Here is a 247,162-nt window from a genome sequence, read left to right on the forward strand (position 1 = left end):
ATACTGGAAACAGATATTCTTTGATCAGTGCATTATAGGTTTTAATTAAAGACAATCTGTCAGCAGGTTTTTGCTATGTAATCTAATAGCAGCATGAGGTATCGACGGAAACTCTGATTCCAGCAATGTATCACTTAGTTTCCTGGGTGCTGCAGTTTTGATAGAGTCACAGTTTTCTCTGATTTAGCAGAGCTCAGTTGTTGAGCAGTGTAAAACCCTGTTGACACCACTGCTTTTTGTTTACATTATATAGTGACAGAAAGCTGCTAATCAGTGCTGGGGGAGTGGTTGGACTAGAAGGCACAAGGCCAGTTGTCTTGTAGTGATAATCTCCTGCTGAGAAAACATTGATTGTATTGAAACAGAAAAATACAGTTCAGTAAGTGACACATCACAGGAATCAGGGTCTCTGCTCCTACATTATGGTGCTCTCAGACTACATAGCAAAAACCTGGTGACAGATTTCCTTTAGGAAGAAAAAGTTTCCTTAGCCTATGTTTTCCAATGCCTTAAGAAAGGTTTCTATTTGTAAATGTGTCCAACTTACTACTTTAACATACATCTGTGCATGAAAAGTTTATGGGTGCTACTATACATTATTCTTGATGTCTATGTATAGCTGCAATCAAAATGATTCAACCCTAGTTGTAAATTAGGTTTATTGTACAAATATGCTAACATAAATATACAATAATATCTAGGAAGATATTGAATTTTTTTTAACATATGTAAGGATGCAGCTGAACAAGTCGTGGACGGGAGGTATGTGTCCCTGAGGTGCCAAGCCTCAGTTTTGTAGGACCTGGAGAAGTAGGCTCCAGCACACAGAATGCTTTTAAGGGGCCCTGATTATGGATCTGGGTTTTATGAGTAGCTGAAGGAGCTGGGTGGGATCGGCTGCTCACTTACCTCCAGTCCAGGTCTTGAAATTTCTGATTTAAGGCAGCTGGTGCTGTCCACTCTGTCTGTGTCTTTGCAAGGTGAGGAGTTGTATGTGCTGCTCAGACCCTGCTGTAGCCAGAGAAAAGCACTGACATTTAAACGGCTGAGGCTGTGCTTTATATGGACTGTTTTCAATTTTTGTTTGGTTATACATTTTGTACCTGCAAGAGCTTGTTATATTTTGTTATCCTGACCAGTTTATGGACATTTAATAAACCGATGATTTGTTTAAACCAACGAACTGCATCCCTGTGTGTGAACCAGCGTCTACCACAGAGCCAATCCCTCACAATTGGTGCTGCGAATGCAGGCAGAAGTTCCAGAGGACAGGTGATTGCTGTCTGGAAACTGCATGTCCTGGGTCAAGACAGCTGTAGCAGTACAAGCGTGGCCTGCAACCATGGAGGAACTAATTAAACAGCTGGGCTGGTACAAGCGATTCTGCATCAGCAGAAAGCTCAGCAGGAGACCAACAAGCTGTTGATAGAACAATTTCAGCTACAGCAGCAACTAATGCAGCAGCAGCGACAGCAGCAGGAACAGATAACACTCCTGGCAGAGGCCGAGAAGCCGCACCACCTTCAGGCCGAAGCGTCGAGACTCAAGTGAGGAAAACCATGAGAGGGGCATTGCAAAAGATGACTCTAGGGGGTGACACCAAGGCGTTCCTGGCCGTGTTTGAGAGGGTGGCGGACTGTGAGAGAATGCCACCGAAGCAGTGGGCAGAGGTTCTAGCGCCATATCTTACCAGGGAGCCACAGAAGGCGTACTTTGATCTGGTACATAAATCACACGTCACCCGCTACAGGCAATAGTAGAGGGCATGAATAGAGTATGGACACCATCAAACTATTCTAAATAATTTTTATTAATTCATTATAAAAACAAGAAATGTTATCACGTAACAATGATTAAAAGTTAAGCAGGAGAATTGTTTAGCAATCCAGGATTATAAATATGGGGCTCAATCCAATATAAGATAGGACAAGAAATTTTATACACTTTAAAGAATATATAGCTGTAAAAATTCAATTATAAAAAATTCTTTTAAGGTTTTCAATCCAAGATTATAAAGTGCAACTGCCCATAAGGTGTCGAAATGCAAGCAGCCTGGGTATATTTACCTTAATAGTTATGCAGCCAATGAAAGTATATATAAAATGCCAATGAAATATCACATGCTAGCCTGAGCAATTGTCCTGATGGTTAAATAGATATCAGGGGTATATAAAGTGCCAATATAACTATAAAGTGTCACATGCTAGTAACCAAAGTTTTATGCCCCTAATGGAAGTATACCTAAAAGCATTCAATATTGCTAGGACTCAAGAACTATCATATCATCCTATCTTATTATATAGGTATCAAGAATACATCCAAAATGCCAATGGAATACAGTTATATGAAAAAGTTTGAGCACCCCTATTAATCTTAAGCTTAATGTTTTATAAAAATTGGTGTTTTTGCAACAGCTATTTCAGTTTGATATATGTAATAACTGTTGGACACAGTAATGTTTCTGCCTTGAAATGAGGTTTATTGTACTAACAGAAAATGTGCAATCTGCATTCAAACAAAATTTGACAGGTGCATAAGTATGGGCATCCTTATCATTTTCTTGTTTTAAATAATCCTACCTACTTTTTACTGACGTACTAAAGCACTTTTTTTGGTTTTGTAACCTCATTGAGCTTTGAACTTCATAGCCAGGTGTATGCAATCATGAGAAAAGATACTTAAAGTGGCCACTTGCAAGTTGTTCTCCTGTTTGAATCTCCTCTGAAGAGTGGCATCATGGGCTCCTCAAAACAACTGTCAAATGATCTGAAAACAAAGATTATTCAACATAGTTGTTCAGGGGAAGGATACAAAAAGCTGTCTCAGAGATTTAACCTGTCAGTTTCCACTGTGAGGAACATAGTAAGGAAATGGAAGAACACAGGGACAGTTCTTGTTAAGGCCAGAAGTGGCAGGCCAAGAAAAACATCAGAAAGGCAGAGAAGAAGAATGGTGAGATCAGTCAAGGACAATCCTCAGACCACCTCCAGAGAGCTGCAGCATCAACTTGCTGCAGATGGTGTCACTGTGCATCAGTCAACTATACAACGCACTTTGCACAAGGAGAAGCTGTATGGGAGAGTGATGCGAAAGAAGCCGTTTCTGCAAGCACGCCACAAACAGAGTCGGCTGAGGTATGCAAAAGCACATTTGGAGAAGCCAATTTCTTTTTGGAAGAAGGTCCTGTGGACTGATGAAACCAAGATTGAGTTGTTTGGTCATACAAAAAGGCGTTATGCATGGCGGCAAAAAAACACAGCATTCCAAGAAAAACACTTGCTACCCACAGTAAAATTTGGTGGAGGTTCCATCATGCTTTGGGGCTGTGTGCAGGGCCAGCGTCAGCACCCGGCGCACCCAGGCAAATGCCGGGGCCCTGAGCAGGCAGAGGGGCCCACTGGCGGTCGCGCACCCCGCTGGGCTATGGGCGGAGGAGAGCGGTGTCAGCACCCGCCCTTCTCAGCCGCTTGCTCAGGGCCCCGGCAGCTGGATATTTACCTCTCCCCGTGCCTCCACAGATCAGCTGTCTTCCTGCTCTGCGCTCCCTGTGACGTCTCAGGTCAGAGGGCGCGGTGACGTCTTTACACCGCGCCCTCCCCTGAGCCGTCAGAGGGAGCGCTGAGCGGGAAGACGCTGACAACGCTGGAGTTCGGACCCGAGCAGCGGGCAGCGGGCAGCAGGTAGCAGGCGAGGAGAAGGGAGGTGAGTATTTGATTTTTTTTTTTTAATGTATGGGGGCATGGGGCAGTATAAAGAGAAGGGGGGGTGGCATCCTCCATGGAGCATTATAAAGAGAGGGGGGGGCATCCTGCATGGGGCATTATAAAGAGGGGGGGTGACATCCTGCATGGGGCATTATAAGGTGGGGAAGAGCCTGCATGGGGCATTATAAAGGGGGGGGGCAGCCTGCATAGTGCATTATAAGGGGGGGGCAGCCTGTATGGGGCATTATGTGGGGGGTAACAGCCTGCATGGAGCATTATAAGGGGGGGACAGCCTGTATGGGGCATTATGTGGGGGGTAACAGCCTGCATGCAGCATTATATGGGGGCCAGTATCCTGTATGGAGCGTTATAAGGGGACCGGTATCCTGTATGGAGCGTTATAAGGGGACCGGTATCCTGTATGGAGCGTTATATGGGGGCCAGTATCCTGTATGGAGTTTTATAAGGGGACCAGTATCCTGTATGGAGCGTTATATGGGGGCCAGTATCCTGTATGGAGCTTTATAAGGGGACCAGTATCCTGTATGGAGCGTTATATGGGGGCCAGTATTCTGTATGGAGCCTTATATGGGGGCCAGTATTCCGTATGGAGCCTTATATGGGGGCCAGTATTCCGTATGGAGCCTTATATGGGGGCCAGTATTCCGTATGGAGCCTTATATGGGGGCCAGTATTCCGTATGGGGCCTTATATGGGGGCCAGTATTCCGTATGGGGCCTTATATGGGGGCCAGTATTCCGTATGGGGCCTTATATGGGGGCCAGTATTCCGTATGGAGCCTTATATGGGGGCCAGTATTCCGTATGGAGCCTTATATGGGGGCCAGTATTCCGTATGGAGCCTTATATGGGGGCCAGTATTCCGCATGGAGCCTTATATGGGGGCCAGTATTCCGTATGGAGCCTTATATGGGGGCCAGTATTCCGCATGGAGCCTTATATGGGGGTCAGTATTCCGCATGGAGCCTTATATGGGAGTCAGTATTCCGCATGGAGCATTATATGGGGGCCAGTATCCCGTATGGGGCCTTATATGGGGGCCAGTAGTCCTTTTGGGGCCTTATATGGGGGCCAATATTCCGTATGGGGCCTTATATGGGGGCCAGTATTCTGTATGGAGCGTTATATGGGGGCCAGTATTCTGAGCTATTGTGGAATTTACAATAGATATCACTCATGTAATGTAAGAAGTGAAATCTTTGCATTGTACTATATATATATATTTCTCCGTCGTATCTCTGCATCATGAATCATGGTATGTGTTAAAGGGGCCCACTGAGACTCTTTCGCCCGGGGCCCAGAAAAACCTGGAGCCGGCCCTGGCTGTGTGGCTAATGCCGGCACCGGGAATCTTGTTAAAGTTGAGTGACGCATGGATTCCACTCAGTATCAGCAGATTCTTGACAATAATGTTCAAGAATCAGTGATAAAGTTGAAGTTACGCAGGGGATGGATCTTTCAGCAAGACAATGATCCAAACCACCGCTCCAAATCTACTCAGGCATTCATGCAGAGGAACAATTACAATGTTCTGGAATGGCCATCCCAGTCCCCAGACCTGAATATCATTGAACATCTGTGGGATCTTTGAAGAGGGCTGTCCATGCTCAGCGACCATCAAACTTAACTGAACTGGAATTGTTTGGTAAAGAGGAATGGTCAAAAATACCTTCATCCAGGATCCAGGAACTCATTAAAAGCTACAGGAAGCGACTAAAGGCTGTTATTTTTGCAAAAGGAGGATCTACTAAATATTAATGTCACTTTTCTGGTGAGGTGCCCATACTTATGCACCTGTCAAATTTTGTTTGAATGCAGATTGCACATTTTCTGTTAGTACAATAAACCTAATTTCAAGGCAGAAACATTACTGTGTCCAACAGTTATTACATATATCAAACTGAAATAGCTGTTGAAAAAACACCAATTTTTATAAAACATTAAGCTTAAGATTAATAGGGGTGCCCAAACTTTTTCATATAACTGTATTAGAATATTAGAGGCTAACCTGTACAATTGTCCAAAGATTGAACAAATATCAGGAGTATATATAAAGTGCCAATCTAAGGTGTCATGTGCTAGCAGCCAATGATTATAGCCCTATAGGAATATCTACAGGACATTCAGTAATGCTAGGGCCCAGACACTATCGACCCCATTGGTCCTAACCTCAAGCCAAATACTTACAAGGAAAGAGAAGTAACCCCAACGATCCTGGTGCTGCACCCCAACGACGCCGTTTCGCCATGCTTCTTACAGGGGGTGGTACTTTGATCTGGCCCTGCAAGACGCCAAAGTGTATAACAAACTTAAGGTGGATATTGGCTCGGCTGGCCATAACCCTCACACTTTCAATGTCCCTGTGAAAGTCCACCTCTGGGACTTTCACAGGAACAAACCTCCCCGGTCACAAATGTTTGATCTTCTGCACCTGGTACAGAATTGGCTGCAGCCAGAGACTTGTTGCCCAGCTCAGATGGTTGAGAGTGTGGTCATGGATCGGATTATCTACTCTCTGCCGAAGCCGATTCAGTCATGGGTTGTTCAGGGATATCCCCAAAATGCAGATGATCTGGTGGGCCTAGTGGAGAGGTACCAGGCGGTTGAGGGTTCCCTGGGTAGTCAAGCAGGGGTAAGGTCAGCTTTCTGGAGTTACCAAAGGGGGGATGGCTTCCTAAAGAAGGGAACTAAATTCACACTGGGGGGGCATCCAATGTCCCAGGAGGCATCTGATTCGCAGTCGGGTAATCAGTCCCATTCCGTTTTGGCTTTATAGCCACCAGGTGTCCTATGAACTCAGAGCCAATGGACTGCAGCATAGGCCGGTATTGCTCCTATTTTGCCTAACCCACCTACAGCGTGGTTCAACCTGGAGAGGGCCCTCAGGCATGCCCAGTGTCCATAAACGGGGTGCGAGTGACTGCACTGTAGGACTCAGGACGTTTGGTGATCCTGATAAGGGCCACAGTTCCTCATTGGCTGGTCCCTGGGAAGGTGGTGGGCATTCGGTGTATCCATGGGAACGCTAAGAACTATTCTGTGGCCTGGGTGGATGTAAGCACGGACTGTGCCACCACATCTTAGGAAGTGGGGGTCATCAAGGACTTGTTGCATTCCATAATAATCTGACGGGACTTTGCATTGTTCTGGGACATGTGGGGAAAAGCAGGGACGCCAGGTTGCTCGGACGACAGCCAGATCACCCCTAAAGAAACTTTGCCGCAGGCCATAGAGGGCGAGTTTCCCATGTGTGTGCTTATTGGCGATGAGGATGAGGTAGCATCCCCTGAGGCCAACATCCCTGAGCTGGAGGTGTCCAAGGGATACTTTGGAACTGCTCAACTCAGGGACTTAACTCTTAAAGGGGCATTTGAAAATGTGACAGTGTTAAATGGGGTGCCTCAGGAGCTGGGGGCCGACAGTCTGTTCCCTCATTTGGTTATGAATGGGGATCTGCTTTATAGAGTAAACAAGCCAAAGAGTGAGGTGATAGAACAATTACTGATGCCAGGTCTCTATAGAAGCAGGGTGTTAGACATGGCTAATTCCCTTGTGTTGGGGGGTCAGATAAGACCCAGGAACGAATCCTCCAGAGCTTCTATTGGCCTGGGTCCTACAGAGAAATTATGAGCTATTGTCGTTCCTGCCCCATATGCCAGCTAACCTCTCCGGTGTCCAACTTCCGCAGTCCCCTAGTACTGTTGCCCATCATCGAGGTTCTTTTCAAACTTATAGCGATGGATTTAGTGCGGCCCATCATGAAGTACGCAAGCAGACATCAATATATATTGGTGGTTCTGGATTATGCTACCCAGTACCCAGAGGTGGAACCCTTAAAGAGCCACTGTCAGCAGGATTGTGTTCAGTAAACCACATACACTCTCAGGTGGGCGACATTACACTGATTAAAATGATACCTTGGTTGATGAAATCCGCCCTGTGGTTCTTTTTTAATCTTTATTTTTAGTTTTGAGGTAATGATATTTTCGTGCTTCGGGGCGGCCTTGTGGCCAGGGTTTTATCTGGTGCTCTGCTTATGTATTCCTATGTCTCCTTTCTAACAGGTCACTGTGCCTTCAGTGACCTGCCTCCTATTTTAAGTACTGCATGTGTAATTCTGTGGTACACATCCAGAAATTTGCCTGCAGCAAAATAGCCCCGCCGCCCGCGCATGCGCAGTAGCATTTCTTGTTTGCCAAGAGATGCAACTGCGCAAGCTCAGCCAGCAAAGCCATATTGCTGCCGGCAAATTTTTCTTTCCTCCGGCAAAATGGCGCCCGCGTGTGAGCAGTAGCGTCTATCGTTTGCCGAAAGATGTAACTGCACAAACGCCGCAAGTGCCACCATTTTGTTGGATATTACTGCAGGCAAATTTCAGGATTTGTACCACAGAATTACACAGGCAGTATTTAGAATAGGAGGCAGGTCACTGAAGGCACAGGGACCTGTCAGAAGGCATACAGTGGAATACATAAGCAGAGCACCAAATAAAGCCCCTCCCCAAAGTCCGCCCCGAAGCATGAGAATATCATTATCTCAAAAATAAAAATAAAAATTGGCTCAAGTTGGAAAATTGCTACATTTTCACATTTTTTACCAAATTTCAGATTTTTTCACAACTAAACATAAGTCATATCAAAGTGATTTTACCACTATCATGAAGTACAATATGTCACGGAAAAAAAATCTCAGAATCACCAGGATCCGTTGAAGCGTTCCAGAGTTATTACCTCATAAAGTGACACTGGTCAGAATTAAAAAAATTGGCCTGGTCAGGAAGGCGAAAACAGGCTTCGGGATGAAGGGGTTAAAAGTTCAATACTTTATTAGATTATATTAAAATACCAAAACAAACACCAAAATACCTTATCTATAATGGCAGCGAACCCTCTGCGCATGTGCGGGATCACGTCACAGGCAGCATCCGCAGTATCGTTCATGAGACAATACAACTCTATGAATTTGTCCCTCTATGTTTGTATGAAGGAAGTGATGTCATCCTACCCACTCTTTTTAAACCGGCGTTCTGGGCTCATTTAACATGTTGCTATCATGGCGTCTGAACCATATTACAGTATGTTTTGTTGCAATAATGGCCTTGATGAACCTGTACTCAGAGGAGAAATGTGTCGAGCATCACTTGTGGACTGATGATGATGATGAACGGACAAGTGTGCATTTCGATAAGTTTATCTTTTTGTTTTTTCATGTAATATAGCACTTTGATTGACACTGATCTTATATCTTGAAGACTTGATTAATATATTTAGCTGACGAAATATAGAAATATTATCTAGTAAAGTACTGAGCTTTTAAAGAGGAAGACACTATGTTATACTTATTATCAAAATGTACAAATGTTCTGCAGTTTGCAATAAACACAACCAATATTAATAGACCAATACAACTAATATAACAAATGGTTTCTCCAAATATAACAGTGAAATGCTACTTTTACTGACTAAGAAATATTCAACGCCCTTTATGACAAGCGGATTATAATTTATAATGAGGGCAATCTGGGCTACCGCCCGGGGCCCGAGACTCTGGGGGGCCCATGGCCAGATTGCCCTCATTATAATGTTTTGTGCGGAGGCAGGGGCAGGTTTGGCAGGAGGACCGCACTGTACCTGACGCTGGCCCGCCACTTCACAGAGAGGCAGACACGCCCCCTGCATGCTGTGTGCTGCATCTCCAGCACTGACGTCACACAGCGGCGCCTAAAGCTGCTTCATCCTGCTGGAGAGGAGAGGAGCCTGTGGATCAGACCTCAGTGGATAGCGGTAACTATGAGGCTGGGGCAGGATGTCTGGAGTGAGGAGGGGGCTGCAGGATGCTGCTCCCCTCCTGATGAGTTCACACAGGATTATATAGTGTCAGTTCAGCGGCCGGCCGCTCTGCTGGGCTCAGTGTCAGTTATTGCAGGACTTTGACCTTTGCTGCGTCACCAGATCTGCAGGAAAATTCAGAGTCCTGCAATAAATCACACTGAGCCCCAGCTGAGCGACCACAGACATCAGCAGATCGGATCCTACACTGACTGATCAACCCTGAACCTACAGGACATCACATACTATACTGATCCATATATGATGTGTGAGGTCCTGTAGGCAGGTGTGATCAGTACAGTGTATATCCCTGTACAAAAAATGTCATCCAGTATACAGATTACTGTATAGTATACTGTGGTACAGACATCAGATGGATATAACAATGTGCATAGTATATAACATCTAATGTCTGTATCACAGTATATCGTACTAGCTATTGAACCCGTTGTACACCTGGGTCACGAGCATTTTAAGTGGTACATTTCTGGCGCCATTTTTTTTTTTTTAAGACACTTGTGTCTGCGAATTCTCATATACAGTGTCTTCAATAAAATGGCGCCGGACAGCATGGTATGCGCATGCACTGACTCCGGCACCATTTCATTGAAGTATTGTGCTATGAAATGAAATTAAATTTCTCCTTTCATCAGAAATAATGCTATTAACCTGCAGGTTAACAGCGTTATTATGCTGCCCAGCAGCTGATTGCAGCGGGGAGAAAATTTACTTTATTCTCACCAGCATTCGGTTTCAGTCATGGGGGCGGTGCCGGTTCGGTCACCGCTCTGAGTATACAGAGCATCTGCTGTAACCGAGCCTCCGGCCCTGACTGACACTGGCTCTACATTGAGGCTGGCTGTCAGTTAGGGCCAGGATTACAGCGGTTGCTCTGTATTCTCAAAGTAATGACTGAACCGGCGCGGGCCAGAACCCATGACTAAAACCGAATGCTCCCCCATCCTGGTATATGCTCCCTCCCCATCCTGGTGTATGCTCTCTCTCCCCATCCTGGTGTATGCTCCCTCCCCATCCTGGTATATGCTCTCTCCCCATCCTGGTATATGCTCTCTCTCCATCCTGGTATATGCTCTCTCCCCATCCTGGTATATGCTCTCTCTCTATCCTGGTATATGCTCTCTCCCCATCCTGGTATATGCTCTCTCCCCATCCTGGTATATGCTCTCTCTCCCCATTCTGGTATATGCTCTCTCTCTCCATACTGTGTATGCTCTCTCTCCCCATCCTGGTGTATGCTCTCTCTCACCATCCTGGTGTATGCTCTCTCTCCCCATCTTGGTGTATGGTCTCTCTCCCCATCCTGGTGTATGCTCTCTCTCCCCATCCTGGTGTATGCTCTCTCTCCCCATCCTGATATATGCTCTCTCTCCCCATCCTGGTTCCCCATTCTGGTACATGCTCCCCTCCATCCTGGTATATGCTCCCCCATCCCGGTCCCCCATCCTGGTATACAGGCTGTGGAGTCTGAAAGCCAAACCTGACTCTAGCTCCTCAATTTCTACGACTCCGACTCCCTCATACATGGCTCATGTTTAAGAGATAAATTTACTGTAGCACAGATTCATCTCAGCTAAAAGTCTAGACCCTTAGATCAGGAATAGGGCAGACATTTATAGGACATTTCATAACTTTCCCAAATTCTTATGAAAAAATATTCCCCACTGCCTTGAATTACTGTACCCAATTTATTAGGTATTTTAGGAGTCGGAGTCGGTCCATTTTATACCAACTCCGACTCCACCACAATGGACACCGACTCCAACTCCACGACTCCACAGCCCTGCTGGTATTCTCCCCCATCCTGATATATGCTTCCCCATCCTGCCTGCTCTGCTGTTCTTCCATCCATACAAAAAAAAAAACCACTCCTACTAGCCTTTTCCCCTCTCCCTTGCAGCGCGTCCTCAAACTCCAGCAAGGCTGGAGGAGTGTGGCGCCGGAGTTCGCGCCTGCGCATGCATGAACTACGATGCCACACTTCTTCAACCTCTCCAGAGATCAAGGCGCCTAATGGCGCCAAAGATGGCAGTATACAGTCAGTGCTTATGCACCCCGTGATCTCCGGCATCACAATCCTTTATCCTTGTCCTCCTCCCTGTCACCTGTAACGGCTGATGTGTTCTTCTGTCTCTGGCTAGACTGCGCAGGCGCATTGCATGCACAGTCTATAGAGGCTCTGGACTGACGGACACATCCCTAATTATATTATAGATAGTCATGTATTCTCATATAGACTGTATAGGGTTCTACCTAGGGGAAGAGGAGGGGCATGTGACCTGGGTACAGCCGTCAGGGGGGTGGCTTCAGGCCACCTCATATGGTGGTCAGAGGTGTCTCCCAGACCGCTGCATTTTGCCGCCCCCAGAGTGGGATTCAACCGTTCTTTGAGCTGGCTGTGAAACTGACAGTCAATCAGAGAAGGGAGCTATGTACGGGCTCATATTGTATATAAAGAGCTCTGTGATGGCTCATACTGTATATAGGGAGCTATCTGCAGGCTCATACTGTATATAAGGAGCTATGTGTGGGCTCATACTGTATATAGGAAGCTATGAGCGGGCGCTTACTGTATATAGGGAGCTATGTGTGGGCTCATACTGTATACAGGGAGGTATGTGCAGGTTCATATTGTATATAGGGAGCTATGTGCAGGCTCTTATTGTACATAGGCTATATGAGGGCTCAAACTGTATATAGGGAGCTATGTGCAGGCTCATACTGTATATAAGAGGCTATGTTTGGGCTCATTGTATATAAGAAGCTATGTGCGGGTTCATACTGTATATAGAGGCTATGTGCAGGCTCATATTGTATCTAAGTAGCTATGTAGGGGTTCATACTGTATGTAGGTGTCAGTGTATGGGCTCATACTGTATCTAGTGAGCTATGCGGGGCTCATACTGTATATAGGAGGCTATGTGGGGGCTCATTCTGTATATAGGAGGCTATGTGAGAGCTCATACTGTGCATAAGGAGTAATATGGGAGCTCATACTGTATATAGAGGGGCTATGTGGGGGCTCATACTGTATCTGGGAGGCTATGTGGGGGCTCATACTGTATCTGCGAGACTATGTGGGGGCTCATACTGTATCTGGCAAACTATGCCGGGGCTCATACTGTATCTGGGAGGCTATGCGGGGGCTCATACTGTATCTGAGAGGCTATGTAGGGGCTCATACTGTATGTAGGTGGCAGTTTGTGGGCTCATACTGTATGTAGGGGGCTGTGTGTGGGCTCATACTGTGTGAACAGTGCTATGCGAGGGCTCATAGTGTATCTAGGGAGCTATGCGGGGGCTCATACTGTATCTGTGGAGCTATGTGCAGGCTCATACTGTATATAGAGGGATACTTAATTCTGCTCAATATTAAGTCATTCAATTAATATATATATTTTTTTTATTTTGTTAATATTAATATTGAGCAGAATTAATTTCAGCCTATTGGCTCGGCCTCCACAACAGTCACGGTCTCTCATGTGGCCCCTCGGGAAAATTAATCTCTCACCCCTGCCCTATTATATATAGCGCTATGTTATGGATAGGGCTGTACATAATGGAAATTTTTTTTCGGTAAGCTTGGGTGCTTACCGAGTATCTTTGGTGTGCTCGTATATTATGTTCGCGTCCCCGTGTCTGCATGATTTATGGCTATTAGACTTCTTGATACTTGACGACTGAATCCATCTTGCTCTCTACACACTGCAGGTTTCCAGAGCTAGAGTAAGCAAAGTAGCCTTCAGATCATCAATGAGCCACCATTATGCTTCACTATAGGCATCACAGAGCCACCACTATGCTTCACTGTAGGCATCAAGCAATTTACACTTGATTTCTAATTTTACAGTGGATAGATGCAGTGATTTGAGACACCGACCCATCATAATCATATAGACCCTTGCAGTCATCCCCTCATAGTATAATAATAATTGTACATCCCCCTATAGTTTAACAATAAATCTTTTCCCCCTCTCCCCAATTAAAATCCCCTTTGCAGTTATCATTTTCAGGCCATGTTCACACATTCATTATGTGTATGCCAGAGGAAAAATGTAGTAGTAACACGAGCAGGACTTCTGCATTTTCCACCCACTCCTGGTTTTGGCTTATAAATACTGACCAAATACTGAACAAGTGTATGTGGCTTTAGCAATATATTATAATCACACACCCTAAGTGTAACATACCCCATGCAATAATCATTCCTTTCCATCTGGTTATATAATCACATAACTCCTGTAGTATAATAATTAAATGGTTATTCATTAAATATGAAGTTATACCCCATTTATAGGGCAGAGGATAAGATGATGAATGCTGGGAGTCGGACATCTGGGGGTCTTTGAAACCCGGTCCTCAATCAATAGTGAGTAGGTGCACATATGCAACGTCCGCTCCATGCATTGTCCAAGGAATTGAGTTCAGTGCTTGGTTATTTCTGGCAGTCCCATAGATATTGAATGGAATGGAGCCTGAGCACGCGCACCTTTGTTCCATTTAGGACAGGGCTTCAGAGCACCTTTCTCGGGGTTACGGAGCCCCACTTTTTGAATTGCTGGGTGTCCCAATGGACAGACCCCCTCTGATCAGCAAGTTATCACCTTTTCTATAAAAAGTGGACTGCTTCATTTTGGAGGGGGGGGGGCAATACACCTTAAATCACCCAACCACAGATATTTTATCCCACATAATGTACACCTGTTGTATAAATACAGTATATAAATTTCACCAAAATTAATTGCCATACCCCCATCCCAAAAGATCCAGAGCACAGCTGCGCCACATTAAATACATAACCAGTGCTCAACAGCCTGAATACTTCTGTATTAGTGATCAATCTCACCTGGTGTCACAGCCATGGACATGGTGTCTCCTGACCAACAAGGGCTGTGCTCCAGCAGGAAGCATGAAGAGGTGTGTTTCTGAGTGGCCGCATCTTAAAGATTGTGATGTGGCTGCAGATTTATTCCTTTCTTCCCCCTATACATACAATCCAATCCTGTAGTACATACTCCTCTATATACAGCCTTTATGTAGCGTCGGCGTCACTGCCGGGCAGGAGGCAGAGACGCCGATCTCCTTACCGCCGCGGCCCTGGTCCGGCGCTCCCCGTCCCTCTTCTGGCCTCCTACACTGTGCTGGCCCGGGGTGCTCGCACCGTGCGCAGATCCCCGGGCACGATGCTTAGGGCGTGCACGCTCCCTGTCTCTTAAAGGGGCTGCGCGCACTGTCCTAAAATGTCCCTGGCCAATGGCCAGAGGACATCTGGTATTTAGGGCACCTCCCCCAGAATGGAGGTACCTGTGCAATGTTGTAGTTTGTGCGCTAACACTCTCTCCAGTCCTCAGGTCCCAGTGCTGCCCGCCAGCCTATCTATCAGCTGTGCCCACCAGCTTGTCTATCAGCTGTGCCTGCCAGCCTGGCTATCAGCTGTGCCCGTCAGCCTATCAGCCGTGCCCGTCAGCCTATCAGCCGTGCCCGCCAACCTGTCTATCAGCTGTGCCCGCCTGTCAGCCTGCCAGCCGAGCCTGTCCGTCAGTCAGTTCATTCCGCCTGCCTACCAGCCATGCACATCTGTCAGCCCATCTGTCATGCCAGTCCACTTCGGCTGTCAGCCCCGTGTGAGTCGCCTGCTCTCACACGAGGTCGGTCCCAGAGTGGCACCTGGTTCACCTCCCTGGTCCTTCCTTGTTTCACGGAGTCGACTAAGCTGCAGTGTAGCCAGGGTTGGTCCAGGTAGGCACTTAGTTACGCCCCTCTGGTCCCTCCTTGTACCACGGCACAGTGGTTCCACCATCCGGACCCATAACAGTTTGCACAGGCCATGGAATCTGGTGGCTCCCAGGCTCCCTCGCTCTCAGAACTGTACCAAGAGGTCTCCCGCCAGAGATCTCAACAGGATATAATCCTGTCTTACCTACGGACTGTAAAATCCTGCCTGGATGCACTGTCCACCCCGGCTGTGGCCGCCTCTAACCAAGCGGCACCCGCTTTGGTGGCACCTCAACTCAGTGGCCGTGTGGCACTCAGCTTTGGACCTCGACTATCGGCCCCTCCACGCTTTGGTAGTGATCCCGCTCTATGTCGGGGCTTCATCAACCAGTGCAGGCTGCAATTTGAGCTCCTGGCTCATCAATTCACTTCTGACCTGGCTAAAGTGGCATTTGTCATGTCTCATCTCACCGGTGAGGCAATGGCTTGGGTCAATCCCCTGTGGGAGAGAGGGGATCCTCTGGTGTCCAACCTCCAGGCTTTCCTTGAGGCCTTCCTGAGGGTTCTCGATGAGCCCGGACGCACATCCTCGACTGCTTCCTCTCTCCTTCGTCTCCTCCAAGGAAACCTCACCGTGGGTCAATATGCAGTGTGTTTCTGCACTCTCACGTCTGAACTTGCCTGGAACAACGAGGCTCCAGTGTCTACCTTTTGGGAGGGTCTTTCTGGGCGGATCAAGGATGAGTTGGCCGGCCGTGACATACCCACCTCTGTGGATGATCTGGTATCGATGGCTACATGGATCGATATCAGGTTCTAGGAGCGTTCCAAGGAGGTGATTCGTGTGAGAAAACCTCTGCGCCTTGCATCAACCTTCCAGATGCCAGTTTTTCAACCTGCCTCTGCCTCGGCATCCTCCCCAGAACCTATGCAGGTAGACCAGGTAAAGATGGTCAAGTCTCGCCAGGAGACCCACCGCACCGAGGTAAGATGTTTTTACTGTGGCAGCTCAGAGCATCTAATCCGCTGTTGTCCAGAGAGACCGGGAAACTCTAGTGCCTAGGATCACTTAGAGAGGTAAAAATTCTCCCTCTCCATCTCTGACTCTGTATGTATCTATAATCTGTAGTAAGATGCATTTTTTCGAGACTGCCTATCTGGATTCCGGTGCCACTGGGAATCTTATCCAACAGGCCATTGTGGAGCAGTATCAGATTCCTATCCCTATCCCTGGGATAGATGCGTTTGCCAGTCGGTGCTAAAGATGATAATATCATCTAGATACGCGGACGCATACTCCTGATGAGGCTTGAGCACTATGTCCATCAACCTCTGGAATGTAGCTGGGGCCCCATGTAACCCAAAAGGTAAGACCACATAGTGGTATAGACCCTCCGGAGTTACGAAGGCGGTCTTTTCCTTCGCCGAATCTGTGAGAGGTACCTGCCAAGCGTGATAAAGTACTGGGCCTGCCCCAGTCTCTCAATCAGCTCATCCACCCTGGGCATTGGATAGAGGTCAAACTTTGACACTTCATTCAATTTCTGGAAATCGTTACAGAAGCTTAACGATCCGTCTGGTTTTGGAATCAGTATGATGGGGCTAGCCCACTCACTCTGTGATTCCTCTATGACGTCTAACTGAAGCATTTGTTTTACCTCAGCCATGATGGCTTGCCTTCGGGCTTCGGGTACCCAGTACAGTCTTATTCCCACCCTTACCCCAGGTTCGGTGACAATGTCATGTTGGATAATCGTCGTCCTACCCGGTAGCTCTGAGAACACGTCGGTATTGTGCTGCACCAGCGAGCGAGCCTCCCGTCGCTGCTGTTTAGTGAGGGCATCACTTATCCTGACCTCCCCCTCGGAAGCTTCCCTGGCTGAAGGTAGAAAACTCTCTGGCGATATGCCCGGGGTGACGTCTGTAACTAAACACTCTCGATCTTTCCAAGGCTTTAGCAGGTTTACATGGTAAAGCTGCTCAGGTTTCCTCCTTCCGGGCTGATACACCCGGTAATTTACTTCCCCTACTTTTTCTCGAACCTCATATGGCTCTTGCCACTTGGCCATGAGCTTACTCTCAGCTGTGGGTACCAGTACTAAAACCCGATCGCCCTTGTTAAAAGACCTGACTCTGGCTCTTTTATTATATGTGCGCTTCTGGGCTGCCTGGGCATCTAACAGATGTTCTTTCACAATGGGCATGACCGCCGCGATCCGGTCCTGAATACTAGCCACATGTTCAATTATACTCCTATGTGGAGTCGGCTCTTGTTCCCATGTCTCTTTGGCTACGTCCAACAGACTCCTAGGGTGTCTGCTGTACAATAACTCAAAGGGAGAGAACCCTGTGGAAGCCTGGGGTACCTCACGGACGGCGAACATCAAATAGGGTAGCAACATGTCCCAATCCCTTCCGTCCTTAGAAACCACCTTTTTTTAACATGGACTTGAGGGTTTTATTGAACCGTTCAACTAGCCCGTCGATTTGAGGGTGGTACACCGAGGTGCGCAATTGTTTAATTTTTAGCAATTTGCACAGTTCCCTTGTCACTTTGGACATAAAAGGGGTCCCCTGATCCGTCAGGATCTCCTTAGGTAGTCCAAGGCGACAGAACATGGCAAACAGCTCCCGTGCAATCAGTTTTGCCGAGGTGTGGCGTAGTGGTATAGCCTCCGGGTACCGGGTGGCATAGTCGACGACCACCAGTATATGTTGGTGGCCACAGGCAGATTTTACAATGGGCCCTACTAAGTCCATTGCAATCCGTTCAAAAGGTACCTCTATCACTGGCAGGGGTACCAATGGGCTATGAAAACTTGCCATGGGTGTCGTCAACTGACATTCGGGCCGGTTTTGGAATACTTTTGGACCTCTGCGTAAATCCCTGGCAAAAGAACCGCTGCAAGATACGTTCTTGCATCTTTTTTCCCCTAAGTGTCCACCCAGCAAGTGCGTGTGTACCAAATCTAGAACCACCCGACGGTACGACTGAGGTTCCACCAACTGTTTCACGACCTCATCCCTGATCTTATCTATCCTATAGAGCAACTCACCGTTGACTACAATGCGTGGAAATACAGTATCTGCACCGGGCTGTTGAGCTACGCCGTTTACCTCTAAAACCCTTTCCCGCGCCTGAGTCAGGGTGGGATCCTGTAGCGGAGCCGTCCCAAACGTGTCCCTGGACACTTCCAGCTCAGGGATCGATGGGGTCTCCTCGACCTCTCCTGCCAGCACCTCTAAGGGAAACCTATCGGGGTCACACTCTGTCCCTAGGTTGGACACCCCTACGGCAGGTACGTCGGGTACAGCGCCTGTAATACATTTTTTAGCGGGGGAGAGTGGATTTTGTTTTTCCACAGAGTCCAGAACAGGGGCAAGTCTCTTCCCAACACAGTCCCATAGGGAAGAGTTTTTACCACCCCCACCACATGTTTTATATCTCCACATGGCGTGGACAAAACTACCTCCGCAGTTGGGTACTCTCGGAGGTCCCCATGGATACACACAACCCCGACTCCTGGGTTGGCAGAGATCGGCGTGACAGCCACGAGGGGGCAGAGTCCAGGATAAAGTCCTGAGTGGCCGAGTAGCGCTCGATCAGGCTGACCACCTGGTCGAGTGTGTCCCGGGGTCCCCTTGCCCCACCCAACGTTGGATAGCGGCTGGCAGAGTCCTCACCAGCCGGTCGACCACCACCCTCTCCACCATCTGGGCTGGAGTCAAAGACTCAGGCTGGAGCCACCTTTTGACCAGCTGCAAAAGGTCATAAGCCTGAGACCGGGCGGGTCGGGTCTCCACATAGGCCCATGAAAATACGCACTGAGCCCTCACGTACGTATTGACCCCCAGTTGGGCAAGGATCTCACCTTTGAGCCTCTGATAGTCCTGGGTGTCCTCCCGACAGAGGTTGAAATAGGCCTTCTGGGCATCGCCGACCAAAAACGGAGCCACCACTTCTGCCCACTGGCCGGCTGGTAGGTTTTCCCGCGTTCGTAGATGGTCAGGAAGGCTTCCACGTCGTCCTCCGGTCCCATCTTCCTCAACGCTGAGCGAACCTTGTCCTGGGCCTCTTGACGTTCCGGAATTGATGTTGTGGCAGTTTCCCGCAGGGCAGCAATTTGTTGTAGCAACAGTTCATTTGTTTTTTGCTGCTGCTGGTACAGTAACTGCTGCTGCTGAGACTGCAACTGCTGCTGATTGTGCTGCTGCTCCCGCTCCTGCAGTTGCCATTGGAGACTCTGGTGCTGCTCCTGCTGTTGCCACTGAAACTGCAGCAGCTGCTGTTGGGCGAGTGCCTGCTGCTTTAATAGCTCGTCCATTTTGTCCACGTGGTGGAACTGAAAGGTGGCAGACCGGATTGTGGTCATGCAGCTGCTTGTGGGGTATGCCTCAGTCACAATGCCCGCATTCTCCACCAAGCTGTAGGGTGGCGGTGTTCACACTGTGCAGAAACTGAGGCAGTGACCCAAGCAAGTCCAACATAAACAGCTTTTATTCAGAAACTCACGGGTAAATAGAAAGTCCTCCGGTTCGCAGCCGGGTTAACATGAGTCCATAAACAACAGTTGCCAGGGACAACGGCCGCGCCTGGCCGCTCAGAGCCTGACCGGTGCAGAGCCTTCCCAGGCAATGGTTCAGCCACACTCAATCCTGCAGAGCTTTCCTGCTATTCTCCAACATAGAACCCCACTAATCCTTAGTGCAGGGGTTTTAAAGGACCTGTGGCAAGAGCCACTGGAAAACCCGGGTTGGAAGGAGGAGGCCGCCCCACTGCCTCCTGTGACCTCCTCCAAGAAATGAAGGCCCTGCCGGGTTTTACTTAATCTGCCTTAACCAGGTAGTCTGACCAGGTCATTGCTGACCTTCATTCCTGCATTGCAGCCGCAGGTGTGTCTGTGACTGCAATGCACTCCAATGGATTTAATAGGTCTCTGTACATATTCTGGGGGATATATAACGTCCCTCGTATACGATCCCGGTCACTGCCTCACACAGCGTATCTGGAGATATTATGAAGACATGACGCTACATCAATGGCTAATACGAGATGTGTCAGACAACATATGGATGGTCATAAATACGTCAAAGGCAGTTATAATACTATATCACCACCATGTCTTGACACTGCGTCACTATTTCGCTGGAGGAGTATATGGCGTTGAATGTGGATGACTCCATGATGGGTGCCACCAAATGAAAAACATAGTATGAAAAACAAAGATTAAAATCATGTAAAAAAACCACATGGAATCGATTACATGCTAGTCCAGATGACATGATGAACACAAAGCAGGCTAGGGATAACAAAAAAGGGACTAAACGTATGTTTTCATTTAATCCCATGGGGTGTAGGGTTTTCAGAGTCCAAATCCACCTGGACTCTAATTGAGCCAAGTGCTGAGATATCGGTCCACCCCGAACACCCACATCGATGGCGTCAATGCCTCTAACCCTCAACAGATCACCATTGCATTGGTGGTGCAATTTGAAATGGCGTGGAATTGTTTTTAGCGTGAATGCGTCAGTGTGGTCCGCTGGGGCAAAAATCCCCAATACATGCTCCCTCACACGTACTTTGAGCTGGCGTGTGGTGAGGCCAACATAAATCAACCTACAGGGGCATGTGGCATGGTAGATGACATTCTTTGAGAGGCATGTAATATATTTCTTGATCTTATAGCTGACAGATCCACTAGAATCTAGAAAATCATTACAGCAATCAATATTGGGGCAAGCTGCACAGCGTCCACACGGTACGCATCCACGTCTAGCACCAGCACCATCCAAAAATGTGGGCGTGGATTCACCCACATAGTGACTTCGGACCAAGTGGTCCCGAAGGTTCTTCGAACGATGAAATACAATGGTAGGTTTATTAGGTATAAGTTTAGTAATCATTAGGTCAGCCCTCAAAATCAGCCAAGCTCTGGCTAGGGCTTCTCTCATCGCCGAAACTTGTGTATGGAATTGAGTTACAAATTTCACCATATCATTGTTCTTAACATCCTGAGACTTTACAGTTTTCCCCTTTACAGCCTCCAATATGCAGTATGTAAATCTCAACCTCTGTATACAGCCTCCTATATGCAGTAGGTACTTCTGATCCCCTGTATAGAGCCTCCTATATGCAGTATGTTCTCCTCAGCCTCTTTATACAGCCTCCTATATGCAATATAGTCTCCTACATGCAGTACATACCCCCAGCCCCTTTATATAGCTTTCTATACGCAGTACATACTCCTCAGTCCCAGTATACAGCCTCTATCTGCAGTACATCACTCCTCTGCCCCTGTATACAGCCTCTTATATGCAGTATGTACTCCTCAGCCCCTGTATACAGCCTCCAATATGCAGTATGTACTCCTCAGTCCCTGTATATTGCCTCCATCTGCAGTACATCACTCCTCAACTTCTGTATACAGCCACCTCTATGTCGTACATGTACAGACAAGCTAAAGGGTAACAATGTTTTGAACTTTTGACTTTCAAGCTCCATATCTCACCATCCACTACTGCTTCTAATATGAGACTACCATCATCTTATAAACAAGCATTTTGGCTATCTCATACATAAGTTTGATTTGCAAATATTTAGCATATGATTGGTTACGCAGATTCTTGTCATGTTGTAAGGTGGCTCTGGGCGGTAGCCGTGGGCGAGGTGCTCATCTTCCACACATTTCACAAGACTAGAATGGTGGCTCTAAAAAAGGTGAAGAAGCCTCGACTTCAATATCGTCATAAGAAGCATTGGTTCGAGTTTACAAAAAAGTGGACAGTAGAAGATTGGAGACAAGTGATATGGAGCAATGAGCGAAAGACTAAGCTCTGATTGGTGCAAATAGGTTTGGAAGGGGAAAGTGGCTAACGGATCAAATAAATTGAAGGAATTGTCAAGTTCAGAGTAGGAAGCCTAATGATATGGGTTTGTTTCACAGCCAAAGGTGTTGAATACTTGACAAGGATTGATGATGGTCTCAATGCTGAGCTATATATGAGTATCTTACAAGATGAGTTACTTCGTACACTCAAGTACTATTGGTATGAAATGAACAACAAAGTGTTCCAGCAAGACAACGATCTGAAACATACATCGAGATTGCCAAAGAAATCGTTCAATGGTAATGAAGTAGAGCTGCTGGATTGTCCCCCAAAGTCCCCAGACCTCAACCCAATCGAACACTTGTGAGTAGAGTTGAAGAAAAAACTGTATACATACCCAAGTGAGTCGACCAGTATGCACCAACTTTGAGAAAGTGAATGGGATATGGAAATATCAATGTATATACCATAAGATGGTTATAGAGATTTTTGATACCATGACCTGCTTATGAAATGTGGACTAGCTGCTTCAAACATCTGTGTTCTTGATTGCTGACCTTTTATAAATCCTTTACCCCCGAAGGTGGTAATGACCAAGCCAATCTTTACAATTTTGACAAAATCATGACATATTGTACTTCATGATAGTAGTAAAATTTCTTCGATATTACTTGCGTCACTTTGTGAAGAAATTGGAAATTTGGTGAAAATTTTGAAAATTTGCATTTTTCAAACTTTGAATTTTCATGCCCTTAAATCAGAGAGATATGTCGCACAAAATAGTTAATAAATAACATTTCCCACATGTCTACTTTACATCAGCACAATTTTGGAACCCAAATTTTTTTTGTTAGGAAGTTATAAGGGTTAAAAGTTGACCAGCAATTTCTCCTTTTTCCAACAAAATTTACAAAATCATTTTTTTTAGGGACAACATCACATTTGCAGTGACTTTAAAGGGCCTTTATGACAGAAAATACCCAAAAGTGACACCATTTTAAGAACTGCACCCCTCAAGGTGCTCAAACCACATTCAAGAAGTTTGTTAACCCTTCAGGTGCTTCACAGGAATTTTTGGAATGTGCAAGCAAACAATGAACATTTACAATTTTTTCACAAAAATGTTATTTTAGACCCAAATTTTTTTAGTTTTTCAAGGGTAACAGGAAAAAATGGATGCCAAAATTTGTTGTGCAATTTCTCCTGTGCATGCCGATACCCCATATGTGGGTAAAAACCACTGTTTGGGCACACGGCAGGGCTTGGAAGGGAAGGAGCACCATTTGACTTTTTGAATGTAAAATTTGCTTGAATAATTAGTGGATGCCATGTTGCGTTTGGGGAGGCCCTGATGTTCTTAAACAGTGGAAACCCCCGACAATTAACACCATTTTGGAAACTAGACCCCTCAGGGAACTTATCTAGATGTGTGGTGAGCAACTTGAACCCTCAGGTGCTTCACAGAAGTTTATAACATTGAGCCATAAACATAAAATTTTCACATTTTTCCCAAAAAAATATTTTTCAGCCCCCAATTTTGCATTTTCATAAGGGTAACAGGAGAAATTTCACCACACCATTTGTTGTGCAATTGCTCCTGAGTACGCCAATACCCCATATGTGGGGGAAAACCACTGTTTGGGCGGAGGGCAGGGTTCGGAAGGGAAGGAGTACCATTTGACTTTTTGAATGTAAAATTTTCTTGAATAATTAGCAGATGCCATGTTGTGTTTGGGGAGCCCCTGATGCGCCTAAACAGTGGAAACCCCCCACAAGTGACCCCATTGTTGAAAAAAGCTGATGTATCAGATAGGGATTCCACTGTTTCTCGTATCTTGAATTCTAGATGGCATAGAGGGAGATTACAGCATCTTGTCTCCAGGAAGGGTTTCGGTCCCGAAGATAACTCCTGGGTAAGGGCGGATGATGTCTCTGCTCCTAGGCTTGTTAGAGCTTTCCACAGGAGGTTTCCGGATAGGGCTGGGCCTGGAGGATCCGGAGGATCCTCATAAAAGAGGGGGTACTGTTAGAACCCTCTTGTTTGTTTTTTCCATCTTGTGTTTTGCGGTCACGTGACCACCTGCCTTTATATTCCAGCTCCGCCCTTTTGGCTGTACTGGACTTCAGTGTTGTTTGACTGTTTCTCTAGCCAGGTGCTTCGGTGCCTATCTCTGTCAGTTCGCTTGGTCCTTCTGTGTTCTGCAACAACTTCTCTGTTTAGGAGGTGTCCCATTTTTGTTCCAGTCCTTAGTTATTTTAGGGACCCCTCCCCTTATGCTATAGGTCTTCGCTCAGACTAGCCAAGGACTAAGGCGGGTCTGTTCGCTAGGAACAGGCAGCCCGCTACATCGTAGGTATTCAGCTTAGTCTTACTGTAGGGACAGCTTTCCCCTTTCTTTCCTTAATACATGTTGCAGATCATAACACCAGCAAGGTGAAGTGCAAATTGTCTCTTCAGAGAGGAAGAGGACCAGAACTCTAGTGCCACTTACAGGAAGCAGCAATCCTAAAAGTCAATAGTGACCCTTTAATGAGCCTTATCACATGACTTAGGATATAAGCCAGAACCAGAAACTTAAGTTGCATACACTGTGTTTCAGAGTACTGCCCCTCATCAGGGCAAAGTGTGAGTTTTGGTTTGGCTGGGTGAGAGGCATCAGACCGGTATCTAAGGGGTAACATTTCTCCTTGCGGAGTGCGACATGTTAAGCATGTCACAGTGAGGAGACTTTTAAAGCTACAATGCTCCTCTGGGAAATATGCAAATTGTCTCTTCAGACAGGAAGAGGACCAGAACTCTAGTGCCACCTACAGGAAGCAGCAATCCAAAAAAGTCAATAGTGAGCCTTTAACAAGCCTTATCACATGACTTAGGATATAAGCCAGAACCAGAAACTCAATTTGCAGACACTGTGTTTCAGGGTACTGCCCCTTATCAGTGCAAAGTGTGAGTTCTGGTTTAACTGGGTGACGGGCGTCAGACCGGTATCAAAAGGGTAACATTTCTCCTTGTGGACAGCGACATGTTAAGCATGTCACGGTGAAGCAAGGTGAAGAGCACTCAATTCTCTATCTAACAGGAAACTTCTGGCCAGAGAAGTTGCTTATGCCACAATAGTGTAGAAAAGGAGTGTTTAGCAATTATGGGGGCTCTGCAAAAACTACAGCCATACCTCTATGGGTGCAACTTCACAGTGATCGCAGATCATAGCCCAATTTGTTGGCTCAACAGAGTAGTTGGAAATAATGGGAAACTGCTCAGATGATGCCTGATTTTATAGCAGTACGATTTTACAATTCAACATAAAAAGGGAATTGAACATGGGAATGCAGATGGTTTATCTCGCCAGGGGGGGGTCGAGGTAGAGATGTGCTTGGGAAATGGTAAGGAAGCCAATCTCCCATACAGTATCAAAAAGGGGGAGGTGTAAGAGAAAGTATAATATTAGTTTAAGTCTGCCATCCATATGACACTACACAAAGTGTATTACCTCTACTGTATTTACTCATATTACAGGAACTCAGAACCAAGGGGTGAGCCTGAGCTTCAAAGCATTGGTAGATGGTTCTTTGTGGCCAGGCTGGATATTTCCTATCTACTATAGGGAGAGGGTGGTTGGAAGAATAGAGTATTTGATATGCAAGGTGCTCACCCCCACAAACCAACAATTTCAATATAATAATCTGGGCCACCCTGGAAACTTGAGCCCAGGACCAGGCATTTAATAGATGGGTTATGCAATGGAAAGGTGTTCGCATGTGGGGGTCAGCTTCAGCTCGATGTGATCCATAATATTTTTCTCCTACTCTCAAGGGAACAGAAGAATAACTTTAGATATAAATGTTTAGGTATTGCTGTTATTTCTCAATTTTGTTCATAACTTTTTTGCATATTTTTGTGTCGCTTTATTTTTATCTTTTTAAACCTTTTCTTGTTTTTACTGTTGTACTGTATTTTTCATATTAAAGCTTAAAACTTTAATAAGTTTGGTTCATGTATGCTCTAAAGAATCCACAGCCTTTTCAGAACGTGTGAGGCCTTTTGATTGTTGAATAGTAATATATATTTCGGGGACTCATCACTCTTCCCGTGTGTTTGATGAGTTGTGGCAGCGTGTTGTGTATCAGGTGTGTGTGTGTGGACTGTGCTGGGATGTGATTTATGCTCACTCAGGGCCGCCATCAGGTCATTACTGCCCTGGGGGCTTGGTGAACAGAAGTAAAGACGAGGGGCCCAGACCCAGTGCGGGCCCTCACCTCTTGTGCTACTGCTCACCAGACCCCGGGGTATTTTGTGCCAAGGCCCCGGGGTATCTTGTGCCGGGGCCCCGGGGTATCCTCTGCTGGAGCGCTGCCGCCAGCAGAGTACATCTCCTCCACGCAGGGAGACTTGGAACTCTCACAGCCGTCAAAACTGAACGGCCATGCAGCTCCAAGGGAGTCCCTCTGCCTCTTCTGTGATGCACTGGTGAAGGCGCATAAACGATGACATCATCGCGTACGCGCCTGCATAGAGCTTCAGGATGCCAGTCCAGAAGTGCAGCTGCAGGGGATCGTATGAGAGGTACATATGAAAACTTTGGGGGAGGCCGCAAATAATGAATTGGGAGTGGGAGGGAGAGCAAATGATGAATTGGGAGTGGTGGGAAGCAAATGACGAATTGGGAGTGGGGGAGAGCAAATGAATTGGGAGTGGGGGGAGAGCAAATGATGAATTGGGAGTGGTGGGAAGCAAATGACGAATTGGGAGTTGGGTTGGGGCCGCAAATGATGAATTGGGAGTGGTGGGGAGCAAATGATGAATTAGCAGTGAGGGGAAGCAAATGACGAATTCGGAGTGGGAGACAGAGCAAATGACGAATTGGGAGTGGGGTGAGAGTAAATGATGAATTGCGAGTGGGGGGCGCAAATGATGAATTGCAGGTGGGGGGCCGCAAATGATGATTTGGGAGTGGAAGGGAGAGCAAATGACGAATTGGGAGTTGGGGAGGGGAGAGCAAATGACCAATTGAGAGTGGGGGGAAGCAAATGACGAATTGGGAGTAGGGGGGAAAGCAAATGACGAATTGGGAGTGGGGAAAGAGCAAATTACAAATTGGGAGTAAGGGGGAGACCAAATGATGAATTGGGAGTGGGGGGGCAAATAATGAATTGCTGGTGGGGGAGAGCATATGATGAATTGAGAGTGGGGGACAGAGGAGAGCAAATGATAAATTGAGGGTGGGGGACTGCAAATGATGAATGGGGTGGGGAAAGCAAATGATGACTTGAGGGTGGGGAGAGCAAATGATGAATTGATGGTGGGGGGACAGCAAATGATGAATTGAGGGTAGGGGACAGCAAATAATGATGAATTGGGGGTGGTGGAAAGTAAATGATGAATAGAGGCTGGGGGTGGGAGAGAGAGACGACATGACAATGAATTGGGGAGGAGGGGGGCATGTAAATATAATGAATCGGGGCAACGGGAGGTACAGAGTGGGGGGCGTTGAGGATGAAGGAGTGTGACTGGTAATGAATTGAGGGAAACAGTACAGGTGCTAATTAGTTTATATATTTATTGGGTGGGAAAACTGGCTATTTATAGTTAATGGGGGCGCAGTGGTGGATTACAATTTATATTTGAAATGATGGGTTTCATAATAATTATATATTTATGGTGGGTGCACATCTGTATTCAGCTGTATAGCGTAGAAGTTGGGGAATGTGCTTTGGAAGTGGTGCTCTAGATAACTGTGTGTTATTTTATGCAGAGACGAGTTCCGGCTGGAAGAAGTGATGGCTGTCTGCTCAGGATTAAGGAGAAAAGCGAAGATGAAGGACTTCAACTAGAGACATCACCGGTGAGTCAGTGTGTTATCTGTACACTGACACTATACACTGTATACTATGTTCAGAGCTCCTGTGTATAATGTCACTGGTGATCACAGTATTACCTATACACTATATACAGAGCTCCTGTGTGTAATGTCACCGGTGATCACTGTATTACCTATAAACACACACTGACACTATATACAGACCTCCTGTGTATAATGTCACTAGTGATCACTGTATTACCTGTACACTATATACAGAGCTCCTGTGCATAATGTCACTGGTGATCCCTGTATTACCTATACACTGATGCTATATGCAGAGCTCCTGTGTATAATGTCACTGGTGATCATTGTATTACCTGTACACTGACACTATATACAGAGCTATTGTGTATAATGTCACTGGTGATCCCTGTATTACCTATACACTGATGCTATATGCAGAGCTCCTGTGTATAATGTCACTGGTGATCATTGTATTACATGTACACTGACACTATATACAGAGCTCCTGTGTATTATTCGGTCACTATGTGGTGTAATATGTGATCTGGTCATGGTGTGACAGTATTTGTCCCTTGTATGTGATATTACTGGTCATTTTTAAAAATTTACTGTATGTGACACATTCACTTAAAGAAAAATATACCTAAAAAGAGTATTGGGTATTTTAAGAAATGTTTAATATGTTAGAGTAGAGTAGAGCATGGCCAGAAGAGTCTCCTTGTTGTGGTGGTGGCTTAAAAAATGTTTTGGCCAAAACAAAATCTGATGGCTATGTATGTGGTGTTTGATGGGAACTGTTAATGTGTGATTGGTCAGGACGAGGTGCAGAAGTGGAGTTTATCCAAGAGTGGGCGGTGGGACTGTAGAAGGTTCGAGGGGTGGAGGTGGAGCTGGGGTGGGCAGAGTCTCAAGGGGGCCCGAAAATGTTTCCAGTATGGGGCCCTGAAATTCTTGGTGGCAGCCCTGCGTGGACTATTTCCATGTGAGCATTATTGTAGCGCCAGGGAACATAGTGGTGTAATAGGAATGCAACAATTGAAATGGCAGTAGTGCAACAGTGTCTGCCATATGCTAGTGCTCACACAGTACAGCAACTTTGGAGTATATAGATTGCATATAGATATTTCAGCAAACAAGCATTTAACAACTTTCTGTCACAACACTGACTTTTCACACCCTAACAGACTGTGCCAGTTTCCACAAGGATTGGTATATCTGTTATCCTGTTTCTCCTCACACAACGTTCCAATATCTCCCACCCCTCTTCTTGGACCTTAAATTCCATGGCTAATAGCCACTGCAGCCCTGCTCCCTCTATTACTGTAATTCCATTGACTCTCCGCAATAGGATCGCGGAGAGCCAATTGTTGGTGTGGCAACCAAGGACCTAAAAATGACCACCAGATCTGCCATAATTCAAAGCATAATAGATTGTAAAAGTGACTATCAGGATAATGCACAGCACTACATTAGTCTATGAGGTCAAAGGACAACATGTTCATGTCCCCTTGAATAATAAATATTGTAAAAAAAATCTAAAAAAGTTTTTAAGTGTTTAAAAATTGTAAAAGAAAATTCTACTTTTCAAATAAAAAGCCATTGAATCTAATATTCTGAATTAAAATAAAAAGTTATTTCTCGGAAATGGTGAATAAAAAAGAATATTTTTTAGTACAGTATCAAAACATAAAAAAGAAAATACATTTGGTATTGATATTATTGGATCTACCTGCAGAAAAAAATTGCATGCATATTTTACTGAATGGCAAACAGTGTTTTAAAAACTAATTTACAAAATTACTGTTTTTTTTTGTTCATTCCATCTCCAAAAAACTGTAATAAAGTGATCAAAAAGACATCTCCAAAAAACTGTAATAAAGTGATCAAAAGGACATAGATACCACAAAATGGGACCAAAGAAAACTACATCTTGTCACACAAACAATAAGTCCTTACATACTGTAGCTCTGTTGCCAGAAAATATTTAATTTATGGCTGTCAGTATTTGGCAACACAAAAATTATACTTTTTTCATAGTGAATATTTATTCTAGAAAAGCAATAAAACATAAATAAAAGTACATAAATTTGTTATCGAAATATTCATACTGACCCACAAAAGTTAATGCTTTATTTGTGCAACTACTGAAAGTGTAAAATTTAACATGTCAAAAAACAACAGAATTGCTGTTTTTTTTCCTATTTCTTCCCCAAAAAATAGTTAATACAAGTTAGGCATTAGGTAGTAAGTACTACAAAATGGTAGCACTGACAAATACAGATCAGGCTGCAAAACAACTAATCCTCATACGACAGTGCTGGTGAAAAACGTAAAAAATTATAGCTCATGGAATGTGGCAATGAAAAAATAAATAAATAAAAGATGTGTGAGGATTAAGTCCAAATTAGGCCCGGTTCTTAAGGGATTAATTTATTGATTATATGTTTGCATTGAACAAAAGGTAATAAAGAGTAAAAAAAAAAAATAACGACAATACACATATTTAATATCATCATATTGGTAATAATTCCTTAACTGATTGTAGTGCAGTATGTCTTTAACGAGGGACAGAAAAATGTAAAACAGTATAATAACAAAAAAAGTACCATAAAAATACAGTGTGTGGTGGGGAGGGATTTTTTAGGCTTTTTATGCCCATTCCCAAAATAACAAGGTTTCAAATGGCAAAGTGAATGTAAAAATATAAAATCTGGCAGTAGAAACAATGGTACGGTCTTAATACCTATAAGTGGCTTGCTCTGGGTTAGGATACAGTCAAACATTGCAACCACGTTGAGTTTTTTTTGTAGCGATTGTGGTAGAACCAAAACTCTTTTGCCACGATTTTAAAATATTGCTGAGATAGCGACAAAAAAATACAGTTTGACCACAATGTTTAAATGCCACATTAGGGAGTCAAAGTGAAGGGTATTTTTGTAAGAAGTTTTTTTCTTATCAACTATTCACCAGCTTAATGTTACATTACTTTGTTGAATGCATGGAATGTGTGTAATGTGTTTTTTTCTTTCTCGTTTTGTGTTCCCACCTAGCATAAATGTTGATTTTTTTCTTCCGCAATTTGTTGCATTTAAAGGGAACCTGTCACCAGTAGTGTTGAGCATTCCGATACTGAAATATCGGGTATCGACCGATATTCGCGGTATCGGAGTTCCGATACTGAGTTCCGATACTTTTAGAATATCGAATACCGGAATCGGAAGTTTCCATAATGCCTGCGCTCTGCAGTGTCTCTGAAGGATGACAAGCTGGATGGCAGCGTTCAGCTGCGATCCAGCCTGTCATCAGAATGCCATCCCAGCGTGAGAGAATTCTCCTGCGCTCATGGCAAGCGCAGGAGAATTTTCCCACGCTGTTAGTGACGTGCATGAGGTGAGCCGAGTTCATTGGACATGACTAGTTTTGAGCCACCCCCGTAGTGTTCGGGTTCGGTTCGTCGAACACCGGGATGTTCGTGGAACTGTTCGTCAAACACCTTTGAACACTGTCGAACACCGTCAAACATCGTTAAAACCAATGGCAGGCAAATAAAAACACATAAAAAACACCTTCAAAGGTGTCTAAAAGCTGACAAACTGCTCAGAAGGCACTCTCTTTAAAAAAGCCGGCCAGCAATTCAGCATCGGTACCCGACAATTTAGAACAGAAAGAATTGAGCATCACACATAGATTAGATAGATAGAAACATGTCAGTCACATATATAAGAAGTACAGTGACAGTGTTGGTTACTGTACTTGTCATTTAGTGTTAAAGGATTTATTAAAAAAAATAATAGTGTTTTCATGCACCGTCTCTTTAAAAAAGCCGGCCGGCAATTCAGCATCAGTAACCGACAATTTAGAACAGAAAGAATAGAGCATCACACATAGATTAGATAGATAGAAACATGTCAGTCACATATATAATAAGTACAGTGATAGTGTTGTTTACTGTACTTGTCATTTAGTGTTAAAATAAAGCATTTATTAAAAAAAATATGTGGGGTTCCCCGTAATTTTAGTCTCTAGCGGAGGTTAAGCAGACGGCTGGGGCTGATGTTTGAAGCCTGGGAAGGGGGTAATACCCACGGAGCTTCCCAGGCTACTAATATCAGCCCCCATCTTAATACCTAGCCTTTACTAGCTATTAAAATAGGGGATCCCCCAAAAAAATGACGTGGGGCCCCCTCCCAGGCTAGAAATGGTGCAATCCTTAGGATGCGCCAATTCTGGCACTTAGCCTCGCTCTTCCCACTGCCCTGTAGTGGTGGCAGTGGGGTAATAGGGCTGGGGTTGATGTCAGCTTATAATGCCAGCTGACATCAAGCCCAGGTTAGTAATGGAGAGGCGTCTATAAGACACCCCCATTACTAACCCCATAGTCAAAGTTAAAAAAAAAAAACACACGCTGTCAGTGACGTGCATGAGGTGAGCTGAGTTCATTGGACATGATCTCGGCTCATCTGGATGCCGTCACAGCCAGACACTGAGGAGCGCAAGCATGCCTGCGCTTCTCAGTGTCTGCGGCATGGCAAGCTGGATGGCAGCTTTCGGCTGCGCTCCAGCCTGTCATGTGAATGTAGCAGAGCTGGAGCTGTCCTGGGAACCATGGAAAGGTAAGGATGAGGTTGCTTTATTATTTTATTTTTATTGCAGGAGATCGTTGGCTTCAGCTGGAATGGGCGTGATGGTAAGTATGGTTTAATTTAGAACAATAAAGAATTGTTTATTTCAATTAAAGGACTTTATTCTGGGTGTTGTGTTTTTTTTTTAACTTTGACTATGGGGTTAGTAATGGGGGTGTTTTATAGACGCCTCTCCATTACTAACCTGGGCTTGATGTCAGCTGGCATTATAAGCTGACATCAACCCCAGCCCTATTACCCCACTGCCACCGCTACAGGGCAGTGGGAAGAGCGAGGCTAAGTGCCAGAATTGGCGCATCCTATGGATCCGCCATTTCTGGGGCGGCTGACGGCTGGTGTTTCTAGCCTGGGAGGGGGCCAATATTCATGGCACCCTTCCTGGGCTATTAATATCAGCCCCCAGCTGTCTGCCTAGCCTTTGCTAGCTATTAAAATAGGGGGGACCCCACGTCATTTTTTTGGGGGTCCCCCATCTTAATAGCTAGTAAAGGCTAGGTATTCAGCTGGGGGCTGATATTAATAGCCTGGGAAGCTCCGTTGGTATTACCCCCTTCCCAGGCTTCAAACATCTGCCCCAGCCGTCTGCTTAACCTCTGCTAGTGACTAAAATTACGGGGAACCCCACGCCAATTTTTTTTTTAATAAATCATTTATTTTAACACTAAATGACAAGTACAGTAATCAACACTATCACTGTACTTCTTATATACGTGACTGACCTGTTTCTATGTATCTAATCTATGTGTGATGCTCTATTTTTTCTGTTCTAAATTGTCGGGTACCGATGCTGAATTGCCGTCCGGCTTTTTTAAAGAGACAGTGCATGAAAACACTATTATTTTTTTTAGTAAATCCTTTAACACTAAATGACAAGTACAGTAAGCAACACTGTCACTGTACTTATTATATACAGTGCCTACAAGTAGTATTCAACCCCCTGCATTTAGCTGATTGACACATGCGGAATTAACTTGGCATTGTGACATTTGTACTGTAGATCAGCCTGGAAGTGGGAAATGCACTGCAGCAAATTTTTTTTTTTTTGTTTGTTTGTTTTTTTTAAAAACGTTAAAAGTTAATTCAGAGTGTCATTTATTATTCAACCCCTCAAACCACAAGAATTCTGTTTGGTCCCCCTAAAGTATTAAGAAGTAGTTCAGGCACCAAGAATAATGAGCTTCACATGTGTGGATTAAAGATCTCTTTTGCCAGCCTTTTCTGACTATTTAAGACCCTCCCCAAACTTGTGAACAGCACTCAGACATGGTCAACATGGGAAAGACAAAGGAGCATTCCAAGGCCATCAGAGACAAGATCGTGGAGGGTCACAAGGCTGGCAAGGGGTACAAAACCCTTTCCAAGGAGTTGGGCCTACCTGTCTCCACTGTTGGGAGCATCATCCGTAAGTGGAAGGCTTATGGAACTACTGTTAGCCTTCAACGGCCTGGACAGCCTTTGAAAGTGTCCTCCCGTGCCGAGGCCAGGCTTGTCCGAAGAGTCAAGGCTAACCCAAGGACAACAAGGAAGGAGCTCCGGGAAGATCTCATGGCAGTGGGGACATTGGTTTCAGTCAATACCATAAGTAACGTACTCCACCGCAATGGTCTCCGTTCCAGATGAGCCTGTATGGTACCTTTACTTTCAAAGCGTCATGTCAAGGCTCGTCTACAGTTTGCTCATGATCACTTGGAGGACTCTGAGACAGACTTGTTCAAGGTTCTATGGTCTGATGAGACCAAGATCGAGATCTTTGGTGCCAACCACACACGTGACGTTTGGAGACTGGATGGCACTGCATACGACCCCAAGAATACCATCCCTACAGTCAAGCATGGTGGTGGCAGCATCATACTGTGGGGCTGTTTCTCAGCCAAGGGGCCTGGCCATCTGGTCCGCATTCATGGGAAGATGGATAGCACGGCCTACCTGGAGATTTTGGCCAAGAACCTCCGCTCCTCCATCAAGGATCTTAAGATGGGTCGTAATTTCATCTTCCAACAAGACAACGACCCAAAGCACACAGCCAAGAAAACCAAGGCCTGGTTCAAGAGGGAAAAAGTCAAGGTGTTTGAGTGGCCTAGTCAGTCTCCTGACCTTAACCCAATTGAAAACTTGTGGAAGGAGCTCAAGAATAAAGTCCACATGAGACACCCAAAGAACCTAGATAACTTGGAGAAGATCTGCATGGAGGAGTGGGCCAAGATAACTCCACAGACCTGTGCCGGCCTGATCAGGTCTTATAAAAGACGATTATTAGCTGTAATTGCAAACAAGGGTTATTCCACAAAATATTAAACATAGGAGTTGAATAATAATTGACCCACACTTTTATGTTTAAAATTTAATAAAATTCAACTGAGCAACATAACTTTTTGCTTTGTAAGATTTATGCTTCTGTTCATAAAACCTACTCTCGAATGCAGTTTGAAGGCTCTAACTTATTTGCATCTTATCAAACCAGCTAAATCTGCAGGGGGTTGAATACTACTTGTAGGCACTGTATGTGACTGACATGTTTCTATCTATCTAATCTATGTGTGAAGCTCTATTCTTTCTGTTCTAAATTGTCGGGTACCGGTGTATGCCGCTGCTGAATTGCCGGCTTTTCATGTAATACATTCTACATTATTCTTAGTTGTTTTCCTTCATGTAGAATTAACCTACAAGGAAAGAAAGGGTTTATTTTCATTCCGATATTTGTGTCCCATTGACTTGCATTGGTTTCCGGTATCGGAATCGGCGATATCCGATATTTTTTGGGTATCGGTCCGATCCAATCCGATCCGATATTTCCCGATATCGGAAGGTATCGCTCAACACCAGTCACCAGTCTTCTCCTATATGAACAAAAACTATCCTCTTATGCAGTGCCTGTGCTACACTCCATAAATCCTTAAAAAACCCCTTGACTCCCCCTGTAGAAACCCAAAAACCTTTTTAAATTCCCCCGCACTGCATGGTAACCCTTTCGGTCCGGTTCAATGGGCAAGGTTTCATGCCTCTCCATCCCTCCCCCCGGCTGCTGCTCGCCGTCCTCCTTCTTTAAATGATGTGGACAACGCCTCGCAGACTGCCGGGTAAAATCTTGCGCCCGCGCACAGAAATTTTGGCTCGCGCCTGCGCACTATGCTTTGCCCTACTGCAGGCACATAGTTACTTATGTGCCGGTTTAAAAAGGTTTTGGGGGGGTCTACAGGGGGAGTCAGGGGGTTGTATAAGCATTTATGGAGTCCCACACAGGCACTGCATAAGGTGATAGTTTTAGTTCATATAGGACAAAACTGGTGACAGGTTCCCTCTAACAGATCAAGCAAAGTGGATGCATTTTCCTGAAAACTCATGACTAACGTGTGGTTGCAGACACTGTTGAACTGTGCGTTTTTTGGTGTATTATTTTTTGGTGACATTTTGATGTTGCAGATTTTTTGCACCCATTGTGTAAAATAAGTTACTTGCATTTTTTCAAAAATACACAGCGTAAAAAATTCACAAAAAACTCATCGTGGGATCATAGCCTTAGGCTTGTATGGGGAGCCTTAAAAAAAATGTACATAAAAAATGCAGCTGAAAAAATACAGCTTCAAATCTACACCAAAAAAGCATCAAAGACCGGTGAAAACGCATAAAAAAATGCAATTACGAGAGCAGATTGATGTTACATATTTTGGTGCATACATCTGCAAAAAAAAAAGGGTGGAAAAACAACTTTCTTGAACGTGGGAACATGGCCTCATAGTATATAATAGTGTTCATAGAGTAGTGACAAGAATAGTAGAGACCTAAACATTTACTATCTGTGTACTAGTAATCTACTAATACAAAATTTCACTGCTTCCTTCACTTCTCGGTTTCGTAAACAATAGATGATTGGGTTCATCATAGGGATTATCATCGTGTAGAATACAGATACGATTTTGTCTTGTGTGACCGAATAGTTGGAAGCTGGACGGAGGTACATGAAGAAAACTGTTCCATAAAATAAGGCAACACAAAGCAGATGAGAGGAACATGTAGAAAATGCTTTGCGTCTTCCTTCTGATGAGTGAATAGTCAATATGGTGAAAAAGATATATATGTATGAAGCTAATAAAACGATTAATGAAAAGAGACCAAGGCAAAAGACTACACCAAATATAATCATCTTACTCATGTATGTATCAGCACATGATAGCTCCATCAGTGGAGGAATGTCACAATAGAAATGGTTAATTACATTAGGTCCACAAAAGGGCAATATGAATGTGCATGATGTATGGACGGCCGCAGTGCACAAGCCACCGATATAAACAATAAGAGTAAGAATCACACATTTTCTTCTGTTCATTATTAATACATACAATAGAGGGTGACATATTGCAACATAACGATCATAAGCCATGGTAGATAAAATGTAGCCTTCAGTGGTGGCAAAGACCGCAAAGAAATACAACTGAAGTGCACAGCCAACAAATGAGATCAATTTTCTTTCCAGAAAAAAATCAAACAACATTTTCGGAGAAATGACTGTAGAATAGCAGAGATCTGAGAAGGACAGATTGCTGAGAAAATAATACATTGGACTGTGAAGGCCATTAACGATCAGGATTGTTAACATGATACTTGTATTACAAAAAACACTTACAATGTATATCAGCAGAAACAACACAAAGAGGATATGTTGCAAAGTTGGGTCATTGGTGATTCCCAATATAACAAACTCTGTTACAAAAGACTTGTTACCAGGTGTCATCATGGCTGAGATAGACGATGCCATATCTCTTAAGAAAGACATGATATAAATGGTTAAAATTACAGGTGATTTCACAATGATTAAATTGAATAACAAATGTAATATGTCATAGTAAAATGGTAAAATATGTAAAGATTGTACAGAAATGTCTAACTTATTTCACAAGTAAAGCTGTAGATGAGTCCCACCTCTTCAGTATGTCTTCCACAGACTATCCTTTTTTGATCTTCCTCCTGTACTGTCTAGTATTGTCTAAATGGTGGGTTTATAATTAGTGGTAGATCAATAGGGACTAATCCACAAGAGATTAAAATATTTATATATATATTGTATTTACTGTGTTGCAATTATTGTCTGTTATGGGAAATCATAAGTCATGTTTTATCCTTTCGAGACCTAACTTATGAAATCTATGTTCTAATGAGTGCATGAATAGAAAGAGAAAACACAATTCCTATGAAAGCCTTTCGACCAGCTTTCAATAAATGCTAAAATCCATTCAAAATTATTTTTTTATATATAAATCTTCTTATTTACTCTTTTTTTATTGTATTAGTATAAGGACTGCATTGGAAAATATAGGAGAGGTTTCCTAGTTCTTATTTAAAAGGAATCTGTAACCAGGTTTTTGCTACCTTATCTGAGAGCAGCATAATGCAGGCAAGGAGACCCTGAATGCAATGATGTATCAGTTAGTTTACCGGGTGCAATTATTCTGACACAATCAGAGTTTTCAGATCTTGCAATGCAGCGGAGCTGAGAAAGCTAGCCCCGTCCACACCAGGCTCTGTATGTACATTGTCTATTAACAGTGAGCTGCTTATCACAGGAGGGGGAGGAGTTGGACTAGCAAACGTGTGCCAGCTAGTCACAGCAATGATAATGTCCTAGTGGTAAAACCTTCATTGTTAGCAAACAACAGCACATAGCTTGATAAGTGACACATTGTTAAATTTAGTGTTTTAACCCCTACTTCATGCTGTCCTCAGATTAACTAGCAAAAATCTGGTGACAGATTCCCTTTAATCCCATCTGAGCACATCAGGAGAAAACATTTAGTTAATGTAATATTGTTAAAGGGAATCCATAACCAGGTTTTTGCTACCGAATCTGAGAGCAACAAAATGTAGAGACACTGACCCTGATTCCAGCGATGTGTCACTTACTGGGCTGCTTAGTGTAATTTTGATAAAATCACTGTTTTATCAGCAGGAGATTATCATTAGAGGACTAGTAAACCTGCTGCCATGTAGCTCTCCATATTAATGAGCTCTGCATAACCCCGCCCCTACCACTGATTGGCAGCCTTCCGTGTACAGTGCACATGAGTAGAAAGCTGCTAATCACTGATGTGGGTGGGGTTATACAGAGATCATCATTGAGGGAACTGGTAGATCTGCAACAGATAAAACAGTGATTGTATCAAAATAACAGCAAGCAGCCCAGTAAATGATACATCACTAGAATCAGGGGCTCTGTCTATATATTATGCTGTTCTAAAATGGGGTAGCAAAAATCTGGAGACAGAATACCTTTAAGCACTCAAGAATGCCATTGGTTTTAGATATTAATTTAAAATCATCCTAGACAACCATGAATAATAGTTATTAACCCTTTCACCCCAAAGCTTGTTTTCACCTTCCTGATCAGGCCTATCTTTTTAATTCTGACCAGTGTCAATTTATGACGTTATAACTCTGAAACTCTTCATCGGATCCCACTAATTCTGAGATTGTTTTTCATAGCGTACTGTACTTGGTGATAGTGATAAATTTTCTTCGTTATGACTTTACTTGTGAATAATCAAACATTTGGTGAAAATTTAGAAAATGTTGCAATTTTAAAACTTTTAATTTTTATGCCCTTAAATCAGAGAGTTGTCAGACAAAATAGTTAATGAATAACATTTACCACATGTTTACTTTACATCAGCACAATTTATGAAACATCATTTTTTTTGTTAGGGAGCTATAAGGGTTAAAAGTTGACCATCAATTTCTCCTTTTAACAACATAATTTACAAAACCATTTTTTTAGGGACCACATCACATTTGAAGTGACTTTGAGGGGTCTATATGACAGAAAATACCCAAAAGTGACACCATTCTAAAAACTGAACCCCTCAAGGTGCTCAAAACCACATTCAAAAAGTTTATTAACCCTTCAGGTGCTACACAGGAATTAATGAAATGTGGAAGGAAAAACAAAAAAATCACTTTTTTTCACAAAAATTTTATTTAGACCCAATGTTTTTTATTTTCACAAGGGTAACAGGAGAAAATGGACCCAAAAATTAGTTGTGTAGTTTCTCATGAGCACACTGATACCCCATATGTGGGGAAAAACTACTGTTTTACATTATATATTTTTACTTTATATTAATATTTGTGTGCCCCGTTTTTTTTCTTTTGAGAACATCCAATTAATGGTTGATATCAGTCCCATTTGAATTCTTTTTTAGGTTTATATCAGTGTATTTTGTCCCTGGTCTGTGGTCTGTTTATTCCCTTCCTGTAAAATGACATACAGTGAAAGAAATAATTATTTGATCCCTTGCTGTTTTTGTAAGTTTGACCACTGACAAAGACATGGACAGTCTATAATTTTAAGGGTAGGTTAATATTAACATTGAGAGATAGAATATCCCAAAAAAATCAAGAAAATCACATTGTATAAATTAGATGAATTTTTATAAATTAGATGATTTTTTTTGCATTTTGCAGTGTAAAATAAGTATTTGATCCCTCTGGCAAACAACACTTAATACTCGGTGGCAAAACCCTTGTTGGCAAGCACAGCAGTCAGATGTTTTTTGTAGTTGATAAGGTTTGCGCACATGTCAGGAGGAATTTTGGTCCACTCCTCTTTGCAGATCATCTCTAAATCATTAAGATTTTGAGGCTGTCGCTTGGCAACTCGGAGCTTCAACTCCCTCCATAAGTTTTCTATGGGATTAAGGTCTGGAGACTGGCTAGGCCACTCTATGACCTTACTGTGCTTCTTTTTGAGCCACTCCTTTGTTGCCTTGGCTGTATGTTTTGGGTCATTGTCTAGCTGGAAGACCCAGCCACGACCCATCTTCAATGCTCTTACTGAGGGAAGGAGGTTGTTGGCCAAAACCTGTTGCATGTGCTGAGAACGAACATAGCGCCAATCTCAGCACTTTAGCCCCTCCTATGCTGCTGTTAGTAGTGCAGAGGCATGTAAGGAGTCTACCAAAAGAGAGACTGCTCCCTTTGTCACCTCATCGGCACCTCTATAATGTTATCGCAGGGTGACGATGCTTGCTGTGGCAACAAGGAGGCCTGACAATGGTTTACCTGTCTGTCTTGTCCCGCAGCCAATCAGATCTCACTGATGGCAGGGCCTGTTTGGCTACCTGTCAGTTTGCAGACAGGGGAGATAGTACTACAGAGCATTATCAATGCAATCAAATTATCACTGGTCCAAATCCCCTTATGGGATCAATAAATATTATTAAAATAAAACCATTTTTAAGTGCAATATATATATTTATACAGCAGGTGAAATAAGTATTTCACCAATTTTCTAAGTATATATATTTCTAAAATAAAATAAAATTGGTGACGTGTTCAATACTTATTTCACTCGTTGTATATATACCTTGTGTGTGTATATATATGTATATATATATATTACATATTTACAAAAAACTGCAACGAATCCCTGATATATATATAAGGTGTCCTAGAGGGCATTATTACCTAGAAATACTTCCAACGAAGAAAAAATGCCAGGACCAAAATACATCCACATTGTTTCCTCTCTTATTATGTATAACCCCATCTTATTTACATAGTGTCCACTCTTATTATGTATAGCTCGTCCCTTACATCAGAAGGCATTTGGCTATGAGCCAGACGTCCAGCTACAGATGTTCCATTGACCTCCAAAGTGTCCCAGGAGTCTTTTTCAACATGACAACACCAGGCCACATGTTGCTTGTGCTACTGTAAGAAGTCTGCGCGGCCTAAATGTGCCACCATGGTCTGTAGCATCTCCGGACTTGTTTCATATCTAGCACATCTGAGACATCATTGATCGGCATTTACAAAAGGAGCTGCCAGCAGTGGATCTTGATGATTTAAGTGTCCAATTGCATTCAGCGTGGCAGAACATTCCACAGACAACCACTAATCATATCATTCATAGCATGCCAAGGCGTGTTTGTGTATTTTGGCACGTAGCGCTCATACTCAATACTAAATAAATTGAGATTAGTGATGAGCGAGCACTAAAATGCTCCAATGCTCGGTACTCGAATCGACCATTTCAGACGCTCAGATGGGCTCGACTCGAATAATGACCAGAATGCAAGTCAATGGGAAACTCAAGCATTTTTCCTGAAGACCCTAACAGGAGAGCTGGGGGGGCAGGAAAATCACTGAAATAGATGGAACAGTGCTCAAATGGAATGGGAACAGCATGGGGAAGATGCCTGGATGAATCTCTGGATCCCAGGTCGCTGCCGGGAGCTAAATAAATAAATCATTTTAAAAAATGACGTTTTGATAACAAGCCAATGTAAGGCAGACAGCTGGGGGCTGATATTATCAGGCTGGGAAGGTCCATGGATATTTGGCCCTTCCCAGCCTATGAATACCAGCCTGCAGCCGCCCCAGAATTGGTGCATCACGTTAGATGTGCCAATTCTGGCACTTTGCCTGGCTCTTCCTGATTGCCCTGATGCGGTGGCAATCGGGGTAATATTTTGGGAGTTGATGTCAGCTGTGTAATGTCAGATGGCATCAAGACCAAGGGTTAGCAATGGAGAAGCGTTTATCAGACATCCCCATTACCAACCCAGTAATCCAAAAAAACACACACACAGAAAAAATACTTTATTTGAATAAAGACCCCCCACACTATTTCTCGTTTACCAATTTATTTAAAAAAAAATTCCCACGAAGCTTCTCCATCAATGTCTACGTTCCTCACATCCAGCTTCGATGTCTGTGAATAGCAGTAAAGTACTGCTATTCACAGGTGCAGGGTAGTGACGACAACTCTAATCAGAGCCGCTGGCTCAACGCCGAGTTGAGTAACCAATTATACCAAACAGTTAATAATGATCATGATTTTTCTTGTAACTTAAAACATAGTCATTAACTGAAACAGAAATAGATATGATAGAGGCTTAAAACTGGATGAGGAACAGCCAAAATCTGCAACAAGGGTGAGGTTGCGGAATACAGTTTCATGACGCAGTTCATTCCCCATTGCAAAACTGAACTCAGAAAAAAGACACAGGGTAGTTATACAGCATCAGCGAGGTCTCTCCAAGACAAAGATTTCAAAGAAGACTAGGTTTCAAGATGTGAGGTTCAAGCTCTTTTTAACAAGCACCAAGAAATGGGCAAAATTGAGGACCGTAAACGCAATGGTACGTCAAGGAAATTTAGTGCAGTAGATGAAAGACACATCATGCTTACTTCCCTTACTTCCAGAAGTGTCATCAGTTCAGAACTGGCCGCAAATAGTGGAACCCAGCTACAGCCATCTACTGTCTGGAGGTGTCTGGCCACACATGATCTTCTTAGAATAACTGTGGCCAAATAGCCATACCTTTGCCTTTAACATGGAAACAGACCAAGCTACTTACCTTTGCTTCAAAGCATAGGAACTGGGGTGAAGAAAAAATGCAGCATGTGCTCTGGACTGATGAGTCCAAATGTGAAATATTTGGCTGTAACAGAAGGCAGTTTGTTTGCTGAAGGAGAGCAGTACAATAATAAGTGTCTGCAGGCAACAGCGACACATGATGGAGAGTCCTTGCAAGTTTGGGGCTGCATTTGTCAAGTGGAGTTAGGGATTTGGTCAGGAATAATGGTATCCTCAATATTATATATGTTAGCTATGTAGGCAGATATCTTTCCATCAATCAATATTAAACACAAATTACACTAAGGAAATCCACATCTATGGGAGATTTCAATAAAGAATCATTGGTCAGTCTAAAAACCCATATAAATGAGAATTGTGTACTGTGTGCACACAATGAATAGCAGACCATTTGGATGAGAACACAAGGAAAGGAGAACCACCGAATGTCAGGTCCAAAAATCAATTGAAACATTGGCTATATAAAAAACCTTTATTGACAGTTTGGTCATAGTGGTATTACAGACACAAGATTGTCCGCAATCAAAATAATGTAAATACAACATCAATGTAATTAATGAACATAGTAGAATTGGACCACAGAAAACTTGGTATACAACAATTGCAGCAGGTATGTCAAAGCCAATCTAGCAAATGTGACGGAGATGGCAGAACATGGTGCCCGAATGATGCATAAGGTGACAAAAAAATTAAATGATAATAATGATGAATAATAGTAACATAGTAACATAGTAACATAGTTTGTAAAGCCGAATAAAGACTTGCGTCCATCAAGTTCGACCTGTTAGTTCTGTAATTGCTAAAGTTGATCCAGAGGAGGGCAAAAACCCCAAATGATTTGGCCAATCTTCACCTGAGGAAAAATTCCCTCCCGACTCTGAAACCAGCAGTCAGAATAAATCCCTGTATCAACCTACTATTTTATTTTATTTTTAAGTATATGCTGAAATCTGCCTGGTATCTAGAAATGCATCCAGTCCCCGCTTGAACTGGTGTAGTGAATCCGACATTACCGTCTCCTCACTCAGTGAATTCCATATTCTCACTGCTCTTACCGTAAAGAACCCCTTCCTATGCTGGTGCTGAAACCTTTTCTCTTCCAGTCTTAGTGAATGCCCTCTTGTTACCGTAATATCCCTCCTTTTGAACAAATCCCGGGCAAGATCTCTATACTGTCCCCTAACATATTTGTACACATTTATTATGTCCCCCCTCAACCTTCTCTTTTCCAGGCTGAATAGTCCTAGTTTTGACAACCTCTCTGGGTATTGCAGTCCCTCCATTCCCTTTATTAATTTTGTTGCCCTCCTTTGTACCTTTTCAAGCTCATTTATATCCTTTCTATATATTGGGGCCCATAACTGAGCACAGTATTCCAAGTGTGGTCTGATCAGTGCTTTGTACAGTGGAAGAACAATGTTCTCATCCTTTGCAGCTATACCTCTTCTGATACATCCCATTACCCTGTTTACCCTTACAGCAGCGGCCTGACTTTGGGCACTCCAATTTAGTTTGCTATCAATCAAGATGCCCAAGTCCTTCTCCATCTCTGAATTCCCCAATGATTTCCCATTCAGTGAGTACTGGTGACTTCCATTTTTCCTTCCCATATGTATGACCTTACATTTCTCCTCGTTAAACCTCATTTGCCATTTAATGCTCCACCTACCCAGCTTATCCAAATCCCTCTGTAGGTCTGCACTGTCCTCTTTTGTATTAATTGTTTTACATAACTTTGTGTCATCTGCAAATATTGATATTTTACTATTTATCCCGTTGACTATGTCGTTAATAAAGATATTAAATAACATTGGGCCTAGTACAGACCCCTGTGGTACCCCACTAGTGACGCTTACCCAATCTGAGTATATTCAATTTATAACCACCCTCTGCCTTCTATCCTTTAGCCAGTTAGCTACCCACTTGCAGACATTTTCCCCCAGCCCCATCATTCTCATTTTGTATACCAACCTATTATGTGGCACGCTATCGAACGCTTTTGAGAAGTCGAGATACACGACATCCACTGGTTCCCCCTGATCTACTCGAGAGCTAACCTCCTCGTAGAAGTCAATCAGGTTTGTTTGGCAGGAGCGATTCCTCATGAATCCATGTTGGTTCGGGATTAAAAGATTATTAGCATCAAGATGCTCCGTAATTGCCTCTTTAATGAAGCTTTCAAAAATTTTGCCCACAACGGACGTCAGACTCACCGGCCGATGGTTTCCGGCATCACTTTTCGCTCCCTTTTTGAATATTGGCACTACATTCGCCTGTCGCCAATCAAGTGGCACAGACCCAGTCTCAACAGAGTCCTTAAATATAAGATATAACGGTCTGTCTATCACATTACTTAATTCCCTTAGTACCCGTGGGTGTATGCCATCAGGTCCTGGTGATTTGTTTATTTTAATGTTACTGAGGCGTTTCTGTACCCCAGCTTGGGTTAGATTTGTCATACTTAGTGGAGGATTAAGCTTGTCACTTCTCATTTCTCCTGTTAGTTCTATTTCCTTTGTGAAAGTTGTCGAAAAAAAATTATTTAATAGATTAGCTTTATACTCATCTTTCTCTATGATTTTGCCTTCATCACTTTTTATCGGTCCAATATTATCCGATTTAATCCTTTTACTATTTATATACGTAAAGAACAGTTTGGGATTTGATCTACTTTCCCTAGCAATACGTCTCTCTGTTTCCTCCTTCGCTATTTTTATTTGTTTTTTACAGGTTCTCGTTTTTTCCTTGTAACACATTAGTGCCTCCTTACTGTTTTCCTGTTTTAATCTCTTGAATGCCTCTTTTTTGCTATTTAACGCCCCTTTTACGTTCTTGTTCAACCATATTGGTTTCCTCTTATTTCTGGCCCTTTTATTCCCATACGGTATATATCTCTCGCACTGAGTATTCAGAATTCTTTTGAAGGTTTCCCATTTACTATTCGTATTCCTTTGATTAAGAACTTTGTCCCAGTCAATAAGTTGAAGGCTTTCTTTCAGCTGATCAAACTTCGCCCTCCTAAAGTTTAATGTTTTTGTTGTTCCCTTATTGATAACCCAACTGAAGGGCATTTTGAAGTCGATAATATTATGGTCGCTATTACCTAGGTGCCCCCCTATCTGTACCTCAGTTATTCTATCAGGCCTATTAGTCAATATTAAGTCCAACACGGCCTTCCCTCTCGTTGGTTCCTGCACTAGTTGGGAGAGATAATTATCCTTAATATTTGTCAAGAACCTTTTTCCTTTCTGAGATCTACAGGTTTCTGTTTCCCAGTCAATATCCGGGTAGTTGAAATCCCCCATTACAAGCACTTCATTATGTTTTGCTACTTTGTCTATTTGTCCTAATAGCAGATTCTCATTCTCCTCTGTTATATTTGGTGGCTTATAGCAGACCCCCAGTAATATTTTATTATTATTTTTAGTTCCCTCTATCTCTACCCACATGGACTCTACCCCCTCTTCTCCCTCTTCTATATCTTCCCTTAGTCTGGGTTTTAGACATGACTTTACATATAAGCAGACTCCTCCGCCTTTCCCCTGTTTCCGGTCCCTTCTAAATAAACTATAATCTAATAAATTTACCGCCCAGTCGTAGCTATCGTCTAGCCAAGTCTCTGTTATACCTACGATGTCATACCTCTCCTCCGATATAAGCGCCTGCAGCTCATCCGCCTTATTGGTCAGGCTTCTTGCGTTGGTCAGCATGCAAGATAAAACTTTGGGGTTATTTAGCATCCTATTCTTCTCTAACGATCTAACTGTACTATCCCCACCCCCCTCTCCACCCTCATTATATTCACTTCTCCCCTTCCCCCTTGCTTGCCTCACATCCCACCTATTTCCTCGGTTTCCCCCCCCCGTCTCTAGTTTAAAAACTCCTCCAACCTATTAGCCATCTTCTTCCCCAGCACCGCTGCACCCTCCCCATTGAGGTGCAGCCCGTCCCTACGGTAGAGCCTGTAGCCGACCGCGAAGTCAGCCCAGTTCTCCATGAACCCAAACCCTTCTGCCTTGCACCAACTCTTTAGCCACTTATTGACCTCCCTAACTTCCCGTTGGCGCTCCTGTGTGGCTCGCGGGATTGGTAGTATTTCTGAGAAAACTACCTTGGAGGTCCTTGCCCTAAGCTTCCTACCTAGGTCCCTGAAATAATTTTTAAGGACCCTCCATCTACCACTCACTTTGTCATTGGTGCCGATGTGGACCATGACCGCTGGGTCTTCGCCAGCCCCACCCAGTAACCTGTCAACCCGATCCGCGATGTGCCGGACTCGAGCGCCAGGGAGGCAGCACACCGTTCGGCGATCCCGGTCTTTGTGACAGATTGCCCTGTCTGTCCCCCTAATAATAGAGTCACCCACTACCAGAACCTGTCTTGCCTGCCCTACACTTCCCCACTCCCCCTCATTACTGGAGCATACACTCCCCCGGCGGTCAGAGGATCTGTCGTGCTCCAATAATGCCGGTTCTGAACCAGCCTTCCTATACTTCTTCCCTCTATCCCTCCTAACTGTTATCCAGCTCCCTGCCTGCTCAGCCTGCACTTCCCCTCTATGCTCCACCCCCAGTATTGACCCATTGAGTGTCTGCTCGGTGAGCAGCAAACTCCGTTCCATGTTGTCGATGCTCCTCAGTACCGCTATCTGAGCACTTAGATCCAGAATTTGGGCTTCCAAGTGCACGATATGCTCACATCTCTCGCAGCAGTATGGATCCTCGAGCGGTTGCTCACGGAATGCATACATTGCGCAAGATGTACACTGCACGGCTCCTGACAAAATGGACGTCATTCTAAATATGGGGATACAGTCAGTATATATATACAAGTACAAAACACAATTATTTATATATAGGTGTATGGACGGGGATCAATTAGGGATGTGCAAGTGTATCAATTAGATATCGGCGGGGGATCAGTTAAGTATCAAGTATGGACGGGGGAATCAGATAAGTAGGTCAGGTGGATTAATTAAGTAAAAAGTAAAGTAAAGAAAGAATGAAATACAGTCAGCAATTCAGTCCTAAGTCCTCCCTTCCAAACTCCCTGAATCCAAAGTCACTGAAAAACAAGTCACACACTTACTTTCGTTCGCACTTACGCTCCAGACACACGCAGCTCGTTCACACTCGCAAACTAAGAGATTTAAAGAGTTTTTTTTTTTTTTTTTTTCTTCCTTTTCCAGCAATGTACCCTTCACCTCAATGCACTTCCAATAACTTCAGGTGAAGAAATTGTAATGTCACCAGGCACCATACACAACCAACTATGATGGATAATGATCAGTATCTGTCCACCCACATAGATGTGCAATATATAAAGAGGTAAATTGTAACTGTGTAATGCTCATGCAATGTATAAGGGGAGGAAGCCAAAGTGATTAACTATACCTGGTTACTGGGTTCAAAGAGGGAGATTGCGGCACAGCCCCGACGCGCGTTTCGGACGGATATGTCTTCAAGTCATTGTAAATGGTACATTCTCTAAATGGGCTATGTGGGGCAGTGGGGACAACAAGGATCTGTGTTAGGCCCAATTCTTCGTAATCTCTTTATTAATGACCATGTGTATAGGATTGAGAGTAAAGTATCAGTCTTTGCTGATCAATGAAAACTTTGTTTAGTTTATTTTTATCAACTAACAAAATGCAGCCTCGAAACTTGCAAAGAACCTCCTCCATGATTCACTGTTGACTGCAGACTTTCATTATGGTACTGTAGAGGGGGGCACATGGGGCCGTTACCATCACTCAGTGTGCGGAAACTCTATTCTCTTTGCCCAATGCCCCCTCTACTATTAAGGACTGAGACAGGAGTGTGTGCTGCACCGGAGGATTTTCTGTATTCACTGTTACACCGTCCGTGAGACCGGAACCGACTTCAAACCAGACAGGAGATCGTAGATCCAGGTTAAAAGACTCACTTTTACTGTGCAATTCTTCCATACACGGTTGCAGTATACAGATCAAGACAATTTCTTTTGTTAGTGAAGTACCCTATGTGCCTTTCCAGTGTTCGTTCTCATCCTATCCTGAGACCCAACATCATCCACTTCTTCTACGACCCAGCTGAGAATCTCCCCTCTAGGGATATGGAGGTCTCGCCTTGAGCACCTCTAACAGGCTGTGAGCCTAGGACTGTGCTGGCATCCAGATTCAGTATCAAACGTGCCCTCATTATGCTATGACAACTTGCACCTTTAAAACACTTTCTTCACTGCTGTAACTGCTATCGGAGTCTGTTTTCTTGTCTGTTAAGTCTTCCTCCAACACGCTGCTCTTTCTCTCTGTTAAGGAACAGGACCTGCACCGATCCTGTGCATTCGTGTCGTGAACCCAGAACTGGGGTGGCCTTGCCACAGACCTCCCCTATTGGCAGTCTCACTGCCCAAGTCTCGCTGACTCTACTCTGCAACCAACTGTCTGCAACCTGGAATCGTTTTCTATAAAACTATCTTTAACCCCTCCCAATTGATGATGCAACCCCTGAATTAACTCTCTAAGGTCTAAGCAGAGTAGTGTATCTAAATCCCTATCTATTCTATGGTTCTCCCTCTGGGCAGACCTCCCGCATTCGAGGGACGGCCTTAGGGAAAGCCTATGGGAAAACAGACATACAATAATCGGCCATAGGGATTTCACAGCAAACATTTCTTTATCATAAATAACAAACACATAACAAATAAAACACTTTACAACCCCTTTGTTGCCTTGGCGTCTTCTTCACCCACCAACTCCCTACAGTACCACTCTCCAGCCTTTTGGCAAACAAACTGCCTTCTGTTACAGCCAAATATTTCAAATTTTGATTAATCAGTCTAGAACACCTACTGCTATTTTTCTGTACCCCTGTTCTTGTTTTTTTTGGGCATACTTGACTCACAGCCTTGTTTCCCTGATGAAGGTATGGCTTTTGGCCACAATCCATCTATGAAGCCTGATTTCTCAGAACTGTAAATGGGTGTAACTGTGCTACCAGTTCTGAGCTAATAGCACTTCTTAACCAATTCCCGACCGCCCACTGTACATAAAAGTTGGCGCTTGCAGGGCTCTGTGCAGCGCCAACGTTTATGAATGGTTGGCGGTCACGCAGCGCTCATGAACCCCAGGGTCCTGCAAGCGCTGCGATTCCTGTGCAGAGCGATCAGGTCCCAATGATGTTAACCCTCTGCTATCTTTTAGATGCCGCGATCCATAGCGATCACGGCTTTTAGAAGATAATCAGAGGGAGAGGGGAGTCGTCCACTCATCTTTCCGACGGCTCCTGTGATCTGTTCTGCGGTTGTCATGGCAGCCAGAGGTCACATGATGACCTCCGGGTCTGCCATGTATGGTGGCCTGCTAGGCTCAGCCAGCAGCTTAGTCTAAGAGGAGATCTGACAGTGTATAACTGTCAGCTCTTGCGCAATGCAATACATGTCTATTGCATTGCATGAGACCAGTGATCAGAAAAATAAAAATTTAAGTCTCACGCAGGGACTAAATAACAAAAGTTTAAAAAAAGTCTAAAAATGTTATCAAACATTTAAAAAAAAATCACAAAATAAATAAAAAATATATGTTAAACCAATATATTAAAAATATTATATAAAATATATATATATATATATATATATATATATATATATACATATATAGGGGTATATACAGTGGGTACGGAAAGCATTCAGACCCCTTTAAATTTTTCACTCTTTGTTTCATGGCAGCCATTTGGTAAATTCTAAAAAGTTCATTTTTTTCTCATTAAAGTACATTCTGCACCCCATCTTGACTGATGTAGAAATTTTTGCAAATTTATTAAAAAAGAAAAACTGAAATATCACATGGTCATAAGTATCCAGACCCTTTGCTCAGTCAGACACTCATATTTAAGTCACATGCTGTCCATTTCCTTGTGATCCTCCTTGAGATGGTTCTACTCCTTCATTGGAGTCCAGCTGTGTTTAATTAAACTGATAGGACTTGATTTGGAAAGGCACACACCTGTCTATATAAGACCTCACAGCTCACAGTGCATGTCAGACCAAATGAGAATCATGAGCTCAAAGGAACTGCCAAAGGAGCTCAGAGACAGAATTGTTGCAAGGCACAGATCTGGCCAAGGTTACAAAAGAATTTCTGCTTACTCAAGGTTCCTAAGAGCACAGTGGCCTCCATAATCCTTAAATGGAAGAAGTTTGGGACCACCAGAAGTTTTCCTAGACCTGGCCGTCCAGTCAAACTAAGCAATCATGAGAGAAGAGCCTTGGTGAGAGAGGAAAAGAAGAACCCCAAGATCACTGTGGCTGAGCTCCAGAGATGCAGTAGGGAGATGGGAGAAAGTTCCATAAAGTCAACTATCACTGCAGCCCTCCACCATTCGGGCCTTTATGGCAGAGTGGCCTGATGGAAGCCTCTCCTCAGTGCAAGACATATGAAAGCCCGCACAGCGTTTGCTCAAAAACACATGAAGGACTCCCAGACTATGAGAAATAAGATTCTCTGATTTGATGAGACGAAGATAGAACTTTTTGGTGATAATTCTAAGCGGTATGTGTGGAGAAAACCAGGCACTGCTCATCACCTACCCAATACAATCCCAACAGTGAAACATGGTGGCAGCATCATGCTATGGGGGTGTTTTTCAGCTGCAGGGACAGGACGACTGGTTGCAATTGAAGGAAACATGAATGCGGCCAAGTACAGAGTTATCCTGGATGAAAAGCTCTTCCAGAATGCTCTGGACCTCAGACTTGGCCAAAGGTTCACCTTCCAACAAGACAATGACCCTAAGCACACAGCTAAAATAACAAAGGAGTGGCTTCAGAACAACTCTGTGACCATTCTTGACTGGCCCAGCCAGACCCCTGACCTAAATCCAATTGAGCATTTCTGGAGAGACCTGAAAATGGCTGTCCACCAACGTTCACCATCCAACCTGACGGAATTGGAGAGGATCTGCAAGGAAGAATGGCAGAGGATCCCAAAATCCAGGTGTGAAAAACTTGTTGCATCATTCCCAAGAAGACTCATGGCTGTACTAGCTCAAAAGGGTGTTTCTACTCAATACTGATCAAAGGGTCTGAATACTTATGACCATGTGATATTTCAGTTTTTCTTTTTTAATAAATTTGCAAAAATTTCTACATTTCAGTTTTTTTTTTCGGTCAAGATGGGATGCAGAGTGTACTTTAATGAAAAAAAAAATGAACTTTTTAGAATTTACCAAATGGCTGCAATGAAACAAAGAGTGAAAAATTTATAGGGGTTTTAATACTTTCCGTACCCACTGTATATATTTATATATATATATATATATATATATATATATATATATATATATATATATATATATACACACAATCCAATCTATAAAACTGTCACACTAATTAACCCCTTCTGTGCACACCGCAAAAAAAAAAAAGCAAAAAACAATGCTTTTTCATCACACCGCCAAACAAAAAGTGGAATAAAATGTGATCAAAAAGCCAAACGGAATAAAACATGGTACCGCTAAAAACGTCATCTTGTCCCGCAAAAAAAAAGCTGCTATGCAGCTCCATCAGTGGAAAAATAAAAATAAAAATTTATAGCTCTCAGAACAAAGCGATGCAAAAGCAATTCTTTTTTCTATGAAATAGTTTTTATTGAGTAAAAGCGCCAAAACATAAAAAAACTATATAAGTGTAGTATCGCTGTAATCGTACTGACCCGAAGGATAAAACTGCCTTATCAATTTTACCACACGCGGAACTGCATTAAAAAATACCCTCAAAAACAAATCCTGAATTGCTGGTTTTTGTTCCTTCCGCCTCCCAAAAAACAGAATAGAAAGCGATCAAAAAATGTTGTGTGCCCGAAAATGGTACCAATAAAATCGTCAACTCATCCTGCAAAAAACAAGCCTTAAAATGACTTTGTCGGCTGAAATATGGAAAAATTATAGCTCTCAAAATATGGTGATGCAAAAACTAGATTTTGCAACAAAAAAAGTCTTTTAGTGTGTGACAGCTGTCAATCATAAAAACCCAATATAAATCTGGTATCGCTATAATCGCACCGACCCGAAGAATAAAGTCGTCTAATCGCTTATACCGCACAAGGAACGGTGTAAAACATAAATAAAACCAATTCTTCACTTGCTGTTGATTTGTTCATTCTGCTTCCCAAAACAACGCAGTAAGGCTCAGCGTACAGTTACCTTGTGCTCTGCACTGAGCGTTTGCACTGGGTTTTCCGTGTAAATCTCTGAAATACATGATTCAGATGGAACCCCCAGTGAAATATTCCCTGTGATGAGGCAGATGGAGGCACGGTGGACACTGTCTGGCCTATGATCCCACGGTGTCAGTTTTTTTAGGCATGCATAAAAGTGCGGTCGGCCACAGTTTTGTGCACTTCTGAAAAAAAGGACACTGCTAAACAGAGGCCCCCAAATCCAAATTCCCCCCCCTCCCTCTGAGCCCCACAGTATGCCAAAACTACATTTAGGGTCCACACGTTTGGCATTTCCGTAGCGATGAGAACCCGCCTAATTTACGGGTGCATGTCTCCAGAAGCATGAGCTGGGCACAACGTACTGGGCGCTACTATGTACGGGTCACGTCAATGGCAATTTGCAGTTTTCACTCAGCAACATCCACTGCTGCTTGTTTCTGGAAAACACCCATAAAGTTAAAATCGTGACTACACCTGTAGATAAATTCCCAAAGGGGTTTAATTTCCAAAATGGGGTCACTTGAGGGGGGATTCTGCTCTTCTAGCAGTTAGGGGCTTTGTATATGGAGTCCGCAAACTATTCTACAATAATTTGTTCTCCAAGAGTCAAATAGCGCTCCGTCCCTCCCGAGTCTCGTCGTATGGCTAAGCGGTACTGTACAGCCACAAATGGGATATTGCCACGTTTAGAAGAAATTTTGTGACACATTTCAACACCATTTTTACCCATTGCCCTGTGTGAAAATATAAAATCTGGGGCTAAAACAATTTATAATGGTATAAATTTCTGTGAGTCACATGTGGTGTCAATATGATCACTGAACCCCTAAATGAATTCATTGAGAGGTGTAGTTTGTAAAATGGGGTCACTTATGGGGGGTTTCTGCTGTTCTGGGACCTCAGGGGCTCTCCCAGTAGGTCACGTCACCTGCAAACCACAACAGTAAAATCTGCACTGTAATATGGCGCTCCTTCCCTTAAGAGCTTTGCATTGTGCCTGAAAAGTAGTTTTATACCACTTATGGGATATTGATGTACTTAAGAGAAGTTGTGTAACATTTTCTCTTATTATCCCTTTTGAAAATTGCAAACTTGGAGTCAAAGCAACATTTTAGTGGAAAAAAATAGTAATATTTAATTTACTCAGCCCAATGTTATACAAGTTTGTGTATCGCCTGATGGTTAAAAAATACTCACTACTCCCCTAGATGAATTCCTTGAGAGGTGCAGTTTACAAAATGGGGTCACTTGTAGGGGTTTCTGCTGTTTCGGCATGTCAGCGACTCTTCAAATGTGACATGCTGTCCGTAACCTATCCCAGCATTCCCTTCCAAGCCCTGCCGCACGCCAAAGCAGTAGTTTTCCACCAAATATGGCATATCGGTGTACTCAGGAGAAATTGCACAACAGTTTTTGGGGTCCATTTTCTCCTCTAACTCTTGTGAAAATAAAAAAATTGGGGTTAAAAGATCATTTTTGTGGAAAAAGTTTGATTTTTTTATTTTCACAGCTCTACGTTATAAACTTCTGTGAAGCACCTGGGGGTTCATAGTGCTCACCACACATCTAGATAAATTCCTTGAGGGGTCTAGTTTCCAAAATGGGGTCACTTGTGGGCGGTTTCCACTGTTTAGGCACATCAGGGGCTCCCCAAACGCAACATTGCATCCGCTAATTATTCAAACAAATTTTACATTTAAAGAGTCAAATGGCGCTTCTTCCCTTCCGAATCCTGCCGTGCGCCCAAACAGTGGTTTTCACCCACGTATGGGGTATCGGTACAGGTCCATTTTTTCCTGTTACCCTTGCAAAAATAAAAAAATAAGGGTCTAAAAAACATTTTTGTGAAAAAAAAGTTAAATGTTCATTGTTTTCTTTCACATTCCATTCTTCCTGTAAAGCACCTGAAGGGTGAATAAACTTCTTGAATGTGGTTTTGAGCACCTTTAGGAGTGCAGTTTATAGAATGGTGTAATTTTGGGGTATTTTCTGTCATAAAGGCCCCTCAAAGTCACTTCAAATGTGATGTGGTCCCTAAAAAAAATGGTTTTGTAAATTCTGTTGGAAAAATGAGAAATCAATGGTCAATTTTTAACCCTTATAACTTCCTAACAAAAAAAAATGCTGGTTCCAAAATTGTGCTGATGTAAAGAAAACATGTGGGAAATGTTATTTATTAACTATTTTGTGTGACATATCTCTCTGATTTAAGGGCATGAAAATTCAAAGTATGAAAATTGCTAAATTTTCAAAATTTTCACCAAATTTTCTATTTTTTCACAAAGTAACGCAAGTCACATCGAAGAAATTTTACCACTATCATGAAGTACAATATGTCACGAAAAAAACAATCTCAGAATCAGTGGGATCCGTTGAAGAGTTCCAGAGTTATTACCTCATAAAGTGATAGTGGTCAGAATTGAAAAAATTGGCCTGGTCACGAAGGTGAAAACAGGCTCTGGCGCGAAAGGGTTAAGGTAAGTTTTTTCAAAAAACTGTGTACAACTGTACCTAGAAGAACTGATGCTGTTTTGAAAGTGTTCACACTAAATATTGATTTGATTTAGATTTCTCTTCTGTTCATTCACTTTGCATTTTGTTAACTGATAAAAAGAAACTATTAAAACTTGTATTTTTTAAAGCATTCTTACTTTGAAGTATTTTCCCACATCTACCTAAACCTTTTCCACAGTACTGTATCTTTTAAAATTCCCTATTTTTCTCTAGTATCTCTATTTACCAGGACATGAGCCCAATAATTCCAAAGTCCCTACAAAACTAAGCTCTTCTATTAGTCAACTGAATTTAGTTTTTCTAAAGTTGTGGGTTTTTGTAACTCCCCTTTATGCTTTGTTGAATATTTCTTTCAAATTTACCATGTTATGGTCACTGCAGCCCAAGTGCTCACAGACCTACAGAACTAATATTCTATCTGATCTATTTGATCAACAGATAATGAAAATTGTATTGAATTGTGGATAAGAACTTACAGTTTGTAGCACGACCAGCAAACTCCATGTCCCATTAATTGTCTGGATAGTAGTGTTGAGCCACCCCCGTAGTGTTCGAGTTCGGTTCGGTTCGTCGAACACCCGTGTGTTCGCCGAACTGTTCGTCGAACTGTTCGTCGAACACCTTCGAACACCGTTAAAACCAATGGCAGGCAAACAAAAACACATAGAAACACATAGAAAACACCTTCAAAGGTGTCCAAAAGCTGACAAACTGCTCAGAAGACACAACTAACACATGGAAAAGTGACAAGTACATATAGTCATGCGAAAAGAAAAGAGGTGGAGGAGTAAAAGGAGGGGGAGACACAGATATAGGCATGTCATGCCCTTCTAAAATCCAAAAAGTGAGAAGCCGAGACGGCCAGTCCGCTCCTGCCCGTGCCACCTCCGTGTCGCCGGGTTTGTGCCAGAGCCGCGGTGAACCCTGACGGCCAGCCCCCCTCTCCCAATACTGGTGCCTGTCCGCTGGTGGGTCGAGAGAGCCCCCCTGTGGTGGAGGCAGCTCTAAGCTTTTTAATTTAAATTGTCCCTCTAATTTGAATGAATACACTTTAAATCCATTTACAAGGATCTATTGGAGGGCAAGTCTCATGCCAGCAGCCGCGTAATTCCAGCTCCAGTAGCGTCCACTAAAGCTGCTGCAGTTAAAAAGCTTTTATAAGGATCGAGCTCGGCTGTCCACCGCAAGGCATCCTAGTGCCAGTCCCAGCCCCTATGCCTTGGGGTGCCTCCTGATGCTCTTCACTAAGTATCCGTGGTCCCGAAGCATTTCCTTTGAAAAAATTAAGTGTCCAAACTACAGGTGGTGTAGCTTGCTTAACAGCCGGGATAATCCGCTGACTAGCAGACACTGCTACTAGGCACAAAGTATTTCCTGGGCTAGATGCAGTTAAAAATTTGTAAGTAGATACTCTCGTTGGATGCTGAGAAAGCATTCCATAGAGTCTCCTGGCACGCCATATATGATTCTCTTAAAAAGCTTGGGGTAGGGGTCTAGGGGACCCTTTTATAGCCAAAATCACGGCCCTGTATCACAATACGTCACCTAGGCTGAAGATAAATGGAACTGTAGCACCGAGGGCTCGGTTGCTACAGACGTATTGCACCTCACCCAGAGGTGTGATATCTCACTCTCAGATAAGGATGGAGTGTGGATCAGGACCTGACACCTGCATGCATTACACCACATTGCCGTGGGGCAGGGCGACCAATATGCCCCTGAGATGGGCACGACAGTCCCTGTCCCTGGCTGGAGTGGGGGGAGGGAACACTGAGGAAGGGGAACCCTGCAGTGCAGGAGCAGGGAGGAAGCAGTTCCTGGGTGCATTGAGAAGGGAGTATAAAAGGTGGGCACCATCTTAGTTCAGTGCAGAGAAGTCTGAGCAGAAGTGGCAGGGAGCAGGGGCTCTGCATGAGCTCTGCTCCGGAGGCGGGCCTAGTAACAGAGGCCCAGGCCTGCAAGAGGGAGAAGGAAGGAAGAGGAGCGGAGAAGGCTCCAGGAACGAGGAATGAAGGGATCCCAGGGGTGCGGACGGGCGAGTCGCCACCGCACGCCCGAATCCACCTGCGTGGAGGGGTCAGGCCAAAGGGGGAGACCGGTCCCCGAACTAGTGGAGGCAGGAAACGACCCTCAGCTAGAAACCGGAGGCTCTGACATTTTATGTGGCGCAGCCCCTTGCTCCACCCGCTAGGAAGGCACCACATAGGGTCAGGGAAACTGGCGCCAAGTTTACCAAGAGTAGGCCCGAGGCAGCCGGACAGAAGTGTTGGTAAGAAAGGCCAGACAAAGGACACACAAAGGGGGTCCTGTGAAGCGCTCCAAAGTTATCTGGGAGTTGTCTGAGCCCCTCACCTGGTGAGCACAGTACGACGTGGGCAGCCGTTACCTGCAGACGTGGTCTGGATAATAAGAACTGTGAGTAAAGGCCCTGAACTGCATCACTGACTCCGTGTCGTTACTGCTGCTGCCCTGCACCATCACCCCCATCCTCCGCATACACTGCCCTGAGGCTATACTCCTCCCATGGGGAGTTATGCTACGCTCTGCTGCACCCACAACACCAGCCTTAGCGGTCTGCCCTGTAGCGGCGGTTCACTCTGACCGCAATCCACGGGTGGCGTAGTCGGACATTTAAACATCAAAACCACATAAATAGTTCCGCCACTGGTTTGACCGCCCTGAGCCACGGAACCGGATCGCCGCCAAGAAGACTACAACCACCAGCATCCACCAAAAAGGGTCCGGCTCCGGGTGTCCCAAGGCCCAGGGGGTGCGTCAGAACATTTTCATCACCTTTCACAATCACCAATGGGACAAGGCAGGGATGTCCTCTGTCCCCTCTCTTATACATCCTAGTGACGGAGCACCTGCTCTCATCAATTCGCCATAACCCCAATATTAGGTGGATTGAGGTGGGAGGCACCGAGTACAAGTGCTCTCTATTTGCTGATGATGTCCTAGTATATATCACTCAATCACATATATCCATCCCTGCTGTTATGGCTGAAATAGATCACTTTGTTACATGGTAAAATTTTAAAATCAATGCAGCGAAGTCTGAGGCCCTCGATGTCTCCCTCCCTAAATCCATATAGGATTCCATCCAGTCCAACTTTCCCTTTGCCTGGCCCTCACAGGGTATCAAATACTTAGGAATTCCTATTCATAGAGACCTCTCCCATCTATGTTATCTTAATTTTGGGCCCTTTATTGAACAATTCCATACAGACCACGGTTGGCAAGTTGGAACTGTGAGATTCACTACGTGCACCACTGGTATTTTGTGGAAAAGCACATGTAAGATTCTGCAACAGTCTCTGCTGATACTCCTGCATGCGTGCATCCCTTTCTATGGCAGGAATAATTTCTGCAAATTTACTTTTGTACCGGGGATCTAACAGTGTGGCAACCCAGTAGTCAGGATTATTTCTAATTCTCACAATTCGAGGGTCATGTTGCAGGTAGTGCAGCAAGAAGGCACTCATGTGTGTTGCGCATCCAGGAGCACCAAGTCCCTGTTGTGTTGGTGGCGAGGTAACAATCATGCTTCCTTCCTCTGTCCTCTCCCCCCAACCTCGCACAACAGAAATGTGATCAAGGTCTCCCTCATCTGATGAGTCTTCCATCAGTTCGTCCTCCACTTCTTCCTGGGCTCCTGCACCTTCCTCACTAGTTTGGCTGCTACCATGCGCCCTGGTAAAATCATCTCCCCCACCCTCACATGCCTGCCGCCCTGGTGCTGCCGACCGTCTGGACCTTGCAGATGTTAGCCCTTCCGCATACAACTCCTCCTCCTTTACTTCCTCCACCTCCTCTTGTGCCACCACCTGACTCCGAATTCTGTTTAACATGTGCTCCAGCATGTAAATCACCGGAATAGTCATGCTGATAATGGCATCGTCAGCACTAAACATCTTCGTCGCCATTTCAAAACTGTGCAGAAGGGTGCATAGGTCCCTGATCTGAGACCACTCCTCCAGCGTGATTTGCCCCACCTCTGAATCTCGTTGGCCCAGGCTATACGTCAGAACGTATTGCACCAGGGCTTGTCGGTGCTGCCACAGTCGCTGCAACATGTGCAGAGTTGAATTCCACCGGGTAGGCACATCGCATTTTAGCCGGTGAAGTGGCAGGCCCAACGACTTCTGTAGAGATGTAAGTCGCTGAGCTGCGGGATGCGAACGGCGGAAGTGAGCACACAGCGACCGTGCCCTCTGCAGAAGGCCATCTAGTCTGGGATAGTGGGCTAAAAATTGCTGGACAACCAGGTTCAACACGTGAGCCATACAAGGCACGTGTGTGACATTGCCCCGGCGAAGGGCCGCACCCAGGTTTGCAGCATTGTCGCACACGGCCTTCCCTGGTTTCAGGTCCAGTGGAGACAACCATTCATGAAATTGGTTCTCCAGAGCTGACCACAACTCCTCAGCTGTGTGACTCACATTTCCCAGACATTTCAATGTAAAAACCGCCTGATGACGTTGAGCCCTACTGCCAGCATAGTAAGGAGGTGTGCAGGATCCCTTCTGCGCAGTTAGAAAGCTTGTGGCATGACCAGACAGGCTTTGGGTGCAGGTGGAAGACCGAGAGGAGGTTGAGGAGGCAGAAGCAGTGGAGGAAAAATGACATAAAGAGGATTGACGCACAACTCGTGGGGACGGCAAGACTTGGACAGCAGCCCCTTGTCCTGCTGTCACCATAGTTACCCAGTGCCCAGTCAGCGACATGTAACGCCCCTGTCCATGCCTACTCGTCCAAGTGTCTGTGGTGAAATGCACCCTGTCACACACAGAGTTTCTCAAAGAAGCGGTGATGTTGTGTGCGACATGCTGGTGGAGCGCAGGCACACCTTTCTTTGAGAAGTAGTGCCGACTGGGCATCTGGTACTGGGGCACTGCGACGGACATAAGGTCTCGAAAATCCTCTGTGTCCACCAGGCGGAAAGGCAGCATTTCTGTAGCCAAGAGCTTGCAGATGGTGAAATTCAACCTCTTAGCTTTCTCATGGCTAGGAGGAAATGGTCTTTTACTTGTCCACATCTGAGGGACCGAGGGCTGGCTATTGTGCTTAGACGGGGTTGATAAGGGTGTCCCAGGCAAACTGCCGGTCTGTGAGGAAGATGCAGGCGGACATGTTAGGTTGCCTTGATCCAAAGGTGGTGCTATCGATGTCGGACAGCGCTCAAGACCAGCTGGTGTTACCACCTCCAAAGAAAATGATGACCTGCCAATCACGCTGGCTGTTGCGGGTAAAGAGGTGGCAGGTCTGCGCCCCAAAACAGGTGTGACTGCTGTCCCCCCAGTCACAGAGGATGAAGAGGCCGCGGATGCACAAGATATGGCAGACGGTGGTTGGCCCGGCCGGCTAGACCGCATTGTAGCACACTGAGCTTCCCACTGCAACTTATGCTTCATGTCCATGTGCCGGTTCATGCATGAAGTACTCAAACTATGTATTTTTTGGCCTCTACTTAGCTTTTGCTGACAAATGTTACAGATAACACGAGTTGGGTCATCTTTATCGATCTGAAAAAATGCCCAGGCTATGCAAGGCTTAGCACCCATGCGACCTGAAGAGCCACCACGACTTGTGGTGAGAGGCAGAGTTGTGTTTGAGGATGCAGTTGTTGACGTGCTTCCAGTACTACGTCTCTGTCCAGGAAGGCGCAACCTGACCTCGTCGTCACTAGCATCTTCCTCCACCTCCTCTGCTGACCTCATCTCTTGGCTGACTGTGGGTTGACAGTAAGTGGGATCTCCGACCTCATCATCATCACCCTGTGCGTTATCACACCCGTCGTCCTCAGAGCCAACCTGTTCCTGCCCTGACAAAAAACTAAAGTTGTCGCTCCAATCAGGTATTTGAGTCTTATCATCGTCTTCCTCATTGTCTCCACCAACAGGAGTTACAGTTTGGGAATGAGGGTCTACATTATGGTCAGAACCTTCTGCGTCTGGTCCTGGATCCGACTCGATTCTGGGCATCAGTGCAGATCATTTCCTCGTCTGGATTCACAGAAGCGCTGGAGTCGACCTCTGATTCCCAGGCTATAGTATGAGTAAACAGCTCTGCAGACTCAACCATCTGTTCTACCTCATACTCAGACGGGCAGCTGGAGATTTGGGAGCTGTGAGGAAGCAAGTGCGATTTGGGTGACACCTTTGAGGACTGGAGTATTTGTGATGTTGAAGTTGATGTGGAGGAGAGCCCACTTAAAGGAGCACTTGATATCCGTTGAAGCACCTGCTGTTTTTGTGCCTCATCTGGAATTTGTAGCGATTGGCGTGGCCGTAAGAAAGGGATCTTATCACATTGTCCGCTAAAAGAAGTAGACATTTTAGTTTGGCTGGAAGATGGTCTTTCTTCTGCACCTACCCCACGGACACAACCTTTTTTCCCCTTCCCAACACGCCTATTCCCCTTTCCACCAGCAGCAGGCCTTTTTCCACTCATTTTGGTGGTTAACTAATTCACAACTCTGGAGTTGTTTGCACAAAAAAACAATGGATGGTAACCGAGCAGAGCTGAGTGGCCAAACTGTGGTATTAGGCCAAAACTATTGGCTGGGTTAGATGCAGAAAAAAATTATTTTTAATTTGCAACCTGATGGAGGTCAGTATAGATGGACTAATAGACCAAGTCCCACACACCGCTAGAAGCCCAAATATTTTTTCAGAGCTAGATGCAGAAAATTTTTTTATTCAATTTGCAACCTGATGGAGGTCAGTATAGATGGACTAATAGACCAAGTCCCACACACTGCTAGAAGCCCAAATATTTTTTCAGAGCTAGATGCAGAAAAAAATTATTTTTAATTTGCAACCTGATGGAGGTCAGTATAGATGGACTAATAGACCAAGTCCCACACACTGCTAGAAGCCCAAATATTTTTTCAGAGCTAGATGCAGAAAAAAATTATTTTTAATTTGCAACCTGATGGAGGTCAGTATAGATGGACTAATAGAACAAGTCCCACACGCTGCTAGAAGCCCAAATATTTTTTCAGAGATAAATGAAGAAAAAATTTATTTTTAATTTGCAACCTGATGGAGGTCAGTATAGATGGACTAATAGACCAAGTCCCACACACCGCTAGAAGCCCAAATATTTTTTCAGAGCTAGATGCAGAAAAAAATTATATTCAATTTGCAACCTGCTGGAGGTCAGTATAGAAGGACTAATAGAACAAGTCCCACACACTGCTAGAAGCCCAAATATTTTTTCAGACCTAAATGAAGAAAAAAATTATTTTTAATTTGCAACCTGATGGAGGTCAGTATAGATGGACTAATAGACCAAGTCCCACACACTGCTAGAAGCCCAAATATTTTTTCAGAGCTAGATGCAGAAAAAAATTATATTCAGTTTGCAACCTGATGGAGGTCAGTATAGATGGACTAATAGAATGATGCTATGCCCAAAAGATTTTACTTCACTAGGTGCAGTAAAAAAATTGGTATTCTATACACAGGTGGTATATCTTGCAACACAGATAGGCTACTCCACTGACTAACACACTCTGCAATAGGCCAAAAAGGATTAGCTTTGCTAGATTCAGCCAAATGCTGTGAAAAAAACTTGCACAGCACTGGCACAGACCTGCCTGGCAAAAACTGATAGGAACTCATGTAACCTAGTCCTGAAAAGGACTCCAATTACAATTAGTCTTTACTCCCACAATCTATCTATTTAAGAGCACAGACCTGCCTGACAAAAGTCGTAGGAAATGCTGTAACCTAGTCCTTAAAAGGACTGCAATCACAACTATTCCCTACTCCCAAGCTATCTGTATATTTGTGCGATAATTGGCTTGAAATTAACAAGGTATAGCGCACACAGCAACAGCGGTGCCGTCTAACACGCAGCTGCAGCAGTGAGAAAATGGTGGCGACGGGGAAAATGGATTGGTCTTATAGGGCAAGGACATGTGACATACACTGCCAATCACACATGCCCTTGCTTGTGTGAAAAAAAGCACTTCGCTCCGTGTGTGCGCTGCTGATAGGCTGACAGATTGCACCTCCCCACTGCAAATGCGGGAAAGAGAAAAAAAAATGGAGATCTTCATTGTTCCTGCAGAGATCCATCCCCTGCCCCTCCCCCCGCCCCGCTGTACACTCAAACTGCGTATTAACATTAATTTTCATCATTACTGAGAAAAAATCCAGTTATGATTTTGGTGCACGAACAGTTATCGAACATAACCTCGAACAGCCGAATTTTTCTCAAATTGTTCGTGTTCGCCGACCGGCTCGAACACCGCCCAAAACAGCTCGAATTTGAGATTGACGAACAGTTCGAGTAGAACAACGCTCATCTCTAGTGGTAACACCAGCTGGTCTTGAGCGCTCTCCGACATCGATAGCACCACCTTTGGATCAAGGCAACCTAACATGTCCGCCTGCATCTTCCTCACAGACCGGCAGTTTGCCGGGGACACCCTTATCAACCCCGTCTAAGCACAATAGCCAGCCCTCGGTCCCTCAGATGTGGACAAGTAAAAGACCATTTCCTCCTAGCCATGAGAAAGCTAAGAGGTTGAATTTCACCATCTGCAAGCTCTTGGCTACAGAAATGCTGCCTTTCCGCCTGGTGGACACAGAGGATTTTCGAGACCTTATGTCCGTCGCAGTGCCCCAGTACCAGATGCCCAGTCGGCACTACTTCTCAAAGAAAGGTGTGCCTGCGCTCCACCAGCATGTCGCACACAACATCACCGCTTCTTTGAGAAACTCTGTGTGTGACAGGGTGCATTTCACCACAGACACTTGGACGAGTAGGCATGGACAGGGGCGTTACATGTCGCTGACTGGGCACTGGGTAACTATGGTGACAGCAGGACAAGGGGCTGCTGTCCAAGTCTTGCCGTCCCCACGAGTTGTGCGTCAATCCTCTTTATGTCATTTTTCCTCCACTGCTTCTGCCTCCTCAACCTCCTCTCGGTCTTCCACCTGCACCCAAAGCCTGTCTGGTCATGCCACAAGCTTTCTAACTGCGCAGAAGGGATCCTGCACACCTCCTTACTATGCTGGCAGTAGGGCTCAACGTCATCAGGCGGTTTTTACATTGAAATGTCTGGGAAATGTGAGTCACACAGCTGAGGAGTTGTGGTCAGCTCTGGAGAACCAATTTCATGAATGGTTGTCTCCACTGGACCTGAAACCAGGGAAGGCCGTGTGCGACAATGCTGCAAACCTGGGTGCGGCCCTTCGCCGGGGCAATGTCACACACGTGCCTTGTATGGCTCACGTGTTGAACCTGGTTGTCCAGCAATTTTTAGCCCACTATCCCAGACTAGATGGCCTTCTGCAGAGGGCACGGTCGCTGTGTGCTCACTTCCGCCGTTCGCATCCCGCAGCTCAGCGACTTACATCTCTACAGAAGTCGTTGGGCCTGCCACTTCACCGGCTAAAATGCGATGTGCCTACCCGGTGGAATTCAACTCTGCACATGTTGCAGCGACTGTGGCAGCACCGACAAGCCCTGGTGCAATACGTTCTGACGTATAGCCTGGGCCAACGAGATTCAGAGGTGGGGCAAATCACGCTGGAGGAGTGGTCTCAGATCAGGGACCTATGCACCCTTCTGCACAGTTTTGAAATGGCGACGAAGATGTTTAGTGCTGACGATGCCATTATCAGCATGACTATTCCGGTGATTTACATGCTGGAGCACATGTTAAACAGAATTCGGAGTCAGGTGGTGGCACAAGAGGAGGTGGAGGAAGTAGAGGAGGAGGAGTTGTATGCGGAAGGGCTAACATCTGCAAGGTCCAGACGGTCGGCAGCACCAGGGCGGCAGGCATGTGAGGGTGGGGGAGATGATTTTACCAGGGCGCATGGTAGCAGCCAAACTAGTGAGGAAGGTGCAGGAGCCCAGGAAGAAGTGGAGGACGAACTGATGGAAGACTCATCAGATGAGGGAGACCTTGATCACATTTCTGTTGTGCGAGGTTGGGGGGAGAGGACAGAGGAAGGAAGCATGATTGTTACCTCGCCACCAACACAACAGGGACTTGGTGCTCCTGGATGCGCAACACACATGAGTGCCTTCTTGCTGCACTACCTGCAACATGACCCTCGAATTGTGAGAATTAGAAATAATCCTGACTACTGGGTTGCCACACTGTTAGATCCCCGGTACAAAAGTAAATTTGCAGAAATTATTCCTGCCATAGAAAGGGATGCACGCATGCAGGAGTATCAGCAGAGACTGTTGCAGAATCTTACATGTGCTTTTCCACAAAATACCAGTGGTGCACGTAGTGAATCTCACAGTTCCAACTTGCCAACCGTGGTCTGTATGGAATTGTTCAATAAAGGGCCCAAAATTAAGATAACATAGATGAGAGAGGTCTCTATGAATAGGAATTCCTAAGTATTTGATACCCTGTGAGGGCCAGGCAAAGGGAAAGTTGGACTGGATGGAATCCTATATGGATTTAGGGAGGGAGACATCGAGGGCCTCAGACTTCGCTGCATTGATTTTAAAATTTTACCATGTAACAAAGTGATCTATTTCAGCCATAACAGCAGGGATGGATATATGTGATTGAGTGATATATACTAGGACATCATCAGCAAATAGAGAGCACTTGTACTCGGTGCCTCCCACCTCAATCCACCTAATATTGGGGTTATGGCGAATTGATGAGAGCAGGTGCTCCGTCACTAGGATGTATAAGAGAGGGGACAGAGGACATCCCTGCCTTGTCCCATTGGTGATTGTGAAAGGTGATGAAAATGTTCTGACGCACCCCCTGGGCCTTGGGACACCCGGAGCCGGACCCTTTTTGGTGGATGCTGGTGGTTGTAGTCTTCGTGGCGGCGATCCGGTTCCGTGGCTCAGGGCGGTCAAACCAGTGGCGGAACTACAGTCATATGAAAAAGTTTGGGCACCCCTATTAATCTTAAGCTTAATGTTTTATAAAAATTGGTGTCTTTGCAACTGCTATTTCAGTTTGATATATGTAATAACTGTTGGCACAGTAATGTTTCTGCCTTGAAATGAGGTTTATTGTACTAACAGAAAATGTGCAATCTGCATTCAAACAAAATTTGACAGGTGCATAAGTATGGGCACCCTTATCATTTTCTTGTTTTAAATACTCCTACCTACTTTTTACTGACTTACTAAAGCACTTTTTTTGGTTTTGTAATCTCATTGAGCTTTGAACTTCATAGCCAGGTGTATGCAATCATGAGAAAAGCTACTTAAAGTGGCCACTTGCAAGTTGTTCTCCTGTTTGAATCGCCTCTGAAGAGTGGCATCATGGACTCCTCAAAACAACTGTCAAATGATCTGAAAACAAAGATTATTCAACATAGTTGTTCAGGGGAAGGATACAAAAAGCTGTCTCAGAGATTTAACCTGTCAGTTTCCACTGTGAGGAACATAGTAAGGAAATGGAAGAACACAGGGACAGTTCTTGTTAAGGCCAGAAGTGACAGGCCAAGAAAAACATCAGAAAGGCAGAGTAGAAGAATGGTGAGATCAGTCAAGGACAATCCTCAGACCACCTCCAGAGAGCTGCAGCATCAACTTGCTGCAGATGGTGTCACTGTGCATCGGTCAACTATACAACGCACTTTGCACAAGGAGAAGCTGTATGGGAGAGTGATGCGAAAGAAGCCGTTTCTGCAAGCACGCCACAAACAGAGTAGCCTGAGATATGCAAAAGCACATTTGGAGAAGCCAATTTCTTTTTGGAAGAAGGTCCTGTGGACTGATGAAACCAAGATTGAGTTGTTTGGTCATACAAAAAGGCGTTATGCATGGTGGCAAAAAAAACACAGCATTCCAAAAAAACCACTTGCTACCCACAGTAAAATTTGGTGGAGGTTCCATCATGCTTTGGGGCTGTGTGGCCAATGCCAGCACTGGGAATCTTGTTAAAGTTGAGGGACGCATGGATTCCACTCAGTATCAGCAGATTCTTGACAATAATGTTCAAGAATCAGTGATAAAGTTGAAGTTACGCAGGGGATGGATCTTTCAGCAAGACAATGATCCAAAACACCGCTCCAAATCTACTCAGGCATTCATGCAGAGGAACAATTACAATGTTCTGGAAAGGCCATCCCAGTCCCCAGACCTGAATATCATTGAACATCTGTGGGATCATTTGAAGAGGGCTGTCCATGCTCGGCGACCATCAAACTTAACTCTACTGGAATTGTTTTGTAAAGAGGAATGGTCAAAAATACCTTCATCCAGGATCCAGGAACTCATTAAAAGCTACAGGAAGCGACTAGAGGCTGTTATTTTTGCAAAAGGAGGATCTACTAAATATTAATGTCACTTTTCTGGTGAGGTGCCCATACTTATGCACCTGTCAAATTTTGTTTGAATGCAGATTGCACATTTTCTGCTAGTACAATAAACCTCATTTCAAGGCAGAAACATTACTGTGTCCAACAGTTATTACATATATCAAACTGAAATAGCTGTTGCAAAAACACCAATTTTTATAAAACATTAAGCTTAAGATTAATAGGGGTGCCCAAACTTTTTCATATGACTGTATTTATGTGGTTTTGATGTTTAAATGTCCGACTACGCCACCCGTGGATTGCGGTCAGAGTGAACCGCCGCTACAGGGCAGACCGCTAAGGCTGGTGTTGTGGGTGCAGCAGAGCGTAGCATAACTCCCCACGGGAGGAGTATAGCCTCAGGGCAGTGTATGCGGAGGATGGGGGTGATGGTGCAGGGCAGCAGCAGTAACGACACGGAGTCAGTGATGCAGTTCAGGGCCTTTACTCACAGTTCTTATTATCCAGACCACGTCTGCAGGTAACGGCTGCCCACGTCGTACTGTGCTCACCAGGTGAGGGGCTCAGACAACTCCCAGATAACTTTGGAGCGCTTCACAGGACCCCCTTTGTGTGTCCTTTGTCTGGCCTTTCTTACCAACACTTCTGTCCGGCTGCCTCGGGCCTCCTCTTGGTAAACTTGGCGCCAGTTTCCCTGACCCTATGTGGTGCCTTCCTAGCGGGTGGAGCAAGGGGCTGCGCCACATAAAATGTCAGAGCCTCCGGTTTCTAGCTGAGGGTCGTTTCCTGCCTCCACTAGTTCGGGGACCGGTCTCCCCCTTTGGCCTGACCCCTCCACGCAGGTGGATTCGGGCGTGCGGTGGCGACTCGCCCGTCCGCACCCCTGGGATCCCTTCATTCCTCGTTCCTGGAACCTTCTCCGCTCCTCTTCCTTCCTTCTCCCTCTTGCAGGCCTGGGCCTCTGTTACTAGGCCCGCCTCCGGAGCAGAGCTCATGCAGAGCCCCTGCTCCCTGCCACTTCTGCTCAGACTTCTCTGCACTGAACTAAGATGGTGCCCACCTTTTATACTCCCTTCTCAATGCACCCAGGAACTGCTTCCTCCCTGCTCCTGCACTGCAGGGTTCCCCTTCCTCAGTGTTCCCTCCCCCCACTCCAGCCAGGGACAGGGACTGTCGTGCCCATCTCAGGGGCATATTGGTCGCCCTGCCCCACGGCAATGTGGTGTAATGCATGCAGGTGTCGGGTCCTGATCCACACTCCATCCTTATCTGAGAGTGAGATATCACACCTCTGGGTGAGGTGCAATACGTCTGTAGCAACCGAGCCCTCGGTGCTACAGTTCCATTTATCTTCAGCCTAGGTGACGTATTGTGATACAGGGCCGTGATTTTGGCTATAAAAGGGTCCCCTAGACCCCTACCCCAAGCTTTTTAAGAGAATCATATATGGCGTGCCAGGAGACTCTATGGAATGCTTTCTCAGCATCCAACGAGAGTATCTACTTACAAATTTTTAACTGCATCTAGCCCAGGAAATACTTTGTGCCTAGTAGCAGTGTCTGCTAGTCAGCGGATTATCCCGGCTGTTAAGCAAGCTACACCACCTGTAGTTTGGACACTTAATTTTTTCAAAGGAAATGCTTCGGGACCACGGGATACTTAGTGAAGAGCATCAGGAGGCACCCCAAGGCATAGGGGCTGGGACTGGCACTAGGATGCCTTGCGGTGGACAGCCGAGCTCGATCCTTATAAAAACTTTTTAACTGCAGCAGCTTTAGTGGACGCTACTGGAGCTGGAATTACGCGGCTGCTGGCATGAGACTTGCCCTCCAATAGATCCTTGTAAATGGATTTAAAGTGTATTCATTCAAATTAGAGGGACAATTTAAATTAAAAAGCTTAGAGCTGCCTCCACCACAGGGGGGCTCTCTCGACCCACCAGCGGACAGGCACCAGTATTGGGAGAGGGGGGCTGGCCGTCAGGGTTCACCGCGGCTCTGGCACAAACCCGGCGACACGGAGGTGGCACGGGCAGGAGCGGACTGGCCGTCTCGGCTTCTCACTTTTTGGATTTTAGAAGGGCATGACATGCCTATATCTGTGTCTCCCCCTCCTTTTACTCCTCCACCTCTTTTCTTTTCGCATGACTATATGTACTTGTCACTTTTCCATGTGTTAGTTGTGTCTTCTGAGCAGTTTGTCAGCTTTTGGACACCTTTGAAGGTGTTTTCTATGTGTTTCTATGTGTTTTTGTTTGCCTGCCATTGGTTTTAACGGTGTTCGAAGGTGTTCGACGAACAGTTCGACGAACAGTTCGGCGAACACACGGGTGTTCGACGAACCGAACCGAACTCGAACACTACGGGGGTGGCTCAACACTAGGCAGCACATAATAGTAGTGGCCATATTATGGGGGATTTTAACTATCCAGTAGAGATGAGCGTTGTTCGACTAGAACTGTTCGCCAATCTCAAATTCGAGCTGTTTTGGGCGGTGTTCGAGTTGTTCGACGAACCCGAACGATTTGCAAAAAATTCGGCTGTTCGAGGTTATGTTCGATAACTGTTCGTGCACCAAAAGCGTGTCCTGCATGTCTGGCGCTATTTAGAGCACCAATCATGCAGGGATTGTCTGCCACTCACTGTAATGCCACAGCCATGGTGGTTGTGGCATTACAGTGATTGCCCAAATCGATGGTGTGATGAACCTGTAGCCGCCATCTTGGTAATGATAAATCATATCCAGGGATGGCCACACTTCAGCAGCCCCCACCCTTGGGACCTTCTGTTAAAACGTCAACTAGATAGTTTCCCCCCATCCAGGCTCCTGTAAGATAAGAAGCCTACTTAACACTTGAATGCTAGGAGCTTCAAAGACTTCGAGAGGAAACACAGCCAGCAGGGGGGGGGTTCTGAAGCCAGAACCGGGGAAAGTGGATGCCATCGCATCCTGGCCCACTCCTAGGACCAAAAAGCAGGTGATGTCCTTCTTGGGGACCGCCGGGTACTATAGGAGGTTCGTCCCACACTATAGCACCCTGGCCAAGCCCCTGACGGACCTCACCAAGAAGAAGCTGCCCGTCGCAGTCGACTGGACAGTCGCCTGCGAGACAGCTTTCGGGGCACTCAAGGCCGCCCTAAGTAGCTCCCCTGTACTGCAAGCTGCCGACTTCGACCGGCCGTTTGTGGTACAGACCGACGCCAGTGACTTTGGCCTCGGTGCTGTGCTAAGTCAGGTCAACACGACAGGCCAGGAACATCCTGTCTTGTACCTGAGCAGGAAGCTACTGCCCCGGGAGGTGGCTTACTCCACGGTGGAAAAAGAATGCCTGGCAATTGTATGGGCCCTGCAGCGTCTGCAGCCCTACTTGTACGGGAGCCATTTCACCGTGGAGACGGACCACAACCCCCTCAGCTGGTTACACACGGTCTCTGGGTCGAATGGCAGGTTGCTACGCTGGAGCCTCGCTCTCCAGCAGTACCACTTCTCCATTCGCCACAGAAGAGGCCGTGACCACGGTAACGCTGACGGGTTATCCCGGCAAGGGGAGGGTGCAGAAGGACGCACGGGGGAACACAGGAATGTGCTACCCCCTCGCGCCCTCGTATAGGGGGAGGTGTGATGAACCTGTAGCCGCCATCTTGGTAATGATAAATCATATCCAGGGATGGCCACACTTCAGCAGCCCCCACCCTTGGGACCTTCTGTTAAAACGTCAACTAGATAGTTTCCCCCCATCCAGGCTCCTGTAAGATAAGAAGCCTACTTAACACTTGAATGCTAGGAGCTTCAAAGACTTCGAGAGGAAACACAGCCAGCAGGGGGGGGTGCTTCGTCTATCTGTACCTGACCATTTGTCCCATAGGACTAGTTTCTTTGTCTGTCACAAGCATGGAGGCATAAGATATAGAAACATGAATAGTACACGCATGTTGCGTGGGATGGGCCAATAAAAAAATATCACGGCGTCCCGGAGCCATTGCGCACACAAGCCTCCGCGGTAGACGTTTGTACGTGCTCTGGAAGCCAAGATATAGCGCGGAGCCATTCCTGAGGACCGTATGGTATCATAATTGATATCAAAAGGTCGGTTACGGCGGCCCGAATCCATGGGAACCCCTGGGGGTATCATGAGACCATCCCAGAAGAAGTTATTGGGTTCCATAGAATTTGGGCTTCTGATCGAAGTTAGACCTGAGGGTGGAGACTGAGCCAGCTGACCTCACCAGCAGTGGGCGGGACGGGGCAGGTAAGATAGCAGGACAGACAAGAGACAAGTCAGTTTTTGACCCAAGAGTGGTGTGCTGAACATCTGAGCACCAGCTGAGGCCACCAAGGGGAGGAGCAGTTTGACCATGCGGTGGTAGGCCTCAGCCTGTAACAAAGAACCGTGCCTGCGACCGCAGAATCCTCTCCCTGCGTCACAAGAAAATCAAGAAACCGGTAACTGATATGCTGTGGTGATTCTGTGTGTTGTATTCCATTGTTGTATAGTTTAGCCTGACCTTATACCTGTGTATATTTAGTTGTATATCGTGTATCTAGTGTATTATTATAATCAATTACCTCAAGTAATTGTGGGCCTGCCTTTTATTCTGCATAACGAACGCACGTCCGTGTGAGCTCGGCTCAAGCCAAAACGCTACCCAGGGTTGGTTCCTGACCCGATATAGGCCCACTCACGGACTGGGCGTATATCTAAAATAGGGACTGGTGGCAGCATACCAACTGGGGATTGGGGAAGGCTGGTAGTGACGGTCGGAGGTTCAGATATATATATTCCTGGCGCGGCCAAGGAAGATATATATACCGCCCTCACTACAGAGGGCCCCGATACCCAGTAGGTTACAGGACAGTCTCCCTGGCGACCGCTTATCCTAGGTGCAGTTCCTTGACTGACCTGAGGCTAAGAGGGCGCTAGCGAGTTGTGCTGTGTAGTGACGTTACGGTTTAGTGACGTTGAAGGGATAACACACTACCGTGTTCCCTGCGCTGGTTGCAGCTTCCTGGCACTACTTTCTCTAGGTGCAGTACCTTGACTGACCTGAGAGGTAAGGGGGCGCCAGAGAGCTGCACCCACCGGCCGGCTTTCATCACAGATGGGAACAGTGCCAACAGTGAAACATGAAAAGCCGGCAATTCAGCAGCGGCATACACCGGTACCCGACAATTTAGAACCGAAAGAATAGAGCTTCACACATAGATTAGATAGATATAAACATGTCAGCCACATATATACGAAGTACAGTGAAAGTGCTGCTTACTGTACTTGTCATTTAGCGTAAAGGATTTATCAAAAAAAATAATAGTGTTTTCATGCACCGTCTCTTTAAAAAAGCCGGCCGGCAATTCAGCATCTGTACCCGACAATTTAGAATAGAAAGAATAGAGAATCACACATAGATTAGATAGATAGAAACATGTCAGTCACATATATATGAAGTACAGTGACAGTGCTGCTTACTGTACTTGTCATTTAGCGTAAAGGATTTATCAAAAAAAATAATAGTGTTTTCATGCACCGTCTCTTTAAAAAAGCCGGCCGGCAATTCAGCAGCGGTACCCGACAATTTATAACAGACAGAATAGAGCTTCACACATAGATTAGATAGATAGAAACATGTCAGTCACATATATATGAAGTACAGTGATAGTGTTGGTTACTGTACTTGTCATTTAGTATTAAAATAAAGGATTTATTATTAAAAAAATTGGCGTGGGGTTCCCCTTAATTTTAGGCTCTAGCGGAGGTTAAGCAGACGGCTGGGGCAGATGTTTGAAGCCTGGGAAGGGGGTAATACAGTGTGAGAATTCTCCCACGCTGAAGCGCTGAGTGCAGGAGAATTTTCCCACGCTGTCAGTGACGTGCATGAGGTGAGCCGAGTTCATTGGACATTAACTCGGCTCATCTGGATGCCCTCACAGAGAGACACTGTGGAGCGCAAGCAAGCCTGCGCTTCTCAGTGTCTGCGGGATGACAGGCTGGATGGCAGCGTTCAGCCTGTCATCTCGATGTAGCAGAGCTGAAGCTGTCATGGGAACCATGGAAAGGTAAGGATGATGTTGCTTTATTATTTTTCTTTTATTTCAGGAGATCGTTGGCTTCATTTTTTTGGGGGGGGTCCCCCATTTTAATAGCTAGTAAAGGCTATGTATTCAGCTGGGGGCTGATATTAGTAGCCTGGGAAGCTCTGTGGGTATTACCCCCTTCCCAGGCTTCAAACATCTGCCCCAGCCGTCTGCTTAACCTCCGCTAGAGCCTAAAATTAAGGGGAACCCCACGCCAATTTTTTTAATAATAAATCCTTTATTTTAATACTAAATGACAAGTACAGTAACCAACACTATCACTGTACTTCATATATATGTGACTGACATGTTTCTATCTATCTAATCTATGTGTGATGCTCTATCTTTCTGTTCTAAATTGTCGGGTACCGCTGCTGAATTGCCGGCCGGCTTTTTTAAAGAGACAGTGCATGAAAACACTATTATTTTTTTAAATAAATCCTTTACACTAAATGACAAGTACAGTAAGCAACACTATCACTGTACTTATTATATATGTGACTGACATGTTTCTATCTATCTAATCTATGTGTGAAGCTCTATTCTTTCTGTTCTAAATTGTCGGGTACAGATGCTGAATTGCCGGCCGGCTTTTTTAAAGAGACGGTGCATGAAAACACTAATATTTTTTTTAATAAATCCTTTACACTAAATGACAAGTGCAGTAACCAACACTGTCACTGTGCTTCTTATATGTGTGACTGACATGTTTCTATCTATCTAATCTATGTGTGATACTCTATTCCTTCTTGTCTAAATTGTCGGGTACCGGTGTATGCAGCTGCTGAATTTGCAGGCCGGCTTTTTTAAAGAGAGTGTCTTCTGAGCAGTTTGTCAGCTTTTGGACACCTTTGCAGGTGTTTTCTATGTGTTTTTGTTTGCCTGCCATTGGTTTTAATGGTGTTCGACGGTGTTCTAAGGTGTTCGACGAACAGTTCGACGAACAGTTCCTCGAACATCCCGGTGTTCGACGAACCGAACCGAACCCGAACACTACGGGGGTGGCTCAACACTACTCCTAACCACCTGAATACTTTCATTGCTAGTCCTAGCTCCCTCTAAATTCTCATTAACCCTTACTGTATCCCACTATTTTTTTTACATGTACCCTCCCTCCAGATCCTAGTTTAAAAGCTCCTCCATCCATCTGACAATTCTTTCCCCCAGCAGAGCTCCCCATTTAGTTGCAGCCCGTCCCTATAGAGAAGTTGGTCCAGTTCTTCATGAACTCAGACCTTTCCTTCCTGCACTAATTCCTAAGCCACTTATTTAACTACCTAAGCACCTGCTGTCATTCTAGTGATGCTCGTGGTACAGGCAGTATTTCTGAAAACACCTCCTACTTAAGCGTCCCTCCTAGCTCCCTGACAATGCTTTTAAAGGTCCTTTCATCTCCCTCAGACTTTATCACTGGTACTAATATGTATCATGACTGCTGAGTTTTCCCCAGCCCCACCCAGCAATCTGTCTATCCTTTCAGCAATATGCTGAAAGCGCCCAGTAGACAACACACTTTTAAGTATTCACAGCCTGTCCTCCTAAGTATAGAGTCCCCTACGACCAACATCTGTTTGGACTTTGCTGCACTCTTATTTTCCACCTTCCTACAGTCATTTTCCTGGTCGCTGGGGAAAAACAGATTTTTATTAAATAAGGTTTACAAATTTGATTACAACAACACCAATCTAAAAAAATAAGAAGCCTATGTGTCCTAAAAAAAGAACATTTTGAGCTAGAGTCTAGACCATACATGTCAAACTCTGGCCCGTGGCCCAAATTTGGCCCGCAGGGTGCTTTTATTTGGCCCGCGACACCAGAACCACCACCTCTATGTGGGGCCATTATACTGTATGGAAGACTATGTGGGGCCCATTATTCTGTATGGAGGACTATGTGGGGCCATTATTCTGTATGGAGGACTATGTTGGGCCCCTTAGTCTGTATGGAGGACTATGTTGGGCCCATTGTACTGTATACTGGGTTTCATTTTGGCCCTCTGTGTGTCTGAGTTTGACATCCCTGGTCTAGACTATTGTCCATAACATAGTCCCTGCCTAATATTTGCGCCTGCATTCTGATAATAATAAATCTGTAATATTGGGCACATAGTAGTATAAAGGTAGCGATGCAATAGTACTGCTAGTGGTTCAATATTGTCTGCAATATGGCAGTACTTATCCAGTAATGCCAGTATAGTTCGTTAAATAAGCCTCATTCAGAAAAAAACAACTAAGCAGAATTTTTTTTTTTCCATTATAACAAATCTAACCGCAAAATAATGCTTACAATTTGTCCAAAAAAAGACAAGGTTTTAAATAGCAAAATAAATGTAGAAATGGAAAAGTTATAGGTGACATAAAGCAACAAAGTTAAAAACAAAAGCAAGAGAGAATTCCTGTGGTCTTTAAGCCAATCATTGACTTGGCATTCTGCCATCAAAAAGAAGGTTTTATGTGAGAATTTAATGTTTTAAATAAAGTTTCTTCTTATTAGCTAGTTACTAGCTAAATTCACAAAATTGTGTTAAATGTACTTAATATGTGCAAAATGTTTGTTTATTCTGTCTCTTTTCTCTAATTGTAGATCTATGCACAAAGCAAATTATTTTATAAACATAGCAATAAACACAATACAAGTAATCCAGTCAACAGTTCCGACATTTTAGCACCGTCTAGAAGCAAGAAAATTGTAGTGTGTAAGTATCTTTTACATGTGTAATCTATTAAAATGGGATTTCACTGCTTCCTTCACTTCTCGGTTTCGTAAACAATAGATGATTGGGTTCATCATAGGGATTATCATCGTGTAGAATACAGATACGATTTTGTCTTGTGTGACCGAATAGTTGGAAGCTGGACGGAGGTACATGAAGAAAACTGTTCCATAAAATAAGGCAACACAAAGCAGATGAGAGGAACATGTAGAAAATGCTTTGCGTCTTCCTTCTGATGAGTGAATAGTCAATATGGTGAAAAAGATATATATGTATGAAGCCAATATGACAATTACTGATAAAAAACCAAGGCAAAAGACTACACCAAATATAATCGTCTTACTCATGTACGTATCAGCACATGATAGCTCCATCAGTGGAGGAATGTCACAATAGAAATGGTTAATTACATTAGGTCCACAAAAGGGCAATATGAATGTGCATGATGTATGGACGGCCGCAGTGCACAAGCCGCCGATATAAACAATAAGAGTAAGAATCACACATTTTCTTCTGTTCATTATTAATACATACAATAGAGGGTGACATATTGCAACATATCGATCATAAGCCATGGTAGATAAGATATAGCATTCAGTACTGGCAAACACTGCAAAGAAATACAACTGAAGTGCACAGCCAACAAATGAGATCAATTTTCTTTCAAAGAAAAAATCAAGCAACATTTTCGGAGAAATGACTGTAGAATAGCAAAGATCTGAGAAGGACAGACTGCTGAGAAAATAATACATTGGACTGTGAAGGCCATTAACGATCAGGATTGTTAACATGATACTTGTATTGCAAAAAACACTTACAATGTATATCAGCAGAAACAACACAAAGAGGATATGTTGTAAAGTTGGGTCATTGGTGATTCCCAATATAACAAACTCTGTTACAAAAGATTTGTTACCCGGAGTCATGGCTTGAATAGACTCGGACGCACCTGTAACAGAGGACATAGTAAGATAGTTAAACGATGCTACCAATGAATAGTAAAATAGAGAGCGCTAAAAGGAAAAGCCCTCACCTGGTGGAGTTCTGCACAACTATTCTTGTAATTGTTATGATTCTAAAGTCACTGCTGCTTCCACTTGGTTGAGGATTCCATGGGATTTCAATGGAGAATTCAATCGATCAAATTCAAGATCGAAAATCAATCATTAAGATAGGGTATGTACAAAATGCATCTGTTAGTTGCAATGTATTTCCATCCCCACTGATAGGATCTTCATCAGGCATGAAAAAGATCCCAGCAGTAGGGATGGCCTTTTTGCCATTCTTCATCTTAAACATTGATTTTGGATCCTAGATTTGATTACAGAATATTTTTCTGCACAGCAGTTAAGTTTTTTGTTCTTTGATTATTCCCTGCTTTGCCTTATCGTCTCTAAATTGATTTCCACACATAGAAAGTCCTACAAGTATGATGAAATGTGTAAAATTAGTAAGGTAATAGGTAACGAATATCACATGATAGTTGAGTCCCACCTTTTACAGTCCTTGTGCACTGTCCAGTAACAGCACTCCAAAATATGCTGACCCAAATTAAAGAGTTTTATTATTCTGTTACACACTTCAATCAATGACCCATAAGCAGAATATTGCAATAATATGTTTCAGAGGAAATTTCCACATCTGTTGAGTCTTGGTCACCCATATCACCAAGACAATATATGTATTATGAAAGTTGCTGCAGCGGGGGATATTTGCGATACCTGTCACAGTGTGTCTGTTGTGGGCAGTACAAATATCCTAATGTGTTTATTACATTGTAATTATTGTCTGAGGACTGATTGCTAAGAAAAGAATACATTGGTAATACATCAGACTATAATGGTTTTTCACTTTATAGCTAATGATAACAAAAGGGTCGTAAAGAAGCATTTATACAGCTTACTAATATGTACCTTATTCAAGGACTGAACCATTTTTATAAGTGAAGCCGTGCCCCCTCGTTCAGCAAGCCTTTGGTCTCATTTATAAGGTGAATGCAGATGGAAAGGCGTATGAGAAGATACATAATTCAACCTCTTTCATACTCTCAACCTTCTCACAGAAAACTGGTGCATGTGCAGTGGTGGAGCGGAGTGACATTTCTGGTCACATTCCCTACCATCTGCAGCCATACTATTGACTAGAGCACTGCCTGGACAAGACCAAAGGCTAGTTGAAGAAGGCAATGCAGTTGCACTGATAAAATGGTGCAGAACTTTACAAAAAATTGTATTTTAGTAAGTTTCATGTATGCATTTTTAAAACCCATTTCTTAACATTTGCTATAAAATAGCGCCCAATCCACCAATGGGTTAAGACTTAACACGATTGTTAAAGGGGTTGTCCACTACTATGATATTTATGACCTTTCCATACTCCGTAACTGTTCACTATTTGTTAGAAAGCCGCAGCACATACCGGGATTGCCTAACAGCCGCAAAACATGTAGCCGCGGGGACTCAAACATATTATTCGAGAACGCCCAAGATACTCGGATAACACCCGAGCATGCTTGCTCATCACTAGTAGGGATGCCTCAGGATAGTTCATTAATATATTAGTAGTAGTACCCCTTTAACGTAATACTAGTACTCTAAATAACACATAAGGTATATATCAGTATAATCAAAACATTTACGATGCAGTGCAAATTTGGGTCATTGATAATTCCCATTATTACAAACCCTAATAGTAAAGACTTATTACCCTGAGTGGTTGCTTGGCGTGGCTCTGCCACACTTGTGAAATGAGACATTGTAAAAAATATTAAAAGGGAAGTTATTATAATGATTGAATTGAATAACAACCATATTAAGTGTATGGTAAGATGATAAAATATGTAACAATATTGTGGTAAAGTCACAGATGAGTTCCACCTTTCATCATGTCTTCCACGGATTTTCCACTATCGATTTTCATGTGCGGTCTCATTTACAGCTTTATAATTAACAATAGATCATTAGGGACTAAATCAGAAGAGCATTTTTTCTAACAAGTCTCCGTTGTGTTTATCATGTTGTAGTTATTGCCCTTAGGGACGACTTAAGAAATCTATGTTCCAATTACTGAAATAGCATGGGAAGAAAGAATAAACACATTTTTTTAAGAATGTCTTTATTTCAGCATACTTTCATTTGATAACAAAATCAGTTTCAAACTTATATTTACTAACATTTTGGTGTTTCAGACTGCGGACCAGAGTGGGCTTCCTAATTCCCATGAAAGCCAGATTATCATTGGAGCTCTTGTACAGTATATGATCACTGTATGAGAGACACATATGTGTAGGCTGTGGCCAGTATATTAGTAGGTTCAGTATGTTTAAATGTGTCCAGTGTATCATGAGAACTGTGTGTGTGGAATGATTCTAGTGTATAGGGTACAGTGCCTTGAAAAAATATTCATACCCTGTGAACTTTGCCACTTTTTTTTCTCGTTACACCCACAAACTTAAATATATTTTATTGGGATTTTATGTGATCTACCAACACAAAGTAGCAAGTTTTTGTGCAGTGTAAAGGAAATTATACTCGTTTTTCTAATTAGCTTAAAAATAAAAATCTGAAAATTGTGACTTGCATTTGTATTCAGCCCCCTTGTAGTCTGATACCCCAAAATAAAATCCTGAGTGACCAATTGCCTCAAGAGGTCACATTATTAGTCAATTTGTGTGCACCTGTGTGCAATTTCTCAGTATAACTACAGCTGCTCTGTGAAGGCCTCAGAAGTTTGTTTGAGAGCATAAGGGATCAAACAGCATCATGAAAACCAAGGAACACACCAGACAGGTCAGGGACAAAGTTGTGGAGAAGCGTAAAGCAGAGTTAGGTTAAAAAAAAATAACCCAAGCTCTGAACATCTCATGAAGCACTGTTCAATCATCCAAAAATGGAAGGAGTAAAGCACTACTACAAACCTACCAACACATGGCCGTCCACCTAAACTAATAACCCAAGCAAGGAGATCACCAATTAGAGAAGCAGCAAAGAGCCCCATGGTCACACTAAGGAACCTGCAGAGATCCACAGCTCAGGTGGAAGAATCTGTCCACAGGACACAAATCTGGCGTTTATGGAAAAGTGGCAAGAAGAAAGCCATTTGTTAAAGCAAGCCATAAGTAGTCCAGTTTGCAATTTGCAAAAATCCATTTAGGGGACAAAGTTAGAATGTGGAAGGTGGTGCCCTGGTCAGATGCGACCAAAGTCAAAGTTTTTGAGTTAAATGCAAAAAGCTATGTGTGGCGGAAAACACACTGCACATCACCTTGAAAACACCATCCCCGCCGTCAAACATAGAGGTGGCAGTATTATGCTGTGGGGATGCTCTTCTTCAGCAGGGCCTGGAAAGCTGGTCAGAGTTGATTGGAAGATGGATGGAACTAAATACAGGGCAATCCTGGATTAAAACTTTTTGGAGACTGCAAAAGACTTGGGACTGAGGTGTAGGTTCACCTTCTAGGAGGACAATTACCCTAACCATACTGCCAGAGCTACAATGGAATGGTTTAGATCAAAGCATATTGATGTGTTTGAATGACTCAATCACAGTCCAGACTTAAATCCCATTGATAATCTGTGGCAAGACTTGAAAAGAGGGATTTTTGGTACTTACCGTAAAATCTTTTTCTTGGAGCCTTCATTGGGGGACACAGATAACCATGGGTGTGTGCTGCTGTCGCTAGGAGGCTGACACTATGCTAGAAAAAAAGCGTTAGCTCCTCCTCAGCAGTATACACCCACCGACTGGCACTAAGCTTGTCAGTTTGTGTGAAAAAGCAGTAGGAGAAGCGTGCTAGTGTGACCTGGTGAATATGAAAGGACCAGGTGCGTGCCATAGGCTGGCGCTGTTACGGCACTTGGAAACATACAGGTGCATCTCACAAAATTAGAATATCATCAAAAAGTTAATTTATTTCAGTTCTTCAATACAAAAGTGAAAATCATATTATACTGTATAGAGTCATTACAAACAGTGATCTATTTCAAGTGTTTATTTTTGTTAGTGTTGATGATTATGGCTTACAGCCAATGAAAACACAAAAGTCATTATCTCGGTAAATCAAAATAATTAACAAAAAACACCTGCAAAGGCTTCCTAAGCGTTTAAAAATGTCCCTTAGTCTGTTTCAGTAGGCTCCACAGATGTCCAGAAGGCAGTCATTGACAAACTCCACAAGGTCCCAGAGTTCCAATTTTCATTTGGAAATCAAGGTCCCACAGTCTGGAGGAAGAGTGGAGAGGCCACAATCCAAGCTGCTTGAGGTCTAGTGTGAAGTTTCCACAATCAGTGATGGTTTGGGGAGCCATGTCATCTGCTGGTGTACTGTAGGTCCACTGTGTTTTAACGAGACCAAAGTCAGCACAGCCGTCTACCAGGAAATTTTAGAGCACTTCATGCTTCCCTCTGCCGACAAGCTTTTTGGAGATGGAAATTTCATTCTCAAGCAGGACTTGGCATCTGTCCACACTGCCAAAAGTACCAATACTTGGTTTAAAAACAACAGTATCACTGTACTTGATTGGCCAGCAAACTTGCCTGACCTTAACACCATAGAGAATCTATGGGGTATTGTTAAGAGGAAGAGGAGAGACACCAGACCCAACAATGCAGACGAGCTGAAGGCTGCTATCAAAGCAACCTGAGGAGATTTCATAACACCTCAGCAGTGCCACAGGCCGATTGCCTCCATGCAACGCCGCATTGATGCAGTAATTGATGCAAAAAGGAGCCCCGACCAAGTATTGAGTGAATTTACTGAACATACATTTCAGTAGGTCAACATTTCGTATTTAAAAACATTTTTCAAGCTGGTGTTATAAAGTATTCTAATTTACTGAGATAATGACTTTTGTGTATTCATTGGCTGTAAGCCATAATCATCAACATTAACAGAAATAAACACTTGAAATAGATCACTGTTTCTAATGACTCTGTATAATATATGAGTTTCACTTTTTGTATTGAAGAACTGAAATAAATTAAGTTTTTGATGATATTCTAATGTAGTGAGATGCACCTGTACATAGAAGTAGGCGCATAGGGAGGGTGCTGTGCCCCCAAATGAAGGCTCCAAGAAAGAGATTTTACGGTAAGTACCAAAAATCCCTCTTTTTTTATCGCATCATTGGGGGACACAGGTAACCATCGGACGTCCAAAGGCAGTCCCGAAAGAGGGAGGGGATATGAATTCTGCGCCTATGAGACCATGCGGTCTGCAATCGCCGCTTGCAGGACCTTTCTACCTAGTTCAGCATCCGCCGAGCCGTAGGTATGAACGTTATAGAATTTTGTGAACATATGGAGGGACAGACGACCAGGTGGCTGCCTTGCAAACCTGCGTAGCCTAAACCTGGTGTCGGACAGCCAAGATGCTCCTCCCACCCGAGTAGAGTGAGCCTTTACGCCCGGAGGTGTTTTGCTCTTTATCCGGTAGGCTTCCAGTATCGTCGAGCAGATCCAACGGGAAATCGTGGATTTTGAAGCCGGTAGCCCTTTGCGGCGGCCCTTGGGGATGACGAGTAGAGAGTCCTAGCGCCTGAAGGGGGCTGACCTTTTGAGGTAACAACATAAGGCCCTGCCCAAGTCTAGGCTGTGCAGAGCCTTTTCCAGGGGATGTGTAGGCGAAGGGCAAAAGGACGGTAGGACGATGTCCTCATTTAGGTGGAAGGCCGAGACCACCTTGGGTAAGAAAGAAGGTACTGGTCTTTAGAACTACTTTGTCTTGGTATATGACGAGGAATGGCGCGCGGCAGGAGAGCGCTGCCAGCTCGGAGACTCTCCTAATAGATGTAATGGCTATTAGGAATGGGACCTTCCAGGAGAGGAAGGATGTGGTGATTTGTTGGATAGGTTTCAAGGGAGGTGCCTGAAGGGCTTCTAGCACTAGATTGAGGTCCCAAGGGTCCACTGACTGGCGATATAGTGGGGCCAGGTGGGTCACCCCTTGAAGGAACGTTTTGACTTGGGGTTTAGATGCTAGGTTGCGTTGGAACAGTATTGAGAAGGCGGATACCAGCCCCTTAAGGGTCCTGAGGGATAGGCCGGCACTGAGTCCTGCTTGGAGGAAGGCTAGGATGTTAGGGAGTGAGAAGGACATGGGGCAAACTGTTTGTCTTCACAGTATCTGAAGAAGGCTTTCCAGGCTCGATGATAAATGCGAGATGAGGCGGGTTTTCTCACATTGATCATGGTTTGTATGACCTGAGGGGAGAAGCCTGCCTGTTTTAGAACAGCAGCTTCAACAGCCATACCGTTAAATTGAGATACCGAGAATTCGGGTGGCAGATCGGCCCTTGGGAGAGAAGATCAGCGCGTTCTGGGAATCTCCAGGGGGCATCTGAGAGTAAGTTGACAAGTTCCGGATACCAGGCTCTCCTGGGCCAGTCTGGGGCCACGAGGAGAACCAGAATCTTTTCCAACTTGATTTTCTTGATGATCCTGAGAATCAGCAGAAGTGGTGGGAAGAGGTAGGGTAGACGGAATTGAGCCCACGGAATGACTAGGGCATCGTACGCGATTGCTTGAGGGTCTCGGGACCTGGCTACGAAGTGAGGGACCTTGTGGTTTGCCCGTGATGTCATTAGGTCAACGTCGGGGGTGCCCCACCTCTGGCAGATTTGGCTGAACACTTCAGAGTGAAGAGACCACTCGCCGAAGGATAGGTTCTGTCTGCTTAGGAAGTCTGCGGCCCAATTTTCTATTCCCGGTATGTGGACTGATATTGCGGGCACAAGGCACTCTGCCCAGAGGATCCGTGCCACCTCTGGTGGACGGACCTACTGCAGGTGCCGTCCTGATGATTTATGTACTCCATGGCCATGGCGTTGTCAGACTGGATCCGTATTGGGTGCCCCGCGAGAAGGTTCTGCCAATGTAGGAAAGAGGTAGATGGCTCTGATCTCTAGTAGGTTGATGGGAAGGGATGTCTCTTGGGTATTCCAGCGTCCCTGGACTGTGTGATGATAAAAGACTGCTCCCCATCCGAGGAGGCTGGCGTCCGTCGTGATTACCTGCTATCTGAGGGGGAGAAAGGATCTCCCCTGGCAAATGGAGGGAGTGTGGGTCCACCAGGTCGGGGAATATCTGACGTGTGGGGATAAGAGAATGAGGCGGTCTAGGGAGGATCGTTTCTTGTCCCATGCTGAGATGAGGGCTAACTGGAGTGGGCAGGTATGGAACTGGCCAAATGGAATGACTTCCATGGCCGCTACCATTTTCCCAAGGGCTCGCATGCAGCGTCGCAGAGGTAGAGGGGATGGACGTGTTAGGGCACGGATGTCTCATTTGAGATCCATGACCTTATTGTCCGGGAGTATAATCCTGGCCTGGATGGTGTCGAACACCATGCCTAGGAAGGTTAGGTGTTGTGAAGGGTTTAGGGAGGACTTGTCCCTGTTCACAATCCAGCCGAGTCAAGAGAGCGTGTTGAGGTTGATCTAGAGGCTGTGGTAGCAGTCCTGGTAGGACGGGCCCTTGATCAGCAGGTCGTCCAGGTAGGGAATGATGATTCCTTTGGATCGTAGGATGACCATGACCGTGGCTATCACCTTGGTGAATACTCTGGGAGCCAAAGCTTACCCAAACGGCAGGGCTGTGAACTAGCAATGATTGTCCTTGATAGCGAATCGGAGGAATCTCTGATGAGACTGGCAAATTTGGGAGGTGGAGGTAGGCATCTTGGATGTCCACCGAAGAGAGGAACTTCTGGGGAATGGATGGTTTCGAAAAAGCCTGAAACGTGAGTCGGGTCCCTTGGCCTCGAGCCACAGAATTCTGCGTATGGCAAAGAAGTTGCTGTTGGCCCGGGCTGAGCAGTTGGCTGCATCTAGTACAGCTGTTAAGAGGTACTTTCCGGCATTAGTGATTTGGTCTGCTAGATCTGCCATGTCCTCTGTGGGGGCAGAAGCATTAAGGCCCTGTCGTAGGGTCTTTGCCCAGGCCGAGATGGATTTGGTTACCCATGCAGAGGCGAAGAGGGGACAAAGGGAAGCTCCTGAGGCCTCGTATATCGATTTGGTTAGTGATTCCACTTGTCTGTCCGTGGCATCCTTAAGGGATGACGCATCAGGTAGAGCTAGCGTGGTCTTAGAGGAGAGGCTAGATACTGGAGGGTCAATGGAAGGGGACTGGGACCACTGATTGATGAGTTCGGGGTTAAAAGGGTATAGGGTGTCAAGCTGCTTCCTTCCTGGGAAGGAAGGCATCTATTGGGCTCCGCTCACAAAGGTGGAAGCTGCGTTTAAAGCAGGCAACCGCTCCATGACCTGAACCACGACTGAAACGGAATTGGAAAGAGTAACGGCCCACTCCGGAGGGGGGAGCTGGTTGGTTTCCTGGGCAGCGGGTGACTACTGAGCTGAGGCCATGGTGGGAGGGCTGCAGGCTGGACAGAAGGCAGAGGCCTGGCGGCCACTTCTTAGTACAGAGGACGCAGGCATAGTGTACTATGTTGGGGGAGGGACGAAAGTGGGGCTGTCAGGGACTGATCATATGCCTGAGTCCAAGTGCCTTATAATGCAGTCGGTTGGTACGGCTGAGGGGGCTACCGCTGCTAGATAAGCAGCCAGGGCAGAGCCTACCCGATCCAGAAGAAAGGGTTCCCGTCAGGCAGAAGTTGGTGCTTCTCAGCAGGCTGGTTGGGGAGAGAGGGTCTCTTCTTGTTCGGCTGGTCAGCAGCTGTGTGACCTTGTGCAGAAGAGTGGTGAAAGAAGTGCAGGATGATGAGTGCAGGTAAGTAAACTTGCTAGAAAGGGGGCATTCCCTTCATGTGAGAAATTTATGTTTGAAAGGAACACCCCCTATCCCCCTTCCCCTCCCTCGTCTTGTTGTGTGGTTATCGTCAATTTGCTGCTGTATAGGCATGTACGGGGACGACTGCGGGCATTAGGTGACGTAGAGCAGCACCATAGGTCGGCATGCACTCGATGCTGGGCCTGACCGTGTGATGGGGGCGTGTTTCTGGTTAGGCCGCAAGCTGGGGCCTTAATTTTTCGTGACCGCGGTGGCATGGCGTGCTGCGGGGAGAAGCTGCCCCCATGCACCAGAGTCTGTCCCTGCTCTAGGGGAGAGACGCGGTGCTGCTGCTGTCGTTCCAGAGCGTGTGGGGAGCGTGTGGGGAGCGTGTGGGGAGAGGAGGGGAGGGGGGGGGGGGGCTTCCCCTGCTCTGTGAAGCCTGCGTTATTTGCGGGAACCCATCGCAGTTTGTGCTGCGCAGGACCCAGCCTCTGTCTGCAGAGGGAGATGGGGACTTCGTTGGCGGAGGGGAGCAATGGTACCTGAGTCTGTGGTCTTCTCAGATGTGGGGACGTCACCAGAACCCTGGTAGGTAAGGGGTCACTAGGGAGCATCCATCCTGGACCATGCAGAAGACAGGATCAACCCCAGTACAGGGGGAAGGCCACTGCTATTGGCCCCGTCTTCCTCCCTGCCCACTCCGAGGCGAGGGCTGGGATATGAGGCAGGACAAGGCTTCCTCTGGTCCTCCTGAGCACCGAGGGGTGACAGGGTTGTTGTCCTGCCTCGCAGGCCAAGAGTGGGTGATGTGACACCATATTGCTCTCTCGGCCGCACCTGTGCGGGAAAACAGGGTGAGATCTGTCACCCTGGGAAGCAAAAATCTGTAAAAGAAATGGAGAAAGTTAACAACATGAGACAGGGTACCTGAAAAAGAAAATAAGGATCTGGTGTTAGATCCAGGTCCACCTCCTACTGACACTAAGCTTAAACTGACGAGCTTAGTGCCAGTCGGTGGGTGTATACTGCTGAGGGGCGAACGCTTTTTTTTCTAGCATAGTGTTGGCCTCCTAGAGACAGCAGCACACACCCATTGTTATCTGTGTCCCCCAATGAAGCGATAAAGAAATTGCTCTTCACAGGTGCACATCATCCAATCTCAGTGAGCTACAGCTAGTTTGCAAAGAAGAATGGGCAAAAATTTGAGCCTATAGCTGTGCAAAGCTGGTAGAAGCATACCGCAAAAGACTGTTCCATAAATATTGACTTACCAGCCGCCATCTTCAGAGGTTCCCAGCAGCGCTCTGGTCATACCTTATCATCTTGTGACTGCGACATCTTACTGACCGGAAGTCAGAGGTAAATGAGCAAAGGTCTCATCATAAGTCTATGAGACCTTCGTTCTGGCTGTTTTAGACTTACATTGAGTTGTGACTTCCAGATCACCCACCAAACACTGGAAAAATTTGGTGGGTCACAAACCGCTGGAAACCAACTGTAGCAGCGCCGATAACAGATGAAGACAGCAGCTGGTAAGTATAAGACTTTGGGGTAAGAAGCTTAGATTAATGGCACTACGTCAGTGCTTTAATACAGCTTCGCATCTCTTGATACCATGATGCAACTACTCCCACAAGTAATTTCCATTTCAATACGTCTTTACATTAAGAAGGTCTGAGCATACTACATCTTACAATTTCAGTAGACCAACTATCACTTCAATGTAAAGAACCGAACATAGTATGGTGTGGCAAGATGGAAACTTCATTCCACAGTAGATCGGAGAGAGATGCCGCATCAGAGAAAAGCCGCATCAGAGAAAAGCAGTGCCTGCACCCGTATGTATGTGTTTCACAGTATGTACTCAAGTACAAATCAGAAGAACGGGTCGACCTAACAGCTTTATAGGCAGAAAACACAGTGGGGTATATACAGTCCTGGTAGGGATTCTATTGTACATACCAAAATTGGGAGAACTCCTACTATGAGCAGTATAGGCATATATGAGGCTCTCAATTCCACATCTGCAGCCAGTCTGTGAAACAAAGATGTGCGAAACTGGCTTAGGGGTAAAATACAACGTGGTAGATTTGGTTTTGTATATCATCCTTTGCCGAGGCATAAGCATGCTCCAGTGCTGGCAATGCACAGCATGATCAGATAAGTTGGAGGGCTTTTATCTGCTACATGTGAATGGGATTTTTAAAACCTAAATTAAACATATTGCACTGTAATTTGTTGTAGATTATTGATGCAGAATACACAAAAAAAAATAAATTGTTGCAGAACATTCAAGGGAACCTATTCGGTCAAACACTATTAACCTGCACATGTAGGGTTAATCCGCGGGATAAGAGTTATGAAGGTGGTCACAGCACTTGGAGCAGAGGCTGTAAGCATGTCCTGGCCCTGGATAACAGCTGGTTCTATGCTGATGCACTGCAGTGCCAGCTGTCAGTCAGTGCCGGGGCGTGCTTAAAGCCGCTGCTCTCAGTGCTGTGAGCGATGACAGTAACTGCTCTGGGCATGACTGAAAGCCAGCAGCTCCCAGAAGAAATAAAGTTTGTTTTCTCCCAGGTGCCACACTTTCTGTACAGCAGCTGAGCACCTTCAGGGTTCATTTTAACACTATATTCAGAAACTGCTGAATACAGGTTTGTATGTATAACCAAATGGATGATCCAGATCTCTATGAAAGACTTGTCATTTCAAATCAGCCTGTTACTGCTCCCTCATATCTGTGAGTAGGCACTCAGTTGTAAAAGCATGGAGGTGGCCCTTTTCACATTTTCTAGAGCTGGGGGTGAATCCGCAATAACTGGAAAATAAAATGAGTACAATTAATAAGGTGTTTTGAGCTACAGATGCAATCTAAAATTCATTAAGCAGCATGCATTGTGCACTTCTGTGGTATACAGCTCACAATTGAGAAACATTTCTATACAAATTATAAGTGCACCTCAGGCTTGGTCATTTATATTGAGCCTTCACAGCAGCTTTAGTCACAGTACAAGTTGCCCAAAAAAATTCCAAATTGGTAGTGTTCATGCAAATTTATGAGTCACAAAACAACCATACCACTTCCATTATGCTGCGAGATAGAGACTTGTGTGCCACTTCTGACAGTGCAGTGTCACAGCCAACGCATCCCGAAGGCCTAATTCACATGTCTGTTTAAACAGGTATGTGACAATATGGTCCGTGTGTCAGTTTTGCCAATCAGCGCGTCAGTGCATGGTCTGTGGGTCCGTTTTGTTGACACAACTTCTCCTATCCTTTACAATGTTAAATACGGACTGTACGCAGATGCAATCCGTGTGCTGTACATGTTTCACAGACCCATAAACTTGTATTGGCCCTTTTCATCTGTGCTGCTGGGAAAAAAAACAAAAACCCACAGATCTCTCTCCGTGAGATTTGAACGGACACCTGTACAACCACAAATATGTGAACAGAACCATAGAAAATGGGTACGTGTTCAATCCATAAAAAGAAAAAAAACAAAAACGGATAGAACACTTATGTGCAACACGGATGTCTGAATGAGATTTAATTCTTACAATTGAACAAACTTAAATTGTATTTTTATACAGACATTGCAGAAAACCGTATAAATTGTCGGGACAGTGCACATTACACAGGTTTCAAAAACAAAATTTATTTTTTCATTTAAATAAAAAAACAAAAAGAAAACTAAACAGCCACATAAATGACAGATGGAGTATACAAACCAGATGATAAATGCACCGCTGTAACTACAAGACTGATGTATAGAAAACATTTTCTAAGCAGCAAGAAAACCCTCTAAGAAAAATAGCATCTTTGCCAAAGATAATCCTTGTCAGCCGTCAACATCTCCTAATCTGCTCCACTAGACAAGTTGCGTTTTAGACAATTAGTGAGAGCAATAATTGCCGTGCCCATACTGAGCTGGTATAAGCAATTCCAGAACTGAGGTAGGCAGAAGCTCTAAGTGATACCAGTACAAGAGGATATATAATAATGTACAAATATGGTACACAATTATTCATTTACATTCTTTAGTAAATCTACCTTTGTGTATTCTTGCGGTATAAAAGTAGAAACAAGGAAAAAAAATGGATGTGATACTTCAGTACACTTATATAAAACAATACTTTACAATGATGTAAATATAAATTTCTTCTTTTACAAAGTACAAAAAAAAAACAACAAACATGTCCAGAGTCTCTGCAAAATATGCGGAAATGACACATGCAGTGCCAGGCCATTTGATGTAGATGTTATACAATGTCACTTCAGAAAAAGTGAAGGAAACTAGAGGCAGTCATCTTAGACTAGGATAGTGTTCATAGCAGATGTTCGCTTTTCTTTCTATCAAAGGTATCAAAATTACAAACCTGTAATAACTTTAAATTGTGATATCAGAATAGCTCTTTCTTAAATAATATAAAAAAGTCAAAAGACATTGGCAATCAGGACAATATAGATAAGATCTGTCATAAATAACAGTGCTAGCTTATTTTACAATCGTAAGTGTGTGAAAATGCACTTAATTCTTGGTCCATGTTCAGCTCTGAAGATTGACCAATCCTTCACTGGCGGGATCCTGACACCATCAAAGCAACTTCTGGTGAATAATTTCATAAACCATTCGTTTTCTAAAATAGGGCATGTGATTCTGGAAACAGAAAGAGCAAGTTATTTCTTTAGTCATGGAAATTAAAAAGATTCAAGTCAAAAGTACACTTATCAGGGAAACTGTCCAAATACAAAACAGTTTTCCAACTTCATTAAAAGGGATCTGTCAGCAGGTTTTTGTAATCTGATTGCAGCATGAGGTAGGGACAGAGACCCTGATTCCAGCAATGTATCACTTAGAGTCACAGTTCTCTGTTGAGATCTAGCAGATCTCAGCTTTTGAGCTGTGTGTAACCCTGTCCACACCACATCTTTCTGTGTACACTGTATAGTGCTAGGGGTGTGGTTGGACTAGGAGGCACAAGGCCAGTTGCCCTGTAGTAATAATTAACTGCTGATAAAATACTGATTGTATTGAAACAGCAACAAAGTCTAATAAGTGACATCCCTGGAATTAGGCTCTTCCCCTACACATCACGGTGCTCTGAGATTACATAGTAAAAACCTGCTGACAGATTCCCTTTAAGCGCTACAATCTGGTCTGGCCTGTGATGCCCCAAAACACTCCTGTAGAACCTACCGTCATTTTTCTGTATGATCGACGCTTGTTATATCCAAGACACAAAGGGTGGAATTAAGACTGATCTTTCATAGCCTAACTAGTTTGCTATTCAGAAGCAAGCATCTTTAGCTAGTGTAGAAATGCTCTATAATTTACACCAATTTCTTACATAAAAGTCACAGAAGAAAACCGTGTTAGAAAAACAGTAAAAAGTCAAATTATAGCATCTCTTGCCAGAACACTGGCTTAAAGCCCATTAATAAATCAACCGCCCTTGTATTTTACCATCCACAGTACAATAGCTGAAATCCACATAATGCTCCTACATTCATGCTGATTCCCCACTACATTTAAATAGGATCTTCTAAACCCCCATAAATATGCATTGTACTATATTTTGTAGCAAGATGCAGTGAAAAAAAGCCACACAATATGGCTAAAGTGTCTAGAAATTGTGAATTTTAGAAAAAAAAAAATTCAATTAGGACAACCCAATTCCAAAGAAAGAAAAATGATGTTAGGTAATCTTCTATTCACAATGGAATTAAGCAGGATTATGTTCCAGAATTAAGACTGGGGCTACACGTTAACTGCTGTTGACCGACACATGTTATCTGCCAAGTCGAGTGGCCAAAAACCATGTGTGTGACTTGATGTCAAGAGACTAATTTAGAGCTTCAATTTTGCTGCAAATAAAACAACTGTTAGAGACAAGACAAATGTAAGTCACACGGCATGTACAACTTGCAATGAAGTATGATTATTGTTACATACGACCACTGGCAGAAACATTTGGAAACTTTGTTGTAGAGTGAAAGAGACAACAGGGAATTATATCCATTGTTGCAATGTGTCACCCAACACACGACGTTATGCAGTCAAAGCCTAAGGGCTCGTTCACACGTTCAGTATTTGCAAGCCAAAATCAGGAGTGGAACAATCAGGAAAACTAGAATAGAAACACATCACCACTTCTGTATATTTCACCCACTCCTGGTTTTGGCTTATAAATACTGATGTAAAATACTGACCAAATACTAAGGCAGCATTGTGACGGGTCACACAACACTGACTTCGCAGTGTCCGCATTGCAACATAGCATCTAATTAATTTTCTATGGTGTTGCAATTGTTCCCAAATGTGCTGGATTTTTTTTACTGCAGATTACAAGTCTCCCTTGCCATAAACTTCAATTGACTTTCATGCAACCAGACCATTTTTTTTTTTTTTAAACAGCAAAATCAAATCTCAAATAGTTACGAAACAGCAAGTAGTCTACATGTTGCACTGATGTTTCTAATTGTTGTAGCTGTTTTGCCTGTGTGGTTGACAAGGAGAAAAGAAGCCATGAACAACATCAGTGTTAATCAACTTTGATGCATAATGGAACATGCATACCTGTGCGAAGGTGATGGCTTTATCTTTGGTAATGTAATCGGCATATTTGCAGGCAAACATTCCACAATCACTACCATTCATTTGTTGGGGAATCTCCTACGAAAATATGAATTACACACAAAGTATTAGAGTAATAAAATATAAATATTTTGTATTAATCACAAAACTTACATCACTTGTCTTGCTGCTCAGGTTCCATCCATTGGTATCAAAGGAAATTCCTTTCTTGTCCTGGCTTTCTTGTTTTAAATACTGCCTATGAGGAGAACACAAAATATAGCTATAACACACAAAACACCAAGTGCCAGGCATAACACCACTAATAATGACTCCATGAAGTCTCTGCTCACAATGGTTTATATCAAACTCCGTATCACTGGTGGATCCACAGCGCGATGCACACACCAGCACCAGATTATCCCATCTAATGTGACGAACCTCGGCTCAGCGCTGTGGTTCTCTGTCGAAAGCTGCGTCCCCTTCATGCTGTACCAGGCCTATCTCTGTGCTTATAAGAGAAGCTGAGCTTGGTAGTCATCTTCTACAGCTGTCACATTCAATAGGGATGAGCAGCTGTAACAGGCACAGCCGCTACTAAAACAAGGATCTGTGCCTGGTAAAGCATGGAGGGATCAAACAGACAAGTGAAGACCCCTCCTCCAATCACAGCTGGCCTACCTCAATTTAAAAAAAAAAATCTTAGGCCTCTTCCAAATGTCCGATTTTGTCATGTAAGAAAATTTGGACTGATCTGATAAGAGTTTGAACAGAGTGTGATGCGAGGTCAGATTCTCTCGTACATAGATAAAAAAAAAAAAAAATTCTCCACCTCCTCTGACAGTCTGTGAAAATCAGATAGCACTCAGATGTCAGAAAAGTGCAGTCTGATTTTTTTCACAGACCCATTGACTTGCATTGCTGATTTTGATCTGACCCTCAGATTAAAATCAGACATTTCTTCAATATTTTCTGCGCACTATTTAGTCCGAGGAAAAAAAAAAAAAAAAAAAAGGACAAATCGGACATGCAGTTTAACATGTTCTGGGTTTCCTACGGTCTAATTCACTCTTAATTTCCTCAGTATGACCTATAATCCACCCACATTATGTGAAGGGTCTTTAGAGAACCCCCTTTTTGTAGTATTTTTAGTACCAAATCCAGCAATTCTCTACAAGCCCATCACAAGTTATGTTTTGTAATGTTAAGAAATCACATCAGCAGAGGATTATTCTCCTTTTATGGTGGAACACAACACATTACTGGTTTACATGAAACCATGGCTTACAATGGAGGTTCTAGAATAGTCTTCAGAGACACCAGATTAATATCACCAAGTGTACATGTTACTTACAGTAATATTCTACATGCTTCATTATTAAGTCCACCCATAGAGTCATAGTAGGTTACTGTTTTTTTCCTAAAATCCACCACCTGTAAAATTAAAACATTGAAATTACAACTTATTTCTTACTTAATACATGGATAAAAACTCTGCAATGTTTTTTTAGCTACAATATTGTTTGTTCTTATTCTCCCATCATTAATTCACAAGTCATTTCACAAACTCCAAGCTTCACATGCCGACCTACATGTATGCCCATCTAAACCCCGAGAAAAAGAGAGCCCTGCTGGTTGTATCCATAATGAAAACTAAAAAAAGGTACAAAAAGTTGAATTTCCCTTAACAATTAGATTTTTTTTTTGTTTAAGTCCACCATGACAGCACCATATGAGATTGCCCCTCTTGACCTATAAGGACCAGGAAAGACCAGTTAAAAGCCTCTGACCCCCTCAGTGTTATGCTAAATAAATCAGACACCAGAGTGTTTCAACCCAATACATTTTAATGTTCAATAAGCAAAACCATGAAAAGGAGGTAATGTAATAGTTCTGGCAGCTGAGCAAGCAGATTACCACCCTTAAAGAGCTTGTGACCCAAGATAGAATAGCTATTTTCAACACGGAAAATGTTAAACTCCTCCTTTATAGTGTAGTGGGCTGTCACAAAATGAAGAACGCACAATATCTTGAGACCTATGAAAGTCTGTCACCACTTGGGTAATAAAGAAGGGTTAACATTTTACAGTTATTCGTTCAGAGAGTCACATATGACTATTAAATAAAGCTTATAGATTTCTCCCATTCTTCATGCTGTCCTGAGAGCAACTAGGAAGACCACTCTTAGGGCTGTGGAGACTAAGCCAAACCTCTTACTCAGACTCCTCAATCCCCCCCCCCGACTCAGACTCCCCCCAGCACGGCCTCACTACTGAGCATGTACATAAAGTGCAGCACAGATTCAAAGCATAGATCTTTAGATCAGGAACAGAACAGACATTTATAGGACATTTCATAACTTTCCCAAATCCTTATAAAACCATTTACAGCACATACTGAACTACTGTACAACAATTTGTTAGATAGTTTAAGAGTCGGAGTCAGTCCATTTTATACCGACTCTATATGTTCCAAAGGTAGAATGGTACTTCTTCCGAGTCGTGCCATGCGCCCAAACAGTTTTCCCCCACATACAAGGTATCTCTGTACTCAAAAGAAAATGACCTTACCATTTGCTGTGCAATTTCTCCTGTTACCATTGTGAAAATGAAAAATTTGGGGCGCAATCAATATTTTGTGGAAATATTTTTTATTTTTTTCCTACCACATTGCTTTAATTCCTGTGAAGCACCTGAAGGGTTAATACATTTATGGAACATGGTTTTGAGCACTTTGAGGTGGTGCAGTTTTTAAAATTGTGTCACTTTGGGTTTATTTTCAGTCATGTAGGCCACTCAGTCACTTCAAATGTGATGTGGCCCCTAAAAAATAAAAAATTGGGTTTTGTAAATGGTTTTAACCCTTTAAACTTCCTAACAAAAAATTAGGTTTCAAAAATGATGCTGATGTAAAGTAGACATGAGCTAAATGTTATTCATTAACTATGTTGTGTGATAAACCATATATTTATAAGGGCATAAAAATTAAAGTTTGAAAACTGCAAATTTTTCACCAAAATGCAGGTATTTTCACAAATAAACAAAAAATATAGGCCCAACTTTACCACTAACATGAAGTACAACGTGTTACGAAAAAACAGTCTCCAAACCAATGGGATCAGATTAAGTGTTCCAGAGTTACTACCTCAAAGTGACAGGTCAGAATTGTAAAATTTGGCCTGATCAGGAAGGTGAAACCAGGCTCAAGTTGAAGGGGCACGATAAACGCAATAAAGCAGAAAGTAATTATATATCTATTCCCAGCTTGAAAAGCTAGAGTTGACGTTTTTCTCCATACAGCTATGTTAACAGTAAAATAAAAGTTATGGCACAGGAGGAAAAAATGTAAGCACAAAAATGAAAACTGCCTCCAATGGGAAGGGATTAACAAGATTTTTGTCATCTTATCAAGTAGGTATTTAAGTACCTCCTTTTGTCAACTAGATCAACAGATCGACAAAGACTTCATAATTCAAACACCATTCTTCAGGGTCCATATGTCTGCCACAATCTTTTCTCCTCTCAAAAAGGAGTTGTCCAGTACTTTTATGTTATTGGGCCATCCTAACAATAGGTCATCAATAACTGATCAGTAGGGGTGCGACACCCAGCACCTCCACCGATCAACAGGTGCTGGTTGAATTGATCTTCTGCAGAGCTGCTTAGCTCCATAAACTCTATAGTGGGTACCTCGCTGCAGCAACTATACAGTTAACGGTGCTGTTCTGCTCTGCAGATTAGCATATTCGGTGGCCCCCCGGCACAGAACAGATGATTAGCAGGGCCGATTTCAGAGAACAAAATATTTCTATATATCTTATTAGACAAGGGCCTGGACCACTGCTTTATCCTGATCACAAGACCAAAAATACAAGAACCGAATCTAATTGAAACATATCCTGGTTCTCTTAAGGCTATGTGCCCACGTTGCATTTATGAAGCAGAAAATTTCTGCTTCATTTCTGCAAGTCCTCTCCCGGAAAAACGCATGCGGAATTCCGCACGCGTTTATCGCGCATTTTTCGCGCGTTTTCCACATGCGGAATTGCCTTGCGTTTTTTATGCATTGGACAAAGGCAATTCTGCTTGCGGAAACGCAAAATTAATTGACATGCTGCGGATTTTTGAACGCAGTATAAACGCTGCGGAAAAATCCGCAGCATGTGCATAGAACTTGCGGAATCCCATTGGGGCCCATGGGGTGCGGGTTACCAAGCGTTTTACAAGCGTTTCCGCTGCGGAAATTCCGCATCAAAAACGCTTGAAAAACGCTACGTGGGCACACAGCCTAAATGGTGGACAGGAACTGAGGCCTGGCTGGAGGATTAAAGCTGAAAAAAAAATCTCGCATCTCCTCTCTGATACAAGTTCTTTGGAAACAGATTGCTGTCTAATAAACAGTTTTCAGGACAAGCCTTACATAGGAGGTTCTTGTCTGTATGAAAAGATGGCTGACACATACACCACATATTTTGAAGGGAATCTGTAACCAAGTTTTTGCTACCTCGTCTGAGAGCAGCATAATATAGGGACAGAGGCCCTGATTCCAGCAATCCGTTCTCTGCTGCAGATCTAGCAGTTCTCTGTATAACCCCAACCACACCACTGATTGCATAAGCAGAATGCTGAAAAGTGTACACAGAAAGCTGACAGTCAGTGGTGAGGGCAGGGTTATACAGAGCTCATGCCTATGCTTGACTACCTGGCAGCAGGTTTACTAGTCCTGCAGTGATTAACTCCTGCTGATAAAACAGTGATTTTATCAAAACACTAAAATCAGCCTAGTAAGTGACAACACTGGAATCAGGGACTGTCTCTACAACATGCTATCAGTTAGGTAGCAAAAGCCTGGTGACTGATTCTTTTTAACTTTAGATTTCTGTGTAGGCGTTTTCCTCTCTGTACCTACAAGATACAAGTGCTTCTCACTAAATTAGAATACATTCAAAAAGTTAATTTCAATTCTTCAATACAAAAAGTGAAACTCATTCAATAGAGTCATTACAAACAGTGATCTATTTCAAGTGTTTATTTCTGTTAATGTTGATGATTATGGCTTACAGCCAATGAAAACAAGTCATTATCTCAGTAAATTAGAACAACAAAAAAAAACACCTGCAAAGGCTTTCTAAGCGTTTAAAAAGGTCCCTTAGTCTGTTTCAGTAGGCTCCACAATCATGGGAAGGACTGCTGACTTGACAGATGTCCAGAAGGCAGTCATTGACACTCCACAAGGAGGGTAAGCCACAAAAGGTCATTGCTAAAGAAGCTGACTGTTCAGAGTGCTGTATCCAAGCATATTAATGGAAAATTGAGTGGAAGGAAAAAGTGTGGTAGAAAAAGGTGCACAAGCAACCGGGATACCCGCAGCCTTGAAAGGATTGTGAAGAAAAAGGCAATTCAAACATTTGGGAGAGATTCACAAGGAGTGGACTGCTGCTGAAGTCATTGCTTCAAGAGCCACCACACACAGACGTATCCAGGACATGGGCTACAAGTGTCACATTCCTTGTTTCAAGCCACTTATGACCAATAGACAACGCCAGAATCGTCTTATCTGGGCCAAGGAGAAAAAGACCTGGACTGTTGCTCAGTGGTCCAAGATGTTGTTTTCAGATGAAAGTAAATTTTGCATTTCATTTGGAAACCAAGGTCCCAGAGTCTGGAGGAAGAGTGGAGAGGCCACAATCCAAGCTGCTTGAGGTCTAGTGTGAAGTTTCCACAATCAGTGATGGTTTGGGGAGCCATGTCATCTGCTGGCGTAGGTCCACTGTGTTTTATCAAGACCAAAGTCAGCGCAGCCGTTTACCAGGAAATTTTAGAGCACTTCATGCTTCCCTCTGCCGACAAGCTTTTTGGACTTGGCATCTGTCCACACTGACAAGAGTACCAATACCTGGTTTACAAACAACAGTATCACTGTACTTGAATGGCAGCAAACTCGCCTGACCTTAACCCCATAGAGAATCTATAGGGGTATTGTCAAGAGGAAGATGAGAGACACCAGACCCAACAATGCAGACGAGCTGAAGGCTGCTATCAAAGCCACCTGGGCTTCCATAACACCTCAGCAGTGCCACAGGCTGATCGCCTCCATGCCACGCCGCATTGATGCAGTAATTGATGCAGTAATTGATGCAAATGAAGCCCTGACCAAGTATTGAGTGCATTTACTGAACATACATTTCAGTAGGCCAACATTTTGGATTTTAAAAACATTTTTCAAGCTGTTATAAAGTATTCTAATTTACGGAGATAATGACTTGTGTTTTTATTGACTATAAGCCATAATCATCAACATTAACAGAAATAAATACTTGGAATAGATCACTCTGTTTGTAATGACTATATAATATATGAGTTTCACTTTTTGTATTGAAGAACTGAAATAAATTAACTTTATGATGATATTCTAATTTAGTGAGAAGCACTTATAAATTCATTAGCAGCAGTGCCCATATACAACGCGTGTGAGCCCCACAGGTCGATCCTTTGTGGCGCAATCTGCTTCTCCAGCTCACCGCCAACCATTTCATACCTTGAATAAATCCCCCCCCCCCCCAAAAAAAAAACCAAAAACAAACGTTCAACAGGCATTCAATCAGTCCATGATTTGCTCCTTCAGGTTCATCATTAATCCAGTAGTATTGTAAGCCATAGAACAGTCCACCATAAAATACTCTCGGAATAGCAGACCCTTGCGTAAGAATACATCAAATGTAAACTGAAGTCGCCCTAAAATGAAGTAATTGTTACAGGTCGCGTGTCCACCAGCACACACACACAGCATAACACATGACCTGCTGAACATGGCCCACCATATACTAGCAACTTCCTCCCCTCATCATTCACCAAAAAGAGGAAACAAGAGGCAGAATGAGTAAGCCGAGCACTTCCTAGCAGCAGAAAATGGCACGAGCCTTTAAGGATGGTAGACACGGCCATGTAGGAAACCAGAGCTGTTGCAACACGCACCATGCCGGCCAACTGGAGCAAGACTACCAGCAACCCAGCATGTTCACCAATAGGGACAGAAGGACAACTATTTTCCAGAACAGCGTCTGGTTAACTTTCTTGCAGATCCTGCTGCCAACCATTGGACCCAAGTATTAAAAAAGTACAACTCTATATTCTGTCCTGTGAGATACAGGAACATACTGGAGAATGGGACATTTTTTTTTAACCTCTTTCCTATTCTTATTAGGTCAAGGGGGCATACTTGCACTTTACTGTCATGGTGGCACAATGTATAGAATTGCACATAAGACTGTCAACTTGCACTCCGACCAGGACAGATACCCCACAGTTCCAAATACTGGAGAAATGGACACAAATAAGACACACGGGTTTGTTGGTACATTACTCCAACAACCCCCTATTGTTTTCTGGGGTTTTTTGATTCACTATAAGGCCATCACTGCAGCTGATCTGTAGAAAATGTATCAAATCACAAAAGTTGGTTGTTAAATCCCTTCCATTAAGAACAAAGACAAAAAAAGGTAAATGTATGTCTTACAGCCAAGCACCAGTGCACTCCAAGGTGAACAGGCACTAACAAAACATCCGCAGCAAAGACATCCACTTTCTTCGTCCATCGTTTCACTGCCTGAAACCCAGCAGATTTTAACTTCGGGAAAAAGAAGGTGTTGAATGCATGAACTTTAGGCAAGCCCTTCCGTTTACTTCTTTCCATCAGAAGATTCATATAGAAGTTTATTACCTGTATAAAAATAAAAAAGACACTGTAAAAACAGACTAAGATTGTAAAGTGAATAAATGTTAAATAATCAGTGTATAACAATCCTGAACACATTCTAAGCTCCAATAGAGTGGAACAGGGAAATGCAGAGTATTACCATCAAATTCATCTTAATAGAAAAAACATTTAACCCCTTCCTGCACTACGTCACATGGATGACAGTGATCATACGGGCAAAAAAGCTGGACCCACAACACTCAAGAAAGCCAGCTTGGACCTCAAAAAACTACTACTATCTCAATCACTCATGTAATCCACTTATGTAGCTTCATTATAACAGTGTAGTTTAAAACACTCAACAAACCTGTGTTCTTAAACCCTGCCTGACGCGGACAATTTCTGGTTTTGTGCCCCTTCCCAGAGCCACAACTTTTCTATTTCTCTGCCCAAATAGATATATTAGGGCTTTTTTTGCACTATAAATTGTACTTTTCAATAACTCAATACATTTTAACACAATAACCAGGAAAAAAAAATTCCAAGACCGGTGAAATTGTGAAAAGAAAAAAAAAAAAAAAAGACACCCGAAATTGCCTTTTTTTGGGAATTGTTTTTACAGAGTACATGTGGTAAAAATGATCTTCCAGTAGGATTCTCCTCATCAATATGATTACAGCGATACTAAACACATTCAGTCTTATTTTAGAAGTATATTCTATTGTGTTGCTAATTTCTGATACCTGTAACTTTTCAATTTTACAGTCCATGAAGACATGTGAGGGCTAATTTTTAGCGGGGGCAAGACAATGTTTTTATTTATACCATTTTGAGCTAGATATGACATTTTGATCATGTTAAACGCGCAAGGGAAAAGTACGGCACTACCAAGCATCCGTACCTCAGAAGTAGTGCGACGTCACACGTCATCTGCTCCAACACACTGCTCATCTTAGTTTCGGGTGAGCCACAGGCCGGGACTCCCTGAATACTTCACCACGCATATGAGTGACACTCCTGAGAGACTACGCAGGACTATACACCAACGCAGCGAGTTAGATCATGAACAAATTTTACTTATGTGCCTGATGTTGTGGTATTTGCACATCACCAATTCATGGAAAAATGTATGTTTAATTTCTGGTGTAAACAATTAATGTGATCAGTGTGTCGGCACACACCCATGTCACTGTAAGGGTATGTGCACACGATGCAGAAATGAAGCAGAAAATTTCTGCATCTCCCTGGCAGAAAAAACGCATGCAGATTGTGCATGCGTTTTTCCTGCGGAATACATGCGGATTCACATGCGTTTCCGCATGTGGATTGACAAGCGCTTTCCAGGCGATTTTAGCATCACCTGGAAAGTGCTTGACAACTAGGTCACACTATATAAATCCATGCAAACAGCATGGATTTATATAGTGTGACCCGAGAGAGTGTATATACTTACCTCCGATGGCCCGCGCTGTCCTGCTCAATCCGTTCTCCCGGCTGCCAGCAACTTTGAATTGAAAGACCTGTCGACGTCAGCGTCACGTGACCCGTCACATGACTGACGTCACCGCAGGTCCTTCAATTCACTGCAAAGTGCCAGGAACCAAGCAGGAGCGGTGCGCGGGCCGACAGATGGTAAGTATACATTTATTTTTTATTTTATTCTCGTTTTACAGCTTTTTTAATGGTACCTGGGTGTGGATGAGACTCTCCTCTCCTCTACACCCGGGTACCATCCGCACATTAGAACGCGCTAATAACGCAAGTACAGATGCAGTCTTGCGGAATTGGCGCGTTCTAATGCAAGTCAATGGCGGCGAAAACGCCACGTTTACGCAAAATTAATTGACATGCTGCGGATTTTTAAGCGCAGCGTTTACGCTGCGGAAAAATCCGCATCATGGGCACAGCACATGCGGATTTCAATTGGGGAACATTGCTGCCCTTCTACCATGCGTTTTTAATGCGTTTCCGCAACTGCGAAAAAGCCGCGGAAACGCATTAAATACGCATCGTGTGAACTCAGCCTTATTATGCATACCACAGAGGTTATGTTATAACGCACCACCACTTGCCTATTTTTAGATAAACCACCCAGGTTATCTGTGAATATTTGTGGCGGTCCCTGTTCAGACTGGTCAGTTTCATACTTGAGCTATGTATGTAATTTGGCGTGAGCTGTTATCGGTGGTAAACTGACTGAACGATCACAACTGATTAATACTACTTCACTTTCCCTTCCTTATTTTTTAGATATCAGTTGCTGGTTCCTTCAGTATCCATTTGACCTGTTCTTGGGGTTATAATCCTTTTAGAGGAGTGGTTGTTTGTCTAATACTACATACCTACAGGTTTTTTGTATACACCATCAAGAGGGGTGTATGGTTCCACTTGCTGCTTTTAGCTTTCTTATTTCCTACCACTAAGCGAGCACGGGTGTTCTAAAATTTAACTGGGATTTTATTTTTTTTTCCTTCTAGAAACCTTTTTCTTTTCACTGTATTTTTTAGTCCCCTTTGGTGACTTGAACCTGCTATATACAGCAACCACAGCATTGCGGCATCTCCATTCCAGAGCACTGTTCGTGCTGATGTTTTGATTGACAGCGGCATTTAACAGGTTAACCGCAGGCATCGCTTCGCGCCACCACTACATGCTGTGTACGGGGCGAGCTCACCCTGTGAGCCCGCTCCATACTCACTCTACTGACTTGTGCTGTACATGTACGGCAAATGTTGGTAAGAGGTTAAGGCAATGAAAAAAAATTCCTGTAAGGTTAATAAAATTGCCTGCTTTTAGAATGGGATCATGAGATTAAAAGTGAGGCAAACTCTGATCAGGACTCCACTGTTAGTCAGAACACAGAAAGGCTGTCAATTAAAGTATCAAGAGTGCATTAAAAAAAAGCCCATTAATGAGACTTATGCTACCTCTTCTTATTTTAGGCAAGGCCAAAGTCTTATCAAAAGAGTAAAGCGCACCTATTCACCTTCCATTCCCCTGCCGTACCCTCCGTTCTGCTGGCCAGGTCTCCTTTTCTTATGGCCTTATTGGCAGGTGACATTGGTTGCCACTGTGGCAGGCACACAACAAGATTGCCGTAAGGGAGGGAGAAGAGACCGGCAGGTGAGCAGGTGCTGATTTTGATAGGACACTCGTGTCACATTGAAAAATTAAAAAAGGGATGGAAATTTAATTTCAACATGTACCTTGACAATAAGTAGACCAAAGACTAGAAAAAGTGGTCATCCCATTTAAAGTGTGGGAGATTTTGAGACAGATTTATTATGCCTTTTAGGCTGTTACCAACTCACTTGGCAAGGGGGCATGATCTAGTGGGAAGAGTGAATGACTTGGTCGTAAAGGGACATGGTCTGAAAGGGACTGTGAACCAAAAGTACATCAATCAACACAACTGATTAGTATAAAAAGGCTAGACAATCTAAAGCAGAGCCAAATTTATCAAGAAGTAGGAGCCACTCTGATGAGTTAAAATGTACCAAACTGATTAGAAAACGCAAAGACCGTTTTAGCAAATCTGCTTGACGTTTTTTTATTTTAAAACATGGCAGTAGTTTATATATTTTCTGAATGAAAGTAACAAGGTGATCAAACAAGACAAAGTGTGAGACCTTCCTGTAAATAAACTTTTTAATCCATTTCTGGCTTTGACTTGATTCAAGATTTCAGTACAGATAGTGTGGGTTCCTGAGCAGCCAAGTGCTGATAATTAAGCAAAACTGGCAGAGAAAGCCTGAAACCTATTCTACATGAGAAATGTGCACCCTTAAGGCCCCATCACACTTAGCGACGCTACAGCGATCCCGACAACGATACGACCTGTCAGCGATCGTTGCTGCGTCGGCATGTGATCGCTGGTGAGCTGTCAAACAGGCAGGCTCACCAGCGATCAGGGGAGCAGCGACATTGTGGAAAGAATCTTTCCACGATGTCCTGCTCCTGGCTACCAGCCTGCTGAAGCAGGAGCAGGCTGGTAACCATGGTAAACAGCGGGTTACTAGGGGCACACGCGCACCTAGTAACCCGCTGTTTATCATGGTTACCACTCTGCTACGGTGAGCGGGAGGTTACCGCTCACCGTAGCAGAGTGGTAACCATGATAAACAGCGGGTTACTAAGGGCGCGTGTGCCCCTAGTAACCCGCTGTTTACCATGGTTACCAGCCTGATCGCTGCTCCCGCTGGTCACACATAGCGATGTGTGCTGACCAGCGGGAGGGCAAAGACCAAAAAATGGTCCAGGACATTTTGCAGCGATCAGCGACCTCACAGCAGGGGCCTGATCGCTGCAAAGTGTCACACATAGCGACATCGCTGGTGAGGTCGCTGTCACGTCACCAAAACCGTGACTCAGCAGCGATCTCGCTAGCGATATGGCTATGTGAGACGGGGGCTTTAGGCTACATTCACACATGCCGTGCTGCCCGCTTTTTTTTCAACACGTTAACCCATAGTTTAATTGACTCACACAGAAATCTGTTCTACACTGTACACGAGACAGATCCTATTCTCATACAGTTTGCAACTTGGCCATTAACAGTCTATGGGGAGCTGTATAAAACATGAAAGACTTTGTACTTCAGTTTCCCATCAGAGTTTGGTTGAGGTGTTGGTAAATAGTTTAATCCAAATTTTTAAAAAGTGATCAGAAAAAAATTGTATGCCAAAACAGATGACATGAGAAAAGGGGTCCATTTTACAAGGATATAAAAACAGATACAGATATGTGAATGTAGCCTTAAAGTGATTTTTTTGTCTCTCCATCACTAGCAAAAAAAAAATACAAATTTAAAACAACTTAGTTTTCGAAGAGGCATACCCAAAAGAAAAAGGAAAAATAACTTTTCATTACTCACCTCATCATTAAGCCAATTTAGACTATTAAGGGTCATAATATCTTTGCGAGTAATTGTCAAGCGGAACGCTTCACTTAACATTTGATCCTGGTTACCACCATAAAGAGCGTGCTTAATTTCTCTCTCCATTTCCTTTATTTAAAAAATAAGAAAGTCAGAAAATCTAAAAAGCAATTTTTGTTTTAACATACAAGAAGTATATGAGCAAAGAAATTACCGATGTAATCTCTGGGAATTCCAGCTCTTCCTTGATAGATTCTTCTGGTTTTGGAAGTAAAGTAACAGGAATTTCCTTTTCAAGAGGCACACGGAGATTCAGCTCTACAGCATCATGTACAGAACGTTCCTGCAGCCTCTAGCGTTAAAAGAGAAAATTTAGCGATAATCCCACACTATATTGTCGGCTGTGGTGAAATACATGTACATATATCGCTCTACAACCCCCACTATCATTTTGTTGATGGAGTCACATGGAAATGAGTGAGGCGTATTATTGGTTTTTAGGAATCTCTTTATAAACTCAAAAGGATAAACTAGACTTTAAACCCACAATACAGTACTTGAATTAGCATTCCCACCACATCTACAAACTAAGCCTTTAACCCTGTGACCATGGAAGAATTTAATCTGGTTCTGACCATTTCTATATCGGGATACTAAAGTGATATCCCTTTAAAGAGGTATTCGAGTCATGAAAAATTATCATTTGATAGGGGAGACTTTCTAGATTGGTGTGGGTTCTATTAATGGGATCCCCACCGATCAGCAGAGCGAGGGACTTCTGTCCTCCATTCTTCCCTGACAGGAATGCAGCCAGGAGGACTTGCATGAAGTTTAATCACTTAATGAATTGCATAATAGTGTTTCCAAAATTTCTGCATGCTTTTAGACAATCTGCTTATATCTAGAGGGTGACAAAATGACCTAAAAAGGTGTTTAAACTGTTGCACGTCGCTTCTGTACCAAGCTGTGTATGAGCATAGAGCAACTGCATACAGCAACTCCAGCGTGGGCAGACCTGGCATGACCATGTATTTGGATGGCTACTCGAATAGGAATAGTACGACCTCTTCCACTGCAGTCAAGTGTGGCGGTCCGCAGCTTTCTTCACTAGTAACAGATCACCTAGTGTGGCCTGCACCTGAGAAGGAGATGCGGCTCTTTTTGGGTACCATCAATAAGGATTATACACCATTAAACTCGCATTTAAATGGATTGACTGGTGGCACCAAGAAACAACCTATTGGTAAATATTTCCCCAAGGGTGGTCATTTGGAAGCTAGTTTACACAGGCAAGCCATATTAAATGATGCAAAATAGATCCCTCAGTGCACATAGGCCGCCACTGTTCTCGGCAGAGCGAGTCCTGTTTACACAGGATGATACGCTGCCAAGAACTAGAATTGTTGAATCTGCTTCAAAATCATTCTAAGTATTCATAGGGTGATTGGCAGCATGCTTAATTTGCAATAATATTGTGAAATGAGTGTTTCAGAGTAAATGCACATTAAGATAAAATACCATTGTACTTCACTAGTCACCAATGACTGCAAATTAGATTGCCATCTCTCTTATTGGCTACGGCCTAAATTCAGTGACTAGTTATTCGCCCAGTAAAACCGTATATTCTACTGAAAATGCGCATGTTTCTATATAATCTACATATAATAAAAAAAAAAACAAAACTATAGTTTACCTGGTTTTGAAATTTTAATGTAAGAGCTTTTTGTTCTTCTATTTGTCTATTCCTTTCTCTTGCTCTTGGATCATAGCGGCTGGCACTAATCAAAATAAAAATTATTAAAGAAAAAAAATAAAAAACACACCTTTATTCCCTACTGTGCCTGTAGCAATTTTACTTACATTTCTTTAATCCATAGATCTGCTGGGAAGATTGAATGGCTAAAATAAGAAAATACAGCAGATTTAGACCAACTTATCAGATTTAACAGTATTAAATACTAAACTTTGGTAAAAGAGAATGTCACTAGAATCAACCTTCCTAAGCCGTCTATATGGGCATGTAGGTCATAGGAAGCGGAATAAAAGGATACCTTCATATCTGCGATCTGATGTCTTATTCCAAAGAAATCTATGTTTTTCTTATAATGTAAATAAACTGTTAAAAGGAGTAGTCACATGAAAAAAGTACAATTGAATCAATAGATGTTGTGATATTATAAAGTTCCACAATTGCATGCGTTTAAAATAACAAAATGTTCCTGTGCTGAGATAATCTTATAAATGTGCCCTTGCTATACTGTGTAATGGCTGTGACTGTGCAGGAACATGGTCTGATCATACCACATCTCCTGGGCAGGGGAGGAAGCAAAAGAGTATACAGACATTACAGCATGGATCACAAATGACTCTAAAAACATTCCCCTGCTTGTTTCTGAACAAGCAGGAAAAGGTTTTAACTCACAGAAAGCAACAGCTCTGCGAGCAGCCTTTACATAATATTCCTCAGTTTGCTTGCAGCACACCCAGAGCTGTAGGAGCGACAGCCCACAGGTACCCAAGAAATCCACTTGATGCAAATAATATAAAAAGACAGCGCTCAAGGAGATTGAAAAAATAAAAAATACCTTTAACTGCATCATACACGAAAAATCCAGTAGCAATGTTTCGACCTAGCCGTTATTTGTCATTAGCTGCTCATCAAATCTTACTCCAGCAGGGGAATGGATCAAGACTGGGAGCCTGGTGCAGAGGGAGGCACATGCCACCTCATGCCTCATCTGATGCGTGTGTGCCTCTTAATGAATTAGGAGCCTCATACTCCACCCGCCCCCTCATCAATACTAGCATGAAGACTGCTGGACTTTATTAATTGGGGCCATAATGTTGTCATGATTTCCAAATTTCATTCTCGATGCCAAAATTCGTTTAGGAAATAAGAAGCAATTACCTTGGATGATAATCTTCTTTGGAAACAGGGTCAAGAACGATGACAGAGTCTGAACCTAAGCAGAAATGTAAACCACACATTACCATAAACAAAAGTAACCAAGAAAACTGTACAGAAGCCATCAATTCTCAGATAGAGGAGTTAGTGATGCATACAGACTGGCATGGTCCGCTCAGTCAGCTATTAAGGATCCCTGTGATCGGGAGAAAAATACTGTGAGCATCACTCATCTGATGCCACAAAAGCTGCAAGAATTGCCTGAAAGACCACCCCCCACACCCTCTGCAGCTCCTGACAAACCCCCCCCCCCCCCTGCAGATCCTGACAGACCAACCATGTAAGTAATGCATGTTTCCTGTGTGTAGTAAAACACTTGATGGTGGCAGGCCTCTGCTTCCGGCACCACTTTGGTCCCTCTCCGCCCACAGCTGACTGCCTGGAGGTCACTGCTAACTGATTACTCTCCCTTAAAGTAAATCTGACCTCGTTCTGAGTCTTATAGACTTACATTGAGAAGTGACTGCCAGTCCGCCAATCAAACACAAGAGTGATCTGGTTAATATCAACTCTGATGCAGAAGAGGACTGAAGCAGCGCTGCGAACAGCAGAAGATGGTAGCTGATAACTCTTATTATACACAGTGAACATTATTGATACCACTGCGGTGGTGAAAGTAAAAAAAATAAATAAATCAATCAATAAAAAAAAACAAAACACCTGAAGTGATACTTGAAAGTATGACCACTTTCGAAACGCTGAATTCATTGCGATCTCTTATTTTCCAGAACCAGCGATCAGTAATTAATGCGGGTCGCTACATTTATGGTTCCCAAAGCAAATCTTGGGACATTTCTAAATGTTAAGCGAAATTTAATCTGACCCAGTGTCATCTGTCCATAGTTATACAATAGAGGAGTAACATTTCTTTGTCATCCTGCTTGTGATAACAATGAGGAGACTTCGAAAAAGTTAGAGGTTGTGTTTACACTTAATGACTGCCAGCATTAAATGAGCAAGGTTTTTTTTGCCCGTTTGCATAGGCAGACCACTCCTGATGGGCTAAGAAAAATCTATAATAGGTCGTTCATTACGCATAAGCTGCCATTGTTAGCAGCAAGAGTCCTTTTTACGTAGGACATCATCCTGCTGCCGAGAGCAAATGATCTTTTGTGCAAACCAAAAGATTATTCTACCCAATGACAAAGTATTTTGCTCATTCATCAGGTAATCGGTAGCCTGTTTACATTGCACTATCATGAAAAAAAGAGCCTAGGAACCCTAATTTGCTATAATCTTTCAGGGTAAATGCCCTTTAGCCACGGTCAGATGATAATAGCTTGGTTCCCCCAATAATATCATTTATAAAGATTTAAACAGGTACATAGTCCAGAGGCAGATTCAGTGCAAGACAGCTTATACTAAAGTCTGTCCTCTTGTGGTCACTCCTCAGAATAATGTGTCAAAACCACTTACCTTTACCTGGCTCTTGAGTGCTCGGTCTGCGCCGTCTGTGAAGCTGGTGTTTGGCAAGGTCTCTGCTCTCACAGGTAGGTTTGTAAGTGGTGTCAACAGAAAGTGGGGCCGTTAGTTTCTCTGGAACCAAACTAATTTTGGGCTGGTATGTAGGTTCCACATCCAAAGTACAAGGCTCTAAAGAACTCAGACTTGAAGCACCAGGTTGACCAGATACACTACTTGAACTTAATCTTCGTGATCTTAGACAGATAAAAAAGAAAAAATAAATATACATGAGTGTATGATAATTTGGAACTTTTCATCCTCAGACTTTCTTGACAAAACAAAAGTTAACTTACATTTCTGGAGGAAGAAACGTTGTGGAATTGGTGGACAAAACTGTTTTTCCTGTCACGACCTGAATCAATTGTCTATATAATTCTTTCTCCTCTGCACGTAGACACTAAGAAGAAAATCACATCCAAAACATTTAATATTGAGTGACATTCTGATTACTCAGGTGGCCTGGTTTTAAAAAAAAAAAATTAATTATTTTCAAAACATCTTATTCAGGATCCTCATTCAGCCTCCTAAACAGTCTCTACTCTCTCCGTAGGACCCAGCTCATCCACGCATTACAAGGATAGACCACTAATGTCCAGTTTCTCCTATGGTAACGCTGGGTGGGAAGTGCTGCGGGTCGGGTATTTATATAAACACGAATCCAGTCGGCAGTCCTAGTAGTGATTCACAGCCATCTCTGCATGCACAATCGTACAGGAAAGTCTGTCCATCACTAAATAGGACCGCCTATTTAACTCATGCCTGGCATTTCAATGCATAAAATGTTGAAACCTTTCCACAAAAATGCATATTAATTGAATCAGTTCCTCCTGTTTTGTAACATCCTACTTTTTCCAGGATAACAGGTTACCTTCAAACTCCACTGCAATGGCCAGGAAGAGAGAGAACTCCAATACCGGCCAACTTATCCCTTAAGGCCCCGTCACACTAAGAACCGCTACAGCGATCCTGACAACGATACGACCTGTCGGGATCGTTGCCGCGACGCTATGTGGTCGCTGGTGAGATGTCAAACAGTCAGATCTTCCCAACGAAGCAGCAGCGATGCAGCGACCCGTAACGATCTGTATAACGATGCACGCCAAGTGTTTATGTGTCCGAGTCGTCAACAAGGTCGTTGGTAAGGTGTCAAACACACCGATGCATGCTACCCAGCGAGGCCTCAACGATCAAAGAAATGTCCAGACCATTTCGACACGACCAGCGATCTCACAGCAGGGGTCTGGTTGCTGCTAAGTGTCAAACGTAACGAGATCACTGCTGAGGTCGCTGTTGCGTCACAAAACTTGTGACTCAGCAGCGATCTCGCTAGCGATCTCGCTTAATGTGATGGGGGGGCTTTAGACCCCGCTTGGTGGTCTACTGATATAAATCACCAGAAGTCAAAAGGACATACATTTGGCTTTTGTCCAACTATTGAACTCCAAAAGGACACATTTAGTAAGCATTTCAATAGCTTTCCTGACAGACACTAAAGGCCCCGTCCCACATAACGAGATCGCTAGCGAAATCGTTGATACATCACAGTTTTTGTGACGCAATAGCGATCTCGTTATGTCTGACAGGTAGCAACGATCAGGCCCCTGCTGTGAGATCGCTGATCGTTACAAAGCTTCCTGGACCATTCCTGGGTCGCTGCGCTCCCGCTGGGCAGTGTGCATCGCTGTATTTGACACCTTATCAACGACCTCGTTAGCGATTCAGAACTGAGACACGTAGGCGTGCATAAATTGGACTATTCCGCGCCCCTCGTCCCTGATTGGTGGTCGCTACAGCATTCTCATTTTCCGCCGTGCATAAAGGCGGCAACAGAATAGCAATTCTATCCTTTGTTTCTGACCTTGTGCTGGATAGCAGATCCTAGCAGAATTCTCCGGGCTGTTGATATGTGGAGTCACAGCCGAAGAACACTACTACAATCCACAAACCAGAACGCTTGTCAGGAACAAAGCCCAGATGAATGGATACAGAGTCACAGCCGCCAATCGGAGATGAGGGGGCGCGGAAAAGTAATTTTATGCACGCCTTTGTGACACAGTACAGTCCCTATCAAGGCGTGGATCGTTGAAACAGCTGCTGTGTGAAAGCGTCCCAACGACCGCCGAGATAGTTAGTTAGATCGCTGGGGCGGCCGAAATCGTTGGGAAGTTCTGCATGTTTGACAGCTCCCCAGCGATCACGAAACGACTCTCCAGCGATCCCAAAACCGTGACGTAATAACGATCTCGCTAGCGATCTCGTTATGTGTGATGGGGCCTTAAGCTTTTAGCCAAAACATTAGATAAATGAAGCCTCACACCAACATAATACAATGCAATATAGAAGTGGTGCCAAAATAAAAATGGAACTAAATAGAGTTGTACAGGGGCATCACAATCACAAAAGGTACCAAGGATGTCGGCATTAGCTTACAAGTTGGAGGAAAATCCAGCTGACACGGAGTAATGAGGATGCCGATCAGGTTCCTGAAAATCTGTTTGAGCAACTCTAAATATTACCAGTAAGTGGCAATACTGCTTCCTTAACATAAAGAACTATAAAATTATCACTATTTAACTCACACAATGAAAACAATTAAAAAGGTTTATTACCCCATGTGAGAGCAGCATGATATAGGCGCAGATTCCAGTGATGTGTCACTTACTTGGCTGCTTGCTGTCATTTTTATCAAAATGATTTCTTGGTCACTTCCTTTGGGACACAGGAAACCATGGGTGTACGCTGCTGCCCCAGGAGGCTGATCTCAGAATTACACTTAAAGAAAAAAAAAGTCAGCTCCTCCCCTGCAGACACCAGTTTAGCTTTTCACCAAGGAGGCAGGCATGGGTTTGAGGCCTGGTCTGTTTATGGTATTTTTTCTAATCTTTTCCTCTTTCAAACAGGGAAACAGAGGGAATGGACATTCTGTAGTTCAGATACAAAAGACAGAGAAGTACAGTCTTTTAGGGGTCATGCCTTATCTGCTCTCGTCTGGAGGGCAAAGCAATTTCCTTACAGTCAGCATTCAGTTATTGGTTCGGCCGATCCTTGCCCCTCGTCTCCTGCCCGCCAGACCCCCAAGGCATGACGCATTGCACGAAGCAAAGAGAATCCAAGGTACCTCCTCACCCCATGGTGAAATGGTATAGATTCTGACTACAGATCAGAAGATTGGGTGTTACAGGATCAAGTCTCTTCAGGACAGGCCAACATAGCCCCTACCCTGCATCCTGATGTATGTTTTTGGCCCATGCGCTTTGCAGTAATATGTACTTGTTTTTTTTCATCCCAGGCCTCCCTCACGCAGCCTCTGCTGTTGTTCCTGGAGCTAGATTCCTACTTTAGGCCCTGGCTTCGGTAGTAACCTAGCTGGCTCCTTCACGCCTCCAGTGACCTGCCGGTTCTTAAGCCAGGGCCAGGCCTCTAATTTAGGTCCTGGCTTAGAACCTAGTAAGCTCCCATCCTCTTCGGTCCACGCTCAAAGCCAATCAAGTGCACGCATTGGCTCTTCCCACGGTTTAACCTGTGCCTACACCTTTCCTTTGCACGCTGGCTGCGGGATTCAAGCAGCCTTTTGAAGCTGTTGAACAAACAGACCCAACTACATCACTTCAGGACAGAATCTCTTGCTACATTGTAACCTTCATGGAATTCAGAGAATTTCTGTCCACCAAGGTCATTCAGGACGCTCATCTCCATCACTCATTTCCAGTTGTGGCTCTGCATTTCGGGCTCGCTACAGACCAAGGGTGTTCCAAAATATTATGGTCATCCCCTACTTTGATGACCAGTTTATCTAGACAAGGTCTGAGCAAATGATTTTTCTCCTAAAAGAACAAAAGGCGTGCTCTCCAGACAAGCATTCGTTTCCCCAAGACATCCGACGCCATTTCTCCTTCTGCATGAGTGTCCTAGGCAAGATGGTTTGCCATCGAGACAACTCCCTTTGCTAAGTTTCCATTCCATGACTCTGCAGGGGACAAGCAGACTTTTTCTTTAAGTGTAATTCTTGAGTGTTAGTATCCTGGTGGCAGCAGTATATACCCATGGTTTCCCCATGTCCCCCAATGACTACTACAAGAAAGGAATTTTAGGGCAAGTACAAAAAATCCTTCATCTGCTGCAGATCCAGCAGTTCTCTGAATAATGAGCTCTGTAGAACCCTGCCCACAACACTGATTGGCAGCTTTCAGCCTATGCAGTGTACACAACTTCCAATCAGTTGTGGGGGTGAGGTTATAGAGCGCTCCTGAATAGAGGGATTTTTGGTACTCACCGTAAAATCTCTTTCTTGGAGCCTTAATTGGGGGTCACAGGACTATGGGGTGTATGCTGCTGTCGCTAGGAGGTTGACACTATGCAAAAAAAAAAGGAAAATGGCTCCTCCTCCGCAGTATACACCCGCCTACAGGCACCAAGCTCACCAGTTAGTGGCTAGAGCAGTAGGAGAAGCACAAAATAACCAACTATGTAATGCCCAACAGGGCACAATCGTGAAAAACTAAACAAGATGCCCGACAGGGCCAACAGGACATATGTCCAAACACAGGGAGGGTGCTGTGTCCCCCAATGAAGGCTCCAAGAAAGATTTTACGGTGAGTACCAAAAATCCCTCTATCGCTTCATTGGGGGACACAGGACCATGGGACGTCCCAAAGCAGTACCTTGGGTGGGAGAACAGAAGATAGTCACAGACTAGGTCAGACTTCGGCAACTGCCGCCTGCAGGACCTTCCGTCCAAGACTGGCATCAGCCGAAGAATAAGTGTGGACCTTGTAAAACCTTGAAAAGGTGTGAAGAGAGGACCACGTTGCGGCCTTGCAGATTTGAGAGGCCAAAGCCAGATGGCGGACCGCCCAAGAGGCCCCCACCGCCCTGGTGGAGTGAGCCCTTACCCCGGGAGGGGGAGGTTTGCCCGAGATGCGATGTGCCTCCAAGATGGTCGAACGTATCCAACGGGCGATTGTTGACTTGGAAGCAGGGAGACCCTTGCGATGCCCCTCAGGGATGACAAAAAGGGCATCCGAGCGCCGAACGGAGGCCGTTCTGGAAAGGTACACACGTAGAGCTCTGACCAGGTCCAGTTTGTGCAGGGACTTCTCCCGAGGGAGCACTGGAGCAGGGCAGAAGGAAGGCAAAACAATGTCCTCATTGATGTTAAAAGCGGAAACCACCTTTGGTAAAAAAAGAAGGCACGGGCCTGAGCACTACTTTGTCTTGATGGAATACCAGAAAAGGCGACCGACGAGAGGGCTGCGAGTTCTGCAACCCTTCTAATAGAGGTAACAGCCACCAGAAAAGCCACCTTCCAGGAAAGAAGAGAGGCTGGAATGTCCTGAACGGGTTTAAACGGAGGCTGTTGTAGGACGGATAGGACCATATTAAGGTCCCATGGTTCCACTGGAGGGCGGTAGGGAGGCGCCAGGTGGGCCACCCCTTGTAGAAAAGTCCTGACCTGAGGACGGCTAGCTAAGTTACATTGGAATAGAATGGACAAGGCTGAAACTTGGCCCTTGAGAGTGCTGAGAGATAGTCCCGCCTCTAGGCCGGACTGAAGAAGGGCCAAAATGACTGGTAAAGAAAAGGACATAGGAGTAAGCTGATGCTGTTCGCAGTGACGAAAAAAGGCTCTCCAAGTTCTGTGGTATATGCGTGAGGTAGCAGGTTTTCAGGCGTTAATAAGGGTCTGAATGACATTGTCAGTAAAGCCCGCCGTCTTCAACACCGCAGCCTCAACGGCCATACCATTAAATTCAGAGAACGAGAACTCTGATGAAGAATAGGACCCTGAGAGAGGAGGTACGGACGGTCTGGTAGTCTCCAGGGGGAGTCGACAAGCAGATTTACCAGATCTGCGTACCAGACTCGTCTGTGCCAATCTGGGGCTACTAGAAGAACTGGTACTCCCTCTGTCTTGACCTTCTTGATGACTCGAGGGATCAGAGGTAGAGGTGGAAAGAGATAGGGCAGTTGGAACTGTGACCATGATATGACTAGCGCGTCCTGGGTGATTGCTAGCGGATCGCGGAACCGGGCTACAAAGGCCGGAACCTTGTGGTTTAACCGGGACGCCATGGGGTCGACGTCTGGTGTGCCCCACCGTAAGCAGATTTGGTGAAACACCTCGGGATGGAGAGACCATTCTCCTGAGGCGAGGCCGCCCAGTTGTCGACCCCTGGAATGTGGACTGCTGAGATTGCCGGGACCATCTTCTCGGCCCAAAGTAGCACTCTTGCCACCTCCCTTAGGACGGGCTTGCTGCGCGTTCCTCCCTGATGGTTTATGTATGCCACAGCTGTGGCATTGTCCGATTGTACACGGACTGGGAACCCTGCCAGGATCTTCTGCCAGTGACGCAACGCCAGGTAAATCGCCCTTATCTCCAGAATGTTGATGGGGAGAGAGACTTCGTGGGGGCTCCACCGGCCTTGGACCATGTGTTGTAGAAAGACTGCCCCCCAACCGATGAGACTGGCATCGGTCGTGACCACCTGCCAGCGAAGCGGAAAGAATGATCTCCCGGGTCTGAAGGAAGAAGGGCGGGACCACCAGGTTAGTGACCGTCTTACTTGGCGAGGCAACTTGATGCATTGATCTAGAGATGACTGTTTCCTGTCCCAAGCTGAGAGAAGGGCTAGTTGAAGGGAGCGGGTATGGAACTGGGCAAAAGGAACTGCCTCCATGGCTGCTACCATCTTTCCCAGGACACTCATGCATAGGCGAAGGGAGTGTGGACCTGGGTCGGAGAGGATATGGATTCCCTGTCGTAGGGAGTTCATCTTTTCCCTTGGAAGGAGGACCCGGGCACGGGTCATGTCGAAGTGCATCCCTAGGAAGGTTAAGCGTTGGGATGGGACCAGGGAGGATTTGTCCGTGTTGATCAGCCAGCCTAACCGGGAGAGAGTGTTCAAGGTGATCTGGAGACTGTAGAGACAGTCCCTGAACGTGGGGCCTTTGATTAACAGGTCGTCAAGGTAGGGTATGATTACAATTCCTCTTGTTCGAAGAACGGCCATAACTGTCGCCATCAACTTCGTGAAAACCCTCAGGGCCGTGGCGAGACCGAAGGGGAGGGCAGTGAACTGGTAATGCGCGTTCTTGAAGGAAAAGCGTAGGAACCTCTGATGTGACGCGCAGATTGGGATGTGGAGGTATGCATCCTGAATGTCCACTTAACATAGATATTCCCCAGCCTCCATTGAGGCAATTACCAACCTGAGGGACTCCATCCTGAACTGTCGGATGCGTACATGTCGGTTTAGCTGTTTGAGGTCCAGAATCGGACGTAGTGAGTCGTCCTTTTTTGGGACGACGAAGAGATTTGAGTAAAAACCGGAAAACCTTTCCTGATCGGGAACCGGGACTATGACTCCTGAGCGTAGAAGAGAAGTGATGGCTTTGAGAAAACCGGGAAGCAGAGATGGTTGTGGGGGGCGGGACCTGAGGAAACATGATGGTGGGCTGGAATCGAACTCTATTTTGTAGCCGGAAGTCACAATTTCTTTGACCCAGGCATCCTCTATTGCCGGGAGCCAAGAATCTGTGAATAGGAGAAGACGGCCGCCCACCCTGGGAGAGGTCCCAGGTGGGAGTGACCAGTCATGTTGAGGAAAACCTGTTGGATAGAGATCGTGATCCAGAGGACTTGGAAGAACGACTCCTTGGGCACCAGTTAGGCGTGGGCCTAAAGGAGGGTTTACGACTGTCCCGCTGTGCTGGAGTACGATCCTGTTGAGAGGAGGGGTTCGGTTGAGCGAACTGACGAAAGGACCGGAACTGAAGGGGACGTCTCCTAGGAAAAGGGCGTTTGGGTCTGGGCTGGGGGAGGGAGGTGCTCTTACCCCCAGTAGCATCAGAGATGATCTGATCTAACTTGGAGCCAAACAGCCTGGAACCTTGAAAGGGAAGATTAGTTAGAGATCTTTTGGAAGCCAGGTCGGCGTTCCAGGCTTTAAGCCAAAGAATTCTACGTAAGGCAACGAGATTACTGGAAACCCGGGCTGAGCATGCAGCGGAGTCGAGGGACGCAGTAACCAGATATTTCCCGGCGTGGCTGATTTGATCGGCTAAGTCGGCTAGATCGTCCGGGGAGGCTCCTGCTAGGATGCCCTGTCGGAGCTGTTTGGCCCATGCGGACACCGCTTTTGATACCCAAGTTGAGGTGAAGGAAGGGCAAAGAGGTGCCCGCAGCCTCAAAGGCTGCCTTAGAGAGGGCCTCAACTTGTCTATCCGTGGTATCCTTAAGGGAGGAACCATCCGGAAGAGACAGTACCGTCTTGGCGGAAAGGCGAGAGACGGGAGGATCCACAGATGGTGACTCCGTCCATTTGCTGACAAGGTCGTTGTTAAATGGGTATAGGACGTTTAGCCGTTTCTTTCCTGTAAAGCGCTTTTCTGGATGCTGCCACTGCTTTTGAAAAACGCTGTCAAATTCTGCATGGTTAGAAAAAGTGCGTGCGGGACGCTTAATCTTTTTGAAGGAAACTGAGTAGTCCCGGGATGGGCTCTCGTCTTCTGTAACATACAGACTCTGATTGACAGTCGTTATAAGGCTGTCTATCATGTCCTGGACCTTGGAATGCTGGTCAGAATCAGAACCAGAGTCTGAATCTGAAGCCGAGTTAGATCCCGGGGCGATCTCCGGGGAGGATGTGAGACGCAGGGAGCATCTTGGAGTATGGAGAGCTGGAGGATGAGCTTGCGTGAATCCGTTTCTGAGAATGTGCCGTCCGTCTGCCCCTGTGAGGAGGGGGCAGGGGTGCCTGTGAGTAGACTGTGGGGACGTTCGGAGCGCTGGTGGCCGTGGATAACATAGGCAAACGTTCTGGCAAGCGTTCTAAGACCTGCACCAGAGATTGAGAAACCTTGGTGAGGTCAGAGACAGACACATAGCAACAGCCCACTCCGGAGGGGAGGGGGTTACCACGTCCTGAGCGGCGGGGGGATCTTGGGGTGCCAGCATGGCGGGAGGTTTGCAGGTCGAGCAGAAGGCCGTAGTGAGAACCGCGGGCCACTTAGTACCGCAAAGAGCACAGGCGTAGTATGTGACAATGTGAGAGGGACAGACTGAGGGCTCCCTGGATTTGGGCATATGTGCCTGACCAGGGATACTGCAGAGGGGAGCACTGTGAGCAGTGAGGGATGTGGGGCTTGTGTGCGGACAGAGCCTACCCGATCCTGCGGAAAAGCGGTCCCGTGTCCCCCTGAAGCCTCCGAAGGAGAGGTAGGAGCTGGTCGCAGTAGGTGCCGACGGAGTAGGGAGCAGTGAGCGGCAGAGCGATGGCGTCTGTGCAGGGACGCTCGTTGATGACTGAGCGCGCGAGGCTCCGATAGGCAGATGGGAAGGGGGGCAGGCTTGAGAGGCCCCCCGATGATAGGTCTGCGGAAATGCACGAGGACGTGACGGAAGCGTCACTATGCCCCTCGGTCCCGATTGGTCAAAAAGGAGGGGGCGGATGGACGTCAGAGCGGGAGCGCCCACAGGACACGCCCCCCCATCGGAGAAAAAGCGCGGCAGATGTGCCGCGCGAAAGGGGGAAGAGGGAGGAAGTGGCCAAGGGAATGTTTGGAGGGGGGGGGGGGGGCGGTACCTGCAGTTGAGAGTCAGTAGCTGAGTCCGGTGATCGTCCGTTCCTTTCACCTCCTGAGGATGGTCTCAGGATGCCTTCCTGGATAGGAGGGGATCCTGGCTTTTCCTCCTTCCCGCACTGTCCGGTCCTGGACAGTGCAGGAGACTGTGTCAACCCGAGACAACTGGGGGAAGGTCACCCGCAGGGACCACCGTCTCCCTCCCAGGCTGCTCCGAGGAGGGGGCTGGGGTGGGGAACAGGCTAGGACTGGCCACCGAGATCACCCTGAAACACCCTAAGGTGACAGGGGATAAGTCCTGCCCAGCGGGTCCGAGAGTGAGCGATGTGGGGGTAGCCACATTGCTCTCTCGGACGCAATGTGCCCTGTTAGCCTGAAGAGCTGTATCTGAAAGAGAAAAAACAAACATTAATAAAACACAACAGGGTTGGATCAGAAGGATCCAAGTCTACCTCCTACAGACACTAAGCTTAAACTGGTGAGCCTGGTGCCTGTAGGCGGGTGTATACTGCGGAGGAGGAGCCATTTTCCTTTTTTTGCATAGTGTCAACCTCCTAGCGACAGCAGCATACACCCCATGGTCCCGTGTCCCCCAATGAAGCGATAGAGAAATGGAGGACTACATGGAAGCAGGTTTACTAGTCCTCCAGTGAATCTCCTGCTGATAAATCAATTTTATTGAAACTACTGCAAATCGACCAATAAATGACATTGCTGAAATCAGGGTCTCTACATTATGCTGCTCACAGATGAGGTGGCAAAAACCTGTTGACCGATTCTATTTAAAGTAAAAAATTGACGTTTCTATATACATCAGGGGCATAAATTGAAACCATGGGGCCCGATTACAGAAGTCCTAATGTGGGCTAGTGACATCACATTTACAAAATCTCTTACAGCTCAGGTGCACGATCAGCAGGTGTCCTGCACATATGCCATCCCAGTGTATAGTACAGGTGTAGGACACCTACCACTCACACATAAGCTGGCATATATCTGGGCCCACTCACTTCCCAATATGGAAGTGAGTGGAGACGAATCATCTCTTTAAATATTCGGCAAGGCGGTAGCACTGTATATAAATTGTGATGGAAAGCCACAGCCATTTAACCACTTCGCGCCAGAGCCTGTTTTTGCCTTCGTGACCGGGCCTATAGATTGCGGCATATAGAAGATAGCAAAGAGTTAACATCACTGGGACCTGATCCAATCAGGTCCCGATGATGTTCCCTGTCAGAGCTATCGCTCTGCACCGCACCGCTTGCAGGACCCTCGGGGTCCTGAGCGCTGCGGGACCACCCAAAGTGTTTAAACGACGGCGCTGCACAGAGCCCAGGCAGCGCCGACGTTTATCTACAGTGGGTGATCGAGAAGCGGTTAAACATGTATCCTGCAGTGATACATATAAATTATGAACTGATGCATGCACAAGGTATTGTAAAACTTACTTCTTCTACTGTAGTTATTTGTCGTCTCTGCACTTTCTTTGGGCTCCGACGAACAGTCCCACTCCATGAAGATAAACTAGCAGCATTTTTAATCGGAAAAGATTTTTCAAAAGCAAAACCAATTGTGTGATTCGTCTTTCCTACAGCTGCATTGAAAGTTCTGCTGCAAAACAAATTGTTTAAGTATTTAATGATCCTATGGTAATTGAGAAAGTGAAAACAGTGACGTTGTATATGAAGCATTAATACAAGTATACACTATATAGATATAAACAATGTAAGCCATACCTTAGTTTCCGCGATTCCACTTCTGTGTTTCTTGCTGGTTTCTGCAGGAACGTGAAGTGTGCTGGGATAATACTGGAGTGACCAGTGCCATTCTGTTTAACTTTTGCAGACAGTGCGACTTTGGTGTGGTCTGCAACAGCCATGTTTTTTTCAAGCTTTGACACCTCTGAAGTGAAAAACACAGGCATGCTTACAATATGCAATGACAGACAACTGCAGAAGAGGAGAAAAAGCAGTCACTGCCATTTCAAAAACACTTGTCATAAATCAACAGTACAAGTGAATATAAGCTTTATGATATATTTATCATGGAAATCTACTTTCTCTACTTTTAAGTCACTTTACTATCCCCTGCTTCCTGAAGTTATTCACTCAACACTGCAAACATCAGTCTTGGTCAAAACAAGACAGGCTGTTAGTTCACTGGGGGTCAGGTTATAGCTGCCTACCAAAAACTGGAGAGGGGAGTGGGGAAGAGAAGAGTGAGGCAAAGACAAAAATATACTGCCGCTTAAGTGTTTTACTTCATCTAATGCTGGTTTCAAAGCTACACTGCTCAGTACTGCTATATAGTTACTCATGCAGCAGCGTGGAGGACAAGACGGGAAAGCAGGAAATCCTGATGTCTGAGTCGATGGAAGACAAAGCAGGTAGCTACCCACTGCATCAGAGACAACTGAAAATTAAAGACCGTACCTACAAAGGTGAAAACTGGTACAGTCAGAAAGTGGAGCATGCACATCTCCAAATCCATTCATTCTGCATTTTTCATTCGGAGATAGCCTAGCGCTGTACTCCATTTCCAGCAGTCCCACAGACCAGGGGTGGGCAATTCATTTTAATAAAGTATGCTGACAGTCTCCGATATACAGCATATGAGCCCCCACATAGCCTCCTATATACATACAAATCCCATACACATGAGAAAAACACCACCACGTACTTGCCTCGCTCCAGTTCATACACATTCATATGTGCATGTAGCTGTTTTAAAGGCAAGTCCAGTTCGTTCCTCTATTACTGAGAAATCAGAGTGAATTGATGTGCAAATGAGGCTGAAGAGCTATTTGTAGATCTGAAGCTTCTGTCACTCCAGATCTATTCCCCACCCAATGCCACCTCCTCCGGCTTGACTGACAGCCTCTATGCTGTGCGACTTCAGACAAAGGAGTAGCAAGTCAAGCAGGAGGAGGGGACGCAGGGCGAGGAATAGAGCTGGAGTGACAGAGGCTTCAGCTTTACAAATAAATCTTCAGCCTCATATGCATATCAATTCACAAGCTGATGGCCCCCGCTCTGCTCCCGGCGTCGCTGCTGGCTCCGTGGCGGGTACCGGTAATGTAAAAGAACCTTCCATGAAGTCAGCGGTCTTGTGACAGGTCACATGATCGCCAACGGTTGCTTGATCCGTCACATGACCGCTGACGTCAAGTAAGGTAGTTTTACATTACCGGTACCCGCCACGGAGCCAGCAGAACCGCCGGGAGCAGAGCGGGGGTCATCAGAAGGTGAGTATAAGGTTATTTTTCATTTTAAATTATTTTTTTTTACTTACAGGTACTATGGTACCAGGGTCTGGAGGAGAGTCTCTTCTTCTCCAGATCCGGGTACCATCCGAGCATTAATCGCATAAGATACTCATGACTACATGTAGTCATGCGGATCTTATGCAATCCAATGCAAGTCAATGGCGGCGATTTTGCAGCGAAATCGCACTAGAATCGGTCGTGCTGCAGGTAATTCGCAGCGGAAATTTCTGCATGATGTGCACAGCACATGCGGATTTGCATTGCAGTAAATGGCAGACCTATTACAAGCGATTTTAATGCGTTTTTGCAGCAAAAATGCATTAAAATCGCTTTGTGTGCACATAGCCTTAAGGATTTTTGCTTGTCTGGATGAGCGCAAACTGGTGATGTGGTTTGTTTGATTTAGTTTTACCATGTTTACTGTACTGCCCCCTGTGTGGTCTCTTATGTGGACACATTAGAACTGGTTCGCCCATTATAGGCTTATGGGGGAGACTTATGTAGCACTCCTTTTGCACACTGAAGTCACTTTTTGTATGCTTTTTAGTGCATTTTATTGGATACAGTGTTAACTATATTTTTTTATTAACTCAATGAATTTAAGGGTGCTTTCACATTGCGTTTAGGCACCTGTTCAGGGCTTACGTCGAACCCCCCCCCCCCGGGTTTCAGATAAACGTGCAGACGGGGCCATAGACTACAACCCCTAGAAAAAATTATGGAATCACCGGGCTCGGAGGATGTTCATTCAGTTGTTTAATGTTGTTGAAAAAAAGCAGATCACAGACATGGCACAAAACTAAAGTCATTTCAAATGGCAACTTTATGGCTTTAAGAAACGCTAAAAGAAATAAAGAAAAAAAATGTGATACTCATGAAGGGTTATTTTTTTCAGACCAAGCGGAGGGAAAAAATATGGAATTCCATAATTTTTGCCAGAGGTTGTATAATACTGACAGAGTGAAGGGGAACGTCGACATCTTCAGGCATGTACGCCTACTGGAGGCGAAACCAGTTTTGCAGGGGGTTCGGACGTACGTTCTGACAGGGCTTCTGAATGGGTGCCTTAATACAATGTGAAAGCAGCCTAAGAATTACTATTTTATGTACCAAGCACTTGTTTCCCCTTCATATCTACCACTGCTTGTTATACTATAGTATAATGGAATCTATACATCAGGAACATTCAACATTTTTTAGGGACTTAATCCTTACCCTTTTCTACTATAATTTATTTATTCCTGTAAGACTAACACCTGCTGTAATTCAAAGCCATTTGTTTTATATATTCTGATTTATAGGATTAATGTAAACATAACCACTCAGTTCTTTGGGATATTCGTAAGCCTGTCCCCACACAAATTTTAGATGCTCTTATATGTTAATAACGCTAAGTCTTTAAATTTATGTCTGGTATGTATAGTCTTTCTTTATAGGTTTAATAAAAAGTGAAAAGCAAGCATAAGCAAGGATATCATATTTGAAAGAGAAAATAACTAAATGATATCATTGAGCATTATCTGCACTGTTCAATATAAAAAAAACCACTAGGCAACAAAGCAAAAAAGGCTCACCTGTGAGAAAAAAAGGTTTATGAAGAGTCTTCACAATAGATCGGTCAAAATCCCTGTGCAGCATCGGGGTCGTCTGAAAGAAACATCAGCATGTATGCAGATTCTAAGTATACAACATCCATCCATCCAAGAGGCTACACAGAACATATTCAGAGAAGGGAAGAACACACAATCCTACTATTCTTTACAAAAAAAAAACAATTTAGGAAAACCAACTCCTTCAAGAGAAGTACTCAGGTCTTACATCAAATCTACAAAATCCCACTAGAAGTGGAACAATATCCACACATCTACAATCATTCTGCAAATCTGCCTTAATCCCTGGATGTTGGTGATAGCTACAGAATTACGGGCATAATACAATGCATTGTGTGTCACAGGTAGCTAAATATATTGGGGGAAAAATTACCACCAGGTCTGCACACAATCTACTCAATCTGAATGGCAGAAGAGGAGAGTATAGATCAACCAATCCCTCTCTAAGTCTCCCATGTTGGGTCCTTGAAAATCTGTAGACCCCCAATGTTTTCCAACTGGATGGAATCTACATCTATGCCTAAAGCTCTAGCCAGCAAGAGTTACCAGTTACTGTATGAATATAATATATCATACCTCCCAAGTTTTAAAGAACGGAAAGAGGGACAAATTAAGAGTGGCAAATTTTGGGCATGCCCCTCGCCACACTCAAATCCAAGGCCATTTACCATTTTTTTCTCCCCTGGCAGGAGGAGATGTCAGAGGGGCGCTGGTAATGAGGGAGATTCAGTAGAGGCCCAAGACTGCAGGGTGTAGACAAAAATGCAGGACTGTCTGCTGTATCTAGGACAGTTGGGAATAGAGATTAGCGATCGATTCATGGGACTCCGGTCCAGCGTCCAGGTCAGTGCTACCTGGCGGCTGGACGGGAGACCCATGAATACCTTACCTTCCGGCGAGGCTTTTGTTTAGCCAGGGCTGGTGCGACGTCATTTATGCGTCCTACTCATCTCTAGTTGGGACCTATGGATCTATTTTTTGTTCATTCATAGTCGTAGCAGCCAGAACTTTCTCATCTTGATGTAAGGTTCGCCATTATGTGGCGATTTTTTGTGTCTGTAAGGCAGTGTTCACAAGTAGCATAAATACTGTGTTTGTTTTCTGCTGGTGTCCGCACCAAACTACACAATAACAATCTTCTCTGATTATTGCATCTTGACTGCATTTTTAGGTTTTTCCCCCTTATTTGATGCATTTTTGGGTCAGATGTGAAACCACGTTTTTAAGTGTTTTTTATAGTACAGAAAAGCCTTGGTTCTGCACTTACAGTAACTGCAGAAAAAAAAAAAGCACCAAAACTGCACAGTTCAGCATTGTCTTTAGACGCACAGGGGGCATGATTTTTATGGAATCACATCCTCTTTGCTTGGACAGTTAAATACAGCAGACATTCTGTGCAATTACGCAATTATGGGTTTAATAAGAGGAAAAAAAAAAGAAGTAACGCTCTTTTAAACCATTTATCAATCACCATAAATCTGATCGCTGTGTTGTGCTGCTCGTTACGATTACAAAGACACCAAATGTGTGTTATTTGCCGATTTGTGTTTAATATTTTTTTAAAAAGTGCATTAAAAATGTCATTATTGTAATGGTTTTATTATTCTTTAGTAATTTTATAGGAAAAAAAAAAATATTTTTCTCCCTATAGAATACAGGGACATAGATTATACTGGTACATAACAGTGTATTTCTGTCTGTGGGCTCAGCCTGCAATGCAGCTCAAGTATACAAAATTCTCCCAGTGACCTCACTGGAGCCTCACTGTTTTAGCTTTTGTCTGCAATTATAGAGGGTGTGGGTTCTAGTCCCGCTACTGCCTGCGAACATGGAAGTCGTGAGTTCGAGTCTTAGAGACCAAATCACAAGAGAAGAATGTACTTGTGAGTAGAGATGTGACCCTGCCCCCCAAGGAGGAGGAGCCAGGAAAGAGTGAGGAAGTTATGACAAAGGCCTGAGACCTCAAATCGAGACAGTCTCACAAAATCCAGGACGGTTGGCAGAGGTATACATACATTTCAGTATAGTTAGGGGAAACATGTTTAGTTAGCGCTCATCACTCAGTCATAGTGGGGAGCATGGGAGACAATTTTACGTGTGTCTGCTTTGTGACTTGTGACAAGTCGCTCAGGACCTAGCTGTACATGCAGGCTGCAGTAGTGGTATGCCAGAAGGGGGTAATCACATTAGTGAAACATTTAAAGTTAGCTGTATTTTAAGTTTTAACCCAAAGTGTCACTACTCAGACTCAATTATGAGGTGTATTTATGTATTTCTGGACATGTGGCAGCATTTTTCCCTTCATCAGTTATTTATGGTCACTGGGTGCGCTTCCTAAATGCTTCTACATTTGTCGACAAGTCAGGCTGGATAGACATCATCCTGGAAGACCATTGCTCTTCTATTTGTTGAGCTAGTTACAGATTCAGTTCTGGAGGTCCCATTATTCCTCCATCTATGCTCCTGTCAAGATGGTTTTAAAGACAGTAATTTAGGGAGCCCGTACCTAACCTAAAGTTAGTATCAAAACCTTGTGTATTTTGCATCAAGATAATCCCAGCCTGGACCATAAACATTGAATAGATGCCCAGCAATCTTTTGGTGTTAAGCGAAATAAAGGGATGTATATTAGTGAATAATATACACTACTTTTCCCAACAACAAAAAAATTCTTTTTTTCACAGTGGCACAAGATTAAAAAATGAAAAAAAAAAATCATAAATGCTTACCAACCTGATACTTGAAAGTACATAAAGATTCCTTTGCAGTATCTTTAAAATGTGCTTGATATTTGGAGTTATTTTCACTCTCCCAGACCATTTCCTTTACATCTTCGTCTTTATCAAATAGGAGAAAAATTTAACATTAATGCAATTCCTCATCTCTCATCAAAAGAAGTTAAAAAAAAAAAAAAAATTCTGTTAGAGCTAACAAGTGACAGGTTTCTTGTGCTCTTTACTTTTCAGAGAGAACACAACCTGCCTAGAACAAAGGACGGTATCGGGCAAAACAGGAAAGAAGTTGGAAAGCTGTAAATGCAAAGCTAACCCAATGAACTGGCAGCTCATTGGCATACAATTTGGAGAGCATTACATAAATGTATGATAAGTTTGGTTCCTGTGAAAAGTGCCCTTTAAGGTATGTGCACACGACATCTTGTACATGCCAGCAAACCCGCAGAGAAGCTTTCATACAGTTTTTTTAGCGTTTTTTTCTGAAGTGTTCCAGGAAAAATCTGCCTGAAAAAGACCTTGCGTGCACAAACCCTGAAGGATTTTCCAGTCTTATAAAATGATGGCTTATCACTAAGGCTAGGTGCACACTGTATCGGTACACTTAGTGCAGTACATGTCATTATAATGTATGGAGGACTGTGTGGGGCCATTTTACTGTATGGAGGACTATGTGGGGCCCATTATTTTGTATGGAGGACTATGTGGGGCCTATTATTCTGTATACTGGTTGGCCCGCAACTTTGTCCAAGTTTTTTATTTTGGCCCTCTGTGTCAGAGTTTGACATCCTTGATCCAACATCACTGTAGGCCCCTATTCACCAGAGGCTTCAGGTGTGTTCTTTCTGGCCTCCCTCTGGCCAATATGGGACTGCTTACTGTTTAACTGTATAAGAAACCAGAGCGGACTGCTTTACTATATAAAGGGCCACTGTAAAGAAACGAAAACCATACAGTCCCAATGTGGACTGATGCTTCTGCATTTATCCTCATCACCAGGGTAGGACTGGGACTTAAATTCAGCCCTGGCATTTGCGAGCACACAGGTCCACTTGCTATGAAGTGAATGTGATGTACGTTCATCGATTTTTGTGGATCCCTTGAGATATAGATCACATTTACAGAATGCAAACTGCTGTGAAGCCAGAAAAACACTATATGAAATTTAAAGAGAACCTGTCAGGTCAGATAACTATTTACCTGCAGATATAGGGCTAATCTGCAGGTTAATAGTATTATGAAGGTGCCTAGCTGCTGTACTGAGTGTGGTACCCAGGACAAAATAAATTGTATTTCTCCCAGGAACCACCTGTTTCAGTCATGCAGGTGTGCCCGAAGGAGAGGCCCACAGCTGGCACCAGCCCAACTGGCATTTTCCAGAATTGCCAGATGGCCAGTCCGGCCCTGCTGACCACGCACCCAGTTGGCCACATACCTTCTGAGCGTATGCGCCCAACAGTGTGCAAAAAAGTAGTGTGGACCGGGCCTAAGATATGTCATAATTTTCTCATCTCTTGGGATCTGAACTACAGGACCCTTACCATTCCTAAAAATTAAAGGAATGCAGAACTGGTATATTGTCACAGCCTTTTAGTTTCCCCTATACATCGGCACTCAGGCTGCCGAGCTGTGCAGAAAGCTACAGCTGGCCCCAATCCCAGACAGTTAGGGTGCCTTCACAATGCGTTCAGGCACCCATTCAGTGGCTGCATCGAGGCTTACAACCGAACCACCCGCAAAAGGGAATTCAGGCATACGCACAGATGGGGTCATAGAATATAATGGTGCCGACAGAGTGAGCATGCGCTCTGACGTGCATCATTTTCGGGCGTGTACGCCTACTGGAGACAAACCCAGAAGCAGTCGACTATTTCTTGGTATCCTTCTCCAGTAGACATACACGCTCGAAAATGAACGGCAGAGCGCATGTTTGCACATACACCCGAATCCCATTTTGCGGGCGGTGTGGGTGGAAGCCCCAACAGGGCCACTGAACAGACGCCTGAATGCAGTGTTATAACACTCTCACCATGGTGTTGGTCTGATTTCTGGTACTCTCACCGATCATGAACTAAATGCACATACACAAATAATATGAGAGCATATTACAGGTAACTTTTTAGATTGTGCAGAATTATTCCTCCCAAAAGTTTCAAACTACGTAAATATAACAGAATGTAATTACATGTATCTGTAAAAAAAGGGGAGACACTCCCAGGATTATTCTAAGTATATAGCAATGAGTCACAGCCAACAGGAGGTCACACATCATTAGTGGTAGGTGTGGTGGTGAAGAGACAACCAAAGCGAAGCACAGGAAGTGCTGACATGTTTATCACATGACCGCTGCAACTGATCACCGACGTCAGTGATCACATGTCATACATGCTTATGTGACTGTCTAGGCCAGGAGACTGACGATGAAAGGGGTTGTCATCACTTCCCGTACAGATGAACATAGACTGAGTGGTGGGGGACTTGAGGGGTAAAAAAATGCTTATTTTTTCATTTAAAAAGAATCCCTTTTATAGAACTACATATTAAAAAAACACAGAAAAACTCCTTAAAAAATGCAAGCATGGCTTACCCATGTTAAGTTTTATTACATCCCTGGGATCACAATGAACTTGTTCAGTCTGGAGAGAGAAAAAGAAAAGCATTGTTTTAAAATAAATGGTTCAATTCACACAAGCATAAATGCTAATGATTAGCAGTGAAAAATTGTGATTTATGCAACTATAGCATTACAAAGGTGAAAGGCTGGAGACGGGAAATGAGGCAGAGATGGGACTACAATGAACATTTGCATAAAAGAAAATAGAAAAGTCAATTGTAGGATAAAATATAATATTATATTATATTAAGCAAACACAAGAATAGAAGTCATGTCAGTTCTTACAAGGTCGAATTCACACAATTAAATTTTTTTGCAACCATAAATATACATAAGGCAGCCCTGAAAGCCTGTTCTAAAAATGTGTCATCTATAATTTTACCTTCAATTCAATCAAATGGGTCGAGAGATTCTTTTAAAGGGGTTGCCCACTACTCAGACAGCCCCTTCTCAATTAATATATTCTACCATGCAAGATAAAAACAGCATGTACTAACCTCCAATGCCAGAACTCCCAGGGCTCGTGTGACAATTATGTCACGCTAGCCCTGCCGCCAACCAATAGGCCGCTTCACTCATTTCCTTTAGATGAAACCTACACCTGGAGTAAGTGAGAAAGCAGCAATTATCACTTCCTCCAGATATCAGTTTTGTCCAAAGGAAATGAGTGAAGCAATTCATGAGTGGCTGCTGATTAGCGCTGTTCTTTTTTAACATGGTAGAACATAGTAATTGACAGGAGTTGTCCGAGTAATGGACAGACCCTTTAAACGCAAAGCTTTAGGTCTACTTGAATTGGCTTACCCATGACATTCTGCAAATGTCTGAAAAACCACTACATACATACTTATATATATTATTTACCTCCAGATATGGGGCTAATGTGCAGGTTAATAGCGTTCTAATTCAGTGTGGCTACTGCACTGACAGCTCGGCTACCAGGAGGAAATTAAAGAGGTATTCCCATCTCCAAGAGCCTATCCCCATATGCAATAGGTTTAATATTATTAGCAAATACCTCCAATTAGAAATGTTGTATACTTTTTCTGATTTGCTATGTCACTTACCCCATGTGCAGGGCATTGCAGGACCTTAGGTATCCATGGTTACGACCACAGATATGGTGACAGTTAGCTAGTTGCTAGTGGTAGTAACCATGGATACCTAAAATCCTGCAATGCCTGCACATGAGGAAAGACAAAGCGAATCAGAAAAACTATACTACATCTCTTTCCTCATGTGCAGGGAATGCAGTATCCATGGTTACGACCACTAGCAACTAGCTGTCACCACATCTGTGGTCATAACCATGGATACCTAAGGTCCTGCAATGCCTGCACAAGGGGTAAGTGACATCGCAAATAAGAAAAACTATACTACATTTCTAATTGGAGATATTTGCTAATAATATTATTACATCTAACAAATATTGGGATAGCATCTTAGAGATGGGAATACCCCTTTAACTACATTCCTGACCACAATAACCATATAACATTCGGCTCAACAGTGCAGACCCAGCAGTCAGTGCTGGGAGGTGGTTATAGCCACCACTCACTATGTACTGAGCGGTGACTGAAAGCCAGACAATGCCGGTAGTCGGGCTTTCAGTGCAGAGGCCACATTGTTTTAGAATACTATTACCTGCAAATTAACCCCATATCTGCATGGTTTTTTTTTGCTTTTTTTTTAACATGACAGGTAGAGAACCTGTCCCCAAATTTTCATGCTGAACTGGACACACGATGTAACAGTGGCAGCAGAGCGGAATTAAACGAGTTTTGTTTTTTGGCAGAGAAAGGCCAAAGAGCTCTGATGCCTCAGAGGTAAAGCTGGCACATGCACCATACAGCACTTTGCTTTAACCTCAGTAGGGCAGAGACGTGCGCCTGTGCTGGAGCGCAATGGGGGGATACTGTGGATGACATAGGACGTGTCATACACATGAAGCAGGACGGCGGTTGTGGGAAGGGAGGAGGCACCGTATCAAGACAAGAGACACCCATCGGGCTGCACCGCACCATATAGGTGGGGATTTCTTCCCGTCCTCCAAGCATCAAAACTGTAAAGAATAAAAAGCCATATCACTGCATCAAGACCTCTAATATGGGACATACAGGCAAGTATAGATTCACATTTCTATCACCTGCATGCCCATATTATAGGGCAGATAATTGCCAGGGGGTGACAGATTCCCTTTAATGACCAGGCCAAATTTTACAATTCTGACCAGTCACTTTGAGGTAATAACTCTGGAACACTTCAACCAATCCGTGACTGTTTAATCGTAACATTGTACTTGACAGCGGCAAAATTTCTTCGATATGACTTGCATTTATTTGTGAAAAAATACAAACAGAAATTTGGTGAAAATTTTGCAATTTTCAAACTTTGAATTTTTATGTCCTTAAATCAGATGTGGGAAATGTTATTTATTAACTATTTCGTGTGGCGTGTCTACTTTACATCAGCACAGCTTTTGCAACAATTTTTTTTTCTTGTTAGGAAGTTATAAGGGTTAAAAGTTGACCATCGATTTCTCATTTTTCCAACAAAATTTACAAAACCATTTTTTTTTTTTTTTTTTAAAGGGATCACATCAGCAGGGCTCAGAAGATTGCTGGCCTAATTAGTGTACACTATGTCGCATTTGGGGAGCCCCCGATGTGCCTAAACAGTGGAACCCCCCCACAAGTGACACCATTTTGGAAACTACACCCCTCAAGGATTTTATCAAGGGGTATAGTGAGCATTTTGAACCCAGAGGGACGACAGAATTTGATAACATTAGGTCATCATATTGAATAAGTTGTCATTAGTGTTAAGCGCAAGTGCTCGCTAGTTGAGTTTGCATCAGGTACTTGGGTATGCACAGAATATCGCGGGTGCTCCAGTGACCTGCTCGAGTCCCCGCCCCACGTTTCGCAGCGGTTAAGACACCCCAAAAAAACATGCAGGGATTGCCCATGTATGGCAGGCAATCCCTGCATGTTTCTTTTGCTGTATAACAGCTGTGAAACGTGGGGCGGGGACTCGAGCAAGTCACTGGAGCACTCCCCGAGTGTACGCAGAGTAGTCAGTGAGTGAGGCAGGCGCAGACCCTTCCCTGAGTGTACGCAGAGTAGTCAGTGAGGCAGGCGCAGACCCTTCCCCGAGTGTACGCAGAGTAGTCAGTGAGTGAGGCAGGCGCAGACCCTTCCCTGAGTGTACGCAGAGTAGTCAGTGAGTGAGGCAGGCGCAGACCCTTCCCTGAGTGTACGCAGAGTAGTCAGTGAGTGAGGAAGGCACAGACCCTTCCCTGAGTGTACGCAGAGTAGTCAGTGAGTGAGGCAGGCGCAGACCCTTCCCTGAGTGTACGCAGAGTAGTCAGTGAGTGAGGCAGGCGCAGACCCTTCCCTGAGTGTACGCAGTCAGTGAGTGAGGCAGGCGCAGACCCTTCCCTGAGTGTAGGCAGAGTAGTCAGTGAGTGAGGCAGGCGCAGACCCTTCCCTGAGTGTAGGCAGAGTAGTCAGTGAGTGAGGCAGGCGCAGACCCTTCCCTGAGTGTAGGCAGAGTAGTCAGTGAGTGAGGCAGGCGCAGACCCTTCCCTGAGTGTAGGCAGAGTAGTCAGTGAGTGAGGCAGGCGCAGACCCTTCCCTGAGTGTAGGCAGAGTAGTCAGTGAGTGAGGCAGGCGCAGACCCTTCCCTGAGTGTAGGCAGAGTAGTCAGTGAGTGAGGCAGGCGCAGACCCTTCCCTGAGTGTAGGCAGAGTAGTCAGTGAGTGAGGCAGGCGCAGACCCTTCCCTGAGTGTAGGCAGAGTAGTCAGTGAGTGAGGCAGGCGCAGACCCTTCCCTGAGTGTAGGCAGAGTAGTCAGTGAGTGAGGCAGGCGCAGACCCTTCCCTGAGTGTAGGCAGAGTAGTCAGTGAGTGAGGCAGGCGCAGACCCTTCCCTGAGTGTAGGCAGAGTAGTCAGTGAGTGAGGCAGGCGCAGACCCTTCCCTGAGTGTAGGCAGAGTAGTCAGTGAGTGAGGCAGGCGCAGACCCTTCCCTGAGTGTAGGCAGAGTAGTCAGTGAGTGAGGCAGGCGCAGACCCTTCCCTGAGTGTAGGCAGAGTAGTCAGTGAGTGAGGCAGGCGCAGACCCTTCCCTGAGTGTAGGCAGAGTAGTCAGTGAGTGAGGCAGGCGCAGACCCTTCCCTGAGTGTAGGCAGAGTAGTCAGTGAGTGAGGCAGGCGCAGACCCTTCCCTGAGTGTAGGCAGAGTAGTCAGTGAGTGAGGCAGGCAGAGTAGTCAGTGAGTGAGGCAGGCAGAGTAGTCAGTGAGTGAGGCAGGCGCAGACCCTTCCCTGAGTGTAGGCAGAGTAGTCAGTGAGTGAGGCAGGCGCAGACCCTTCCCTGAGTGTAGGCAGAGTAGTCAGTGAGTGAGGCAGGCAGAGTAGTCAGTGAGTGAGGCAGGCGCAGACCCTTCCCTGAGTGTACGCAGAGTAGTCAGTGAGTGAGGCAGGCGCAGACCCTTCCCTGAGTGTACGCAGAGTAGTCAGTGAGTGAGGCAGGCGCAGACCCTTCCCTGAGTGTACGCAGAGTAGTCAGTGAGTGAGGCAGGCGCAGACCCTTCCCTGAGTGTACGCAGAGTAGTCAGTGAGTGAGGCAGGCGCAGACCCTTCCCTGAGTGTACGCAGAGTAGTCTGTGAGTGAGGCAGGCGCAGACCCTTCCCTGAGTGTACGCAGAGTAGTCAGTGAGTGAGGCAGGCGCAGACCCTTCCCTGAGTGTACGCAGAGTAGTCAGTGAGTGAGGCAGGCGCAGACCCTTCCCTGAGTGTATGCAGAGTAGTCAGTGAGTGAGGCAGGCGCAGACCCTTCCCTGAGTGTACGCAGAGTAGTCAGTGAGTGAGGCAGGCGCAGACCCTTCCCTGAGTGTACGCAGAGTAGTCAGTGAGTGAGGAAGGCACAGACCCTTCCCTGAGTGTACGCAGAGTAGTCAGTGAGTGAGGCAGGCGCAGACCCTTCCCTGAGTGTACGCAGAGTAGTCAGTGAGTGAGGCAGGCGCAGACCCTTCCCTGAGTGTACACAGTCAGTGAGTGAGGCAGGCGCAGACCCTTCCCTGAGTGTACGCAGTCAGTGAGTGAGGCAGGCGCAGACCCTTCCCTGAGTGTAGGCAGAGTAGTCAGTGAGTGAGGCAGGCGCAGACCCTTCCCTGAGTGTAGGCAGAGTAGTCAGTGAGTGAGGCAGGCGCAGACCCTTCCCTGAGTGAAGGCAGAGTAGTCAGTGAGTGAGGCAGGCGCAGACCCTTCCCTGAGTGTAGGCAGAGTAGTCAGTGAGTGAGGCAGGCGCAGACCCTTCCCTGAGTGTAGGCAGAGTAGTCAGTGAGTGAGGCAGGCGCAGACCCTTCCCTGAGTGTAGGCAGAGTAGTCAGTGAGTGAGGCAGGCGCAGACCCTTCCCTGAGTGTAGGCAGAGTAGTCAGTGAGTGAGGCAGGCGCAGACCCTTCCCTGAGTGTAGGCAGAGTAGTCAGTGAGTGAGGCAGGCGCAGACCCTTCCCTGAGTGTACACAGAGTAGTCAGTGAGTGAGGCAGGCGCAGACCCTTCCCTGAGTGTAGGCAGAGTAGTCAGTGAGTGAGGCAGGCAGAGTAGTCAGTGAGTGAGGCACGCGCAGACCCTTCCCTGAGTGTAGGCAGAGTAGTCAGTGAGTGAGGCAGGCGCAGACCCTTCCCTGAGTGTAGGCAGAGTAGTCAGTGAGTGAGGCAGGCGCAGACCCTTCCCTGAGTGTACGCAGAGTAGTCAGTGAGTGAGGCAGGCGCAGACCCTTCAATGACTGTAGGCAGAGTAGTCAGTGAGTGAGGCAGGCGCAGACCCTTCCCTGAGTGTACGCAGAGTAGTCAGTGAGTGAGGCAGGCGCAGACCCTTCCCTGAGTGTACGCAGAGTAGTCAGTGAGTGAGGCAGGCGCAGACCCTTCCCTGAGTGTACGCAGAGTAGTCAGTGAGTGAGGCAGGCGCAGACCCTTCCCTGAGTGTAGGCAGAGTAGTCAGTGAGTGAGGCAGGCGCAGACCCTTCCCTGAGTGTACGCAGAGTAGTCAGTGAGTGAGGCAGGCGCAGACCCTTCCCTGAGTGTACGCAGAGTAGTCAGTGAGTGAGGCAGGCGCAGACCCTTCAATGACTGTAGGCAGAGTAGTCAGTGAGTGAGGCAGGCGCAGACCCTTCCCTGAGTGTAGGCAGAGTAGTCAGTGAGTGAGGCAGGCAGAGTAGTCAGTGAGTGAGGCAGGCGCAGACCCTTCCCTGAGTGTAGGCAGAGTAGTCAGTGAGTGAGGCAGACAGAGTAGTCAGTGAGTGAGGCAGGCGCAGACCCTTCCCTGAGTGTACACAGAGTAGTCAGTGAGTGAGGCACGCGCAGACCCTTCCCTGAGTGTAGGCAGAGTAGTCAGTGAGTGAGGCAGGCGCAGACCCTTCCCTGAGTGTAGGCAGAGTAGTCAGTGAGTGAGGCAGGCGCAGACCCTTCCCTGAGTGTACGCAGAGTAGTCAGTGAGTGAGGCACGCGCAGACCCTTCAATGACTGTAGGCAGAGTAGTCAGTGAGTGAGGCAGGCGCAGACCCTTCCCTGAGTGTACGCAGAGTAGTCAGTGAGTGAGGCAGGCGCAGACCCTTCCCTGAGTGTACGCAGAGTAGTCAGTGAGTGAGGCAGGCGCAGACCCTTCCCTGAGTGTACGCAGAGTAGTCAGTGAGTGAGGCAGGCACAGACCCTTCCCTGAGTGTAGGCAGAGTAGTCAGTGAGTGAGGCAGGCGCAGACCCTTCCCTGAGTGTAGGCAGAGTAGTCAGTGAGTGAGGCAGGCGCAGACCCTTCCCTGAGTGTAGGCAGAGTAGTCAGTGAGTGAGGCAGGCGCAGACCCTTCCCTGAGTGTACGCAGAGTAGTCAGTGAGTGAGGCAGGCGCAGACCCTTCCCTGAGTGTACGCAGAGTAGTCAGTGAGTGAGGCAGGCGCAGACCCTTCCCTGAGTGTACGCAGAGTAGTCAGTGAGTGAGGCAGGCGCAGACCCTTCCCTGAGTGTACGCAGAGTAGTCAGTGAGTGAGGCAGGCGCAGACCCTTCCCTGAGTGTACGCAGAGTAGTCAGTGAGTGAGGCAGGCGCAGACCCTTCCCTGAGTGTACGCAAAGTAGTCAGTGAGTGAGGCAGGCGCAGACCCTTCCCTGAGTGTACGCAGAGTAGTCAGTGAGTGAGGCAGGCGCAGACCCTTCCCTGAGTGTACGCAGAGTAGTCAGTGAGTGAGGCAGGCGCAGACCCTTCCCTGAGTGTAGGCAGAGTAGTCAGTGAGTGAGGCAGGCGCAGACCCTTCCCTGAGTGTACGCAGAGTAGTCAGTGAGTGAGGCACGCGCAGACCCTTCAATGACTGTAGGCAGAGTAGTCAGTGAGTGAGGCACGCGCAGACCCTTCAATGACTGTAGGCAGAGTAGTCAGTGAGTGAGGCAGGCGCAGACCCTTCCCTGAGTGTACGCAGAGTAGTCAGTGAGTGAGGCAGGCGCAGACCCTTCCCTGAGTGTACGCAGAGTAGTCAGTGAGTGAGGCAGGCGCAGACCCTTCCCTGAGTGTACGCAGAGTAGTCAGTGAGTGAGGCAGGCGCAGACCCTTCCCTGAGTGTAGGCAGAGTAGTCAGTGAGTGAGGCAGGCGCAGACCCTTCCCCGAGTGTAGGCAGAGTAGTCAGTGAGTGAGGCAGGCGCAGACCCTTCCCTGAGTGTACGCAGAGTAGTCAGTGAGTGAGGCAGGCGCAGACCCTTCCCTGAGTGTACGCAGAGTAGTCAGTGAGTGAGGCAGGCGCAGACCCTTCCCTGAGTGTACGCAGAGTAGTCAGTGAGTGAGGCAGGCGCAGACCCTTCCCTGAGTGTACGCAGAGTAGTCAGTGAGTGAGGCAGGCGCAGACCCTTCCCTGAGTGTACGCAGAGTAGTCAGTGAGTGAGGCAGGCGCAGACCCTTCCCTGAGTGTACGCAAAGTAGTCAGTGAGTGAGGCAGGCGCAGACCCTTCCCTGAGTGTACGCAGAGTAGTCAGTGAGTGAGGCAGGCGCAGACCCTTCCCTGAGTGTACGCAGAGTAGTCAGTGAGTGAGGCAGGCGCAGACCCTTCCCTGAGTGTACGCAGAGTAGTCAGTGAGTGAGGCAGGCGCAGACCCTTCCCTGAGTGTACGCAGAGTAGTCAGTGAGTGAGGCAGGCGCAGACCCTTCCCTGAGTGTACGCAGAGTAGTCAGTGAGTGAGGCAGGCGCAGACCCTTCCCTGAGTGTACGCAGAGTAGTCAGTGAGTGAGGCAGGCGCAGACCCTTCCCTGAGTGTACGCAAAGTAGTCAGTGAGTGAGGCAGGCGCAGACCCTTCCCTGAGTGTACGCAGAGTAGTCAGTGAGTGAGGCAGGCGCAGACCCTTCCCTGAGTGTACGCAGAGTAGTCAGTGAGTGAGGCAGGCGCAGACCCTTCCCTGAGTGTACGCAGAGAAGTCAGTGAGTGAGGCAGGCGCAGACCCTTCCCTGAGTGTACGCAGAGTAGTCAGTGAGTGAGGCAGGCGCAGACCCTTCCCTGAGTGTACGCAAAGTAGTCAGTGAGTGAGGCAGGCGCAGACCCTTCCCTGAGTGTACGCAGAGTAGTCAGTGAGTGAGGCAGGCGCAGACCCTTCCCTGAGTGTACGCAGAGTAGTCAGTGAGTGAGGCAGGCGCAGACCCTTCCCTGAGTGTAGGCAGAGTAGTCAGTGAGTGAGGCAGGCGCAGACCCTTCCCTGAGTGTACGCAGAGTAGTCAGTGAGTGAGGCAGGCGCAGACCCTTCCCTGAGTGTATACGGAGGAGCCTAACCAATGTGTCCGCCATCAGCACCACTGATCTCATCGCCACAGGGGAGATGGCGCCATCACCAGGTTATTAATCTCCAGTACAGATCTGCACCAAGTGGAGCCTCAGTGACCACAGGAGCAATGGAGGAGCGGAGGTAGCAGTGCACCAGGGGATGTGCTCCTCAGCCGCCTCTAGCTGCTGTGTGACTTGTAGTTCTCCTCCACTAACATTAGTGCCGGTCCCGAGGGCGGGAGATAAGACTTTCCGCCAGGATTAGCCGGTACCGCGGTAACTGGGGACATGGTCGGGAGACAGCAGTGTGCCCGGTGAGAGGAGGCGGCACACGCCGGTCGCGGCTCCTCCTCACTGTGGCACCGGGCACACGCTGCGGCTCATCTGGCGCACACTTTCTCCCGCCGCCTGACTTATTCCTCTTTCCCTCACCACACGCTGAGGTCTTGGCGCGCAGACTCACCTCTCTCGCCTGACGCCCGCCGGCCTGCTGTAAAGGGCCTTTGCGACAGCCGTGAGTAGAGAACGCCGTAGACTGGGCGGCAGAGCCGTTTTCCTCCAGGCCTGGCGTTACAGGCAGCCGGGGGGGCCGAGGATCAGCGGAAACCGTACTAAATAGACAAACGCTGCAATAAGGAAGCAATACCTTTTTTTTTTTTTTTGCTTTGTTCGTCCGTTTGTCAATAAAGCTTCATTTGTTGAAAGGCATATGGGAGTGTTCTTTGTCTCCACGAGTGGGCGCTCTGAGGGTGTGTCACGTGATATAGACAGCTATAGAAACCGCCATGATTGAAGCTGGAAAGAAAAAATAGGTTTTTTTAATATATGTTTTGCGAATCTGTAAATTAGGACTAAATTGGCTTAGTGAAACTCATGGCTATGTGTGTTTGGTATGAGAGTACGTTACTGCCTAGTTTACTGGGAAGTTTCCTATTTTTTTTTATCGCCTCAGGGTTCCCTTAAGAAAGATGGCCGCCGTGGACGTAATTTTCTAGGCTGGAAGCCAGGGGGCGCTGCAGTACAGGACACCTCTATTGGGCTCATGAGGAGTGCGAGGACCGAGAGTTCTGCAGGAGCATCTTGTACTTCAGAGAGAAGAGACAGAACAATGTCTGCGCCCCCGGGACTGGCAGGTGATGTGTGGCCGTGTGATAGCTGGGAGGGCGGATCATCTGTGCCCCAAAGTCCCTAATGTCAGAGAACAAGGAGAGGGAACTACATCTTCTGTACAAAACTTCTGGGAGAGATTGGGAAAGATAAATTAACTCTTCATGATACAACCAACTTTTATTTTTGCATTTTTGTTTTCTTCCTCCCCTTAGTTTTCCATCTACATTGCTGTACTTTTTGCCCGATGAGTCGTCCTTTGGAATGAAACCATTCACTTTACCATGTAATGAAAAATAATTTTCCAAATCGGTGAAATGGTAAAAAAAAAAAAAAAAACTATTCCGTTATTGTTTTTTCTTTTTTTTCCTATGGCGCTCACAGTGCGGGGTAAAATAATAATAATCTAATAAGTTGATTCTTCAAATCAGAGCAATTATGGCGATACCCAACTCATCAGGGTTTTATTTTATCATTATTTTAGTGATTCTAAAAAAGAAATCTAAACTTGGGGAAAAAAAAAAAAATTCCGGTGTTGCTGAAGCTGGCGAGGGCTTTTATGTATAACAATGTGTCGTTTTAATTGATACAATTTTGGGGTACGTACGATGTTTTGATCGCTTTTCATTGTGTTTTTTGGGAAGGTGGGTTTACCGAAAAATGTCAATTCTGTTGTTTTACATTTCTGTTTTTTCTTTTCATGTAGTTTACTGTTTGGGGTCATTAATTTTCTGTCTCATAGATTGGACATTATGGCCGCTGTGATAGCAAAACACTGCGCACTAGAGCAGATCAGTAAAATAGGGCAGAGAGAAAAAAAATGTGCCTTAAGCTACCGGAGCATTGTGCATGGGCAGGATGTGCCGCCCTAGACTGCACCTCACACGGCCCTATGACGTGCAGGGGAGGGGGCAAATACTTAAATTAAGCATACAGGCGGGCATTTCTTGCCGTCCCCCGGACACCAAGCCTAGGAAAAAGGATTTTTATAAAAAGCAATTTCACAGCCACATGACCGCTAATATGAGGCATACAGGTAAGTATAGATTTACATTTCTATCACCTGTATTCCCATATTAGAGGTCAGATAAGTCCAAAAGGGTGACAGATTCCCTTTAATTGTTGCTTTATTTTTTATTCTCCATAGAGCACGCATGTCAAACTTGGTCCGCGATGCCGGCACCGACCCCCAGTATGGAGGACTATGTAGGGTCATTATACTGTATGGAGGACTATGTGGGGTCCATTATTTTGTGTGGAGGACTGTGTGGAGGACTATGTGGAGCCAAATATACCGTGTGGAGGACTATGTGGGGCCCATTATACTGTATTGGGGACTATGAGGGGTCCATAATACTGTATGGAGGACTATATGGATCCCATTATTCTGTATGGAGGACTATGTGGGGCCCAATATATTGTATGGAGGACTATGTTGGGCCCATTATATTGTATTGAGGACTATGTGGGGCCCATTATATCGTATTGAGGACTATGTGGGGCCCATTATATCGTATTGAGGACTATGTGGGGCCCATTATATCGTATTGAGGACTATGTGGGGCCCATTATATCGTATTGAGGACTATGTGGGGCCCATTATATCGTATTGAGGACTATGTGGGGCCCATTATATCGTATTGAGGACTATGTGGGGCCCATTATATCGTATTGAGGACTATGTGGGGCCCATTATATCGTATTGAGGACTATGTGGGGCCCATTATATCGTATTGAGGACTATGTGGGGCCCATTATATCGTACTGAGGACTATGTGGGGCCCATTATATCGTACTGAGGACTATGTGGGGCCCATTATATCGTACTGAGGACTATGTGGGGCCCATTATATCGTATTGAGGACTATGTGGGGCCCATTATATCGTATTGAGGACTATGTGGGGCCCATTGTATCGTATTGAGGACTATGTGGGGCCCATTGTATCGTATTGAGGACTATGTGGGGCCCATTGTATCGTATTGAGGACTATGTGGGGCCCATTGTATCGTATGGAGGACTATGTGGGGCCCATTGTATCGTATGGAGGACTATGTGGGGCCCATTGTATCGTATGGAGGACTATGTGGGGCCCATTGTATCGTATGGAGGACTATGTGGGGCCCATTGTATCGTATGGAGGACTATGTGGGGCCCATTGTATCGTATGGAGGACTATGTGGGGCCCATTGTATCGTATGGAGGACTATGTGGGGCCCATTGTATCGTATGGAGGACTATGTGGGGCCCATTGTATCGTATGGAGGACTATGTGGGGCCCATTGTATCGTATGGAGGACTATGTGGGGCCCATTGTATCTTATGGAGGACTATGTGGGGCCCATTGTATCTTATGGAGGACTATGTGGGGCCCATTGTATCTTATGGAGGACTATGTGGGGCCCATTGTATCGTATGGAGGACTATGTGGGGCCCATTGTATCGTATGGAGGACTATGTGGGGCCCATTATATCGTATGGAGGACTATGTGGGGCCCATTATATCGTATGGAGGACTATGTGGGGCCCATTATATCGTATGGAGGGCTATGTGGGGCCCATTATATCGTATGGAGGGCTATGTGGGGCCCATTATATCGTATGGAGGGCTATGTGGGGCCCATTATTCTGTATGGAGTGCTATGTGGGGCCCATTATTCTGTATGGAGTGCTATGTGGGGCCCATTATTCTGTATGGAGGACTATGTGGGGCCCATTATTCTGTATGGAGGACTATGTGGGGCCCATTATTCTGTATGGAGGACTATGTGGGGCCCATTATTCTGTATGGAGGACTATGTGGGGCCCATTATATTGTATGGAGGACTATGTGGGGCCCATTATATTGTATGGAGGACTATGTGGGGCCCATTATATTGTATGGAGGACTATGTGGGGCCCATTATATTGTATGGAGGACTATGTGGGGCCCATTATATTGTATGGAGGACTATGTGGGGCCCATTATATTGTATGGAGGACTATGTGGGGCCCATTATATTGTATGGAGGACTATGTGGGGCCCATTATATTGTATGGAGGACTATGTGGGGCCCATTATATTGTATGGAGGACTATGTGGGGCCCATTATATTGTATGGAGGACTATGTGGGGCCCATTATATTGTATGGAGGACTATGTGGGGTCCATTATATTGTATGGAGGACTATGTGGGGTCCATTATATTGTATGGAGGACTATGTGGGGTCCATTATATTGTATGGAGGACTATGTGGGGTCCATTATACTGTATGGAGGACTATGTGGGGCCCATTATACTGTATGGAGGACTATGTGGGGTCCATTATATTGTATGGAGGACTATGTGGGACCCATTATACTGTATGGAGGACTATGTGGGGCCCATTATACTGTATGGAGGACTATGTGGGGCCCATTATACTGTATGGAGGACTATGTGGGACCCATTATACTGTATGGAGGGCTGTTTATACATATCAAGGTTGGCCCGTGACTTTGTCCAAGTTTTTCATTTTGGCCCTCTGTGTTTGAGTTTGACATCCCTGCCATAGAGGATTTGAATTTGCAATTGATCAGTCACTTGTATTTATATATACTGCAGTCCTAAAGTATTTCAGGATGTAGTGAAACTAACAATCTCAACAGGATCAGCGTCTTCAAGTAAAAAAAACAAAAAAAATCCTAGTTTTCGCATACAAGCACTGATGAAAACTCACTGACGTCTGAATGAACCACTGTGAAAAAAAAAAAACGCACGCGTGAGACGGTCCGTTTTTACTATCCGTGTGGTTTTCTGTTGGCCGTACATGTCTGTCATCCATGTGCCATTCGTATGTGCAAAGATAGAGATAAATAGATAATAGATATAGTCCCCCCCATTTTTGATAACCAGCAAAGGTAAAGAAGACAGCTGTGAGCTGATATTATCAGGCTGGGAAGGTCCATGGTTATTTGGCCCTTTCCAGCCTAAAAACACCAGCCCTCAGCAGCCCTTCACTCTTCCCGATGCCTGGTGAGTTGGGAATCGGGTAATCTTGCTTGAGGTTGATGTCTGCTGTGAATTGTCCAAAAACACTGCTGGCATCAAGCCCTGGTATTCGTAATGGAGAGGTGTCTCGTCTATCAGACACCCCCATTACTAACCCAGTAGTAAAAAAAAAAAATACTTTATTTAAGTAAGCACCCCCCCAACACTTTCCCTGGTTCACCACTTTATTAAAAAAAACAAAAAAAACACATGCTTTAACCTTTCATGTAACCTCTGTCTGCAGCTTATGTGAAAAAAATCCTTTTTTTTTTTCTTGACACTTTGGTCTCATTCACACACCTGTTTCTTACGTTCTGTGTTCCATCAGTGTTTTCCGGAAATGGAACATGTGCCCATTATAGTTTATGGAGCTATTCACATGTCCATGTTTATTTTGTGGACCAAGTGTCCAGAAAAAATCTTGAAAACATGTTCTCAATAAGAGACAAGTCCGGAGACCCTGCAGGCGATACTAACATGTTTAGGCCATGCAGGCTGCTTGCAAAAGCATGAGCAGTATGCGGACTGGCGTTGTCTTGTTGAAAAATATATTCTAGGACACTTTGGAGGTTGTACCACTAGTTCCACCACCAAATCAATATATCTGTAGTTATTAGTGTACCTGGAATGAAGACTAACGTGGTCAGGCTACTGTACTTTATGCCACCCCACACCATAACCCCCAGAAGTCGAATTGTTGTGACGTTCCCTCGTGAACCTTCCTTCATGGCATTGACCGCGTGATCTCCAAACCAATCTTCAGCTATCATTGCGTCCAAGACAAAAGCACGACTTCTCACTAAAGAGGATAGACCTTCATTCCAGCCTCCATTGCTCCATCTAGAGACTATGTGGGCAACATTATGAAAAGGCCTTCACGAGGGAACGTCACACTGGTACTACTTCCGGAATAATGTTTTGGTGGCATATTATACAATAGTCAGACCCTTCTAGTCTTCATTCCAGGTACATTTACAGCTCAGTGTTACATTGATTTGGTGATGGAACTAGTGGTACGTCCATTTCTCCAAACTGTCCCAAGAGCTGGTTTTCAACACAAAAACTCCACTCCACATGTTGCTCATGCTACTGTGAACAGTCTGAGTGACCTGAACGTGCTATCATGGTCTGAAGCATCTCCAGGCTTGTCTCTTATTTAGGACATCTGGGATGTCATTGGTCAGCAATTGCAAAAGGAGCTGCCAGCAGCTGATCTTGATAATTTGCCCAAGTGCATTAAGCGTGGCAGAACATTCCTCAGACAACCATTAATAACCTCACTGATAGCAGCCAAGGTATGTAAGTGTGGATATTTCTGCAAGTGGCGCTCATACTTGAGACTGAATAAATTAATTTTTTATTTTTTTTTAAACATTTTTTTTCAAAATTTGCGGATCATTAACATGCCTTGCCATCATGTGATTTCCATAAGTCCATAACTTTTCCTTCTTGGCATTGCAATTTCAATGTTGAGTGTAGAAAACCACACAAAAAAAAGTGTGAAAATTATGACATTCTTTAAAGCCGGAAAAGAACAAACTCGGCTTCTCTTCCTTACATTTTTCTTTTTAGTACATTTTTTATTAAGTATTTTACTAGAAAATTATCCAGATATTACTGCAGCTACAAGCAGTGCCAGGACGAGCTTTTGAAGTTCTGCATCAGTGATTCACAAATCATTGTGAGATTAGCCTTGATCTCATCACCAAGATAATAGTCTGGGAACAAATATTAATGGGAGCCAAAAGGAAAACATGGCTGACTCATTGTAATATGGACATCCACTGTTCAAAGGAAGTGACTTGCTGCCATCACACAGAATTCTGACCAAACTGATCCTACAAGTAATGAAAATTGTTCTGAGTTGGCTTTTTACATCCATAGATAGTTTGCAAGAAAAATTGACATGCTGTGGAAACACGCAGCGCAGGTCAGTTCTCACAGCGTAAAATAAAAGCACAGTGGGCTTGAGATTTCTGGAAATCCCATCCACTTCTTAGAACTGTAAGAATCTGTATTGTTTGAGCAGCGAATATATGGTGTGTCAAAAACTCACCGTGGGAACTTAAAGGGGTATTCCCATCTCCAAGATCCTATCTCAATACGTAGAAGGTGTAATAATAATAATATTAGCAAACACCTCCAATTAGAAATGTAGTATATTTTCTGATTCACTATCTCTTTTCCATGTGCAGGTATTGCAGGACCTTAGGTATCCATGGTTACCACCACTGATATGATGACAGTTAGCTAGTTGCTAGTGGTCGTAACCATGGATACTTAAGGTCTTGCAATGCCTGCACATGAGGAAAGAGACATAGCGAATCAGAAAAACTATACTACATTTCTAATTGGAGGTATTTGCTAATATTAATATTATCACACCTGCTACGTATTGGTAAAGGATCTTGGAGATGGGAATACCACTTTAACTTTAGCCCTCGTTCAGACATCAGTTTCCCTCATATGAGAACTCGCACTTACTATAGTCAATGAAGCTGTTCACATGTCCGTATATTTTAGCTGAACGAGTGGCCCGAACAAAATCACGGAGACATGTCCACTCTTAATCTGATATTCAGGGAAAAATCGCCAATGCAAGTCTGAGGGTCCGTGAAAAAAATCAGATGCCATCGGTGTGCTGCCTGTTTAATAGCAGAAGGTTGAGAAACCTCCATCAGGTTTTTTTTTTTCATCTGAGGAAAACTGATGAAGCTCTTACCAAACTCTGATGGTAAAACCTGACACACTGACCAAAGTCTGATGAAAAGTCTAATGAAACTCATATATTATTTTTATGCATGAGAAATATCAGCGGGAATAACATTTTTACCTGGTGACCGGTCCTCTTAGGCTGCGTGCCCACTATGCGTTTTTCAAGCGTTTTTGCCACGGAATTTCCACAGCGAAAACGCTTAAAAAACGCTTGGTAATACGTGCCCCATTGTCCCCAATGATAATCCGCATGCGCTGTTCACATGCTGCGGAAATTTCCACTGCGGATTATCATTGCAGAAAAATCCGCAGCATGTCCATTAATTTTGCAGACACGCCGTGTAATTGCCGCCATTGACTTGCATTGAATCACTTAATATCCACATGACTACATGTGCACATGTGGATATTAAGCGATTCAATGTGTGGATGGTACCCGGGTCTGGAGAAGAGGAGACTCCCCTCCAGACCCGGGTACCATAGTACCTGTTAAAAAAATATTTTAAAATAAACATTATACCTACCTTCTGATGGCCTCCGGTCTTTTCTCCGCTGCTTCCGGTCTCTTGTACGGCTCGCGGTGGTGTGAAAGGACCTTCCATGACGTCATTTAGTCATGTGACAGGTCACGCGACCGCTGAGCACATGAGGCACACCACCGTGAGCCGTACAAGAGACTGGACGCAGCGGAGAAAAGACCGGGGGCCATCAGAAGGTGAGTATAATGGGTTTTTTTTAATTATTTTTTACCATTCTTATTCTTTTTTTTTAACTATTAACTTGGCCACACTATATAAATTTATGCCGGTTGCATGGATTTATATAGTGTGACCAAGTGGTCAAGCACTTTTCCAAGTGATGCTAAAATCGCTTGGAAAAGCCCTTGATAACCCGCATGCAGAAATGCATGCGAAAACGCTTCACAAACGCTTCTACCTGGCGGGAAAAATGTATGTACAATCCACATGCGTTTTTCCTGCCAGGGAGATGCAGAAAAAATCTGCAGCATTTCTGCATCGTGGGCACTTAGCCTCAAACTGCAGGCAAACTGAAAGCCTGTGTTCACATGTTGCGTTTTTGCAGTGTTTTTTATTACATTTTTATACAAATTAAAAGCTGCATTTTACAGTACCAGCGAAAGCTATGGGATTTCAGAAATCTCACGCACACAATTGTTTTGGTTTTTTTGACTGAATTGGAAAACTGCTGTGTTTTTTAAAACTGCAGCGTGACACTTGTTTTAGTGTTTTGTTTGCAGCACTTTTCACCCATAGAAAGCAATGAGAACGTACAAAGACGCTGATGTCCGTTTTTGCACTGTTTTTGATGAAAAACCTCAAGTATAGCAGGATGTGAAAACCACAATGTCTTCGTATCCTCACACGAGCAGGGATATTAGTATTTTTTTATTGTAATGTAATTTGTATTTCATTTTTTTTTGGTTGGAGTCCCGCACCCAGCACCCCCACAGATCAGTTCTTATCGGCGGCGGTAGCTGCCGGCTGGAAGTGCTTACTTGCGGAGCTTGCCATCTAACTGTAGTGGCTGCCAAGGGGTACTCCACATCCGCTTCCTATTCAATTCAATGGGAAGCAGATGTGTAGTACCCCGCAGCCGCCACTACCACTAAACGGCCAAGCTCCGCAAGTAAGCACTTTCAGCCGGTGTCACCGATAACAGCCGGATGGGGCATCAATGTAAAAGTAGTGGATGACTTCTTTAATGAATTTGGCACAGTGACGAACACCTTGCCAGAAATGTTACTTCAGTCAGAGACTGGAGTAACATTTCTATAGTAAGCAATTCTACCGCACTCCATTGATTTGATGGGTGAGTGTAGTAGCCTCGGCCCGTCACACCCAGCTCCTCCACTCATTTTGGCAAAGCTGCTTGAAATGTGAAGACACAAAAAGTCACCAAAGTTTTGAACAAACACATGTTGTGCAAACATTTTGTGACTATTCAAAGTGTTTTTACTCCACTTTTCTGTATTAAACACTTTGATGTATCTACCCTCAGAGTGTCCCCTTTTGTGCACCCACAGTAATGGTGTCCTCCAACAGTAACCGTGCACCTTTTGTACCTCCACACCATAATAGCATCCCCTTCTGGGTCTCAGGCCTTGGAAGAACACCTTCATTGCCTTCACGCTGTAGTATTCCCCCCTCTGGGCCTCCAAAACATAATAGCGCACTGATTGCAATAGTGCCTGCCTCCAGGCCCCCACATCGTACCTCCTCTGGGCCCCCGTGAAACAATAGCGCCCCCTCTCCCCCGTGTTTCTGTGCGGCAGTTGTGCCCCTCTGCGGGTTACACGCGGCAGTGGTGCCCCTCTGCGGGTTACACGCGGCAGTGGTGCCCCTCTGTGGGTTACACGTGCAGGTTTTTTTGTTACATACAGGTGCATCTCACTAAATTAGAATATCATCAAAAAAGTTAATTTATTTCAGTTCTTCAATACAAAAAGTGAAACTCATATATTATATAGAGTCATTACAAACAGAGGATCTATTTCAAGTGTTTATTTCTGTTAATGTTGATGATTATGGCTTACAGCCAATGAAAACACAAAAGTCATTATCGGATTAATTTACTTTATATTTTGATAGATTGGACATTTCTGAACGCAGCGATACCAAATATGTGTAGTTTTAATATTTTTTAATGGGGCAAAAGGGCAGTGATTTGAGCTTTTTGTGTTTTTTTTTTTTTTTTATATTTTTAAAATCTTTTATTACTGTATTTAATAATCCCCTTAGGGGACTTGAAGGTGCGGTCATTTGCTCACTTGTACTAGACGATCAGACTGTACTAGCACTGTTGTGTATAGAGAAAGTCACGATCTCCTATGAACGCCAGCTAAATGCTGGCTTTCACAGGAGTATTGTAATGACAGTCACAGGGATCTTCAGCAGACATCAGGCTATTGTGGCAACCCATCGGCGCCCCATGATCACATCACGGGCGCGCACATGTAAGCTGTAAGAGGCATATGATGGCTGATTAAATCAGTCATCATCCGCCAGGATGCATCAAAGGCAGAGACAAGACATATTATGTACATGTACGTGATATGTCATGAAGGCTTAAATATGGACTGTGTGTTCTTCTCAGACTATAATCTTTACATGGATCTGTGAACAAAATGAATGCAACACGTACAGTGGGGAATGTAAGTATTTGATACACTGCCGATTTTGTAAGTTTTCCCACATACAAAGAATGGAGAGGTCTGTAATTTTTATCGTAGTTACACTTCACCTGTGAGAGACAGAATCTAAAAATAAAAACCAGTAAATCACATTGTATGATTTTTACACACTTATTTCAAGCAAAAAATTCAATTTAATTATTTGATCACCTACCAACCAGCAAGAATTCTGGCTGGCACAGACCTGTTAGTTTTTCTTTAAGAAGCTCTCCTACACTCATTACCTGTATTAATTGCACTAGTGTGAACTCATTACTTATATAAAAGACACCTGTCCACACACTCAATCAATCACACTCCAACTTCTTCACCATGGCCAACACGAAAAAGCTGTCTAAGGACACCAGGGACAAAATTGTAGACCTGCACAAGGCTGGGATGGGCTACAGGACAATAGGCAAGCATCTTGGTGAGAAGGCAACAACTGTTGGCACAATTATTAGAAAATGGAAGAAACACAAGATGACTGTCAATCTTCCTCGGTCTAGGGCTTTATGCAAGATCTCGCCTCGTGGGGTAAGGATAGTTCTGAGAAAGGTCAGGAATCAGCCCTGAACTACACGGGAGGACCTGGTCAATGATCTGGAGAGAGCTGGGACCACAGTCTCAAACATTACTGTTAGTAACACACTACGCTGTTATGGAATAAAAGCCTGCAGGGCACGCAAAGTCTCCCCGCTCACGCCAGCACATGCCCAGACCCAGTTGAAGTTTGCCAATGACCATCTGGATAATCCAGGGGAGGCATTGGGAGAAGGTCATGTGGTCAGATGAGACCAAAATAGAACTTTTTGGTATCAACTCAACTCGCCGTGTTTGGAGGAAGAAGGATGAGTACAACCCCAAGAACACCATCCCAACTGTGAAGCATGGTGGGGGGAAACATCATACCTTGGGGGTTCATTTCTGCAAAGGGGACAGGACGACTGCACCATATTGAAGGGAGGATGGATGGGGTCATGTATGGACAGATTTGTGCCAACAACCTACTTCCCTCAGTAAGAGCATTGAAGATGGGTCATGGCTGAGTCTTCCAGAATGACAGTGACCCAAAACACACAGTCTGGGAAACTAAGGAATGTCTCCGTAAGAAGTATTTCAAGGTCCTGGAGTGGCCTAGTCAGTCTCCAGACCTGAACCCAATAAAAAATCTTTGGAGGGAGCTGAAACTCAATGTTGCCCAGCGACAGCCCCGAAATCTGAAATAGCTAGAGAAGATCTGTATGGAGGAGTGAGCCAAAATCCCTGCTGCAGTGTGCGCAAACTTGGTCAAGAACTACAGGAAACGTCTGACCTCTGTAATTGCAAACAAAGGTTTCTGTACCAAATATTAACTTCTGTTTTTCTATTGTATCAAATATTTATTTCATGCAATAAAATGCAAATTAATTATGTAAAAGTCATCCAATGTGATTTTCTGTTTTTTTTATTTTTATTTTTAGATTCTGTCTCTCACAGTTGTCGTGTACCTATGATAAAAATTACAGACCTCTATTCTCTGTAGGTGGAGAAACTTGCAAAATCGGCAGTGTATGAAATACTTCCTTTCCCCACTGTACGTCTGAATGAGGCCTTACACTGAAATGCTGCAGTTTTTCAGCTAAAACTTACTTTTAAAAACCATCCGTGGACCATGTGTGTTGGATGATTAGTCCAAGAGGCAGGACCATGGTGGCTTCTCACTGCCCCTCTCCCTGACATGGTCTCCAATATGTGTTGGAGACAGACCTATTAGGCAGGTGGTATTTTGCATTGCTTAGTCATGGATTCATTAGTCTCGGATTCTGAATTCCACTCTTGTCGGTTTGAGTTTCTTTACATCACACATTTTATAATCTATATTTTGTCTCGTATACAGAGAGAAATATTTCTGGGATATTTTTGGATAGATGAAGAGGTCATGTCATTACTTCAGTTTTGGATCTGTGACAAGATCTTTTTTTTCAGGTGACATTTCTGCCTTAAAATACAACATGCTTTATAAAGGGCAAAGCGTCGGCCACTTGAGAGTCCTGCTGATCTTCAGACCTATGGGGTGTTAGGGCGGAGGGTTCAGTTCTGTCCACTTGTGCCTTTCTTCAGTCCGTGCTGATGAGCATTCAAAGACTTTTTCACCAGTTTTCTAGAGTAATTTCCTCTTTACTGGCTTTAGTGCCTTATTCTTTAGACATTTTGCGCCACTTTTTAACTTTTCTTTCTTTTGTGTCCTTGTGTGCAGCTCACTCCAGTAATGTTGCTGGAGGAGTTTTTAATTTGCCGCATTTTGTAACTTTTTAAAGGATTTGCAACTTTTGTTGTTAAAAAGTTGCAAAATCTGGTTAAAGACAAAGAACGTCCCTGATTTCGTTCCAGATTCAGGAAACGCGTCACTATTTTGAGGAATTTGGTGCAAAAAAAATCAGCAAATACCAATACAAGACAAAAAAGGTGACTTTAATGAAACACAAATAATAAATCTGGCTTTGTACACACATACATGTCTTCATTGGAAGCAGAAAAAATGCTCAGTTTTTAATGGGAGATCCACGTTTTTCATTTGTTGTTCCATGTGTCTGTTTTTCTTATGTGCAAATTTTACAGCGGATTTCATCCTTTACATTTCTGCAACCAAATTCAATGTTAAAGTTAGTGCAATTTTTTTCTGCTGGAGATTTGTTAATAGGGGGCGCTGAATGCCTGCCTCTCCCCCCATTGAGGGCCGTATCCATCGACAGGTCACACATCCTTTTTATGAATGAGGTCTGACTCTGAGCCAATGACTTTAACAGGTCAGTCCAGTCATTGCAGTCCTATACGTACTTCGAAATAAGGCTGTCTGAACTCGGCCTTACAGTATAGGTGGTTGCACTGATGTCACTACAGGGGCGTCCACCCTATAGATTTGAATTAAAGAATGCTGGGAACTTCCCTCTATGAGCCAGAACGGAGACACGCTACGGTGGATCCAACCCGTCTGTGTCTATGCCTCTTTTTTTTTTAAAGGAATATATTTTCAGAAAATGTCTTTATGTATAAATCATTTTTTTGTTTTAAATGCATTTTTTTTTTTAAATTTTCCATGAAATTAGTTGAAGCAGTTTCAGTTTTGTTATGGATTTTAAATCTGATCTGCTTCAAAATCCACTTAAAACAATGTAAGTCAACCCTACATTTTTTACTGTGTTCAAATAGATGTTGGCGCAGAACCGAATCTGAAACCATGTTAAGAAACTCACAGTAGACAGGGTTTACTATTGAAATATATTGGAAGCTTATTCAAAGAGTATTTAAAGGGTTTTTCATGTGGATTGTGGAGAAAAATTCTCTCAAATGTGCTTTCCATTGTGAAGGTGTACTAAAAACACAGCAGGTAGTTCATCCATGACTGTATCAATAAAGCTTTGTCAAATACCAGGAAGTATCAAAAAAAAAGAAGAAAAAAGCAGTATTTTTTAAACCCCTTAATGACCGCCGCATTTTCACGGCGGCAGTTAAAGGTACTTATTCCTCAGCGCCGTGAAAATGCGACGCTGAGGAATAAGGCTGTAGTGCCCACAGAGTTAGAAATTCTCCGGGGGTAGCTGAGACCCTGGAGAATATGGTCAGGGACGGTTTTACCGGTCCCCTGTCACGTGATCACAAAAAAAAAAAGTGTGCCCGTGGTTTGCAATCATTTCTCTCTCCTCTGACATCATATCCATGTCAGAAGAGGGAGAAATAAAGCCCCCCCGAGACCCCTCATAGCTCCGCCGTCCTCCGATCTCCCCCTGAGGGTCCCCCGGCATCTTCCGGTAAAAAGAAAATGGCGGCTGCATGCGCAGTGCGCCCACTGAGATCTGCCCAGCAACAACAGGGAACTTTCCCTATTGGTTCATTTTAATCACTGTGATAAACCATATCACAGTGATCAAAATAAAAAAAAACAAATCAAACCCACTCTTGTACCCCCCTTAGGTAAATAAAAATTATAAAATAAAAAAATATATTTTTTTTGTTAGGATTAGCCCAGGGTTAGGGTTACAGTTAGGATTAGGGCTGGGGTTAGGGTTAGGGTTGTGCTAGGGTTAGGGTTGTGTTGAGGTTGGGATTTTTTCAAAAGTAAAAAAAAAAAAATGATGACGATATGGATACTAATGTTGATCGCAATTGCTCACTACTTGAGTTTGCATCGGGTGCTCGGGTATGCACAGAGTATTGCGGGTGCTTGAGTGACATGCTCGAGTCCCCGTCCCGCATGTTTCGCAGTTGTTGTTACACAGCCAAAAAAAACACGTGGGGATTGCCTGCCATACACGAGTGATTACCGTATGTTTTTTTTTGGGTGTCTAATAAACATGAAACATGCGGGGCAGGGACTCGAGCATGTCACTCGAGCACCCGCGATACATGGTGCATACCCGAGCACCCGATGCAAACTCAAGTAGTGAGTGCTTGCGCTCAAGACTAGTGATAACTTATTCAATATGATGACCTAATGTTATCAAATTCTGTGTCGTACCTCTGGGTTCAAAATATTCATTATACCCCTTGATAAAATCCTTGAGGGGTCTAGTTTCCAAAATGGGGTCACTTGTGGGGGGGGTTCCCACTGTTTAGGCACATCAGGGGCTCTCCAAACGTGACATGGCGTCTGTTAATTATTCAAGCAAGTTTTACATTCAAAAAGTGAAATGGCGCTCCTTCCCTTCCGAGCCCTGCCGTGCGCCCAAACAGTGGTTTTCCCCCACATATGGGGTATCGGCTTACTCAGGAGAAATTGCACAACAAATTTCATGGTGCAATTTCTCCTGTTACCCTTATGAAAACGCAAAATTGGGGGCTGAAAAACATTTTTATGGGAAAAATGTGAAAATTTTATTTTTATGGCTCAATGTTATAAACTTCTGTGAAGCACCTGGGGGTTCAAGGTGCTCAACACACATCTAGATAAGTTCCCTGAGGGGTCTAGTTTCCAAAATGGTGTCACTTGTTGGAATTTCCACTGTTTAGGCACATCAGGGGCTCTCCAAACGCAACATGGCGTCCGCTAATTATTCAAGCAAATTTTACATTAAAAAAGTCAAATGGCGCTCCTTCCCTTCTGAACCCTGCCATGCGCCCAAACAGTGGTTTTCCTCCACATATGGGGTATCGGCTTACTCAGGAGAAATTGCACACCAAATTTTGTGGTCCATTTTTTCATGTTACCTTTGAGAAAATTAAAAATTTGTGTGAAAAAAAGTTAAATGTTCATTTTTTCCTTTCACGTTACTTCAGTTCCTGTGAAGCACCTGAAGGGTTAATAAACTTCTTGAATGTGGTTTTGAGCACCTTGAGGGGTGGAGTTTTTAGAATGGTGTCACTTTTGGGTATACTCTGTAATGTAGACCCCTCAAAGTCACTTCAAATGTGATGTAAAGTAGACATGTGGGAAATGTTATTTATTAACTACGTTATGTGACTACATTGTTAAAAAATGCAATAAAAACGCATGTAGAAAATCGCAGTCAAAAATGTAATGAAAAAACACAAGTAACTTAATTTACCTAATAGGTGCAGAAAATATGCAACATCAAAAGCTCATACTGAGTACGTAGCAGTGGCATACCGTCAATGGCGGCAGGCCACGCGACTGCTATTGGGCCCGTGAGCCGGCGGATCCCCATAGCAGTCGCCTGCACCGTACCCACCGCATCGGCCCCCGGCCCTCCTGCACCCACTGCTTCGCCGGCACTTCAGACATGGCCGCGTGCAGTACGCTGTGTGGCCGTGTCTGGTAGTAATGACACGGCAGGGGCGACACTGCACCTTTAATTATGCTTCATTCGTACTAGACACAGCTGCACAGCGTACTGCCATGTCTGAAGTGCCGGCAATCTAGCAACACCGGAGAGAGGCCTGAGATCGATCCCGGGCCCAGACGCGAGGGGGCCCTCCTGACGGTCCAGGGGCCGGGCCCCGATGGCGAGGGGCCCCCCTGATGGTTCAGGGCCCAGACGGCAAGGGACCCCCACTGATGGTTCAGGACCCCGACGGCGAGGCCCCCCCGATGGTCCCGGACCCCGACGGCGAGGGCCCCCCCCCTGATGGTCCAGGACCCCGACGGTCCAGGGCCATGTCTGTGATGGCCATCAGACACGCCGGCGGCCCTTCACTGCCACATGAGGAGCTGAACGGGACACAGGCCGGGAGCAGGTGAGTGAGGCTTGTCGCCAGATTCACCAAACCCCATATTAAATGTATGTCAGTGTGTATATATTTATGTCTGTTTTATATGTTTTTAAGAATGTGTTCAAATATATACAGTTGTGCTCAAAAGTTTACATGCCCCGGCAGAATTTTTCCTTTCTTGGTGTTGTTTCACAGAATATGAATGATAACAAAAAAACTTTTTCTCCACTCATGGTTATTAGTTGGGTGAAGTCATTTATTGTCAAACTACTGTGTTTTCTCTTTTTAAATCTTAATGACAACCAAAAACATCCAAATGGCCCTGATCAAAAGTTCACATACCCTGGTGATTTTGACCTGATAACATGCACAGAATTTGACACAAATGGGTTTGAATGGCTACTGAAGGTAACATCCTCACCTGTGACCTGTTTGCTTGTAATCAGTGTGTGTGCATAAAAGCTGAGTAAGTTTCTGGGATCCAGACAGAATCTTGCATCTTTCATCCAGCCACTGACATTTCTGGATTGTGAGTCATGGGGAAAGCAAAAGAATTGTCAACGGATCTACGGAAAAAGGTAGTTGAACGGTATAACACAGGAAAGGGATACAAAAAAATATCCAAGGAATTGATCATGCCAGTCAGCAGCGTTCAAATTGTGATTAACAAATTGAAAATCAGGGGCTCTGTAAAAACCAAACCACGGTCAGGTAGACCAACAAAAATTTTGGCCACAACTGCCAGGAAAATTGTTTGGAATGCAAAGAAAAACATACAAATAACATCAGTTGAAATTCAGGAATTTTGAAAACTAGTAACATAGTTTTAAGGTTGAAGGAAGACTAAGTCCATCTAGTTCAACCCATAGCCTAACATGTTGATCCAGAGGAAGGCAAAAAAACCCATGTGGCAAACACTAAGCTCCACATTGGGGAAAAAATTCCTTCCCGACTCCATACGACAATCAGACTAGTTCCCTGGATCAACGCCCTATCAAGGAATCTAGTATTTATAACCTGTAATATTATACTTTTCAAGAAAGGCATCCATGCCCTTCTTAAATTTTAGTAGTGAATCACTCATTACAACATCATGCGGCAGAGAGTTCCATAGTCTCACTGCTCTTACAGTAAAGAATCCCCGTCTGTGATTATGATTAAACCTTCTTTCCTCCAGACGTGGAAGATGCCCCCTTGTCCCCATCTCAGGCCTCAGAGTAAAAAGATCAGTAGAAAGGTCTTTGTACTGTCCCCTCATATACTTGTACATAGTAATAAGATCACCCCTAAGCCTTCTTTTTTCCACAGTAAATAACCCCAAGTGTAATAACCTGTCTTGGTATTGCAGACCCCCCAGCCCTCTAATAACCTTGGTCGCTCTTCTCTGCACCCTCTCTAGTTCAGCTATGTCTTTCTTATACACCGGAGACCAGAACTGTACACAGTATTCTAAGTGTGGTCGCACTAATGACTTGTATAGAGGTAAAATTATGTTCTCCTCATGAGCATCTATGCCTCTTTTAATGCATCCCATTATTTTATTTGCCTTTGCAGCAGCTGCCTGACACTGGCCACTAAACGTGAGCTTGTCGTCCACCAATACACCCAGGTCTTTTTCAGTTACAGTTTTGCCCAGTGTTTTACAATTAAGCATATAATTATGCATTTTATTTCCTCTGCCCAAGTGCATTACCTTACATTTATCCCCATTAAAGCTCATTTGCCATTTATCAGCCCAAGCTTCTAGTTTACATACACATCGTGCAGAATTATTAGGCAAATGAGTATTTTGATCACTTTGATACTTTTTATACATATTGTCCTACTCCAAGCTGCATAGGCTTGAGAGCCAACTAACCAATTAAGTAAATCTGGTGATGTGCATCTCTGTAATGAGGTGGGGTGTTGACTAATGACATCAACACCCTATATAAGGTGTGCTTAATTGTTAGGCAATTTCCTTTCCTTTGGCAAAATGGGTCAGAAGAGAGATTTGACGGGCTCTGAAAAGTCCAAAATTGTGAGATGTCTTGCAGAGGGATGCAGCAGTCTTGAAATTTCCAAACTTTTGAAGCGTGATCACCGAACAATCAAGCGTTTCATGGCAAATAGCCAACAGGGTCGCAAGAAGTGTGTTGGCCAAAAAAGGCGCAAAATAACTGCCCATGAATTGAGGAAAATCAAGCGTGAAGCTGCCAAGATGCCATTCGCCACCAGTTTTGCCATATTTCAGAGCTGCAACGTTACTGGAGTATCAAAAAGCACAAGGTGTTTGATACTCAGGGACATGGCCAAGGTAAGGAAGGCTGAAAAACTACCACCTTTGAACAAGAAAAATAAGATAAAATGTCAAGAATGGGCCAAGAAATATCTTAAGACTGATTTTTCAAAGGTTTTATGGACTGATGAAATGAGAGTGATTCTTGATGGGCCAGATGGATGGGCCAGAGGCTGGATCTGTAAAGGGCAGAGAGCTCCACTTCGACTCAGACGCCAGCAAGGTGGAGGTGGGGTACTGTTTTGGGCTGGTATCATCAAAGATGAACTTGTGGGACCTTTTCGGGTTGAGGATGGAGTGAAGCTCAACTCCCAGACCTACTGCCAGTTTCTGGAAGACAACTTCTTCAAGCAGTGGTACAGGAAGAAGTTGGTATCGCTCAAGAAAAACATGATTTTCATGCAGGACAATGCTCCATCACATGCATCCAACTACTCCACAGCGTGGCTGGCCAGTAAAGGTCTAAAAGAAGAAAAAATAATGACATGGCCCCCTTGTTCACCTGATCTGAACCCCATAGAGAACCTGTGGTCCATCATAAAATTTGAGATCTACAGGGAGGGAAAACAGTACACCTCTCGGAACAGTGTCTGGGAGGCTGTGGTGGCTGCTGCTCGCAATGTTGATCGAAAACAGATCAAGCAACTGACAGAATCTATGGATGGAAGGCCGTTGAGTGTCATCATAAAGAAAGATGGCTATATTGATCACTAATTTTTTTTGTTTTTGCATGTCAGAAATGTTTATTTCTAAATTTTGTGCACTGATATTGGTTTACCTGGTGAAGAAAATAAACAAGTGAGATGGGATTATATTTGGTTTTTATTAAGTTGCCTAATAATTTGGCACAGTAATAGTTACCTGCACAAACAGATATCCTCCTAAGACAGCCAAATCGAAAAAAAAAACATTCCAACTTCCAAAAATATTAAGCTTGGTTATGAGTCTTTTCGGTTGATTGAGAACATAGTTGTTGATCAATAATAAAAATAATCCTCTAAAATACAACTTGCCTAATAATTCTGCACACAGTGTAGATCCTCCTGTAATATAAAATTGTCCTCCTCTGTATTGATTACCCTGCAGAGTTTAGTGTCATCTGCAAATATTGAAATATTACTCTGTATGCCTGTGGTGTGGCTGTTTCAAGATGCACAATAAGGAGGCACTTGAAGAAAAATGTACTGCATAGACCAGTCGCCAGAAGAAAGCCATTACTACTCAAATGCCAAAGTATCTCGCCTACAATATGCCAAACAGCACAGAGACAAGCCTCAAAACTTCTGGAACAAGGTAATTTGGAGTGATGAGACCAAAATTGAACTTTTTGGCCAGAACCATAAACGTTACATTTTGAGAGAGGTCAACAAGGCCTATGATGAAAGGAACACCATTCCTACAGTAAAGCACGGAGGTGGATCGCTGATGTTTTGGGGAAGTGTGAGTTACAAAGGCACAGGAAACTTGGTAAAAGTTGAAGGAAATATTAATGCAGCACGTTATCCGCAAATACTGTAGGCAAATTTGCACTCCTCAGCCCGGAAGCTGCTCATTGGACGTACTTGGACGTTCCAACATGACAACGATCCAAAACACACGGCCAAGTCGACCTGTCATTGGCTACAGCAGAACAAATTGAAGGTTCTGGAGTGGCCATCTCAGTCTCCTGACCTCAATATCATTGAGCCACTCTGGGGAGATCTCAAGCGCGCAGTTCATGCTAGACAGCCCAGAAATTTACAAGAACTGGAGGCTTTTTGCCAAGAAGAATGGGCAGCTTTACCATCTGAGAAATTAAAGAACCTCATCCACAACTACCACAAAAAACTTTAAGCTGTCATTGATGTTAGAGGGGGCATTACACGGTATTAAGAACTTTTGATCAGGGTCATTTGGATGTCTTAGATTTAAAAAGAGAAAACACAGTAGTTTGATAATAAATGGCTTCACCCAACCAATAACCATGAGTGGAGAAAACAGGTTTTTGTTATCATTCATTCACATTCTCTGAAACAAGGCCAAGAAAGGAATAATTCTGCTGGGGTATGTAAACTTTTGAGCACAACTGTACGTATGCCTGTACAGTCATGGCCAAAAGGCAATCATATTATGAGTACCAATAGGTTATATTGACAGTTAGAATGAGTTAATGCAGCAAGTCAATATTTGCAGTGTTGCCCCTTCTTCTTCAAGACCTCTGTAATTCTCCCTGGCATGCTCTCAATCAACTTTTGGACCAAATCCTGACTGATAGCAGTCCATTCTTGCATAATCAATGCTTGCATTTTGCCAGAATTTGTTGGTTTTTGTTTGTCCACCCGTCTCTTGATGATTGACCACAAGTTCTCAATGGGATTAAGATCTGGGGAGTCTCCAGGCCATGGACCCAAAATCTCTATGTTTTGTTCCATGAGCCATTTAGTTATCACCTTTGCTTTATGGCAAGGTGCTCCATCATGCTGGAAAAGGTATTGTTGGGCGCCAAACTGCTCTTGGACGGTTGGGAGAAGTTGCTCTTGGAGGACATTCTGGTACCATTCTTTATTCATGGCTGTGTTTTTAGGCAAGACTGTGAGTGAGCCCATTCCCTTGGCTGAGAAGCAACCCCACACATGAATGGTTTCAGGATGCTTTACAGTTGGCATGAGACAAGACTGGTGGTAGCGCTCACCTCTTCTTCTCCGAATAAGCTGTTTTCCAGATGTCCCAAACAATCGAAAAGGGGATTCATCAGAGAAAATGACTTTGCCCCAGTCCTCAGCAGTCCACTCCCTGTACCTTTTGCAGAATATCAGTCGGTCCCTGATGTTTTTTCTGGAGAGAAGTGGCTTCTTTGCTGCCCTCCTTGAAACCAGCCCTTGCTCAAAGAGTCTCCGCCTCACAGTGCGTGCAGAAGCACTCACACCAGCCTGCTGCCATTCCTGAGCAAGCTCGGCACTGCTGGTAGTCTTATCCCGCAGCTGAAACAGTTTTAAGATACAGTCCTGGCGCTTGCTGGTCTTTCTTGGGCACCCTGGAGCCTTTTTGACAACAATGGAAGCTCTCTCCTTGAAGTTCTTGATGATGCGATAGATTGTTGACAGAGGTGCAATCTTTGTAGCTGCGATACTCTTCCCTGTTAGGCCATTTTTGTGCAGTGCAATGATGGCTGCACGTGTTTCTTTAGAGATAACCATGGTTAACTGAAGAGAAACAATGATACCAAGAACCAGCCTCCTTTTAAAGTGTCCAGTGATGTCATTATTACTTAATCATGACTGATTGATTGCCAGCCCTGTCCTCATCAACACCCACACCTGTGTTAATGGATCAATCACTAAAACGATGTTAGCTGCTCCTTTTAAGGCAGGACTGCAATGATGTTGAAATGTGTTTTGGGGGTTAAAGTTCATTTTCTGGGCAAATATTGACTTTGCAAGTACAGTAATTGCTGTTAAGCTGATCACTCTTTGACATTCAGGAGTATATGCAAATTGCCATTACAAAAAATGAAGCAGTAAACTTTGGAAAAATTACTATTTGTCTCATTCTCAATACTTTTGGCCATGACTGTATGTGCACGTATCTGTATATCTGTTTGTGTATGGGCATGTCTGCGTATTGTATGTGTGGATATCTGTGTGCCATGTGCATGTGTGTGCATGGCTGTGTGTGTGCATGTCTGCGTGCTGTGTGTGCGTGCATGTCTGCATACTGTGTGTGTGTGTGTGCACTTATTTGCATATTTAAAGGATGAGGGGGGAGGGCGGGCCCTGTGTACTATACCTATATTTCTCCGCCGTATCTGTGCATCATGAATGTTGGTATGTATTAAAGGGGCCACTGAGACTCTTTAGCCCGGGGCCCACGAAAACCTGGAGCCGGCCTTGGTTGAAAGCAGTGATGGAGGAGGGAGCGTCATGTGACACTCCATCTTCCATCATTGCTCCTCTGCTTCTGACGCAGCGGCGTGATGACGCTCCACGCTCTGTCAGACAGTGGTGATGGCAGCTGCTGAGGTGATGACAGAGACGCCCTGCAGAGACTGAAGCAGCGGGGAACGAGGAGCGGTAAGTATGTATTTATTTATTTAATTTTTAAATCAGTGAGTGCTGATAATACGTTTTTACAGTTGCGGAAACGCATTAAAAACGCTTTGTAGAAGGGCAGCAATGTTCCCCAATTGAAATCCGCATGTGCTGTGCCCATGATGCGGATTTTTCCGCAGCGTAAACGCTGCGCTCAAAAATCCGCAGCATGTCAATTAATTTTGCGTAAACGCGGCGTTTTCGCCGCCATTGACTTGCATTAGAACGCGCCAATTCCGCAAGACTGCATCTGTACTTGGGTTATTGGCGCGTTCTAATGTGCGGATGGTACCCGGGTATAGAGGAGAGGAGAGTCTCATCCACACCCAGGTACCATTAAAAAAGCTGTAAAACAAGAATAAAATAAAAAATAAATGTATACTTACCTTCTGTCGGCCCGCGCACCGCTCCTGCTTGGTTCCCGGCACTTTGCAGTGAGTTGTAGGACCTGCGCTGACGTCAGAGTCATGTGACGGGTCACGTGACGCTGACGTCGGCAGGTCTTTCAATTCAAAGTTGCCGGCAGCCGGGAGAACGGAGTGAGCAGGACAGCGCGGGCCATCGGAGGTAAGTATATACACTCTCTCGGGTCACACTATATAAATCCATGCTGTTTGCATGGATTTATATAGTGTGACCTAGTTGTCAAGCACTTTCCAGGTGATGCTAAAATCGCCTGGAAAGCGCTGATCAATCCACATGCGGAAACGCATGTGAATCCGCATGTATTCCGCAGGAAAAACGCATGCACAATCTCCATGCGTTTTTTCTGCCAGGGAGATGCAGAAATGATGCAGAAATTTTCTGCTTCATTTCTGTATCGTGTGCACATACCCTAATACTGTGTGCAGGACCATGGCGAGTGTCTAATACTGTGTGGAGGACCATGGGGGAGTGCATTGTACTGCGTGGAGGACCATGGCGAGTGCCTTATACTGTGTGTAGTGTAAAGGTTTGTGTCGGGGGCATTATACTGTATGTAATAATAATAATCTTTATTTTTATATAGCGCTAACATATTCCGCAGCGCTTTACATACATTATCGTCGCTGTCCCCATCGGGGCTCACAATCTAGATTCCCTATCAGTATGTCTTTGGAGTGTGGGAGGAAACCGGAGAACCCGGAGGAAACCCACGCAAACATGGGGAGAACATACAAACTCCTTGCAGATGTTGTCCTTGGTGGGATTTGAACCCAGGACCCCAGCGCTGCAAGGCTGCAGTGCTAACCACTGCGCCACCGTACTGCCCTGCATGGAGAGCTGTGTGGGGGTCACAGTTGGGGGATCATACTGTATTGGGGTCACCATACTTTGGCCTGAGAGTTGAGGTGGGGTACAGTAGGGTCATTATACTGTGAATGAATGTGGAGGAATTCACCATGGGGGGATCATACTGACTGTGTTTGGGGGGGGGGCACTTTTGTTGGCATCATACTTTATGGGGGTAATGAAAGAGGAATCTAGAACTTCAGCAGGAAGAAAATTACTATGTAAAGGCTGGAAAGTTGTGAGATCTGCTCTTCTGTGACCCGACAATTATTTACATTTTTTTTGGGGGGCGGGGGGGGGGGCCCAATTAGAACTTCTGCTATGGGGCCCCATGATTCCTATGTACGCCCCTGGTACTTAGTCTTGGATATCTACTTTATGGATTCCCCACCCAGCGCCGCTGCCGAGTTGGAGTGACAGATGCTTCCGATCTATAATAGCTTTTCATTCTTATTTGCATATAAATTCACTCTCTGATTTCTCAGTAATGGAGGAACAGACTGGCCATGTAAAGGTGTTGCCGGAGTTGTCTTTGAGAGCGCTATATGCACATAATAGTTTGATGGGAGAAATCCTGCTGCTGATTCCCTTTCAAGGGAGTCTTTCACCAGATTTTAGCCACCTAATCTGAGATCAGCATGCTGTAGGGGCAGAGTCCCTGATTCCAGCGATTGTATCATTTGCTGGGCTGATTGTTTTTGTTTTGATAAACTCTTGCTGATAAAATAGTGATTTTATCTATAGAGGACTAGTAAACCTGCGACCAGGTAGTCCTCCATATTCCTGAGCTCTCTGTAACCATGACCCCACCAATGATTGGAAGCTTTCTGTGTACACTGTGCATAGGCAGAAAACTGCCAATCAGTGGTGTGAGCGGGGTAATACACAGCTCAGCATTCTGACCACTGCTAGATCTGCAGCAGAGAAAACAGTGATTTTATCAAAACTGCAGCAAGCAGCCCTGTAAGTTACACATCACTGGAATCAAGGTCTCTGTCCTAATATCATGCTTCTCTCAGGCGCGGTAACACCTAGTGACAGATTCAATTTAATCTTGTATATTCCTCAAATTATTCGTTCTGCGTTATAATGAAAAACCGTATTGCATGCTAATATTATAGAAGTATAAATATAATGATTAAAAAGTTGTTTTCCAATATTAATGAAAAGTGCTGTATCACTTTGATGGCTGCTGTGCTTGAACTTGTGCTAGGGTTATTTCAGCTGTCCCCAATATCACAGCTATGCCGCGTCTCACCAGTAGGAGGGGCTTTTCCAGCAGCTGCTGCTGTCTTCATAAAAAAATTCCTTCCCGACTCCATACGACAATCAGACTAGTTCCCTGGATCAACGCCCTATCAAGGAATCTAGTATTTATAACCTGTAATATTATACTTTTCAAGAAAGGCATCCATGCCCTTCTTAAATTTTAGTAGTGAATCACTCATTACAACATCATGCGGCAGAGAGTTCCATAGTCTCACTGCTCTTACAGTAAAGAATCCCCGTCTGTGATTATGATGAAACCTTCTTTCCTCCAGACGTGGAAGATGCCCCCTTGTCCCCATCTCAGGCCTCAGAGTAAAAAGATCAGTAGAAAGGTCTTTGTACTGTCCCCTCATATACTTGTACATAGTAATAAGATCACCCCTAAGCCTTCTTTTTTCCACAGTAAATAACCCCAAGTGTAATAACCTGTCTTGGTATTGCAGACCCCCCAGCCCTCTAATAACCTTGGTCGCTCTTCTCTGCACCCTCTCTAGTTCAGCTATGTCTTTCTTATACACCGGAGACCAGAACTGTACACAGTATTCTAAGTGTGGTCGCACTAATGACTTGTATAGAGGTAAAATTATGTTCTCCTCATGAGCATCTATGCCTCTTTTAATGCATCCCATTATTTTATTTTTCTTTGCAGCAGCTGCCTGACACTGGCCACTAAACGTGAGCTTGTCGTCCACCAATACACCCAGGTCTTTTTCAGTTACAGTTTTGCCCAGTGTTTTACAATTAAGCATATAATTATGCATTTTATTTCCTCTGCCCAAGTGCATTACCTTACATTTATCCCCATTAAAGCTCATTTGCCATTTATCAGCCCAAGCTTCTAGTTTACATACACATCGTGCAGAATTATTAGGCAAATGAGTATTTTGATCACTTTGATACTTTTTATACATATTGTCCTACTCCAAGCTGCATAGGCTTGAGAGCCAACTAACCAATTAAGTAAATCTGGTGATGTGCATCTCTGTAATGAGGTGGGGTGTTGACTAATGACATCAACACCCTATATAAGGTGTGCTTAATTGTTAGGCAATTTCCTTTCCTTTGGCAAAATGGGTCAGAAGAGAGATTTGACGGGCTCTGAAAAGTCCAAAATTGTGAGATGTCTTGCAGAGGGATGCAGCAGTCTTGAAATTTCCAAACTTTTGAAGCGTGATCACCGAACAATCAAGCGTTTCATGGCAAATAGCCAACAGGGTCGCAAGAAGTGTGTTGGCCAAAAAAGGCGCAAAATAACTGCCCATGAATTGAGGAAAATCAAGCGTGAAGCTGCCAAGATGCCATTCGCCACCAGTTTTGCCATATTTCAGAGCTGCAACGTTACTGGAGTATCAAAAAGCACAAGGTGTTTGATACTCAGGGACATGGCCAAGGTAAGGAAGGCTGAAAAACTACCACCTTTGAACAAGAAAAATAAGATAAAATGTCAAGAATGGGCCAAGAAATATCTTAAGACTGATTTTTCAAAGGTTTTATGGACTGATGAAATGAGAGTGATTCTTGATGGGCCAGATGGATTGGCCAGAGGCTGGATCTGTAAAGGGCAGAGAGCTCCACTTCGACTCAGACGCCAGCAAGGTGGAGGTGGGGTACTGTTTTGGGCTGGTATCATCAAAGATGAACTTGTGGGACCTTTTCGGGTTGAGGATGGAGTGAAGCTCAACTCCCAGACCTACTGCCAGTTTCTGGAAGACAACTTCTTCAAGCAGTGGTACAGGAAGAAGTTGGTATCGCTCAAGAAAAACATGATTTTCATGCAGGAGAATGCTCCATCACATGCATCCAACTACTCCACAGCGTGGCTGGCCAGTAAAGGTCTAAAAGAAGAAAAAATAATGACATGGCCCCCTTGTTCACCTGATCTGAACCCCATAGAGAACCTGTGGTCCATCATAAAATTTGAGATCTACAGGGAGGGAAAACAGTACACCTCTCGGAACAGTGTCTGGGAGGCTGTGGTGGCTGCTGCTCGCAATGTTGATCGAAAACAGATCAAGCAACTGACAGAATCTATGGATGGAAGGCCGTTGAGTGTCATCATAAAGAAAGATGGCTATATTGATCACTAATTTTTTTTGTTTTTGCATGTCAGAAATGTTTATTTCTAAATTTTGTGCACTGATATTGGTTTACCTGGTGAAGAAAATAAACAAGTGAGATGGGATTATATTTGGTTTTTATTAAGTTGCCTAATAATTTGGCACAGTAATAGTTACCTGCACAAACAGATATCCTCCTAAGACAGCCAAATCGAAAAAAAAACCATTCCAACTTCCAAAAATATTAAGCTTGGTTATGAGTCTTTTCGGTTGATTGAGAACATAGTTGTTGATCAATAATAAAAATAATCCTCTAAAATACAACTTGCCTAATAATTCTGCACACAGTGTAGATCCTCCTGTAATATAAAATTGTCCTCCTCTGTATTGATTACCCTGCAGAGTTTAGTGTCATCTGCAAATATTGAAATATTACTCTGTATGCCTGTGGTGTGGCTGTTTCAAGATGCACAATAAGGAGGCACTTGAAGAAAAATGTACTGCATAGACCAGTCGCCAGAAGAAAGCCATTACTACTCAAATGCCAAAGTATCTCGCCTACAATATGCCAAACAGCACAGAGACAAGCCTCAAAACTTCTGGAACAAGGTAATTTGGAGTGATGAGACCAAAATTGAACTTTTTGGCCAGAACCATAAACGTTACATTTTGAGAGAGGTCAACAAGGCCTATGATGAAAGGAACACCATTCCTACAGTAAAGCACGGAGGTGGATCGCTGATGTTTTGGGGAAGTGTGAGTTACAAAGGCACAGGAAACTTGGTAAAAGTTGAAGGAAATATTAATGCAGCACGTTATCCGCAAATACTGTAGGCAAATTTGCACTCCTCAGCCCGGAAGCTGCTCATTGGACGTACTTGGACGTTCCAACATGACAACGATCCAAAACACACGGCCAAGTCGACCTGTCATTGGCTACAGCAGAACAAATTGAAGGTTCTGGAGTGGCCATCTCAGTCTCCTGACCTCAATATCATTGAGCCACTCTGGGGAGATCTCAAGCGCGCAGTTCATGCTAGACAGCCCAGAAATTTACAAGAACTGGAGGCTTTTTGCCAAGAAGAATGGGCAGCTTTACCATCTGAGAAATTAAAGAACCTCATCCACAACTACCACAAAAAACTTTAAGCTGTCATTGATGTTAGAGGGGGCATTACACGGTATTAAGAACTTTTGATCAGGGTCATTTGGATGTCTTAGATTTAAAAAGAGAAAACACAGTAGTTTGATAATAAATGGCTTCACCCAACCAATAACCATGAGTGGAGAAAACAGGTTTTTGTTATCATTCATTCACATTCTCTGAAACAAGGCCAAGAAAGGAATAATTCTGCTGGGGTATGTAAACTTTTGAGCACAACTGTACGTATGCCTGTACAGTCATGGCCAAAAGGCAATCATATTATGAGTACCAATAGGTTATATTGACAGTTAGAATGAGTTAATGCAGCAAGTCAATATTTGCAGTGTTGCCCCTTCTTCTTCAAGACCTCTGTAATTCTCCCTGGCATGCTCTCAATCAACTTTTGGACCAAATCCTGACTGATAGCAGTCCATTCTTGCATAATCAATGCTTGCATTTTGCCAGAATTTGTTGGTTTTTGTTTGTCCACCCGTCTCTTGATGATTGACCACAAGTTCTCAATGGGATTAAGATCTGGGGAGTCTCCAGGCCATGGACCCAAAATCTCTATGTTTTGTTCCATGAGCCATTTAGTTATCACCTTTGCTTTATGGCAAGGTGCTCCATCATGCTGGAAAAGGTATTGTTGGGCGCCAAACTGCTCTTGGACGGTTGGGAGAAGTTGCTCTTGGAGGACATTTTGGTACCATTCTTTATTCATGGCTGTGTTTTTAGGCAAGACTGTGAGTGAGCCCATTCCCTTGGCTGAGAAGCAACCCCACACATGAATGGTTTCAGGATGCTTTACAGTTGGCATGAGACAAGACTGGTGGTAGCGCTCACCTCTTCTTCTCCGAATAAGCTGTTTTCCAGATGTCCCAAACAATCGAAAAGGGGATTCATCAGAGAAAATGACTTTGCCCCAGTCCTCAGCAGTCCACTCCCTGTACCTTTTGCAGAATATCAGTCGGTCCCTGATGTTTTTTCTGGAGAGAAGTGGCTTCTTTGCTGCCCTCCTTGAAACCAGCCCTTGCTCAAAGAGTCTCCGCCTCACAGTGCGTGCAGAAGCACTCACACCAGCCTGCTGCCATTCCTGAGCAAGCTCGGCACTGCTGGTAGTCTTATCCCGCAGCTGAAACAGTTTTAAGATACAGTCCTGGCGCTTGCTGGTCTTTCTTGGGCACCCTGGAGCCTTTTTGACAACAATGGAAGCTCTCTCCTTGAAGTTCTTGATGATGCGATAGATTGTTGACAGAGGTGCAATCTTTGTAGCTGCGATACTCTTCCCTGTTAGGCCATTTTTGTGCAGTGCAATGATGGCTGCACGTGTTTCTTTAGAGATAACCATGGTTAACTGAAGAGAAACAATGATACCAAGAACCAGCCTCCTTTTAAAGTGTCCAGTGATGTCATTATTACTTAATCATGACTGATTGATTGCCAGCCCTGTCCTCATCAACACCCACACCTGTGTTAATGGATCAATCACTAAAACGATGTTAGCTGCTCCTTTTAAGGCAGGACTGCAATGATGTTGAAATGTGTTTTGGGGGTTAAAGTTCATTTTCTGGGCAAATATTGACTTTGCAAGTACAGTAATTGCTGTTAAGCTGATCACTCTTTGACATTCAGGAGTATATGCAAATTGCCATTACAAAAAATGAAGCAGTAAACTTTGGAAAAATTACTATTTGTCTCATTCTCAATACTTTTGGCCATGACTGTATGTGCACGTATCTGTATATCTGTTTGTGTATGGGCATGTCTGCGTATTGTATGTGTGGATATCTGTGTGCCATGTGCATGTGTGTGCATGGCTGTGTGTGTGCATGTCTGCGTGCTGTGTGTGCGTGCATGTCTGCATACTGTGTGTGTGTGTGTGCGCTTATTTGCATATTTAAAGGATGAGGGGGGAGGGCGGGCCCTGTGTACTATACCTATATTTCTCCGCCGTATCTGTGCATCATGAATGTTGGTATGTATTAAAGGGGCCACTGAGACTCTTTAGCCCGGGGCCCACGAAAACCTGGAGCCGGCCTTGGTTGAAAGCAGTGATGGAGGAGGGAGCGTCATGTGACACTCCATCTTCCATCATTGCTCCTCTGCTTCTGACGCAGCGGCGTGATGACGCTCCACGCTCTGTCAGACAGTGGTGATGGCAGCTGCTGAGGTGATGACAGAGACGCCCTGCAGAGACTGAAGCAGCGGGGAACGAGGAGCGGTAAGTATGTATTTATTTATTTAATTTTTAAATCAGTGAGTGCTGATAATACGTTTTTACAGTTGCGGAAACGCATTAAAAACGCTTTGTAGAAGGGCAGCAATGTTCCCCAATTGAAATCCGCATGTGCTGTGCCCATGATGCGGATTTTTCCGCAGCGTAAACGCTGCGCTCAAAAATCCGCAGCATGTCAATTAATTTTGCGTAAACGCGGCGTTTTCGCCGCCATTGACTTGCATTAGAACGCGCCAATTCCGCAAGACTGCATCTGTACTTGGGTTATTGGCGCGTTCTAATGTGCGGATGGTACCCGGGTATAGAGGAGAGGAGAGTCTCATCCACACCCAGGTACCATTAAAAAAGCTGTAAAACAAGAATAAAATAAAAAATAAATGTATACTTACCTTCTGTCGGCCCGCGCACCGCTCCTGCTTGGTTCCCGGCACTTTGCAGTGAGTTGTAGGACCTGCGCTGACGTCAGAGTCATGTGACGGGTCACGTGACGCTGACGTCGGCAGGTCTTTCAATTCAAAGTTGCCGGCAGCCGGGAGAACGGAGTGAGCAGGACAGCGCGGGCCATCGGAGGTAAGTATATACACTCTCTCGGGTCACACTATATAAATCCATGCTGTTTGCATGGATTTATATAGTGTGACCTAGTTGTCAAGCACTTTCCAGGTGATGCTAAAATCGCCTGGAAAGCGCTGATCAATCCACATGCGGAAACGCATGTGAATCCGCATGTATTCCGCAGGAAAAACGCATGCACAATCTCCATGCGTTTTTTCTGCCAGGGAGATGCAGAAATGATGCAGAAATTTTCTGCTTCATTTCTGTATCGTGTGCACATACCCTAATACTGTGTGCAGGACCATGGCGAGTGTCTAATACTGTGTGGAGGACCATGGGGGAGTGCATTGTACTGCGTGGAGGACCATGGCGAGTGCCTTATACTGTGTGTAGTGTAAAGGTTTGTGTCGGGGGCATTATACTGTATGTAATAATAATAATCTTTATTTTTATATAGCGCTAACATATTCCGCAGCGCTTTACATACATTATCGTCGCTGTCCCCATCGGGGCTCACAATCTAGATTCCCTATCAGTATGTCTTTGGAGTGTGGGAGGAAACCGGAGAACCCGGAGGAAACCCACGCAAACATGGGGAGAACATACAAACTCCTTGCAGATGTTGTCCTTGGTGGGATTTGAACCCAGGACCCCAGCGCTGCAAGGCTGCAGTGCTAACCACTGCGCCACCGTACTGCCCTGCATGGAGAGCTGTGTGGGGGTCACAGTTGGGGGATCATACTGTATTGGGGTCACCATACTTTGGCCTGAGAGTTGAGGTGGGGTACAGTAGGGTCATTATACTGTGAATGAATGTGGAGGAATTCACCATGGGGGGATCATACTGACTGTGTTTGGGGGGGGGGCACTTTTGTTGGCATCATACTTTATGGGGGTAATGAAAGAGGAATCTAGAACTTCAGCAGGAAGAAAATTACTATGTAAAGGCTGGAAAGTTGTGAGATCTGCTCTTCTGTGACCCGACAATTATTTACATTTTTTTTGGGGGGCGGGGGGGGGGGGCCCAATTAGAACTTCTGCTATGGGGCCCCATGATTCCTATGTACGCCCCTGGTACTTAGTCTTGGATATCTACTTTATGGATTCCCCACCCAGCGCCGCTGCCGAGTTGGAGTGACAGATGCTTCCGATCTATAATAGCTTTTCATTCTTATTTGCATATAAATTCACTCTCTGATTTCTCAGTAATGGAGGAACAGACTGGCCATGTAAAGGTGTTGCCGGAGTTGTCTTTGAGAGCGCTATATGCACATAATAGTTTGATGGGAGAAATCCTGCTGCTGATTCCCTTTCAAGGGAGTCTTTCACCAGATTTTAGCCACCTAATCTGAGATCAGCATGCTGTAGGGGCAGAGTCCCTGATTCCAGCGATTGTATCATTTGCTGGGCTGATTGTTTTTGTTTTGATAAACTCTTGCTGATAAAATAGTGATTTTATCTATAGAGGACTAGTAAACCTGCGACCAGGTAGTCCTCCATATTCCTGAGCTCTCTGTAACCATGACCCCACCAATGATTGGAAGCTTTCTGTGTACACTGTGCATAGGCAGAAAACTGCCAATCAGTGGTGTGAGCGGGGTAATACACAGCTCAGCATTCTGACCACTGCTAGATCTGCAGCAGAGAAAACAGTGATTTTATCAAAACTGCAGCAAGCAGCCCTGTAAGTTACACATCACTGGAATCAAGGTCTCTGTCCTAATATCATGCTTCTCTCAGGCGCGGTAACACCTAGTGACAGATTCAATTTAATCTTGTATATTCCTCAAATTATTCGTTCTGCGTTATAATGAAAAACCGTATTGCATGCTAATATTATAGAAGTATAAATATAATGATTAAAAAGTTGTTTTCCAATATTAATGAAAAGTGCTGTATCACTTTGATGGCTGCTGTGCTTGAACTTGTGCTAGGGTTATTTCAGCTGTCCCCAATATCACAGCTATGCCGCGTCTCACCAGTAGGAGGGGCTTTTCCAGCAGCTGCTGCTGGCTTCATAACTTCTGCTATAAATATCAATGAGCCAATGACTGCAGCCACGGGCTATGTGTGCTGCCATTGAACTTGATAGGGTTATACTCAAACTCTTTATTTCGGTGACGGTCTCACTAGGTATCTACCTCTTCTTCACCTTTTTTCAGTTCACCAAAAGAAAGAAGAATTTTCCTGGTGAGTAATTCACCTGTGTGTAATGCCGGCATGCCCTTTGGTAATGTGGTGACTTTTCTAAGGTGTTGCATGTGTGTGGATGACACTTTACACTTATTACGTAACGTTCTGTTATCGAGCATCTTGGGCTCTGTTCCCATTTCAGGTCCTATTTCCGTTTCTATGATCGACTTGGGGAGCATAAATATCGAAATAAAACTTTCAGCTACAGAATTTATTTGAATTGTTTTTTCTTTCTCTAAATTGTGATTTCTTTGTGTTCGTTCCATCTACTGTTATTTGGACAGACCTAAATTGTAGCCTAAAAAAAGACCCTATAAGGAATAAGTGCAAGGCACAATAGGATAAAGATAAAAATACATTTTATTGAAAATTTAATCAAAAGGTGTAAGACACAAGATAATCAAAGCTGATGAGCATAAGAAGAATTGAAAAAACATGATGCAAAATTTGAGTACATAATAAATCTAGGCTTAATACCATATAGTAAGTAATTAGATAGTAAAAAGAGAGGGATAAGTACAGTGGTACAGTAAGATATACAAAGTGTAATCCCAATATTACAGACGGATACCAGTGTACATAGAGTAACAAAGTATAATTGTGAAAAGAGCTCAGTATATTAGGGTAAGGAATCATGGGGTAGAAAAAAAGAGAAGTCCCATAAATAGTAGATGTAAGCACGCTCAGTGGCATAAGAGAGTCTCACCGGTCAATGAAAGAATCGCACCCGACGCACGTTTCACACCTAGCTTCGTCAAGGGACATTAAAGTCTGTTTAAAACAGATCATCATCCATTATGTCATCTGGTAAATGTGTCCATTTTTTACACTGTGCAGCCCCCCAAAAATATATCTGTTTTCGGATTCATCCATTTTTTATAAATCCATCAAATGGATCCGTTTTGGTATTTGTCTGCATTTGTTATTTTACATCTCCGTTTTTTTTCTATACCGGATCTGATAAAAATGGATATCAAACAGACAAGTGAGCATAGCCTTAGAAAGACATAATAAGACATGTATAATAAGACATTTTTGCTATTTGCTTTACATTTATCTTAATCCTTAGTGTTGAGCGACCGTGCTCTGATAACGTGCTAGAGCATGCTCGGGTGTTATCCCAATATCTTCGGCGTGCTCTGCTAATATGTATGTCTCCCTGCGGCTGCATGTTTTGCGGCGGGAGACAGACACAACACATGCGAGGATTGCCTAACAAACGGGTTACTGATCACACGACAGACGAGCAAAGCGATCATCATTCTCAGCAGCGGTTCATCCTCTGTAAGGCTAGGGTCACACGACTGTATAAAAAGTCAGAGTTTCATCCAGAAAAGTGGGACAATTTTATTCTCACTTGTCATCCATGTGCAACCCGTTTTTTAGAGCAGCAGCTATTAACCATTTACAAGACATTTACAGTTTTCTATGTTACAGAACTGCAATTTATCTGTAAAAATCGGATGCTATACTGTTTCTCCGTATGACATCCGATTATTTTTCCGCCCCTATAGACTTGAATGGGTGAGTGTCATCCAATTTTCGGAGTAAAATATTACCTAACTAGATGGTGGCCCGATTCTAACGTATCGGGTATTCTAGAATATGTATGCGGCCGACCGGGGCAATGAGCAGAGCAGTGTTTAAATTTGGCGCCAATATTGCTGATTGGTCGCGGCCGCGACCAATCAGCAAACCCTGTTAGTCAGGACCGGAGAACGTGTTTAAATTTGGCGCCAAAATCGCTGATTGGTCGCGGCTGGCGGTCGCGACCAATCAGCAAAGCGGTGTTTAAATCAGCGAATCGTATTAATGAGGACCGGGGACTGGCGCTGCCTGTGCGGGTACTTCCGCTGCGAGCAGCCGGGAGATGACCAGCTGCTTGCAGCAGAAGTATCCCGACCGGTGGCGCCGCTCCCCAGTCCTCCCTTCACACTTGCCGTCGGGAGATCAGCGGCCCTAGCCGCTGATCTCCTGGCGGTAGCCGCATGGAGGTCAGCGGCGCCGCCGGTCAGGGTACTTCTGCTGCGAGCAGCCGGGAGATGACCGGCTAGCGCCGGTTATCTCCCGGCAGCATCGCCGCTGACCTCCGTGCGGCAGAGGAGCCGCTAACGGCCGCCATCTTTTTCTGAAATCCCGCGTCGCTGATTGGCCGCGGCCGGACCAATCAGCAACGCGGGATTTCCTGGACAGAAGGACAGACAGACGGGATAAGACTATTATATATATTAGATACTCTTGTACCAGTGAGTTACACATAATACAGGTGCATCTTACTAAATTAGAATATCATCAAAAAGTTAATTTATTTCAGTTCTTCAATACATAATCATCAACATTAACAAAAATAAACACTTGAGATAGATCACTCTGTTTGTAATGACTCTATATAATATATGAGCTTCACTTTTTGTATTGAAGAACTGAAATAAATAAATATTTTGATGATATTCTAATTGTGAGATGCACCTGTATGTCGTGTATATGCGATCCTTCTTTCTCAGTACAGCAAGCACCGAGGACCATGGTGCCGCTTCTAAACTACTAGTCTGATATAATAATGTCTATTTTCTTGCAAATCACATCCCGTTATTTCAATCTTCTTTTCTGACTTTTTTTTTTTCACTGCAATTTTACTAGTCGATTGATGTGCGAATTGCTGTTTTTTATTATTATTTTCATTGTGCTTTTTGCATTTTTTTTTATTGTAGCATATTCTTAATTTTATCAGATTTTCCCTTTTGGGAGAGGTCACAATATAAATAAATAGTTTATGTTAAATTAAATACCATTCAAACATGAATACTTGCTGTGTTGTATATGTAATTATCGTCAGAAGTTTGTTCTAGAACTGTGTTTGGCTTTATAAAAGTGAAAAATATTCAAATATTTTCAATGTGTTTTTTTTGCTCCATTGTGTGTTCATACTCTATAACTGCGCTGCCATTAAAACTACCGGACTGCTCCCGATGTGTGACATAGCCTAATGCATGTGCACTACTTACAGTAATATATTTAGTATTCATTAAAGTACTGGCATGATCTTATATAGCGAGGTCTTATATGAGCAAAATGCATGTGGATCTTATCTTGGGATACGTGCACACGTCTTTTTTAGGAGGATGCGCTCTGTCACCCGCCTGACATAAATGCTCCAAGAATGAACATATGCACTGCAATGTAAAAACGACTTGCTGTTCATATGTTTAGACCTTTAACCCTTTTTGTGACATATTGTACATCATGACAATGGTAAAATTTATTTGATATGACTTAAGTTTGGACACACCTTCTCATTTAAAGATTTTTCTGTATCTTCATGACTATGAAAATTGTACATTCACACTGAAGGCATCAAAACTATGAATTAACACATGTGGAATTATATACTTAACAAAAAAGTGTGAAACAACTGAAAATATGTCTTGTATTCTAGGTTCTTCAAAGTAGCCACCTTTTGCTTTGATGACTGCTTTGCACACTCTTGGCATTCTCTTGATGAGCTTCAAGAGGTAGTCACCGGAAATGGTCTTCCAACAATCTTGAAGGAGTTCCCAGAGATGCTTAGCACTTGTTGGCCCTTTTGCCTTCACTCTGCGGTCCAGCTCACCCCAAACCATCTCGATTGGGTTCAGGTCTGGTGACTGTGGAGGTCAGGTCATCTGAAGTTAACTCCCTCTGCAATGCCCTGCGATGTCGCTGCCACTATTGACAGCGACATCACAGGGGTTAAACGCCCGATTATGGGCGTTGCTGCAGGGTGTCAACTCTCACATAGAGCTGACACTCGCACTCGATCATGCCGGCGCTCAGCGTGAGCCCGCGTGATCGCAGCGCTGTATCTATATATGGTGCATGTCGGGAAAGGGTTAAGCTTTTAACTACTTTAGGTTTCTAAAGATGCAAAATGGTTAAAGAAAGTGAGCTGACCATTCTTCAGGCGGCTTCCGGAAGCCATGCACTAGTTAGTAAAAAACATCGGAGGCAAGTATGATGCAAAAAAAGTTCATAAAATAACCAAAAAGAAGCTTTATGGATAAAAATGTTGATGATTTCTGAAGCCTCTTCCTTGTGAAAAACTCTGTGGGTGCTGGCGACAAAAATATGTTGTGAGCACGTATCTTTAGGCCACGTTCACACGTTGAGTATTTGGTATTTATTTGTAAGCCAAAACCAGGAGTGGGTGATAAATACAGAAGTGGTGACGTGTTTCTATTATACTTTTCCTCTGATTGTTCCACTCCTGGTTTTGGCTTACAAATACTGAGGTAAAAAACTCACCAAATACTGAATGTGTGAACGTGGCCTTACTGTTATTCCATTATACCATAGTGACATGGATTTATGTCACATGATAATTAGAAAATGGAGAAAGTTCCAAATCCCTGGCACTACTGCTTGCAATCCACTGACCAGATGCTTCATCCACGACTTTATGTCTCCGGTGAGGTCATCTAGAGTACAACAAAGTTGTGCTCAGTTTCTATGTAGCCCACTCCATAAATCATCCAAAGAAGAAAAAGAACAGCAGCCCTCACCAAATAGTGTTATCTTACTAGTCCTTATCTATTATTATTATTTATTATTATAGTGACATTTATTCCATGGCGCTTTACATGTGAAAGGGATATACATACACAAACAATTACAGTAAATTTTGAACAATACAAGTCGGCGACTGGTACAGGAGGAGCGAGGACACTGCCCGCGAGGGCTCTCAATATACAGGGGATGGGTGAGCATACAGTAGGTGAAGGTAGAGCTGGTCGTGCAGTGGTATGGTGGAGCGAGGGTTACTGCAGGTTGTACACTTGTCGGAAGAGGTGAGTCTTCAGGCTCCTTTTGAAGGTTTCCACAGTAGTCGAGAGTCTGATGTGCTGGGGTACAGAGTTCCAGAGTAGGGGGGATGCACCGGAGAAATCTTGTATACGATTGTGGGAAGAGGAGATAAGAGGGGAGTAGAGAAGGAGATCTTGTGAGGATTGGAGGTTGTGAGGAGACAGGTTGTGGATGGCTTTGTATGCCATGGTTAGGGTTCTGAACCGGAGTCTCTGGGCAATGGGGAGCCAATGAAGGGATTGACAGAGAGGAGAGGCCGGAGAATAGCGGGGGGACAGGTGGATTAGTCGGGCAGCAGAGTTTAGGATAGATTGGAGGCGTGCGAGAGTGTTAGAAGGGCGACCACAGAGCAGAAGGTTGCAGTAGTCGAGGCGAGAGATGATGAGGGCGTGTACTAATGTTTTTGCAGATTTGTGGTTGAGGAATGTGCGAATCCGGGAGATATTTTTGAGTTGGAGTCGGCAGGAAGTGGAAAGGGCTTGGATATGTGGTTTGAAGGAGAGATCAGAGTCGAGGGTTACCCTGAGGCCGCGAGCTTGCGGGACTGGGGAGAGTGGGCAGCCATTGACTTTGATGGATAGGTCAGTTGGGGGGGTTGAGTGAGACGGTGGAAAGATGATGAATTCAGTTTTATCCGTGTTAAGTTTTAGAAATCTGTCACAGAAGGATGAAATGGCAGACAGACATTGTGGGATTCTGGTTAGTAGGGTGGAGATATCGGGTCCAGAGAGGTAGATCTGTGTGTCATCAGCATAGAGGTGATACTGAAAACCATGGGACTCTGAACTCTCCCAGGCCGAAAGTGTAGATGGAGAAGAGCACGGATCCTAGAACTGAGCCTCGGGGGACACCGACAGATAGAGGGCGAGATGAGGAGGTGGTGTGTGAGTGGGAGACCCTGAATGTCCAGTCTGTTAGGTATGTGGAGATCCAAGATAGGGCCAGATCTGTGATGCCGAGAGATGAGAGAGTCTGTAGTAAGAGGGAATGGTCCACTATGTCAAAGGCAGATGACAGGTCCAGGAGGAGGAGGACAGAGTAGTGCCGCTTGGATTTGGCAGTTAGTAGGTCGTTGGTGACTTTAGTCAGGGCAGTTTCAGTAGAATGGTGCGGTCGGAAGCCAGATTGTAACCGGTCAAAGAGGGAGCGGGAAGAGAGGTGTAAGGACAGTTCAGAATGGTCATGTTGTTCCAGTAGTTTTGAGGCGTAAGGGAGAAGTGATATGGGGCTATAGCTAGACAGAGAGGATGGGTTAAGGGATGGCTTTTTGAGGATGGGTGTGATCGAGGCAAGTTTGAAGCATGAGGGGAAGACACCAGTTGTTAGTAACAGGTTGAAAAGGTGGGTTAGGGTTGAGTTGAAGACTGTGGTGAGGTGGGACAGGATTGGGTTAAGTTCGCAGGTGGTGAGGTGTGATTTGGAGATTAAAGAGGAAAGTTGATCATCCCTAATGGTGGAGAAGCTGATTTTGGAAGAGGAGGGTTGAGTAGATATGAGGAGGGGCTGTGGGGACTTTAGGCAAAAGCTTTGTCTGATGGTGTCAATCTTCTGCTTGAAGAATGAGGCAAAGTCTTCGGCTGAATTGAGAGGAGAGAGAGGAGGCGCTGGGGGACGAAGGAGAGAATTGAAAGTGTTGAATAGCTGTTTATGGTTGTGAGACAGGGAGGATATGAGAGATGAGAAGTATGTTTGTTTTGTAGTGAGGGACTGTTTGAATGCGATGAAATGCTCGTTGGAGTGGGACCTTTTCCATTTCCGCTCAGCAACCCCGGAGGCCCTTCGCAGTTCTTTAATTAGGTTAGTGTGCCAGGGTTGCCTGTTGAGTGGGCGAGCTGTGGTATGTGTGAGGGGGGAGACCGAATTGAGAGCTGCAGCTGTTGTGGTGTTATATAAAGTGGCAGCAGCATCTGTATCGTATAATGAACTTATGCCAGCGAGAAGGAGAAGGGATTCAGAGAGTGAGTGTAGGTCAAGGTGTTTGAGATTTCTACGAGGGTCTGCAAGTTTGTGGAGTGGGGATTGTGGACATGGAGAGGAGAGGGAAGAGAATGTGAGTAGGTTGTGGTCAGAAAAAGGGAGAGGTGAGCTAGAGAGGTTAGATAGGGAACAGAGGCAGGTGAAGATGAGGTCCAGTGTGTGGCCATCTTTGTGAGTGGGGGCAGAAGACCATTGCGCAAGGCTGAAGGAGGAAGTGAGCGATAGAAGCTTGGAGACAGATGAGTGGGAAGTGTCAGTGGGGATGTTGAAGTCACCCATGATGATAGTGGGGATGTCAGTGGAAAGAAAATGAAGCAGCCAGGTGGTGAAGTGGTCAAAAAAGGCGATGGCTAGTCCTGGGGGGCGGTAAATGACGGCCAGTTGGAGGTTGAAGGGGGGTAGATGCGCACACAGTGTGCCTCGAAAGAGGGGAGAGTAATGGAGGGTGGCAGTGGGATATGGGTGAAGGAGCAGTTATCTGACAGGAGAAAACCTACTCCCCCACTATGCTTGCCATTGGAGCGGGGTGTGTGAGAAAGATAGAATCCACCGTACGAAAGTGCAACTAGGGAGGCCGTGTCAGACGGGGTGAGCCAGGTTTCGGTGATGCTGAGGAAGGAGAGTTTGTTAGTAATGAAAAGATCATGGATGTAGGAAAATTTGTTGCACATGGAGTGAGGGTTCCATAGAGCTCCTGTTAGCAGGCATAGTTGAGGCATATATTACTAGCGAGGGAGGGGGCTCACACCCAAACTGATGCCACAGCCATTTATTGCCTCGTACTTAAACGGGTCCTGTCGCCTCATTCATGCTGCCAAAACCGCAGGCAGTGATCAGATCCTGACAGCACAATTGCAGCCAACAATATTTTTCTCTGAAACGACCCACCTGCGCAGGCACACCACACTCTCAGGGAGCTGGTGACATACAAGTAAAGCCGGCGTTACATGACTTTGCACTGCTGGTCTCTGATTCAACTGCGCCAGCGCGAGACTTCAAGCATTGGATGGATGACATAGAGGCGTCATCCACTTCCATACAGAGAGAAGAGGCGGCGTTTAAAGGGACCTGGGCGGTGCTGTGCGTACTCTGGATTCACCCAGACCGGACCAAACAATTTACATACACTGTAAAATACTTTTTCAGTTATCCTTTTTCTCTTGTATGTTACCCAATTGACTTTATACCACTTTACGTAGAGATCTTTAGTCAATGATAAATAACTCTATAATTAACAACTTTACCTACCCAGTGTACCCAAAACTTTCGATTAAAAATGATATATTTAAAAAAAAACAAAAAAAAAAAACACTTTTTCAGAGGTATGCAGGGGCACCTATGAGGATATAAAGGGTTTGTAGGAACCCCATTTAAATTATTTTAATGGTCATGGGCATAGTTTATAAGCCAAAAAACTGTTGTCAGGTTCCCTTTAAGGATCTGGCAGTGGACCATAGCCATAGACCAGGCTAGTTCGGCTCTGCCCTTGGCTGACTTTTCCCAGCACTGGTAGAGGTGACTGACAGGTTTCTCGCTATAGGAGACATCTGTCAATCACCTTCAGTGGTGCTAGGAAAATCCTGTCGGTGAAAGAGCCAAACTAGTCTGGTCTCTGGCTATGCTCTATGGTGTGGGAAGCATGAATGAAGTGAGAGGTTCCCTTTAAGTATGAGAGGTGATAAATGGTTGTTGCATCAGTTTGAGGGCCAGCTCCCCCCCTGCAAGTTATACAGTATATGCCTCTAGATCAGGGGTCTCAAACTCGGCTGGGTATATGGGCCGCACATGGAAAAAATTTGAATTTGGGGGGCCGCATTCTTTGTTCAGTGTGACATTTTTAGTGATACCATTTTTTTTGTATACACCTTTTGAACATTTTTGCCATGTTTATTTTTTTATGGCTTGGGTCGTTATGGATGTGGTGATAATAAACGTGCACTTTTTTGTGTTTACTTTAGTTTACATATAAAACAGCATTTTTAGTGCCCAATATTTTTTCATGCTTTATTTTATTTTTTATTTTTTTTACAATTTTATTTCCCCCAAATGGCCACATACAGTAATATTGTCTTACAATTAGCATCATATAGTAATAATGGAAAACATCTTGTAGTAATGTTCCCCATCCAAGTCCCCATCTTGTACTAATGTGCCCCATCCAGGTCCCCATCCCGGTCCCCATGTTGTGGCTCTGTGCCCCATCCCGGTCCCCATGTTGTGGCTCTGTGCCCCATCCCGGTCCCCATGTTGTGGCTCTGTGCCCCATCCCGGTCCCCATGTTGTGGCTCTGTGCCCCATCCCGGTCCCCATGTTGTGGCTCTGTGCCCCATCCAGGTCCCCATGTTGTGGCTCTGTGCCCCATCCAGGTCCCCATCTTGGGGCTATGTGCCCCATCCAGGTCCCCATCTTGGGGCTATGTGCCCCATCCAGGTCCCCTCTTGGGGCTATGTGCCCCATCCAGGTCCCCATCTTGTGGCTATGTGCCCCATCCCGGTCCCCATCCTGTGGCTCTGTGCCCCATCCAGGTCCCCATCCTGTGGCTCTGTGCCCCATCCAGGTCCCCATCTTGGGGCTATGTGCCCCATCCAGGTCCCCATCTTGGGGCTATGTGCCCCATCCAGGTCCCCATCTTGTGGCAATGTTCCCCATCCAGGTCCCCTCTTGTGGCTATGTGCCCCATCCAGGTCCCCATCTTGTGGCAATGTTCCCCATCCAGGTCCCCTCTTGTGGCTATGTGCCCCATCCAGGTCCCCATCTTGTGGCTATGTGCCCCATCCAGGTCCCCATCCTGTGGCTATGTGCCCCATCCAGGTCCCCATCTTGTGGCTATGTGCCCCATCCCGGTCCCCATGTTGTGGCTATGTGCCCCATCCCGGTCCCCATGTTGTGGCTATGTGCCCCATCCCGGTCCCCATGTTGTGGCTCTGTGCCCCCTGTGCTGTTCTTCACACACATAAAATAGAAAAAAAAAAAAGATGATTCTCACCTGTCCTCCGTTCCCTCGGCGGCCTTCCTGCAGATGTGGCCCGCAGGCACCACAGAGTCCGACCCCTTGACGATCCCGACCTGGTCCAGGAGGAGCCGCCGACAGCAGCGCTGCATTGCCGCACAGAGACTGTCTCCCAGCACAGCATTTTCAATGTCAGCCGCCGGCCAATCAGAGGCCAGCAGCTGACATCTGCATATGGCAATGACGTCATACTCGCTGCGCCGACACGCAGATATCAGCTGCTGGCCTCTGATTGGCCGGCGGCTGGCATTGGAAATGCAGTGCTGGGAGACAGTCTCTGTGCGGCAATGCAGCGCTGCTGTCGGCGGCTCCTCCTGGACCAGGTCGGGATCGTCAAGGGGGTCTGTGCCTGCGGGCCGCATAAAGCAGCCTCAGGGGCCGCATGCGGCCCGCGGGCCGCGTGTTTGAGACCCCTGCTCTAGATAATCACTGGTAAAGAAGATGACAACTATTTGGTGAGGGTCACTATTCTTTTTCCTCTTTGGAATATAACTTGATAATAACTTTACTATTTATTTATTTATGTTACCACTTATATAGCGCCATTAATTCCACAGCGCTTTACAGACATTATCACCACTATGTCCATTTGTTCTGAAGTACTATAGCAATTTGAGATTTCCCGTTCATTGCCATATACATGGCGTGTGTCCACAGGTCTTTATTACTGGAATTTCAATTGTACAGCATGTGAGCACTGGGGCCAGTGTAGTATTTCATAACATGAATTAAATGGTTTATTTGCTTCTGAAATGGTCATGAACGTTTTCAAGTCTGATACTAAAATGAGCATTTGATAAATCTGGCAAGAGATAAAATCCAGCTAGATAATAACTTTTGTAGTTTGTATTGTGAAATCTCCTGACAAATCCGTTTTAAGGGCTTCCGCATGAATCTATATCATGGCTCTGTTTTGTAAAATCTATTGTAGGGTTTTCCTAGAAGTACATGGGACACCTACTGTACCTCTGACGGTCAGAATCCCAACTGGGAATGAAGAGACATCCGTAGTTAGGTTAATGGAGCCGCGCTGCAGGTCCATACACAACGAGTCGCAATGTTCTGCAGGAAAAATACAGAAGAGCTAAACCAGATCTAAACTAAAGCTGCAGCCCCTCCGTTCTCAGGGTGAATGGGGGTGCCGGCATTTACCAAAGCACTTTTCATTTTAATCATAAAACAAATAGAAAGGGTTCATTTAGAAGGACATGTAGGAGTAAAATCAATAATTTTGTCATTTCGATATTTCTAATTTCTTGTTATTAGTCGGTGATGATCTGGATAATTGACCGTTTGTCTGTCTGCTTTCTCCTCTGTACCTGACCCGATTACTGAGCACTGCTGTCTTTGTCTTTGCTGCCAGCAATGAACCTTCTTGAACATCTATTATGTAGTCAAGAACGTTTGCTGTTACTTCTTGTGTGGAGTTTCTAGCTTCCAGCATAGAAGTAGAATAGTAGCATAAGACTGTCTATAGGAGAACCTACCCGGACTGTGAACATCTGTGCTTCCATTATCAGAGAACCTGGAGGACGAGGTCTTCTCCACTGAAAACCCCGGGGAGACTACAACTGGTAAGATTGATGGTTTTTGTTGCTCTATTAAGACAACATATTGATGTTTTTTAGTTTTACACTATTCATTCTTGAAAACATGCTGATGTGATTACTGTACTTAGAAACTAGTAGAAAGTTGGCCATAGAAGCAACAGTAACATCTCAGAGTTTCTATTAGCGTTTAGCAGCAATGATAATTTCTACACATTGCACACACATACTGGGGTGGATACAGATGGAAGACGGCCCCTGTGTAAGAACAATGTATGGGCTGTTTGTAGTTCAATAGCTTGTCATAATGCGCAATTACAACTGCTTTGAGGTGTAAGTGCGCCCCCTTACCACCTGGACCCTTGTGTGGCTACACAGGTTGCACCAATGGTGTGTTCTCCCCTGCACACTTACTCATACTTACCAGAACCTGCCACTTGAGGAAGCTACTTCCTGCATCAAGTTACAACAGCCTGTAAGAAGCTGCAACTGTTGTAATGTCCTGCATTTCAGACAGAAGAGGAAGGCAGGACTTCTCCCCACCAGTCTACCTGACTGCACCCCGGCCAAGTGTCCCAGCTCTGCTCCCCCCCCACTCATAGTTCTGGAAATATCTAGCGATCATGTAACAAAGCTAAATGCTGCATTTCCCACAGCCTCTGCTGCTCTATAACGGGAAAAGTTGAAGTGTGACTACAGCCAAGAAGGTGTGAAAAAAATAACAACCCATAGAAACATAAAGGGTGGATGCACTTTTACAACGGTTTTTAATACATGTACAAAAAATTACTACAACTTTACAAATCGCCATTCTGAAACATTTTGTCCAGTTTTGCATGAACATCTCCTATACAGACCTGTCTCTGTCCTTGGTAACAGACTACATCCAGGACTGTGTGCAGTCTAATCTCAGTGACAGGGGTGGGGGGGCACAGAAGTAATGGAGCGGCACATGACTGCAGAATAAGAACACACGGGATTCTTCAGAGTCGGTAACCATGGAGACACATAGATCTGCACAGGAGGGAACCGATGATTGGGGTCTGTTGGATTTTAACATGTCAGATCCTTTGTTTCCCGGAAGAGACGTAAATCCTTGCGTATTTCCTCTCCATATGTCAGTAAACATGCATGCCCGACTGATCTAATTGCAGACAATTATCTGAGATCTGCCGTCGAGGAAAATATCGGTCTGACAGGTCGGATTTTTCCTTATTTTTTTAAAAAAATCTTTCCTATACTAGCATTTAGGAGCAATGACGGCGTTCATTTTCGACTGCAAAGCTGAGTCACTGAGGAGCAGATAGGCACGTCTCTGATGTGTACGGGCCATGTTCTTGTAGCCGTATACTAGCCCCCTTGCACACCATCATTTGTATTTGTTTATTTGGCCCTCACTAGCCGGCCGGATTATGTTTGGCTGACTCCGCATAGAAGGTAACCTGTAGTGACATTTTGTCTTGTCATTCTGAGGGATAGTGTGACCTACAAAACACCGCAGCCCTCTCCGCTCTGCCTCACTCCGCGGGCAGATTGGAAGGACGCAGGCTCGGGGCAGCTGGATTCATGCAAGAATTTGTGTTCCTCCACAGATAACAAAATGTTGCCAGGATCTAAGCACCATGAAGCCCAGACTCTGGGGGTCGGCAAAGCTATTGCTGTCCTTACATCAGGAGGAGATGCCCAAGGTAATTTTTCTTATTTTTTATATTGTCTTATGTTAGAATTATTTCTCGGCTTAAACGACAGTTCAATGATGTTTGGTTCTGCATGTCACACTCCCCCCTTCCTCATGTACCAGATTAGTGCTGCTTTTTTAGCATTTGCATCTTATTACAATGGTGTAACCTATTCCTGGTGCTTTTGCCCACCCACCGTGCATAGTACTATATCACAGTGAACAGATTGGTGGGGGTCCTGCAGTTGGACTCCTGACAATCAGCAAATCATGACCAAAATGTGTATACAATTCAATCAGTCTTTTACTGAGTTCTTCAATTGAATGACATTTTAGATCACTGACTAATATTTCCATACTTGATAAGTTCATCTGGTCATTGCTTCTGCGCTGATGTAATATGTTACACTTCTAATTGGAATGACCCATAAGGAGGATTACATGTGTCTGCAATAATCAACAGAACGACATAAAATAGGATATTACAGACTGATAGAACTCTACTGGGATTCTCTTGCTACAGATATAACATTACACGTATGGTTTTGTCAAGATAAATCAATGTAAAGATCAATAATGTTTGTTTTTGAAGGTTAAAAGCTGTAACAATAAATGGAAATTTCACAGGCATGGTAATTAAAGCTGGAGATTGTCTTGTGGAGGTTAGAGCTCTGATGTCTTGCGAGTGGGAAGTGGCAATCACTGCGGGTCCCAGTTGTTGTCACTTTTTAGTCTCAATCCAGTAGTAAAAATTGGCAGGTTTTTAACTAGCAAAGATCTAAACAGCAAGGAAAGCTGGCCATGAGCCTGAAATAAATGTCATCTGAACCCACCTACGTGGACCAGCTGACCATCTCATTTGTGTAGGGTCTTCCCAACTTTACAGTGACAGAGGAAAGGAGAAGAAAGGTTATGGTCGGCACTCAGGGTGGATGGTGGTGATCAGTGGTAGGATGGATATCTAGACAATAACGTACAAACTATTGATTTGTCATCCTGTCCTGTTCAAAGGTATCACACTTTACAAGATGACCTGTACATTTTGGTCTTCCCAGATATTGATCACAGACTGTAAGGAGCAGCTTGGTTGACGCGTATTGGAGAGGCTGACCATAAACTCTCAGACAGAGAATGTTGGGGGAAAAACAGGATGGTACATCTTGAATTTCAAAATCAAATCCTAATGTTCTTTGTGGATATAGGCCTCCTCCAGATGTTTGACAGACGTATACTCCCCTCTCCCAGTTCTAAAACATGTACTCTTGATCGAGACAAGCATTTATCTCTATGGAAGGCTCAGGAGAGACAGCGGCCGGCCAAACGAAAATTAACCCAATAGTTATAAGATGTGGCTGGCCAGTTTAAGATTCATGTTTATATGTAAGAGGTTTCACATATGCTTGTCCTGTAATAAAAGAGAAAGGCAAGAACACTATGAACACTACTGGACTTCAAAATTTTCAATGACAATTCTAAACTTCTTAGTTCTTCTCCTGACACATTGAGACATTGAGCTTGCACAGATAACAACTGTAGTCTATTCCCCCTCATTCTCTTCTTTTTTTCTCTGTTTTCCTTTGACTATCATATTCTTTCTTCCTTCCTTCCTGTCTGCCTGGCCTCCTTCCTGCCTTTCTTTCTTTCTGTATATCTTACTTTTGTTCTGTATGTTTCTCTCTCTGACTTTTTTACTCTTTCCTTCTTTCTCTAATTAACTTTCTCTCTCTTTCCTTCTTTCGCTGCCTCTTGCAGACTCTCATTATGTTTTGTTCTACATCTGTCTCCCACTGATTCTCTCATTCTTTCTTTTCTTCTCTATCTTACTTTCTTTGTCTTTCACTGATTCTTTCCTTCTTTCTCTGTTTCACTGACTCGTTCAGTTTCGTTCCTTACTTTTCTGTCTCATTCATTTTCACTGTTTTCTTTGTCTACGTTTCTACTTCACTTTTGAATATCTTATAAACCACCTTAACATTGATCAGTGATGGCTCATGGATTGTAATTATAAATGGTCTGAGCTAAAATGAATCACAAACCCAATAACAGAGATGTGTCTCTGTACCCTTTTACAAGTTAAAATATACCCAGTAAAACTAACCTGAAAATCCACACGAACAACCACAAAACATGCATGTGTTATGTTAACATGCCTACAATCTTCGTCTTGCATGGTGAATGAGGTTTGGTAAATGTTCTGTACTGTGTTGCGGAATTTTGATACAGATTCCACATGAAATATGAGCTGTATGGATCACCAGCTCCTCACTATGCTCCACTCTATCACGCCTAAGGACATCAATCTCATTTGGTTTTCCTATATCTTTCACCGCTTATTCAGTGCACTATTTTCTGGCTTTTCTTCCCCTCCTTTTCCTCTTACGGTCAGGGTTCCTCAGGGTTTAACTCTAGGTTCCCTCCTCTTTTCTCTATACATCTCCCCCATTGGACTTGGACCAACCATCAGCAGTTTTGTCTTTCGGTATCATCCCTGTCCTGATGACATCTAATTACACACATCTTCTCCTGGCATCACCCCCGCATTACTACAAAATGTCACGCTCATTTCACCTACACCTAAAAACATTTATAGGAGCCATCCTTTTCTTACCTTTTAAACAGTAAAAACTCTTATTGTCACTCAGATTCATTCTCGTTTGACTTTTGTAACTCACTACCGGTCTTCCCCTTAGTAAACTCTCCCCTCTCTTATCTTTCCTGAATTCTGCAGCCAGGGTCATACTTTTATCCAGCCGCTACATGAATGACTCTACTATGTGCCAGTCATTGCCCATCTACTACAGAATACATCAGAAATGTATAATACTCTTCTATAAATCTCTCTATAGTGCTGCACTACCCAACCTCTCCTCCCTCATCTCTATCTACCTCTGATCTACTAATGGTCTAAGACTGACATTCTCCATAATCAGACCTCCCACTTCTGTCTCCAAGACTTTTCTTGTGCTGCACCATTTCTCTGGAATGCACTACCCCAGACAAACAGAATAATTCCCAGTGTCCACAGTCTCTATTCAATCACTTCCTCAGAATCTGGTCCTTTCTGTCATCTGTTCCTACACGCTCCATTCACTCAGTAGCACTTTGTTTCTAAATATATACAAATACTGACTGGTGACTGGTTCATGCACAAATATCCCTATTTATTATATTGATGACTGGACCATACATGACAAGCACTTTTTACCTTTTGTGTCTCCCCCATCACCTTATAGATTGTAAGCTCTTCCAAGCAGGGCCTTCACTCCTCTTGTTTTGAATTGTTTGTACATTAACCCTCTAAATTGTAAATGCTGCAGAATATGTTGCCGCTATACCAATAAACTTATTATTAGTAGTATCAGTAGCTGTAAACCTGCCATACAGTGGGTCAGTAGGAATTATGTATAGTAAATTGCATGTATTGTAAATTTGGTGAGTTATATAACAATCTTCTGAATTGGTAAGAATTCCTATACATTTGTATAGTTTCTATGTGGATTATATATTACGTGTACATATAAAGGCCCAGGGTTATCAAGACCAGTGATTTTCCAGAAGTCGCAAAATGGTCTTCACTCACACTTCGCTCAGATGAAACTCTGACATCCGAGGGAAGTGTGAGAACTGCAGCCAAATAGTGGTTGCTGATTGGCTGCAGCGTTCACGTGGAATGACAATATCACGCGAGCGCCACGAGAACTGGAGATGACATCTCTGGAATGGCACCAGAGCGAAACTTGAGTATTTGGGATTTTTTTTTATTTTACACTGGGGAATGCATAATTTAAGAAGAGATCGTCCGAGTAATGGACAACCCCTTTAACTACCTGTTGGGATGTGCTCAAATCTGACTTGTTTGTAAGTTTATATTTTGAACAGCCTTAAGAACACAAAGTTCTGGATATTCTTGTACTTTGGTATATTAACATAAGCTACTCTCAAGTCAAAGGAAGCCGGCATCAGTTCTCCCGACTCTCCCCAGATAGATATTGTAGGGAAGGAGAAAGATGGGGCATGTTGAATTTCATTGCCCACTCTTTGTTCTTTTGGGAGATAAGCCGCCCCCAAAGGTTCTGGCAGCTGCTTATTCTCCTCGGGCAAAATACATGCCGAGCTGAGCATGCAAGTGTTTGGGAGAGATGGCTGGTTCCAAATGAGCATTTGTCTGATGGCTAGTGAAGGTGTATTGGCACTTTTCATTATGGCAAGATGACTGTATTAGGAGTCAGCAGAGTGTTTTTAAAGGTATCCTGTCATTCGATTCATGCTGTCCAAACCACAGGCACCATGAATCTGATCTTAGAGGCACAATTTTTAATTTTATACATAAGATAGTGGCGGCTTCTAAGCAGAAGCCGACTGAAGAATGGACCGGTCACTTCTGTTAGCCACTGCACTGCTTTCAAAGCCTGAAGCCGTTAAAAAAAAGAAAAAAAGATACAAATGCTTGAACAAATGCAGAAAAAAGTTGTTTTCACACTGCAGTGGATATGTTCATTATTTTTAACATTAACTGATCTCTTTTTTGGTGTGTTCCAGGCTGAATTCACTTAGGATATATCTACAAACAGGGTCTTTTTGAAGCGGATTCCGCCTGAAAAAGCGCATAAAATGAACATAGTGCACAGCAATGTCAAAACGACATTGCTGTGCGCATGTTGCTGCTTATGTTAATTCTTTTAACTGTTTCAGTGCTCATAGCAGACCATGATTTTTGCTATACACAGCAGATCTGTAGTATTGTTGTCTATAATAAAAGTGATCAGACAAGCGCAGATTCAAGTTCCCTAAAGGGACTACAAAATATGCTAAAAAAAAAATATATATATGAAAAAAAATATATAAAAGTTTGAAACGCCCATCTTTTCCTCCCATTAAGAATAAAAAATGAACCTCTTCACAACTTTTCACGTACCAATACGTCATGGTCGTATGGGTATGTCATGGCGATCATGCGGGGGCAATTGCCGCCAGGAGCTAAGCATAAGTTAAAGCCAAGCTCTGTCTGTCACAGCCAGGAGCGGTGCCTGCGCCGCCCAAAGCCATTTGACCAACTAAATGCCGGAATCGATGTTGATTGCATTTAGAAGGCTGGGGACAAGGAAGGGGGCTTCCTCTCCCTTCCGATCGTTGCTATGGCAACCCGAGATAGTAATGACGACCACCGAGTCAGCCAGCTACAGCAAGCCTGTTAGACCATGCCAGGAGAATGGTCTAAGAGACTTCTGTCAGTGCAACACTGACAGGTATAGTGCATTGCAATGCATTATACCAGCGATCAGACTAATGAAAGCTAAAGTCTCATAGAGGGACTAAGTAAAAAAGTTAAAAAAAAAAAAGTTAAAAAGAAATTGTAAAAATATGTAAAACAAAAATCACAACCTAAAGAACAAAAAAAAAAGAAAAAATATTATACCAATAAGTACACATTTATGTAAAAAAAGTATAAATATTTGGTATCGCCACTTCCAGAAAGACGCAATCTATTAAACAATGAATACTGTAAAAATATTAAATAAAAAAGCGTGTTAAAAACTATGCTTTTTCATACTACGCATGTTAGGGATCCCCGCAATCACACTGACCTGGAGAATCCTATTCCCTGATCATTTTTTCCATATAATGAATACTGTAAAAGCAAAACACAGAAAACAATTGCTGCATTGTGCTTTTTTTTTTTGCAATTTCAATGCACTTTTTTTTTCCCCACTTTCCAATACATCACATGATAAAAGGTGTCAATTAGAGTACAACTCGTCATGGAAAAAACAAGACCTCATATGCCAATATTGATGGAAAATGAACACGTTATGGCTCTAAGAAGAAGGGGAGGGAATAAGCGAAAAGCTCAAAAATTGGAAACGCGCAATGTCAGGAAGGGGTTAAGGTTGGGTAAAAAAACAGATAAGGCAGAAACAGACTTTAACAAAAGTTCTTTAAAATATTTAGTATCAATGAAAGGTTTGGACACGTATTCATATATATATTTTTTTCCTTTTCCTTTTGAAAATAAATATATGCATTAATTACCGTAATTTGAATTAAGAAGTAATTCTAATAAAACGTTATATTGGTCAAAAAGGTTATGCAAGATGATTTTGAATGCTATTTTAGAGTTTTCAGTAGTAGACACCCTTTTTCTTCTTACCTGCTTGGTACACACTTCTGATTTTCTGAAACAACTTATAAGCTAGTCTCCAGGGATGGATTTCCAAAGGTCTTGAAGAAGTTCCCATGTATGCCGAGTACTTGTTAGCTTCTTTTCCTGGACTCTGCTGTCCAAAATATCCCCAAACCATCTCTATTGGACTGAGGCAGGGTGCTTTGAAGTACACGGCTCTCCATTGCCCTCCTTTTGTCGGCCTGGAGGTCTATCCTTTACTGCAATGTAAGAAATAATCAGGTAGACCGGCGTGTAGCTGCAGAATGCTGTGGTAGCTACTCTGTTAAAATTATCAATATTTTGAACCCGAACAATATCACACTTATCTTCCCCAAGATTCATGGTGGGAACCGAACATCCATTTATCCTATCACCTTCTTGGTCTCTCTTGAGGACACACGGTTAGTTAAAAATCACAATTTTGGATTCATTAGATGAAATGACGTATTTTCACTGGGCCAATACCTGTGTTTCTTGGCCCAAGCAAGTCACTACTTATTTGTCTCTCGGCACTTCTACCATGAAGACATGATCCAGACTTCTCTGAGTTGTGATGCTCCTTGAGCTCATTTATATATTCAATTGGACTCTAATCTAAGGGGCCAGTAACTTACGATTTCCGAGGCTGGGGATAGGAATACACTAGTCCTGTACAGTAGCGATCACTCGTCGTCCTACTTCTCTCTGGTGATCCTCGTTGTAACCTGTTTCACGCTAGAAGTTATTGCTTTTGTCACTGTGCTACCATTGAGGAGAGAACTCTGCCATATTCTGCTGTGATGGCAGATGTTTCCACAGTCGGTGGCTGCTGATGATGGTGACAATAGGATTATACCACACAATTACCTCCTGGAGTGGTGACAACTACAGAGAAGAAACTGTTGGAAGTTTGTCATCACTGGATTTATACTTCTGATTCTCTTATGTGATATACGTGAGTTTGCCTGCAGCAGGCGTTACCTCTGATTTATCTGTGATTTATGTACAGCCCATTGTGGGCACACATCCGATATAACACACTAATATTGTGGCTAGCCTTTAATCGTGAGGGCCATACTGTGGACATTGTCTTTAGTCCGTTTGACCATGATCGGCATTAGAGCGAAGTAGTGCTGTTTAATTGGCTTTGGCTCATATTTTGTTTTTATTCCTTTAGTATTAATCTTTTAAAGGGAACCTGTCAGGTTGGATAACGCTGTTAAACTTTAGCTATAGGGTTAGTCTGCAGGTTAATAGCGTTCGAAAGGTACCCGGCAGCTGTACTGAAATAGTGACACCCAGGAGAAAATTAACATTATTCCTCCCAGGAGTCACCAGCTTTCAGTCATAAAGGCGTGCTGGCGCTGCTTCAGTCATCGCTCACTATACTGTGAGCAGCGACTGTAAGCACACCCTGGCACTTTGACTGACAGCCAGCTCTGCATTGCATCAGTGTAAAGCTGGCTGTCAGTCAGTGTGGGTGTGCTTATGGGCACCGCTCTCAGTGCAGTGACTGTAGCCGCGCCGGTATGCCTGCATGACTGAAAGCTGGCGGCTCCCGGGAGGAATAAAGTTAATGTTCTATCTCCGACCTGACAGGTTCTCTTTAAGTAGGAGTCCCATTGGTCCAACCCCCAGCAATCAGTCAGTTATTCATTATCCTATGGAAAAGAGTCAATTACAAATCGATGAACAAGTTTGTCTCTCACTGTAGTATTGTATTCTGTGCAGTTTGCAATATTAATATAGTAGATTTTTTAGATGTCTAAAATAATCCATATTGTCTTTATCTCCAGGAATGAATGCAGCTGTGCGAGCGGTGGTGAGAGTGGGAATTTATACAGGTGCCAAAGTCTTCTTTGTACATGAGGTGTGTATATCTATTTCCAGGCTGCTACAAATGAGTTTGTTACTTTGCCCAAATCCCTGTGCTTCCCTGAATCTGCCTCTATTTTACTTTTTTCATTTTGTCTCTCCATTACTTGCCCCTTTTTTTCCTTTTGATGCAGAATATGTGAATTCCTGTTTGAGGTCCAAGAGGGGGTGTCAGAAGATATTTTTCTGGGGGTGTAATCCTCCCCTCTATGATTCTGCCCAATCACTGCTCGGCAGCATGTAAAACTGGTTGAACATCGTGATCTCTTGAGATCTCCCTGTCCTCTATGTGACTGGCCTACGTGTGTGCAGGAAAGTCTTTGTACTCCGTGCTCATGCAAGATCAGGGAGATCACGTGCGATCATGACAGTCAACCAGTTCCACATGCTGCCGAGCAGTGATTGGGCAGCATCATCGAGATGGGAAGACTACACACCACCACCACCAGAGAAAACTCTTCTGACATGCCCTCCTGGACCACAAGCCAGGAATTGGCATACTGGGCACCAAAGGGAGAAAAGTAGGCAGATCTCCTCCACAGGTGGACAAAATGGAAAACGGCAGATTTGGGGGAGCACTGGGATTTTGGGAAGGTAACAAACTCATTTTTTTGGACATGTTAATAAAAGGGACTTAGCCCCTATAAAAATCATACTGGTACTATAAAATCTATAGATTTTAGTAATTTAATTTTATATAAAAGTTATAATAGTATATAACTTTTATTATATATGTAAATGAGGGGACTTTGGTGTACACTTGGTGAATAAAGGGCTCGGTGTACTGTTCAGATCCCTCAATTACCATCTGATGATGGTTCTGATCTTATGATGATTAGAAGCAATCACTTTGGAGCACTACCTGATCTAAATCCCCAGCCCTGCACATACTGATAATGTAGAGGCCAAGAGCAAACACCGCAGCAGTCCGTGCAGGGGCCGAATTGTCATCCTTCTCCTGTGTGAAGTGGATGCTCTGCTCACAGGATTGCAAAGTAGCGGGCAGAAGATGCTGAAAGGAGAGGGAGGTGACCATGTCCAACCCTGACACTGTGTGACGTGCTCGGCTCCTGCATGTCAGTGTGTGCGCGCTCTCATCTCCTTCTCCTGTGTGTAATGGCCACTCACTGCACACAGGATCACATAGCAGCAATCTGCCGCTACACACAGGAGGACATGAGCGCTCACACACTGTCACATTGTGCACATTCTTATGTCCCATTTCTGTCGGCATCAGCCTCCCACTGTTCTGTGATCCTGTGTGCGGAGAGCCCCCCGCTGCACACAGGAGAGGGATGAAAACGCACCTGCACACACTGACACTGTTTGCTTTTGGCCCCTGCAGTGTTAGTGTGCACAGGGATGGGGATTCAAATAAGGCAGCGCTCTAAAATGAGTGCTGTCAAGCTCCATAAGAGGATGGTTGAGAATGATAATTAAGGGGGCGAAATGGTGCACCAAGCACTTGGCCACGGCAGGGGTGTACTCAAGCCCCCTCATTTATATATCTACTTAAACTGGTTTTATATAAAGGTAACTTACTAAAATCTACAGTACTAGTATGATTTGTATAGAAGATCTACATCGTTCAATTTCAGTTTTGTGGACGACCAAATTCTTTTAAAGTTACTTTACTTTTGCTCTATACAAGTATGATTGCAATGAGTTCTCATTAAATGCAGTTGTCATTATAGGGTTACCAAGGACTGGTCGATGGAGGTGAAAACATTCGAGAAGCCACTTGGGAAAGTGTCTCAATGATGTTGCAGTTGGTAAGTGTGATGGATGCGATAACGACTTCATATTTGTCTTCAGAAGATGCCAAGGGCAGAGATCGCCTCAAGATTTCGTGATCAATCCTATTCTGGTTATAAATTAAATCTAGGCTCCAGCAACGCTGGCGAAGTGTCACCATTTTGATTTGGGGCAGGGGTTACACACAGACTTCTCACCAATCAACCCGATGTTGCAGATAATGTAATTGGTCTAATGTTGAGGGGGCCGTTTTACAGTCACATAGATTGTCTTAACCTCTTCCTGACATATGATTGTATCTGTACATGCTATGTTAGGTTCCATTGTATGGAGCGGGCTCAGGAGCTGAGCCTGCATCATACACGGTAAATGCTGGCTCCGATCAATGCTGTTTAAACATGTAAAATGCCGCGGTCAATCCATGATAGCAGCATTTAAATACTACGATCGCCAATGTGCATGTGCACCCACTGCCATCCTTGATTTCCTGTGAAGCATAGAAGAATGTAATTTTGTCCGTATCCTACAGTATGTATTGCAGTTTATAAAACACGCAATCCGATCATCGCAGGTTCAAGTTCCTAAAGGATACGAAACATAAAATTAAAAAAAATATATATATGAAAAAAAAAAATTCATATTGCCCCCTCCCGTTTTCTCCAGTGATAATAAAGTAGTAAAAAAAAAAGTATATTTGGTATCACTGCGCCCATCCAGTCAATCAAAATATAAAGTTTAATCAATGTGTACCATAAATGGCGTAAAGAGAGAAAAATATAAAGACCAGAATTGTGGAGTTTTTGTAGTCACCACACCTCCCAAAGAAATATGTTTTTTCATAGTGCCATTATCCACTCAAAAATGGTATCAATAAAAATATCAGCTTGCCATGCAGACAATAAGCCCTCACACAGCTCCATAGACAGAAAAATAAAACCGTTACAGCTTTCAGAAAATGGAGACTCATTCCAATTTTTTTTTTTTTTTTTACAAATTTTAGATTTTTTTCATCATTTAAATAACAAAACTTTATGTTTTGTATCGCCATTATAACACTGATTTTGCATTTTATCACAAAATGAATACTGTAAAAAGTCTACAAACAAATGCGGAATTGCTGTTTTTTTGTTCCAAATTTTATCCTCACTTGAAACTTTTTTTCACGTTTTTCTATTACATTGTATGGTAAAATGAATGCTGTCTTTCAAAATTACATCTTGTTCTGTAAAAAAAAAAACACGCCCTCATACAGCCGTTGATGGAAAAAAAAGTTATTTTTTCGGTAGCAGGAGAGGATCGTTCGGCCGACAGTTATCTAATGTGTATTGCCAGCCTTAAGGCCCCCATACACATTAGAGTGATGTCTGCCGAACCTGACGATATTGATGGGCTCGGCTGATAGTTTAATGTGCATGGGGGCATGGGACGACTGTCAAGCCAAATCGTGGGGCATCGGTGGATTGTCAAAAAAACTATTTTAAAAAAGAAAAGTTTTAAAAAATATGAAAAAAATAAATAATAAAATTCAAATGACCACCCCCTTCTCCTATAATAATAGCCATCGTTGTAAAGTAGGCTTGAAAGGAATGTGTAATCAGAAATTGACCTATTGTTTAAATCAGGTTTATATTATATATGTTTTTTTAAACTTTTTTGGTAGTGTTTTTTTTCTTCAGTTTTCCATATCACTCTCTACATCAGGGATTTCAAACTCAAACACACAGAGGGCCAAAATTAAAAACTTTGACAAAGTCACGGGCCAACCAATATACAGGATAATGGGCCCCACACAGTCCTCCATACAGAATAATGGCCCCACACAGTCCTCCATACAGAATAATGGCCCCACATAGTCTTCCATACAGAATGATGGGCCCCACATAGTCCTCCATACAGAATAATGGACCCCACATAGTCCTCCATACAGAATAATGGACCCCACATTGTCCTCCATACAGAATAATGGGCCCCACATAGTCTTCCATACAGAATAATGGGCCCCACATTGTCTTCCATACAGAATAATGGCCCCACATAGTCCTACATACAGAATAATGGGCCCCACATAGTCCTCCATACAGTATAATGGCCCCACATAGTCCTCCATACAGAATAATGGGCCTCACAGTCCTCCATACAGTATAATGGCCCCACATAGTCCTCCATACAGAATAATGGGCCCCACATAGTCCTCCATACAGAATAATGGGCCTCACAGTCCTCCATACAGTATAATGGCCACACATAGTCCTTCATACAGAATAATGGATCCCACATAGTCCTCCATACAGAATAATGGGCCCACATTGTCTTCCATACAGAATAATGGCCCCACATAGTCCTCCATACAGAATAATGGGCCCCACATAGTCCTCCATACAGTATAATGGCCCCACATAGTCCTCCATACAGAATAATGGGCCTCACAGTCCTCCATACAGTATAATGGCCCCACATAGTCCTCCATACAGAATAATGGGCCCCACATAGTCCTCCATACAGAATAATGGGCCTCACAGTCCTCCATACAGTATAATGGCCACACATAGTGCTCCATACAGAATAATGGATCCCACATAGTCCTCCATACAGAATAATGGGCCCACATAGTCTTCCATACAGAATAATGGCCCCACATAGTCCTCCATACAGAATAATGGGCCCCACATAGTCTTCCATACAGTATAATGGCCCCACATAGTCCTCCATACAGAATAATGGGCCTCACAGTCCTCCATACAGTATAATGGCCCCACATAGTCCTCCATACAGAATAATGGGCCCCACATAGTCCTCCATACAGAATAATGGGTCTCACAGTCCTCCATACAGTATAATGGCCACACATAGTCCTTCATACGGAATAATGACCCTCACATAGTGCTCCATACAGAATAATGGACCCCACATAGTCCTCCATACAGAATAATGGGCCTCACAGTCCTCCATACAGTATAATGGCCCCACATAGTCCTCCATACAGAATAATGGGCCCCACATAGTCCTCCATACAGAATAATGGGCCCCACATAGTGCTCCATACAGTATAATGGGCCCCACATAGTCCTCCATACAGAATAATGGGCCCCACACAGTCCTCCATACAGTATAATGGGCCCCACATAGTCCTCCATACAGTATAATGGGCCCCACATAGTGCTCCATACAGTATAATGGGCCCCACATAGTCCTCCATACAGAATAATGGACCCCACATAGTCCTCCATACAGAATAATGGGCCTCACAGTCCTCCATACAGTATAATGGCCCCACATAGTCCTCCATACAGAATAATGGGCCCCACACAGTCCTCCATACAGTATAATGGGCCCCACATAGTCCTCCATACAGTATAATGGGCCCCACATAGTGCTCCATACAGTATAATGGGCCCCACATAGTCCTCCATACAGAATAATGGACCCCACATAGTCCTCCATACAGAATAATGGGCCTCACAGTCCTCCATACAGTATAATGGCCCCACATAGTCCTCCATACAGAATAATGGGCCCCACACAGTCCTCCATACAGTATAATGGGCCCCACATAGTCCTCCATACAGAATAATGGGCCCCACATAGTGCTCCATACAGTATAATGGGCCCCACATAGTCCTCCATACAGAATAATGGACCCCACATAGTCCTCCATACAGAATAATGGGCCTCACAGTCCTCCATACAGTATAATGGCCCCACATAGTCCTCCATACAGAATAATGGGCCCCACATAGTCCTCCATACAGAATAATGGGCCCCACATAGTGCTCCATACAGTATAATGGGCCCCACATAGTCCTCCATACAGAATAATGGCCCCACACAGTCCTCCATACAGTATAATGGGCCCCACATAGTCCTCCATACAGTATAATGGGCCCCACATAGTCCTCCATACAGAATAATGGCCCCACATAGTCCTCCATACAGAATAATGGGCCCCACATAGTCCTTCATGCAGAATAATGGGCCCCACATAGTCCTCCATACAGAATAATGGGCCACACATAGTCCTCCATACAGAATAATGGCCCCACATAGTCCTCCATACAGAATAATGGGCCCCACATAGTCCTCCATACAGAATAATGGGCCACACATAGTCCTCCATACAGAATAATGGCCCCGCATAGGGGTGGTGGTTCTGGTGTCGCGGGCCAAATAAAACCACCCTGCTGGCCAGAGTTTGCCTTGTATGCTCTATATTAAAAAAATGAAGAAGAAAAAAGAGAGTTCTTGAAATTTTCACCATGGCCTCTAGGTTTTATGCAAAAGAATCACATTTCTTTTTTTGTGCAAAAGACGTTTCAGCTGTCTCAGTATCCGCACAGGCAGGATTACAATGAAAGTTAACACCTCTATATCCGGTAGATGACACAGGATCACCATTCACTTGGTGATGGTCACGATGACCTTTGCCCTTCCTTATAGGATCATGCTGACATTAAAGGTCGGAAGGTTTGTATGTAAAAGATCTAGGAAGTAGATGCCTTTGTTTAGACTTTTTTTTGGCCCAATTGAAAATTGTTAATTTTTTTGTGATGGCTCAATATTCATTTTTGGATTTTACAGTGACCCTTGGTCATTTATTGCTTTTGAAATGTTTTTTTTACGTTTTCTTGGTGTTTTTGGTTCTTAATTCTCATTAAAATGAAAGAGATGACGTTTACTTTCCTGGAAACTTTTAAATAACTTCCACAGTTGTTTGTGAGATGTTTGCCCTATTGAAGAAGGGGCATTGTGACAACTTGACATTTCTTTTTGGCTAACCCTTGCCAGGATAGGATACTTAAGTCTGTACATCTTTGTAGCCAAAGGGTTACAGTCAATGTCCAGGACTAAAATAGCCTGCCAGATGAGGTCAAAGTTCTAAGTGGAGTCTCCTTTCAAATGCCACCCATAAATAGATGGATACTCTGACCTTTACAATTAACACTATGGCTGGAAATGCTTTTAGAAAGACATAATCATAGAACCGGAGATACAAATCTTGTGATAAAGACTAAGGCTTCAGAAGTGTTTGCTTTGGTGCCTTTTCTTGAAGGCTTGTGTCCATTTTCATAAATGGGTATTTTTGGATAATCCTAGTAAATACAAGCAGTTTACTGCATATTAAAATTTTCAGTACTGTCTACTCTTTTCGTTTGTTGCCTTGGAGACCGACCACTGCTGCTAAACAGCAGAACATGCGCAGTGCTTACAAGCTCTTTTCTGTTGTGCTTGTAAGCACTGTTTTGAAGCTGGCCAGGACCGCTGGAGCGTGCTGTTACCTCCTAGTCCTGGCCAGTTTCAGCACAGTGCTTACAAGCTAAACAGTAGCGGTGGTCGGTCTCCTAGGCGATAAGCTGTAAACAAAAGAAAAAGAAAGTGTTGCAAATTTTAATACACCGTAAGCTGCAAAAGTGCTTATTTTTACAAGAACTATCCTCTAATATTCATATATGAAGAAAGGAATAAGCCTATAAATAATAGACATTAGAAATACACTGCGTTGTTGTCCACGATTCTAACTAGAATAAGTGGCTGAGCTGAAATTGGTGCATTGGTTTAGCGGCACTTTCCATGTGTGAGTAACTGTACGTCCTCTCTGGATGTATTTGCTGCTGAATTTACAGAACAAATACTCAGCGGCAACATTTCCACTAAATAGATGTACCCCTGATGTCTACTATTGCAATGCGAAATCCTTAAGAATATCAGCTGCACAAAGTGACTTGCTGTGGATGTGAAATCCGCAGCTCTTGTCAGTTTACATGTGAATGAGATTTCATGCGATCTCATCCCCACCGCTGATACTGTAATATGCTGCCGATTTTCCATTCCTTAAAATCTGCAGCAGGTGACCTAGATGACCAAGTCCAAGCTCTCACTGAAGGTGGACATGGAAGTGGAGTAGATTTTCCCAAGAGGCAAATCTTTTAAAGGGGGTTGTCTGACCTCTAAAATATTTTCAAAATGGCAGGGATGGTCATTGCATGTGCTTCAAATGACATCCCGATCCAGTCACCTGATGGCTGCAGCCAATCACAGGCCTCACTGGATGTCGTTGCTTCTGATCCAGTCTACCAAAGCTGCGCCCGTACTGGATCCTCTGGGGTTAGAACTGGTGAGTATGGCGTCTTTTCACTATTTTGAATCCTTGCATGACACTTGCAATTTTTTTTAGAGGTCTGACAATGCCTTTAACCAGATATAAGTCTGTAGAAAATAAATTATGTATTTGTTCTGTTTTTTAAACGTATTTGCAAATTTGTTTATTTTCCAAAACTTCCCATATTGGACACACTTGCTTCCTGCACTCTATGGGGACATGCATAATGGCAGCAGTAATTAATCTGAATAAATTGGTAGATAATTGTCATTAATATAGCACCTTCCCTCAGAGACCAGAACATTACAGGGTAGCTACAGACGAAGCCTTATCTGCGAGTATAAAGTTAGGGCTCATTCACACATCAGTTTTTGTGTACGAGTGCTATAAATGTTTTTCACTAGTAGCACTCATACCTAAAGTGAATGGGGCTGTTCACATGTCTGGGATTTTTCAGTCCACGCAGAATCGCAGAGACATGTGTGGTACTGATCCACTTGTCAGATCAAAACTGGCAATGTCAGCCTATGGTTTCGTGAAACAATTGGACAGCACTCAGATGCCATCAGAGTGCGGTCTGATTTTCGAAGACTGTTTGATAGGAGAAGGAGAAGGTACTTTCCCCATATGAGAAAAACTCCAATGCAACTCTGACCGAAATCGCTGATGAAACTTGGTCACTTTTTCTTGTACATGAAAAAAAAATGACATGTGAATGAGCCCTAAGGTCTTTTCACTTTGGCAGAAAAAAAGCTATAATCAGTGCCAATCGAAGATAAAGCAAGTCAATTGTTTACCTGCATTCATATTACACAATGATCAATAGGATTTTTTTTTGCATACAAAAGCAGCAGGCAGATGCCCTTTTACACGAGGGAACACGTTGACGACAATGACTTTTATATCTGCATAAAAGTTTTGAAAAATGACAAAGAAGCAAATTATTAATGATTGTTTGATTGCATTTCACCAGGCAATGATTGTGACAGACAGTGAATGATCATCTCCCCCTGATAAAAGACCCTTTTCTTTCCTCCATTATCAAGGCCTCCAGCAGCTTAAAAGAACGGTACAGAAGCCCTCTGTCCTGTGCTGAGAATACCATAACGCTATATTCCAGCCCAGCCAAACCTCTTTGAGATGATGACCTAAAATTGCATTACAAAATGGTCTTCCAGAGGGTGGTCCTCTCATAGACCATACCAACACATAAGGTGGAAGGGAACTGAAAATATGCTGGAAAATATCTGATAGTTGGAGGAGTGTTTTTTTTTTTGGAAAAGTCTTTCTGTATGTACAGCAAAGTGACCAGTGAACTTCAGAAGCCAGGAGGCGTCCGCCTGTTGTGATCAGATCTGGTGGTAAAAGCGGAATATAGGAATCACTTAAATTGTATAGAAAATATGTGTATTTTAAAAACCTGACGTGAATAATGTATCAGGATAATTGTTTTACTGGACTCTGAAGGATAGAACAGCAGAATCTTACCATGCTCTTCTAGACTTTTAGTTTTGCTGTATAATAAAGTGACAGACTGGAGACAAAAATAATTGATTTTTGTCCTCTATCGTGGCATTAGAGCCCTATGGACACAATAGCATGTACGTTGGGAGCGTTCTCGGTATACACATAAAGCATAGGGAAAAAATGCGGTATGAACATACAGTCATATGAAAAAGTTTGGGCACCCCTATTAATCTTAAGCTTAATGTTTTATAAAAATTGGTGTTTTTGCAACAGCTATTTCAGTTTGATATATGTAATAACTGTTGGACACAGTAATGTTTCTGCCTTGAAATGAGGTTTATTGTACTAACAGAAAATGTGCAATCTGCATTCAAACAAAATTTGACAGGTGCATAAGTATGGGCACCTCACCAGAAAAGTGACATTAATATTTAGTAGATCCTCCTTTTGCAAAAATAACAGCCTCTAGTCGCTTCCTGTAGCTTTTAATGAGTTCCTGGATCCTGGATGAAGGTATTTTTGACCATTCCTCTCTGCAAAACAATTCCAGTTCAGTTAAGTTTGATGGTCGCCGAGCATGGACAGCCCTCTTCAAATGATCCCACAGATGTTCAGTGATATTCAGGTCTGGGGACTGGGATGGCCATTCCAGAACATTGTAATTGTTCCTCTGCATGAATGCCTGAGTAGATTTGGAGCAGTGTTTTGGATCATTGTCTTGCTGAAAGATCCATCCACTGCGTAACTTCTACTTTATCACTGATTCTTGAATACTATTGCCAAGAATCTGCTGATACTGAGTGGAATCCATGCGTCCCTCAACTTTAACAAGATTCCCAGTGCCGGCATTGACCACACAGCCCCAAAGCATGATGGAACCTCCACCAAATTTTACTGTGGGTAGCAAGTGTTTTTCTTGGAATGCTGTGTTTTTTTGCCGCCATGCATAACGCCTTTTTGTATGACCAAACAACTCAATCTTGGTTTCATCAGTCCACAGGACCTTCTTCCAAAAAGAAATAGGCTTCTTCAATTGTGCTTTTGCATACCTCAGCCGACTCTGTTTGTGCGTACTTGCAGAAACGGCTTCTTTCGCATCACTCTCCCATACAGCTTCTCCTTGTGCAAAGTGCGTTGTATAGTTGACCGATGCACAGTGACACCATCTGCAGCAAGTTGATGCTGCAGCTCTCTGGAGGTGGTCTGAGGATTGTCCTTGACTGATCTCACCATTCTTCTTCTCTGCCTTTCTGATGTTTTTCTTGTCCTGACACTTCTGGCCTTAACAAGAACTGTCCCTATGTTCTTCCATTTCCTTACTATGTTCCTCACAGTGGAAACTGACAGGTTAAATCTCTGAGACAGCTTTTTGTATCCTTCCCCTGAACAACTATGTTGAATAATCTTTGTTTTCAGATCATTTGACAGTTGTTTTGAGGAGCCCATGATGCCACTCTTCAGAGGAGATTCAAACAGGAGAACAACTTGCAAGTGGCCACTTTAAGTAGCTTTTCTCATGATTGCATACACCTGGCTATAAAGTTCAAAGCTCAATGAGGTTACAAAACCAAAAAAAGTGCTTTAGTAAGTCAGTAAAAAGTAGGCAGGAGTATTTAAAACAAGAAAATGATAAGGGTGCCCATACTTATGCACCTGTCAAATTTTGTTTGAATGCAGATTGCACATTTTCTGTTAGTACAATAAACCTCATTTCAAGGCAGAAACATTACTGTATCCAACAGTTATTACATATATCAAACTGAAATAGCTGTTGCAAAAGCACCAATTTTTATAAAACATTAAGCTTAAGATTAATAGGGGTGCCCAAACTTTTTCATATGACTGTATCCTATTGTTACCTTTGTGAAACGTTCTCCTGGAACATTATATAACCCATACTGTACTGATTCCCTCTGCTATATATGTGTAACCTGTCAGGTAGGTGATCACTGACATTAACATGATCTAATGTGACATGGAAGCTGATTTTATTTATAATGCTTTTATTCATTACTATGTCTGTTTGTTTATAGGGTGGTACGGTCATAGGAAGTGCTAGATGTCAAGATTTTCGCGCTCGAGAAGGCCGACTTAAAGCAGCATGCAACCTGATTAAAAAAGGGATTACCAACCTTTGCGTCATTGGTGGAGATGGCAGCTTGACCGGTGCAGACACTTTCAGAGCAGAGTGGAGCGGACTGCTTGCTGATCTCGTCAAAGCAGGTAAACAGTTGTGTATGTTAAATCCTATCTGATTGAGATGGTCCACACAAGGGTTTTATTCCGCACAAGGGTTTTATTCCGCACAAGGGTTTTATTCCGCAGAATGGTTTTAGAAAATATTGAAGAAAATGTGTGGTTTTTTTGTGAACATTTTTCTACAATTATTTTTCCTCTTTAGGAAAAATTAGTTCTGATGAAGCCAACAAGTCTAGCTACCTGAATATTGTCGGGCTGGTGGGATCCATTGATAACGATTTCTGTGGAACAGATATGACGATCGGAACGGATTCTGCTCTACACAGGATTATGGAGATAGTAGACGCCATTACTACAACAGCACAAAGGTAAAGACTGAAGATGAGACATTAATCACTGAGATTGTCTTCAAATCAGTTGTAAGCACATTTAGGGTAAATCCACAGGGGATGGCTTTGTGGCAGTTTTTACCTGTAGATTTGTACAATATAAAATACACATCAGATTACTCTAACAGGCAGTTGGATAAGATATTTTATCACGATTTTTATTGTGGATTTTTACCGCAACCCTCTCATTGTAGCTAGTCTAAAATCCACTGCCAAACTTCTAACATGATCAGATTTTGCTGCTAATTTGTAGGAGATATATTTTGGGCTCACATGAATTGACCAATTTATGCGCTAAGTTCCTTCATTTTTTAAATTGTTTTCTAGAGCAGTAATGCAATTCCAATTCCATAGATTCAATGTTTACATACTATAGCGTTTCAGACTACAGTTTTAGTTTGTTAGTTATATAGATTGGCTCTGTTAGCTTGCTCCTGTTCACATTTGTCTTTCTGTTTAGAAGTGACGGTCAGTCTTTTGATATCCCAACAGATGATGTCGGAGTGAGAAGGATTTGGAATGTCAGTATCCGATCCTTTAGTTTTCAGGAGAGAGAAGCCTCTGCCAGATGTGTCTGACAGCAGCTTTAACCCCTCCGCTCACTGAAAACACGTGAACTCGAGTGTATGGGGGGAGTTGGGAGAGATAGCGGTCTGCCGGAAGAACGCTGCTATCAGTTATGTCTGTAGCTCTGCTCGCTCCATCCAGAACTTACAGGCTGCCATAAGCTATTTGCTTTCCCCGCTGCTGCCCAACTCTAATATTAAAATTACTTCCACTTATATTTGCGTTTTTTTATTATATTTGGGACATATTCAGAATTGTATTATGTACAATGACTACAGAACAGTTACCTAAAGGGGGATAACCATCTATAAATAGTATTCCTATATCTGGGATACCCCATAACAGTCTGGGGCTCCTGATGTAATACACAAATTGGACATTCTTGGTCATGTATTTCTGTAATCGATCCATTATCACCCAGGCTCTAAATATTTTTTTCTTATTAATGTTTTTTTGTATTCTAGCCACCAAAGGACCTTCGTCCTAGAAGTGATGGGCCGGCACTGCGGGTAAGTCCTAGACCAGAAGTTCAAACCCCCCAATTATGCAGGACCAGTTCCATCGTTTTTTAATGAGTAAATTAATATATAACTATAATTAGTCAGAATCTAGTTACATCATGATAGACCGATAGTAGGATCCCCATTACCTGATAGACCGATAGTAGGATCCCCATTACCCGATAGACCGAAAGTAGGATCCCCATTACCCGATAGACCGAAAGTAGGATCCCCATTACCTGATAGACCGATAGTAGGATCCCCATTACCTGATAGACCGATAGTAGGATCCCCATTACCTGATAGACCGATAGTAGGATCCCCATTACCTGATAGACCGATAGTAGGATCCCCATTACCTGGTAGACCGATAGTAGGATCCCCTTTACCTGGTAGACCGATAGTAGGATCCCCATTACCTGATAGACCGATAGTAGGATCCCCATTACCTGGTAGACCGATAGTAGGATCCCCATTACCTGATAGACCGATAGTAGGATCCCCATTACCTGATAGACCGATAGTAGGATCCCCATTACCTGATAGACCGATAGTAGGATCCCCATTACCTGCTTATGCACTAATAGGACATACAATAGTGGGTCACTAATTAAATAAGAATGTATTTTATGTTGAGTAACAATGTGCAGGGAATACTCCATTAAACCATCTCTTCCTCGTCATCTTCTAGGTACTTGGCTATGGTAACCGCACTTGCATGTGGAGCCGATTGGGTTTTTATCCCAGAATCCCCTCCTGAAGAAAATTGGGAAGAACATCTTTGCAGAAGACTAAGTGAGGTATGTGACCATTCTTCTTTATAGCATAATGATGATGTATAATCGTTTTCTTAAACTAATAAATGAAATTAAAAAATTGTGTATATAAAAAAAATCTCACCCCTTACAGTTTCCTATAAATTTTGGGTATTGAATGTATCGTAGCACCCTCTGGTGGACAATATGCTAATGACATTTTTTATTTTTAGACGAGAGGTCGTGGATCAAGGCTGAATATTATCATTGTTGCTGAAGGGGCAATTGACCGGGATGGCAATCCTATCACATCAGAGGATGTAAAAAAGGTGAGTAATAGCAATGTTCAAATGCAGTCAGTTTTATAGAAGCATCAGTAGTACAATTATATATAGGCTGCATCAGGTTTCCCCAACGTGCAGCTCTAGGGCCCCTTGTATGTGGCTACCATGCTGCTGGCAGCTCAAGATAAACTGGGCATAAATTGAATTGGTGGCAACATGGTCAAAATTGTAAAACGGGAAACATTAGGGTAAGACATTATTGTATAGGGTGAAAACTGTGATATTGTTGTATTGATGCATCTCTAATTTGCATTTTCATTTTAACAGCTAGTTGTGACGCGCCTCGGCTATGACACAAGAGTCACTATCCTTGGACACGTTCAGCGTGGTGGAACACCGTCAGCTTTTGATAGAATTTTGGTAAGAATTACTCTGGAGGCTGAAATAATTTGTCAACTGATTATATCTTTTATGTGAGTCCAAAAATTATCGATCGTCAGCACATTTCTCTGAGGATATGCTACCGACAGTAATGACGGGACGGAGGAATGATCATATGACAACCACTATCCCGTCCTATCTAGGGCTTTGCTAGATGAAAATCCAAAAGCTGCCCATGCACATTAGATGGCTATCTCTCTCCACTCCCCCATAAACAGGAACATCTGGCTCAGCCGATTATTCTTATTCTCTCTGACAGGGCAACTACTAGACTCCTCTAGTATCTGCTCCAAAGAAAAGGTCGGCTGTGGAAATTCAACAAGCCAGATCCTTCTCTCCTCTGATATATTCTGTTGGGGCGGAGTCAGGAGCCCCCATATACAACAGTTGGTCAGCCAAAATCGGCGGGTTCAGCTGAGTTTTGTTGAATGTGTATGAGGGCTATAAGCGAGGGCTGATCATCATCTTATATAGTCGTTCCATCATGTAAAAGAACCCCTGAGCTCACTAATAATTGTATTTCTTATCTAGGGAAGCAGAATGGGAGTGGAAGCTGTGATGGCCTTGTTGGAAGGAACACCGGACACACCAGCTTGTGTAGTCAGTTTGTCCGGGAATCAGGCAATCCGTCTGCCTTTAATGGAATGTGTTCAAGTGGTAAGACGCTGCCCCCATATAATTATCCTCCGGATATAAAAGTTTCCTGTGTGTAGTCTGATCAGTCATGTCTTACTCCACACACCATGTCTCATTCTCTTTGTTACCTACAGAGAAGAGAAAATGGAGCAAATGGAAAAAAAGAGCAACACATGACTGCAAGATCAGACTACACAGGGTTTGTTTGTAGTCTGTAACCTTGGTGACACTTAGATCTGCATGGGAACTGTAGACACTAACAGCTAGGATATATCAAGACTATTTTTAAAGTTGACTCTTCATTTTATAGATGTATTAGACCTTGAGATCCACATTCAGCTCTGAGAGAGGGTTGCGAGCCACATCCAGCTCTTGCCCCAGTCACAGTAATGAAACCCAGAGCCCCCTATTACCAGTATAACACCAAGGCAGTATGCCAAGCTCCAGGGTTTCCTATCTTACCCCATTCAGATCTGCTCTTCTGTGCCAGCTACACACAAGTCACCATCTAGAGATCTGCTCTTAATAGCTGTTTGCTAGACCGGGTGATAATGCACCAAGCTGGCAGACGGCCATGAGCCACACATCACGGGCCCGCGAGCCACATGTGGCTCTCGAGCTACAAGTTGGGGACCCCTGTATTGGAGCAATAAAATTGTTGTGAAAAAGACGACCATCTTTCAGAAATGTCTGAACCAATAATCATAAACCACATGTAGTCAAACTTGCAATTTCGCTTTGCTTAGGTTGTACTATTCTTTTGTGTTATTTTTATCAGACCAAGGATGTGACACAAGCTATGAATGACAAGAGATTTAGCGAAGCTCTTAAACTAAGAGGAAGGTGAGCATCTGTGAATCATTTCTATAATCACGGGTATTGCACATTGCAATCTGCCACCATTTATTAATTGCGGTATTTCTCTTTATATTAGCTGTCAGGCAAATGTTGCCATCTTATTTGGTATGCTGGAGGCTGTAGGAAAGAGTAACAGTCATTTAGAGACAATCTTTGACCTGGCAGAGACAACAAAAGAATCCAGCAGCACTTTGTAAGCGCTAAGATGTATGCAAATAGTGAATATATGACATTTTGACTGCATTACTGCTATATAGAATATACTTATAAAATGAAGCTATTTAGCACACAAATTGGCAAATTCATGTTTGACCCCCATCAGCCACAACAAGGCGAATCTTTCTTTGATGGGACCCTAAACCTAATATTTATCAAACATGCCTCTTAACAAGCCTACAAATTTAAAGGGCAGGTAGGATCCAGCACTAATTAAACCAGCCAAATATGGAGGCCGTCACCACCTCCACTAGTATACTACAAAAACTGACTAGGTATGCATTGTCATGACTGGTGGACTCACATGAATTTGCCATTTTATATGCTAAGTACCTTCATCTTCTAAGTATATCCAATATAGAAGTAAAAAGCCAACTTCTCTGGTTATGATATTAAGACTTATTCAAGTCGAAACGCGTCAACACCAGAACACTGTCCTGTTTGTGACCTGATTTTAATGAAAGTGTAATAAAGCTGCCAAGATTTTATCGGACATGCCGGCCTTATATTTTTTTTTATATTGAGTTTACTTGAATGCGCCCAGGGGCTTGCTGGACCTCCGAAACCTATGCGATGGTGGATACCTACAAAAGTGAGCTCATCTAGTTTTCTTATAAGTATATTTTATACAGCAGTAATGCAGTTTAAATTTCATCTATTCAGTGTTTGCATACATCTTAGCGCTTAAAGAGCGCTACCATAGTCTTTTGTTTGTATATTATGCAGCCATAGCAGCTTGCACCTGTTCACATTTGCTTTATTCTATTAGGTGGTGCTGGTGAAGTTTTTAAGTCATAAAAGTTTTAATTGGTGGAAGTCTGGGTGCCACTGATTACTAAAATAAAGGATATGAAGTGCTCAGATGAGCAATGCCGTCCATTGACACAGAAAACAGACTCCATAGAATTCATTTCCTTTGTTTTCGCAATCTGTGGTGGTCTCTGCCTATGAACTCCCACCAAGTAAAACTCCTCACATGTCAAAAGTTTTTGCAATTGTCATTTATACTAAAGACATTGCCGCTGAAGGTTACTGTGACTGTAAGGCTGAGTGCCCACGATGCGGATTTAATGCGTTTCTGCTGCGGTATTTCCGCCGCCGAAACGCATTAAAATCTCTTGTTAAGTGGTCTGCCATGTTTCCCAATGATAATCCACATGTGCTGTGCACATGCTGCGGAAATTATTGGATTATCATTGCGAAAAAATCCGCAGCACTACCAATATCGGCTCGATCTTGCACCCATAGACTTGCATTGTAACCGCAGCAAACCCGCATGTATATATCTATACATGCGGATTTGCAGCAGTTCAAAGCACGGATGGTACCCGGGTCGGGAGAGGAGGAGACTGCTACGCCTCTCATTCGACCCGGGTACCATCGTACCCACAAGTTAAAAAAGAATTATAAAGTAAAAAATAAAAAAAATGATTCATACTCATCTCTCCGGCAGCCCCTGGTCTCCTGCCGGCGACAATCCTCTCTCCTCAGCGGCCCACGGTGTACTGGCAGGACCTGCGGTGACGTCATTTATCAGATGATGGTTACGCTACCATCAGCTCATCAGTGACGTCAGCGGTCAGCTGATGGTAGCGGTCCTGACCATACACCATGGGCCGCCGAGGAGAGAGGATCGCCGCCGGGAGGAGACCGGGGGGCGCCGGAGAGGCGAGTATAAGGTTTTTTTTTTTTTCTTTTAACTTTTTAATCCTTTTTTTTTTGACTATGGATGCAGCATTTGAAAGCAGAACTCTCATCATAAGTTGGTCACACAATATAAATCTATGGCAGTTGCATGGATTTATATTGTGTGAGCAACTTATATTCAATCCCTTTTCCAAATGCATTTGAGTGATGCTCAAAACCGCTTGAAAAAACGCATGCATAAACGCATGTAAAAACGCTTTAAAAAAATCCACATGCGTTTTTTCTGCCAGGGAGAGGAAAAAACGCTCAGGAAATTTCTGCTTCAAGTCTGCATCGTGGGCACATAGCCTTAGATGCCAATACATCTTGAATGACCACTCAAATGGCCCTCTAGAGGTTAAATAAGGTTAAATAGGGCTGAAGGGTGCATGACCCCCACTTCATCTAAACTGTTCCTCAGTGTGGTCATACAGGGGGCTTGGACCCCCATGCTTATGATTGGTGGGCTGCATTGATCAGACAGTGATAAATGTACTTTATGCAGCAACGTTTAGGTATAGGCATGTAAATATTAGCTAGGGGCTACTGTACTCTTCATTGAACCCAATTACATTAACAGGATTGGCTGACACTCATGTACATGGGGACCTGACGGAAAATATTTGAGAAAGGGATCAATCTCATTCCACCATCCCCCTTAAGATAAACATGTACACGTCGTGCATGGAATAGTAGTGCTACTATGGCACATTGGTGTTAAAGGATGTATGACCTGGAGCTAATGTGGGGCAATGTTAATTAATAATGAAGTTTCACTGTAAGGCCACATTCACACCTTCAGTACTTGGTCAGTATTTTACTTCCGTATTTGTAAGCCAAAATCAGGAGTGGAACAATCAGAGGAAAAGTATAATAGAAACACGTCACCACTTCTGTATTTATCACCCACTCCTGGTTTTGACTTATGTAAAATACTGACCAAATACTGACCGTGGCCTTAGCTGTAGATTTTCTGCATGTGCAATGTGGATACTTCTGCCTCACCACATTATATTAACTTGTATTACAGGAGCTTTGAAAACAACTGGAATGTGTACCGGACCCTGGCTCACATAAGACCACCGTCTACAAAGGTCTGCACTCTTCTCAATGTGTTCTTGTAGTGTGGGTGATCTGTACAAGATGTAGAATTTTCTTCATTCTTATCAGCTTCAGATACCATCCCCATAGGGCAGATTCCAGGATTTAGCGGTTCTGACTGTGAAAGCACATTACAAGTTCTAGAAATTCTGTCTTAAAATATAAGAGATTACTAAGAAAATCCATCACTTTCCCCCATCACTTGTAGAGCGGCTATAACCTGGCTGTGCTGAATGTCGGAGCCCCAGCGGCTGGCATGAACGCTGCCGTCAGGTCCACTGTGAGGATCGGCATCATCCAAGGCCACAGGATGTTCGCTGTCCATGATGGATTTGAAGGCCTCGCTAAAGGACAGGTACGTCTTCTGTTCATGCTACATAAAGCCAATATTGTACATGTCTCATACCAGAAACATTGACTGAAAGCAGCTTCAGATACTGAACCATTTATTCCCCTTACAACTTTTGTGGGTAATCTAAAGCTTCCCCAGTATAATGTAACCAAGGTCAAATGTGCATTACATACGTAGGTTATTAACTCCTTCATGATCTTGCGATTTTTCATTTTTTGCGCTTTCTTTTTTTCCTCCCCTTCTTCCAAAAGCCATAACTTTTTTTATTTTTCCATCAGTATAACCATATGAGGGATTGTTTTTTCCAGGACAAGTTGTACTTTTGATTGACACCATTGATTTTACCATATAGTGTACTGGAAAACAGAAAAAAATTCCAAGTGCGGTGAAATGGAAAAGAAAGTGCAATTCCACAATAGTTTTTTGGGATTATAATTTACCATGTTCACTAAATGCTCAAACTGACCAGGTAATATAATTCTCCAGGTCAGTACGAGTACGCCGATACCAAACATGTTTAGTTTTTTTTTTTATTTAAGCGGTGAAAAAAAATTCTGAAATTTGTAAGAAAAAACATGTTTTAATTTTCTGAGACCCATAGTGTCTCCATTTTTTGGCTTTTTACTGGCATTTTTGATAGATCGGACATTTCTGAATGCAGCGATACCCAATATATGTTGGGTTTTTTTTTATTGGTTTATTTTCAATGGGGAAAAATGGGGGTGGTTTGAACTTTTGTAAGGTTTTTTTTCATATTTTTAAAAACTTTTTTTTCACACTTTTTACTGACTTCAATAGTTCCCTTTGGAGACTTGAAGCTGCGATCATCCGATCTCTTGTTCTATACATAGCCGTGCTGAACCACGGCTATGTATAGCAGGAATCACTATCTATGAACGTCGGTCATGGGCCGGCATTCACTGAAAATTCACAATGACAGGCACGGGGGTCTTCTGCAGACACGTGACCAGGGCGCTGATGGATTAGTGACGCGCTCCCAGCCAGCGCGTGGGATTTAACAAGGTATCAGCCGCTGGCAGAGGACTGCTCACCCGCGGCTGTTAAAAGCACTTGATGGCAAATTAAATCAGCCATCAAGGCAGGGCACGACATTTTACATAAATATATGTCAAAGCTCATGAAGGGGTTAATTGTAGGTAAGTTGTACATTATATAGGTCATCAATTATCATTTCAATGCGAAACGCACGTCGGGTGTGGTGGGTCCCTGGAAATATATTTTTAAGGTAACTTATCCTGCTTACATTCACCTATGACCAGTGTATGTTCTTATTTACCTGGGTATCTCTCTTATATGTTAGATGGTCTCATGCATGATTCTAGCATCAAACATTGGTAAAAGTGGCATACCTGATATTCTATATCTGCCATACTTCTCATTCTTTTACTTTACCCATTCATGTATGATGTATTATATTATGCCATCTTTTGAGAGATATATATTTGGGTTTTTCACATGGCTGGAGTCATAGATTATTACATGTACCATTGAATTGCTGGATACAACATTACATTTATATATAGGATTTTTATATCCTTTTTCCAGATGTACCCACCAGTAGCTTCATCTATGCTGTCTTATTTTAGATTTATTTTTACAACTTTTTATCTATGTATATTGAAATAGTTATTATATTTTATTTGGCCCCCATACACCTTAGACTAATATTGATGGGTTCGGCCGACGTCTAATGTGTATGGGGGGGCAAATGAACTGATTGTTAGGCGAGATGTCGGTCGGATATGTCTGATTTTGAGTGGCTGATCACTTTGTTCTCCCAGAGATAAGACGCTGGCAAAGATGTCTGGTGATGGCGCTCTCATAGAGAACACAGGAGCGCTCTGCCTTCTTGAGCTAATATCTTTCATTAGAATTTATAGTTTATTGTGATGTACACATGTGGGCACAATTGGTGGCACCCCTCGTTTAATGAAAGAAAAACCCACAATAGTCACAAAAATAACTTGAATCTGACAAAAGTAATAATAAATTAAAAATCTATGAAAATGAACAAATGAAAGTCAGACATTGCTTTTCTGCTTCCACAGAATTTAAAAAAAAATTTAAACTCATGAAATAGGCCTGGACAGAAATGATGGTACCCCTGAAAATAATGTGACAAAAGGGACATGTTAAATCAAGTTGTGTCCACTAATTAGCATCACAGCTGTTTACAATCTTGTAATCAGTCAGTGGGCCTGTATATAGGGCTACAGATACTCACTGTGCTGTTTGGTGACATGGTGTGTACCACACTCAACATGGACCAGAGGAAGCAAAGGAAAGAGTTGTCTCAGGAGATTAGAAAGAAAATTATAGACAAGCATGTTAAAGGTAAAGGTTATAAGACCATCTCCAAGCAGCATGATGTTCCTGTGACTACAGCTGCACATATTATTCAGAAATTTAAGATCCATGGGACTGTAGCCTACCTCCCTGGACGTGGCCACAGAAAATTGATGACAAATCAAAGAGACGGATAATACGAATGGTAACAAAAGAGCTCAGGATAACTTCTAAAGAGATTAAAGGTGAACTTCAAGCTCAAGGAACATCCGTGTCAGATCGCATCATCCGTCTTTGTTTGATCCAAAGTGGACTTCATGGGAGACGACCAAGGAGAACACCATTGTTGAAAGAAAAACATAAAAAAGCCAGACTGGAATTTGCCAAACTACATGTTGACAAGCCACAAAGCTTCTGGGAGAATGTCCTATGGACAGATGAGACAAAAATGGAAGTTTTTGGCAAGGCACATCAGCTCCATGTTCACAGATGGAAAAATGAAGCATATCAAGAAAAGAACACTCCCTACTGTGAAACATGGTGGAGGCTTTGTGATGTTCTGTGGCTGCTTTGCTTCATCTGGCACATGGTGTCTTGAATCTGTCCAGGGTACAATGAAATCTCAAGACTAGGGATTCTAGAGAGAAATGTGCTGCCCAGTGTCGGAAAGCTTGGTCACAGTCACAGGTCATGGGTCTTGCAACAGGATAATGACCCAAAACACACAGCTAAAAACACCCAAGAATGGCTAAGAGGAAAACATTGGACTATTCTGAAGTGGCCTTCTATGAGCCCTGACCTAAATCCTATTGAGCATCTTTGGAAAGAGGTGAAACACGCTGTCTGGAAAAGGCAACCTTCAAACACGAGACAACTGGAGCAGTTTGCTCATGAGGAGTGGGCCAAAATACCTGTCGAGAGGTGCAGAAGTCTCATTGACAGTTACAGGAATCGTTTGACTGCAAGTGATTGCCTCAAAAGGTTGTTCAACTAAATATTAAGTTAAGGGTACCATCATTTCTGTCCAGGCCTATTTCATGAGTTTCATTTTTTTAAAAATTCTGTGGAAGCAGAAAAGCAATGTCTGACTTTCATTTGTTCATTTTCATAGATTTTTAATTTATTACTTTTGTCAGATTCAAGTTATTTCTGTGACCATTGTGGGTTTTTCTTTCATTAAATGAGGGGTACCAACAATTTTGACCATGTGTGTAACAAGATACAAATTGTGATAACTTAGAGCCATATAGTCACCATAAATTTCCGGCCTCATAGTAGTCTGGCTGATTATCCCCATAGTCCAGTCTCATTATTAAATACAAAGTGCATGGGAATTTTGTTACTCCCAGCAGTGATGGTTCAAGTTATAGAAAAATATAAAAAAATATTAAACTAACCAGAAAAAAAATAAAAACTACATGTCTGTGAGGTGGCCAAGCACTAAAAAGAAGTTTGTATGTTCTCCCTGTGTTTGTTTGGGTTTCCTCTGGGTTCTCCAGTTTCCTCCCACACTCCAAAGACCTACTGATAGGAAATGAAGATTGTGAGCCCCATTGGGGACAGTGCTGATAATGTCTGTAACGCGCTGTGGAATATGTTGGTGCCATATAAGAAAAGCATAATAAATAAATAACTACTTTTATTTCTTTACATCACATAGGATGGCGATTGCCTGCAGCCTCCTCTAGGGGGGGAACTTTGCATGGAGAATTTCCAGCTGCCGGTTGCGTCTGTGTAAATGGACATGCTGTGCACTTCCCCTGTGGTGGCTGCAGACAGTCAGACTTTACTATGGGATCTGGACTCCACGTCTGACAAACAAGCCCTGTAAAGTTGTTTCATAGAAGTAGTATATTTCCTGATGAGCTCATTGGGGCCCTATGTTTTCTGTGAACACTTCCATTCAGTCCTCTTTTGATATTGTGAAATTCCATTTTTTTCCCCAGAAATAAACACCAGCTGGCCGTTATATTTGATTGTTATATTTTATGTTACATTTTGATGAGTAAATTCTTCTATTATCATCATTTTTTACTAGATTGAAGAGATTGGATGGGGAGGGGTTGGCGGATGGACAGGACAAGGTGGTTCACGACTTGGAACCAAAAGGTAACTTTTTCATTCTTTGTTTAATGTGAAGTTTCCTGTAAGTGTCAAGGGTCTTGAACCCCACAATTATTTCAGCATTTAGGAAGATAGCAGTATTTGTCAGGGTTTCTGCCAGTGGTAAGGCCATGTTCACATTTCTGTTTGCATATTCCATTTGTTTTTCCCATTTTTAGGAACAGACAAAAGAAAATATCCAGAAAGAATCTGTTGCACAACTGATAGAAGCAGAAGCAGAAGGATCCCACTGTTTATTATGGGGTTTATCTGATTTCCGTTATGTGTTCTCTTTTAGACCAGAAGAAAAAAAGCACATCAAGCAGAAAAATTTTTTCATTCTAAAAACTGACACATAAAAAAACACAGACGGACCCTCCAATAATCAGTGGGGCACCTCTGCTCACTTTTGCATCTATTATGTAATGAATACTTTTTGGACATTAATTCCATTTGTTGGAGTTGGTGCGAATCGAATCACACGGCCTAGGCCATTGGCCGTGTCTGTAATCTGGATGGGAGCCCTGAGCCACCTCCTACCTTCCAGCATCCATGACTCCTCTTTTGATTAGCCGGCCTGGTGTGATGCCACATATGTGTTACGCCACAATGATGACGACGCACTGGGCAAGTTAATCAAAAGAGGAACCTTGGATGCTGGCAGGTAAGAGGTGATTCTCAGGACTCCTGTCCAGCAATCACACATTACTGAACTGGCCGATGGACCACATCCTGCCATTTGTCTATCCCTATAGTGGAATGTCTGAACAGTAGTGTGAACAGAGCCTAAGACTGGATGATTGCAGTCTTATGAAGCAGGGCTCTGGGACTCCCAACCGAAGTTAATAATAAAAAATACTAATAATGTATATCAGACTTTACAGCGTTATTTATTAGAATATTCTAAGTATTTATTTTTTTTCGCTGTGTGTGTTCAGTAAGTCATCCCACTATGATGGGAGTACAGACAAATAATGTCAGTCAGCCACATGTTCTGCAAATTGCTTCAGGATAATATTTTATCTGCCAGGCTGTGATGTGATGATGGATAGGCGACGCTGTGGTTGGAGCCATGTCTGCATTTTATATTGATCTAAGCGTTGTCTTTACTTCTTAATTAATACATTTCTGCTTGTTTCATAGGGTGCTGCCTAAAAAATATCTCGAAGAAATTAGTAGCAATATAAGTAACTTCAACATACATGGACTTATCATTATTGGGGGTTTTGAGGTATTTTTTTAAATTTTTATATTGGAGAATGTAATTATCTTTTTTATTAGAGATGAGCGAATAAATTTGCAGGACTCGGGTCCAGCAGCCAGGTCAGTATTCTGTAGCACCTGGACAGGAGCCCTGCAAAACCGCCTCCTACGTTCCTGCACCCGCGGCTCCTCCATTGATTAGCTGGACTGACGTTGCGCCAGGCTGGCTAATCAAAAGAGGAGCTGGAAATGCCGGCAGGTAGGAGGCAGTTCTTAGGGTCCCGCAGCCACGGATTACTGATCTGACCACTGGATCGGGGTACAGCAAATCGATTCGCTCATCTCTAATACCTATCATTGGCTTCTATGTAATATTTGTTTCTTGCAATGGCCGCTGCAGGTAAGATATATTGCTACTTGTATCCTTTCCTGGTGATCGCTTCGCTAGTTTTATTTCCTTTATCTCAGTAATGTGTTGTCATGTTGAAATAAAAACTTTAACCTGCAATATAAAATAGGGATTTACTAATAATAATAACAGCAAACACTAAGAGCAGAAGTAAAACTGTAAATGAATGATTATCTCTGGCACTGTTGTATTAGACTTCCGATTTTGCCTTTAATAGAGCTAGCCCTGAATCTCTGTACCTAAACTTCTCAGAACCCACAAACACTATTTGGCTGCAGTAAATCTGTCAGACATTCCATTCAGCAGATGCGGGAACCATATTTTATTTTGCCAATGTCTCCACCTGTTCACATATGTCTTCATAATGAAAGCGTGTTTCCTGCAGGCCTTCACTGGCTCCCTAGAGCTGATGGAAGGACGATCCAAGTATGAAGAGTTGTGTATACCCCTGGTTGTCATCCCAGCCACTGTGTCAAATAATGTACCTGGATCAGACTTCAGTGTTGGGGCTGATACTGCCCTGAACACTATTACTACAGTAAGTATTAGTCGCCATGTGCTGCCGAGTTTTTATGTAGCATGTACATAACAGCTGCACTAGCCACTTGGCCCTCTCAGATGTGCATTAGTTGGTGTGGATGTCCTGTAATGAAGGCACTTCTTACTTTTTCCAGCACATCAAGCTGCAAGGAACAGAAATACAGTATGTTCATCCCAGAACAACTAGATAGCTGGAATCACTTATAGGAGAACAGATCATTTCTAATGCACCACTAAGTCTTGTGGTGGTAAAGAAAAGTCTAGTGGTATTGTGTAAACCCACAGCACCTCTAGTATGAGTGGACATGTTCCCATATGTGGTTACATATTAAGTTTTAATATACATTACATCAACTTCAATCAAGCCCATAAACTGCTCATTACAACTATATTTCATCCTCCATACTGCTGCTGCTTCTCGATATGTGTTACTTAGAGACACGAGAACATGAATCTCTCATGTCTGTGTGTCACGATACTATTGTCTGATAACCTGGGACCTGGGGCTCCTACCCTGTCCCTAATGCTAGGGGCACCCCACCTATCCCTGCTGTCCATGTTACTTCTGATGGTGAAGATGCTGGGACCATGTACATTACTGTTCTTCTGAATCAGCCCTTATCTGTTCCTCCCCCACCCAGGGAAGTGGGGAGGTTTAGTGTATGTAACAAGCCAGATAAACCAGGAAAAATTGTACAGGGATGAATGAACATACCAAAACATACAAAATATGCACTCACAGAAAACAGAAGGAAAACACCAAAGGGATTAGGAAGGTAAAAATAGGAGAGGATGGGAACTATGCACACACCCGAAAAACCAAGCCACAGTCACAGAACAACTCTCCTTAAACGCCTCTACCGAACACCAAATCCTCCAATCAGCATTGTTTATAACCATAACATTTTGGATACATTTCTGAAATATTATTGCGTAGTGGCTGCTTGTCTTAGGAACTTTGACATACAGGTTTAAAGGCTAATGAAAATGACTTGTGAATGATATATAATGAAGAAAACAAGAATTTATTGTTCAGTAACATGTACAATGTTGGTCAGCATTCATGAACCATTTTCGTCTCTATATATACATTTCATCTTTGTAGACGTGTGATCGGATCAAACAGTCAGCTGCTGGTACAAAGAGGAGAGTATTCATTATTGAGACCATGGGAGGATACTGTGGATATTTAGCTACCATGTCCGGCTTTGCCGCAGGTGCAGATGCTGCATACATTTATGAAGAGCCATTCTCTATACATGATTTACAGGTAAGAAAAGGTTATTTAGGGATTTTAAAAACTTTCACATTTTGGTTCTTTGACCTAAAGCAGCTGATTTGTTCACCAATACATTGCTCCAGGCTTTCTAAGGTCTCTCAATCTTGAGTGCTCGGATTACTGAGACTGCTACCAGTCTCCTACTCGGTCCCTAATGCTAGGGGCATCCTAGCTATCCCTGCTCCCCAGGTTACTTCTGATGGTGAAGATGCTGGGGTCACATACCTTGCTATTCTCCTGAATAAGCCCTTATCTGTCCCCTCCCCCACCCAAGGAATTGGGGAGGAATAGTGTATGTAATAAAGCTAACTAAATATTCAAAGGCTTTTTATTTTCAGATGACATCTGATATTATTAAACTGATGGGTGTCATCTGAAATAAACATAATTAACATTAATTGAAGAGCATGGAAATTCTACAGCAATGCTGTCTATATGAAAACAAAGCTGAAATAGTGATCAAGAGACCAATGAATCATAGAAAATTCAGGTGGGGTTATGGGTAGAGGCATATTTAAAAAATGTAAGCTTATTCTCAAAACTAATGTATACCGCGATGTGCTCCTATCTGTAACCCCCTTGTTTATCTCTTCTAGTATCTTGGATTTAGTGGCTCCCCTCCTGTGATATTGCATGTTAGAATAACTACAACAGACAGCAATTGTGTGGTCAGTCAATGAAATGTACTTTCCTTTTTCTCCTCTTTTGTGATAACAGGCGAATGTTGAACATCTCACTGAAAAAATGAAGACTACAGTGAAAAGAGGTTTAGTTTTAAGGTATGAAACCTGTGAACATATTTTATCAAATATATTGCAGATGGATTTGTTCCATTTTTAGGATAGAAGGTCCAAGAAAGGTTTTCATTGTTGCACCCTCTCTGCAAAATACATAGGTACTTTAAAGGGGCCTGTCACCAGGTCAAAAATGGCCAGTTTTTGCTCTTTATTTTATTCCTCCTGACTATTAGTATTTACTTGTATATAAATCCGCCATACGCTTCCAGAGATATGGGTATTTTTGTTCACTGTTAATTTTTATGGTCTATACCAATGAGGCATTGCTCACCGAGTAACAATGCAGAGCAGCCTGGAGACACTTCCCTAGAGAATCCAACATTCCCTTGCTAAAGATCATAAAAATTAGCACTAAATAAGAAAGCCCAAATCTCTACAACTGTATCTCAGATATTTAAAAAAAACAAAACCGATTACTCACGTCAGCAGAAGGGATAAAGCAGAATCAAAAACTAGCCACCTTTGACCTGGTGGCAGGTCTTCTCTAGAGGGTTTTTTGGGACAGACCCATATGGACTTAAATGGATAGTTTTCATCTGCCACTCAGATCAAACAACTATGGAATTTTCCTTCTTTTTTTGCGGACACTTGGTCCATAAAAAAACAGACATGTGAACAGCACAGTAGACTAGGTATGTGGTTTATTCCTGAAAAACATAGAATACATATGTGATATACAGAAGTGTGAATTAGGCTTAAGGGGGGTTGTACAGGAAAAATCTTGGAGATGATTGTGAGGAATGGACAAGAGAATAGCAGAGAAGGAGAAGGTGTAAGGAGTGGAGAATATGTATGGGGAGGTATCTGGAGATTGGGTCACAGATGTATGGACATTACTGGTTATGAGTGGCCTTCTAAGTCTTTGTTCGTATTCTGAACTATATTCTCTGGACGGTGGGTAGCGAGGGGAGAGACCAGGGATTAATGAGGGGGGAGGTGGATTATCCTTCCAGCAGAATATGGATTTGGAACTACCGAGGAGACACTGCATTTACTTATGCTACATATACGACTATCTTTACAACTTTTCTGTATGGACTGTCAAGTATGTTCTAGGTTAAATTAACTTTTTTTATTTCAGGAATGAAAAGTGCAATGACAATTACAGCACCGATTTTATATTCAATTTGTATTCAGAGGAAGGAAGAGGCATCTTTGACTGTAGGAAAAATGTTCTTGGTCACATGCAACAGGTAAGGAGACTGCAATGGATTGTCACTTAAGCCGTGAATACAGTAACGTGACTTATTACCAGCAGGTACAGATCTATCAGACGTTTACTGGGCCAAGAACACAGACTATATGGAGTTTCCTATAAATTCTTATAAGATTCCACTTATTAGGATATTGCAGGTGATGGTATGCGATTGCTTTTCTAACTAAGCGCTTTTGGATTCTCACGGCAGAGACACCAGAGATGTAGTAATTCCGATGAAGCCAGCAACTGCTGTAACCCAGGATGCCTCCAGAGATGCCACCTTTATTGTTTCAGGGACAGGTTAAAACAGGAGTAGGCAACTGTGGAGAGGCAGAGATCCACTGATGTATATGGATCTTGAGATCTACTTGGTACAGAGTTGTGACAGATCCATAGGGGGCATGCTGTGTAAGGCATAAGGGGCATTGCTAGGGACTCAAAATGACACTGTCCCTGGAGATAATACTTTTTAAACTAAATTTAACACTACAGGCCATACAAGAGAACATAGTACCGATAAGTCACAGACAAAATACAGTTATAATAACATCAAGCAATTCTGATGGTAATTTTTCTTTTTTTTCCTCCATTTGGCCCAGACCGCCATGACACTTCTTTAAGTCATGACTTGTCACTGCAGTTTGCTGTCCATAAATCTATGGTTCCTCACTTTTACAAAATAAAGGATAGTACCAGCTTACCTGGGCTAATGACGTCTAAAGCAGGGATTCCAAGGGACCACTTAGCAAGCAGAGAAAATGACTGAAAGAAAAATCGAGCTTCATAAAAAGTTCAAAATTTATTACCAAAGCAGCTTAAAAGTTATTGAAATCCATAATAGGTACCTAATAATTTTTAAGCTGCTTTGGAAATAAATTTTGAACTTTTTATGAAGCTGGATTTTTCTCTTCAGTCATTTCCTCACTTTTACACCATTCTCTTCACCTTCTCACAAAAAAATTTACCAATCTTGGTGCTCATTCAATGTCATCTTGCTGTCACTCCAAATGCTGTGCCTATCATGCTGCTGCTCGATGCCTCAAACACAGTACTGCAAATATAATCGTGTCATAAGTATAGTTACCCCAAAATGATATTGCCATACAGATAGTGGCCCAAAAATAGTGCTCACTAAATTAACTGTGAAGAGACAGTGCCCTGATGGTAAATAGTGCCACATCTGGTACCCTCGAAAATAGCGGTGTATAGATTGAACCTCTGACAGTAATTATGGCCTCCAACAACACCCCTACCAATCACAGTGCCCTCCAAAACATCTTCTGTGGTTGTCTAAGTTTAAGAACATTTTTTTTCCTTAAATGCATGTATATGGGGGCTAAAATCATTATTGCAACTTGGTTTTATTAAAAATGTTGTAACCTTTATTTCCCTGCACATTTAACTTTCATGTGATATGTGGTCATTAATCAGCTGAGCAGAGATCAAAAAAAGAGATAGAAGAGCTAGAAACTCTCCCATTGACTCACCAGAATGTGCTCAATGATGGATTCTCAGTTAACACATGATGTCTTATTCCAGAGAAATCCATGATTTTCTTATATGTAAATGAGCTGTTCATTGATCTCTATGGGAGACTTATTGGTATGTTCTGTGACTGTCATGGATGTGTCAGATGTAACAGACAATCGCTCTGGATCTGGCTGCAGAAGGTTACTGCGTTTGGCATTGCAGACGCCTTCTTAATCCTTCTGACTTTTGGACCCAGCGGCAACCTCCCTCCTGCTCTGATTTACACACCGTGGTCTGGGTGTTTATAAACTCTGCCTGCTTCAGGGAGTCGCCGGTGATATTCTCATTTTCCCTTGTAAAGGCTTGGAGCTATAGCAGTCGGTTAGCTTCCTCTCTGGTGCCCTTGGAGGACGTTTGGTGTTATCTCTCTGGTGTCTGGGCTTCCTTCCCCTCATCTCTTCGTGTTGCACTTAGTCTTTCCCACACTGCGTGACAGTGACATGCAGAGGGGGAGGAGGTGAGCTGTGATTCTAACCTATTGTGAATGGTGGATCCAGTGTTAGATGGGTATTATCTGTACTTGTCATCCTGTCTGTGGTAATGAAGTATGATCTCTGCAGGACAGAAAGTGTCTGCATTTTATAAGGCTTGGAAGTGAAAACTGCAAGAGCTCAGTGTTTCTTGTCTTTTTTTTATTACATAAACCATAATATGCTACATTATAAAATAAAAATATTTAATAAATATGCTTAACGTTAAACATTGATTTAGGCAATAGGTCATTTTCTGATGAGATATTCCCTATATATAGAGCTGAAAATGTATGTCAGCACCAAAAGAATATACAGACCCTGGACAGTGCCTATTGTGATGGCTGCAAATAGACATATGGACATTTCACCAGGTATAATGCAGTTAATGACATGAAGCATAGTGATAATACCACATGACTTTGCTAGAACTGCTTAAGATTTCATTTGTTCTGCACACAGAAACCATAGTCTTGCGATAGGTAGGTAACAGGTATTTTCTCTTCTTTCAGGGGGGCACCCCAACACCTTTTGATAGGAACTTTGGCACAAAAATGGGTGCAAAAGCTGTACTGTGGATGACCGGAAAAGTGAAGGAGTGCTCCAGACATGGTATGCCTCTCCTTGAGTTATATCTTGTCTATTAACTCCCAATTCAGAAGACCTTCTCTGCTCACAGCGCTTCCTCTGTCGCAGGTCGTATTTTCGCCAATACCGCTGACTCGGCCTGTTTGTTGGGAATGCGCAAGAGAAGTCTTGTTTTCCAGCCTCTGACGGAACTGAAGAATGAAACTGATTTTGAGTATGTTTATTCCACAATTGTATTATTATTATGGACAATATTACATAGTTGTGACTTCTGGAAACATTTCATGGACAAATGGATTCAGTTAGGCTGTGTTCAGGGACAACTTTCAGCGTAGACGTCTAATATGCCCATAAATTCAGTACACCGGCCACATGTAATTATAAAGTGTGACTATAGTGGTGTATATCCATATACCTTTGTTTGAGATTGTAGTAGATCTCGTAGGTCAACATTACAGTCTTCAAAAGCAAAATATATGCATGTGAATGGCAAACATGTAGCAGTATAGGCAGACATTTCCATACCTTTGGGGAATAAATTCAGAATACACTTTAAAGCACAATACCTGTATGTGGTGTTGTAGTTTTAGTAGTAGTTTGGCTTTATGCTTGCCTCCTGAATACAAAAAATGGAGTGAGAGACCCACTTAAGTAAATTCACAAATGCTAGGACAGAAAGCATAAAATGAAGAATATCAAGGCAAATCTGCACAACTGGGCAGCAAGGTGGCTCAGTGGTTAGCACTGCAGCTCTGGAGTGCTGGGTTCAAATCCCACCAAGGACAACATCTGCAAGGAGTTTGTATGTTCTCCCCTTGTTTGCGTGGGTTTCCTCCGGGTTCTCCGGTTTCCTCCCAAACTCCAAAGACATACTGATAGGAAATCTAGATTGTGAGCCCCAATGGGGACAGTGATAATGTCTGTAAAGCGCTGTGGCATTAATGGCGCTATATAAGTGAGTAAAATAAAAAAATAAATTAACTGTAAAAATAGGTCAAATAAACTGCACTAAGAGAGAGTGCCAAAAGGGTAACTATGCCCAGTGGTAGGGCTACTAGCAGAATGGGTGCACAGCCTATAAACCTAGAAAGAATTCCTGATTTCTGTTTCTGACACTATAGTCCGACCATGCAAAGTATAGGTGGTATACTTTCCATCAAAGCAAGAAAATAATATGTTATTCTAATTGTGATTTATTTAATTTTTTTTTTTGCCTTCAGACATCGTCTTCCCAAGCAGCAGTGGTGGTTAAAACTTCGCCCCATCCTCAAAATCCTGGCTAAATACAACATCAACTTGGACACATCTGAGGCTGCACATTTGGAGCACATCACCAGGAAGAGATCTGGGGAGTCTCAAATCTAGTGTGGGAGAAGATGCACGTACACTACAGGGGTCCTCCAAACCTCTAGATTATGGCCAGAAAAAAAAAGAGTGTACCTGTACATGGTGGAGGCAACACGTGGTTTTCACTATATTGCTAAAAAGGCTTGTTTATTATTACAGTGCTAGGAACTAGAAGAGAATCATCCCTGTTCATCTGGACACACACCATAGCTAGCTGTCGGCTTGTGTGGCTGACGGTTATTCCTCCCGACCTCCCCATACACCTGCATGCTCTGCCCAGGACATGCGTTCTTAATAGGGGTGTAAGCTGCTGCCAGACCCTTCCTTCCCTTGCCTCTGCCATCGGCAAACTGCCATACAGAAAACATGGCTAGCATCTGAGTTTGCTTAGCACCATACACATTAGATGGATCCACGCGCCTGTCAAAATCGGCAGGTTTGGCTGACGTTTATCGAATGTGTATGGCCAGCTGGCAACAGATGCCTATTCTAATCATTTGTTTGGCAGCTCACCACAATCACACAGTAAGAAGCTATCTACTCTTGAAAAAATGTAATCTATCAGTGAGTAGCCATAAAATAGATGGTGGCCACATAATTGTTCAGCAGACATTGACCGCTACGTGGTGCCTCATTACGTGCCCAGGTCTAATCACAGGGATGCCAGCAGGTAGGAAGAGGTTCACCCGGCTCTGGTCCGGCAGCCATGGTCTACCAACGTGGCCACTGGGCCAAGGTTCTGCCACTCTTTATGCTCATCTCTTATACAAAGGATTTTATCTTTGCTTTTCTGGACATAAGACTAAGCCCATAGACTTCTGATTGTCTGCAAAATGACCAGATATCAGTGATCATCATTAACCGCCCTGTTCAAACCTGAATAGGCGTTTTCCCATTAAAAACCTGACCATGACGACCCCCACCGTGTGTAGTTGATAGACTTTAATGCAGTGCGTCATTAATTTAATGTTACATTCATCATATTTATAGTATTTTTCTTCTCGGCATGAAAATGCATCTTCTCTGTAGAGGATATGTAAAAAAAATTGTCTATAAGACACAAAGTTCTCTAAATATTCCCCCTTTTACTGTGAAAACGGCCTCCTAGAGAAATTCAGCAGTGTTGTCAATGACCTGCACATCTGTCTAACCAACCATATGTGAGTATCAGATAGGTTCAAGTCACACGCAAACAGATGAACTGCAATATGGCTCATCAGTGGTTACCTGTCACCAGTATCATCATGTATGGTATTAATGTAGTAACAAAGTTGTATTATACAATTCCACGTTGGTCGTTGGGGGGGATATAAATAAGGAGTGGAATTCTTGTTTAGTATGAATAAATCTAAGACAAAAGCAATTTAAAGTGGCATTTTATTACAGGTAAAGATGTGAATAAAACAGATTGGTTTTATAGGTAAGCTCTAACATTAAATTTTGCATAAATCAGTAGTGCCAGCAAATCTAAGAAACTTTGTAACATTGATTAATGAGCAACTTCCCTACTCCTGCCACTTGAACGCCACATTCGCTCTGACAAGCTGCTAAAATGCATCCAGGACTTTGCTGTGCCCTAAACTAAATGTGGTGACTTAAGTTTATATTGGGAAAACCCTGTGACAGGTACCCTTTAATATAAGAGAGACTGATGGCTCACTGAGGGATCAGATTACGACTGGGGAGGAGCAGAGCCATGCACACATAGACCTGTCCTTTTTGTTTTGTAAGCGTTTTATCTCACTTGTCAGCACTTCTTTATAAGTTTTACCCTCTCCAATCAACTTTGCAATCAAAGTACGCTGTTCTTCTGAACAATGTCTAGAACAACCCATATATCTCAGGCTTTCAAGGAGAAATGCATGTACAACATGTGCTGGCTTCACCCTTAAATAAGGGGCTCCTGATTCACACCTGTTTCTTCACAGAATGATTGACCTCACTAACTGAACTCCACATTACTATTATTTCTCTTTCCCCATGACGGCACCACGGAGAGAGGGGATCCGCCCTTCAAGGACAGGAAACCTACAGGTAAAAAGGGCGGCACCTCTCTCCCGCATCAGTTGGTTTCCTGTCCTTGACTGGGACCTACGGATGAAATCCTGAAGAAAAGAAGAAAGAAGATTTTACTTACCAGGCCCGACCAGTCCGGCTCAGGCAGCGGGGGTTCCCTGCCTCGGCTGGTGCGGTGTCCTGAAGCGCCACAGCTGGGGTCAGCGGGCCTCTAGGGTGGCAGGGTGACGCGAAGCAAGCCGCGGTCTCCTGTGGCGTCGAGGGCCCAGGCGGTAAGTATAGGAGGCTCAGGGCTCGGGTTGGGAGTAGGCCTGAGCCCTGGGTCAGGGTCTGGGCCTTGTGCAGTGCGCGCCCCCGCATGCTTGCCGGATAGCGATTCGGCGTTTGGGCGGGTGCGCGCGCACACCGACGCTCCCCCACGCGCGCGCGCCGGAAGTGACGCGGGAGGCGCCCGGAAGTGACGCGGCCGCAGGAGCGGCGAGTTCAAACGCGCGCGCGGGAAAGGCCTAACATGGAGGACACAGCGGTGCCCTGGCCAGAGGGGGGCGCTCCCCACATCGGTGTTGGAGGGGGAGGGGGCGGTCACCTGCATAGCTTAAATTGCCAGGGAAGCAAAGGAAAAATGCTTCCTGGCATACGTGAAAATCAGCAGTATGAGTGACCAGGAGGTGCAGTCCCTGCGCCCCCACTCACCATCTCCATCACCATCGCCTCAGAGGAAACGCACGAAAGGACCCTCCAGCGGCCCTCCGCGTCAACATATTCAAGGTGACGGAGGAAGCGGTCGGTCCGGCAGGTCTTCTCAGCGTGGCAAAGATTCCGGCACGGCATCAGCCTCGGCGAAAGACCCAGCTACCAGAGCAGGTTCCTCTTCGAATGCGGTATTCCCTCTCTCTCTTTCGTATAGGCGGTAAGTGATCTTTGTGAAAGTTCACTTGTAATTTGGACCCTCCCCCCTCTCTTTTCTTCTTAGGGAAGGAAGAGCACGGGGAAGTTTAAAAACAGGGCCTGCGCACTTTGCGCAGCAGATCTACCCACCACATGGCAAAAGAGACTATGTAGCTCATGCATCGAGCAAACCATCTGTGAGGAGACCCCTAAGTTTGCTACCGAGCTCAGATCCCTGATAAAATCACAAGTCGAAGATACCTTTAAATCCCTCCAAAAGGGGGGGAAGAAGCATAAAAAAACTAGGCACCTTTCCCCGGAGTCAGAGTCTAGTAAATCAGATGAGGAAGTTGCGGTATCTGAATCATCCTGTTCATCATCTGCTTCCTCATCTTCAGAGGACGGTGGTCGTAACTGTTTCCCTTTAGACGGAACAGATAGCTTAATCAAAGCAGTTAGGTCCACCATGGAGTTTGTAGACCCTCATCCCAAAAAGTCCATCCAAGAGATAATGTTCAGTGGCTTAGGTCAGAAAAGAAAGAGATCCTTCCCTCTTAATGATCAGGTACACGACCTGATTAAGAGAGAATGGAAGAAGCCAGAGAGAAAAGGGTTGTTGACCCCAAAAAGGAAATACCCCTTTGAGGACCCTGTATGCTCTTTCTGGAATAAAGCGCCAAAAATTGACGTGGCGGTAGCCAAAGCCTCTAAAAAATATTCCCTGCCGTTTGAAGACATGGGGGTACTCAAAGACCCTATGGACAAAAAAGCGGACTCCTTTCTGAAAGGAGCCTGGGAAGCGGCGGGGGGGGTTAAAACCTGCAGTGGCAGCCACTTGCACAGCCAGATCCTTGATGGTTTGGCTGGACCAGCTGGAATCTCAGCTAAAAGACAAGGCTTCAAGGGAGGATATTATAGGGGCCATCCCTGTGATGAAAGGCGCAGCGGCTTTTCTGGCGGACGCCTCAGCCGACTCCGTCAGACTGGCAGCCAGAGCAGGGAGTTTTTCAAATGCAGCTAGACGGGCCCTATGGCTCAAATGCTGGCCAGGCGACCTCCAAACAAAATCCAAACTGTGCTCCATCCCGTGTGAAGGGGAATTTTTGTTCGGATCTACCCTAGATGACATCCTGGATAAAGCCGGGGATGACAAAAAACGATTTCCGGTCCTCTCCGGTTCATCATTCAGGAAGGGTTTTCGGAGCAAAAAATTCATGCGAAAGAGGCCCCCCAAAGATCAGGACAGGTGGGAAGATAGGAGACAGAAGAAAGTCAAGGGGTTTATGTTCAACAGGCCCTTTAGTGACAGCAAGAAGCCCGCCCAATGAAACGCAGCCCCAGGTGGGGGGAAGGCTGCTCCATTTCCTCCCAGCCTGGGAAAAAAATTTCAAATGTGGGCTGGATTTTGGGCCTGATAAAATCTGGGCTAAAACTCCAGTTCCTCTCCACTCCCAGAGGAAATTTCACAGTAACCCCCGTAAGGTCCTCAGCAGTAGAGCAGTTGGCTCTAGAACAGGAAGTCCTAGACCTAGTGGACAGAGCAGTCCTGCAGGAGGTCTCAGCTCAGGAGGCAGGCGAGGGGTTTTACTCCCCACTATTCCTCAGGAGAAAACCGGATGGTACACTCAGGACTATCGTAAACCTGAAGAAATTAAACAAGTTTCTAAATATACAACCTTTCAAGATGGAGTCAATAAAAACTTGTGTGAAATTACTGTTTCCAGGCTGTTTCATGACGGTCTTAGACCTAAAAGACGCCTACTATCATGTCCCCATTCACAGGGACTACCAGAAATTCCTGAGGGTAGCTATACCAATAAGGGGCACAATCAGACACTTCCAGTATGGGGCCCTTCCCTTCGGGTTAGCAATAGCCCCAAGAGTCTTCACGAAAGTGGTGTCGGAAGTCATGGCTCATCTGAGGGAGAGGAACATCCTGATAGTCCCATACCTGGACGATCTACTGGTTATAGGCAACTCGTTCAGCCACTGCAAAGACCAGCTAGCAGTAGTCATGGATTCTTTGACAAGTTTGGGATGGCTTCTAAATCTAAAAAATCCAGAGTGGAGCCAGTTCAGCTACAGGAATACTTAGGTATCCTGTTAGATTCAAGAAGTCAGGAATGCCGTCTTCCGGAAGAGAAAGTCCAAAATATGATAGCCCGTGTGTCCTATGTGAGGAAGCATCCGGTTATGACACTAAGGGGAGCAATGTCCCTCCTCGGTTCTATGACTGCCTGCATCCCGGGGGTCCGCTGGGCTCAGTTGCACACCAGGGTCTTACAATGGGAGATTCTGAGGGCGGAAAAATCTCTAAGAGGGCACTTAGAAGGTCGACTGACCTTATCCTCAAAAACTTTACTTTCCCTAACATGGTGGACAAAGAAAGAAAATCTAGGCAGGGGCGTCCCATGGACAATACCGTCACCCCAGATTCTGATGACAGATGCAAGCCCCAGGGGGTGGGGGGCTCATCTAGAGGACCGAGTGGCTCAGGGAGTCTGGGCAAAGGGGGTGGAAGGTTCTTCCTCCAACATGAAAGAACTTCTGGCGGTGAAGTATGGCCTCTTGGAATTTCTAAACGTGTTAAAAGGTCACCACGTGAGAGTGTTCTCGGACAACCGAGTAGTGGTGGCATATCTAAATCACCAGGGGGGTACCCGGTCCATCTCCCTTCTTCAGGCGTCAAGCTCCATCCTCCACGTAGCAGAGAGGAATCTAGAGTCCTTATCAGCTCTACACATAAAAGGGTCAATGAACGTCACGGCGGACTTCCTAAGCCGGACCCAGTTGAGACAGGGCGAGTGGGAGTTGAACCAGCTAGTGTTCAAAAAAATCACGAGGGCTTGGGGAATCCCATGTATAGACCTATTCGCCAACTGGAAAAACAAAAAGGTGGACACGTTTTGCTCGATCGACCCCAGGGGGAACCCAGTAGCACTAGACGCTTTTTTGATTCCATGGGGCCACCAGCTAGTATATGCCTTTCCTCCGATTGCTCTCATTCCGGCAGTTCTGAGGAAGATCAGGGAAGACGAGGCGAATGCGATCCTGATCGCCCCTTTCTGGCCAAGAAGGCCTTGGTTTTCCTGGCTGAGGATCATGTCCGTCTCCGACCCCTGGGTCCTTCCGGAAGTTCCGGACCTGCTGTCTCAGGGTCCAGTACTCCACCCGCAGGTAACAAACCTACACTTGACAGCTTGGAATTTGAGAGGTCACTCTTGAGGGATAAAGGGTTTTCCCCCAATCTAATCTCTACCTTGCTGCAGAGTAGGAAACCTGTAACTACTAGGCTCTATGGGAAAACTTGGAAGAAATTCCTTTCCTTTGCAGGTACGGATATAGTGGGGGAGGCCCCCGTGGTTACCATCCTGGAGTTCCTTCAGAGGGGGTTGGAGCTGGGGTTGGCCACGAGCACGCTGAAGGTTCAGGTGGCAGCTCTGGGAGCCCTGTATAACTGCAACCCGGCAAGGGATAGATGGGTCTCCAGGTTCATCAGAGCATCTCATAGATCCAGGCCCATCCCCCCCCGGAAGGCTCCTCCGTGGGATTTAAATCTTGTTCTTTCAGCCCTGACCAGAGGCCCTTTTGAACCTCTAGGGGAAGCGTCCCTTAAAACCTTGTCCCTTAAGACGTCCCTTCTGGTAGCCCTCACCTCGGCTCGCCGCATTAGTGACATCCAAGCACTATCCGCAGGACCCCCTTTTACACAAATACTAGACGACAGAGTGACGCTTAGGACCGACCCTGCGTACCTTCCTAAGGTGGGGTCCTTTTTTCACAGGTCACAGGAGGTTACCCTCCCTTCCTTCTGCGCAGCCCCAAAAAACAAGGAGGAAGAGGCCCTTCACACCTTGGACGTCAGGAGGTGCATTATGCAATATTTAGAGGCCACACGGGAGTGTAGGAAGGACAGGGCTCTTTTTGTGTGCTTCCAGGGATCTCGGAAGGGACAGAAAGCTTCCAATGGAACCCTGGCAAGGTGGATAAGGGAAGCCATTTCCCTGGCTTATTCCTCAAGCGGGGAAACAGCGCCGGTGGGCTTAAGGGCTCACTCGACGAGGGCAGTGGCAGCCTCCTGAGCGGAGAAGGCCGGAGCTTCAATCGAACAGATATGTAGAGCGGCGACCTGGTCTTCTCCCTCCACGTTCTTTAAACACTACCGGCTGGATCTAACATCGTCTTCAGATCTTACCTTTGGCAGAAGGGTTCTGGAAGCGGTGGTCCCTCCCTAATCTTCACTGCTCTGCAATCTCTCCGTGGTGCCGTCATGGGGAAAGAGAAAGAGTAGTTACTTACCGGTAACGAAATTTCTCGGAACCCATGACGGCACCCGTACATTCCCTCCCCTTTTTTCTTACACATAGGTGTGCACAATCGTTACTACCTGTTGTTTAGTCACAGGGTGTGTCTGGAAAAAAAAAAAAAATATATATATATATATATATATATATACATATATAATATATATAAATAAAAATGCCATATTTGGTGTTACTAACCTGGCGGTCCTCTCGGTGCTCTGTAAACCAACTGATGCGGGAGAGAGGTGCCGCCCTTTTTATCTGTAGGTTTCCTGTCCTTGAAGGGTGGATCCCCTCTCTCCGTGGTGCCGTCATGGGTTCCGAGAAATTTCGTTACCGGTAAGTAACTACTCTGTTGAACACATCCCCTTTCAATTAATTGTTCAAATACACAAACTCAAAAACCTGCAGATCATGAATGCTGAGACTGTTGATTTTCTTAGATTCTACTGCACCAACTGGTAAATTGTTTGACATGTGGTAATTTAATTTATACCAAAAAAGTGATGAATCAGTTTAGTCACATTGGACTGCTATTATTTTGAACACTACTGTATATCCCAGGTATTTAATTTACATCTGTACAATGGTTGCCTTTTTTGGGCTATTTTAGGGCTATTTTATCAGGGCCCTAATGTGTATAAGAAAAATACATATGTAAAGACAAGGATCACCAAAAAATAAATGTAAATAATTTATTAACAAGCAAGCCAAACAAAACATTTAAAAAGAATTAAAAAGCATAAATGGCTATGACCAAAAATATACAGGAGCACAACATTATAATGTTGGGTCTAATCCAAGGTACTGAGTTGTAATACGCGTGGGGTCTTCGTATCCTTGTCTGTATATCCTCACAGGTCACCAATAGCCTTAATATTTTTTCTCTTGTGCTTTCATATTTCATATTATATTTAATGTAATTTATACTAACAACAGTGATTAATCAGGTTAGTCACATTGAGCACTACTGTATATCCCAGGTATTTAATTTACATATGTACCATGGTTGCCTTTTTTGGGCTATTTTAGCCTTAGTATATCTCAGCATCATCTTTCAATAAGCACACTGTGTGCATGTGTAGATTTTTATTTTTTTTAAATACAGTAAATTTAAAAGACAACCTATAGAGTGAGCATCCAATACTTTTGGACCCAGAATGGAGACTCGGGTGGACTCAACATATCCAAATACTATATGGCCTGTCAATCATCTGACAGGCTGTTTCTTGGGGGTGCCAGACCATGTGGTCATTAATGTGAAAGATGTTGTCTCTGATTAGGCCTGGCTAAAACACCCAAAGTTATTCAAGAGATTTATATCAGGGCCCTATGTCAATTGCTTCCACAACCAACCATTTATATGGATCTCTATAGAATATCATTGCATGTTGTATCTTAATGAGCTATTCTAGTCCACAACTGGGTAGTGGAACGTGGCAGGAGAATGGGCAGTCACACAGGCAGCATCACTGCATTTGGCCAAGTAGTTCGCTGTGCAACCTTCAGTGCCATAGACTTTAAATGGAGTGGCAGGCACAAGTGTCACCAGCCGCTCCATCCAACTTAATGTAGAATGATGGACTTCTGTTTGGTGACTTTTGGGGAGCCAGGTGGTAGGATCCACACCAATCTAACAATTTTACACTGCATAGCCCTTCAAACTGAAACTAAGTGGCTCAGCTTAAAGGACGTCTGTCAAAATGACTGTTCAAACCAAGTACAGGCGCTCGGTGTACCCTTGGCGTGGCAAAACAGTTCAGTACACCTTCCCACCTACTTGTTTTCCATCTATCTGCTCCTTTCTTTAGCTCTATAAAGGCAAAGCTGTTGATTAAAGAAAATAGGGAGGGATGGAGATATAAGGAAAACAAGCAGGTGGGAAGGGGCACTTAAATGTTTGGCCACACCAAGGGTGCACCAAGTGCTTGTACTTGGTTTGAATAGTCATTCTGTGCTGATAGACTCCCATTAAACTATAAAACAGTTGCTGTAGGAAGGGAGGAATCTACTGGTATGACCCAAACATAGGTTTTCTCTTGAATTTTACTTATGTTAAACATGGACTTTACTTAAAAGCTGGGTATATGTTCATTTTGTTTCTATCTTAGGCTTTGTCTCTTTAATGGCCATTGTGAACATGCTCCTACACATTGCATGTATATCAACTTATACTCCAGTTCATTTCTTTCAGTTTTGCTTTATTTATTTATTTTACTCACTTATATAACGCCATTAATTCCACAGCTCAATTTTGGCACTGTGCCCATTGGGGCTCAACATCTACAGGGTGGGCCATTTATATGGTGTGGTAAGACGACTCGCTCGGCCACTTCTGGAAGTAGACTCAGGAACCCGGGTTTTCTTTGCAGGCTTTATTAACAGCATAAAGCTCTGCACTTCAGCAAAATAAATACAGCCTTACTTGGCTAAACAACAAAACAAAAGATAAACTATAACACAGTCCATATATGTGTGCGCGGGTCGCACACACAGGTTATGTCCAGCCTTCAGCTCCCTTCTGAGCTATGGCTGTCCAGTCTGGAGATCTTGCCTCTCCAAACACAACTCAAAGAAAAAAAAACAGGACTAACATTTAAACTATGCTCATCCACACCCTGAGGTGGAGGTATGGGGAATGATGTCCCTCCCATCTCAATGTCATTCCCCTAAAACCACGCCCTTTAAGTGAGTTAACCCACCAGCATATAACATGCTAGCAGAAAGTCCACTGGTTTCAGTTCACACAGTCTAGCAACCTGTGCGACACATACCTCCCCTCATATATCATAGCAGTGACTCTGTCACAATGGATACACCTAAATTAAATGGGAATGGTTGGTGATATCAATGTGGCGCACTGGTGCCACAGAACCCAGAAGGGTACATGGATGGACTTCTCCACAAGAGGCACTCACACACCTCCATCCTACCACCTCAGACCAGCAGAGGGAGCCCGTTAGGGACATATATAGGGAGGGTGGAGCTAGGCTGCTCAGTTCAGTTTCAGTTTAATGAGTGTTCAGAGACAGAGAGGAACACAGCTCAGAGTTAAGCAGAGAGTGTGCTGACGCTCAGAGAGCAGCACGCTGGCTGCTGTGCTTAGGCGAGCCAAGGCCTACAGCACGTGTGGAAGCCTAGTGAGGGCCTTGAGTGGGCCGAAGGCGAGAGGAGAAGAAAGAAGTAGTGAGGGAGCAGAGGAGCATACCAAGCTCACCCCGATATATATATACCGGACACCGGGTCCGCGCCTACAAGGACACTTAATACCCAGTAGGAACCACTGGAACCCCTGGAGGACTACAGGTCCCAGGTTCACCAAACGCTGACTAAAGTACCAGGGCTAGGAGTCACGGAGGCCCCAGCGTCCAGGGAGAGTGATCTCCAAAGAGAAGGCCCTACCACCAGGTCAGACTTTTGTCTTTGGGGTCATCTGAAGGCAATTGTCTATGCTGTGAAGATAAGAGATGTGCAGCATCTGAAACAACGGATACTGGAAGCCTGTGCTAGCATTTCTTCTGCGGTGTTGCTATCAGTGTGTCAAGAGTGGGAGAAGAGGGTTGCATTGACAATCCAACACAATGGGCAGCACTTTGAACACATTTTATAAGTGGTCATAAACTTGTAAAAAAAACTCATGAAAGAATAAAGTTACGTTAAAACCAAGCACACCATTGTTTTTCTTATGAAATTCTCAATAAGTTTGATGTGTCACATGACCCTCTTCCCATTGAAAAAAATAAAGTTGGATCCAAAATTTCCAACTTCAAAATGGCCATCATGGACACCACCCATCTGGAAAAGTTTTCCCCCTCACATATACTAATGTGCCACAAGCAGGAAGTTGATATCACCAACCATTCCCATTTAATTTAGGTGTATCCATATAAATGGCCCACCCTGTACATTCAGTATCAGTATGTCTTTGGAGTGTGGGAGGAAACCGGAGAGCCTGGAGGAAACCCATGCAAACACAGGGAGAACATACAAACTCCTTGCAGATGTTGTCCTTAGTGGGATTTGAACCTAGGACCCCAGTGCTGCAAGGCTGCACTGCTAACCACTGAGCCACCGTGCTGCCCAGTTTATGTTAGACATGTGACATGATGGTACAGTGACATAATGATCAGTATTGGCTTACAGCCTAGGGGTCTTGGGACCGAATCTGATTGCATGTATGATGCATGTTCTCTCCAGGAACTCCAGTTTCCTTCCTAGTGGGTGATGGGAGGTGAGCACCTACATGGCAGCCCTGCTCCATAACTGTTCACATAAGAATTTTCAAGATTCACTTATTGATTCTCGAGATTCATGATTCTAGTAAGATGGTTTACAGCGAACTAGCTTGGGATCCCCAGCCTCGTGTGTGGCATAGAAATGCAATCCCTGAAGCTTCAGATGAGGTGGTTGTGCTGTCACTGCTACTAGAGGCAGTTTATACAACGGCAGTGAAGATTGTGACTGACAACAGACAATTTAAACAGGACTTCTTTCATTACTTCTGTCCCATTCTGAGATCTTGTTTGGTTACCGTGCGTATGGAGGAAAATTGCCAATAGTGCAAGCATTCTGTACTTAATGAATGTTTTACAGAACTAGATAAAAACTAAACAAATACATATGTTACGTACAATCGTCTGAATGAGCCGGCACGGTGTGATTACTTGTACGATTTTTAAAACTTAGATTAAAAACAATGAGTAGATATATTGCAATAAGTAAATAAATAATAGTAGTACATGTAAATAACATAGGATAATTAGTTAACACTATCTTGATCAAAAGTGCGTAGAAGCCATCCCACTGCGTCAAGGTGTACCCAATCAGGATGGTCTCCAAAACTTTTTGGTCACATGACACATACTGGGTAACCCTAGCCTGAACATACTGAACATCTGTATTGTATATTCGTCCAGTCTTTAGTGACTGGTATTTTTCTATAAGCCAGGAACGGTGCCTAAACAACAGCGCGTGATCCTGTCCTGATGACGCCAGGCACCTTCTGTATTCCTGAAGTCTGGCTGAGGTTGTAACTTTAGATTTGTTGAGTCCAGTGTCATCTTTGTGTTCAAGTGCTATACATAGTATGTAGTCACACTGGAATTACATGCTACAGCTACAAAGATTCAAAGGTCACAGACACAGTTTCAGTAGCATAAGACATCAGAACATGATGAAAAATCGGCCATTTACTACTATTTGAAGCAATCACCTGTCACTAATTGGTCACATTGTAAACAACCTCCAATCTGATAATTTTCCACAATTTAGATCCACCATGTTACATTTTTTTTTTCATCTGGGGGTCATCTATTACTGATCAAGTGGTCAGTGTACAAATAAGTTATTTGCGTGTTCGATTTTAAAACTGATTGGTCACCGGGTTGCATAATATAATCTGCATACATTATTAAAGATATATCTTAGAGCTGATGAGGCTGGTGTATTAGCTTTGAAAATTGATGCTAGAACAGCTGTATACTCCTTTTTGAATATTGTCCTGCCTAATATTAAAATGGGCAATTTAAGTGTAGGTCTACTCATAAAATTCTCCTTTTAATTTGAAGATAATGCAGCCATTCTGCAATGGATTTTTATTGTATGCCAGCCTTACCAGGTCTACGACATCTATTAATGTATTTGGGTTGTATTATGGAATCTGGTGACAGATCTTTACCTTCTTACTACTTGTACCAAAAATTATCTCTAATATTGGTGACAAAATTTACCTTTAATACAGATTAAATGCCTCCTTTAACTATCCAAGTACTCTGGAATAACGAGACTGGTGGATGCCGGCAGCAGCATGGAGGAGCTGTGGGGGTCCAGTACACATACAAATCCGTTGGGCAGTCCCAGTCCGTTTTTTGTACAAACAGCACTTGGACTAAAAATACGGTCATATGAACAAGCCCTTGGAGATCGCAGCAGGGAGATGGGGTTGTACAAAGATCTCCAATGGAGAGGGGAGAAAGTATTTACAGGGCAATGAGAAAAGCAGACTATAGAAAAGGATGAAAGGGCATGAAGAGGAAATGAGGACAAGAGATGTACTAATATATATGCTAATGAAGGTAGCAGTATCTTGGATATGCACAGTCCTCACATCCAGCCTATGTTAACCACGGAGACAATCTTAAGAAAAACCTGAAACTTGGATCAGGCTGCAGATCAGGGGGTCTAAAAATGAATGCAGGCTGCAAACCGAAACTTAGCGCTATTTTATTAACTGAAAACATCTCCAAAATATTTTTTTTCCACGTGGAAGGTGTCAATAGGCTTTATTATGCACATTGAGTCTTCGGAGAGGAAGCGGACTTGAACTCTACCTCCACCTATTGGAAGTAACAATCCTAAAAGTCACAATCGACACTTTAACCCCTTAATAACATCTGACGTACTAATACGCGTCTGTGCCCTGGGACTTAAGAGCCAGACCCGTATTAGTATGTCATCGCGATCGCGCGCGCACACAGGCTGTGCGGGCGCGATCGCCGCCGGGTGTCAGCTGATTGTCACAGCTGACACCCGGTACTATGTGCAGGGAGCGGTCCTGCACCGCTCCCAGCACATTAACCCCCGCGATGCCGCGATCGAAGTCGATCGCGGCATTGCGGGGGCAAGGGGAGGTGATCGGCGATACTCACCTCCTCTTCCGGCTTCCAGCGCAGTCTGCAAAGGCTTCCCGGGTGTTACCATGACGACCCGATGTCGTCATGACAACATCCGGGTCACCAGAGAGCAGGAAGATTGCTTGGACATGCGCAGTGCATCTCCAAGCAATCTTCACACTGTGCACTTCTGACAGCCTTCATGGCATAGGGATGGTGCTCCATTCCTGTGCCATGCAGGCGATCAGAAAAAAAAAAGTGAAAGTCCCAGAGTGGGACAAAGTAATAAAGTGTATAAACTGTGTGAAAGTGGAAAAAAAAAAAATGTGCAAAAATATTATAAAAAAATAAAAAAAATAATACACCAAAAATAAAAATATAATGTACCCATCAATAAATATTATTATAAAAAAAATAAAAAAAAAACAATAAAAGTACACATATTTGGTATCGCCGCGTCCGGAACAACCTGACCTATAAAACTGTCCCACTAGTTAACCCCTTCAGTGAACACGGTAAAAAAAAAAAAAAAAAAAAAACGAAGCAAAAAACAATGCTTTATCACTATACCGCCAAACAAAAAGTGGAATAACACGCGATCAAAAAGACGCATATAAATAAAAATGATACCGCTGAAAACATCATCTCGTCCCGCAAAAAACAAGCCGCCATACACCTCCATCAGCCGAAAAATAAAAAAGTTATAGCTCTCAGAATAAAGCGATACTAAAAAATATTTTTTTCTATAAAATAGCTTTTATTGTGTATAAGCGCCAAAACATAGAAAAATGATACAAATGTGGTACCGCTGTAAACGTACTGACCCGAAGAATAAAGCTACCTCATCAATTTTACCACACGCGGAACAGAATAAAAAAAAAAAAAAAAAAACAATTCCTGAATTGTTGGTTTTTGTTTATTCTGCCTCACAAAAATCGGAATAGAAAGCGATCAAAAAATGTCACGTGCCTGAAAATGGCACCAATAACAACGTCAAGTCATCCCGCAAAAAACGAGCCGTCACATGACTGTCTGCCAAAATCTGGAAAAATTATAGTTCTCAAAATATGGCGATGCAAAAACTAGATTTTACAAAAAATGCGTCTTTTAGTGTGTGACAGCTGTCAGTCATAAAAACCCCATATGATTCTGGCATTGCTGTAATCACACCGACCCGAAGAATAAAGTCGTCTAATCACTTATACCGCACAAGGAACGGCGTCAAAAATAAACTCTTGGGTTAGGATTGGGCTAGGGTTGTGCTGGGGCTAGGGTTGTGCTGGGGCTAGGGTTGTGCTGGGGCTAGGGTTGTGCTAGGGTTAGGGTTGTGCTAGGGCCAGGGTTGTGCTAGGGCTAGGGCTGGGGTTGGGATTTTTTTCAAAAGTAAGAAAAAAAGATGACGATATGGCGACTAGTGTTGAGAGCAAGTGCTCGCTACTTGAGTTTGCATCGGGTGCTCTGGTATGCATTGAGTATCGTGGGTATTTGAGTGACATGCTCGAGTCTCTGCCCCATATGCTTCGCGGCCAAAAAACTTTACGGGGATTGCCTGCCATGCACGAGCGATCCCCGCATGTTTTTTTTTGGGTGTCTAATAACCGTGAAACATGCGGAGCAGGGACTCGAGCATGTCACTCGAGCACACGCTGTACATGGTGCATACCTGAGTACCCGATGCAAACTCAAGTAGCGAGCACTTGCGCTCAAGAATAATGACAACTTATTCAATATGATGACCTAATGTAAACAAATTCTGTGCCGTACCTCTGGGTTCAAAATGTTCACTATACACCTTAATAAAATCCTTGAGGGGTATAGTTTCCAAAATGGGGACACTTGTGGGGGAGCTCCACTGTTTAGGCACATCACGGGCACTCCAAACGCGACATGGTGTCCGCTAACAAATTGAATGGAAAATCGGCTCAAATTGTTAGCGGACGCCATGTTGCGTTTGGAGAGCCCCTGTGTGCCCAAACATTGGAGCTGCCCCACAAGTGACCCCATTTTGGAAACTAGACCCCCCAAGGCACCTATCTAGATGCATAGTGAGCACTTGGAATCCCCAGGTGCTTCACAAATTGATTCGTAAAAATGAAAAAGTGAAAAAAAAAACCACTTTTTCATTTTTATGAATCAATTTGTGAAGCACCTGGGGTTCCAAGTGCTCACTATGAATCTAGATAGGTGCCTTGGGGGGTCTAGTTTCCAAAATGGGGTCACTTGTGGGGGAGCACCAATGTTTGGGCACGCAGGGACTCTCTAAATGCAACATGGTATCCGCTAACAAATTGAATGGAAAATCGGCTCAAATTGTTAGCGGACACCACATTGCGTTTGGAGAGCCCCTCTGTGCCCAAACTTTGGAGCTCCCCCACAAGTGACCCCATTTTGGAAACTAGACCCCCCAAGGCACCTTTCTAGATGCATAGTGAGCACTTGGAACCCCCAGGTGCTTCACAAATTGATTCGTAATAATGAAAAAGTGAAAAAAAAAAACACTTTTTCATTTTTATGAATCAATTTGTGAAGCACCTGGGGTTCCAAGTGCTCACTATGAATCTAGATAGGTGCCTTGGGGGGTCTAGTTTCCAAAATGGGGTCACTTGTGGGGGAGCTCCAATGTTTGGGCACACAGGGACTCTCCAAATGCAACATGATATCCGCTAACAAATTGTCGGCTCAAATTGTTAGCGGATATCATGTTGTATTTGGAGAGTCCCTGTGTGCCCAAACATTGGAGCTCCCCCACAAGTGACCCCATTTTGGAAACTAAACCCCCCAAGGCACCTATCTAGATGCATAGTGAGCACTTGGAACCCCAGGTGCTTCACAAATTGATTCGTAACAATGAAAAAGTGTTTTTTTTTTCACTTTTTCATTTTTACGAATCAATTTGTGAAGCACCTGGGGGTTGCAACTGCTCACTATGCATCTAGATAGGTGCCTTGGGGGGTCTAGTTTCCAAAATGGGGTCACTTGTGGGGGAGCTCCAATGTTTGGGCACACAGGGGCTCTCTAAACGCAACATGGTGTCCGCTAATTATTCAAGCAAATTTTACAATCAAAAAGTCAAATGGTGCTCCTTCCCTTCCGAGCCCTACAGTGCGCCCAAACAGTGTTTTTTCCCCAAATATTGGGTATCTGCGTGCCCAGGGGAAATTGCACAACAAATTTTGCGGTCCATTTTTCTTGTTACCCCTGTGAAAATAAAAAAAATTGGGTCTAAAGTAACATTTTTGTGAAAAAAGTTAAATGTTCATTTTTTTCTTCCACATTCAAAAAATTCCTATGAAGCACCTGAAGGGTTAATAAAGTTCTTGAATGTGGTTTTGAGCACCTTGAGGGGTGCAGTTTTTAGAATGGTGTCACTTTTGGGTATTTTCTGTCATAAAGACCTCTCAAAGTGACTTCAAATGTGATGTGGTCCCTAAAAAAATGGTTTTGTAAATTTTGTTGGAAAAATGAGAAATCGCTGGTCAACTTTTAACCCTTATAGCTCCCTAACAAAAAAAAATTTTGGTTCCAAAATTGTGCTGATATAAAGTAGACATGTGGGAAATGTTATTTATTAACTCTTTTGTGTGACATATCGCTCTGATTTCAGGGCTTAAAATTTCAAATTTTGAAAATTGCAAAATTTTCAAAATTTTCACCAAATTTCCGTTTTTTTCACAAATAAACGCAAGTGATATCGAAGAAATTTTTCCACAATCATGAAGTACAATATGTCACGAAAAAACAATCTCAGAATCAGGGGGATCCGTTGAAGCGTTCCAGAGTAATTACCTCATAAAGTGACAGTGGTCAGAATTGTAAAAATTGGCCCGGTCATTAACGTGCAAACCACCCGCGGGGCTTAAGGGGTTAATGAGCCTGGCCATATGACTTGGGCTAAAAGCCAAACCAGAATCTCTATTTGCAGACAGATGTTTTGAGGACTACAGTTCAAGTTTTCTTCCCCTCTGAACAGGCAATTTGCATCTTTAATTTCCCAGAGGAGCACTGTATGGCTTATAAGTCTCCTTACATTGGTATGTCAGGCGGGTCACTCAACAATGAGAGATGTTACACCTTAGACCAAAATAGGCTTCAACTAAGGCAATGTTCAAACGTGCAGTATTTGGTCAGTATTTTACATCAGTATTTATAAGCCAAAACCAGGAGTGGAACAATCAGAGGAAAAGTATAATAGAAACACGTCTCCACTTCTGTATTTATCACCCACTACTGGTTTTGGCTTACAAATACTGATGTAAAATATTGACCAAATACTGAACGTGTGAACGTGGCTTAACTTTCAGGCTGAGCTCATATGTTGCAATCACAAGGCTGTAGTGTGCCCATAACCAACAGTGGCAGAACTATGTGCACTTTACAGCTAGTACAGGTGAAGTCTGTGTTCCTCATCTGTACTTACCACTAATGTGCAGTAAACCAAGTGCAGGTTATGCCATGTGGCATACTATTGCCAAGTGGCTACACCACATGAACCCAGCCTTGTATCTGCATGTGTGCTACATGCAAATCTTATTGTGGTTTTAAAGGGAACCTGTCAGCATGAATCAGACAGACCCGGGCTGCACAATAGCAGTCAGATGTAGTTTTCTCTGAAACATTCTAGTGTTTCAGAGAAAATATAGTTAGGAGTCCAGTGCCGTCGTCAGAAGGCTTTTCCCAGTGCCGCTGCAGGTGATTGACAGGTCTTTTTCTATGGTAGAGACTTGTCAATCACCTATTGTAGTGCTGGGAAAAGATCTGTACTTATAAAGCATTATACAATACACTGTCTGCTTTTTGGGTACCATGAATCAGCTGAGAGGTTCCTTTTCACTGGGTTTCCTATCACAGGAGCCACTTCTATTTAAAGTCCGGCTGGTTTATTGCAGTCTTCATAAACCACATCACCGGAAAACTCAAAATTAACTTTTGGTCGGCACAAAGTGAAACATAAAGTAAAAAGTCCATATGATAGTGCTGGTTTGCCCACTTGGCACAGAGTCCAGCTTCTTAGTCTCTTAGCAAAGCCACACAATCCAGGAGATCTGCTTTTCAAGTTGCCCTTTTTTCAGTTTGAAATGGCAGTTAACTGGAACCGTGGAGGTCAAGATAAGGTCTGGAAGACTAAGCAAAATTTCAGTGAGAGCTGCTCGTAGGATTACTAGAGAGGCAAATCAGAACCCCCACTTGACTGAAAAAGACATTCAGAAAGATTTAGCAGATTCTGGAGTTGTGGTACATTGTTCTACTGCTCCGGAGACATCTGCACAAATAAGGCCTTCATAGAAGAGTCATCAGAAGAAAACCTCTCCTGTGTCCTCGCCATAAAATTCAGAGTCAGAAGTATGTAAAAGAACATTGAAACAAGTCCTGTGGACTGATCAGGGTAAAATAGAAATCTATGGCGACAATGATCAAAGGTATGTGTGGAGAAAAAAGGGCACAGAATTTCAGGAAAAGACCATCTCACCAACCATTAAGCATGGGGGTGGGTCAATCATGCTTTAGGTTTGTTTTGCAGACTATGGCATGGGGAACATTTCATGGGTAGAGGGAAGAATGGATGCAATGAAATTTCAACAAATTAGTGATGCAAACATAACACTGTCTGTAAAAAAGCTGAAGTTGAAAAGAGGATGGCTTCTAGAAATGGATAATGATCCTAAACACACATCAAAATCCACAATAGACGACCTCAAAAAAAGGAAACTGAAGGTTTTACAATGACCCCCACAGTCCCCTGATCTGAACATCATTGAAAATATATGGCTAGACCTCAAAATAGCAGTGCATGCAAGACAACCCAGGAATCTCACAGAATTTTCCAAGGAAGAATGAATGAAAATCCCTCAAGAACTGAAAGACTCTTGGCTGGTTACAAAAAGCTTTTACAAGCTGTGATACTTTGAAAAGGGGGTGCAGCTAAGTACTAACCATGCAAGGTGCCCAAACTTTTGCATCGGCCCATTTTCCTTTTTGTAATTTTTAAAATGTAAAACATGAAAATATAATATATATTTTTTTGCCTAAAATACAAAGGAAATGTGTCATCTTTAACTTTTGTCCTTTTAGAGATCATTTCATCTTCAATTTGCTTCATTGTTCACAATAACAGTAATTTTGACCAGGGGAGCCCAAACTATTACAGGCTACTGTATGGTTTTCTGCTGGATTATTCAAAAGGTTAACGATAGAAGGTACAATCCACACATAATCTCAGATTATTAATCTGCCATTACTGCCTGTGACACCAATACAAAGAATAGCATCTCTTCCTACAATTGCTGTGTCATGATGAATCCTGCAACTCCTAAACCTGCTGATTCACCAACTAAACGTAA

General features: G+C 44.0%; 4 protein-coding genes across 10 annotated transcripts; 1 reads left to right on the forward strand and 3 right to left on the reverse strand.

Moving 5' to 3' along the window:
* Positions 1-36,371: 36,371 nt before the first annotated feature.
* Positions 36,372-37,310, reverse strand: LOC141244925 (olfactory receptor 5AR1-like). The gene has a single exon (XM_073669025.1). The coding sequence runs from the start codon at positions 37,308-37,310 to the stop codon at positions 36,372-36,374; it is 939 nt and encodes a 312-aa protein (XP_073525126.1).
* Positions 37,311-76,712: 39,402 nt separating this feature from the next.
* Positions 76,713-77,645, reverse strand: LOC141244941 (olfactory receptor 5AR1-like). Its single transcript, XM_073669026.1, has one exon. The coding sequence runs from the start codon at positions 77,643-77,645 to the stop codon at positions 76,713-76,715; it is 933 nt and encodes a 310-aa protein (XP_073525127.1).
* A 12,444-nt stretch (positions 77,646-90,089) lies between these two features.
* SENP1 (SUMO specific peptidase 1) lies at positions 90,090-139,316 on the reverse strand. Of its 3 annotated transcripts, none has more exons than XM_073663193.1 (18): positions 139,088-139,316; positions 129,808-129,856; positions 127,222-127,325; positions 124,453-124,525; positions 121,350-121,515; positions 121,062-121,224; positions 110,322-110,425; positions 109,987-110,222; positions 108,508-108,562; positions 107,460-107,498; positions 107,293-107,377; positions 105,814-105,951; positions 105,597-105,728; positions 100,544-100,747; positions 94,383-94,462; positions 93,203-93,287; positions 93,032-93,127; positions 90,090-91,111 (listed from the first exon to the last, which is right to left on the reverse strand). In XM_073663193.1, exons 2-18 carry the CDS (start codon positions 129,809-129,811, stop codon positions 91,049-91,051), a joined length of 1,827 nt encoding a protein of 608 aa, XP_073519294.1. In that variant the 5' UTR covers positions 129,812-129,856; positions 139,088-139,316; the 3' UTR covers positions 90,090-91,048. The 3 variants fall into 3 exon arrangements, with proteins under 3 accessions (XP_073519294.1, XP_073519293.1, XP_073519292.1); XM_073663192.1 differs by having other exon boundaries at positions 109,981-110,222; positions 121,062-121,221; positions 139,088-139,315; XM_073663191.1 differs by having other exon boundaries at positions 109,981-110,222; positions 139,088-139,313.
* A 314-nt stretch (positions 139,317-139,630) lies between these two features.
* PFKM (phosphofructokinase, muscle) lies at positions 139,631-227,927 on the forward strand. 5 transcript variants are annotated; one of them, XM_073663202.1, is made up of 24 exons: positions 139,631-139,757; positions 184,213-184,266; positions 185,832-185,927; positions 193,856-193,929; positions 195,629-195,706; positions 205,284-205,473; positions 205,652-205,817; positions 206,870-206,914; positions 207,597-207,705; positions 207,894-207,989; positions 208,272-208,364; positions 208,917-209,042; positions 209,800-209,864; positions 212,812-212,875; positions 213,091-213,237; positions 217,580-217,650; positions 218,788-218,875; positions 219,642-219,794; positions 220,902-221,066; positions 221,793-221,854; positions 222,954-223,065; positions 225,583-225,682; positions 225,767-225,872; positions 226,879-227,927. In XM_073663202.1, exons 1-24 carry the CDS (start codon positions 139,667-139,669, stop codon positions 227,021-227,023), a joined length of 2,496 nt encoding a protein of 831 aa, XP_073519303.1. In that variant the 5' UTR covers positions 139,631-139,666; the 3' UTR covers positions 227,024-227,927. The 5 variants fall into 5 exon arrangements, with proteins under 5 accessions (XP_073519303.1, XP_073519302.1, XP_073519304.1 ...); XM_073663201.1 differs by lacking the exon at positions 139,631-139,757 and adding an exon at positions 172,711-172,863; XM_073663203.1 differs by lacking the exons at positions 139,631-139,757; positions 184,213-184,266 and adding an exon at positions 185,151-185,280.
* Positions 227,928-247,162: the final 19,235 nt, after the last annotated feature.

Source organism: Phyllobates terribilis, unplaced genomic scaffold (genome assembly GCF_046119375.1).
Source record: "Phyllobates terribilis strain yellow unplaced genomic scaffold, ASM4611937v1 Scaffold_2__4_contigs__length_985480577, whole genome shotgun sequence".
Classification (NCBI taxonomy): domain Eukaryota; kingdom Metazoa; phylum Chordata; class Amphibia; order Anura; family Dendrobatidae; genus Phyllobates; species Phyllobates terribilis.

Coding starts and splice junctions, on each gene's coding strand:
- LOC141244925 (XM_073669025.1), bottom strand. CDS start 37,310: ATGACACCTGGTAACAAGTCTTTTGTAACAGAGTTTGTTATATTGGGA.
- LOC141244941 (XM_073669026.1), bottom strand. CDS start 77,645: ATGACTCCGGGTAACAAATCTTTTGTAACAGAGTTTGTTATATTGGGA.
- SENP1 (XM_073663191.1), bottom strand. Junction 121,225..121,349: donor GTGGAATCGCGGAAACTAAG/GTATGGCTTACA, acceptor TTTGTTTTGCAG/CAGAACTTTCAATGCAGCTG. Junction 105,729..105,813: donor AATTCCCAGAGATTACATCG/GTAATTTCTTTG, acceptor TTTTAAATAAAG/GAAATGGAGAGAGAAATTAA.
- PFKM (XM_073663201.1), top strand. CDS start 172,740: ATGTGTGCTGCCATTGAACTTGATAGGGTTATACTCAAACTCTTTATT. Junction 195,707..205,283: donor TCTCAATGATGTTGCAGTTG/GTAAGTGTGATG, acceptor GTTTGTTTATAG/GGTGGTACGGTCATAGGAAG. Junction 209,043..209,799: donor TAATGGAATGTGTTCAAGTG/GTAAGACGCTGC, acceptor TATTTTTATCAG/ACCAAGGATGTGACACAAGC.